Raw genomic sequence first — 206,025 nt, 5'->3', positions numbered from 1 at the left:
TGAACTACCAGTGAGGGGCTGTTGAGAAGTACCCCTTCTTCTTTGAGAAGTATGTGTAAGATGTTAAAATCTGCCAATTTAAATATCAAAGACAAGAACAAAATTTTCTCCAAAAACTAGCCATGCATTCTGTATTCAGTTAACCTGAGAAAGGAAGGACAGGTTAGAGATCGAGGTAAAGAAACTGAGGACTTCCTGCAAAGGTAGGCAGAAAGAGGAGGCAAAGGAAGTAGGGAGAGAGAGAACTTCATCCCTTCAAAGCACTGCAGAAATTTCTCTTGTTCTCTTTTTGTTTGGTATTCTCACTTTAGTGATTCATTTTGTTGACCAAGTTTTTAAAAATAACAATAGTAATGGATGCTTTTGTAATAATTCAAACAATACTATGATGTGTAAAGAAGAAAATATTAATAGCCGTAAGATAGGAGAGGAGGTGACTATAACATCCATAAAATTTCTGAGATAGAACTTTATTCCTTCCGCTTCCTTTTCTGCTTCTTTCCTTCAGCTGATGGTTGATTGGATGCCAGAATCATGAATTTTACCCTACTGGGTGCTGTATGTTTTTATATTTGCATAAATATTCTTGCGCTTTGTTCTGGGATGCAGTTAAGTTACTTAGAGATGTTACTGGAAGGGGGAACCCTTCCAGGGCCTGAGAGAGGGCTCTGGTGCGTTTTAGAAACCTTTCCCGATCGCATGGTGTACCATCCTCTGGGTTTCCCATGCATGTTTTAGCTGTAGGAAGATTCCCCTAAACCTGGAGAGTTGGGGCCCATGGAATGGGTAGCACGCAGTATTGCTTTAAAGGGTCTGCGTTTGCTCACCCAACCTCACCAATCCTCTTGTCTAACACTTGGAAATGAATTGTCCGAGGAGACAAACGTACCGGCAAAGCAAAAGACTTTATTGGGAAGGGGCACCCGGGCAGAGAGCAGCGGGATAAGGGAACTCTGGAGAACTGCTCTGCCACGTGGCTTACAGTCTCAGGGTTTATGGTGGTGGGGTCAGCTTTCTGGGTGTCTCTGGTCAATCATCTTTCTTGTCCCCATATTTGGTCCAATTCAAGGCCCTTCCTGATAGTGCACACATCTCTTAGCCAAGATGGATCCCAGCGTGAGGGTTTCTGGGAGGTTGGCAGGACATGTTATAGTCTGGCGTCTCCTCCCTCCTCTTGGCCCCTCCCAAATTCTCCCGGTTAGTTTTTGGTGGCAGCACCCTGTTCCTTATGGGGACCTCCTGTTCGGGACAACTCATGCAAGTGGTTATTATGCCTGGCCAAGGCAGGCTGTTTCAGTCAATGGTTCCCTAACAGAAACTGTTGGATTCTTTCAGGTTTGATTTTTTTTAATTTATTTAATTAATTTATTTATTTGGCTGCGTTGGGTCTTTGTTGCTGTGCACGGGCTTTCTCTAGTTGTGGCAAGCGGGGGCTACTCTTCGTTGCGGTGCGTGGGCTTCTCATTGCGGTGGCTTCTCTGGTTGCAGAGCACAGGCTCTAGGCACACGGGCTTCAGTAGTTGTGGCACGCGGGCTCAGTAGTTGTGGCTCGCGGGCTCTAGAGCACAGTCTCAGTAGTTGTGGTACACAGGCTTAGTTGTTCTGTGGCATGTGGGATCTTCCCGGACCAGGGCTCGAACCTGTGTCTCCTGCATTGGCAGGCGGATTCTTAACCACTGTGCCACCAGAGAAGTCCCTTCAGGTTTGATTTTAAACTTTGTTAGGCAGGACCAGAGCAGACTTGAAGGCTAAATTGATGATTCTCTTCTTGTTATAGGAAGATGGGGCACAGAGGATGGTCATGTCGCAGGTCTTGGGTGAGTCCATAGGACAGACCGCCAAGTGAAGGTCCTTGGCTTCGCACGGGAAACAATTCAAGAGCGAGCCATAGCAAAGTGAAAGCAGTTTATTTGGAGAGATGTCTGTTTATTTAGACAGAATGCGGTCCCTCTCAAAAGGTGAGAGTGGCCCTGAAATATGGGGTGGTTAGTTTTTATGGGCTGGGTAATTTCATCGGCTAATGAGTGGGAGGATTATTCCAACTATTTTGGGAAAGGGGCAGGGATTTCCAGGAACTGGGCTACCGCCCAGCCCACTTTTTGGCCTTTTACGGTCGGCCTTGGAACCATCATGGCCCCTGTGGGTATGTCATTTAGATCCTAATGTATTACAATGAGTGTATAATGAGGCTCAAGGTCTACTGGAAGCCAAATCTTCTGCCATCTTGGGCCTAGTAGGGTCTAACCAGTTTCTATTGTAACCTCAACGGCTATGTCATTCTTTTAAAGGTTGTGCCCTGCCCCCTTCCCTCCTATCTCATTCTGAATACTCTACTGGGTACCTTGTGAATTACAAGGCTTACCATTCTGACCAGTGGAAATAAACTATTCCAGGCCTTGTGAAGGCTCCTAGAAGTGCACCCTCTGATCCTTTTAGGTGGCTCTTTCCCTGGCTTCCAGTAGTTTCTTCACAGCCATGTGCTGATCACGACTTAGCTGAAGCCTCAAGGAGATCCTCCCGTGAGCCAGGTCTTGAACTAACTCTCTCTCTCCCCCTCTTTCTCTCTCCCTCACATCTCTCTTTCTCTCCCTCTCTCTCTCTCCAGCTCTCTTCTCTCTCTAGTACTCTGTCCTGCTATCTCTATCCACCATGCCTTCCCTGGATTCCAGCTCTGTCTTCTCAACTCAGAGAGACCACTGGGCTCCACCTGGGTTCCCCCTCCCCATGCTGCATTCTGGAAACTCTCTCCAGGCAGCAAGCTGGGGCAACCATAAGGCTCACCTCGTCTGTTTGCCCTCTCTCAAGGTTCATTGTCCTGCGCTACCTGATATCCATGTTCAAAGCCCATTGCTTCTATATTTTGTGTGTTTATCTTTTTCAGGCAGGAGGGTAAATCTGATCCCCGTTAAGCCATCTTAGCTGAACTTGGCCAGGGGATTAGGCCTGATCCAAGCTAGCCAGTTGGGTTCTCACTCCTGCAACTGGGATTCTGCCATGTGGACACTGTGGACTAAGAATGCCTCCTGCCACATCAGTAAACAAAAGATGCCCGGCCATCAAGCCATCAGCCACTGCAGTCACGCCCAAGGGTGCACCCGGAGGAGACTCAAGATGGAAAAAAACAGGATACCAGCCCTAGTTAGCTGAGGTGCATATCAAAGGAATGATTTCAATGAGCCCAGAACTTTGCATCTTCCCATACATAGAAAAGCACTAAATTCATTAACTTGAGATGTCTGGTTTTCTTTAATTAACAGTAATCTTTTGATGTTCCGATTACCTGGTTTTTGTTACAAAACTCCTTTATATCCTGGCTCTTCCCTTCCCTCTTCAGAGTAGTGCCTCAGAGCCATCTGAGAGTCCTGTCTCCTAGGCTTGACATCCTCAGAAAATCCGCTGAATAAAACATAACTCTCAACTTTTAGCTTGTGCATTTTCTTCAGTCGACAACAGGAAGCCACAAGAAGCTAGTGTACAGGAAAGAGAAAAACGAAGCAAAGAGGAGCAGCAAAGACGGGTGGAAGGAGTGCTGATGGCTTTGCAATACTCGTTCAAGTCCTTTCCTGAGACCCACGGCATTCCTACCATTGGGTTTTTTTATTATTATTATTTAAAGTCCTATTTTCTGGCTAAAGTGCACTCAAGTTGGATTCTACTACCTGCAACCAAAGGGTTCTAACTCAAACAGCATGTCTTCAGGCAAAGTTGAGGGAAGAGGAGGGCAGTTGAAAAGGAAAGACTGAATCTCTTTAAATAATGGAACAGGTTCCCTTGGAAAGGGGAGCAATAGGCAGCACAAGTGGACTTTTCTTCTTGTTGTGCGAGAGGAAACTAAATTTTGAGAGGAAGAATTTTGAGATCATTGTTTTTCTGAACAATGATCTTGTCTCAATAAAATGTACAGAAATCTTATTGGAGCGTGAAACAACAAGGTGGAATTTGAGTGCTTGAGAGAAGGGGACAAAAAAGATTGAGAGTAAACACTGGGAAACATCCTGGAGGACAGGCAGAATGGGACAAAAGGATTGGGTGCGTCGTTGAGGGCCCAGTTAATGGTTAGAGATCATAGCTTGCTGGTAGAACTACCCTGTTGGTTCATGTGATTTTCTCCAACAATGCATGTTCAATAGCCCAGGAACAGGAGCAGAGAAATGGGCAGCAGGATTTGTCAGGATGGTTCTCTAACCCATTGATGCCTCTGCAGTCACAGCAGAGCCTTAGCCTTTTCCAAGCCCCTCAGACATACAGAAACACACAGAGGAAGGCATGCCCACAGCTGCTAGTCTCTACCAAACATGGAGCCCTTGAGGCCTCTGAAATTCAAGCAAACAAAGGAGTATTTTAATGCCTGAGGCTCAAGGGTAATGTTAAGACTGTGACTTTCAACAAGACCCGTTCAGAAATGCATATCCCTTGCTTGACTTGCCTACTGTGTGGTCCCATGTGAACCGGTCCCCAGCTCTCTGCCTCCAGGCAGGGGGAGCTCTGTCAGGGAGTGGGAATGGGAGTGGCCCAGCACCAAAAGGTAGCCATACATTACATCTTTTATTTTCTTATATCTCACTGCTTCTCAACCAAGGTGGTACTCCCCTTTAGAGAGTCTTTAGGACATATTCTGGAAATAAGGAGCCATTTTTGGTTGTCATGATGACTGGGAACCCTACTGGCAATGAGGGTTGTGGGCCAGTGATGCTAGACATCCTGACAACCTGCAAATGTACAGAGAAATGAAGAACTGGCTGTGACTTTCAAATGTTCCACAGGACATTCATGGAGATGAAAAACCTATTTATAATTATCTGTGCCTAGCACCTGTTCCCGTGTGTCAAACAAATACCACGAATTTCTTGAATTTTCCAGGAATGTAACTACCATGTAAATTGAAGGAGATTGTTGTTTGTTTCGTTTGGAACTTTACCAAGCGTTTTTCACTCTTTCAGAAAATCACGTACCAACGGTAATGTTACTCGAAATTTTGTATTTGAGTTGCCAATAACATGTGCTGTCTGTGTCGGCGCATATTTTTACTGTCACACTTACAGCCACTGCATGCCCAGTATTGGTATAAACATTACGTCTTTATAAACATTACGTCAAGCTGTGCTTGAACATTTACAAGTGCAAATATGTATTTTATTGTAAATTACATTCCATTTATTTCTTCTTTACATTATAATAAGGCATTACATATAATGAGTAAGCTAGTTTGCTAGGGTCGCCATAATTAAGTACCACAGACTGGGGGGTTTAAACAACAGAGAAATAATTTTCTCACAGTTGTGGAGGCTAGAACTCTGAGATCAAGGTGTCTGCAGGGTTGTTTTCTTCTGAGGGCTGCGAGGGATGAAACTGTGACTGTGTCTTCATATTGTCTTCCCTCCGTGTGTATCTGGCTCCCTCCTGAAGAAGCTATGGAGGGTAGAAGCAGTAGTCAAACTTAGAATTCACAATCTGACGTAGAAGAAAGTGTCAGATTTCATCCAAAACCTGAACATACCTGGTGAACATTCTGAGCCATGAATAAGCTAAAAGGGCTCGTGGATGATGGTCCAGTGGACATGGCTGATTTACATCCTTCTCCTTTGGGATGAGCATCACCACGTCAAGATGTTCAAAGAGTTTGTGCCCCTAACATGAAGCATATGACTGAACTAGTGCAGAGTTGGGAGACCCAGCTAATCACTGTGAAGACAAATCGCACTTCATCAGGAGGTCAGGTTTGCTGTCACCATCAAGTGATACAAATGTTCCATCAAGAGCACGTCACACCACGTAACATGCAGGACCTGAGCTGAGAGAAGATTCTTTCCCAGCGTTTAGGGGCCTCCATCTTCCTTTGGTCCCTGGGATGGGGCTGAAATGAGACGAGCTTACTGTACCATAACAGAGCCCAGTGACTTGTTTCTGATCCTCCTCTTTCTCTGGAATTCTCAGGATGTGGAGAGAAGGAAAAGAGTCTCTGCCTCATTTGAGGAGGTGGTTTGATTAGAGTTACATTTGTCAATATGTTATTTTCTAATTTTTAAGGATTTTGTCTTACTGCAGTAAGCTAAACTTTATCATTATTAACCTACTTAATAGTCACTGTTTAAACTGCCCTCCCCCGTTCCAAGAAAAAGAAAGAGGTTCTCATTCATTTAGCATTTACTATGACTGAGGAACCGCTGTAAAGAGTTATTCCTCCTTCTCCAACATTAAAGTGGAACTTGTGATTTATATTTTTGGGGTCTAAGGTAAGATGAGAGAGACACTGTCAAGCCTGTTAAGGCTGGTGAGAATGAGTGGTTCAGGGGCAGGTAGGTTCCAGAGAGTGGCAGAAGTAGGGTAGCCTCATGCATCTACATTGTTAGTTTTGGTTCATGGAACCTGTACGTAGTTCCCAAGGATAAAATTGATAGTCAGTCTACCAAGGCTCTATTTGATTTGTATGGCTGGAGAAACTAGTCTCAACCAGTATTCACTCAAAGATTCTGCCTCTCTCTCTCTCTCTGGCAGATTATGTAAATTTGAGCGTCAAGGACTGGGGATTGGCTCTGCTGGTCTGAAAACTTGGTACCTCGGGGAGGGATGCTCCTACTAGGAGAGACGATCATTTTTCTACACACTGGGACCTGAGACTGCTCTCGGCCATCTCAGATCCTTCATGCCTCCTGGGGAACATTCTTTCCTTGTTTTCTTCCTAGAATTAAGCGTTCATGTTCTTAACTTCTTAACTGGTTGTAATTTCGAGTGCTGCTACCTGTATTCAAATGCCTGTGGGAATCCCACAGGTCAAGCCTAAGCCGGGTCACTGCACCAGTACTGGCTACGGCAACAGCAGTGACGGCAGCAGCTTTGTGGAGGTGCCCTAGGTGTCCTCATTGGAAGCAGAGGGTGATTGTTGCAGCATAGGTGGCCTTAGACGGCTCCATGGCTTTCAGGGGCAGTAAAGATCTCTGAGTTGATAAAGGTTAAAGAGGGCTTATTGGTTTGCAAAAATTAGCTGCCCCTCTGAATGCACCTATAAATAAATGCAGGTAATTTGGAAGATGGAAAGTGACCTGAAGTACTGAAATAGTGGGTGGAGCTGAAGCAAAGAAATACTGTTAATTACTATTTATATGACATCATTTTACTCCCAGAATGGTTCAGTCCGCGGAAATTACAGGCTGAGTAATTTTCAAGCCTGGAACACTTTTAGTGACTACCAAGTTGGAGAGGGAAAAGATAACATTTTTACCATAGTTATACAAGATTTCCTGGTAGGAGAATTATCTAGAAAATTTATCCAGAATCATAAGTTCTATGATTGATTTACTTTATCAGATTTTGAACATTTGACCACTTCCTCCCATATTTTACCAGAAAAAATAATCAAAGAATGCTTAGTTTTTTAATGTAGAAAAACCCAAATGTTTAAGCATGTAATGTGTCACTCATGTTAGTTATGTTATGGAAATATTATGTTATATTATTATAACTGATAAGAATTTACAACATTCAGGTAAAGAATCATTTTTTAAAATCAAATGAAATCAGATACAAACACCAGTCTAACAGGTAGAAAATTTAATCTCAGTTATATTTTGGGAGGCCTTTCCCTCTTGTCTTGGTGGTACAAATGTCCTGGAGAGATTATGCAATTCCAAACAACTTGTGGGCACCAAAAGTGGGCTGGTGGGAACAGTCTGCTCCAGGTGCAGTCCATAAGGGGGTGCATTTTTATGGGTAATTAAGAATCACAATGCTGATTAAAAGGTTTCTCTGCTTTTTATTATCACCATGCAGCAGCAATTTCAAACACTCAGGGATAGATACTCTGTCACAAGAAAAAAATCTTTGTGTGCATGAATTCTAAACAGTTGCTGTGAACACTGTTGAGTTCTAATAATATACATTAAGCTACACATTAGCACCTTTATTGCTTATTCTTTAAAAGATGTTTCATTCTACATGGACTTCAATTAGGAGAAGTTTTAGTAATTCAGTTTTTCCCTGGCCCCTACCCCCAGTTCTGCCATGGACCCAGCAGGCATACATGTTTGCTTAGGGATAAACTCCTAAATGTTAGGAATCACTTGAGTGAATCCCTGTGGTACTACGCATTCCTGCATTTAAACAGTAGATTCAATTAAAAACAAGCAAAGATAGCACACTGATTATGCAGATGAAGATATAAAACTTCAGATACTCCAATACTATATGGCAACTTGGAATTTTTGTGTTTAAATTTTAAAACAGTGAATCAGAGTGTGTATGGTCAGGCCACTCAAGGGGGCTGCTCTCTTGCTCTCTGTACACTGCCTGCTCGACCGATGCCTGCTTCACCTACACCCTACTCACAAGACTGACCTTCCTACATACTTGCGCAATGTCCCAGGTGGTGATTATCGTTATTAAAGGGGCAGTGAGAGGCGTACCCCTCTGCTGGTTTCCCTGGTAACTGATGAGCCCACCTGACATCAATTCCCCGTATTACTGGCAATCTCCCCTTCCCCCGCTGGGAGTGAAGACTGCCGCCATGTCCTGCTCGTCATCTGCCGCCATCCGCCCGCACACGGTGGGGTGTCGCTCCAGGACCTTGCTTCGGACGTGGAAGCGCCCTCATCCTTAAACCATTGATGTCTCTGTTGCTGACTCCGGGCTCTTTCTTTGGTCTTGAAGCTTGACAGGTACAGGCCTTGTAGGCTTTCGGGGGACAGCCCAACAAAGCACAAACTGTGATGCGTAATACTTTTGCTTGGTTAGTGCCTTTTAGTTCCTACATGAAATATCCTACTGCCTTTGTATAATAACTCTTAAATTGAAATTTTATATTTTAAACCGTTAACTGTTTTAAAACTAAGGAATTGAGTCAAGAGAATAATTATTATGTGATTAATTCTTTAAAAAATTTACCTTAGGGAGGTAAAGGTGTTAAAAAAACGATCAGCTCCTAGTGTCAAGTGTGCTAGCTATGCTACTGCTCTGGTGTTTCATCCATTATAGATGCCACTGCTCTTGGCAGTAGGTTCTGTTTAGAGGTGACGGGTCTGCCCCACACAGTCACTGGTACTTTCTGTGGCTCCTTGGCATTCATGCTCTGCTTATCAATAAAATAGCCACTTTCTGCCTCGCTGTGGGCAACGTGGGAATCATTGGTAACTGCCATCCCCTCCTTATTTCAGTGTCGGGTCAGGCCATTCCCCTTCCTCTTAAACCTTAGTACCACACCCTTCCTGGATAATTCTGCTTTCTGCTTAGGTTTTTTGAGGGGAAAAAAATGCTCATAGCACAGTCCTGGGGCAGAGAAAGCTCAACTTTCCTGTTGTTGTTTGTGTATCATTAGAAGAAGATGAGTCAGGATAGAAATAGGGAATTTGGAGTAACATATCTCATTGTTTTGTCTTGAGACTGTAGAAACATGAAACAGTTAATTTTTCTCTTGGGTTATCTTGCCACATTGGTCAAGATTACTGTTGAATTGTATTCAAGCAGCAATTCTTGTGAGTACTATCAATATAGAGAATAAAAAAGATTGCATTTGTAGTACTCTTGTATCACACAAGCTTAGAGATATTGCATTCCACTTGAGTCGCCGAGTTTGGTAATTACAATTTGGCTTCGTTCTGTGGGCTATGGCAGTGTTCATCACTGATTATATCATTGTCCTGTGGTCTTGTCAGTATAGCGTGTTATTGTGTCATAATCTGGGTGATGGTGTTTCTTTGAAGATGACAAAATAAGCACGTTTTTGTAAGATAGAATTCATTGATTAAGCCATGCAGTATTAACTGAACATCCAATTGTGCATAATGTTATGCAAGGTGCTTAACTCACGTACAGAATGTTGGATGTTCTGTTTCAGGATGCTGTCTTCTCCTCAACACTGCTCTCTGTTTGCCTTCGGAACACAGTGGCTATTCAAACTAGATGGTTACTTTTTCTCATGTGCGTGTAAAAAACAAGTTACTAATCCTCACAAGGTATCCATGGAGGTTCTCTTAGGTCTGCTGCACTCAGCAAGAGAAGAAAAACTTTCTTTAACGGTAGGACTAGGAGCCCTGGGTGGATGCCCCAAACAGGCCAGGCACATCCTTAGTCTCTGACTCCAGCTTATGGCAAATTAATCATCACAATCAAATTCCTCTCCCTACTGTCTATAGCACCCATTCATGGACCACTGTCTGGTTTTCTCTGCAGCCTCTGTGTGATGTCCTGTTCAACACATAATAAGCTCTCATGAAACGTGAGTTCCCTTCCTCTGCCTTTCCTTTTCCCCCCTCGTTGAATGAATGGATGAACAGTGAATTAGTTCTTCTCTGCTGCCAGCCAGTTTTCTGTGTTCCATGGCCACATGGCAGAACATGCCTACACAGAGTCCCTGAATTTTCGTATTTTGTGTTCAGGTATACTGAGGGAACCTCACTTCTGCTGATCTTAAAATCAAATTCCTGCGAAGGTAAAAGTTCCATCCTTTGTCTAATCTATGTTGTTCAGATAGAGTCATTGAATTACCCTGGTGGCCCCAGGCTGCAGTGACATGGCTGTGGATAGGGGTAAGGGGTAGGGAACAGTTTCTCCAAAGGAGGTTCTGGGCAGAAATCATGACAGTTTTTTCCCACTCCTTACATCTCTCTTGTTCATAACCTTGGTCCACTCCCAGGTTTCCCCTGTCCTAGATTTGATATAGCAAGTCCCCCTGTGACCATCCTGGGCCCTGTTAGTTGGCCATCTCTTTACTCTACCAATGACACTGGCTGCTCAGGCAGGAGGGTTCCCAACAGTGACTTTTCCACCTCCTCTTCTCCACCAGCTAGGCTCACCCACCACAGCTTCTGTAGCAATATCTGAGGTCAGTTTGCTTCTAACCCTTCCACTCCTACTGCAGCTCCGTTAATTCTTTGTATTCCACCAGTGCCCTCCTGATTCCACCTTCTCTTGTAAGAAACTAGTGACGTTTCCTCTTCCACAGCTGGAGCTCAGAGGCTTGATCCTGGAACTGCTAGTTAAAACCTAAATTCCATTTCTTCACAGAGATAGTTTTTGTCAGAGTCGAAGCACCATACCTCTGGTGCATTTTGTATCGAATAGGCTTTTTACAGGCTGACATGAGAGCTCAACTACAATTTATAACGTCGACTCTGAAATGATTGTTCCTGTAGACTCAATTATTGTCTTAGAAGTAGACTTTTCTGGGGAACGAAACCCATTTGTAAATGAGAAACCCTCTGATACTTCGTATATAGTCTGGACCATGTGCTCTAGCCTATGCCAGAGCACCAGTGTGCATGGGCCTCCATGTTCAGAACACAGGGTCCAAAAAAGGACATCGAAGCAAGGCATGAAAGGATAGTAACATCATACTTCAGGATTTCTCAAAGAGGCATGGACACTGGAATTTGGAGTGCATGTGGAAAGGATTGCACTTGGAAGGAGAAGTGAGGGCTGGGGTATTAGACCCCTCTAGTCAGGCATGGCAAAAACTGGGGTGGGACTCAGGATGGGGCTGAGAAATGGTCACTGTCAGTCACAGACCAGGGAGAATCTAGGAAGGGCACTCAGGATGGTGAAGCCAGGGCAGGGATGATAGCTGGAAACTACAGTTGTTATTGTCAAGGCATCTGTCCCAGGTTGGGGTTAAGATTGGGGACTCTAAGCAGGATCTCGAGAATGAAACAGGATCTCCAACTGGGGACAGTGAGAAGCTTGGTCCTCAGAACTAAGGTAAATCAGGAGGGGAAAGGAGAACGTACTGGGAGAAGAGACGCTTACTGAGGCACAAGAGCCCCCTTAGCAGAATGTGGCATCAGGGCCGTGAATGGTGATGAGCTGCAAACATGGGCCCCAGAGAGAAGCCCAGATGCTACTGCTGAATCTCCGTATTTTGGGCCCACCCTGCCCCTGCACGTTAAACCGGTCCCCTGAGGAAAAGGAATGACTGGCAGGTCTTCTTTATTCCTGATACACTGCTAAGACCCACGTACAAGGCTTCCTGCTTTCCTTTCCATTGCCTAGCAACACCACCTCCTTGATTACCAGAGTTGTCATAGTTTTTCTGTATCTATCTACTCTGTATGTAGGTACATGGGGCCTACAAGGTAGAGGCAAAGTCCGAGTTGTTCAACCAAGTACAAGTTCACTTGCAAGTATAAGAAAGTTCACTCTCAGTACAAGCTCAGAGTAGGGGAATCAACAAGCCTGATTTCATGCTGAACCCAAAAATGGACCAGGAGAGAGAGGGAGATGGGAAGAAGGACATTCTAGGGATTCTGTAAATCCTAGAATTATCAGAGACAGAGAGACAGACAAAGAGAGTAAAAAATAAAGTGTCACATAAAGTTATTTTAAAGGATATGTTTTATTTATTTTTGTTATTTTAAATGTAGTACTTTTTATTTTATTTTATTTACTTTTGGCTGCATTGGGACTTTGCTGCTGCACACGGGCTCTCTCTAGTTGCGGCGAGCGGGGGCTTCTCTTTTTGCGGAGCGCGGGCTCTAGGGCGTGCGGGCTTCAGTAGTTGTGGCACATGGGCTCAGTAGTTGTAGCACACGGGCTTAGTTGCTCCGAGGCGTGTGGGATCTTCCTGGACCAGGGATCGAACCCATGTCCCCTGCATTGGCAGGCGGATTCTTAACTTCTTAGGGAAGTCCTAGAGGATATGTTTTAAATGTATATTAAAACAAAATTTCTTCATCAATCATTGTCTTTTTAGTATAGAAATTATTTAATTCTGTCAAACACAAAGAAAAGCATGTGGCTTGCCATTCAAAAAGCCTAAAACTCCCCAAATAAAAATGGTCATAGATGTTTCTCAATCATTGCGGTCATTAAAGGCCAACATTTAAAACTGTTGGGAAATTCTGTTCTCTGTAAGGTAGAAGGAAGATGCATCATGTCATCCATCATGTGACATAATGCCTCAGACAGTTTCGGAAAGTCAAGGGTAGACATCTGCAGGTTCTATTCCCACCTGAAAGCGTATCAGATGGATAGCCTCTACCTTCAGTGTTCAACTGGGGGTCTGGGGGCACCGTGCTTAGGAGAAGGGTAGAGTGTTGAAAGGGTCCATGTGTCGGTGCAGTACATATTCATCCACCAAAGGCTGTTGGAGAATACACTTGTATATTTTTCTTCTTTTAAATCAGGGATGCTGAATCTTCTTTTATTATTAGGTATGGCTAACACTCCCACCCGAATCAACATTCTCATGCCAGTAAAAAACATACCTAGTTCGTTTGGTCTTTGTGACTGTTTGCAATATCATTATTTTGTTTGCACAGAGGAAGTTTTACCATTTCACTCATCACTTATGTATTCAATGAGGTATATCTGAAAAGAGAAATATTTCTGGTATGGTTAGTGCTGATAAAAGTTGGAGCAGCGAAGAGGGGACAGGAGAGGAGAAGGAGGTTAAGGAATGCAAAAAAGGTGGAAGGGGGTGAGGACCTAGGACTGAGAGACTCAGCAGGAACCTGACTCTCACGACCCCCAGGCAATCAGCGTCGCAGATACATGTCTGAGAATATTATTGTTATTACCGCCCCTTGAAGTTTTTATCTCCTTCTTGCAGTAGAAATTATTGCCTGGCTTCTTTTTTAAACTTCAAAGTTTATTTTCTCAAGGAATTACTAAGATTTTTTCCTCCCTGACGGATCATCTAAGGAAGTAACCAGTTTACTTTAAAATATTAGAAGAGTTGACCAATTTCTGTAGCTATCAGCTCAAAAGTCCTTGCTCTCTTTCTTCAAAAACTGTAATTCAGAAAACAAACCAAACAATGCCAACTAGAATACTGTGTCTGGGTTTTCTCTTTTAAATTATTTTTTATTCTTTATCAAAGTAATATTTATGGGTGGTTCAAACCTCAAGTAGTACTAAAAGGCTTATAATGGACAACAGTAGCTCTTTATCTGGTTTTCCTCCTACCAGCCCTTACCTCCTATCCTCACTCAATCCCACTTCCTGGAGGCAGTCACTTACAATTGGCTTAGCTGGTAATTTTGATACTGTTTGATACTTTTCTCCATATTTTAAAATAATATATTAGCTATTTATCAGTTTATCCATTTTAGGCATTATCTATTGATTTGCTTTATGGTGTAGATGATTCAGCATTTTTAAAATACATTCCTCCCCTCCTCCTTCCCCTTCCAATGTACTTATATCACCTTATTTAGTCTGCCTTTACATTGCAATAATAATATTATGTATAATTATAACTAATAATAATTACTATAATTATTCACTACTGAGGCAAATCATCTAATATGATTATGCTTCTTGTACAATGTTATTTTTGTTTTTTTTTTTTTGCGGTACGCGGGCCTCTCACTGTTGTGGCCTCTCCCATTGCGGAGCACAGGCTCCAGACGCACAGGCTCAGCGGCCATGGCTCATGGGCCCAGCCGCTCCGCGGCATGTGGGATCTTCGCGGACTGGGGCACGAACCCGTGTCCCCTGCATCAGCAGGCGGTCTCTCAACCACTGCGCCACCAGGGAATCCCCTTGTACAATGTTTTGTTCTCCTTGAAGCTCTTTTGTCCCTCATTGTACGTGTCTCTTCCGTTTTTCTCCAAGAATCAGGTGTTTGTGTGTGTATGTGTGTGTGTCTTTCATATTAGAATTACTCATTAAATGTTTGGTGATCCCAATCCCACCCGTCTAGGTGGGACAGGGAGGACGGGAGGGAGACACAAGAGGGAGGGGATATGGGGATATATGTATATGTACAGCTGACTCACTTTGTTATACAGCAGAAACTAACACACCATTGTAAAGCAATTATACTCCAATAAAGATGTTAAAAATTTGTGATCTTTGACTGTGTTTGTACTGAAATGTGAAGTTACTAAAAGTCTGAATTGAGGGACTTCCCTGGTGGCGCAGTGGTTAGGAATCCGCCTGCCAATGTAGGGGACACGGGTTTGAGCCCTGGTCCAGGAAGATCCCATATGCCGCGGAGCAACTAAGCCCGTGCGCCACAGCTGCTGAGCCTGTGCTCTGGAGCCCGCGAGCCACAACTACTGAGCCCGCGTGCCACAACTACTGAAGCCCATGTGCCTAGAGACCGTGCTCTGCAACAAGAGAAACCACCACAATGAGAGGCCAGCACACCGTAACGAGGAGTGGCCCCAGCTCACCGCAACCAGAGAAAGCCTGTGCCCAGCAATGAAAACCCAATGCAGCCAAAATAAATAAATTAAAAAAGAAATCTGAATTGAAGTTCTGGGGGTTGTGTGGGTTTGCCAGATTTGTACTGGGAAAGCACTAAACATCATTTGTGGAGGTCGTTTTCTTTTCATAGGGCATTCAGTTTTTCCGGAAAAGAATCCATGAATTTCTTGTGTGTGGGGTGGGGTGTGTGTGTGTGTGTGTGTGTGTGTGTGTGAGAGAGAGAGCATGTGTTTGTGCGCGCATCCACGCGCTATCCTTGTTGCTGGTATTCAGGGCTGTGAACTGGGTGAAGGAGGCTACATATTCCACCATTTAGTGTGCAGATGGTCACTTGCCCTGTTTTTAAGACCCGTTGCCACTCCTCCATTGGGAGGGCTACCTGAGTCCTGTGTCAGCCTGTCCCATATCTCTTCCTTCAGTGAGTGCTGTGTGGTCTTAGATGAGAGTGTTTCCTACACTTCTGGTTGGTTGCCCCTCTGCAGACCCTGGATCATATCTTCCTCAGCTTCTTCTCCAGTCCTCCACACAATTTCCATTGAAATGACCGTGTTTCATGGGGAATCCTACGTAAATAATTCATCATGAATGAAAAACACAATCCAAAGCCATTATAGCATACACTTTAAATGGGTGAATTGTATAGTATATGAACCATTCTATAGCACAATAAAGCTGTAAAAAAATAAATAATCCTTACATCAAAAAATGGTGGAAAACAAGTGAGCATTACTTTTCTAATGAAATAAATTGGGAAGGTCTACATGTGTGTATAAAGTAATTTTAATTTTCATACGGGAGATGAAAAATAAAACAGTAAAAAGGCTACAGAGAACAATCAACTTGGTAGCAATAAATAATGTAAATCAGAAACTGTCAAATTTGAACTTTATAATTGACACATAAAATGTAGGAAAATCTGAGAAATAATATGGACATATATAACAATGAAAATTATTTTCTGTAAAAGTTCTGTTCTCTATGGAAATTACTCTCATAGGAATAATTCCAAAAGGAATTAAGGATCAAAACAACAACAGCAAAATCACCTCCCAAAATAGAGAAAACTTCTATAATGAATGGTGTTGGTGGCATACATAAACACACTGGAAATAAAAGACACTGCCACATTTAAATTCCTGATTTAATAAACTGTGACTTCAAAGAACTATAGAAAATACATTGTAATAAGAAACCATGCTTACAAAAATGTAATATGAAATGCAATCTTGGATGTAGCATAATGAAAATTGCAAGCTAAGAAACATGGTTTGAAAAAAGTCCATCTCTCATACATACATGATTAAAGTTTAGAAAAGTCTTCTATCTCATCCTACAAATAAAACCAGAAAATCAGTAACAAGGTCTTTTTTTTTCATCCTCAGAAACATAAATTAGGAGAACAGAAGGATTAAAAAAGATAAATAGCAAAAGGGTGCTAAAATGAGAGGAATATATATCTTAAAGGGCAAAACCACAGGATTTCACATGTGAAATGATAACCTCCATGAATATATTATACAGTAAGGACTTATTTACTATTGAAGACTAATTGTAGGTAATACTAGAATGGAATAATAATAGAATGATAGAAATAATACAAATCATAAAATAATAGAAATGGCTAATCTTATGATTTTAAGAATAGGCAGATGGAAACCTCTGACTTTCTTAACTTCACTCTTTAAGAGATAATGTCTCTGCTTCCTTCCACAATACCTTAAGCCTATGCAGGCAGATCAGTTTCTCCAACCAAAGTACTCACTGCTCTTTTAGTTTTGGGGAAATGATGGAGAGTTTATCAGTTTCTTGTGGCTGCTGTTACAAATTGCCACAGATTGGACATCTTAACACATAAAAATTTATTCTCCCATGGTATGCTAGAAGTCCTGATTCAAGGTGTCAGCAGACCAAATACAAGAATGAGAGATGTTCCTGGTGTTCTTTTCACTTAAGAATTTATTTGAATTTTAGGAGCTCTGTGCCAGAAACTGGGGGCAGAGACCAAAATATACATTTTCTATTATTTCACGTATACCAAAATAAGTTTCAAGTCCAAAGGTGGTCTGCAGGAAGTCTCCCCTCTTCTTCTGGTGTGGTCAGTCTTTTTCCATTAAGGCCTTCAACTGATTGGATGAGGCCCGCCCACATTACAGAGGGTAATCTGTTGTACTCAAAGTCTGCTGATTTGAATGTTAATCTCATCTAAAAAATACTTTCATAGAACAACTAGAATAATGTTTGGCCAAACATCCTGGTCCTATGGTCTAGCTAAGATGACACTTAAACTGTCTCAGTCATCTTTGCCTCTGAGCGCACCATGTGGCTGAGACTATCAGGTCTGCATTGCCGTCTCCCTAACAATTCTGATTCCTTCCGCCTTTCTTGTCACAGTGTCAGGTCAGAGTCGTGGTCCAAAACCTTTTCCTGTCATTCCTTCTTCCTTCTCCTGTGTCTTTCCAAGGTGTTACACTGTGCCTCCTCCAACAGTTTACCTGTACCACTAACTCACTCTACCTCTGTGCTTTCTCGAGAACGTACACAAGTGGGGAATTTTGGAATCAATATTTGCAGGCCTCTTTTTTAACTCCTTGCTCCCCTTAAGGGCTCCTGCCTGTGGGAGAAAGTTGATAACCTGATTGATCAGCTCTGACATTTACTGGGGCCATTTTGTATTGGTGGTTAAAGTCACTTTATGTCCATGGTTGGTGTTAGGGGTGACACATCTTCTTTGTGTTCTATTTTCTGGATCCATGCCATTGGCAGTAAAGAGGACCAAGGCCTTTTCCCCAGTGAGATGTTGGGATGAAGCCTGGGTGTTCTTTCTGCGCTCTCTTCTCCCCCCTGCATCCCAGCTGTATCCTCATGCCCCAGCCACAGGTGAGGCAGCCTGTGGGGCATGGCGGGGAGTGCCTTGAAGTGACTTTTCTTCTCACTGTTGTGGCAATATCTTGACTTTCGTTTTGTGAGGAGAGGAAGGATAAAAGAGCAAAGATGACAGAATTGTGAGAGAAGGAGCGAGAAGCCTCTTTTAGGCCATGTACCTTGCTTCAGCTTTTCTCAGAATGATATGGTGAGTTAAGAAGGACTTACCCAGCCACTTTGCCCCCATTTAGCTATTGATATAATAAGGATTCTCTCTCAATGAGAATATTTGGTGGAAGATTCTTTTTTTAAATTTATTTAATTAATTTATTTTTGGCTGCATTGGATCTTCATTGCTGTGCGTGGGCTTTCTCTAGTTGTGGCGAGCGGGGGCTATGCTTCGTTGCGACACGCGGGCTCTAGGCATGCGGGCTCAGTAGTTGTGGTGCACGGGCTTAGTCGCTCTGCAGCATGTGGAATCTTCCTGGACCAGGGCTCAAACCTGTGTACCCTGCATTGGTAGGTGGATTCTTAACCACTGCGTCACCAGGGAAGCCCTTGGTGGAAGATTTTGAACTCCTAACAATACTGAGAAAGTTACTAGATCATTTGTTTAACATCCTTATGCTGAGCACTGCACCTGGGACTGAAGATACAAAATCAAATAAGATAAAGCTTTTGTCCTTAAGAAGCCCTCAGTCTTGTGAGGAGAAAGCCATGTCAGCAAACACAAGCAAAGCTGTAAGAGAGAAGTGTACACAGTCGGGAGTCGGGGGTCACATTTTCTAGCTCTTCCTGGGTGGTGGCACATGGATGAGTGAGTGTCCAAGAGAAGATAGCCCATAAGGTGGACCTAGAAAAAGTAGGAGGAATCTGAAAGGTAAATGGGGAAAGAATTCCAGGCAAAGGGAACTCTATTTTCCCTGGCAGATATTGGTATGCGCAGGAAGTGGAGAATAACTTTGTAAAGGAGACCAGGTAATAAAGTACCACACAAACGACCTAAGATGGCAGACTTTCTTTCTTTTTCTTTCTTTCTTCCTTCCTTCCTCCCTCCTTCCTTCCCTCCCTCCCTCTCTCTCTCTCTCTCTTTCTTTCTTTCTTTCTTTTTCTGCTTTCATGGAAGCTAGTTGATGATAGCAATGATATATACAATTTAAGGGTCTATTGCTGCATATTTAACTTACAGACTTTATTCAGGAATCACATCCTCCATTGCTTTTACTGGTCTTTTGATTGCTGAGGACATTAACTTTTTTTGTTTTTTTAAAGAAAATTAGCTTTCTTAAAAGAATGACTTTCATCCAAGGCAATTCCAACAAGAAATTGTCAATAGGTAAAGAAATGAGAGTAGCAGGAACCAGGGAGAGAGTTATCAGAGGAGTTTAATTAAACTTCATACTGTACGCATGATCTTTAGAACAGCAGTGAACACACTAAGACCTCAGGTACATAGTAAAATGTTGTGTTATTTGGAAAAAAAGTCTCATATTAATAGTTCCACTTTTGTCGTCTACATGATTCAGGGAACCTGAAGAGTATGTTTCTAAGAAGAAAAAATGATTGCTACCTGGTATGTCACATCAATTTATACTGCCGGTCTGAACTTCAGCTCCTTCATTCATTCTTTCATTTATTCATTCAACAAGCCTTTACCAAACACTAACAAAGTGACAGTCACAGCCTGCAACCCAAGATAGAAAGGGGAGAAATAAAGGAATGAATAATGAACATGAAGAGGGATTAGTCTCCTTGTTATGCAAATGACTGGGCCTGAAGAAACACAGAGATCCATAGAAAATCTGGTCTTTGACCCAATTGGCACATTCTTTTTTCCATGGTTCTCCTTTACTTTGAGTCTGATCTTGTTTTAGGGCCAATGCTTGAACTGGTCTTTAAAGCTGTAGTTTCTAGTATGAGTTCGTATTGACTGGAGCAACATCCACAGGATCTCTTGCGTAGCCTGTTCCCATATATTTGGAAGTATCTACCCTTGAAAGCACTTTTATCTGAAACTATGTATGCCCCCCTTTTTTTAAAAACAAGTCAACTGTACTGCCATGTTTTGCTGGGGCGAAAAAGACGAACTTCATGGAATATTATTCTAGTAACATTGTTAGTACCCAGGGCAATTGGTATTGTGTAGATTTGGCCTTGTAACAATGTTTTCCAAGACAGAAATGCCCTGTGACTTCTAAAAGCCCCTAACAACTTCTAATGAAGAGTTTGATTGTTGGACCAGTGATATCTGCAATCCTAAAACAAATTCAGCTGAATAGTAATATCTACAAGTTGGCAAACTGAAAAATTACTCCTCAAGATTTGGAGCCCTTGTGTACTGAATTTCAGGAGAATTTAGTGAGCTTTCCATAAACAGAAATAAAATTTAAACGAAAGTTCATATGTGATACCTTCTAGCTAAACGGTTAGGAATGTATGCAATTTTCTTAACGCTAAAGTGGCATCACAATCACCTGTAGTTACCATCATTGTCGTATCCCTTATGAAGTAGCTACTTTTACCTCATTACATTAATACAAAACAAGATTTACTCCAGGTATGTCCAACTATGGGGTAAAATAATGTCATTCTTAGTAATTTAACTTAGGTACATTGACTTAGATGTTTGGGTTTTTTTTTTTCCTTAGATTCAAGTATCGCTTTTAAATAATAGCATTTATCTTAGTAAGTCCAAAAATTACCAACAAGGCTAGCCAATTTAATTATTCATATTTTCATATGATGTATTCGGTATTTGTTACTGCATAACAAATTATCCCCAAACTCAGCAGCTTAAGACAACAAACATTTATTATCAGACAATGGGTCATCATCTGAGGGCAGCTTAGCTGGGTGACTCTGCTTCGGAGTCTCCTGAAAGGCTTCAGTCAAAGTCATGGTCAGGGCTACAGTCATCTCTAGGTTCTCCTGGGCACATGACTGTTGGCAGGTTTCACTGGCTGGTGCATGGACACAGTTTCTTCCACATCAGCCTCTCACAACATGGCAACTTGCTTTCCCCAGAATGAGAACTGAGAGAGAAAGTAAGAGAAAAAAAAATATTGGGTCTCTGTCCTTGGAATTCCCTGGGTGATAGGAATGTCTTTTGTTCTAATGAGGTGACTCTTGGTGGGCTAACTGGATAGCTTCAGGATGGAGACTGGCACCAGAAAGGTCAAACTGTGATTAGAAGCTTGGAACTTTCAGCCCCACCCTCCATCTTCTGGGGAGGGAGGAGGGGCTGGAGATTGAGTTAATAATCAGTCATGCCTATGTAATGAAGCCTCCATGAAAATCCCTAACCTACAGGTTTTGGAGAGTTTCCGGCTTGTGAAAGCATCCATGTGCTGGGAAGGTGGTGGACTCTAAACTCCATGGGAACAGAAGCTCCTATACTTGGGACCCTTCTAGATCTCACACTTGCTGTGCACCTTTCATTTGGCGGTTCATCTATATCCTTTGTTATATACTTTATAATAAACCAGTAAATCTAAGTGTTTCCTGGGGTTCTGTGAGCCATTCTAGAAAATTATTGAACCCAAGGAGAGGTTGGGGGAACCCCAATTTATAGATGATTGTTCAGAGTGCAGGTGACAACCTGGGACTTGTGATTGGCATCGGAAGCGGGGGCATCTGAGCTCTTAACTTGTGGATCTGTGCTAACTCCAGTTAGATAGTGTCAGAATTTAATTGAATTGTAGGACACCCAGCAGAGAATTGTTTGATGTGTGGAGAACCCACACATCTGGTGTCAGAAGTATTGTGGGTGTGTGAGCAGAGAAAAACACATAAGTATTTTTCCTAGACAGAGTTATCAGGTCCAGTCCACACTCGAGGAGAGGGAATTACACAGGGTATAAATACCTGGGGGTAGAGATCACTGGGGGACATTTTGGAGGCTGCCTATCTCATATGGTAAAGTTGGTCAGCTTTACTATTCATGTTTTCAAATGGTAGGTTAAGACTCTACCATATCATGATTGTGATAATTATGTTCCATGATAAACATTTCTGCCAGAGCCTCTGCCCTGGGGAGATGGGATGTTACCTTTTAGAGAAATGGATTGGTGGATCATACTGTTTTTCACAACTTGTCCTCCCTTCCACACCCTTGTCATGCTTCAATGTAGGAGAAATAGGAGTTGCCACCTCCCTAACTTTAGGCTTGGTCATGAGACTTGCTCTGGCCAATGGGACATGGGGGGAAGAAACACTGTGCCCGTTCAGAGCAGAAGCTTTAAGAGTCATTGTGTGTTCCCACTCACCCTCTTATACTCCCGCCTGCCAGAAGGAAAACCACAGGATGGGAGATACGGGACACAGACCTCAACTAGAGCCAGGCATAAGCCAGCTGAGTCAGTCAACCTGCAGACCTGAAGATGAAAAATACATATTTGTCGTGGTAAACCTCGGGAGTTCAGGGATACACTATTGCTGCAGCAAAAGTTGCTTGATACAAGTGGGGACAGCAGGGAGGGAAAGAGCAAACATCCCAGTGTCTACTTTTGTCAGTATGTATTCTCTTTCCAAATCCCACTGAGACTGACTGAAGCCCAGTCCCCATAGGTAATCACATTGGAGAATGCTGTTTCAAGAGCATTCGGTCCTCAAGACTGGCTGTATGATTTTGGAAAAATTCTTAGGACTCTCAGTAAAGTTTTGAGTACAAAAGAAGATGTGGCACATATATACAATGGAATATTACTCAGCCATAAAAAGAGACGAAATTGAGCTATTTGTAATGAGGTGGATAGACCTAGAGTCTGTCATACAGAGTGAAGTAAGTCAGAAAGAGAGAGACAAATACCGTATGCTAACACATATATATGGAATTTAAGAAAAAAAAATGTCATGAAAAACCTAGGGGTGAAACAGGAATAAAGACACAGACTTACTAGAGAATGGACTTGAGGCTATGGGGAGGGGGAAGGGTAAACGGTGACAAAGCAATAAAGAGGCATGGACATATATACACTACCAAACGTAAGGTAGATAGCTAGTGGGAAGCAGCTGCATAGCACAGGGAGATCAGCTCGGTGCTTTGTGACCGCCTGGAGGGGTGGGATAGGGAGGGTGGGAGGGAGGGAGACGCAAGCGGGAAGAGATATGGGAATATATGTATATATATAACTGATTTATTTTGTTGTGAAGCTGAAACTAACATACCATTGTAAAGCAATTATACTCCAATAAAGATGTTAAAAAAAAAAAGTATATATAAAATCAGTGATTTCAACCTGTTGTGTTTAAAACTTGGAAAATGTTCAGTTTTCTAAAATTTCAGATATCATATTTCATCTCTGTCAAAAACTTTTTAATTTGGTTTAGTTTGTAATTGACATAATTGCATTCTAAAATGAAATAAGTATGCTGACTATTATTAACTCAGCAGGATAGCTGTTTAGACAGTTATATGATTATGCTCTATCCCTGAACACTGAGGAAAAAACATGAGAGGGATTTGGTAAACAACATGTTGCCTCTAAATATCTCTGGGAGCACTGATGTATATCAAGCAATTATACTCCTTATCTGAAAAAGACATTTTGAACAGTATGGAGACACTCATTGTAGAGGTTAATTAAAAATTATTTTTCTTTGTTTCATTTATTTGTTTTTTAACCCCTTGCCTGCATATCCAAAGAAGCTTTTCTTTCAAGTCTTGCAAAATTGTTTAAGACTACCAGGATCAGAAATCATCTTGAATATAACATTTGGGTTATTTGGGTATATCGTGTGTGTGTGTGTGTGTGTGTGTGTGTGTGTGTGTGTGTGTGTGTTCTAAACCTGCATATCCCAAGTGATTGCTAGCGCTTCTAAAATTCATTTATTGATAGCTCAGCCTTCTGTTCTGTGACCTAATAGTCTAATTGCTATATAATGTGGAATTTAGGGACAGAAAAATATGATATTCAAAGTTACATAGAAAAAAACATTATTTAAATGATAAATTAAACCCTGTGGTTAGCTTGTCAGTGAGTCAATGGACTAGAGATCAATTTTCACACAATTTTCTATGTTCAGATGCTTTGTGAATCACCCCTCCCCCAAGGACTCCAATATTTCCTCTGTAAACTTTAAAAAATTTTAGTACAAAGAGAATAATTTGGATCAACTACAATTAATTTAATCTACCATTCCTTTTCCTATCCCTCCCCTGTCCTTTCCATTCCTTTTCTGTCCCACTGTTATCACCCTAGTTACAGCCTAGTGTCTGGACTACAGCACAGATTCCTAGCCAATCTTCCTATTCCAGGCTTGTTTCCCTTCAGTTCATCCAATCACCTAGTAAGGTGCCCCCCTCACCCCTAGAACGTGAAAAATGAGGGAAGCTCTGCCCATTAAGAAAAGTTATGTGAATGCTGTGTAAGAGCAAAGACAGACAACATGAGGTAAAAACAGGATTGCTCCAAGGCCTGCAGGAAACCTCCCCTCTGAACCACTCAGAATGGATTAACATATCCAGAGTGTCTGGTACCAAACTGTGCAAGCTGACCAAGGCTGGTTATCTCCGGAGGCTTCAAAAGGGAGGTTCCAAGAGGCCACTGAAGAAGTGTCCTCCCAAGGCCTATGGTTGGACCAATCCAAAATGACAGTTCTGGGGATCCCTGTCACACCGATGCCTGGATTCCACTGCAGAACTTCTGATTCAATTCAACTGGGGTGGTGCCCAGCCTTGGTATTTATTTATTTATTTTAAAATTTATTTTTATTTTATTTTTGGCTGCGTTGGGTCTTCGTTGCAGTGCGTGGGCTTTCCCTAGCTGCGGCGAGCAGGGGCTACTCTTTGTTGCAGTGTGCGGACTTCTCATTGCGGTGGCTTCTCTTTTGGCGGAGCACGGGCTCTAGGTGTGCAACCTTCAGTAGTTGTGGCATGCGGGCTTCAGTAGTAGTGGCTCGCGGGCTCTAGGGCGCAGGCTCAGTAGTTATGACGCATGGGATTAGTTGCTTCGCGGCACGTGGGATCTTCCTGGACCAGGGCCCAAACCCGAGTCCCCTGCATTGGCAGGTAGGTTCTTAACCACTGCGCCACCAGGGAAGCCCAGCCTTGGTATTTTTAAAATAGCTTTATTGAGATATCGTCGATATATATGTACACTTAAGGTGTACAACTTGATGTTTTGATATATGCATACACTGTGGAAAGATCACCACAATCAAGCTAATTAACATATCTACCACCTCTACATAGTTACCGTTGTGTGTGTGTGTTGGGGGGTAGCCTTGGTATCTTTTAAATGCTCTCCAGGAAATTCTAATCCGGGCTTGAGAACCTCTGGTAAACTCTAAATTCCAACTGTAAGACAGATTCCTGCCTACTGTTAGCCCCAACCAGCAAACAATCCATCTGGTTCCGTGATTACTGAGCAATCCCCTGATTGCCCAGAATTCGGCTAGAGGAAGAGTTGGCACTCATCAAGCAAACTCAACTTCGAGTCCTCGATAGTGGTCTTGCACATTCTAAAAGAGGATCTTGTCATGATTTTCCATTCCATTCATGGAAACAATAACTTAAGTTTATTAACAAGAGAATTTCCAGTTATATTTCTCATAGTAAATACATGAATTGGAATTCCTTTGTTCATTCTGGTCTGCTGTGAATTTATCATGCTTTTGTCTTTCACCTCTTAGTGCAAATAAAGTCCTTGCCTGGGACCTTCAAAGTGGAAGGTAAGATTTAGCAGGCTTTCCCTATAGGCCCTGCTATACTACTTTTACCTGCTCCTTGTGTCTACATCCTGCAGCCAAACTAAATCTTTCTAAAGTGCAGTTTTGGTCGTGTTATAATTCTGCTTAAAAATCTTCTGGGACTTCCCTACTGCCTTCTGATTCCAATCTACCTTTCTTCTCCCAGGGCTTTCCAACCATATGCTCCAGGCAAACTGAATCATATAAGCTCCATATTTCCCTGTCTCTTAATTTTAAGCTTAAACTGGCCCCTTCATCTGGCACATTCTCACTTTCACCCTCTTATCATTCCTTACCATCTTACCTGGTTAACTCATTTTTAATGGTTAATTTACTTTCCATGTGCTCTCAATCATAATGCCTTCTCCCCCAACCCTAGCCATAAATGAAATATTCCATTCAGATATGCCTTTATTGATACCATCTCAACTTGTTTTCTCAGTCTAGAACTCTCTTTTGTTCCTTTGCACTAGCTAGCTAGTTCCCACTCATAGCTTATTCAAGTTTGAACTTAAATCTTTTCCTTTAGGGAGGCTTTTTCTGACTCCCAAGCCTCAGTGAGATGCCCAGTATACGTTCCCATAATGCTTTCTACTCCTCTGTTGCAACAATCATCACATTGCCATTACTTGCTCAGAGTCTATGATCCCTGCTAGTAGTGAGTTCCATGAACATAAGGACAAGTCTACCTTATTCACTGCGGAACATCAAGCCTCTAGCCCAGTGCAAGGCACATAGTAGATGTTAAATATGTATGTGCCAAATGGATGTTGAACGAATTCAATTTTAATTTAACACATTTTATTAAGTGCCTACCACATGCCAGACAATCCTGTAGGTGCTGGAGGTGTGTCAGTGAATAAAGAAGACAAAGATCCCTTCCCTCACGGAGCTCAGATTCTCTCAGGGAAAGATAGACAAGAGACATGTAAATAAGTAAATTATATAGTAGGTTAAAAAGTGCTAAGTGCTATGAAAAAAATGAAAAAGTAAAGTTAAATGAAATTGGAAAAGTAAAATAAAAATGAAAAAGTAAAATACGAAAAAAATGGGGGTGCACAATTTGCACTGCTAAATAAGGTGGTCAGCATAGGTCGCATTGCAATAGTGACATTTGAGCACAGATTTGAAGGAACTGAGGGAGTTAGTCATGCAGACATCTAGGGAAAAGAGTGTTCCAGGGAAAGGGATGGTCAGTGCAAAGGTCCTGAGAATTCCTGGTGTGTTGGGGAATCACAGGAGGCAGTGTGTCTAGAGCAGAGTGAGCAAGGGTGAGAATAGTAGGAGAGGAATTAACGTCATGGGGCCCTTTGGGCCATTTGTAAGGACTTTGGCTTTTATGCTAAGTGAAAAGGGAAGCCATTGAAGGGTGTTAAACATGTTCTGACATGATCTGACTTATGTTTTTAAATAATTACTCTGGCAGCTAGGTTAATAACAGATTACAGAGGAGGAGGGCAAAAGTAGAAGTAGAGAGACCTGTTAAAAGGTAAGAGAGGGCTTCCCTGGTGGTGCAGTGGTTGAGAGACCGCCTGCCGATGCAGGGGACACGGGTTCGTGCCCCAGTCCAGGAAGATCCCACATGCCACGGAGTGGCTGGGCCTGTGAGCTGTGGCCGCTGAGCCTGCGCGTCTGGAGCCTGTGCTCTGCAACGGGAGAGGCCACAACACTGAGAGGCCTGCGTATCGCAAAAAAAAAAAAAAAAAAAAGAACAACAGGAAACTTCTGGTTAGTTTTAGCCTATCTACCTTAATGGGCAACAGCAGCTGCTAATTCTTAAATGGATGTTATATGGTCTTTGCTTTAAATGTATTTTTTATTGTTGTTGTTTCATTGTTGTTTTTGTTGCTAATACCACAGTGTCTAACATGTATGTTTCCCTTAAATAAATGAATGAATGAAATCCAGCAATCCAAATTCTATACTCCAAAATTAACTAAAGACTATATGACAGCCTAAAATCAACACATTCCAGGGAAAAATTTGAAGAAAGTACATTAAACCATTAGACAGGTAGGTCCATGACTCATTTGAAAAAATGTAATACTATTTTACAACTAATAAAATAAAAGCTAATGCCATGAGAAGGCAATTAAGAACAAGTCTGTTGTGCTTTGATTTACTTTGGCTTGTTTTCTTATTCTTAGAAACAGCTGATTAATATTCCTGTTGGATGTGTGTAATTAAGATTAAATGAAGAAAAAAAACCACACTTTCATGTTTCAAGTTTTTCTCGTACTGAGATCTGGCTCCTACTCACCTTTACCACCTGTCATTAGAATACCTTTCTTTGGTGGATTTTACCCACTAGAAGCCCCATGAAATGGTAGATTCCCAAGTTGAGTATTCTTATTAGGTTAGCCATCCCATTCCTACCCCCATGACCTTCCTGAGGGAATAGGTTTAATGTGGGTAAATTGTCAACCAAGTAAGGGGTGAAGAGAGGTTGAGAAAAGCTGGGGCAGTTAGAAGGTAGCAGGGGAAGACACTGGGCATCTGCCTGGGTGTGGGGGGAGGGAAGGAAGAATTATAAAGGAAATGGAGGAACACCAAACGGTTAAGGAAATAGTTAATTTCACCCTGCATTGGCAGGCGGACTCTCAACCACTGCGCCACCAGGGAAGCCCCCCTGTTGTTCCTTTTCTAAGCTCTCCTTTGCAATTATGAAATACCATTCAACTGTGTCCTCAAACATTTATACAAATATATTTTGGATAATTGAATCCTCAATAGATAGGCGCTATACACTATTGCAAATGAAAACATTAAAGTACAAAGAAGGAAACTTAGTTCAAGTTATTTGACAACCAACGTGCAAAAGAGCTCAAGCAACAGAATTATCCAAGCGTGGAGTCTGGAAGCAGTTTGATAAACACCTTCTACCAAGTTGAAGGTAAGAACTGTATAAATTCAATAAAGCAAATTATTTCCACAGGGAAAAAGCACACAGGAAGCGTCCTGAGAATATTTCTGTCATCTGGGTATCTTATTTTTCCAGACAATTAGCAAAAAATCACCATATGATTTTTCCTTGGTTTACAAGGACTGCCTGTCGGCCAAGATCAGCATCTGGGGTGAACGACATGTCTCAGTAAGGTGAAAGGAGCAGAGTGTAATCTGAAAACAATACAATCATCAAAGAACATGAGTGTACATATTATAAATTCATTAATACTTGAATCAAAGAAAAACAGGAAAAATGAAGAAGTAAATAATAGGTACTGAATTTATTCAGTATATAAAAGGATTATCAGCTCAGCAAAGTTTAATAGTCACTGTTCAGCTCATCCCTGAAACTCCATGTGGTCCAGGCAAGGTTGCACCAGCTGTTGAATTCAAGCTTGCTCTTGTATTATTCAGGCAGTTTTGCAATAAAATATGGAGTTAAAATGAGCTAGCCTTTTCCATTTCCCTTTGCAGGGCTTCCCTCAATAATCAAGCTATCAGAAAAACAAAATAAAACCAAACAGTATCTCAATAAGAACATTTTATGAGTTTCCCCTCTGTCATTATTCTCTTTGGGCTGAGCAATCCTTTTTTTTTTTTTTTTTTTTTTTGAGCAATCCTTTTTTGACAACAGAGTATTTATCTTCTTTGCAATGCCTGGATTCATGGTCTTATGCCATCCACTGTGGTAATAATTTAGCTGGATAAAAAGGCATAAAGTCCATTTTGAAAGTCAGTTTGTAATTTTTGCATTTTAAACTATTTTTCCTCATCCCCAAAATCCATTTCAAATGAATGAAAAGATTGACTAATAAAATACTAAAGTTTAGAAATCAGAATAAAATATAATTTGATAGCTATGAACATTGTGAAGAGATATTTTTAAAATTATAAGCTTAGAAACAATAGATAAAATAATACAGAAAATATTGACAGATTTGCATGTATACAAATAGTAACATTTGCACATAAAAAAACAGAAAAAGAGTTAAACAGTCTCTATTTCATAGAGAGCTCGTGGAGGAAAACCCCATCTCTGTGGGGTCATCAGATTTTCTATTGTTGCTCTTATTGTATTATAAAGACCTTTTATAATATACTTTTAAAAATCCTCAATGTCAAAGTAAATGGATAAATCATAATAAATCATAAACCAAAATAAATCATAGAAAACTAGATAAAAGAGAAAAGAACATGAAACCTTAAAAAGGTAAATGAGGGCTTCCCTGGTGGCGCAGTGGTTGAGTCCACCTGCCGATGCAGGGGACACGGGTTCGTGCCCCGGTCCGGGAGGATCTCACGTGCCGCGGAGCGGGCTGGGCCCGTGAGCCATGGCCGCTGAGCCTGCGCGTCCGGAGCCTGTGCTCCGCAACGGGAGAGGCCACAACAGTGAGAGGCCCGCATACCGCAAAAAAAAAAAAAAAGTAAAAAAAGGTAAATGAAAAAATGTCATGAATAGCCAGATTCTCATGAAAAGAAATCCATGGACTCAATAAACATACTGGAAAAAATGTCAGCTTCATTAGTGAACAAAGAAATGCAAATCAATCAAAAAAATGTACTTTTTCCCTACTGAATTAGAAAATATATAATTATTATTATACATATTGTATAATTATGATTATTGTATAATTATTATACATATCGCTGGATACAAAACAGTGGGCACTATGGTACATTCTAGTGGTTGTACAAATTGCTTCAATATTTTTGTAGCCTATATTGGGTCCAAATGTTGGATCCACTATAGATCAAGAACTATAAATTGTCTAAGTTTCTGCTTTCTGCCAAGATGGCAGACTAGCTTGGTTTGCCATCCTCAGAGCAACTCTGGAGTAACTGTAGAAGTTAGAGGGAGGTATGCATTCCAGGAACCAATACCACCAATAATAATAATCAGTGAAGAATCCACTGAGGATCCTTATCTCAACCAATTCTTGTAATGAGAGTTGCAAAATGTTGATTTCCTCCATCTATCATTTCATCTACATTTATTAACTGCATTCTTTTATAAAGAAGAGCTTTCCTTCTTTCTTTTAAGTGTAACTATGGACTTTTGGATGTTACAATCATTGTCATCATTATCCTTTCTAATGCTCAAATTGTTCCAAATGTAACCAGTGAAAGTCTCTGTAAGTCAGCACCTATGTCCCTTTTACATGATCCAATTAATTTTTGAGCACTTCTTTGGTTTGTGAGACAAGATGTCCCAGGTTCACCTTGAACTTTCCCTACCCTTGACCTGGAATCAGCAATTTTCCAAGATGTGCTATTCCTTTTAGTGGGGAATGGTATTTAGACACTCATCTGCGCATAGCTAAGTCTTTAATTATGAAATTTCAGGCATTGCTATCAGTTTTTTTGCAAAGGGATTTTTGGAGTAGTCATGCCCTTCTGAAGTTCCAACCACATGGTGTATAGCACTGTATATAATATTGTTCCTCAAAGGCATGAGGGGGTCTGTGAGCCAGACACCTTCCTGGAGCTTCAGGGAGATAGGTGGAACTGAGAAGGGGTGATTAGAGCAGAATCTACCATCTTAGTTTCAACCCTATCTTAGTTTCAGCACTCTAAAACAAAAATGACTTTAGGAAAAAATTATGGGATTTATTACCCCCAACTTTTATACCTCATCTGGGTCATTGAATAGACACAATCCAAAGCTAAAACTTCTTCCAGATGTCTTCTTTATTTCTTAACTTAGTCCACCTACAAGATTGGCTCTATTCTAAGGCAAATTACAGAACAAGCTTATTTGTTTAAGGGCCTTATTAGTCTCCAGGCCTCAGACTATACCAGAATAAACTCTTCCCTGGTCTTAACAGGAGAATGTGAAATACCCAGTTATTGACTGTGAACGTGTGTGGTTTGTGTAAACTCTATGTACCCAAAATATCAATGTATCTATCATACCCAATTTAATTTTCCACCTTAAGCTTTCTTGCTCCAGCCATGCTGTATGAACAGTAGGTGACAGGACTCCTCTGATCCTTTCCACTGTTGACTAGTCTAGAGATATTCACTTCACCCAGTCAGATTCCTTCTCTTAAGGATCTGAACCAAGAGACCTAGAGGGAGGTTTCAGTCATCAGTGATCTAACGTGGAGTTGGGCCAATAGCCATGTATAAGGTGAGGAAGTAAAGAAAGATGACTGAGAGCCCATGACAAATGGACTAATCTGGAGAAAGAATCAGGGGTGAAAGAGGCCACACCACTGCTAAGAAATAGAGCGCTTCTGACATTCCAGTTCTCTGTGTGATTCCTTGTCCTTGGAGTCTGTGAAGTTTCTGTATCCTTGAAATTAACTTCTCTCTTTAGTAGAATTAGTTTAATTGTTCTTTGCAATTGACAATCTTGGCTCTGATACTATACAACAGTGGACCCCAACCCCTGGGCCATGGACTGCTATCTGGTCTGAGTCCTGTTAAGAACTGGACCACACAGCAGGAGGTGAGTGGTGGGCAAGCGAGTGAAGTTTCATCTGCCTCTCCCCATCACTCCCCATTGCTCTCATCACCACCTGAACCATCTCTCAGCCCCCCGGGTGGAAAAACTGTCTTCCACAAAACTTGTCCCTGGTGCCAATAAGGTTGGGGACTGCTGCTATACAATATAATGGTGTACATCTTTGTTATAGGGAACCATTGTGTTTTGGGTTATTTTATTTGCAGTTATCAAATGAATAGGACATTGCCAAATATTTGCATAGGAAAAAACTGTGGTATAAAATATTAAATGAACGTAACATCTACTTCTTTTGTAAGAGCTATCGATTTTTGTGTATCGATATCTGTGCCTCTATAGCTAATATTTGGATCAATCTACAAGCAAGCCAACCAATCAGAACCCAGTGATGTCTTGATCCTGTGTAAGCCTCATACATGTGTCTAGTTATGTTATTTATCAGGATTTGGTGGTTCAACTTTGGTAGCACCTATTGTGGAACCAAGCAGTACTCATAAGTCAAGAACAGTAAATGTTTATGGCTAGTGAGTCATATTGAAATAAAAATATGAAACAAGATAAAAATATGGAGAGGGTAGACATTTTGAATTAAGTTAGGGAAGGAAAAAAATGGAAAAGAAAGTGACTAGCAGAATGCAGTTTGGTGTATGTTTGATCTTCTCCTGGGTCTGGCTACCTCTTGAGGTGCCTCTGTCAGCTCCAGACCTGGATGCTGGGATGGTAAGTTCCACTGTGAGATGCTGGACATCGTAGCAGATGCTACTGTTGCCCTCGCCCCCAGCCTCTTCACCATGCTGGTGCACCCATTCCACAGCTGCTTTACCTGTTGGTTGGTAACAGCTCACAGGTGCACCCTTCTCCTGAGAACTCCCTTCTGCCAACAAGAGCCACCTGACGTAGAAATGCTTGGGAGGTTATACCCTCCCCTCAAGTGTGGCCTACAGTCAATGTCTGACTGGTATGCAGGTACAACAGCCTAGGACCACTCGCCTCCTATTAAGATAACTTGCTCCAGAGTTCCCTGTGGGATCAGGCTAGAGCTAGATTTTGACTGAATCCACATCTTTGCCTGGCTTTTCCCCTGGTCCCCAGCCTGCTATCCGCACTCCTCTACAGGTTTCCTCTGAGGGCATTCTCTCAATGAAACACTTGAACAGTAATCTCCATCTCAGTTCTGTTCCTAGTAGATCAAATTTAAGACATCATGTAACATTTAACCTGACTAAGCAAAGATGTTCTTCAACTTTGCTACTGTCTGTAGGTTTGCTAGCACATCAGTGAAGGGGTAAGTAGCTAGGCTGATCATTTCATGTTCAATTACAGTTTTCCTCTGTGTGGATATTCCTCTCCATCTCATCATCTATGTTTACCATTCAGCACCAGAGTTGTCTTCAGAATTATCTTCATGTCTTTGTTTAGGAAAATGCCTTAATGAGCTGTTTGAGGGTGGAAAGAGAGACCCTGAGGGCATATATTTAAAGAGGAGGATGAAACAAAAAGACAAATTGATCTGTATAAGAGTGAACAAAGGGACTTCCTTGGTGGTCCAGTGGTAAAGAATCTGCCTTCCAGTGCAGGGGATGCGGGTTTGATCCCTGGTCAGGGAACTAAGATTCCCACGTGCCGCGGGACAACTAAGTCCACGCGCCACAAGTACTGAGCTCATGTGCCTCAATGAGAGGGCCTGCATGCCACAAACTACAGAGCCCATGCACCCTGGAGCCCCCGCACCACAACTAGAGAGAAGCCCGAGTGCCACAATGAAGAGCCTGCTGCAATGAAAGATCCTGTATGCCTCAACGAAGACCCCGTGTGCCACAAATAAGACCTGACGCAGCCAAAAAAAAAAAAAAAAAGAGTGAACAAAGAGGGGTGAATCTAGAAGGATAGAGGATTTTGGTAGAAGGAAAGAGAAATTTGGCAGTAAGACCGGAGAAGGAAGAAAATTCCCAATAGTAGAGTAGCCAAAAGATATTTAAGCCCAAGGGCATCTAATATTCAATAATAAGTTGTGTTGTTATGAAGTAAACTCCCCATAACTCTAAATATTCAGTATAAATTTAATTTGCCAGAACAACATTATGGACTGGTAATGCGGGAAATAAAAAGAAGTCAGGGCAGTAAATATGCCAGTCCCAGAGTCACCCCTTTGCTGACATCTACAGTGGGTAGCAGCATCCTTTCAAGGAGCAATAGGCCAGGTGTCCTGGCAGCAACAAGCAGTAAAGTGAATGATGGCCCACGGGACACCAGCCAAGGCAGAGAGAAGCAGCTGCGGCATGAAATTGACTCAGGGCAGGTAGGAGACCAAGCCTCCTGTCCCCCAAATAAACTAGAAGAAAATGACTTAGAAGCAGGGAGCAAAGGTCTGGAATCTGGATTACATACACACACCCCCCAATGGGTACGTATTATTGTGAACTCACAGTCTTTAATGAAATTCTGGCAAAGTAGAGCACAAAGCATTTAAATTTGTAACATGGTTACATAACCTTTATTTGGCTTTCTTTCTCTCTCTCTCTCTTTTTTTTTCCCAGCATGGGCAAAATCAGAGCCTATTAGTGCTGTCATTGGGAAGATTGAGTGCTTTTAGAAAGTGTAGCCTGGAATAAACCAAAGACAAGCACAATCTGGTAACTAAAAATGGTTTCCTCAGAGGAAAGGCATGTACCTTTCCTTTCCCCTTCCTCGAAGTCCTACTGATTTTTTTCACGTCCCATCTCAAATACCCATCTTCCTGACCTATTCTCAATCAGCAGCGATTTCTTCCTCCTTTCAGCATTCTGGAACTTACAATTTGAAGAGTTCCTAAGTTAATATTAAATTTTACTATGTTATATCCAATCAGGACTCATTTTTGGAAATATAAATTAAGACAGAGACATTTAACTGGCAGCATTTCAGAAGTTCTATTGGCCATGTGGAATTCCTCACATAAAGTAAGTCAATCCACGTGCCAGGCTAAGCCTATTTCAGAGAAAGCGTTTCATAATGACTTTATAAGCTCCAAAAATATAAGAACATCAGCCAATACTTGTATAACATGTGCCACGTGCAAGCTCTTTGCTCATGTTAATTCACTTAATTTTTGTTATGATCCTATGAGAAGTACTGCTTTTATCCTTATTTTACAGATACCTGAAGAATAGAGCTGCTAAATAACTCATCTAGGGAAGCAGCAGAACCAAGATTGAACCCAAGTAGCCTGTCCTTAACTGGTAAGCCATACTGCCTGATGTATAATTTTTAAAATTCTGGTTTACAAATCCCATTCTTCTCCCCACACAACACCATAACCACTCATACGACAGAGCTGATGAGGGTACACAAAAGGGAACAAGACCAGGAAAACGTATATTCTTTCCCTCTGTCCTGGGAAATCTTGAACTCTATAAATCCTGGAGCTCTTGATATTTTCTGATTTTTAACAAAAAAATTATGCATTCATAAATACTAAAGGATCTAGGCCTTTGCTATATACCTTGTTGCCCCGCATCAACCTTCAAAGGTCTTAAATGTATAACAGATAGGTGCTGGAATGAGTCCCAGGTCCAGAAACATGTTTATTAAAGTAATTATTCTGACCTAGTTATGACGAAGGACAAGGCAGATATATGCCCATTCGGTCACTCTCCCTTGAAGAGCTCCTTTAGCGACAGATGGGGGAAAGAGCAAATTTTAAATCTGTCTGCCCTGAGTTTACCAATTATTCTATTTTAGTATTTTACATCCATCTGTGATGAATAAAATGTATGTTGAATATATAATTGTATGTCTTCTCTTCTCCCTCACTGGATTGAACAACTAAAGGGGCAAGTCTCTATCTCTGTATCTCCCACATTGCCTTGCCCAGTGCCTTGTACCCTAAAGATTTATTGAAATTGGACTAAGTATGTTAGGTACATGTTGTATCTATCAAGATTTGAGCAGGAAATATGAGGAATCAAAAAGAAGAAGAATCGGGCTCCCCTGGTGGCGCAGTGGTTGAGAGTCCACCTGCCGATGCAGGGGACACGGGTTCGTGCCCCGGTCCGGGAGGATCCCACATGCCGCGGAGCGGCTGGGCCCGTGAGCCGTGGCCGCTGAGCCTGCGCGTCCGGAGCCTGTGCTCTGCAACGGGAGAGGCCACAACAGTGAGAGGTCCGCATACCGCAAAAAAAAAAAAAAAGAAGAAGAAGAATCAACAGAGAAATCGAAATTTAAAGGAAGGGCTACTTACAAAGGTGTGGGTTAAAGGAAGGTGGTGAAGCACACAGGGGCTGGGAAGAGCAGGAAGCTGTCACCTCCCCTGGGTCTGAAGGAACAAGGAAAGGGAGCAGCTGCTGGAATCTGGCAAGGGCTGAAGCTGTAGAAAAAAGACTGCCTTGCAAGAGCTGTGATCTTGGGTGGAGGAACATAGCCACTGCTAAACTGAGCTAGCAGAGAGAGAAAGGAAAAGAGAAAGAGCTGATGGAGAAAATACCTAGACCTCTTTCTCTTTCCAGCGTCAGATCTCCTGGAAGCGCCTCCCATTGGCTGATGCAACCGGAAGCCAACAGACAGAGTGGATAAAGTTGGATTGTAATCCAGAAAGGCATGTGGAGAGTATGCAGTAGATATATATCTAGGTTCACTCATTCATTCAATATCTACTGATTACTCGGTATGTGAAAAGCACTGGACTCAGTAATGTGAGAGAAACAAATATGAAAATAGCATAATTCCAATGGAAAGTGATTATTTACATTTTGAAAATGATTTATAATAGATTGTAGCAAAAAAGCTTTTACTTTTTTAGGTGTTCCCCCCAATGGTATATGCACATGGTTAAAATGGGCTTGTGATGGAAAGTGACAATTCACTGATCCTCACATCACTCCTTCTCAGAGAAAAAGTTGGTTTAATTACATGATAATCTACACATCTCTAAAAATATGCTTATACTGAAATTTAAATTAATCAGCTGTAGACACTGTTAATTTACTTTAGGGAAGTAGTCCTGGAGAAAAGAGCTCCATTTAATAACGGTCTCAAGCTGGGTCTCTATGGCTGGATCGCTACCCAGTCACCCAGAGTGAAGGTCACCAGCTGAGAAGTTCCACCTAGGTGTGTAGAACCTCCAATCAGCTCCTCAGCATCTTCATTAAAATTTAATTTTAATTTTTCAAAATAATACATTTCAAACTTTAAAAATCAATTAAAGTATTACAAAGCTTCTAATGAAAAAAAAAAAGTCCTTGTTCCCTGACCTATTACAGCTCCATTTTTCTCTCCACAGAGGTATTATTTTCAAATCTCTTAGCTGTTTCTTCTGATATTTATCTCTATATTTCTAAATATATAATGGTACCATTTTGACTTATATATACATCAAAAATATTCATAGTAGTTATATAGGTAAAATCATGCTTACAAAATCTTTAATCTTTGCTTTATTATTTTAGTCTTTATTTCATTTGCTTTTTAAAACATATTATTTTAAATTATTTTTTAAAACTTTTAATTTTATATTGGGGTATAGCCGATTAACAATGTTGGGATAGTTTCTATTTCATTTGTTTTTAACTCCAATTTTTTCACACATCTGGATGAGGTTCCCAAATGAAAATTTAATACCTTAAAGATTAACCAGTTGTTAGAGGACATAAAGAATGTATATTACTGCCCACAAGTGTTTAATGGACGTATTCTTGAGACATGCATAAACTACATTACCAAGTTGATTTTAAGTTCATTTAAGGAAACTTTAAGACACTTACTACAGTCTTCCCTCGGTATCTGAGGGAGATAGTTTCCAGGTCCCCCACGGATACCAAAATCTGTGGATGCTCAAATCCCTTACATAAAATGGCACAGCACAATTGGCCCTCAATATCTGTGGGGTCTGCATCTGCAGATTCAAGGGGGCAGGCTGTGTATGAGCCCTTTGTCAAAGATTACTTTGTTTTCAGATCTCTGTTCAATAGTACATATGCCTTATTCATTTTACCCCAATATCATATTCATTCTAAAAATACCTTCATATTTAATTTATGGCTTATTGTGACATGAAGATAATTTCTTTATTTTCTTGTCTTGCATTTTGTTAAGGTTTTTCCCTCTTTAGTGAATTACTCAGTCTCTGCTTCTGTTATCTCATTTGGATCCTAAATTTATTTACCCCCCAGAAACAGCCACATACACTAGGTCTGTATTCTTTGTTCAACAAATTTGTAAGAAGAATTTTATGTTCCAATGTTGATTTTCCAAAGAACAAATTCAGTTCCATTTCTGAATACCATCCTTCCTCATCGTTACAAAATTTTTTCTGAAAGCATTCTTTCTACTAAGTGATTTGGTATGGTGTCTATTTTGAGCGTATGAGCAAGCACAATTATTTCTAAATCCGATCACAGTGTTTAAGTTACAATAGAAAATTCCATTCAGTACCATAAGCCTATATTAGAGTATATGTTGATGTCCTCATCACAGAACGAGGTGCTGAAATATCAGACATAGCACCTCAGCTCAACGCCTCAGTTCAAGAAATGTATGGTGTTCGGAGTGACACATACATGAAATAAGTAAAATATGAAATGAATGGAGTTTGAGAGGCAAAATGAGTGATGCAGTCAAGCATCCAAAAAATGAAGAGATCAATGTGGGTTGAGATAGTTGATACAAAATTTCATGTGGTTGTTGAGATCAGAGAGCCTTGGGAAAAAGAGGGGTTGAGCAGGAGGTAGGCAGGGAGGGACAGTTCGTGGCAGAAGTGACATGTGATATCTGGGAGATATAGATAGCACCTACTTGCCTGCATCGTGTTGGAGTAGGGAGAGCTAGAATCAAAACAACCAGGCAGGGAGAGCTTGCCTTCCACGTTGAGGAATATGACATTGGATGATTTTAATGGTAAGGATGTCTTACTACAGATGCTCCAGGGACAAAACAGTCTCAGCTTATGCAAAGTAGACCTTGGAAAAAATGTTGCATACCATGCACCAACAAAGTTTAGTGATGACAGAGAATTCTGTGTGGAGTGGAACTACACATTGGTTTGAAGTAGGAATGATTATCTCAAAGTGAGCACGAGGCTTGCAAGCCCCAGCTGAGAGCTGAAAATCTGTGGATTTTCACAGTGTCAGTGCAGGTTGTTTCAGGGTTATTTTTATCATTCAGCCTCCCCTTCATCTTCCCCACCCCACTTTCTTCCTTTTCTCTTTTGCATTCTGATCATGCCTGGAAGGGTTCTAGAAATGCTATCACTGTATTTGGAGAGCCACTCGTACCAGATTTGTGACTAGGTATGCATGCTTCATTAGATTTCATGTTTATGCCAAAATGGTCAAGCTGCAGGTGCTGATATGAAAGCAATATAAATGTATCTTAAAGTGTTTCCAACTAGTGCAGAATGTGAGGTAAGACAATGTAGAGTCAAAATAAGCATCATGAGAATGGGGATTTTTCTGTTTTTTTAATCAGTAGGCTGAAACAGATCAATTCACTGAACAGCAATTTATCAAAAGATCAATTTTCTAAAAAATCCAATTTGCTGGGCACCAGTTTGCCAAACTGTGATTAATGGACTAGTAATTAGCTGATTGACTAATTCATCAAAAGGCCTATTTGCTGAATTAGCAATACACTAAAAACTTCATTCTATTAACTATTACAGCAGAATGGCATATTTACTCATTCCATCCGCAAAAGTGAAAAAAAATGGGACTATTTTACTTTTCAACAAAAATCCAATCTTCCTTGTGAACACCCTCTCCCCACCCCCTTTTTACCCTACTGAGCAGTATAGGCCAGGGGATCACAAATTAAGGATTTATCGTTATATTCTGATTTCGTTTCCTTTTAGTTTATGCCTTTTCAGTAAATGTTTATTCTTTCACAATTCTTCACCCTCCTCCTTCTCCCTGACAGAGATGACTTCTGGGGTCATGGCCTTTCTTTGTTCTTGTGGCAATAGCAGGGGGGGAGGGGTGAGGGCTCTGATCTGTGAGTAGATCCTTGTCTTTCTGTGGAAAGAATGTTCCTTGTCCATCTTGTCCCTGCCCTCCCTGGTGGCTCCCATTGCTGACGTTTCTGGAGAACTTGTGGTCTGGTTTCTCTTGGAGTAGTTTAGCTGGTCAGCTGTTATTGACGCTGCACGGTTTGCCTAAGACCTGGCCGTGAACTCCCATTTGGTTCTTGACCTGGGTCATGGTCCTGGAGACATGGTTCTCAGTCGGATGACCCGGAGAAGTTGACCAGCCAGCAACATCAACTCCTTTGTGCTCTACCACAAGCCACAGGGGAGCAGCTAGCAAATTTTCATGTCACCAGGAGCCGAGAAAGTTTAGGCAGCCCCTCAACACCATGTCATCCCATAACCCTTCCTATTTTACTCTAAAGCAGCTGCTTTGAGCTGCTAAGAGGGCCGTGCACATAGTTTGGCCCCCTGCATTCTGCCATGCAGGGGTCCTTAGATACCTCTGTGAAGTCTGCAGCTTTCTTCCTGGCCTATCTTCTGTGATGTATCAGCCTAGAAGTCAGTCAGCAAACATCTCAAGTCTTGCTTTTTCTACTTCTGCTCTCTTCCCTTCTCCATTATCTCCTGGGGGCTGAAAGAGGCCAGATTACTACTTCTTCCTGGCATGTTGGAACTTCCCTTCCCTCATACCCTTCCTCCTGAGAGGGCTTTCTCCCTCTCTTCCTCCTTTTTCAGGAGCTATAATGACAGAATGGCTCCCTGCCAGACAGCTTAATTTACTGGGGAGAAGAGAGGAAAAAAATACATTTTCAGCTGATATTTTTTAAATTTCATTTTCATTCCATTTCTTCCCTAATCTTCCTCTTCACCACGGTTGGAGCTGGGGCCACCTGCCTGCCGCAGGGAGCAAACAGGAATTACAGTTAGACTTCAGGAGGTTGCATGGGGGGTGGGTGGCCAACATGAGGTCAAGTCAGCAGAGAGGAACATGTGGCCCGAGCCAGGCTGAGGAGGAACCCACACAAATTCATCAGCCATGGACTTCATGGGTCCACGCCACCAGCACAATAGGAAGGAGCACATTGCTGAGAAAGTCCCAAGTCCCCACAAGGACTTAAGTCCAAATGCCATCTTGGTGATGAGCCTGGGGAGGGGCATCTGAGAAACAGAATTTCCCTAAAAGGGCTATTGATACCGAAAAGCAATTGTTGAGGTTGAAGAGATTAAGATATCTCAGGGTGGGTGAAAATTAGAAAAATAAAAAAGCTACATTTACTTTTCATATTAGAATTTTAGTTTGAGAAAATGTGTGGAGCTACTTGAAAAGTTTACAGCAATTCACTTTTCACAGAAGCTACCTAATGTTCAGTGTCCTTTTTGGAATAACATTTTCTTGGATATTTTTACTATCAGGTATTGCACAGGTCACAAATTGGAAGGTTTTTTTTTTTTTTTTTTTTAAATGATAGGGTTGGTTTCTTTCTTTCTTCTTTTTTTTTCCTCTGAGCAATTTTGTTTAATATTACAGAGAGGAGAACAATGAAGAGAAAGGGAAATCTCTCCCAGCAGCCTCAGAAGCAGCGGATTAAAGCTCCACAATCAACTTGATATACCCTGCATCTGTGGAATACCTGAATAGACAACCAATCATCCCCAATTAAGGAGCCCTGTGGATGAAAGGCTCTTGGGGCTGCAGCCAGGAGTCAGTGCTGTGCCTCTGAGGTGGGAGAGCCAACTTCAGGACACTGATCCACAAGAGACCTCCCAGCTGCACATAATATCAAACAGCAAAAATTTCCGAGAGATCTCCATCTCAACGCCAGCACCCAGCTTCACTCAACGACCAGCAAGCTACAGTGCTGGACATCCTATGCCAAACAACTAGCAAGACAGGAACACAACCCCACCCATTAGCAGAGAGGCGGCCCAAAATCATAATAAGTCTACAGACACCCCAAAACACACCACCAGACGTGGACCTGCACAACAGAAAGACAAGATCTAGCCTCATCCACCAGAACACAGGCACTAGTACCCTCCACCAGGAAACCTACACAACCCACTGAACCAACCTTAGCTACTGGGGACAGACACAAAAAACAACAGGAACTACGAACCTTCAGCCTGCAAAAAAGGAGACCCCAAACACAGTAAGATAAGCAAAATGAAAAGACAGAAAAACACACCGCAGATGAAGGAGCAAGATAAAAACCCATCAGACCTAACAAATGAAGAGGAAATAGGCAGTCTACCTGAAAAAGAATTCAGAATAATGATAGTAAGGTTGATCCGAAATCTTGGAGATAGAATGGACAATAGAATGGACAAAATGCAAGAATCAGTTAACAAGGACCTAGAAGAACTAAAGATGAAACAAGCAACGATGAACAACACAATAAATGAAATTAAAAGTACTCTAGATGGGATCAATAGCAGAATAACTGAGGCAGAAGAACGGATAAGTGACTTGGAAGATAAAATAGTGGAAATAACTACTGCAGAGCAGAATAAAGAAAAAAGAATGAAAAGAACTGAGGACAGTCTCAGAGACCTCTGGGACAACATTAAACGTACCAACATTCGAATTATAGGGCTTCCAGAAGAAGAAGAGAAAAAGAAAGGGACTGAGAAAATATTTGAAGAGATTATAGTTGAAAACTTCCCTAATATGGGAAAGGAAATAGTTAATCAAGTCCAGGAAGCACAGAGAGTCCCATACAGGATAAATCCAAGGAGAAATACGCCAAGACACATATTAATCAAACTGTCAAAAATTAAATACAAAGAAAACATATTAAAAGCAGCAAGGGAAAAACAACAAATAACACACAAGGGAATCCCCATAAGGTTAACAGCTGATCTTTCAGCAGAAACTCTGCAAGCCAGAAGGGACTGGCAGGACATATTGAAAGTGTTGAAGGAGAAAAACCTGCAACCAAGATTACTCTACCCAGCAAGGATCTCATTCAGATTTGATGGAGAAATTAAAACCTTTAGAGACAAGCAAAAGCTGAGAGAGTTCAGCACCACCAAACCAGCTCTACAACAACTGCTAAAGGAACTTCTCTAGGCAAGAAACACAAAAGAAGGAAAAGACCTACAATAACAAACCCAAAACAATTAAGAAAATGGGAATGGGAACACACATATCGATAATTACCTTAAATGTAAATGGACTAAATGCTCCCACCAAAAGACACAGATTGGCTGAATGGATACAAAAACAAGACCCATATATTTGCTGTCTACAAGAGACCCACTTCAGACCTAGAGACACATACAGACTGAAAGTAAGGGAATGGAAAAAGGTACTTCATGCAAATGGAAACCAAAAGAAAGCTGGAGTAGCAATTCTCATATCAGACAAAATAGACTTTAAAACAAAGACTATTAGAAGAGACAAAGAAGGACACTACATAATGATCAAGGGATCGATCCAAGAGGAAGATATAACAATTGTAAATATTTATGCACCCAACATAGGTGCACCTCAATACATAAGGCAAATACTGACAACCATAAAAGGGGAAATCGACAGTAACACATTCATAGTAGGGGACTTTAACACCCCACTTTCACCAATGGACAGATCATCCAAAATGAAAATAAATAAGGAAACACAAGCTTTAAATGATACATTAAATGAGATGGAGTTAATTGATATTTATAGGACATTCCATCCAAAAACAACAGAATACACATTTTTCTCAAGTGCTCATGGAACATTCTCCAGGATAGATCATATCTTGGGTCACAAATCAAGCCTTGGTAAATTTAAGAAAATTGAAATTGTATCAAGTATCTTTTCCGACCACAACGCTATGAGACTCGATATCAATCACAGGAGAAGATCTGTAAAAAATACAAACACATGGAGGCTAAACAATACACTACTTAATAACGAAGTGATCACTGAAGAAATCAAAGGGGAAATCAAAAAATACCTAGAAACAAATGACAATGGAGACACGACGACTCAAAATCTATGGGATGCAGCAAAAGCAGTTCTAAGAGGGAAGTTTATAGCACTACAATCTTACCTTAAGAAACAGGAAACATCTCGAATAAACAACCTAACCTTGCACCTAAAGCAATTAGAGAAAGAAGAATAAAAAAACCCCAAAGTTAGCAGGAGGAAAGAAATCATAAAAATCAGATCAGAAATAAATGAAAAAGAAATGAAGGAAACGATAGCAAAGATCAATAAAACTAAAAGCTGGTTTTTTGAAAGGATAAACAAAATTGATAAACCATTAGCCAGACTCATCAAGAAAAAAAGGGAGAAGACTCAAATCAATAGAATTAGAAATGAAAAAGGAGAAGTAACGACTGACACTGCAGAAATACAAAAGATCATGAGAGATTACTACAAGCAACTCTATGCCAATAAAATGGACAACCTGGAAGAAATGGACAAATTCTTAGAAAGGCACAACCTGCCAAGACTGAATCAGGAAGAAATAGAAAATATGAACAGACCAATCACAAGCACTGAAATTGAAACTGTGATTAAAAATCTTCCAACAAGCAAAAGCCCAGGACCAGATGGCTTCACAGGCGAATTCTATCAAACATTTAGAGAAGAGCTATCACCTATCCTTCTCAGACTCTTCCAAAATATAGCAGAGGGAGGAACACTCCCCAACTCATTCTACGAGGCCACCATCACCCTGATACCAAAACCAGACAAGGATGTCACAAAGAAAGAAAACTACAGGCCAATATCACTGATGAACATAGATGCAAAGATCCTCAACAAAATACTAGCAAACAGAATCCAACAGCACATTAAACGGATCATACACCATGATCAAGTGGGGTTTATTCCAGGAATGCAAGGATTCTTCAATATACGCAAATCAATCAACGTGATACACCATATTAACAAATTGAAGGAGAAAAACCATATGATCATCTCAATAGATGCAGAGAAAGCTTTTGACAAAATTCAACACCCATTTATGATAAAAACCCTGCAGAAAGTAGGCATAGAGGGAACTTTCCTCAACATAATAAAGGCCATATATGACAAACCCACAGCCAACATCGTCCTCAATGGTGAAAAACTGAAAGCATTTCCACTAAGATCAGGAACAAGACAAGGTTGCCCACTCTCACCACTCTTATTCAACATAGTTTTGGAAGTTTTAGCCACAGCAATCAGAGAAGAAAAGGAAATAAAAGGAATCCAAATCGGAAAAGAAGAAGTAAAGCTGTCACTGTTTGCAGATGACATGACACTATACATACAGAACCCTAAAGATGCTACCAGAAAACTACTAGAGCTAATCAATGAATTTGGTAAAGTAGCAGGATACAAAATTAATGCACAGAAATCTCTGGCATTCCTATACACTAAGGATGAAAAATCTGAAAGTGAAATCAAGAAAACACTCCCATTTACCATTGCAACAAAAAGAATAAAATACCTAGGAATAAACCTACCTAAGGAGACAAAAGACCTGTATGCAGAAAATTATAAGACACTGATGAAAGAAATTAAAAATGATACAAATAGATGGAGAGATATACCATGTTCTTGGATTGGAAGAATCAACATTGTGAAAATGACTCTACTACCCAAAGCAATCTACAGATTCAATGCAATCCCTATGAAACTACCACTGGCATTTTTCACAGAACTAGAACAAAAAATCTCACAATTTGTATGGAAACACAAAAGACCCCGAATAGCCAAAGCAATTTTGAGAACGAAAAATGGAGCTGGAGGAATCAGGCTTCCTGACTTCAGACTATACTGCAAAGCTACAGTAATCAAGACAGTATGGTACTGGCACAAAAACAGAAATATAGATCAATGGAACAGGATAGAAAGCCCAGAGATAAACCCACGCACATATGGTCACCTTATCTTTGACAAAGGAGGCAGAAATGTACAGTGGAGAAAGGACAGCCTATTCAATAAGTGGTGCTGGGAAAACTGGACAGCTACATGTAAAAGTATGAGATTAGATCACTCCCTAACACCATACACAAAAATAAGCTCAAAATGGATTAAAGACCTAAATGTAAGGCCAGAAACTATCAAACTCTTAGAGGAAAACATAGGCAGAACACTCTATGACATAAATCACAGCAAGATCCTTTTTGACCCACCTCCTAGAGAAATGGAAATAAAAACAAAAATAAACAAATGGGACCTAATGAAACTTAAAAGCTTTTGCGCAGCAAAGGAAACCATAAAGAAGACTAAAAGACAACCCTCAGAATGGGAGAAAATATTTCCAAATGAAGCAACTGACAAAGGATTAATCTCCAAAATTTATAAGCAGCTCATGCAGCTTAATAACAAAAGAACAAACAACCCAATCCAAAAATGGGCAGAAGACCTAAATAGACATTTCTCCAAAGAAGATATACAGAGTGCCAACAAACACATGAAAGAATGCTCAACATCACTAATCATTAGAGAAATGCAAATCAAAACTACAATGAGATATCATCTCACACCAGTCAGAATGGCCATCATCAAAAAATCTAGAAACAATAAATGCTGGAGAGGGTGTGGAGAAAAGGGAACCCTCTTACACTGTTGGTGGGAATGTAAATTGATACAGCCACTGTGGAGAACAGTATGGAGGTTCCTTAAAAAGCTACAAATAGAACTACCATATGACCCAGCAATCCCACTACTGGGCATATACCCTGAGAAAACCATAATCCAAAAAGAGTCATGTACCAAAATGTTCATTGCAGCTCTATCTACAATAGCCCAGAGATGGAAACAACCTAAGTGTCCATCATCGGATGAATGGATAAAGAAGATGTGGCACATATATACAATGGAATATTACTCAGCCATAAAAAGAGATGAAATTGAGCTATTTGTAATGAGGTGGATAGACCTAGAGTCTGTCATACAGAGTGAAGTAAGTCAGAAAGAGAGAGACAAATACCGTATGCTAACACATATATATGGAATTTAAGAAAAAAAAAATGTCATGAAAAACCTAGGGGTGAAACAGGAATAAAGACACAGACTTACTAGAGAATGGACTTGAGGCTATGGGGAGGGGGAAGGGTAAACGGTGACAAAGCAATAAAGAGGCATGGACATGTATACACTACCAAACGTAAGGTAGATAGCTAGTGGGAAGCAGCCGCATAGCACAGGGAGATCAGCTCGGTGCTGTGTGACCGCCTGGAGGGGTGGGATAGGGAGGGTGGGAGGGAGGGAGACGCAAGCGGGAAGAGATATGGGAACATATGTATATATATAACTGATTCATTTTGTTGTGAAGCTGAAACTAACATACCATTGTAAAGCAATTATGCTCCAATAAAGATGTTTAAAAAAAAAAAAAATATTACAGAGAAACTGCTGTATGGTAAGCAAGACAGGAATTTCCAACAATGAAACAGGGTCTCTAGAACTTGCCAGTAAAACAAAGGAAGCATTTCCAGTGATAAGATGTAGGAACCCATGGATAAAATCTAACAGAGCACAGGCTGGAAAATGGGATCAGGAAATCTTATAATCCACCATCACTGTGAGTTTGCTCTGGGGTGGTGCAAGCATGGCCTGTGAAAGGGGCTTAGAGGTATGATAGCTCCTGTCTGAAGAATGGGTCCTTTGGGCATGGGACTCATGTTACCTAAGTGCCCCAAAGCCAACTGTTTTTTCAACTTCTTGCCCACATAATCATGACTAGAGGTTTCAAGGAGAAGACAAGAGCAAGTACTATTTAGCTTTGACTTTTGAGCAGATGTAACACCAGCTCTTCATCCTTGGCTAATGACGGGCCTGTATCCAAAGGCTCTGAGGTTTCCCACTTGGTCTTTCTGTCATGACTTGTGGGTCCCACGTCTTCCACTTCACTGTTGTTCCTTTTCCTCATTGCCTGCTTTTTCTTGGTATCACTGGTGGCCCAGTGATTAAGACTTCACCTTCCAATGCAGGGGCTGTGGATTCGATCCCTGGTCGTGGAGCTAAGATACCACATGCCTCACAGCCAAGAAACCTAATTTTATTTTCCATATCTTCATGATCTGATTCTTCGGAGCTTCTGTACTTATCTGGATCCATGCTTGGATCAAATCCATCATTATCATCATTACTCCAAGCCAGAAAAGCTTCTTCTTCATCTTTAGCCTTTGCTTGTTTCTTACTGGCTTCTCTTCTGGCTTCCCTTTCTTTCAGTATTTTCTCCCAATGCTTTGCCTTAATTTTCTTCCTATATTCTTCTTTGTCAAATTTGTCCTCTTCTTGAGGCCTTTCCTTTGCTTTATCTAAGTTGATACCACCAGTATCGTCCTCTTCCTCACTATCCTTGGGGACAGACTTCTGCACTTGTGACCACTGCTGAACGAACTCTCCTTCATCGGTAAATGTTATTTTCTTATTTACTTTAAAATTTCTCTTCATTGCTTTTTTTGCTTCTGTAATCTTGGTCACTTTTTTCTCCACACTGGATTTAGAAGGTTCTTTCTTCTGCTAGTGTTGGAGGGTCTCCTGCAGAGGTGGGGGATGGCTGTGGCTCACCGTGGGGACAAGGACACTGGCAGCAGAAGTTCTGGGAAGTACTCCTTGGTGTGAGCCTTCCCAGAGTCAGCCATTAGCCCCACCAAAGAGCCCCAGGGTTGGTTTCTTTGGTTCAAAGTATTTTCCACCAGTCTCCTGGCTTTCCAAATCTACTTAATTGAGTTTCTTTCTGGAGTAGGACAGAATGAGGCAGCGGTGTACAGGGAATTGTGTCTGGGGATGTTTTCCCACATTTATGTGTGCCCTCTGCCTCCTATATGAGCATGTTCACACACACACGCATGCGCGCACACACACTTGTCCTCACACACATGCACACATGCACGCTCGTGCACAAACGCATACACATACACACACACCTTTTCTATTTCAACTCCTGATAAACTTGACTTTGCTTTTATTTTCCCAGGGGTGTGTTAATCTTCACATATCCAAGATAAAGGGTAAGGAAAGACTGATCATTTGTGTATCACACATTCAACACTGCTGGATTGTTGAAGTATCTGAAAGGGGAAAGACCTTGGTTGTGCCTTTTACAATGTGTGAGAGTAGAGCCAAGCAGAGGAAGGTCCTTTTCTTCCACTCACAGTATTTTTCAGTTCCTGTGCTTTGCTGCCCCCTCTCAAAAAGCAGCCACTGAATAGAATATTAAAACTTCAAGGAAGTCTGAACCAAGCTGAGACTAGGAGTGACCAGAGTGGAAAATGATGCCAAAATGGGCTGAGCCATTGAGTCTAGAATCAACAAGAGTGACTCCAAAGATTATGTCTTATCTAGGAAACAGCAAAAAAAAAAAAAATTTTTTTCCCAAACAAAGCACAACACTGAATTACAATTTCACAAATTTTTATTGAATGGTACTAAGTGCAAGGCAATGTTCTGGGCATCACTTAGCAGAACTTACAGAATTGTTGGGCAACCACCAGGTAACCAATGGGCAAGGTGATTCAGGTCATTGGTCCCCAACGGTCCTGGTTTCTTGGGACTGAGGGGATTCCCAGGACGTGGGACTTTCAGTGCTAAAACTGATGAAGCCCCAGGCAAACCAGGATGAGATGGTCACCCTACTTATCAAGACAACTTTAGCTCCAGATTAACTTCTATGATTTTAATCCCAAACTTCTGCTGGATCGTAATAACCTGTGATGTTTAAAGTAGATTATGAACCTGTAGATGTTTGATTTTTTTAAGCAGAGGTGTGGGAAAGAATTCTGGTCTTTGGAAAACTGGTTCTGCTGCTTTACTAGATGAGTGATCTTAATTTAGTCATCATTAATCTCTGAATCTCATGGCATAAAATGAAAATAACCATCATACAGGTTGTGGTGAGGATGAAGAGAAATAACGCATGTGATAGTGTTTTGCATGTTTTAAAGTACCATGAAGATGTGGGATATTATTTATTTGGAGACAGATTCCTGTAGCACAATAGAATAACAGAAAACAAAAATGCTGTTTTTTCCTAGTCTCTCATGATAAAGTTTTCCCCTAACCTGTTTATAATTTAACAGAGTTAAAAATATTTGAAAATACAACGGCACACAAAGTATTATTGTACTGCCATCTTTGGGACATATTTTGAACCACACTTTTGTGTAGTTCAAGTAAATTGTTTTTCAAAAGCAATGTAGTTATGTTTTAAAATATCAACAACAGTGAGTATGGTCACTGGTATAGAACCTGAAGGCTTTTTAGCTGCTAGATCAATTATAAGGAATTGAGTCAACAATGATTAGCACCTGTCACAGAGCTATGACTTTGGATGAGGCTGGTCTCCTGAAATGATTAGCTGGTAAAGCTGGAAGGGACATTAGAAGTCAGCTTTTGCAGATGCCTTCCTGTTTGCTGCCCCCGAACTCAACTTGGGAATTTAGCAACAGGAAGATTTCAGCTCTGGGAGATGCCCCGGAGGAGGGGATAGGCCATCTCTGGCACAAAGAAAAGAGGACATTGACATCCAGGTTCTACATGTATCATTTGTGTATCTATATGTGAATGAAGGAATGAAACTTTTGTGTCAGGGCTGATTCCTTTCTGACCCTGGCTCTGTCTAGATTGAGGGTGGAAATCAGAAAATCAGCCTTAGAGACTCTGCTGGCCTGAGAGGAACTTTCTGGGATGTGATGAGAATGGTTTTATATCTTCATCTAGTCGTGATCACATTTTGGTGTATATAAACATTCAGAGTTATCAAGCAGTACACATTTTCTATCAAGCAGTGTACATTTTCTATTTCATGTAAATCGTGGCTCAATAAGATACTGTTAAAAATCTCCTTTCCCCTCCATCAACCTTTCCACCAATTAGAATTCCATTCTGGTTTGTTAGCACCTCTTTGATAACATTCTGGTGGGGTGGTGGTAGGGGGTCAGTCAGCCTGGAGTATCTTAGTTTTAGGAAGCAGGAGGGGGTAGGAAATTTCTAAAGACGGCATTTCTCCACTTTGTAACTTTACTCAGGAGTCAAGGGGTCTCAACTGCTTCAAATATCACAAAAGGAACATCTCCACCTACTCCTTGCCTGTCCCGGATGGTACAGGCTGGAGACGAAACACAGCTGTGCTAATTTAGTCTCATATTACATTTATTGCCACAAACCTCAAGTGAGCCCTCCGAAAATCCTTGCGATCCTATTATATTTCGTGAGTAAATTTGCTTTCCTACTTCCTAAAATTATTCATACCTTAACCCTCTCTTTCTCTTCAAACAAACCACCGTCTCTCAGCTCAGACCTGGTTTCATATTTCATTGAGAAAATAGAAGCAATCAGGGAAGAAATGCCTCGTCTTCCCATCGCCAAGTCGATCAAACTACCTAGATTTGTATTCCATCTGTCTTTGCTCCTGTTTCAAGGCATCAGTGGTTATCAATGGGGGCTATAGGTAGAATTTTTAAAATGCGGATGCCCAGATCTCACTCCTAGAGATTCTGAACTAATTAATCTGGTATGGGACATCTATTTTTTTTTAATTCTCAAGGGATTCGAATATATAGATGGAATTTAGAACCAAGAATTTAGAATGTCTGAGCTCCTGTAAGTTGGCAACTCCTCTGCTTATACAGTGGCTCCCCCTCACTCTCCTCTCCTCAAAATCTTGTTCTTTCACTGATCTCCCCTTTTTCCTACATGATCTATTTTTCTCTCTGCTAGAAAAATCCCATCAGCATATTAACAGGCCCTAACATCTTCTGTCTTAAAAACAACTCCTCCTCGAATCCACATTTCCCTCTAGCTGCTCCCTTTACAGCAAAACTCCTTCACATAGTTGTTTGTATTAGTGCTCTCTGTTCTATAACCTTCGATTTTCTCATTAACCTACTTTTGTTTCTATCATTCAGTGTTGAAAGCATCAACATCCTACATGTTGGCAAGTTCAATGATTTAATTTTCAGCTTTGTCTTATTTCACTTTTCAGCCACATTTAGCGCAATAGATTTTTCTCAAACACCCTTTCACTAGGGATGGAGTTCTCAGTCTCACATGGGTCCTGCACACCCATGACAATCCTCTTCCTTCTTCCTTGCTGGTGCTTCCTCGCAGACTTCTTTGCTAGTTCCTCCTCTTTTCCATAAGCTTTAAACTCCAGCTGATCCACCTGGCTCAGTCCGTGTTGTTAATCTTCTCCAGACACACTGTTACCCAGGGTAACCTCATCCACTTCCATATGTGCATGGTTATACATCTGTGTCTTGAATTCTCATCTCTTTTCTAAGAGCCAGGCTCATACTCAGTTGCCTCCTCAGCATTTCAATTTGGGTATCAAATGAACACACAAATTCTTATTTCTCCACAGCAATCCCAATGTGTAAAAACCTGGTCTTCTAGTAAATGGCATCTGAGTTACTGACATCAGAATTTTTAGCAGCAGCCTCTTCCTTTTCCTCTCACTCCATTTCCAATTAATAAGTAAATTCAGATACTTTCTGAGTATTGTCACTTCTCTCCATTTCCCATGATCACCAACCTGATCCATGCCACTATGATCTCTTCCCTCAGCTATTTTATTTTGTTTATTTTATTTTTGGCTGCATTGGGTCTTCGTTGCTGCAAGCAAGCTGTCTCTAGTTGCGGAGAGCAGGGCCTACGCTTCATTGCGGTGCACGGGCTTCTCATTGTGGTGGCTTCTCTTGTTCCAGAGCATGGGCTCTAGGACGCGTGGACTTCAGTAGTTGTGTGCGCAGGCTCTAGAGCGCAGGTTGTGGCTCACAGGCTTAGTTGACCTGATGCATGTGGGATCTTCCCGGACCAGAGCTCGAACCCGTCTCCCCTGCATTGGCAGGCGGATTCTTAACCACTGTGCCACCAGGGAAGCCCCCCTCAGCTATTTTAATATCTCATAACTTGTCTCTGCTGCCACTCTTGCTTTACAGTCTATTCTCACAGAGCAGCCAATCGATCTTTAAACCAGACTCAGCCATTCCCCTGTCACTACCCCCAAGAACTGCCCATAACCCTTGGAATCAAATCCACACTCCTTAACACAACCTACAAAGCTTCCCATTTCCTACCATTCCCACCATTTTCCTTTTCATTCACTCTGCTGCAGCCACATGGATTTGTATGTCCCTCAAAAGGCCAACCTTGTTTCTGCCTCAGAGTCATTTCTCTTGTTTGTCCCTTTGCCTGGCAAGTTCTTCCTCCAGATCCTTGTGTCTGGCTCTTTTCACATTGTCCTGAAATGTGCCTCAAAGTCATCTCCTGGATAAAGCCTTCCTTCATCACCCACCTGAGGATAGAGGGAGAGGATTTATTTATGTTGTTCTCTGCTGTATTCTCTAAGGCCTGGCGCAAAGGAGGCTCTCCGGGAATATTTGTTGAAGAAATTAATGTTTGGTACTGCCTTTAGCATGAAAGCCTCAGTGTGTCTGTATCAACTATAGGATATAAGACACAAGGTGGCTACATCTGTAGGAAACAGATGGTTGATTTGAAGAGAGATTAATAAAAGGACTTATAAAGTGTGGACAAGGTGTAGGGAAAACAGAAGAGATAGTGTGGTACCCCAGGGCTACTGGCAGTGAGATGGCGTTACCACTCCTATGGAGCAGGACCTAGAGAGAACTGTGTGGTCAACGTCATCTGTTAGGAGTTGAGACGTTCAGTCAAGGGATGTAGCCAGCCCACTGTGCCTCTGCACAGACAGGGTCAGGATGATATATACCCTGACTTCATTCTCTTTTCCCTCCTTCCTCACTCCTGTCAGGGCTCCCCTTTGACAGAACACATTTTGAAGCCAAAGACCAAGGGAGCCCATTGGTAGAATTCACATGGGTCATCCTCTGGGGGCACAGGGTAGGTTGGACAAGAATTGAGATAGATGAAGTTACAAAGTAGCTCTTTTCCCGCATTAAGGACGTTGACTCTAATCATTTAAATGCTTGCTTATTGTTAACAACACATTATTCTTCTCATGGCTGCCCCTTGAATGGTGAGCTGCTTGAAAGCCTGCACTGCTCAGTCAGGGATGGTCTGCACAAAGGATGTGGGGAAGTTATCAAGATACCCTTTAGAATGGCAGTGCTTTCCCCAACTGCTTGGCAAAGTTCTATCAGTGGCTTGCTACATTTGAATAGAATTGTACAATTTAAAGATAGTTTTGGAGACCAGCAGGACAGATATTATTGTCTTGACATGACTGATAAAGAAATTATGGACAGAGCCCAGTGACTTGGTGCTACACAGCAGGTGGAGCTGGGGTTGAAACCCAGAACTTTTTTTTAATTTTAATTTTATGTTGGATATAGTTGGTTAACAATATTGTGTTAGTTTCAGGTGTACAACAAAGTGATTCAGTTATACATTTACATGTATCTATTCTTTTTCAAATTCTTTTCCCATTTAGGTTATCACAGAATATTGAGCAGAGTTCCCTGTGCTATACAGTAGGTCCTTGTTGCTTATCTATTTTAAATATAGCAGTGTGTACGTGTCAATCCCAAATTCCCAATCTATCCCTCTCCTCCCACCCCCTAACCATAAGTTTGTTCTCTAAATCTGTGAGTCTGTTTCTGTTTTGTAAATAAGTTCATTTGTATCGTTTTTTAAGATTTTGCATATAAGGGATGTCATATGATATTTGTCTTTCTCTGTCTGACTTATTTAGTATGATAATCTCCAGGTCCATAACATGGATGGACTGCTGCAAATGGCATTATTTCATACCTTTTTATTGCTGAGTAACATTCCATTGCATAAATATACCACATCTTTATCCGTTTATCTGTCAGTGGTCACTTAGGTTGGTTCCATATGTTGGCTATTGTAAATAGTGCTGCTATGAACATTGGGGTGCATGTGTCTTTTCCAATTATGGTTTTCTCCAGATATATCCCCAAGAGTGGTATTACTGGATCACATGGTAACTCTAGTTTTTTAAGGAACCTCCATACTGTTCTCCATGGTGGCTGCACTAATTTACATTCCCACCAACAGTGTAGGAGGGTTCCCTTTTCTCCACACCCTCTCCAACATTTATTATTTGTAGACTTTTTGATGATGGCCATTATGATTGGTGTGAGGTGATACCTCACTCTAGTTTTGATTTGCATTTCTGTAATAATTAGCGATATTGAGCATCTTTTCATGTGCCTGTTGCCCACCTGTATGTCTTCTTTGGAGAAATGTCTATTTAGGCCTTCTGCCCATTTTTTGATTGATTGTTTATTTGATATTGAGCTATATGAGCTGTTTGTATATTTTGGAAATTAATCCCTTGTTGGTTGCATCATTTGCAAATATTTTCTCCCATTCCGTAGGTGGTTTTTTTTGTGTGTGTGTGTGTATGTGTATGGCTTCCTTTGCTGTGCAAAAGCTTTTGAGTTTAATTAGGTCCTATTTGTTTATTTTTGCTTTTATTTCCACTACTGTAGGAGATGGGTCCAAAAAAATATTGCTGTGATTTATGTCAAAGAGTGTTCTGCCTAGTTTTTCCTCTAAGAGTTTAATAGTATCCGGTCTTACATTTAGGTCTTTAATCCATTTTGAGTTTATTTTTATGTATGGTGTTAGCGAATGTTCTAATTTATTTTTTTTAAAACTTTTGACCTGGGGCTTCCCTGGTGGCACAGTGGTTGAGAGTCCGCCTGCCGATGCAGGGGACACGGGTTCGTGCCCCGGTCCGGGAGGATCCCACATGCCGCGGAGCAGCTGGGCCGGTGAGCCATGGCCGCTGAGCCTGCGCGTCCGGAGCCTGTGCTCCACAACGGGAGAGGCCACAGCAGTGAGAGGCCCGCGTACCACAAAAACAAACAAACAAAAAAAACAAAAAACTTTTGACCTGTAGCTCAGTGCTCTCTACCATAACGTGCTGTTTCTCTTAGGGGGTCATTTTTGTGTGTTATGACAAGTTGTCTTCAAGATTCTGTTCTGTAAAGTAATTTAGGGCATGGTTGCCTATTAAACCAGTATCACTTTTTAGATAGTACAAGGAAATGACAAGGAAAATTCCCCTAAGAACTGGGGAATGAAGTTGCCCTCTAAGAATTAAACTGACATTAGCTCATTATAAATTACAACACAAAGATGCAATGTCCCTTTAAAGAGGCAGAATTATTCCCAGGTCTGCCAGTCTCAATTATGACTCAATTGAAGGTATTACCACTTATGAAGGAGAAGTTATAGTCAGAGTTGAGGTTGATCATCCTTCTATGATTAAGAAAATGAGAGTCACAGAAGTGAAAAACCAAGTGTTGGCAGAGCCCAGCCATGCCTGTCCTGGGGAAAGGATGTCTCATTCTGAACCTAGTCCTGGCGGCAGAAATAGTCCTTTATCTGGAGATGGGTAGATCAGGTATTCAAGTTACAACTAACATTCCTTATTCTGACTCTGTGCTCACAGCACAACTATCTGATTATAATTTGGTTTCCCATGAAGTATGATTACAGGAAGAGAACATCTTGACTAGAAAAACCTACGTTATCTATTAGCATTAGCAATTGCATTTCTCATTACAAATAAATCAACTGGCTTTCTGGTTTATGTATCAATTCTTTTGAACTTAATGTGATTCTTAATGTGTTAATATGATTCTCTTAAAACTTTGCTGACAATCAGTTCTCAAATTTGCAAGACTGAGAGCTAGAACCCCAGATTGAGGTAAATTCAGCAAAGAAATGAGTGACACTTTAGCAGATTTTCTAAAGTTATGTATAGTAGGTATAATATAATACAGTAAAATACACTGTTTTTTTTGGTGAATATTTCTGAATTTCGACAAAACATACATAGTCAGGTAACCACCGCAACCAAGATGTAGAACATTTCACTTACCCCCAAAGTCTCCTGATGCTCTTGCATAAATCACTTGCCTCCTTTTTCCTCCAGCACCCAGAGACTACTGATCCCTTTTTTGTCCCTATACTTTTGCCTTCTCCAGAATGTCATAGGAATAGAAGCATTGAGTATCCATTTGAATCTGACTTCTTTCACTTAGCATAATGCATTTGAGATTTATCCACATTGTTGTACGTACCATTCATTTTTACTTTTCATTTTTTTTGAGATGTAATTGACATATAACATTGTATTAGTATTAGGTGTACAATGGACATTTAGTTGTTTCCAGTTTTTGGCTTTATAGATCAGAGCCATTATAAGCATTCACATAGATAAGTTTTTGAGTGAACATGTTTTCACTTGGGTAAATACTTCAGAATAGGGTTAATGGGATGGTAAGTGTATGATTTAACTTGATAAGAAAGTGTCATACTATTCTCCAAAATGGAGGTACCATTTTGCATTCCCATCAGCAATGCATAGAGTTCCAGATGTTCCACATCCTTAGAAGCACTTTGTATTGACATGATTGTTTTTCTCTACTACCCCACTCCCCATCTAATAGGTACACAGTGTGATCACATTGTGGTTTTATTTTGCATTTTCTCAATGACTGAGCATTACTTTGTGTATGTTTATTAGCCATCTGTATATCTTCTTGGATGAAATGTTTCATCAGTTTTTTGCTTATTTTTTTTAAATGGGTTGTTTGGTTTTCTTTTTTTTTAAATTGAATTTCAAGAGTTTTTTTATACATTCTGGATATCAACCTTTCATCAGATGTGTATCTTACAAACACTTTCTCCCAGTCTGTGGTTTGGTTTTTTATTTGTTTAACAGAGTCTTACAAAGAGCAGAAGTTTTAAATTTTGATGAATTCCAATATATCAATGTTTCTTCTATGGTTTGTGTAATATCTAAGAAGTCTTTGCCTAACCCAAGTCACAAATATTTTCTCCTATTTTTTTTCTAGAAGATTTTATGGTTTTAGATTTTACATTTGGGTTAAATTTTGAATTAATTTTTGAGTATAATGCAAGATATGGGTCATTTTTTGCATATGGATGGCCAATTGTTCCAGCACAAATTGTTGAAAGGACTATTTCTTCTCCATTGAATTGGCTTCTTTGCTGAAAATCAGGTGACTTTTGTGTGTGTGTGTGTGTGTGTGTGTGTGTGTGTGTGTGTGTGTGTGTATCCTGGATTCTCTACTCTGTTCCATTGATCTATGTGTCTGTCCTTTTGCCAGTACTACCCTGTCTTTATTACTTTACCTGTATATTAAGTCTTTAATCAGTTAGTGTGGTTCTCCAATTTTATTTTTCTTTTTCAAAATTATTTTGGCAATTCTAGTTTCTATGCTTTTCCAAATAAATTAGAATCAAGTTAATTTATACAAAAAATTCTGCTGGGATTTTGATTTGAATTACATTTAATCTATAAATCGTTTTGGGGAGAATTGACCTTTTAATAATATTAAATCTCCCAATCTATAAACATAGCATATTACTCCATTTATTTAGATCATCTTTGATTTCTTTAATCAGTTTTTGTCTTTTTCAATATACAGATACTATACATATTTTGTAAGATTTACACCTAAGTGTTTCATAGTTTTGATGTTATTTCAAATGATACTTTTCAAAATTTCAATTTCCAATTGTTCATTGCTAATGTATAAAAACATGCTTGATTTAAAAAAAAATATTGACCTTGTATCCCGTGACCTAGCTAAACTCATTTATTAGATCTAGTACCTTTTTGCAGATTCTCTGCAATTTTCTACATAAACAACCATGTCATTTGCAAATAGAGACATTTTATTTCTTCCTTTTCAATCTGTATGCCTTCAATTTCCTTTCCTACTTTGCTTCACTGACTGGGACCACCAGTACATTTGAAAAAAATATGACCTTTATTGAGATATAATTCACATACCATACAATTTATCCATTTAAAGTATAGAATTCAATGGCTTTTAGTGTATTCACAAAGTTGTGCAGTTATCATCACCATAGTCAATTTTAGAACTTTTTTGTCACTCTCGAAAGAAACACCCTACCCATCAGCAACCACTTGCCATTTCCCCTCCAACTTGCTAGCTTTAGGCAACCAGCAATCTCTTCTCTGTCTTTATAGATTTACCTATTCTGGACATTTCACATAAATGAAATCATACAATATGGGGTCTTTTGTGACTAGGTTCTTTCACTTAGCATAATGTTTTCAAATTTTATGTATGTTGTAGTATATATCAGTACTTCATTTTGTTTTACTGCCAAATAATATTTCATGATGTGGCTATACCACATTTTATTTATCCATTCATCAGTTGATCGACGTTTTTTTAATACATTTTGGCTATTATGGATAATGCTGCTATGAATGTTTGTTTACAGATTTTTGTGTGGACACTTATTTTCTGTTGGGTGTATACCTAGGAGTGAAATTTCTGGGTCATATGGTAACACTATGTGTAACCTTTTGAGCAACAGCCATACTGTTTTCTAAAACAGCTGTACCATTTTACATTCCCACCAGCAATGTACTAGTGTTCCAATTTCTCACATCCTAGCCAACATTTGTTATTTTCTGTCTTACAGCTTCAGTTCAATTTTGGTAAGAGTAAATATTCTTATCTCTTTCTTCTTCTCAGAGAGAAAGCATTCAGTCTTTTGTCATTAAGTATAATGTTAACTGTAGTTTGTTTGTTTGTTTGTTTTGATATATACCCCTTATCCTTTTGTGGAAATTTCTCTTAATTCATAGTTTGCTAAGAGTTGTTTTTTTAAAAATCATGAATGGATGGTGAATTTTATTACATGCTTCCCCCCCCCCCCATTGAGATTATCACATGATTTTTCTTCTTTGGTTTTTTAATATGGGGAATAACATTGATTGATTCTTAAAAATTGAACCAGTCATGTATTCCTGGGTGAATCTCCCCTTGGTCCAGCTGTATTATCTTTTTTATATATTGTATTTGATGTGGTAGTGCTTTCTTAAATAACTTTTTTGAATTTTTATTTTAGCAATTGATTTGAATTTTCATTAGCTCCTTTTTAGTCTCTAATTATTCCTGTTTCAGAGTATCCTGTACTTGTTTGATGGGGATGTAACATCTTTTCAAATTTCTTTGAGTATAATTAGAACTATTTCTGTTTTCTCCAGTGTCAGTGTTTCTAATTTGTTTGTTCGTTTGATGATAGTCTTTCTCTTTTAAGTTGTAAACTATTCTCAATGTCCGTTGAGCTTTGTTTGTCTATTCATGGCTAACAATGAGTAGTTGAAGCTGGCTGTGAGTGGTAGTTGTTGACTAATGGCTTCATTCCAGGGTAAATGTGTCAGGAACACAGCACAGTTTCTAACATTAAAATTTTGTGGCATAACAGTTTTTGAACTATTCACCTCATGGCCCTTTATCATTGTGCCAATTTTTAGTAGAACTGTTCACTGCCGTAACAATGCTCTGTTATATATTCATGAAGCAAAACTACTCAATGTTCAGTAAGCACACGATCTTCCAGTTTATTTTCTAAGACTCTTACCTTTTATCTGAAGGTGGCTCCTGCTCTATAACAAGTCATACAATCTTCTCAGCTCAGTGACAGACTCACCATAGCAATATGTAGCAAAAGTAAAGTTTCATATGGATCAAAATTTGGAGAAGTAGGCAATTGCACCAATGTTCTAGAAACTCATGAGTGTGGAGAAATCCCTTTTAAATCTGTGAGAAAATAGAATACAGAAGTAATTTCTGAACTGAGGGAGGGGAAGTGGGGAAGCCCTCTGTAAGTACAGAGGGCTGCTGGTGGAGGTGAAAGGGACAAGCCCAGATCAGGTGCCATAGTTGGGGTTCTGAACATTTGGGGCAACGTGAATGCTGACCCCACTCTACTCCTAACTTGGGGTGAAGATGCCTCTCTTTATCCATATGTAGAATAAATTCTGATACAGATAAGAGATAAAATAGAGCCCTCAGAGATAAACAGTACACTATGTCTGGAGACGGAGTTTTAATAAGAGAGTAGAGGGGATTTTTAAACATGGATTTAGATTGGAACAAATCCTTTATGAGAAAGCTTTTCTGCATGATGTAGTTAATTCTTTTTTCTCTCTTCCCTGTCAGATACTTAATGCAGTAGATGGGTTTGTGATGGCTTTTTCTTAGGCACATCATTCCACCTTACAGATGAGGTGACTGAAACACAGTGACTTGGGATCACGTAGAATGAGAAGTAAGTAAACTTCTGCAGTCATGCAAGAGCTAGAATAAAAACCATACGCTGGGGCTTCCCTGGTGGCGCAGTGGTTGAGAGTCCGCCTGCCAATGCAGGGGACGCGGGTTCGTACCCCAGTCCAGGAAGATCCCACATGCCGCGGAGCGGCTGGGCCCGTGAGCCATGGACACTGAGCCTGTGCGTCTGGAGCCTGTGCTCTGCAAAGGGAGAGGCCACAACAGTGAGAGGCCCGCGTACCGCAAAAAAAAAAAAAAAAAAGGTACAAGAAGTCTGAAGAGGACCAAGATTCTAGAGATGCTGTGGGTCCCCAGTGAGAGTTACTACTTTTATCTTCCCTACAACAAATTAACTATCCTTCAGGGTCCCCAGTGAGAGTTACTACTTTTATCTTCCCTACAGCAAATTAACTATCCTTCAGGGTCCCCAGTAGAGATTTTTCTTGGGGCAGGTGGAGAGGAAATTCCTAAAAGCCCAGGCTGAGTTTAATCAACCATTAAGTGCATATGCACTATTATAAATTAAGCCATATTGTTATGGGTTTTTATCTAACAATGAGAACATAGACAATAGAACTCTATTATTCACTATATAATATTATTACTTAGCAGCTGTGAACCTGGGGTATAGTCCAATTCCATGTCCTCAGATGACCTTTTAGAATCAGCCTGCTCTACCTCTAGTAGACATCCCTCAACTATAGCACTATATATTCTCATTTTATAATATTTACTTTAATCACTGAGCGGTTGGGTACCTGGGGTTTAGCATAAATCCATGTCCTCAGATGGTTTTTTGAAACTGCTCTATCCCTAGAAGGCCTCACCACACTGATCTGAGCATTCTTTCTAGAGAACATCATTTTTGTCCACTAAGTTGATGCCATCATGTTACCTGGACTTAGTGAGCACAAAGTGCTGAGTACTCTGAATGCCTTGGTAAGTAAATCACACAAACTTCAGAGGATGGGGGATAAGCCTTCAACGATTAAGAGGCCTGCCCATCAGTGACTTTTTAGGAGTCCAGTGGTCTGGGGGATGCTGGCATATCCCAACCCAAGTGACAAGTTATTGTCTCTTGCATCTCCTACCACTGAGAAAGAAATGTGAGGCTTGGTTGGCCTTGTCAAACTTTGGAGGTGGCATATTTCACGCTTGGTGGTAGACCTCTGACCCATTTATCGGGGTATGTGAAGAGTTCTAGTTTTAAGTGGGTTCCAGAGCAGGGAGGGGCCCTGCAGCAGGTTTTAAGCGAGTTCAGTACAAGCAACCTTGTCACTTAGGCCATATCATCTGGCAGATGCGATGGTGCTACAAATATCTGGGCATAAAAGGGTGGTAGGAAGACTCTGGCATACTCCAATAAGAGAGTAATGGCATGGACGCTTAGGGTTCTAGAGCAAGGCCATGCTATCTGCAACAGAGAAAGATACACTATTCAAAAAGCAGCTCCTGGAAGAAATGGAGGCTGTGAATGGGTCCAACAGCACTGGTTTTGTGGTAGACAGAATAGCAGCTCCCCAAAAATGTTCACTTCCTAATCCCTGGAACCTATAGATATGTTACTTTTCTTGGCAAAAGGGAATTTGCAGATCTGATTATGTTAAAAGGATCTTAGATGAAAAAATTATCCTGGGTTATCTGGGTGAGCCTAATGTAACAACAAGGTTCCCTATAAAAGGGAGCCAGAAGAATGAGTCAAGGGAGGATATGTGATGATGATGTCTCTGTCAGAGACGGAGACAGAGAGAACTGAAGACGTTACACTGTCGGCTTGAACATGGAAAAAGGGGCCACGAGCAAGGAATGCCCGAGGCCTCTAGAAGCTTGAAAAGGAAAGGAAATAGATTCTCCCTTAGTGCCTCCGGAAGGAACGCAGGCCTGCTGACTCCTTGATTTTAGACCAGTGAAACTGGTTTTGGACCTCCAGAATTGTAAGTGATAAATTTGTGTTGTTACCACTAAGTTTGTGGTAATTTGTTACAGCAGTAAGAAACTAATACAGGCTTTTCTCACCAACACTAGTTTACTTACAGCCATTGTTGAATGTCCTGTTGGCAACAGAGACTGACCCTGTGTCCTTGATACAATAGCATTTCTTGGGGAGAACAACCTGCCACTTGGTGACAAGTTGACTAGATCAGCCTGACCGGGACTAACCTGGTTTCTGGATGCGGGTTTGCCATCACCATCTGCAGGGCTGCAGCCAGCACCAGTACCCATGGACTCACAGAGTGTCTTATCCACCCCTGTGGGATCCTGTATAACATTACCTCAGACCAAAGGCCCCATTTAATAGCAAAGGAGTGCATCAGTGACACGACCAGGACCCACTGTTCCTGCACATACTCCACCAACCAGGAGCTGCCATCCCAACAGAGTGGGATGAAGAGGCACAGCCTCTTCAAGGAGAGGACTCCTTGCAGCAGTGGGTGCACCATACTCAGGATGCACTATATTCCCTAACTCAAGGGTCACTATTTGGTTCTGAGTCACTAATACATAGAATATATGGGTCCAAAAATCAAGGGGTGAAAGTAGGAGTGGCCCCAGTGATCTACTGAGGAATTTGTGCTTCCTATCTGGGGGGTCTAGAATCTGTGTGTCTAGAGGGTCACAGAGCAGAGTCCCACTAAACTTTAAGCTACCACTGCTACCTGGTCACTTTAGACTCCTCATGCCAGAAAACTATAAGACAAATAAAAGAGTTACTACACTGACAGAGGTTATTGGCCCTGATCATCAGGAGGAAGGAGGGCTGCTGCAACATAATGAGGGCACAGAGGAATATGTTTGGCACTTAGGTGACTGGGTACCTCTTGGTATGCTTATGGGTTTTTCGGGTTTTGCTGTAAATGGGCAAATACAGCAACCATACTCTACTGAAAGGCATGGTAAGCAGGGTCTCAGACCACTAGGAGGGAGGGTCTGGGTCGTAATACCAGGCAACTCAGCAGTGCCAGACTAGGATGAAGGGAATCTAGAATGGGTAGTAGAGAAGAGAGGGGATGAATATCAGCTATATATAATCTTGGAACCAGCTGCATAGCAGGGGCTGTGCTTTGTCTCTCTTTTTGTGTGTGTGAGTTACGATAACAGAGTCCAGAAGAAGCTATGCCTGGGTGGTGTAGATCAATGTGAGAAGCAAGTGGATCGGAACAGTGCTGGGGGTGAACTGTAGTAGATGCTGTGGTGCTGCCCATGTTTGTTTTACTCAACCACGGCATCCATTGCTCAGCTACTGTGAATGTTGGCTGCTAATGGCAGCAGGCACTTTTACACCTAGATGTGTTCATTCAGTACTGCAATAGTTTTATTCTTTCATCTGGTTGTATGTAGCTGCAATGGAGTTCATTTATTTCTATTGCTGTATAGTATTATACAATTTACTTTTTCATTCTTTTGTTGATGGATTCTTTTGCTGAATTGTTTATGGGTTTTTCCTATTACAGGTAATGCCACTATGGATATTCTTTTAACTGTCTTTGAATACACACACATATATTTCTAAGTCTCCACCTAGGAGTGAAACTATTGGATCACAGGGTACATGTATGTTCTATGATAGCAGATAATGTTAAAGGGTTTTCTGTACATGCTTTGTGTTCTGTTAGGAGCTATTTCACAACTCTGTGGGTATGAAGATATTCTCCTATATTACCTTCTGGAAGCTTTATTGTATTACCTTTTATTTTTAGATCAACAACCAACTTGGAATGAGGCAAGGGTGAAGTTTAATTCTTTTTTGCAAATGGAAATCAACTGATCATTTGATTTAAAATCACTATTTATTTCAAAGATTTCCCTTTGTCTGCTGTTCTGCAACACAGTATCATGCAGTGTTTGATTCATTTGATTTTTCTCATAAAAGAGCTTTGATTCTAAGCAAGTAATTGGACAGTCATTTGGTTGAACCTTTTGTGATATTGATATATTGTTTCTATTTTACTCTCAGGAAACTGAGGCTTACAGAAGTTGACTAATTTAGTGAATAAGTTCTTCTATACAAAGATTCACAATTATTAATGCCTTAAATGAGATAGAAGTTATTAATTAATTAGTTAAGCAGATAGCAGTATGAGATAGGTAATCTCTGCTAAGGCTCTTCTGTCATCTTTTCGTGGTGTCTGACTCTGGGTCCAAGACAGTTGTTTCAGCTTCCACCCTCATGTTCTCCTTGCAGCCTAGTGGGAAGGGAAGGAAGTGCATGCCCCTTATTTTGGGGATGTTACCTGGAAATTGTGCAATTACACTCATAAGCTATTGGCCAAAATTCAGTTATATTGCCACACCCACAACCAAGGAAGCCTGGGAAATGGAGTATTTACTTTAGGTGGGGCCAGTGTCTCCCTGAAATTTGGGATCTCTGTTACTAAAGGTAAAAAGGAGAGAACAGATTATGGAACTGCTAGCCATAGCTGTGTACTTTGTTGCAGCCCATCTGAGATTCAGACAAAATTCTGTGTAACTCCAGACTATACTGCGCAATCCTTGACAACTAGCTGGACTCAATAGTTTGCGTTTTGAAAAACTTCTTGGGATATATTCCTGTCAGAATTTAATTCCTAGATGTCTCTCCAGATGTGTGTACCATCTCCTTTTATCAGAAAATAAAATTATTTAACTCAACGTTGTTGGGTTTTTTTTTTATGTCGTAACTATCAGGAAAACTGAGTGCAATTCAGACATATTGCTATTGTTAGTGAAAGTTTCCAAAGCCTGTTTTAATCCTTCCTCCACTGACTTCACTTTCACTTAATTCTTTCTTCCCTCCCTCTATCCCTCCCTTCTTTCCTTCCTTTCTTCTTCTCTCTTTCCTCTCCCCAGCCCCCCCTTTGTCTGTCTGTTTTGCATCTTCTCTCTTCAAAAGTTACGGTGCCCTGGTGTTTCCTCTCCATATCTCCACTGCCATCATTTTGATGACAACGAATATGTCAAGGGTGTGGGGTGAGGGGGTGGGTAGGATCTGGGCAAATGGTGAATCACAATGTCTCTTTCACTTTTTCATTCTTTTTTTTTAAACTTTTATTATTAGTTTTTATTACACAAGTAATACATATTCATTGTAGAAAAATTAGAAAACACAGAGAAGCAAAAAGAAAAAATAATCACCCATAATCCCACTACCCATAAATAACTACTATTAACATTTTAGTGTATGTCCTTCTAGCTTTCTTATGCATATATATACATACATAGAATATTTATATATATTTTTCTTTTTACAAATATTGTGTCATACTATACATACTGTTTTATAACATGTTTCTCATTTAATATATATTGTGAACATTGTTATTTATTCCCTGAAAAAAATTATACATGTACTACATGCTCATTGTGGAAAAACCAGAAATTACAGATATGCAAAATATATATATATATAATTGCTCCAAATCTCACCTCCCAGAGATAAATGCTGTTAACATTTTAGCAAATATCTTTTCAGACTCTTTAATGCACACATATATATGTATATGTTAAATATGGGATGATACTGTAGATATTTTTCTATAGCTTTTTTAATTTATCAATATAGTTCATTTCAATAAATATACATATGTTGCTTATTCTTAATTGGTGCACAGTATTACACTGAAAGAATATACCATATTTAACCAACCGTATACTGTGGGTTTATTTACATTTTTTCCTCATTCTTCCAAATAAGCATTCTTTCTTGCATACTTTTTTTGAATAATGAATGAATATATCTTAGCTCATTTTTCTCTGATCTTTTTGAGGAGAATTTCCCTACAGTGGAATTACTTGGTAGAGGTGAAAACTATATTGCCAAATTATTTTCCAGAAAGTGGAATCAATTTACCTACTTGTTGGCTCTGTAAGAGGATGTTCACTTCCAGACTTCCTTACTGTCCCTGGAAACATTCATTCTTTATAGTCTTGCCTTTCTGATACATGGAAAAGAGTATATCATAATTATTTGCATTTTTGATTACTAGTATGTTCAAATATTTTCATATTATTAGTGCATTATTCTAATTTATGGTACATCACCAGTTTGTGTGCTTGGCTCAATTTTCTACTGGAAAGTTTGATTCTTTTTGAGTCATAAATTGTCATTTATTCATGCATTCATTATCCACTCATTTCATAAATATGTTTTCAGTATTTGCTTTCGTGTTTAGCATTGTGCTGAGGATATAAGAATAAGCAAAATAGACCTGGTTGCTGCCATCTGGAACTTCCAGTTTAGTGGAGAGACAATTCAACAAGCAATAATGAAAAAAATGTAATAAGGAAAGGGAAAGAATAAAATGGGAACACTTGGCTGGGGAAGGAGCTGTAGATCATGGAAACTTCCCAAAGGTTGTGGAATTTAAGCTCTTGATATATGTTATTAGACGTCTGTACTCTTTGTTGCATATATTTAAAACCTGGCTTTCTCTTAATCTGGTTTGTTTGTTTGTTTGTTTGTTTTACTCTATAGGAGTTTTGCATTTTTAATTGGTCAGATCCACCCATCTTTTCCTTTGGGATTTCTTTCTTTGCTATCATGCTTAGAAAGGCTTTCCCCCCCCCCCACACACTAAAATTACATATATATTCATCAATACTGCCAGTTTATTTATGTGCTTTAATATTTAATTTAAATACTTCACTTAGAATTTATTTTGATGACAGTTATGAGGTATAGATCTAATATATCCCTCAACAGATGGCTAACCATTTATCCCAATATAACTTAATAATCCAACATTTTCTCACAGATTTGAAATGTCATCTTTTTAATGTTCTCAATTCTTCTATGTTCTTGGGTTTATTTCTGGACTTTATATGTAATATTAGTGGTTTATCCTGGACCGTTTTTCATCCTTTCTATAGTAACCTGAAAGTTGAGCATTTTGCATTTGGTGATGTTCTAGAACACAAAGAAATGGTAGACATTGCTAAGGTATGTGTGTGGGTAGGTGGGAAGTTATTATGGATGGATATCTTTAATTCTTTCGATTTTGAGACTTCCAGAGTCTGAAATTCCAAATTCCATGGGATCATTGTTAATCTGGCCCATTTGTTGGCTGTCTAAAATCAGTTAGATGCTTTTATGCGCTGTATAATTTTAGCTTCCAGTAGATGGCAGTACTGCCAAACAGTAAGTATCCAAACTTGCAGGAGCACCGAGGAACAAAATGATCTGGCAGGATTTTAGAATTCCCCCAAGAGCTTTCATTAGAGGAGGCATCAGTGCTGTGCTACTTTTAAAGTCATCTTTGTACCCTTGAACAATGGCACAATCAGAAGTGTGCGCTGAATCTCTTCCTAGACGTGTGCAAAACATTAGTGGATGGATTTTTTTTAAAGCGGCACCTTGGCCTTCTGGGCACTTCTTCATCTACCTCATCCAAAAGTACCTTTGGGCCCAGACAATGACTGATTTAAAGCCTGGAAATGTGGTTTTAAACAATGTGATTGTGGCAGGATTCAGGTGATTTTTATTTTCTTTATACTTGGTGGTATTTTTCAGATTTTTCACAAAGAACATGTATTGTCTCTGTAATCTGAAAAAAAAAAAAAGATCAACACAGGATATGAAAAATATGGTGGTAAAATGGGTGGTTGTGTGCCAGAAAAAACTTTACATTCTTTTTTGTTTCAAGAATATGCGTACATGCAACAAAATGAGTTCAATGGGCTCTCTTTATCCCTAGAGATAGCTCGGTGTTATTGCTAATCTGAAAGAAAATTACCAGCAGGAAGCTGAGACAGTTATCTCATGGAACTACACCTGAGAAAGTCCTTTGGTAGGTGACAGGGGAGTAGGGTCAGCTCCTAACAAGATGCATTGGCATACCTAATGGGAGATGATGAATTACCCATTGCAGCTCTGAGCCAGGGTAGGTTATTGGGACTTTGAGCGCTAAATTTAATTTTAGGACCTGCTATAGTGAAAGAAGATCTATAAATCTTGGAGTGTGTCCACGGGAACTACAAAATTGATCCAAGGCCGGGAAACAGGCACTATGAAGAAAAGATAAGGTGGCTGAATTTATTTCTCTTAGATATGGAAAGCCTACCTAGGGAATTAGACAAATCCCCATCCCCATGAATAGCTACTATAGCCCTCCCCAGACATGGAGGTGAGACCTGAATTTATTAACAGTCTTCAGTTGTACAAAGGACAATTGCACGGAAGGTGTTACTTTCACACTGAGGCTAAGGCAAGAGTGAGCACAAATTAACCAAGCAGAAGTGATTTAGGTCTGGCATTTAGAAGAAGGTGCTGAACACCAAGGCTGGGCTTATCTGTTAATAACTCTGCATGTAGTTTTTTTAGTAGGAACTAGATTGAAGCTAAGGGTTCAGTATAGTGGAAGGTGGGAGAGGGCAGAGATGGGAGCTGAGAGCGTGCCAGATTGGGCTCCTTCATAATTTCTAAAACAATGGACCTGAAGTGAATTAAACTTCAGGGGATAAAAATGAACTGCATTCAGGAAAGGATATTAAACTTGAATCAAACCTGATTTATGAAAATCAGGGTTTGAGGACCAGGTAAATTTGGGAGTGGTTACCTGCTTTGCAAAGGAGCAGTCACCCTAGGAGTTTTAAAATAGCATATTCCCACACTGTATTACAAGTATTTGATTTAGGAAATTGTGATTTTTCTCGTATAACTTTCAAGGGTACGTCTTGATATGAAGCTATTCATACCTATAGCCATGCGTCAATTGCCAACTCACTGGAATACATCTCTGGACTCCAAGAATAAGGCCAAAAACCAGCTGGTGTGATCTAAATAGAGGTATGCATCGCCTTTTGAGATCTCTTCCAACTCTTTAATCCTTTCACTTTCAATCAAAAAAACTAGAAGACAATTTCAAGGATAATTTCCACAACATCAGATATTAGGTTGAGCTATATGAAGCTGCCATTTTTTAGGTCAAAAACAGTCAAATATCAGCAGTTTCATATAATTCAACCTAATACTATAATTATTCCAGTAGTTTGTCTTGCTCTTCACTAAAGCTAAAAGCTTGAGTATATTTACTTTTCAGGTCAAAATACTGGTGGACTTATAAACGCCTGTGCACATAAATACTGTGAAATTATAGGGTTGGGATTAAAGATGCATCTTGGATAAACCACGTATAGGTCATCCTTTTATTGTGCTGGACTCTGGTGCCTCTTGTCTGACTTTAGGAATTTCAGACTATGGAAAACAAGAAAAGCAGTCCAAAGGCTTGATCTTTCAACCCATGGGAAACTCTGTCTGGGAAATGGGCCAAAGGAAGAGCAAGGGAAAATATAACAAAATCTGTATCATGTTACGAGTTTAGTGGAGGAAGAGCACAGCAGAGCTGTGAGCAGAAAAACAAAGCGTGTGGCTTCCTCCTTTCTAAAATAGAGTATTGCTTAATGTGTCCTGCTTTTAAGATTCTAAGCATAAGACAAGACACCAAGTACACGTTGGAAAAGTCCTATCTGCATAGTCATCTAAAATGAGACAAACTTAGCTTAACTAAAAAGATTTTATTAACAATGTAAAATGTTAAGTATTTTTACGATCTGAGCTAATTCCAGCATGCCCTATAAGATTTAACACTATGCTGATGTGCAGACATCATGCTTCAGATTTCAATTAGAACAAAATATGATAATACTCAATTTTACATTTGAGGGTAATTGTATATATCACTACACCATTTCCTAACTGGATTACTTCATTCTCCAAGAAGCTGAAAAAGACACCATTGGATCGAAAGGAAATTAGTTGCCCATATGCATTGTATGAAGTTATTAGGATTATTGTGTATTTACAAAATTTAAATAGTTTTCATATATGTTCTTGTTGCATTATAAATTAAGATATTTTTATGTTGAAGCTCTTAGATTCTGACAGAATGGAAGACTAAACGTAAATGAGTGCAGAGGAAGCAATAGGTTGAGGTGGTATATGTTTGATTATAATATTATTCCTAATATTGGTTGGATTTTGAACAGTTTTGCAGTTTTAAATAGATTTCTATGTTTAAAGACTCTCATATGTGATCATTTGTTAACGTGACATCAGCAAGAGCTATAGATATACTATTCTACATGAAATAATTTTTCTCTGTGTAATACTTAGAAAAACCTTTCAATAATTTAAAAATCATAATTCTTGCATCTGTCATGGTGTGGTTTGGAGCAGACATGCACAATGTCAGCTTTAAAAATCCTTTTAAAAACAGCCTGCTTTTTGAATCTTTTTTTTTTCTTGACAGCAGCTGCTTTCAAATGTAAAATCGTTTCAAAGGGTGGTGGGAGGTGGATAAAAGTAATAAGGAAGCATAGAAAACATAGTCGAAAACCAATAACTGTGGTTCAGCTGTCTGGAGGTCCTCGGGTTCAGTGATATTTTCAGGTCTTCCTAGTGGTGGTTTCCAGGAGGAATCACCTAGCTTGAGACGAGACAGCACAGCCCAAAGAACCTTCTCTTCCGTCTTCTAACCAGGGGGTAGGGAGTTAGATTTAGAAGGCTGCTGTCATCTGTGATGGGATAGAATGTACATATGAGTGAGGTACAGACAAAACAACTTGTTTTTTATGAATTGGCCTTAAAAATCCTCCATCCTTCGAATCCAACTTTCTCAGCCTCGGCACCATTGACGTTTTGGACCAGATCATCCTTTATTGTTGGGGGCTGTCCTGAGCATTGTAGGATGTTTAGCAGCATCCCTGGCCTCTACTCACTAGATGCCAGTAGCACTGCCCTACCAGTTGTGACAACCGAAAATGTCCCCAGATATGGCCACATATTCCTGGGGTGGCAGTGAGGTTGAAGCAAAGAGCCCACAGTTGAGAACCACTGCTTAGAATTAAATATAAACTGCTTAGAGGCAGTTTTTCACTTGGGAGATGTATACTTCTTAGAAAAAGCCCATGCTTTGGAGTAAAGCTGGCTTCTTTCTTATACTTTACCACTTACTAGTCCTATGACTTTGAAAGTGTCACTTAAGCTCGTTAGGCTTCATTTTCCCCATATGTAAAATAAGGCTCAGTAATACTTACCCTAGGTGAGAATTAAATGAAACAATCTATTAAAAACATTTAGCTTGGGTGGGGACATTGGTGCCTAGCATGGAGGAAACAGTAAATATAGCTATTATTAACTATTTTCCTTTACATAGGACCTTGTCTTACCTCCATTCACCTACTTTATGCCTCGGGAAGAAGCTTCAACTATTTCTTGTTGAGTATTTCCCTAGTACTTTCTTTCTTTCTTTCTTTCTTTTTTTTTTTTTTTTGCGGTACGCGGGCCTCCCACTGTTGTGACCTCTCCCATTGCGGAGCACAGGCTCCAGACACGCAGTCTCAGCGGCCATGGCTCACGGGCCCAGCCGCTCCATGGCATGTGGGATCTTCCCGGACCAGGGCACGAACCCATGTCCCCTGCATCGGCAGGCAGACTCTCAACCACTGCGCCACCAGGGAAGCCCTCCCTAGCATTTTCTATAGATATCTGCACACAAGGGCATTCAGAGAAGATTGTCAGCTGTTGAATTCACAAGTTGTGGTTTGAAAATTTTAATATGATGACAAGTAGAGAAAGAAATAAACCAGTAAACCAAATACAGTTTAATGAGCTGGGTTTTTGGGAAATAGTGCAGTTCAACAGAGAGTGTGGGTAGAAACAGCCTGTTGGAGCGGAACTGGCCAATGTGGGTTGCAGAGGCTGGAGAAGGACCACAGGGAAATAATCTGGAAATTGCTAGCTGAGGCAGCGCTGAGATATGGTCAGAATGGAACTAGGGGCAACAAAATGGCTGGTTGGCTGGCAACTCTTATATACCTAAGCTTTGCTGGGACTAGTTGCACTGCCCTCCCAGAGCAGAGCTAAAATGTTCCCTCCTTTCCCCATCCTAACGTTGAAGATGCTAGACTAGAGTAGCAAGTCAGAGCCAGGGAAGAAAACAGGGGCCCCAGCTGGGCACATCAGATTAATCAAACACAGCCTCCTCCCCCAGGCTCCCCAGATTAAAATCCTCTTTTAATACTCACACTCTGCGAATGTGGAGAAAAACAGGACTCTGTCTCTTTCATAGTGAAAAATAATTCACTATAATCTGGATGTCAACATTTTGAGGCAAAAAAATAGGACATCTCTCTTTTACAGTTAAACTTGCCCCAAACAGTTAAGATGCTGAAAGCAATGTCAAATCCTATATATAAACCTGATTTCTCAGAAGAATCTCTGAGATGAATCATAATATATTTGGAGCAGATAGAAATGATAACCATACTCTCTCATCATTTTTAGGACTCTTAACTTCTTTAACCACCAAATGATCAGTGAACTTAACCTAATTGGATATGGCCAAGATACAGCAGACCCTGAAGGGTAAAGAATTTTATTTTTTGGTATCTCTTTGAATACTGACTACACTTCCCCAAACTCAAGTTCAACTGGAAGTTAATGCTTCCTTGGAACAGAATTACCAAAACTATGAAGATACTAATAGCAAAGAAAAATCTTATTTCTACTTCTATGAGACTTGGAGATCTATTTCCTGAATTCCCATTTATTTCCTGAATTCCCTATATGCTTGCCTTTCTTCAGTCATTTAAGAGATTTGGGAGTGACCTCATTGGTATTTATATATTACACAATAAAATGCAATTCTGGTGTGTATCATTCCCACTACATGAGGAAATATCTACATACGTTGGTATGTTGTATTTACAAAGAAAGTGTGCATGTGTGTGCTGTGGTGGTATATTTGCTCCCATTCTCTCTTTTTTAGGTATTAAAAGCACACAGGTATTATGAGATTTGTATCAAGACTGACCCTTGTATCTGTGCATTCATTACAGTGAATCAAAAAACCTTTGTGCTATTGAAATTCTCATTCAGCCTTCTTTTCATATATATATATATAACATTCACTTGTGAGTGCTATATACACACATGCACACACACATACATATATAGCATTCATAAGTGAATAGGAAGTGTTAGGATTGATGAGAAAGTGCTCAGACGTTAAGCAAAGGACAGACTGCCTATTAAGGACAACTGCTGGTTTGGGGCATCTTAGTTGAGCATTTGTGACACCTTTGCCTAGCCTGGAGCTTGTCTGATCATCACCTAGGGCTGAGGTGACACAAAAGCTCAAAAATTCTTGGCAGAAATTCAGAGCAGCTTTCTACACTCTAGGAAGCTGACATCTGCAGTAAATGCTGAAATTCACTGAGCAGTAAGTCTGCCTGGAATGGTTTGAAGTCAATTTAAAGCCAAGGAAAGATGTCTTCCCACATACTGAAATCCTGTCTCTGAAGTGAGGGGCTGTCAACAGAATGTGAGCAAAATGGGATGTTTCCCCACTCATTCTAAACTTTCTATGCTAATCCATCTGAACTTGCTGGGAAATCTTTGCTTTTTATTGGAAATGATTGAGACTTTTATGGTATCTTTTCTCCAAAGTGCATACCCTCAGAGAACTGTAACTTAGGAGAGTTTTAAATGTGAAAATAAAAAGTGAGAAAGAGAAGAGGAGGCAGGAAAGGATAGCAGAAAGTGAAAGAAAAGGAGAGTAGGGTATTCAGTCATCCGTAAATTCAAACCCCAGTCATTTAATGTTTAATTCTTGGATGTTTAATGTTTAATCCCTATTAAAGCCAGGGATGCTGGAGGCCCCCAAGGTACAGTAATACCATTTCTCTATTGCTCAAATTTCTTTTGCCAATAAAATATTTTTTACATAAATGATATGTTAAGAAACAGAAGGACATGAAAATGAGAAGTTTTCAAATAATAAACTGAGTGTTTGAGTTTAAAGCTATGTTCTCTAAGTCAAGAGAAGTGCTTATAATGGAACTGCAGTTGCACATTTCTAATCTGTTAAAAAAGGAGAACTTCAGCTAATCCCAGGGTTCCCAAACATAAGCTGCATCAGCTTCATCTGAGGGCTTATGAAAGCACAGATTGCTAGCCCTACCTCCAGAGTTTCTGAATCAGTAGGTCTGGGGTGGGCCAGGCAATCTTCACTTCTTACAAGTTCCTGGACCTGCTGATACAGCTGGTCCTGAGACCACACTTTGAGAACCACTGAATTAATCGAAGCTCTACGAAGTGTAGGGCTCTATGTCGAGTGCTGGGGGTAATACCATATGGGTCCTAAGAGAAAGGTGAACCTTGGCCTCAGGGATCTTTGTCTGAGTAACTAGGAGGCTTCATTAGAAATGCCGTTACAGAGATACAAATACAATGCTTTGAGAATTCCCAGAGGGGGAAATTACTCCCACCTATAAAGAAGGCATTTGTGGAAAATTCCTGGGGTCTCCGTGTTCATGCTGGGCTACAAGGTGTGGGGAGAACTTGGACATTTGGTGAAGTAGGGGGGCAGGCATTCCGGATGGAGAAAACAGTGTCAAAGGAGGAGGTCAGGGCAGGTCAAAGACAGGGAGGTCAAAGGCAGCCTGAATTTGGGTCCAAGTAAATTGTCCAGTCTGGCTGGAATGAAAGGCATATGAAGGAGGGGATGGTCTAAAACAGAACTACTTAGAATTCCCTAAATAAGGCCATTCCTTCCCTTGCCTCCCTGTCCTTTCACACACCATCTCTTTTTTCAGAAAAGTCTTTTCTGACTGCTCCGTGCTTCTACCTTCCTTCATGCTTCCATACAATTGCTACAGCCCTGGGTGCCTTGTCCGCTTCCAACCCTGTTTAGCCACCATTCTATGAGCAACTCTTTATGAAAGACTTAATAAATTTACCCTGGCTGCCCAGGTCTTCGGCTCCCACTTACTCCTCAACCCTCCTTAATTAGGCTTCTGGGCCCCCAGTTCCAAGTAAGCTACTTTGGCCAACCTCACCAGTGACTCCCTTGTTGCTAAATCCTATGGACACTTTCAGTTCTTATCTAGCTGAACTACCCCACACTATTAGCCATTCCTTCCTTGCAGCTTTCTTATTCTACCATGTTGAGTTTCTTCTCCGTTTTTGTAAACTGCTCTTCTTACATTTTGGTATTTCAGGGCTCTTCTGTATGTATTCTCCATGGGTGGTCTCAACCATTTTTAGGGCTTTGATTACCACGACACTGCTGACATTTACATCTGTATTTCCTGTCCTTCTAGCTCGCATGTCTCACCTCAGCATAAGACATGTACGTCCATCACAACCACTGAGCATCGCTCTTGGAGTCCCCCTGCATCCAGAACTTCAACTGTCCTGTCCTCTACCTCTACTGGTACCGCTCTGTTCTAATTTAGTGGTTGACACCATCATTCGCTCTGTTTTCCAAGTCTGAACCCAGGTTCCATCCTTGATTCTGCCTTGGCCTTATGTACATCATCCAACTGGTCATATCCTCTTCTCCAAGCCCTGGTCTTTAGGTCAGATTGTAAGCATTTCTCACCTGTCTTATTGTACTTGCCTACTAACTGAATCCCTCCAGTGACCTCAGGATAAAGTCTAAACCTCTTAACATGAATTAGAGGGGCCTCCCCCAACCTCTCTAGTCTCTCTCTCTCTTTTTGTTAATATATACTGCAATTTTATTTCAATCGCACAAACGAAGTTAGCATGTAGGAAATTTAAATGAACAGTATGGTAAAAATAGCAGAGAACCAAAAACTCTAATAAGGAAGTACACCTAAAGCATGAGAATTCAACAGTCATTAGTGTTTCATCTTCAGTTTTGATTGACACTTGATGCTTGCAAAATTTTGAAACAAACTTTGAGATCATGATGACTATTCTGAAGAGATTTCAGCACCGGCACAAAGATTTGTACATTCAGTTGGTTTGCAATTGACTTGTTAGCCATTTACATCGTGTATAGTACAGATTTGTCACAGGTCAGATCACAGTGTTGAAGGAAAGAAGTACCTGCCTGTAATTAGAAAGGATCCCCTAAACTACACTCAGCTTAAGACAGCCAAGGTACAAGAGCATGAAAACCATCATAATATTGTGCCTCCAAGGAACATAGTTTTGATAAGGAAAATAACCTAAGCTTCTGTTTCCCATTTTAATTACTCAAATCTCTAACAAGGACAAAACTGTCACATAGGACAGTAAATGGATGCAGTAATTCAATCAGACTTCTTGGAAAGAACACATTTAGCAATTTGGGACAATGAAGAATGACAGGAGATAAAACGTGATTCAACTCTGGTTCTTTTTGTCATTTTACACAGACATCATGTTAATATTAGACCAAGGCACAAAACATTTAGTGCATAAACCAGTTTCTTTTTTAAGACCTAGCATTTTTACTGTAGTCTTTTATCTTACTTTGGACCACTTGTACCCAGTACTCTATCCTACTAGAGACTGCTTAACTTAATCAACAAAATCAAAAGCAATTTCTGAGCAGATTTATGGGGGACATAAACATTTGTATCATCAAAGTGTTTGCATAACCAAAAGTACAATAATAAAGATGAAAATGCCACCTATTTCTTTTAGAAAGTAGTACTTCATAAGCTTGCTGCATCTTTAATGTCTTCACTATTGGATGACAATGAATAGTTGATAGAAAAAAAGAACCGTATACTTGAATTATGATAGCTCCTCCATCACAGATCTAAAACTGAAGTTTCTACAGGAATAGAACTATTTTAACAAGGGAAAAAAATTCCCTCATTCAAACCTCTTTGAAGTGGTAATGGCTGCAAACTTGCAGCACTTAGAAAACTATGCTATCAACAAGTTCTGTTTTTAGGAATTTAGATTAGGAAATCTAGATAGGGCTTCCCTGGTGGCGCAGTGGTTGAGAGTCCACCTGCCGATTCAGGGGACGCGGGTTCGTGTCCCAGTCCGGGAGGATCCCACATGCCGCGGAGCGGCTGGGCCCATGAGCCATGGCCGCTGAGCCTGTGCGTCCGGAGCCTGTGCTCCACAATGGGAGAGGCCACAACAGTGAGAGGCCCGTGTACCGCAAAAAAAAAAAAAAAGAAATCTAGATAGCAGATGAAAATGGATTATTTCTTCAAAATTTTAGTAAAACTACTGATAATCCAAAGTTTCAAAGCAAATATGGCACATCAAGATGGAGAGCCTGGAGAATTTTGATTTCCTAAAATTTCAAAAAATTCTATCATTGCAACATACAGGATTTCTTCCCTATTTTAATCTTAGAAGTTTCAAAGAAAAGGGAGTGGATAACATACACACACGTGAGTGCCCACACAAACACGCACGCACGCGTGCACACACGGTGGTAAGTAGAGTATCTAGTTCCTTCTTCCCACCACCTAAATCTCACTTTATTTATTAAAAGAAAATTATGCAGGACCCCCCTCACTGTTTTCCCTTGATCTAATGATTTCTGTGACCTTAATTGCTGCCATCATTGTTACTTTTCTAGTATTGCAACATAAGATTCAAAAGCAGCTTTGTAGTCAGGAACGTGTACCTGAACACCTGTACAACTGCAGGGCACCAAGGTAATAACAACTGCCAAATTCAGGGATGGAACTTTTGAGTTCCACAGTAAGACGTAATTCATGTGAAGCTCAGAATCATGTTTCAGACCATTGAACTTACTCAAGTTAAAATACAAATAGCTGAAGACATGATGTAAAAGATTAAGTACTTGATGCTGTTAACATATTTACCAATTAAAGTCACAAAATATTCCCCATTATTATTCATGCAGATAACTGAGAATGAAGATAGTGCAGAAATTCACTTTGAATAAAAAATTATTCCTTCCCTTCCTTCCACTCCCCTATACTCTACAAAATGTTTTCCCTGGGACTAGGCCTTGAAAAGGCCACTACATATTAGTTTGACATGCATTACTGTCTGCAATTTAAAAAAGCTAATTTTGTGGTGGTTTTCTAATTTTATAATTTATAATTACATTATAAATATGTCCACATGCATAAATCTAAAAAAGGTTGAAAACCTACAGTGAATCTACAATATATTGTTTTACATTTGACCACTGCTTTGTGTTACGTAGGAGTCACAGATTTGGTAAAGCATTGTAACAATTTAGGAAGGCATCTAAATCTTTAAATTGTGGACAAATTTTATGTTTGAATCTACAAAATTGCATGAAGGCTAAACTCGAGAGACTTCCTATCATTCTAAAATTCCTCACTCCGAACAAATCATTTTTAGGACATTTCTTATAAATATCACCCTTTGAAAGCACATACCATTCCATTTGTTCCACATTTTATGATCTTAACCTACATAGGGCTGAACTCAATTATTCATGGAATATCAAATATGATAGGAAGACAAACCTGAGAGAAACAATACAATAGTATAACTTGCTAAATTCCTCATCACCATCTCTGAAGAAAACTTCTCAAGCCTTTCTCCTCTTTATTTCAGCAATGGATTGTGGAAAATGTGTGATTTTCTCTTGACATGAAAATATCTCAATGCACGGTGATCTTGCCTGATGGATTCAGTATTTTCTGCATAACTGATACAGGAACTCCTATACGACTCTCTTCCATCCTGTTGTAAAGGTCAGAAAAAAGCAGCAAACTGGGAGGGAAACAGCTTATCACCAGGGTAGTAATGTCTGAAGTCTTTCAAAGTATGTTGGTTTTTCCCTGCTTTGTCTCCATTTTCTTCTTACAGCTCACAAAATTTAAGGGTTTTGTTGTTGTTACCACAGTTGTTCTTTGTTGGTTTTTTTTTTTTTTCCTTTCTCCAGATTAAAGTCCTGTCTCTCCTTAGTTTGATTCTCTATGCAGTATTTGACTTGCTCAGTTCCTGCCTGATTGCATCAATGAGCTCTTCTTTTAGCTTAGTTAATTCTTTTCTCATTTCATCTAAAATGTCCTGTTTCAGCCTGTCATAGTCCAAGTCCCTCCACCTGGACTCCGTTGGCACTGGGCTGTGACGAGGGCGCAGATTTTGGTCTGTGTAATGAATCATAGGACGTGTTGTCAAAAACAATCTGATTTTTCCTTGGAGAATCCCGTCTGGAAATAACAGGTGACTTGCTGCTATTCATTGTATTTGTTCTTTCCCAAGGCTTTCTTGTCAGTTCAGGTGTACTTGTTGAAGAGGCCTTAGAAGTTACAAGCTCTGAATCTTCATTTTTGTTCTGTTTTTATTGTTGATCCCTTTTCAGCAATTCTTCTCCTCCTGGCCAGCAGGGCACTCATCTCTTCCATTAAACCACTACCCCCTAACGGAAGGGATCCATTTCCACGACCCATATCTGTTTAGATGAGGCTGAATTCACACCAATGGTATTCCCTCCGCTTGGGAAAGAGGCATCCTCCATCCGTGACACTTTCCTGTTTTGCTCCAGCAACCGCAGCTGCAAGTCCAGTTAAAGGGCGATTGTCTTCAGACATGGATCCCGAAAAAAATCCAGATGCAGGGAGGGGAGCAGCAGGAGGTGGGGGGGGAGGAGGGGTACCTGATTCTGAAAAGGCAATGGAGGAGGCGGAGGGGGGTCCCTGAGGATGGAAGTGGAGGGGTTAGAGGGGGCCCTGGGGGTGGAGGGAGTACGGCTGATGCCTGGGCAGGACCTGGTGGGAGTGGAGGAGGGGGTGGAGGTGCAGGTGGTCCCAAGAAAATGCCCTGTTGGGCTGGAGGTTCCGCGGCTGAGAGGCTGCCTGCGAGCCTGGCTCAGAAGTAGAGGAGTTGTCTCCACAGAGGCAGGGGCAGCGGCATTTGCCATTCTTCGCTCTCCCTCGCATGCCAGCTGCTCCCTTTCTAACTGCTCTTGCCGCTCTCTTTCTGGCCTTTCCCAGTCCAGTCTCTCCAGCCTTTCCCTTTCTAACCTCTCCCTCTCCAATCTCTTCCTTTGCATTCTTCCTCTCTCCAGCCTTTCCGGCTCCAGCGCCTTTTGTCATTGCTGTTCTTGTAGTTGCCGCCTTTGAATTTCCAATTCTTCTTGTGATGGGCCATTCTGAACTTCGGCAGGTAGTTGTGAATTTTGTCTAGGCGATGTTGGCCTTGTTTCCTGTGAATTCAACACTCCTAAGGCATGCATCATGGCACTTGCGAAGACATGGGCATCTTCTTTGCTGCCAAAGTTGAGACCATACACCTGTCTAGCATCCCACCATTGGTGGAAGGTCTGAGTAGCTTGATCGTACTTCAACCCTTTAGGAATGGCACAATATATCACTACCTGCTGGTCCTGAATCTTCCTGCCCACCACTCTGAATGTGTTGTTGCCTGTATGATGATATATATGAACTCAGATGAACCCGGTTGAACCACCAGCTGGCACCCACTTTTTATTGGCATCATCATAAACCATCACAGCAGCTCTTGCCTGACAGATACTCTGTTCACTTATTATTTTAAATGTATCCTGCCACTCCCTTCTGGTCTGTAGAGTTTCTGCTGAAAAATCAGCTGATAACCTTATGGGAGTTCCTTGTATGTTATTTCTTGTTTTTCCCTTGCTGCTTTCAATAATTTTTCTGTTTAATTTTTGCCAATTTGATTACTATGTGTCTTGGCGTGTTTCTCCTTGGGTTTTTCCTGTATGGGACTCTCTGCACTTCCCGGACTTGGGTGGCTATTTCCATTCCCATGTTAGGGGAATTTTCAACTATAATCTCTTCAAATATTTTCTCTGGTCCTTTCTTTCTCTCTTCTCCTTCTGAGACCCCTATAATGTGAATGTTTGTGTGCTTAATGTTGTTCCAGAGGTCTCTCACACTGTCCTCATTTCTTTTCATTCTTTTTTCTTTTTTGTGCTCCACAGTAGTGATTTCCCCTGCTCTGTCTTCCAGTTCACTGATCCATTCTGCTTCATTTACTCTACTATTGATTCCTTCCAGTGTGTTTTTCACTTTAGTTATTGTATCGTTCAACTCTGTTTGGTTGTTCTTTATATTTTCTAACTCTTTGTTAAAAAATCCCTCTAACATCCATTTTTCTCCTGAGTTCTTGGATCACCTTTACAATCGTTACTCTGAACTCTTTCTCGGGTAGATTGCCTATCTCCACAACACTTAGTTCTGGAGTTTTATCTTGTTCCTTCATCTGAAACACATTCCTCTGCCACCTCATTTTGGGTTAATTACGTTTCTCAACTTTGGAGAAGTAGCCTTCTGTCGGAGACGTCCTATGAGTCCCAGCAGTGCGCTCACCCAAGGGCCAGGGGCCAGCGGTCCCAGGGTAGTGTCTGGCCTGTGTTTGCAGACTACAGTCTACTGAATCGTAGTTTTCTTCCTTTTGATTTCTGCCCCCTGGTGGGTGAGGCTGGTCTAGAAGCTTGTGTAGGCTTCCTGGCAGGAAGGGCTGATGCTTGCCCACTGGTGGGTGGAGCTGGGTCCTGGCCCTCTGGTGGGCAGGCTGTGTGATCAAGAAGTCTTTAGGCAACCTGACTGCTAATGCGTGGGGCTGTGGGGCTGTATTCCCACCCGTTAGTTGTTTGGCCTGAGGCATCCGGTACTGAAGGCTACAGGCTGTTGGGTGGGGCCGGGTCTTTGTGCTAAAGACCCAAGCAAGATGTCTGCCTCAAGGAGAGTTCATGCAGATGAATAATCCCCAATATATCTACCACCAGTTTTTATGGCCCCAGCATGAGCCACAGCACCCCCCGCTCCCGCCTCCCCAGGAGACCCTCCAAGACCAGCAGGTAGGTCTGGCCCAGGCTCCTCTGAGGTTACTGCTTTTGCCCTTGGTCCTGGTACATGTGAGATTTTGTGCAGTCCCTTTAAGAGTTAAGTGTCTGTTTCCCCCAGTCCTGTGGAGCTCCTGCAAATAAGCCCTGCTGGCCTTCAAATCCAAATGCTCTGGGGGGCATCTCTTCCCAATGCCAGACCCCTGGGCTGGGAAGCCTGATGTTGGCCTCAGAACTCTCACTCCTGTGGGAGAGCCTCTGCAAGGTCACCCAAGGTGGGGTGGGGTGGGGGAGGAGGTTAAGGATTTGGTTATATTTCAAGTGCACCCCTCCTACCGTCTCGTTGTGCTTTCTTCTTTACGCCTTTAGATGTAGAAGATCTTTTTCTGTAGGTTCCAGTCTTTTCTATCGATGGCTGTTCAGATGTTAGCTGTGATTTTGGTGTGTTCATGAGAGAAGGTAAGCTCAAGGTCCTTCCACTCCACCATCTTGAAAGACTCCCTCTAATCTCTCTCTTAAGCCTCTTTTTTTTTTAAATTTATTTATTTTATTTATTTTATTTTTGGCTGTGTTGGGTCTTTGTTCCTGTGCGCGGGCTTTCTCTAGTTGCGGTGAGTGGGGGCTACTCTTTGTTGTGGTACGCGGGCTTCTCACTGCGGTGGCTTCTCTTGTTGCGGACTTCAGTAGTTGTGGCACATGGGCTCAGTAGTTGTGGCTTGAGGGTTCTAGAGCACAGGCTTAGTAATTGTGGCACACAGGCTTAGTTGCTCCATGGCATATGGGATCTTCCCAGACCAGGACTCAAACCCGTGTCCCCTGCATTGGCAGGCAGATTCTTAACCACTGTGCCACCAGGGAAGTCCTTAAGCCTCTTTTCTAACCACTTTCCCAAATAATGAAGTGTTTATAGTTCATCAAAATGCCCTGCTCTGTCATCTCCTCAGACACCTTCACACATTCAGAATCTTCTGCCTAGACTCTCTTCTTTCTATCTTTTTCTTTAGCTAATTTCAATTTATCCTAAAAATTCTCAGCTCAGATACTTTCCAAAAAGCAATTCTCAATTACTCCTGTCTTCTCCTTCCCCATTTACAACTAAAATCTGACTAGGTGAGAATCCAATATGCCCTTGTAGCAACCTGTTTCTAACTATTAATATACCCTTATAGCAACCTGTATCTAACTAATAGTTGCATTTTAAGTGCTATTTTTTTGTCTTTCCAATAGTATGTGTGTGTGTGTGTGTGTATCTCTGTGTGTGTGTGTATCTGTGTGTGTGTGTGTGTGTTAGTTGTTTCCAGAATTCACATGTCATACCCTGAAGGCTCCATCACAATCTCTGCAAGGGGAGGCTTATGTCATTTGAAAAATCTTCCCAGGTGATTCTCATCCCATTCTGTCCTGTTGAGATGGAAAGCCTCTAGGGGGAGTCATCCCCAGCACCTGACACAGAATCTGGCATATTGTAAGTGACTATCACATGTTGGATGATGGTGGGGACAAGAAATGATGAGGTGAGAAGTCTGTTTTTCCTTCAATGGACAATGTGTAGACACATAAAATTTGAGTAGTGGCTCAACATAATTAGAGTAATGTATTTAGAAACTGATGTGTGATCAGTGATGAGTGGATTAGATTGGAGGAGCGGGGGAGGGATAGCATATGTCATGCTGAATCCTGGGCAAAATTTTGTAGAGATTGCAAAGGATCTGGGGTAACCAGTAAAACTTCCTAGAGTGGAATTCCCTGGTGGCACAGTGGTTAAGAATCTGCCTGCCAATGCAGGGGACATGGGTTCAAGCCCTGGTCTGGGAAGATCCCACATGCCACAGAGCAACAAAGCCCGTGTGCCACAACTACTGAGCCTGCATGCTGCAACTACTGAAGCCCGTGAGCCTAGAGCCTGTGCTCTGCAACAAGAGAAGCCACCACAATGAGAAGCCCACGCACTGCAACGAAGAGTAGCCCCTGCTCGCCACAACTAGAGAAAGCCCACGTGCAGCAATGAAGATGCAATGGAGCCAAAAATTAATTAATTAATTAAAAAACAAAACAAAAAACTGCCCAGAGTGACATTCAGACACCAACTTGAGGCACAGAAAGTCTTTATATGAGGTGCTGGAGAAGGACCTAAAAAGTCATCTCCAGGCTAGCAGGTGGTATAACTGCTCAGTGTTCTTCAGCCAGATGCCAGAGAACTCTTCCGCCTGCCATGGCTATGTTGGTTCTAGTTATGCACGTCCAGACTGGAGTGGATCACAGGTATAGAGAATGGGGGAACTGTTCCTAGGCCCAGTTTAGTCTGGAGTAGGACTGTCTGCAGGAGGGGGCCCATTCTAGAACAGCTGCAATTCCTGACTGATCCACTTCAGACAGACTCTAATGCATGGTACCACCAACCGAATTCTAGGCAAGAGTAAATGTATTGACACACCACACAGCATTCATGAAGTCAGAATTTTGGAAAAGGTGAAACTGTCTTTCAGGCTTAAATTATTTCTGCAGTGTTTTGTTTGATTACAGCCTGCATTTAGAAGATGCTTGTCCTTCACTTTCCCATCTCCTTTTAGCCTTTGTCAGTAACGTTGTGGGCTCTACACAGGTGGTTCCATTTGTAATCCATTTGACACAGCAAGACTCTCATAATTAATGAAGCTCCCTACAGCACTGCCAGTGACCTGGAATGTAGGACAGGAGAGGTGCTGAAGCAGAGGAAAGGACAGAAGGCTGAGAGCCAGGAGACCTGGACGTTGCCGGGAGGCTGCCGGGAGCTGCAGCCGAGCAAGGGAGTTTTCTTCTGTGCACCTCTGTCTCCAGCCTTAAACTGGAAGCACAGAAGCAAAGGTCCCATCTCAAATAAAGGCATAATCACTAACCATTACAATTCCTGATCTTGGCCACCTTCCTTTGTTTGTCACTGGAAATCAATGTAAAGCATATTGTTGTTGAGTCAAGTTTTGATTGTGGTGGGAAGGCGGGAAGATAGGATTCAATCTTGAAATGCTCAAATCAACATGGAAGAGTTTCTGAGTTGCGGGACAGGAGGGAGTCTGGAGAACAGGGGATTCAGAGCATTTCCAGGGTGGGTTCCCCACCCGCACCCTGTACGTGCCTGGCAGGATTTCCACATGGTCAGGGTTTGTGTAGTGTAGGAAAAAGGGGGACCAGGAGCAGTATCTTTTCCCTTTTTCTCTCTGCTTCAAACTCACGTGTAAATGGAATGAAAAGAGAAAGGAAAGAAGCAGGCAGAAGGAAAACAGATGGCTCTCTATAATGCTTTTCATCCAGTTAGAATTATGTTTTGACAATAAGGTCCTACAGAAAAAAACTGGAAGCACATTTTCCCACATTTCACCCCACACCATCTTCTGCATAGATTAGACCTGTGTAATGAATCAATCTCCTGAAAAGAATTCCAGGAAGGTCATGGGGCAGCCTCTATGCTCTGTCTTGGTATACGCAGAGAGAGGGATCTGGCTGATCTGCTGATTAAAATAGTGCCGCATGCATCTGCTAAAAAATGTTCCCATGGTGACTCCAACAGACCTGCTCTCCTTCCTTCAGGCCTTCTCAGACGTCCCAGCGGAGACTTGCATTCCCCTTCCCCACCGCTCCGCTCCCAGTGACGTCATGCTGGGAGTACCCATTAAACATGCCCAGAACAGAGATGTATCTTCACGTGCTAAGGGTTCCCATTTCTCCCCCCAATGAAGAAACCTTAATTTCCCACAAGACTTCACCTGAATTTTAAAAATTATTTTTAAATCATACAGCATTACTCCCTCCTGAAGAAGTCCTTCTATCTCCTAGCTTTTTCCTTTGCATGGCCCAAATGGATTTAGGGTTCAAGTCCTAGGCATCACTTGTTTCAATTTTTCCCTTTTCACTTGTGTTTTTACTCATAGTATCAATCATTCATTACTATTATTATATTTTTAAAATGTATTTAAAATTCTAATTATTTTTTCCGTTTATAAAAGTTATACAAAATACTTCTACTATAATTTTGGATTTTTCTGGCCACACCACTTGACATGTGGGATCTTAGATCCCTGACCAGGGATCGAACCCACACCCCCTGCAGTGGAAGCGCAGAGACTTAACCACAGGACAGCCAGGGAAGTCCCAGCATTTCTATTATACTTTTTGTGATTATAAAAATGTCCTAAGTAAAGAAAATAAAATTTCTATTTTTCCAATAATGCCCAATTCAAAAACTGTTGGATGAACTTTCACTAAATATAGAGGGACTGTTTCAGATATTTAATTTAAAATATAGCCTATGGCATCCATGAAACTCAGCCTGGGGGGCCGTGGGTTGTCATCCTCCTAAGCAACTGGATGTGAAGTAAAAGAAGACCAACCACATCCTGTTGGTGGGGGGGACTTGCCCTACATAATACAAAGGTGAGGATAGCTTCAGACATGAGCCCCAAATCCAACGTCTTAGAGATCAATATTCTGGAGAGCTGGCTCAGGATCACCCTTTCATGGATGCTACACATAGTCTGCTTCAGAGTGAAATGTAGCAGGTATTGTTCAATTTGATGATGATTTGGAGTCTTCCTGAACTAGGTTGGTGGGCCAGCTGGTAAATATCAATAATAATAACAATAATAATAATGCATCTGTGGAGCGCTTGCTCTCTGTAAGGTTGGTAGTGGGCATTGACATGCGTTTAATCATTTAATCCTTACAACAAGCTTCTGAAGTAGGTGGTCTAATTTCTTTTTCAGGGATAAGGAAATGTACATTTCCAGAAGTTAAACTACTTGTTCCAGGAAAACGGCAGAGCAAGCATCGGAACCCAAGGCTAGCCTTAACCATGCTTATTTCTAGCAGCAAACTTGCAGGCTGTGTCCAGAGGGCTCTCATTACTACAACACTCTGTAGTAAAACACTGTTTTCTTAAAACCCTACAAGGCCTCCCAAACACTGTACCGACAGCTCAAGCCAGGAACCCTCGGTCACCAGGCCCTTTGGGGGTGCTTGCAGTTTACCTGATGCACCACATTGCTGGTCTCTTCTTTTCTTTCTTTTTTTTTTTTTTTACTTTTCTTATTATTAAATTTTATTTATTTTTTAATTGAATTTTATTTCTTTTATACAGCAGGTTCTTATTAGTTATCCACTTTATACCTATTATTGTATATATGTCAATCGCCCACCTCTTATTTTCTGTTACCTGCCTCCGTCCCTTGCAGCTCAGGTCACACTACACTGTCTGGTGTTCTCACCTCCACCTCTCCACCTTCTGCCACGCTGCTCCTTGAGCCAAGTGGAGCTCCCACTCTGCTGCCAACTCTTCTCCCTCCTCACCCAGAGGCAAGCAGCACCCTGTCCTCCCTCCCGCCTGGGCTTTGCTCGGTGGAAACAAGGTGTATCTTTCTTACTTCTAAAAACCCTTTCTCCACCCTCTATGGACCACCCTCTGAAGCTGATGCTTCCCTTAAGGCTGCTCTGGCCATATGTGCTTAGTGAAAGTGATTATTATTAGTCCTTTGTACATATCTTCAGACTCTGGGGCTGCAAAGTTGGGTGCAGGTTGAACAAACATTTAATGTTTATGCTGGGTGTTATTCTACTATGTTCCGAGCATTTCTCTAGGTACTGAAGATAAAACAGTTAACAAAAGCATACAGAGGCCCTCCCCTCACAGAACTCACATTCTAGTGAATATCCCCTTTCCCTTTCTGTGTTTCTGCTTCCTTTTCTGGTGTATACTCCCATAGGATAGTTCCGGAGACAGGCTACCTGGGATCACATCCCAGCCTTTCTACTTACAGTCTGTGTGACCTTGGCCAAGTTAGTTAACCTCTCTGTGCCTCAGTTTCCTGTAAATTGGGAAACATGAATAGCATTTCCCTCAAAGTTGTTATTAGAATTAAATAAGTTAATGTAGTTAATACATCTAAGGTATTTAGGATAGTGGCTGTGATATTGTAATTTATATATATTGGTCTCTGACCTCATTCTTGGCACAGAGCTACCAAAGCTCTGGGAACTTCCTTAGAGAGCAATAAAGATGTCTTTTGTTATGTTAATGATGTGACCTTTGGAAAACACCTGAGGGTGGGGGCTGGTTGCTAGGAGAATCAACTACGTGATTGGAGGGTTAACAATTTCAATCCCACCCCCTGACTTCCAGGGAGGGGAGAGGGGCTGGAGGTTGAATCAATTGCCAATAGCCAGTGATTTAATCAGTCATGCCTGTGTAAGAAGCCACTATAAAAACTCAAAAGGGCAGGGTTTGGAGAGCTTCTGAGACTGGGGAGAGTGGTGCTCCTGGAGAGGGCATGGAATTTCTGTGCCCTTTCCCCATACCTTGCCCTGTGCATCTCTTCTCTCTGGCTGTTCCTGAGTTATATCCTGTAATAATAAACCGGTGATCTGGTAAGTAAAATGTTTCTCTGAGTTCTGTGAGCTGCTCTAGTGAACTAACTGAACCTAAGAAGGAGTTCATTGGACCCTCTGATCTATAGCTGGATGTCAGAAGCTTAGGTGACAACCTGAACTTGGGATTGGTGTCTAAAGTTGGGGCTGAGGGCGGGCAGTCTTTTAGGACTACTGAACCCGTAACTCATGGAATCCGACGCTGTCCCCAGTTAGTGTCAGAATTCAGTTGAACTGCAGGACACCCAGCTGGTGTCCGATAATTGCTTGGTGGTTTGGAAAAACCCCCATACGTTGGGATTGGATGCAAAATCACAGTGGCAATTTATGTTAATTATTACTATTACTTTGTTTAGATAACAACACAACACGTGGTTGGCAGGGATCTTCCTTTGTAAGTGTTCTTAAGTCTCTTCGGCTTGGCTGTAAACTTCTTAAAGGGCCAAGTCTTCAGTCCTTTTGTGTTTGCCATACATGGTGTGGTGCTTTTCACAGCGTATACAATGAATAAATGCTCTTGACTGATAGGGCCAGTGGAGGAGGTGTCTGTTGTGTCATCAGAGTGTTTCTCAGCTCCCCCTCAGAGCAAAACTGCATTCACCTGATAAACTATTCTCATTCGCTTGTCTTCTCGAGGAAAGACAACTGTAGGCTCAATGCCTTCTATTGCTTGTGTAAAAAAAACAACAACTTGCTTTAATTTCTGAAGAAACAAGACCCAAGGTTATCATGTTAAAAACATCCTCTGTCTCAAAGAGAAATGACAAGACTCACCTTGATTTTTCAATGGTAAAGGCATAGTTTCCCTGAGTTTGCTTAAAAGGTTTTTCATTTCTCGCATGTCTCTGTAAAATTGATAAAAAGAAAAACTATCAGCTGTAAATTTTTGAAATGTAATCTCGAACCGTCTGTTCTGTGAGACAACTGAAGGACAAAGTCTGTGCCTAACTGTACCAGCTCGAGCTTCCAGTAGGCAAATATTGCATTTATTTTGCTTGTATAAGAAAAAAGAAAATCTGAGTTGGGTTGGCTCTGGAAGGAATAAGAATTACTCTGACAAACGTTTCCGCAGGGCATTCTGCTATAGGAGCCCTCATATCTGCCTTCAGTTGGAACTGGCTGAGATCAGAGAAGAGCCTCTGGTAATGAGGACAGTACTTCACGTTTCCAAGGGCAGGTGAAGGGCACGCAACTAGAACAACAGGAGAACCCTGGGCAAAGCTGAGGCTGGGTGATGATGTTCTCTTATCTGGTCCAAGGGCTGTCCTGCCTGTGTGGTTTCACTCCCTGTCGTCTCTCATTATCGTAATTGGAATTCACAGTAACACAGGTGTTAAGCATTCCCAAGGGTCAACACATTAAATTGGCTTGGAATGTTTTTAATGTGCAGCCCAGTTTGAGACCCACAGATTTCTTAGGGCAAAGTGATAGGGAGAAGCAAGGAAGCCCCCTCCCAGACCAGGTCTACCGTGCCTACTTCTCCCAGTCACTCCCACCTCCTTTGACCAGAATCTGAACTTTTAGGCTGAACTGAAATAACTCCAACGCTGAGAGCTAGACACTCCTATTATTATTATCAGCCGTAGCTTGCTCTCTGACAAGCTTACAAGGCCTGGATAGAGATTCTGTGCGAGGTTTCTGAGAAGGAACATGGCTTTGCTGAAGGATTACACACTGACCATGGCACTCTGGCAGATACTCCTGGGAATAGAGCAAAGCATTTTCTACTTTATAATTAAGAGAAATCACTCATCATTTGTCTATAGCTCTACCAAACTGTGCCAAACAGCTTTATTGTTTGAATTGTTGGATTTCCAAGCTTAGACAAAATCCCAGTTTTATTAATAGCACGTAATTACCACATGCTTCAATTTTCTATAAACACAGAAATTTGGTTAATTAGCTTTAGAATTATATTACAATCTGAAAGTAGAACTACAATGGCTCTAAATGTCACTGTGTGATACATTTCTAAAAATAAAAAAATAGTGTTCATTATCTTGTCAATGACTCAACCCCACACACACAGAGTCCTCGATGGAATTGCCTAGTGTTCAGCTGCTTCGTGCTGGCTCTGGGGACATCAGTAGCAAAGGACAAGATATCAGTGTGAAGGCCAATAAACAAGGGGCTTGTCCCTCTGCCTCACAGAATGGAATTTTTAGCATCTAGATGCGTTTATGATTATATTATTGTTATTGCTTCCTTTTCCCAAATGAAATAGAATCACTGTAGAATCTCTTCTTCCCAAGAAAGAAACTCCCTCTCTAGCCGTGAGCTACTGCTTGTTAAGACAAATGCATTAACTCACTTTGACCACTAAGGGGCCATCATCTACATCCTGGGAGAGTAAGAGAAGACAGCCCTTTGGAAAGCTGTCTGTGAACTGGACAGAACACTCAGCCCCTGACTGGCAACTGAATAGGCCATTCCATACACCTGAAATCTGAGAATCTAGTAGACATCTTTGCACAATTTTCAGTTCTTCTCCCTTAAACAAATGGAAATTTTGGGACCCATCCTGGTGGGTGAGCTGTGATGGGTATATAGATCCACCTTTCTTCCTTCCCAAGGAAGCACTCCATTTTCATCTCCATGGAGATGCAAGACTGATGGAGTGGGAAAAGCAGAGGCCTGGGAGCCCACATCTCCTGGAGGCTCTGCTATCATTCCACAGATGGATTTGGACCCCTTACCGTCTCTCATCTCAGTTTACTGAGAGCTCTGTTTCTGAATCAGAAAGAGAAAATCTCGACTCTCTCTAGCCCCTGAGTGTTAACTAGAGGAGGATTGGCAGTCTATTTAGGGTAACTTCCCACTTACCTTTCAGTGTTCTCAATGTCTGTGGAAACCTGCCAGGAATGTTGCTGAATATCTACAGGGGATGATGACGAGTCCTCTAGAGCAGGTGTTTCAGCACACTCCTCAATTTTGCAATCCAAACTCTTGGTTCCCCCTCCAGGCTCCTTTCCTAAGGGGGTTGGTGTTGGTAAAGAGAAGAGGATAAGAAATCATAAATGCAAATTCTATACCCAAGATATCACTGCAAACGTTGGCTATGCTTTGAGTCAAATGCTCCATTAACCCTAGAAACTTCTTTGAATACTAAAGTCATGTGTGTGTGTGTGTGTGTGTGTGTGTAGCATATTTTCACAACATTCTGGGAAAGCTATCTGAGGTCAATGCAACCTGAAGATCAAGATTAAAGTAAGGGCCCTGCCTTTGATGGACTATTGGTGCTTTGTAACCCATTCTTCGTGAGTTAGATCGGATCAGCTAGGAAGAGGAGATTCAGCCTGTGAAATTGTGCTGCTTTTTCGGTCCTCAGATGCAGGGGCAGGTAAAAGGGCCAGGAGCAGGTGACACCCAGCAGAAGAAATAGGAGCTCCTGCCATTCTCTCTGATTCTGACACTAGCCCTCTGGGCCTGTGAGAAGCAGCAGAGATTATGGACCTGCCTTCCATTTCCTTGGCTCTCCAACCTCCTTCAGTGTATCATTCTATAAGGAAAGAGCCCAGTCTCAAGATCCAGCCTCACTCTGCTGAGACCACAAAGTGCAATCAACTAAAGCACCATGTACTGGGTAGCCGTCCACAGTACTGAACTGCCAATGCACTAAGACTTGTATTTACTGGGACTGATCTCAAGGGAATAAATCAATACTTTCTGGAAACAAATCTCCGAATTGGTTAGGCCATAAATTCATATGAAATTAAATGGGAGTTATAGTCCGTGGCCCCGATATCCTCTGTTAATGTCTTTTATTCTGCCTTGAACTTCTGGGTATCTGCAAGGGTGTATCTTGCTATCATGGGAATGGCATACGAGGCCCAAGAACTGGGAGTTAATTTTTTATTTGTGTGTGTGTGTGTGTGTGTTTTTCTGCTGTGCCGCATGGCTTGTGGGATCTCAGTTCCCTGACCAGGGATGGAACCTGGGGCCCCAGCAGTGAGAGCGCCGAGCTCTAACCACTGGACTGCCAGGGAATTCTCAAGAACTGGGTTTTATTTATTTACTTTCATTTTTTAAATATATCTTTATTGTCGTATAATTGCTTTACAATGTTGTGTTAGTTTCTGCTGTACAACAAAGTGAATCAGCTATAGGTATATATATATCCCCATATCCCCTCCCTCTTGAGCCTCCCTCCCACCCTCCCTATCTCACCCTTCTAGGTCATCACAAAGCATCGAGCTGATCTCCTTGTGCTATGCAGCAGCTTCCCACTAGCCATTTTACATTTGGTAGTGTATATATGTCAATGCTACTCTCTTACTTCATCCCAGCTTCCCCTCCCCACTCTGTGTCCTCAAGTCTGTTTTCCACATCTGCATTTTATTCCTGCCCTGCCACTAGGTTCATCAGTACTGTTGTTTTCGATTCCATATATGTGCATTAGCATATGGTATTTGTTTTTCTCTTTCTGACTTCACTCTGTATGACACATTCTAGGTCCATCCACCTCATTACAAATAACTCAGTTTCGAAGAACTGGGTTTTAAACCTGGCTTTTTCAGTTGTTCATTAACTCACTTGTTCATTCACTCACAATATTTCCTACGTGTCAGCTAAGTATCGGGTACTGGGCTTGGTACTAGAGAGACAGAGGTGAAAGAAAGGATAGTCTTTGTCTCATGGAGCTTAAAGTGCTGGAGATAGGGAACGCGGGTTCGTGCCCTAGTTTGGGAAGACCCCACATGCCGCGGAGCGGCTGGGCCCGTGAGCCGTGGCTGCTGAGCCTGTGCGTCCGGAACCTGTGCTCCGCAACGGGAGAGGCCACAACAGTGAGAGGCCCGCGTACCGGAAAAAAAACAAAAAAACAAATAATTACAAAGCTGTTGTATAACATTATGTAGTCTGTATAAATGGTAGCTATATTGTTGCTTTCACTCTTTCAACCAGTTTTATTTGTATTATGTAGCTACATCTCCAGACTGGTTGTTAAGAAATCGTTACAGCCCGTATCATTGAACATTCATGAGATGGCAGCTCCACCTGGTTACCTTGTAGCTCAATTTCCCTAATCATGATATGATTGTTTTTGCATGTTTTTTTAAAAAAACAAAAACACTTATGAAAAGGAAGGCTCTTTATGGTAAAATCTAATGGGAAGCTTTTCCCTTGGATTCCTGATCTGAAGGCAACTAGCAAAAATCTCATCCCTGTCATTTCTAACCCATGTAGTAGCAACACAAGGAGAACGAGACAAGCAATTAACTGGTAATTAACTGTACAGCATTCATCAGCCTATAGTAGAAGTGGACCTCTGAATATTCAGCCAAAGCACAAACACAAGTTTACTGATGAAAACTTTTGATCCTTTTGTGTATACTTTATGCACATTGATCCTGGGTGATGGAATTGTTTTTTCCAATTTTATGGTATTGCTGTTGGGTAGAAATTAAGTACATAGCATATTACCATTAAGTACATAGCATATTACCATTTCCCAGTGGGAGGGCATTGACCTCTTAAAAGCACTTGCATTGAATCTCCTGGTAGAGTGCACACATGCAGTCCATTTGGCACATACCTCTGAGCAGTCAGCCTTGGGATGTGAGTCTGAGCAAGAGTGGCTAGCACTTGAGAGAGGGACAAAAGGGTGGTGTCCCCCAAAACAGCCCTCTGCTTTTCAGAGGTCTAAAGGAGAGGGCCACCTGAAAGCACACATGGCTCCTGTTCTGCTCTTTTGGGTTTGAAATGCCATGGAGAATGGAGTATGGTTTGGATAGCAAATGGTAGATGAAGAAGATTCACACAAAGAAATTCTCTGCTTTATGGGCTCTGCTTGGCGTGGGGCCACTGTAGCCCCTACCCTGTGGTCAGGACTGTAGAGCCCAAAACTTTCATTCATGGGAACAGGGAGGACTCAAGATAGCGTGATGTTCCTTCTTGGAGTCCTCTATCTCCTTCATATGTACTCTTCTTATACACAAACACATATGTAAAGTCCAATCCACAATCACTCTGTGTACACTTACTGCCTGTACTAATTCTACTTACATAAGACAAAAACATTCTAAAAAAAAGGTAACATAATTATTCATGTATTCCTGAAACATGCCTATGAGCTTGCAATGCCAAGTACACCCTCCTTTCCCTCATTTTCAGAGACTAGATATAACGCTGCTAATGCAGATGCACAAGAATGAAAAACTTGGATGCTGGACTTGCAGTTTGGTGCTTTCTGTCAGCTTACAAAATCTCTGCAGAATTTTGATTATATTACATCTTCTCTGGCTGGCACATCTTGAAAGACAAGAGATTGATAGGAATTGTAGGGGTTTTCAATTCCAGAACATATGTGGGGAGATCATAATTGCTCTCATTTACTGATAGCACTGACTTTACGCTGGGCATCCTCTCCCACTACAGTCCCTGTTTATTGCCTTAATAGAACACTTATCACTAATAGAAACTTATCTTATGTATTTGCTAACTGGTTTATTATTTGCTCACCCCAACCCCACTCTCATCTCCCATCTCCCAAACTGGATATGTAAAGTATGTAAGTCCAGGAACCTTATCTGTTTTCTTCAGTTCTGTAAGTCCAGTACCAAGGACGAAAGCTTACACATCAGATGATTTCAACAGATATACAGCATCAAAAAAAGTAATTATACTATATATGTTATACAGCTTTCTTTGCCACGTTACTATGGTTAGAGATACTTTCATGTTAATGCATTCTGATTTATTTTATGCTTTTGAATGGATGCACAGTATCCCCTAGTAAGGAATTTACATTGTAATTCTTCCCTTTCTCCAGAGTATGCCAGTATTTGTATGGGACAGATCCTTTAAAGCAGAAAACTTGGACAAAGTATATGTATTCACATTTTGTACCTTAATATATATTGCCAAATTGGCCTCTGAAAAGTCTATGCTAATTTACATTTTCCTTCTACCAGCTGTAAATGAGAGAATCTATTTCCCTACACCTTTGCCAGAACTTCATATTATCAATATTTAATTTTTGCTTATTTGATGAAGGAAAATAGAATCTCTCATTGAAGTTTCTTTTCACCTCTTTTATTACTACTGAGATTAAATTTATTTTTCATAAGTGAATTGGCTGCCTGTATTTCTTCTTTTCATTTTCTATTCATATCATTTGCCCATTTAAAAAATAGCGCTGTCTTCAGGACCAGATGGCTTCACAGGCGAATTCTATCAAACATTTAGAGAAGAGCTAACACCTATCCTTCTCAACTCTTCCAAAATATAGCAGAGGGAGGAACACGCCCAAACTCATTCTATGAGGCCACCATCACCCTGATACCATAACCAGACAAGGGTGTCACAAAGAAAGAAAACTACAGGCCGATATCGCTGATGAACATAGATGCAAACATCCTCAACAAAATACTAGCAAACAGAATCCAACAGCACATTAAAAGGATCATACACCATGATCAAGTGGGGTTTATTCCAGGAAGGCAAGGATTCTTCAATATACACAAATCAATCAATGTGATACACCATATTAAAAAACTGAAGAATAAAAACCATATGATCATCTCAATAGATGCAGAAAAAGCTTTTGACAAAATTCAACACCCATTTATGATAAAAAGTCCTGCAGAAAGTAGGCATAGAGGGAACTTTCCTCAACATAATAAAGGCCATATATGACAAACCCACAGCCAACATCGTCCTCAATGGTGGAAAACTGAAACCATTTCCACTAAGATCAGGAACAAGACAAGGTGGTCCACTCTCACCACTATTATTCAACATAGTTTTGGAAGTTTTAGCCACACCAATCAGAGAAGAAAAAGAAATAAAAGGAATCCAAATTGGAAAAGAAGAAGTAAAGCTGTCACTGCAGATGACATGATACTATACATAGAGAATCCTAAAGATGCTACCAGAAAACTACTAGAGCTAATCAATGAATTTGGTAAAGTAGCAGGATACAAAATTAATGCACAGAAATCTCTTGCACTCTTGTACACTAATGATGAAAAATCTGAAAGTGAAATTAAGAAAACATTCCCATTTACCATTACAACAAAAAGAATAAAGTATCTAGGAATAAACCTAAGGAGACAAAAGACCTGTATGCAGAAAATTATAATACAGTGATGAAAGAAATTAAAGATGATACAAATGGAGAGTTATACCATGTTCTTGGATTGGAAGAATCAACATTGTGAAAATGACTCTACTACCCAAAGCAATCTACAGATTCAGTGCAATCCCTACAGATTCAATGCAATCCCTAGCAAAATACCACAGGCATTTTTCACAGGACTAGAACAAAAAATTTCATAATTTATATGGAAATGCAAAAGACCCCGAATAGCCAAAGCAATCTTTTTTTTTTTTTTTTTTTTTTTTGCTGTACGCGGGCCTCTCACTGTTGTGGCCTCTCCCATTGTGGAGCACAGGCTCCAGATGCGCAGGCTCAGCGGCCATGGCTTACGGGCCTAGCTGCTCCGTGGCATGTGGGATCTTCCCAGACCAGGACATGAACCCGTGTCCTCTGCATCGGCAGGCGGACTCCCAACCACTGCGCCACCTGGGAAGCCCCAAAGCAATCGTGAGAAAGAAAAATGGAGCTGGAGGAATCAGGCTCCCTGACTTCAGACTATACTACAAAGGTACAGTAATCAAGACAGTATGGTACTGGCACAAAAACAGAAATATAGACCAACGGAGCAGGATAGAAAGCCCAGAGATAAACCCATGCACATATGGTCACCTTATCTTTGATAAAGGAGGCAAAAATATACAGTGGAATAAAGACAGCCTCTTCAATAAGTGGTGCTGGGAAAACTGGACAGCTACATGTAAAAGAATGAAATTAGAACACTCCCTAACACCATACGCAAAAATAAACTCAAAATGGATTAAAGACCTAAATGTAAGGCCAGACACTATCAAACTCTTAGAGGAAAACATAGGCAGAACACTCTATGACATAAATCACAGCAAGATCCTTTTTGATCCACCTCCTAGAGAAATGGAAATAAAAACAAAAATAAACAAATGGGACCTAATGAAACTTCAAAGCTTTTGCACAGCAAAAGAAACCATAAACAAGACCAAAAGACAACCCTCAGAATGGGAGAAAATATTTGCAAGTGAAGTAACTGACAAAGAATTAATCTCCAAAATTTACAAGCAGCTCATGCAGCTCAATATCAAAAAAGCAAATAACCCAATCCAAAAATGGGCAGAAGACCTAAATAGACATTTCTCCAAAGAAGATATACAGATTGCCATCAAACACATGAAAGAATGCTCAACATTATTAATCATTAGAGAAATGCAAATCAAAACTACAATGAGATATCATCTCACACCGGTCAGAATGGCCATCATCAAAAACTCTACAAACAATAAATGCTGGAGAGGGTGTGGAGAAAAGGGAACCCTCCTGCACTGTTGGTGGGAATGTAAATTGCTACAGCCACTATGAAGAACAGTATGGAGGTTCCTTAAAAAACTAAAAATAGAACTACCATATGACCCAGCATTCCCACTACTGGGCATATACCCTGAGAAAACCATAATTCAAAAAGAGTCATGTACCAAAATGTTCATTGCAGCTCTATTTACAGTAGGCAGGAGATGGAAACAACCTAAGTGTCCATCAACAGATGAATGGATAAAGAAGATGTGGCACATATATACAATGGAATATTACTCAGACGTAAAAAGAAACGAAATTGAGTTATTGGGTAGTGAGGTGGATGAACCTAGAGTCTGTCATACAGACTGAAGTAACTCAGAAAGAGAAAAACAAATACCGTATGCTAACACATATATATATGGAATCTAAGAAAAAAAATGTCATGAGGAACCTAGGGGCAAGACGGGAATAAAGACACAGACCTACTAGAGAATGGACTTGAGGATATGGGGAGGGGGAAGGGTAAGCTGTGACAAAGTGAGAGAGTGGCATGGACATATATACACTACCAAACGTAAAATAGATAGCTAGTGGGAAGCAGCCGCATAGCACAGGGAGATCAGCTCGGTGCTTTGTGACCACCTAGAGGGGTGGGATAGGAAGGGTGGGAGGGAGGGAGATGCAAGAGGGAAGAGCTATGGGAACATATGTATATGTATAACTGATATACTTTGTTATAAAGCAGAAACTGACACACCATTGTAAAGCAATTATACTCTAATAAAGATGGTAAAAAAAAATAGGGCTGTCTTGTTGATTTGTAAGAATTCTCTCTATGTAATAGATACTGATAATTTCCACTGTAGGTGAAACTATAAATTACTACCATCTGAGATTTAGAACTTTATTGAAGGATGACTCATTGATTATTTTTTCAGTACTGTCTAGGTTTAATGGTTTATTAAAAGATTTTACTCTTCTTGAGTTAAATTTGATAACTCATTTGTCCTAGAAAAATTTTCACTAAATACATTTTTAATAGTTTGGTTTTCTGTTGTAACTGTTTCATATCTCTAATGCTGTGTATTTATGGCTTACAATTTCTTTGTATTCCACTGTTTCTTGGATTCCATATCTTCCTGTTTCTTTGATTCATTCTCATTTTGCTGGAACATATCTTTGACATTATTTCAGAGGAGATCTCTGATACAAAATTTCTTATTCTTTATATTACTGAAAATACTTTTTCTTCTCTCTCTCTCTCTTGCTGTATGCACACTTAAATTCTAATTGGCTGGATATAAAAATCTATGTTCTAACTAAGTTTCTCTCACAACTTGGATGATATTGTTCCCTTTCTTCTATCTCTACCCAAGGATGCTATGAATGTAGCCTGTTTATGGCCCTCTGAAAATTTTTTATCTTTAAACATTTTGAGTTATGAAATGGTTCCTAAATATGTCTAGCTATGGGTGTTTTATATATTACTCCATTTTTTGGCATTTGATTGGCATTTGCAATCTACTTTCACCAATTTTTTATTTTGAAAATTTTCAAACCTATAGCAAACTTGAAAGAATAATACAATGAACATCCAAATATTCTAGTTTAACCAATTTTTAATATTTAGCCATATTCTTCTTTTATCTCTCTCATTCTCTGTGGGTGTGTGTATATACACATATATATATAGGTTTCATATATGTGGATTATGTGTAGAACGTGTATATGTATAAATGTATAATATATATATATAATTTTTTGTTGAATCATTTAAGAGTTGCAGACATTAATGTTACTTTATCCCAAATACTTCAACATATAACTCCTAAAGAACAAAAATGTTTTCCTACATAACCTTAAAACAATTAGCACATGAAAAACTTTATTTAATTTTGATTTAAATGTTTCAATTCAATTTGATACAATGCTATTATTTTTTATATATATATATATTCTATATTCAAATTTCCCCATTTGTTCCAATAATGTCCTTTATAGCTTTTTTTTTTACATTGAAGGATTCAAATAAGGATTATGTACCACATCTAATTGTCATGTTTCTTTATTCTCTTTTAATCTAGAATAGCATCCTTGTCTTTTTTCATTTTTCATGACATTGATATTTTTGAATAAAGAGTCTGGGCCAGTTGTTTTAAAGAATGTCTTTAAATTTGGATTTGTCTGATTGTTTCCACAAGTCTAGGTTCAGAGTAAACATTTTTGGCAAGAATATTATAGAAGTGATATTGTGTCCTTTTTAGTGCATTGCATTAGAAAGCGTATGTGTTTGTCCCATTATTAATGATGTTAGTTAAGTATTGATTACTTGGTTAAGGTGATTTCTTCCAGCTTTTACCATGGTAGAGGACTCTTTTTCCCTTTGTAAATATTAAGTAATCTATGGAGTGATTTATTAAGATGTTATAGCCTTTTCAATATAAATATTTCTTTAGGTTTGCAAAAAGTTTTTCTATTTTTCTTAATTATCTATTTCTCTCTGTTTTCCCTATTCTTTCAGAATCCTATTTCATGTTAGAGTCTCTGGATCTTAATTAGCCCTATATTCTATATTCACTGTGGGGGGCTGAGCTCTGGGAGAATACCTAGACTTGACTTTTCAGGTCCCTATTTTAGGCTCTCAGTATTTCCATTATAATAATTGTTAAGAACTGTGAAGGGTCTGAGATTTCCCTCTACCTGTGAATTAACTTGTCACAATCTCATGGATCCTGGAAAGAGACATGAGACTCTGGGTTAGAGACAAAGAAAATTTAGCACTCACAAAATTGTAGTAGAGTATCAGCATTTGTGTTTATTTCTTGAGTTTTAATTCCCACAGGGAGACACAAGAAGAGCCAGATCATTATACCTCCACACACACACAGGAACCTTAATCTCAGGAACCCTGAGATTAAGGATCTGAAGTCTTCTATAAGCATGTCTGCCCTTTGCACTAGAGGGAAACGTTTTCATTATGCTGAATCAATCGTAAGCATGCCTTGCTCTGGAGGGGAGGCACTGTCTCTGTTTTTCAAGAACATTTACTAAATAAACATCCTTGAAAAGATAGTGTGAAACACAGGGCAGTCAGTGCCTCACTTTGCAAGAAAAACTCTGTTCCCTGAAATGCAAGAGCCTGAAGGAGAATGATCTCCCAACACTAATTAACCCATCTATTAAAATTTTATTTGATGGAAAACACTTTCATTTCCAACAAATCCCGTTGCTTCCTTTCTGTTACAGTTACTGCTTTTGAGGTATGACAGACCTAAAATAAATCTGTTGATTACGTTTATATTTTAAATTCTTCATCTGTTTCTACTTTAAAATTTGTTCATCAAGTATTAGTTGTTTGCGTGTTGCCATTTGGTACCTCCCTTTCAGGGTGTTGATTTTTCTTAAAAATCTGCTAATCCCTGGATGTCTGTTTAGCTTTGTCCTTGAGGATCTCTCTTTGCCCATCATTCTGATGAGTATCCTCCTTCTGGTGATTGGAAAAGGGGCAGGATGTGTGGCTGGACAAGGTGTGTCTAAAGCTTGTCTTCAGGGTGCTTCTCATCTCCGTTGATAAGTTTACCTGGGCACACAGCCTATTTTTTGGGTCCCGTGTTTGCTTTGAGTTTCCTGTTTACAACTCCTACTCCAAAGAGATATGTGGAACAATTTAGCCTGGGAAAAAAGACTGGAGTCATGTGCTCACTTTCTTCTTCCTCTGCAGCAGTCCTTATGGAGGATTCGAGTTACTTCACCCTCTGTTCTGCTTTGCTGCCTGGTCCTGACACTCACAGCAGGTGTCCTCCTGGGGTAAGCAATGATGGTCTTGGTTACTCAGTGTGGGGCAGCCCAGCTTTTCCTGAATGCAATTTCAAACATTTATTTCCCTGACAACAGCTCCAGAAATCCTTCCTGTGATTTGTATTTGTTGACTCCTACTTTGAAGTATGTCTGGAATTGATTTTATTTTTGTCGTATTTTTCTCCTGCATGAATTTCTTTTGTTTCTTGAGTTTCTTATTGGTTGTGGCTTCATTTCTTCATTTATATCTACCAATCCAATCCCTGTTGCTTTCTAGCTTTGAGAAATTCCTCAATTTCTGGTTTGTTGAAATCATACTTCCTTGTTTTTCAGGGCCATGGGAGACTGTTTTGTGTCTGCCGACCTCTATTTTTTTTTTCCTCTTACAATTAGTAGGGCCCATTTGACAGAGTTATGGCAAATGGATTCTGAGTAAGAGTGATGTATGCCTCTTCCAGATTGGCTTCTAAAAATCCTCCCATGGGAACATCCATGCTTTCTTTTCTCCCCTGACAATTGGATGGATTTGGGGAATGGAAAGAATAAAAGGGCCCACCCCACCCTAGCTCTGGCATTGGACTATGACAATGGTGAATAATGAACTCTCATTGTTCTAATCCATTGAGATTTGATGATGTTTCATGCAGCTGTTACCCTACCCTGACAAATATAAGAACGAATATGGATTTATTCTTTTCATTATATCTTTTGCTGTTATTTCGATGGGTTTTTAGTAGGAGGGGAAATATACGTATGAGTTCAGTCCAACATCTCTGGACAAGCTTCTTTTTCTCCAATTATACTCCCTCTCATTTAACAACAGATGCAGAATGAAAGCAAATTCCTTTGCTTATTCAATAATTATTAATTGAAACTTTATCTGCTCCAGGCACTGTACTAAATGCCGGAGATACAATGGTGAACACACTCAAGGTGATCAACTCTGGAGAGGACAACAGACAACAAATCAGTTGTCTACCCCTTAATGTAACACGTGCCTGGGGGACACATTGCATGGGCATAAGCCCTGCCTTGGAGAGCCAGGAAAAGCTTTCTGCAGGAAAGTCCCATCTAAGTTACAAACCAAAGAAAGCATAGGGTAGACCAGGTGAAAGGGATCGTTGTGGAGTGGGGCAGGGTGGACAATATGTTTCAGGCAGAGGGAGCAACTGGAAAGAACTTCTAAGTTCAAGTTCCTTGAAGTAGTTCAAGATGCCGAGGCAGTTGAGATGGGGTTGCTGGTGAGAGATGAGGCTGGAGAGGCTAGCAGGGCTGTTCCATAGATGTTCTTCTGAGCCACATTAAAAAGTTGGCAGGGGAGCGCCTCACAAACCTGAATGTTGGCCTATCTGAGTTCTGCATCCCCAGCTTCCCCCGTTTGACCAGTTATCCTTAGAAGGAGCACCTGTTTCTAACATCAGGTGGGCTGTCTGCTCTGCTCTCAGGAAAGGGTCAAGCTGCTTCTAGAGGGTAACTTCAAGTCAAAGTTTTACTTTGCCCAAGAGTGACTATGCATTTAAAATCATTTTTTATTATGAAATGAAAAACTCTGTCCCCTGAAACATCAATTTCAGGCCTCAGTGAACAAATATTTTCTTGGGGAGGGGATGGAGGGGGAGGGGAGAAGGGGAGCCTTTAGAGCACCTTAAAATGTCACTAAGCTGGCTTCACCACTGTTGAGAACCAGGATGTCAAAAAGTTGGCCACTTTCCTCAGGGCCTCGCAAAGCTTTTGGCCTTCAGCTCCTTTGGGATTTCCATGTATTTTTAGCCTGTTTATGGATAATATAATAGGCATGTTTGAGGAAAAGTTAAGGGAAACCACACATGAAGCACATACCAGTTTGGAAGGCTAGTTATTCTTATATTTGTGAGAAATGGTCAGTTGTTTAGGTGGAAAAAAACCACATGTGATTGTGGGGCAGCCTCAAGAGTCCCAGAAGACTGGGCTGGGGTCCTTTATTTAGAGTGGAGGCCCCTTTATCACACTCCACTCTGGAGACCTCTTTCCTCCTCTTGATCTCATTTCTCCCATCCTCTTTCTTTTCTATTCATATTTTCCTCTCTCCATTTCCCCTTCTCCTCTCCACTCCTTTCTTGCCTGCCTGTCTTCAGCCTATCGTGACAGTAGGAAGCATTGCCATAGTGTCTCCTTGGAGGCCCTGAGTTTGGACTCCGATGTCCAGCAGAGTCAATTTTATCCATTTGTGTACATTTCCCTAGGAATCAAAACAAAACAAACTAATCTTCTCTGAGCTAATATTCTGTCACTGCACTATCATTTCCTTGATGGCAGGGGCAAATTTCCTATGTCCTTTGTGCTCTTGACACATTATCTGCTATGATACTATACACAGGGAAGCCTCTCGGGACAGTTTTCATACTGACTGTGAACAACTAAATGAACACAGTTTACATGGATGCGTGGAAGCTTATGCACATGGTTACTCTCACTCTCATGCATTTTCATAACGGGTAGGAGATTTATAACTCCATCCAGTGTGAAAAGGACTGGGGAAATGTAAGCTGTTTGTTAAGTAATCCACTTTTGCTCTTGCATTTCCAAAAAGCATGTAATTTAAATAGAAATAAGTTATATTAGTTCAGTTAGTTGTTTGCCTATATTAAAAAATAGTTTCAAAGGCTTTTCTACACTGTGGTAAGAAGATATTCATAGTGCCATAAACACATAGTGGAAAATAATACTTATACCATAAACAGAAATCCATTCTTGCCCATACACTGGGAAATAAACATTTTCCGATACAGAGCTATTTCCCTCCCCCGCCCTGTGTCCTTCTCTGTGCTCCTTGTGACACTGTAGTCCTATCATTGACCCCAGAGTAGTAGTCATCTTGGTGGTTCCATTAGCTGAGTGAGGAAGCAGAATCACAGGGCACAGGAGAAGAGCAGACAATGGAAACACATTTGAGGGAGGTCCCTGTGAGGCTTTCACTTCTCCATTTCCAACCCCTAAGGTAGAGCAGAACAATGTGCAGACGGTATTGACTGTATAGTTAATTAATTTCAACTTTCCTTTAATGGGTATCATGGCTAAATCATGCTCCCTTTGGATCACAGCAAATATCTTATAAATCATTAAATGATCTACGCAGTTAACTTTCCCTCTCATCTTAAAAGTAACTCTCTGAACTTATTTTGGTAAGAAATTAAATATACAATAAATTTTAGCCATTAAACATGGTATTTTGGAATACATGCACCAATCATTGTCAGATGTGTGGATAAAATTCAGCCCATGGTGCTAGTATCTTTCATTTCCCGATTTGATATGTTCTCTTGCCTTTCTCCAACGTGGCTTAGTGGGAAATGGTCTGTAGAACACAATATTTGGTAGGACACAATATTTATACATGTCAAGTGGAAGCTTGGGTCCTTTGCATTAGATACCAATGTTCATGAAGTTGTGTCCTTCTTGTCATTAAATCTCAGATTAAGTCCTACCTCCTCGGAGAGCTTTGACCATCCCTTCTAAAGTAGCCACCCAGTCATGGTCACTTTCTATTACATTACCTATTCTAATTATTGACATTGTAATTTTAGTGTTTGGGAGTTTTAGAAATTTCCCCCCCAAATTTTAGAAATTCCCGTGAATATTTCTCTTCACGAGACTATATACTCCATAAGAACAGGGATCTCTTCAGCCCTGATCGTTTCAGTCTCCCAGTACCTTCCACAGGTGCTCAACAAATATTTGTTCAAAGAACAAATGCATGTTTCCACTCATAAGTTGAATCATAATCTATTTTAAGATTTATTCTGCTTCATTTCTTCAAACCTAATGTTCTATTTTAGTATCAATTGCCTCATTACGTTGGAAAATAAGGCTTTACTTGTGGTTTTATTCTATTTCCGTCTCTGCGTTGCTTGTTTCTTTTATTGGTGGGTCATTTTCTTTACATTTCTTAATAGGAGGCTGAATACCCTGGAGTCTTTACTGCTCATATTCTATTCTTTGTCTTAAGTTTATCCTGTATTTTGCTGGACGGTTGGCGGTTCATTAATTTCTTATGAGAGCATCTTGAGCTCTCAACTCCCACTAGAGTTTGACATTTCTCTCTTCTTTCCCCTTTTGTGACTACATTTCCTCCACATTTTTTCTCTCTTTATATATACTGGTGGCACATTGCAGGGGAAGAACCCATCTTATCTTAGGGGGAGGAAGGGATAATGGTATACCTCAAAGGACCTGGGGACAATCTGGCTGTAAGTGATGGCAGAAGAGTGGAGCAGAGTCAGAGAAGACCCTTGAGAGAGCAAGGAGAGATGAAAATAAAGATGAAGGAGCAAGTTCACATGTGAAGGGGGGCTGCACTGGAGTGCTCTCTCTTCTCTGCTGCTTTCAGAATGGGAAGGTTGTCAAAACTGACTGACTGCGGGGAGAATGGGAGAGAGGAAAGCTGTGGTCAAAACGGCAGGATCATCAATTCTCTTAGAAGTCTGGCTTCACTTTCTGCCAATAGAGTGAATGAAACCCGTGGTCGCATTTTATCTGGTGTCAGGAAACAGGCAATAATGGTCAATATGATACATGGATTCAGTTGTGGGGAAAGACTTCCTACCTACTAACTGTGAAGAAGTGAGAGAAACTATTTTTCACTATAAACATAGAAATTAGACTTTGTCAAGTAATGGCCCAAGCTAAAACTTTAAGTGTTAAAATATGAGATTACACAATGCCTGAAATTATTCCCATCTGTCATCTTCTCCACAGTTTTTCAGAACCACACTCTGCATGGTATAATCCAATAGCCTTTATTAAATGTGGGTTTTTATCTTATATTACCATAATTTACTTTAACTTTCTTGGCCATGAAATAAGACAATCATCTTAGTACTGTTTGTCTTCATTTTTTTGGCAATAGCATGATCTTATAAAGTATAAAAGATTTCCAAGTAGATTGTACCAATCAGACTTATGAGACAGCAAAAATTCAGAAACATGGTGCATGCAAAAGTCATGAAGGTCCACTGAAGATGTTGTTAAGGACAAAGGATATTTATAATTTGCTTAATTGGGAGAGAAGGACAATCTTCATTATTAAATTCAAGCTTTCTGCAGAAAATGAGATTTAAAGTGATTTGAGGCTTATTTTTCCCAGAAACAAACCATACTCCTTGCCCCTGCGGTAACCTTGTGTGACCTTTTTCTTCAAAGAGTAAACACATGACTACTCAATACAATAGTAAAACTAAATGTGATATCCAATACTTTCTGGACTTATGGTGGCAGTCAGGGAGGTAATTAGAAATAAAAATAAATTAAGGGGCTTCCCGGGTGGCGCAGTGGTTAAGAATCTGCCTGCCAATGCAGGGGACACAGGTTGAAGCCCTGGTTTGGGAAGATCCCACATGCCACGGAGCAAGTAAGCCCATGCACCACAACTACTGAGCCTGCGGGCTCTAGAGGCTGCGTGCCACAACTATTGAGCCCGTGAGCCACAACTACTGAAGCCCATGAGTCTAGAGCCCGTGCTCCACAACAAGAGAAGCCACTGCAATGAGAAGCCTGTGCACCATAACGAAGAGTAGTGCCCGCTCGCTGCATCTAGAGAAAGCCCACATGCAGCAGTGAAGACCCAACGCAGCCAAAAATAAATAAATAAATTAAAAAAGTAAAAGTACAGAGAATTGGAAAACAATTTGGCTTCAGAATCTAATCACAACAAAAAATTGACCAGAGACTCTCATATAGAGCCCAAATAATGACTCAATTACAATTCCTGTTTTTCCTTGATAGAAGACAAAGAGTAAAGAAGAATTGGCCAAGCTGTAATAAGAAATTAGGATGGAGAAAAAATTAGCTAACCTAAAAGTTATCAAAATACGAATTTTTACCATAGCATTAAAAGAAACATACCAGAAAGAGATTCTAAGCAGAAAGAGATTTTGAGTGTTATAGACTAGAATGGGAATCACCATTCCCCTAAGACTCTGAGGACTAAACTCATCCCTCAGTATCTGTATGTGTGTAGGGGAGAATGGGGGGTTGGTTCTAGGACTTGCCGTGGACACCAAAATCCATGGCTCAAGTCCCATAGTTGGCCCTCTGTATCCGTGATTCCATATCTGTGGATTCAAACAGCCATAGATTAATCGTAAGCATAGTACGTGATCTGCGATTGGTTGAATCTGTGAGGGTCAACTCTATTTGATTTCTTGAAGGGACTGAGTGAGCTCATCTAGACAGGACCCCTTCCAGCCCAAGGCCACACTAGAGGTACCACTGTTTGGATAAAGAGTATATTATCTGGCATCTTAATTCTTGGTAGACAGACTTCTGTCTAGTAGTGATAAAGAATAAAGCATACAACAAAGTTGAAAGTATGTACTTAGGTGAGTAAGAATAGCCAGGTAAGGGCTTGAAATTTTCCATTTTTATACATATGATGGGGTGATTTCCTTTTGTTTCAAAGGTAGCGAAACAGTTATCCATCTTCACTGTGTTTCAGAGTCACCTGGAGTGCCCCCAGATTCTGATTCAGTGGGTCCTGGACAGGATTCTTGAGTCTCCATGTTTATCCAGCACCCTGGATAATTTTGAAGCGCATTTTCTAAGGATTTGCACTTTAAGTAGTAATGATTTTAGAAGAATCAAATAGAAATCCATCTGGAGACTTAATTACAATGGGGAGAAATCAAAGATTCCATCAGGTATATTCTTTTTAGAGTCATACTTAGAGTGTTAGGTGCTAGAGCAGGGAGCAGAGGTTTATTATTTTTAAAGGAAGAGGCACGGAAGGACAGGGATCAGAGACGGATAGTGAAGATAGGAGGCAGTGCAGACCACATGAGCTGGTCAGTTAAGAGATGATATGTTTTTTATTTGTGTGGTCAAGACCAAATACGATAAGGAAGAACCTGGATGAGGGAATCCCTGTTACTTTTAAGCAGAGAGCTAGCAGAGAAGGGTCTTCCTTTCAAAAGTCATTTGTGAAAAGACAGAAAGTAGGAGTGGATGGCAGGGAGACCAGGTGAAAAACCAAGGAGTTAGAGTGAGACAGGGAGTGGGGGTCACATGGTGTTACGGACAATCATCAGGGGAGATTTCAGGGGCAACACGGGCATGAAATACTGCAAGCACAGCCAATGCAGACCTGGGGAAAAAAATGACCCATACCCAGTCTAGTCAACCATGATTAGAAAGAATGCAAATACTACTCTGTGTGTGTGTTCATATGTGAATGCGTGTGTGTGGGGGGGGGGGTTGATGGTGGCAGTGTATGAGAACAGAGAGGACAAACAAAGACATTGGGCCAGTGACAACTGTTTGGGTCATCAGTGTGTCTGAGTATTCAATTTTCTGATCAGGACTCCTGAGTGTCAAGGGGATAATCTCTCCAAACATGAAGTAAAGGTGGAAACCCATGAAAATTCAGCCTTTAGAAGGAAAAAAAAAGATAATATTCATGTATCGAGAAAATAATCTCTCTTTGGAGCAGCGTAGCATAATTTTAGTTCTGACTTGTGCATACATGTGTATGCAAGATTTGATTTTTACAGGTACTTTATCATGTCATCTAGTTCCTCTCAAATTGCATGCTCATTTGATTTCATATCTCTTCTTTAGCTGCTTCTTCACCTGAAAGGTCTTTCTTTTTCCTTCACTGTCTGAACCCTATCCTCACAACCTAGCTCAAGTCCCACGCTTTCTAAAAGATTTTCCCTGATTATTACAGTTTACTGACCTTTTCTATCTCTGAATTTAAATCATAGACAAAGGTTACCTTCTGTGCATCCCTCTATTTCTTGATCTCAAGCACAAAATGTTTGCATTCAGGAGGCTCCCAAAAATTATTGTTCAATGAATTAGCAAAGAAAATATAGATTGAATCCTCCAGTGACAGAAACTTTTGGCTTCCTCCCCAGCATCCATTCCATTCCATTCCACCCTGTCCCTTTATGCAGTAGCCACTGGTTGGGTGGGGTTGACTCATCTCCTAGCTCCAGGAATGGGCCTTGATTGCCTAAACCAATCAGTTTAATTCCATCCCCTTGGCTACCGTGATTGGTTCAAGTGTAGACATGTGGTCTGACCTGGTCCAGTTGGAACGAAGCTCAGGACATTTGCTAGTCTATAAGGGGAGAAATTCTCTCTGTATGCATATGTGATGACTGAAACTGTTGGAATCAGTTTGCAAATGTGTGGGAAGGGCAGCTTGAGGGTAAAGTCAACTCCCCCCACCAGAAGGCAGAACATCACTCAGAATGGGAGTCAGAAGTCTGATCAAGCCATGCTGAAGCCACTGCTGCCTCTAGAGGTTTAATTCATTTAAGCCAATGTAGTCTCTTTATAGCTTAAACCAGGGAATGAGATTTTGTTTGTTGAGTTCCTCCTATTTTTAAATCTTTGGGACACAACTTATAATTTGTCGTCCTGCAACCAAATACATTTAGGGAAGTAGCAGCAATCTTGGATAGCATTTTCTGCCCTAGTAAGATCATTATATAATTTGGCTGCCCATGCTGATTCTAGCCAAAATCATGTTCACAAGTGGTAAAATAATAAATTTGAGAATTGTTTCTACCACAATTTCTATTCAAGATGGTCAATGTTCTTATGTACTTTGATAGTACTGATATAGACTTCTTTTATTCATTTATATCAAACATTTCCTGAACATTTATATCCATTCCAATTGTGTGTAGATAGACAAATGGTACATATAGGCCTTTGCAAAAGATGAGGTTTTGTTTAACATTTCTCAGTGTTTATGGCAATATATTAAATGAAGATACCTTTTCGATGAAATTGAAGAGACCCCAGCAGACATATGGATTTTAGCATCTCTGTTGTGTACATTTCTAAGCAGCATTGCAGCTGAATGTAGAGCCGACAGATTTCTGGATGGATCTCACCACCTTCTGGGCTGCAACAGAATGAAAGAGAAAAGCTGTGAACATTCTCAAGATTTCACTCATCAGCCATTTGTCTCAGCTCTGAGAGGGGAAAATGCCCACTAAAGATTTCTAAAGCCTTGGGTCTAAAATATAGGACTTCTTGCTTTCAAACCAATAACCAAGGTCACAGTTCTTACATAAGTGTCTTTCTGAATAACAGCTCTTAATATTTTTCCCCTTCAGCAGCAGATTTCTGCTAGGAGCTTAAAATCATAAATGTTTTAAGTAATTGAAAATATCAGACATTTTCAATTTAACTGTTGGAACAAACTCCCAAAATATATTTAAACCATAAGACTATCCTAGCTTGCAAGAAGAGATTAAAAACTCTTATTTTTAGAGAAACTAATGAAGAGCTATTCAGTTACCAGTTAGAAGATAGCTCTTTAGTATTAAGGCCCTAGCATAATATGGTTAGAGAGCCAAGATACAAATTATTTTTATCAGTCTTTTGTCTCAGTCTAAAGGACATCCTTTATTGTTTGCTATGGTTAATTTTTCAAAGGCTAAGTGTTTTTAGTGAAAAAATGAAAAATTTATGAAAAAAGAAAAGTAATAAAATTCTAATAATTTGGCTTAACAATCTAAGCCTAAATAAATACTGAATTTATGCTCTAAAATTTATTATAAAGTACTTGAGCCTTTCTCTATTAACTGTGGTAAAGCAAACAAATGTGAATATGATAAAACATGGAGTGATCACTTTTTAAGAGGAGAGGAATTAGTTGTTGATAGAACACTACTTTATATGCAGGTAAAATAGCATGTATTGAATAAAGCGAACTAAACAAAAGGGATACAATTTAGAGATAGATTAGAAATGAAAGAAGTCTAAAAGGGAACTCTGTCAAATGTCCTAATGTGTTATCTTTATTTTTATCTCCATTCATTTAAAATGCAATGAAATCTGACTAAACAATGCAGCATCTGGATTTGATTCTTTTGTAAAGTGGTCAGTGGCATAATGTCAGGCGCTATTATCAGAAAAAAGATGGTGGCTTCATTTTTATTTAAGTTCTGGAATCACACTATAAAGAATTTGTATTTACATAGCACTTTACAATGATAAGTTTACATTTTGAATACTTATTTAGTAGATGAGCCAGCATTATTCAACAATATGGCTTATATAACACAGGAAAATGCAGAATTCTTTGCCTGAGTATGAATGATGCCTGCAAAGTTATCCTATGTCTTTCCTGTGTCAGAACAAAGGACCTCAAAAGAGCTTATATGCAAAATTTGGCTTTATCTGAAAAATAAGAGCCTATATTACTTTCTCATCTGTGTCTCATGGGTCCAGCCCTAGGCCAACACTGGAATCAAGTATATCTTTGGCGGAAGTCCCAGATTTTCTTGCAGAGCTTCTTCCCCCAGGTGCTTTCCACCCTCAAGCTATCCTCCTGCTCGCTGGAGTTCTCCCCCATCCCTCTGCCACACACACACAACGCCTCATTATTTCATATCATCTTCAGCCTTTCAAAATGTCTCTGCGTCTGTCCCTTCCCCTCTCCTCATGGCCCTGCCAGACTCTGAAGGAATAATGGGCATCAGTGGTTCACATAATAAAAAGTGATCCTGGTATATTACTTGCTAACATTGATTTTGATAGAAAAAACTGAAGGTAATGTCCCAAAGACAGGCTAGAGGGAAAATATTTTAAAGCAGGCAGGTCTTTTCCGTGCTGCGTCATCATTTCCATCATAGCTGCTTATTTTCACCTAGGCATAACATTGGCCCTAGTGGCTCATATGCAGGTTAAAAAAAAAACTATAAAGAGTCTGTGGTATGTATTGTACATTTGATGAATGGGGCAATTAGCCAGTACAGTATCGTTCCAAACCATGGAGTATTCTTATTTTCAGAAGTACAAAATATGTGTTTTGTGGCCTAGTTCCAAAAATATGCAAACTTCATATATATATATATATGACATTTTATGTAATTTAAACAAATGATTACTGTATTAACAAATCTTTAGAGCCAATGTATTATTTTACAGCTGGACTGTGAGAGACAAAGCAATGTATTAAGTGCTTTTGAAAAAAAGGCATGTCAGAACAGAGATTAAAATGCCTAACTCCTATCATTTCCTTGGGTGCCAGCTTCTTAATGCCTCTGTAACCAATGGAGATTCTCTAAACTGTGGAACCATTTTGCCCTTCTTACATGTTATGGGAGGAAACTGAATGGATGCTTCCAAATCAGCCTAACAAAAATTAATTGATGCTAAAGTTGCATTATAAATTTTCTGGTTAAAAAATTCTTACATATGCTCATATATTATCCTTTAACATCTTGGAAAATTGAAGTATAGAGAAAGAAAGAAACTAGTCAAACAGCAACGGGCAAGTTATCTTTTGTGTTAGCGTTTCCCAATGCCTTGACTAGGCTACATTAGCCTCAGGTCTTGTACAATTTATTTCTCCCACTTTAAGAGCTCTAAGCTGTATTACTGCTACTGATTTCTAAAAGTTCATTAAAAGAAAAATTGCTGAATGGGTTATAATACGTCTAATATGATCAGTGGGCTGAAATACATTTTTGAGAAGAATTAAGAGCATTTAGGTTATTTTTGTAACAAGTGAGCAAGAGTCAGACCCTGGAGAATGGAGGAAAAGTCAAGAAAACAACAACGTGGAAACTTGAAACTTCCTAGGGATAAGTTATAAGGCCTAGGGGAGATTTCACATTGAAACAAAATTAGGCCTACATACTTACTCCAGGAACGGAAGCAACTTAACTTAGAGGTAACTTTACCATGTGTGACTGATGCTTAGTCTAAAATGATTTACTCTTATTAATCCAGTTGAGGTCTATGAGAGTCACCCTGAGGTGATGCTCATTTAATTCAGTGAAAGAAATTTCATAAGTTAGTGACTTAGGTGTGATTATTTATTTATTTTTCTATTAAGCAGAAGTCAGGAACTAACCTGATCATTTTGATTAATTTGAAAGCCTAAATATTAATAGAAAAACACCTTAAAAATTAACTTCGACAATATTTCAGTGATTTAGAGCTCAAGTTGAATCCAAAAACGTTTAAAATAACTGCCAAGTTATGAATCTTTCAATCAACTCTTTAAGGATGAGAAACAGGGTTTAATGTCTTAATATTAGGACTTAAGAGACCTTCACTGGTGTAGTAATAGGGGGACAAGAACACAGACATTGCCTAAGTCACCCCTTGATAATGGAAATGCTCTCTAATGTGAATATTCTTTTTTTTTTTAATTCTTTTTTTTTTTTTTTTTTTCGGTATGCGGGTTTCTCACTGTTGTGGCGTCTCCCGTTGCGGAGCACAGGCTCCGGACGCGCAGGCTCAGCGTCCATGGCTCACGGGCCCAGCCGCTCTGCGGCGCGTGGGATCTTCCCGGACCGGGGCACGAAACCGTGTCCCCTGCATCGGCAGGCGGACTCTCAACCACTGCGCCACCAGGGAAGCCCATAATGTGAATATTCTTATTTTATAATTCAAAAGTAATATGATGAACACCCACCAGAATGACTAAAATTAAAAAGACTGACACTGCCAAATGATGATGATATGGAACAACGTCTCGTACATTGTCGGTAGGAGTTAAAATGGTACAACGCCTTTGAAAAAAGTTCTGGAAGTTTCTTATAAAACTAAACATAAACCTCCCTATGACCTGGCAATTCCACTTCCAGGTATTTACCCCAGAGAAATGAAAATCTGTTCATAAAATGATCTTTTTAAGAGTGTTCATAGTAGTTTTATTTAGAATAACTAAAAACTAGAAATAGCCTGGGTGTCTGTCAAGAGGAAAGTGGATAAAGAAACTAGAATATCGTACATCAACTATACTTCAATTAAAAAGAAAAGCAACTAGAATATTCCTACAATAGGATAATACTCAATAATTAAAAGGAGTAAACTCCTTATGCACAGAACAATACTGATGAATCTCAAACACATAATCTTGAGTGAGAAGATCCTTATACAAAAGAGTAAATACTGTATGACTCCATTTATATGAAGTTCTAGAACAGATAAAACTAATCCATAGTGATAAATATTAGAACAGTGGTGGAAAGAGTATCGACTGGGAAGGGATATGAGAGGGAACTTTCTAGTGTTAGGGTAGTATTCCATATCTAGATAAAAGTTTGAGTTACCTGGGTGTACACATTTGGCAAAAGTTATTGAATGGTACACTTGAGATTTGTGCATTGGATTATATGCAAATTTCATTTTTTATAAAAGAACCATAGGCAGTGATATTTCATAAAGGAAAGTACAGATGAGTTCAAAGTTTGTCCCGAAGCTTTTGCAACATGTACCTGGAAAGTATTACTTAAGTGTAAAGAAAGAAAGAGAAAATTGTAGTCAGAGAGATTTTCAGTATATTACAAAACACTTATTCCTTAATTTTGTATTAAGATTTTTAAAGCATGTTTCACACGGAAGTTGTTGTTAAGATGACTTTAAATTAAGTTATAAGCACTTTTCTTTTACATATTGTATTTCCTCTCCTTTATCCTTTTCAACCCTTTCAATTGAGGCATAATAAATAAATGAAATTTAAAAAAAAGAACCATAGGCAAATATTGAACTCCACTCAAAGATAAGCATGCTGAACTCTTTAGGTGTAAAGTGTCCTGATGTCTGCAACTTCAGAAAAAAAATACAGATTGCGGAGGGATAGAGGGATGAACATACAGATAGATGTGTGGTAAAGCAAGTATAACTTGGCATAAATTGAACAAAACAACTGGGAAGCTTTATGACTAGTAAGGTCAAGTTCGGGGGTTAGCCTACTGGGGATTTTGGTTATGAAATGCCTTGGCCCTGCATCTGTCTGCTCTTTTGCCAAGCTTGCCAGACTTGGTGTTTTGCGCAGCTGCTAATAGCTTCTTGAAAACCAGCAAAATGTTTGTTATTTTGAAAGTCTGTCCCTAATGCAGTGGTTTATATATTTAGATGAAGGCAGAAAGACATAATAAAAGGAAAATGGGTTCCGGAGTCAGAAAACTTAGCTCTAAATATAGACTTTGCTGTGTAGAATTGTGATTGTAGGAAAACCACGTTAAGTTCTCCAAGACTCAGTTTCCTCAGCTGTGAAATAGGCATAACAACTATTCACGACCAAAGTATCTCAAGGTTGGTGCAAGGATCAAATGAGATCATGTATGGGAAAACAAGTAAAAACTGTGAAGGATTGTTAGAATTTGGCTGTAATCCATCTACATACATCAAAGTTGTGTATAATCTTATACACAAGCCTTATGGTTGTGTATAATCTTTAGTATTAAAACTTCTCTGCCATTCTAAAACATTGTTTACAGCTACCATACATGGAGCTGAAGGAGACTTTGGTTAAATAAACATACCCTTAGGCTGAGAAAGAAAGGTGTGACCCCATTGACAACCACTCAGCATTTCACAGACTTTGGTGATGACAGATAAAACACTTGGGGGTTGTCAGCTAGCAGAGATGGAAACCAGAACTCCTGTTGCAGAAAATATATCCAAGTCGTTCTTCTCAGAACCACCTCTGTTGGCTGTTAAGCCAAATGGCAAGGAAAGACTCAGGGAACCAAATGGGATGAGGGAAAGGGATGATATTCTTTGCTTTATTTTTCAGAGCAAATAGCTGGGGAGGAAAGGGATTAACTGACCTACCCTAGGATAGTGATCTCCGGGATATCTCTTCAAATACCCCCAGTGGTTTCCTCTCAGATAGATTCCACTTATACAAGGATATATCCTAATTCTGCGCCAAATTCAGTGAAGGCTTCAGAGCCCAGCCTTCATACGGTTTCATGAAGGAGATTTCTCAAGGAGGCTCCATGAGTTTACATAATCAGTGAATAGTCAGAGGGCAGAGAGGGCACAAGTGTGTGTGTCTGTGTGTGCATGTGCGTGTGTGAGACCCAGTTATTAGTTTAGGTTTCAAATTCTTAAAATGTAATTACAGGGTCTCTGCAAGTTCATAAACACAGAACAGATGGCAGGTACCTACTAAATGACTATACTCTTTCATAACAAAATAAGCCCTGCAATAGATAGAGGAGATCAGTTAAGCAGAAGAACAGAAACAAGATATTTTTCAAGGTATCTTTATATAATAATAGTTGACTCTTTTGTCTCCAATTTTCTCATAATCTTCCTTTTAGTGAATTTTTATGAAACTTGTGTTTTAAGTGGCAACCTCCTGTATTTTCTTCACAGAGAGTCATAGCAAGTTTGGCTCCCCCAGGAGCCTTTGAAGAAGTAATTGCAGTAATCCCCTCACTTCACCGCATGTCAGTTTCATGGGAACATATGGCTTGGTGACTTTCCTGGCCACTGAACACGAGTCTGGATCAAATTCTGCCTTGGTGCTATTCGGGTTCAGTCAGAAATGAAACTTGACTTTTAACAGCAGAGTAAAACCTGTAGTGCAACAGAATTATCTTTTGGTAGCTACTTTGCATACCTTTTGCAAAGCAACAGGCCTCAGAGGGGCCACACCTTTTATGATTTAGGACTGTATTCTGGTCTTCATCTCCCTGTTGTTTTGGTCTGCCCTCTGGCAGGATCTTTGACATTTCCCCATGACCCACTTGAGAAGTTGATAAATAATGGGTAGCATCACCAAGCACCTTGTTCATTTTTTTTCCTATTTAAAGAGTAAAACCGGGCTTCCCTGGTGGCGCAGTGGTTGAGGGTCTGCCTGCCGATGCAGGGGGCGCGGGTTCGTGCCCAGATCCGGGAGGATCCCGCGTGCCGCGGGGCGCCTGGGCCCGTGAGCCATGGCCGCTGAGCCTGCGCGTCCGGAGCCTGTGCTCCGCAACGGGAGAGGCCGCGGCAGTGAGAGGCCCGCGTACCGCAAAAAAAAAAAAAAAAAGTAAAACCTATATTTAAACATATTTAAGCACTTTCAAAAAAATCAATTAGCCATCAGTTTCCTGACATTGTGATACTTACAATGAAATAAGACTAAAAATATTACTATTGAATTGTAAATCATCTTTTATTCATCTTAAATGTTACTGTTTAAGGCATTACTGAGGAGAGCTGGGAGCAGGTGGTGACCTTTGTGATGCTGAAGAGCCTTTTTGGGCATATCCCAGGGCATCTGAGGTTGAAGGAGTTAATGGGCTGAACATCATAACTTTTTTTCTTGCTACCTGAAACTCATGCTTATTGATCAGGAGAAAACTAACATTTACAAGGCACTATTCCTTCCATTTCCAGAATAAAATATCTTATTCTGTCTTGGCTTCTTCTCCCAACCTTCCATCCTTTTTGGCTTGAGGGTCTTTTGGCCTTTCCATCTTTCCCTCTGATTTTCTCAATGTTTTTCTCTTTATGGTCTCTGGTTGGGACTTATGTGGGGTCTGCAAACAGCTCTTTAAGCCTTGGCTCTCCAGGTCTTGTGATTCTTACAGCTAGCAGATGGAAGCCTGTGGCTGGTGGAGTCTTTGCTGAGATGACAAGTCAGCACCATGGGTTACATGGCGACAGCCAGCCCTATCCCACTGACTGTAGCTAGGATCAGTTTATTTTTAAGTATACAAGTATACACATATTTACATTTATATTTAAATTAAAGAAGTATATATATATGTTTCCACATTTTAATGAGAAAATATTATTTTGCATCAAAAATCAAGATTTTCAACCTCTGATGCTTATTGTTTTCACCTGGTAGCAATGATCTTCAAAGATCAGTTATCATTCAGTGATCATGTGTTACACTGGAAAGAAGTCAGCGCATTAATTTTCATTATATTCAAAGTCTGGGTCATTAATTGCAGCAACTGGTTAATTCTTGCTTTTATCCACTGGAATTTTAGGGTTCAACATATTAAACTGTTGGTTTATCTAAATGACATTTAGCTCCTCATTCTTTTTTTTTTTTTTTGCGGTACGCGGGCCTCTCCCTGTTGTGGCCTCTCCCGTTGCAGAACACCGGCTCCGGACGCGCAGGCTCAGCGGCCATGGCTCACGGGCTCAGCCGCTCTGCGGCATGTGGGATCTTCCCGGACTGGGGCACGAACCCGTGTCCCCTGCATCGGGAGGCGAACTCTCAAACACTGCGCCACCAGGGAAGCCCTAGCTCCTCATTCTTCACTTGATCTTAGCGAAAAGGCTGAGAAGCGATTAGCTCCTCATTCTTAATTATGTCATTAAGCTAGGTGATGCTATATTTTTCTTTAGCTAAAGCTACAGGCTTCATCAATATTGCCAGAACAATGACATGACTTTAAAACAACCTGAGGTAACTGGGCTGACCAAATTTAACTTATTCAATTAATCCAAAAGAGAGTTTTTGATGAAAAGAAAAAGAAATTTCCTCATCTCATTTAACTGGACGGCACAAAATGTTGATCAGTACTTTAATATCTAATGATGACAATTCAGTATAGTTACATATACTAATATGTATAGTTATAGAGTAACTAATTGTCAAATCCATTGTGGTTGTGGCTTCTTCTTATATGTGAGAGACTGTTTATCTAGAGTGATGGCCTGAGAGGTGACAAAATGTCATGAGAGTCCAAAATATAGATCACACAGGCCTGAAATTCTTTCTTTCTTTTTTTTTTAGCCTCACAAAACGATTAAACCAGGAAGGCTCTTTGGGGAGCATTTAGGAAAAGGGTAGAAAGATGGCATCTGTTTATCATATAAATAACAATGGCAAATACATATAGCTCCTCCTATGTGCCAGAGCTTCAGTGCTGCCAGTTTAGCTCTCTGGCTCGTTTTTCAGTTTACATGAAGGATCTTGAGAAGAGTTAGAACTTTTTTAGCATTTTGCAGTCTACTTTTCCAACTTCAGACTCCTACCCAATGCTAGAAGTTCTTCAAACATTATACCTAATGGGATTCTCTCGTGTTATTCTGTCTTTCTATTGGCATGCAATGATAATTTGTATTTTTTGCATAACTCTCAAAAGATGACACTTCATGACAATATGTTAATGTGCGTTTCTAAGACAGATGTAACAGCTATTTTCTACCAAAAGGCAAAAGCTTTATGCAAACAGAAGAGACCAGTATCTATACACATGGAAAATATCATATACTACCATGAGTTTTTTTCACTGGACTATAAATTCCTTGAGGCCAGAAAGTTTATCTTATTTATCTCCATAACCTCCAGCACTTAACGATTGTCTGGTACATAGTACGTTCTCAATTAAACAGTTCACCAAGGCAGCCTTAAAAAGTAGCGCCTACGTGATATGAAGAAGCTGAGGCTGGAATTACAGTGCTTGGTTCTGCCATCACCAGCTCCATTTCACAATTAGAGATTGGTTTCTTAAGAATTTCCTTTCTTGCAGCCTTCTTTTTTTTTCTTTAAGCTGTTTTATAAAAATAATACATATTAACAGACATTTTATGTAGATAAGTAAAAATAAGGAAAGGATGACTTATACTAATACCAGAGGTATCCATTATTAATGTTTTGGTATGTTTCCTTCCAGATTAATATCCCTAAGAGCAGGAAGTTTTATCCACTACTTCTGTTCCCCAAGCACTTAGCAGAGTGCCTGGCTCACTGAAGGCTCTCAATCCATGATTGTTTAAATGAATCAAACTGAATGCTCAAGGCTGACCATGTATGAATCCAAGTGTTACATGTAGTGTTCTCAAAGGGGCAAGGCTAGTACCTTCAGAGTGGTCAAGTCAGTGAAGGAAGCAACGGTAATCTGACTACCTGAGGGGGAGAGCCCATTTTACAGCAGTAGCTCACGTTTTCTCAAAGAAAGAAAAAATATTAGCATAAAGGCCACCTTCCAACCTCCATATAAAGCATAAGTGGTCCTACAACAAACAGTTCTGGGTTTAGATCTTGATTTCATTACTTATAACTATGTGATCTCAGGCAACTTTCTGAACCTCTCAGTGCCTCAAAAACTGAATTAGGTTAGTAATACCTGATTCATAGCATTATTGAAAAGATTTAAGTGAAATAATAGATGGGAATTATATGGTCATAACAAGTACAAATGAATGGGGGAAGTATTCCAGGGAGGCAATTCTGCATGTAATGCCTAGACATCTTTACAACTTTGTTACAGGCTTTTTTCCTATTTAATTATTAATTCAAATAATATTTATTGATTTCCTTCTATTAACAAAGGGAGAATCTGGAAAAAAAGAAGGAAAGCGTCACTTTTTCTGGAGTCCTTTTTTAAGAGTTCATGGAAACTCCCATTATTATCCTATAGTGTTTTTATTTGGTGATAACATATTGTAAAGTCTCCCCTAAGACAGTGGTTTTTCTGAACAGTGACAGGAAACTTGCAGTCTTTTGTTTCTTCCTTGATGTGGTATCATTTTACTGCCATCGGGTTTTCACCTTAATGGCTCCATCATGGAGATCTGCATATAATTTTTTTTTTCTTTCTTAATGGTAAAGTATAATGTGCCATTAGGTGAAACAGAATGAAAGGACTCTGCACCTCTGCCAATAGTCAGCTCAAGAACAGAAATAGCTCTTCCAAGCAGACAGACATATGGGCAGGAGAGAGTGATTTACACATCTTTAGGTCAGTCTCTCCAATAGAGGCATTACTTCTGATTTTTAAAATAGTATGAGTTATGTAAGATCATTAGCCTTTAGCTAGGAAAAAATAAAAGGGTCGTGGGCTTCACTGTCACAGGACTTGAGGGTAGGAACCCGCTTTATTATTTCTTGGCATTTGATTCAGCATTAGCAAAGTGCAATAAAAAGAACATTTCAGGGGAGTTTACTAGGTGCCAGATACCATGCCAAGCACTTACATCTCATTTAATTCTCCCAATGAATCTGTGAAGTAGTTACTGTCCTTATCCTTAGCTTACCGAGTGAAGGAAATGAAGTTTAAGAGAGGTTAAGGAACTTGCTCAAGGTCAAACTAATTGTAAACACAGTGATAAGACTCAAACCTAAATTTATGCTTTTAAGTACTCTGTAATATTACCAGAACTGAGTGCTCAGGAACCGAACTGTATTTATATCTTTGTCACTCATCTCATGCATAGTTATTGAGAGCATACTTTATGCAAAATATTGTGCTAGGAATGAAATAACTTTTTTTCTACTTTTTATTTGTTGAGGCCCTTAATTATTGTAGCTTAAGTTGGCCCTACTCCTAGTTCTTCAATTTTTCCATTTATAATAAGTGCACAGTGATATTTTCTGCCTGGCTCAGGGAAATGCATAACACTAAGGGAGCATAAGTGTATAACACAGGATGCATGCCAGGCTAGTGCAAGCTGGTGTTTGTGGGGGGAGCGGGGAAGACTGCCAGTGAGGACAGTGTGTCCCCTAAGCCCCCAGGGGTCCCTCCATCTAAGCAGAGCAATGAGAGTGGGGAAAGGGTGTGTTAAATATTGGGTATGGAGTTCTCTTTCTGGCTTTTTGTGCTCTTTTCTGATGCACAAACATGAATGGATTGAGTGGGGAGTGGGTAGGTGCCCTTGATGCTGTTCATGGGTCGTAACTATTCTCTCTTTTGCCTACCGAGAGGGAGAAGTCTCCAGCATGTAATGCAGAGGGCTCTTTATTATAAATGTGAGAGTTCTCTGCACAAGAGGAGGAATAAACACTATAGATTATTTGCGAAGCATTTTAGAAGTGAGCAGTGAGATAAATATATTAATGCAAATATATGACATTGTTGGTGGCTAATGGCTCAGCCGACTTAGACCGTAAGAGTTTTAAAATGTTGTACTTAGACAAGTAGTCTTCATACTTTGTATATCATGCATCCCTACCCATAAAATATTAAGTATGCACTCCTACTATACATGTATTTGTTGATAAACCATACATATATAATGATATTAACATATTGGGCATATTAAAATGTAAAAAAATAGGAATTAGAAAAAGAGACCATAAAATATAAAGTTATAATATTTTCTTTCAGATCATCTTGCACACCGTTTGAAGCCCACAGGCTAAGATCAGAGGTTCTCAAACTTTAATGTGCCTTAGAATCACTTGAAAGGCTTGTTAAACCATAGTGTGCTGGGCTCCATCCCTAGAGTCTGGGCTGTGGCCTGATCATTTGATTTCTAATAAGTTCCCAGCTGATCTAGGAAACACACTTTGAGATGCAACAGTTTAGCCTAATACAGCCTTACCCCTTAGGGAAGGTATGCAGCATCCAATGGAAAGAAGCAATAATGATGGCCAGTAGAAAGGCTGATATTTAAAGCAGACGACCCTGTGGAGAACCCCCAAATCATAACACACAGCCACGGAGATGATTTCATTAAGCAAAAGAGTCGCTTAATGGAATCCAAGTATGTTCCAGGCACAAAGAGAGAAAAATGTTTTCAGATAACATTCCAGATACACATTAAGGAAATCTTAGTAAGTAGGTCCAAACCCACACCTTAGCTCAAACTTAAGCAGATGGAAGACCATGGGAGGTTCCAGGACGGCAGTGATACAGCATCCCACATGGCAGACACCCCTGAGAAGCCAAGCATGGCTTGGCAGACTCTTCTGAGAGCCCTCCTGGAGGGTGAGCATTCAAGTTGAAAATCCTATTTGGTTTGCTCTCCAGGTTTTACTGGGCAAGGCTTTATTCTAATTTTAAAAACGTCTTGTTTTAAAAGTTTTGCTTCATTTTGGCCTTCTTTCATTTCTTGTCTTTGAACTCACATCGCAACACTCTTAATACAAACTGACATCTTATTGCAAACCAAAGGAAGTGCGGTAACACCGACTTTACAAATTAGTATATGAGTTAATGAAGAGCCCCCAAATGCTGAGATGACTGGAAAGTGACACTGTTCGGGCAAGGGCAAGGATGATAACCTCTACCTCCTGCTCTGAACAAATCCCTTACAGGGGTGCTCATTTGGAAGCCAGTGGGAAAGGCAGGGAATTCATAAACTTATGTTCCAGCTCACACTACTAATATTCCAGAGACTCATAACAGAAACCAAACATGCCTACAGCTGATGAAAACTGCTTGAAGGTTGTTAGGCTGTGGCATGGACAGGGGCCTGCAGTCTCAGGGCAAAGTAAAGACAGCTCCTCTCTGGCTTTGTGAAAGGTAAAAATCCTGCTTGTGTTCTCTGGACCTGCTGCAAGGCTGGGAAACATCCTTCAGCGGAGTGTAACAGGGAAACTGGAAAAGTTGATCCAGGCAGGAAATGGAAGAATAATAGAAGCCTGGCTGACACGAAGACAGAGGGAAAGGACCAATGGGGACAATTCTGTGTGGGAACTTAACTACATTTCATGGTGGAAGGTTATGCATGCTGGCTGCTAAACCTGCAGTGAAACATGGAATTTAGCCCATTCTTTCCCAGGGGTTTGGGTGGACAGGAAATATTTATTTGTTTATTTTTTTAGGAATTAATTTCTATTTAATTTTTACACTACCATTTCTCTCTGTCTTGTTTTTATTTTTTATAAACAGTGCAGCTACTCTTTGTGAAGAATGTCATTCCTTTTCCAAGTTGATTACTTTGACTAGTGTGTGCTTAAGTTACATTTCCCAACATGAATATGTGAAGTCTCTGAGTGATATACACACATTCATTTCCCTCGCCTGTGAATTATGAAAGGCAATTTCTGTTGCAATTTAAACATGTCGTGTAATTAAAGATACAAATCTTGAAATGTTTATCTTTTTTTCACCATTCTATCCTTGTTTTTACATACACACACACACACACACACACACACACACAGAGGCACACACGGATTTTTTTATGTCAAGCATGCAGTGTTCTACCAGAAAGGAACAATGTCAAAAATAATAGCAAGGATAAAGAAAAATAATCACCCAGTCTACATGGAGCCAAGAGAAAGACTTAGAAAACAGAGTCAGAAGTTGTAAGGCAATTTTCCCAAGCATCAAGCAGTATTATATTTGTTTGCTCTCTGAAAATGAGAAAATAGTATTATGACAAAGTTAAAATCATTTTTAGATGAAAAACAAATTATGCCCAAATCCCACATCTTAATGTATCTAAGTTAACTTTCGTGACAAATTTTCTAAACTTTGACTATCTGGGTATTTGCTTTTACTCAGTTAAAATAATTGTAGGCCAATTTTGTATTTCTTTTTTTTTAAACTTATCACCCTATCATAAACATTTTCCCATTTTGAATAATTTCAACATGGTAATGAGGGTTAAGAAAACCAAATGTCTGTCCTCCAGAGCAGCATTGTTCAGCAGACCTTCCTGAAATGATGGAAACAGTCTTCTGCGCTGAGCAGTGTGGTAGCCACTCACTTCATGTGGCTGCTGAGTCTCTGAAATAGGCTAATGTGACTGAGGAACTGAATTTTTAACTTTTAAAAAAATTTATTGATGTATAATTGATTGACAATGTTGTGTTAATTTCTGCTGTACAGCAAAATGATTCAGTTATACATATATGTACATTCTTTTTCATATTCTTTTCCATTATGCTTTATCACAGGATATTGAAAACACTTCCCTGTGCTATACAGTAGGACCTTGTTTATCCATCCTATATATAATAGTTTACAGCTGCTATTCCCAAACTCCCAGTCCTTCCTGAATTTTTAATTTTATGTAAATCTAAATTTCAATGTCTCCAGCATTATATAAGTATACCAATTTCACTGCAGAACTACCAAACCTGGATGTAATTATTTTTTGACATGTTGCTAATTTACACTGTGTAAGATTCTATATATTATTTTACCATGTGCTTTATCACCTATTAGCAGAGTTGAATCTTTTCCTTCATGTTTGCTTATTCCAATTGTGTGTTTATGCCCTTTGTCTATTTTAGGCTGAAGTCTTTGCTATAAATCCCATGCACTGTATTTCTTTATTTCTGGCAATAGTTCCTACTAATTTCATATACTCCTTTTTTTTTCTAATTTGTATCCCCTAGAATTTCAGTACAATTTTTTCCATTGTATTTTTTTAATAAGCATTAAAATATTTCTGCATTTTTACTTACAATTTCTTGTTCGAGGGTTTAAAACAATTTTAATAAGATTAACAGGTTCGCCTGTATAAAAACTAAACTAGTATTAAAACAAGAGAAAGATGCAACCAGTGATTGCACTGAGTAAAATGGACAAAGATGTTTGAATAATATATGAAACTCACTCAGTTCATAAGAAAACAATCCACTGAGAGGTGTAGCAAGGTTTTCTGCTCATTTTTTGTGTGTGTGTGCCTATTATCTGCTACACATTTTATTCCATTGGCATCTGGCCTCAATTTTTGTTGTGGAGAAACCTGCTTTCAGTTTAATTGTAGTTCCTCTGTAGGTAATGTCTTTTCTCGCTGGTTGCTCTTAAGGTCTTCCTTTTTCCTTGGGTCCTGTTGTATCATTCCATTCTATTTTCTCTTTCTGATACTCTTATTAGAAATATGTTGGGCTGTCTCATTTTAGTCTTCATGTCTGCTTAACCCCTCTTTTATATTTTCTGTACTTTTCTCTGTTGCATTCTCAGCATTTTCCTTAGATCCATCTTCCGGTTAACTCTTTTTAGCTGTTTATCATCTATCCATTAGGTTTTCATTTTAAGGATCATATTTTTCATGTCTGGAGTGGGTTCTTCTCCAAATATAGTTGGTCTTTCTACATACCCTCTTTTGTCCCATGTTTTTAATTCTTCTTTTGTGCCTTTATTATGATTTAAGACATGCATACTCTAAGTCATTATCAGGTAATGCTATTAACTAAAGATCTTGGAGAGTTAAAATCCTACTGTTTATTTTGCATGTTATTCTTACCTTTGCTGCGTTCTTTGTGTTTTACAATTTAAGCTTGCTCTCATTTTCAGCAGGACTTTATCTGTATATTCCTGAGAAGTATTGCTTTTACACTACAATAGCAGAGTAAATCCTGGTTATAATTTCTTAGAAGGCCAAGTCAAGTAAACATCGTGGTTACTTGTGCTGGTGGTACATTATGCAGGGACTACCTTTTCCACAGAAGGAAGGAAGGAAGGAAGGGAGGAAGGGGAGGGAGGAAGGAAGAAAGGAAGGTCTACAAATTCAAGTAATACTAGGTCATCTGTAAGATTAACTGTGAAACTACAAAAAGAGAAACTACAAAAAAACTATAAAAAGGCTAAAAAACAAAAACACCAGAGATTCATTAATGTAAGAACTAGCATTAAAGTGTTATGTTTGCAGGTTTCAATTTGACATTGATTCTTCCATGGAAGTCATCATTAGGAGAGGAAAAAAAGTGAATCCTGATCATTTATTTTTCTTTGAACAATACGAGACTTGAAACAAAAATACCCTGATTTAAGATTATCTGAGCATTTACCACTATACCATGACCATGTTACTTCAAAACAGAATCAAAAGCTTCCAAATAGATAAAACCATCAACAGACACCTTAGAAAGAAAAAAGCAACATTTAAAAGTCCATAAAAATCTTCAATTTAAATTCAGACCCAGGTGTAAAAATTTGATGTAGACCACAAAGAAGAAATTCTGATTCCTGATTATGTTGAATCAGATCACATAATTGCTTCATGTGTAGAAGAAATTAAATATGAAGATGTGTTAGGCATATTAGGCCAGTTATATTTTAAAACGATTGTTTTACAAAAGCAAAGAAAAATTTTGTTTTGTTGAGAAATTAGTGCAAAGGCAAAAAAAAAAAAAAAAAAAAAAAATAGGGTCGGGGAGTAGAAAAGAAAAGAAAAAGAAAAAGGAAAAACCCCTGGAATGCAGTAATATACATTCTACTTGAAAGGCCAAATAATCAAAAATATGTCAGAAGTAGCTAATATAGGCTGAAAACTGAATGAATTTTGGAAGGCTATTTAGAAAATATTGCTTAGGAAAAATAATCAGAATTGATAGAAGAAAAAGGAGTTAAAAATAAAAAAGATAATTTTCCTAATATGTATATTTTAAAATATCATTTGGGGAACTGTTATTCAGGGGATATACTTTTTACATTAGACCACATTATCAACATTTTGTGATCATCAAAACATAGTTTATTGAGTGTGGAGGTAATTTGCTTTAAGATATACCTTAAAAATAAGGAAAATGAATTCTGTAGATAAGAGATGAAGAGATGCATTGAATTTTCAAAAATATTTGACAAAGTTGCATATCCAGATTCTGATTAAGGAGAAAAGGTCAAGTTTGTAAGATATCAGACATGGAGATGGTACATTAACCTGATACTGTTTGGGTACACTGGTAAACTAAATATGAGGGTGTCAGGTTAACAAATACATTTTAAAAAGAAACTGTTTGTGAACAAGATGATACTTAATTGGAAGACGTGAAAAATTGTCCTAAAATTTAAAAAGTGAAGGATTTTAGATTAACCACAAAGAATAGTATGCTAGTATGTAATGGACTAATTAATTCAATATTGATTGCTTAATATATAACGAAAGAAAAGAAAGATGCAATGTTTCACAAAAAATTGCAGCAAAGCACACTGTATGATGCTGATTTAAAAAAGATCAGAAGCTGCATGGAAAAAAATTCCTTTGGTCTTATTAGCCAAGTGCTGATCTGAAATACTTTTTCTGAATACTTGATGTCTGAAAATGAATTGAAGCACACTCTATTGTTCTGATATAGGCTGACTCTCATAAACATCCTTAAGACAAAGTATGTTTCTGTAGAGAGTAATCTTTGTCTATTTTAGTATTGTGTTGGCAAAAGGGGTCACATTCTAGAACGATGGTAACAAATAAATGGAAATCCCGATACAGAGACAAGGTGGTAATAACTGGGTTTCAACAAAATAAAATATCATTTCAGTGAGCATTTGGTTTGAGAAATTGCTGATATGATTTTATTCTGGTTTAATTGATTTAGAAAATACTATTTTGATAGGTTTAGGCTGCTTCATGTTTAATATATTTAAAAGTGTGTTTGTTTTACAAAATAAGGAATGTTCTATTTATGTTCTGAATGTTTATGTACCCTCAAAATTCATATGTTGAAGCCCTAACCCACAAGGTTTTGGTATTTGGAGATGAGGCCTTTGGAAGATAATTAGGGTTAGATGAGGTCATGAGGGTGGGACCTGGTCTGATGAGATTAGTGCCCTTATCAGTAGAGTCACTAGAGAGAGTTTGCTCTGTCTCTCTGCCATGTAAGGACACAGGGAGAAGGGAGCCATATGCAAGCCAGGAAGAGGGTTCTCACCAGAACCCAACCATGCCAGCACCCTGATCTTGGACTTCCAGCCTCCAGAACTGTGGGAATTAAATTTCTATTGTTTCAGCAGTCTGCCTATGGTAGTTTTTGGGTGGCAGCCTGAGCAGGCTAAGACATTCTACTAAAGAGGGAGGGCTATATTCTTCAAAAATGGAAATGTCATAAAAGACCCAGAATAGTTTATGGAAATATCCCAGATTAATGGAAGCTAAAGAGACATGGCAACTAAATGCATTACCTGACCTAGAGTGGAACTTGCACTGGAAAAGGAGAAAATGCTGTAAAAGACAGTATTAAGTCAACTGACAAAAATGGACTATGGATGATAGATTAGATGATTCTTGTTTCACTGTACATTTATGAAGTTGGTAACTATACTGTGGTTATGCGGAGTAGCCCTATTCTTAGGAAATATACACTGAAATATTTAGGCATAAAGGGCCATGATGTGTGCAAATTACCCTCAAATGGTTCAGAAAATAATCATATATATAATGACATGTACATATATAATGATAAAGCAAATAGGGTAAAATATTTACGAGTGAATAAAATATTTACAATGAGTATGCAGGTATTCTTTGCACTATATTTTTGCAACTCTTTTTATAAGTCTGAAATTATTTCTAAACAACAAAAATTATCTCATTTTGAAATTCATGCAGAAAGGAATATTTAGGTTCTTTTCAAGGTGATGTTCAGTAAACGGTATAGTCATACTGGTTTCATGAGTCAGTCCCTGAAAATAACAAACCAGTCACAATTGGCTTTGTTAGTAAGATGCATTTCTTAGATAACTGCTTAAAAAAATAACTCCTGAGGATCCGCGGAAAAGTCAGGAGCCCTAATGCCCCGCTCCCCACCCCTCTCCTCTGACACAAGGAAAGAAGGCAGTTCATCCCTATGACCCTCTCTTTGTTTAATTATAAAAGTATGAGATCAGACTTATTTCAAATGCCTTCATAGGGTTTTGTGGAGATAATGTGTGAGAAAGTACTTCACCCTTACCGATACAGATTTAGATCAGACAGAAATACAGCAGGAGCTACAATCAAGTAGGGTTTGGACACTTTTCTGTGTAGCAAAAGGAAGTAGAAAACACTTTTCTCAAAAGACTGGCAAAGCTACCCAATAGGTCACTCTTTTAAGGGTAACACTTTTTCCTTAATAAGAAATTAACACATACTCATCCTAGAATCTTTGAAAATTAACCTTAAGGAAGACAAAAAGTCACCCATGATTCCACACAGTAATTTACTGTATTTTGCATATGTTTTCCTTAGTGAATATATAAATATAAAATTCATAAGTTTAGAATGAATGGGATCATATCATAACTAGTATTTTGTAAGCTGCTTTAAGAATAATGTAACATTGTGAACACTTTTCCGTGTTAATATACCCACAGACTTCCTTTTTAAGGAAAACATCCACAAATCTTTGAAAAAATGCATGACTGTTTTCTTGGGATAAGTCACTACAATTGGAATTTCTGAATGAAAGGTGGGAATTTTTTTTACAGCTTTATTGAGGGATAATTGACCAAAATTATATATATGTAAGGTGTACAATGTGATGTTTTGATATATGTATACATTTATGAAATGTTACCACAATCAACCTAATTAATATATCCATCATCTCACATAGTTACCATTTGTGTGTCTGTGTGGTGGGAATATTTAAGATCTACTCTCTTAGCACATTTCAAGGTCACAAATACAGTATTGTTAACTGTAGTCATCATGCTGTACAATGGATTTTCAGAATTTATTCATCTTGCATATATTAAACTCTGTAGCCATTGGCCAACATCTTCCCATTTCCCTTACTCCATGGCCCCTGGCAACTACCATCCTACTCTCTCCTTTTATAAGTTCAATTTGTTTAGATTCCACATATAAGTGAGATCATGCAGTATTTGTCTTTCTGTGTCTGGCTGATTCTACTTAACGTAATGTCCTCTAGGTTCATCAGTGTTGTGGTAAATGGCAGAATTTCCTTCTTTTTTAATGCTGAATGATATTCCATTATATATATGGAATATATATATATATAGCTGTCCAGTATATATGGCATATATGTGATAAATACAATTTTTTTAAAGATTATTTATTTTATTTATTTTTGGCTGCGTCATCTTAGTTGCAGCATGGGGATCTTCATTGAGGCGTGCACAATTTTTCATTGTGGCCTGCAGGTTCTTTGTTGTGGCACTTGGGCTTCTCTCTAGTTGTGGTGTGCAGGTTTTCTCTTCTCTAGCTGTGGCGTGCAGGTTCCAGAGTGTGTGGGCTCTGTAGTTTGTGGCACGCAGGCTCTTTAGTTGAGGTGCATGAGCTTAGTAGTTGTGGGGTGTGGGCTTAGTTGCCCCGCAGCATGTGGGATCTTAGTTCCCTGACCAGGGATCAAACCTGAGTCCCCTGCGTTGTAAGGTGGATTCTTTACCACTGGACCACCAGGGAAGTCTCTAAATAAATGTCATATGTCACATTTTCTTTATTTGTTCATTCATCCATGGACAATTAGGTTATTTCCATGTCATGGCTATTATAAATAATGCTGCAGTGAACATGGATGGCAGATATTTCTTTGATATACTGGATCTCATTTCTCTTAGATATATATATACCCAGAAGTGGGATTGCTGGATGACATGGTAGTTCTTTGTTTAATTTTTCGAGGAACCTCCATACTGTTTTCCATAATTGCTGTACCAATTTACTTTCTCACTAATAGTGTTCAAGGGTTCCCTCTTTCCCCATCTTCATCAATAGTTGGTATATTTTGTCATTTAATAATAGTCATAGTAACAGATGTAAGGTGATATCTCATTGTGGTTTTGATTTGCATTTCCCTATGACAAGTAGTGCTGAGACATTTCTCAAAAGGAGACATACAAATGGCCAAGAGGCACTATATAAAAGGTAGGAATATTTTCAAGGCTTTTATATTGCTAAATAGACATCCATCAAGATTAAACTAATTTATGTTCTCTACCAGCCATTTATGATAATATTTAGATTTCATAATTTTTTTCAACATTTGGTGATCTAATTTGCATTTCTTTGATTACCAAGAAACTTAGAAATGTTTCCACAAATATTCTGATCATTTTATTTCTTCTTTCATGATTTGGGATTTCATGTCCTTTGCCTATTTTATTCACAAAGTGTTTACCTTTTTTACTGATTTCTAAAAGCCATAAAGGTAAGTTATAAACTTATTTCAAAAACATTTGTTGAAACTATTTTTCTTAGTATGTTTATCCTTTAATTGCTAAATAAGTAAATAGCTACAGAAATTGATTCATAAAGAAATTAACTTTATAATTAATACAGAAAGCATTCTTAATACTAATATGCTTCCAAATTTTATCAATGGTCCCTAAATAATTTTAAAAAATTATAAACCAAGAATCAATAAAGGCTCATCACACAAGATTAAATCTCTATCATCTCTTTTTAATCTATAACAGTCCCTTGTCTTTTTTATTTTTTGAATTTTATTTAATTTATTTTTTTATACAGCAGATTCTTTTTAGTCATCAATTTTATACACATCAGTGTATACCTGTCAATCCCAATCGTCCAATTCATCAAACCACCCCCCCACTCCACCCCTGCTTTCCCCCCTTGGTGTCCATACGTTTGTTCTCTACATCTGTGTCTCTATTTCTGCCCTGGAAACCAGTTCACCTGTACAATTTTTCTAGGTTCCACATATATGCGTTAATATATGATATTTGTTTTTCTTTTTCTGACTTATTTCATTCTGTATGACAGTCTCTAGATCCATCTACATCTCAACAAATGACCCAATATCATTCCTTTTTATGGTTGAGTAATATTCCATTGTATATACGTACCACATCTTTTTTTTTTTTTTTTTTTTGCGGTACGCGGGCCTCTCACCGCCGTGGCCACTCCCGTTGTGGAGCACAGGCTCCAGACGTGCAAGCTCAGCAGCCATGGCTCACAGGCCCAGCCACTCTGCAGCATGTGGGATCTTCCTGGACCGGGGCACAAACCCGTGTCCCCTGCATCGACAGGCGGACTCTCAACCACTGTGCCACCAGGGAAGCCCACCACATCTTCTTTATCCATTCCTCTGTCGATGGGCATTTAGGTTGCTTCCATGACCTGGTTATTGTAAACAGTGCTGCAAAGAACATTGAGGTGCATGTGTCTTTTTGAATTATGGTTTTCTCTGGGTATATGCCCAGTAGTGGAATTGCTGGATCATATGACAATTCTACTTTTAGTTTTTTAAGGAACCTCCATATTGTTCTCCATAGTGGCTGTATCAACTTACATTCCCAACAACAGTGCAAGAGGGTTCCCTTTTCTCCACACCCTCTCCAGCATTTGTTGTTTGTAGATTTTCTGATGATGTCCATTCTAACTGGTGTGAGGTGATACCTCATTGTAGTTTTGATTTGCATTTCTCTAATAATTAGTGATGTTGAGCAGTTTTTCATGTGCTTCTTGGCCATCGGCATGTCTTCTTTGGAGAAATGTCTGTTTAGGTCTTCTGCCGATTTTTGGATTGGGTTGTTTGTTTTTTAATATTGAGCTGCATGAGCTGTTTAATATTTTGGAGATAAATCCTTTGTCCATTGATTCATTTGCAAATATTTTCTCCAATTCTGAGGGTTGTCTTTTCATCTTGTTTATGGTTTCCTTTGCTGTGCAAAAGCTTTGAAGTTTCATTAGGTTCCATTTGTTTATTTTTGTTTTTATTTCCATTACTCTAGGAGATGGATCAAAAAAGATCTTGCTGTGATTTATGTCAAAGAGTGCTCTTCCTATGTTTTCCTCTAAGAGTTTTATAGTGTCCGGTCTTACATTTAGGTCTCAAATCCATTTTGAGTTGATTTTTCTGTATGGTGTTAGGGAGTGTTCTAATTTCATTCTTTTACATGTAGCTGTCCAGTTTTCCCAGCACACTTATTGAAGAGACTGTCTTTTCTCCATTGTATATCCTTGCCTCCTTTGTTATAGATTAGTTGACCATAGGTGTGTGGGTTTATCTCTGGGCTTTCTATCTTGTTCCATTGATCTATGTTTCTGTTTTTGTACCAGTACCATATTGTCTTGATTACTGTAGCTTTGTAGTATAGTCTGAAGTCAGGGAGCCTCATTCCTCCAGCTCCACTTTTTTCCCTCAAGACTGCTTTGGCTATTCGGGGTCTTTAGTGTCTCCATACAAATTTAAAGATTTTTTGTCTAGTTCTGCAAAAAACGCCATTGGTAATTTGATCGGGATTGCATTGAATCTGTAGATTGCTTTGGGTAGTATAGTCATTTTCACAATATTGATTCTTCCAATCCAGGAACATGGTATATCTCTCCATCTGTTGGTATCATCTTTAATTTCTTTCATCAGTGTCTTATGGTTTTCTGCATACAGGTCTTTTGTCTCCTTAGGTTGGTTTATTCCTAGATATTTTACTCTTTTTGTTGCAGTGGTAAATGGGAGTGTTTCTTTAATTTCTCTTTCAGATTTTTCATCATTCGTGTATAGGAATGCAAGAGATTTCTGTGCATTAATTTTCTATTCTACAACTTTACCAAATTCATTGATTAGCTCTAGTAGTTTTCTGGTAGCATCTTTAGGATTCTCTATGTATAGTATCATGTCACCTGCAAACAGTGACAGTTTTACTTATTTTCCAATTTGTATTCCTTTTATTTCTTTTTCTTCTCTGATTGCCGTGGCTAAGACTTCCAAAACTGTGTTGAATGAGTGGAGAGAGTGGGCAACCTTGTCTTGTTCCTGATCTTAGTGGAAATGCTTTCAGTTATTCACCATTCAGGACAATGTTGGCTATGGGTTTCTCATATATGGCCTTTATTATGTTGAGGAAAGTTCCCTCTATGCCTACTTTCTGCAGGGTTTTTATCATAAATGGGTGTTGAATTTTGTCAACAGCTTTTTCTGCATCTATTTAGATGATCATATCGTTTTTGTTCTTCTATTTGTTAATATGGTTTATCACATTGACTGATTTGCGTATATTGAAGAATCCTTGCATCCCTGGGATAACTCCCACGTGATCATGGTGTATGATCCTTTTAATGTGTTGTTGGATTCTGTTTGCTAGTATTTTGTTGAGGATGTTTACATCTGTATTCATCAGTGATATTGGTCTGTAATTTTCTATTTTTGTAGTATCTTTGTCTGGTTTTGGTATCAGGGTGATGGTGGCCTCATAGAATGAGTTTGGGAGTGTTCCTTCCTCTGCAATATTTTGGAAGAGTTTGAGAAGGATAGGTGATAGCTCTTCTCGAAATATTTGATAGAATTCACCTGTGAAGCCTTCTGGTCCTGGACTTTTGTTTGTCGGAAGATTTCTTTTTTTTTTTTTTTTTTTTTGCTGTACGTGGGCCTCTCACTGTTGTGGCCTCTCCCGTTGCAGAGCATAGGCTCCGGACGTGCAGTCTCAGTGGCCATGGCTCAGAGGCCTAGCCGATTTGTGGCATGTGAAATCTTCCCAGACTGGGGCATGAACCTGTGTCCCCTGCATCGGCAGGCGGACTCTTAACCACTGAGCCACCAGGGAAGCTGTGTTGAAAGATTTTAAATCACAGTTTCAATTTCATTACTTGTGATTGGTCTGTTCATATTTTCTATTTCTTCCTGATTCAGTCTTGGAAGGTTATACCTTTCTAAGAACTTCACCATTTCTTCCAGCTTGTCCATTTTATTGGCATACAGTTGCTTGTAGTAGTCTCTTAGGATGCTTTGTATTTCTGCAGTGTCTGTTGTAACTTCTCCTTTTTCTTTTCTAATTTTATTGATTTGAGTCCTCTCCCTCTTTTTCTTGATGAGTCTCTTGATGAGACTCTTGATGAGTCTCAAAGTGCCAGCTTTTAGTTTTATTGATCTTTGCTATTTTCTTTGTTTCTATTTCATTTGTTTCTGCTCTGATCTTTATGATTTCTTTCCCTCTGCTAACTTTGGGTTTTGTTTGTTCTTCTTTCTCTAGGTCCTTTAGGTGTAGGGTTAGATTGTTTATCTGAGATTTTTCTTGTTACTTGAGGAAGGCTTGTATTGGTATAAACTTCCCTCTTAGAACTGCTTTTGCCTCATCCCATACGTTTTGGATCGTTGTGTTTTCATTGTCATTTGTCTGTAGGTATTACTTGATTTCCCTTTGATTTCTTCAGTGATCTCTTGGTTATTTAGTAACCTATTGTTTAGCCTCCATGTGTTCGTGTTTTTTACGATTTTTTCCCTGTAATTGATTTCTAATCTCATAGTGTTGTGGTCAGAAAAGATGCTTGATATGATTTCAATTTTCTTAAATTTACCGAGGCTTGATTTGTGACCCAAGATGTGATCTATCCTGGAGAATGTTCCGTGTGCACTTGAGAAGAAAGTGTAATCTGCTGGTTTGGGATGGAATGTCCTATAAATATCAATTAAATCTATCTGGCCTATTGTGTTATTTAAAGCTTCTGTTTCCTTACTTATTTTCCCTTTGGATGATCTGTCCATTGGTGTAATTGAGGTGTTAAAGTCCCCTACTATTATTGTGTTACTGTTGATTTCCTCTTTTATAGTTTTTAGCAGTTGCATTATGTATTGCGGTGCTCCTATGTTGGGTGCATATATATTTATAATTGTTATATTTTCTTCTTGGATTGATCCCCTGATCATTATATAGTGTCCTTCCTTGTCTCTTGTAACATTCTTTATTTTAAAGTCTATTTTATCTGATATGAGTATTGCTACTCCAGCTTTCTTTTGATTTCCATTTGCATGGTATATCCTTTTCCATCCCCTCACTTTCAGTCTGTATGTGTCCCTAGGTCTGAAGTGGGTCTCTTGGAGACAGCATATATATGGGTCTTGTTTTTGTACCCATTCAGCGAGCCTGTGTCTTTTGGTTGGAGCATTTAATCCATTCACGTTTAAGGTAATTATCGATATGTATGTTCCTATGACCATTTTCTTAATTGTTTTGGGTTTGTTTTTGTAGGCCCTTTTCTTCTCTTGTGTTTCCCATTTAGAGAAGTTCCTTGAGCATTTGTTGTAGAGCTGGTTTGGTGGTGCTGAATTCTCTTAGCTTTTGCTTGTCTGTAAATCTTTTGATTTCTCCATCGAATCTGAATGAGGTCCTTGCCGGGTAGAGTAATATTGGTTGTAGGCTCTTCCCTTTCATCACTTTAATTATATCATGCCCCTCCCTTCTGGCTTGTAGAGTTTCTGCTGAGAAATAAGCTGTTAACCTTATAGGAGTTCGCTTGTATGTTATTTGTCATTTTTCCCTTGCTGCTTTCAGTAATTTTTCTTTGTCTTTAATTATTAGCAGTTTGATTACTATGTGTCTCGGTGTGTTTCTCCTTGGATTTTTCCTGTATGGGACTCTCTCTGCTTCCTGGACTTGGGTGGCTATTTCCTTTCCCATGTTAGAGAAACTTTCAATTATAATCTCTTCAAATATTTTCTCTGGTCCTTTCTTTCTCTCTTCTCCTGGGACTCCTATAATGCAAATGTTGTTGCATTTAATGTTGTCCCAGAGGTCTCTGAGGCTGTCTTCATTTCTTTTCATTCTTTTTTCTTTATTCTGTTCCACAGCAGTGAATTCCACCATTCTGTCTTCCAGATCATTTATCCGTTCTTCTGCCTCAGTTATTCTGCTATTGATTCCTTCTAGTGTAGTTTTCATTTCAGTTATTGTATTGTTCATCTCTCTTTGTTTATTCTTTAATTCTTCTAAGTCTTTGTTAAACATTTCTTGCATCCTCTTGATCTTTGCCTCCATTCTTTTTCTGAGGTCCTGGATTATCTTCACTATCATTATTCTGAATTCTTTTTTCTGGAAGGTTGCCTATCTCCACTTCATTTAGTTGTTTATGGGGGGTTTTATCTTGTTCCTTCATCTGGTACATAGCCCTCTGCCTTTTCATCTTGTCTGTCTTTCTGTGAATGTGGTTTTTGTTCCACAGGCTGCAGGATTGTAGTTCTCCTTGATTCTGCTGTCTGCCCTCTGGTGGATAAGGCTATCTAAGAAGCTTGTGCAAGTTTCTTGATGGGAGGGACTGGTGGTGGGTAGAGCTGACTGTTGCTCTGGTGGGCAGAGCTCAGTAAAACTTTAATCCGTTTGACTGCTGAAGGGTGGGGCTGTGTACCCTCCCTGTTGGTTGTTTGGCCTGAGGCAACACAAACCTGGAGCCTACCTGGGCTCTTTGGTGAGGCTAATGGCAAACTCTGGGAAGGTTCACCCCAAAGAGTCCTTCCCAGAACTTCTGCTGCCAGTGTCCTTGTCCCCATGGTGAGACACAGCCACCCCCGCCTCTGCAGGAGACACTCCAACACTAGCAGGTAGTTCTGGTTCCATTTCCCCTGGGGTCACTGCTCCTTCCCCTGGGTCCTGATGTGCACACTACTTTGTGTGTGCCCTCCAAGTGTGGAGTCTCTGTTTCCCCAAGTCCTGTTGAAGTCCTGCAATCAGTTCCCACTAGCCTTCAAAGTCTGATTCTCTAGGAATTCCTCCTCCCATTGCCAGACTCCCAGGTTGGGAAGCCTGATGTGGGGCTCAGAACCTTCACTCCTGTGGGTGGACTTCTGTGGTATAAGTGTTGTCCGGTCTGTGATTCACCCACCAAGCAGTTATGGGATTTGAATTTACTGTGATTGTGCCCCTCCTACCCTCATTGTGGCTTCTCCTTTGTCTTTGGATGTGGGGTATCCTTTTGGTGAGTTCCAGTGTCTTCCTGTCGATGATTGTCCAGCAGCTAGTTGTGATTCTGGTGTTCTCGCAAGAGGGAGTGAGAGCACATCCTTCTACTCTGCCATGTTGGTTCTGATTTTTCAGTCCCTTGTCTTTTTTCCCCCGTGACATTGACTTTTTTTAAGAGACCAGGTCAGTTGTCCAGTAAAATGTTTCACATTCTGAATCTGCTTTTATGTGGCATTATTTTACTCAAATACACAAATTTAAAACTTTTAAATATTTAAACGTGTCAAACATTTTATTACTTATGGTCCTGGCTTTGGTGTCATTTTTAGAAAGGCCTTTCCCATTACAATTACATAAATGTGTTTCTCTATTATTTTCCAGTACTTCTATCACTTCAGGTTTTACACTTAAATCTGTAACCATCTTATTTTGGTAAAATTGTGAACAGATTTCTTAATAGATTTACCATGATACTTATGAGAATTTAGTAAATTATTAAGTGATGACATCGACAACCAATTTTGTGTGTAATAGTAACATGAGAAACCATTTATTTAATGCAACAATAAATCATACAGGTAATGTTATTTGAGTGTCATATATTTATTTTCTTTTCAGGTTTCAGATATTGCATCAAACAGAAACTGCATCAAACAGAGGGAAAGATTGTGAGTCAGATTACAAAATAATCAGTATTTAATTTTGTGTCCACAGTTTATTCTATTTCATTATTTTCCCCCAGAAGACTCACTAGTATTCTTCAAAATAGTGGAGTCCATAATTCCGTTCATAGTGAGTGATGATTTCAAATACAGTTCATTTAAATGAAAATGAGAAGAGGAAACAGAGCCATTATCTCCAAACTCACTACTTACACAGAATGTAAATTGGAATTATGTATCAATGAAGAATTTCTATCATCATATAAACCACTCCATTCCTACTTGTACATTGGATGGTAATATTTCCAACATCTTCATAATTAGGACTGAGATTCTTTCTGACAGGATTTTCCTGATCATTATGTTATAATTTAGCTAACTTTAAAGGAGAATTAAGTTACCTCTTTCTTATGAAGCATCCTGACTTATGTTTACATGTGTTTAATATTAGATTTGGGGCAGTAGCCAATGATGGGAAATACTTAAGGTAAAATTCTTTGTAATTTTTATAAGTACCAGATGAGAAGCTGTGGTTTGTAATCTCAGAAAACCTGACTATCAAAATATCTACTCACCAGAAAGGTAAAATTAAAAAGAGAGACAGTACCAAGCTTTGGTGAGAGGAATTTCTATATCTTGGGAGTATAATTGGTACTTCAAAAACACATGGCTAAAAAACCCCCCAAAAAAGCAAAAAAAACCCCATGGCTTTATTTATTCAAGCTAAATATACACCTATCCTATGATCCAGCATTTACCCCTAGGCATTTCCCCAAGAGAATGGAAAACCTATGTCTACCAAAACATAATATACGAGAGTATTCATAGCAGCTTTATTCATAACAGCCCCAAACTGGAAACAACTCAAAGTCATTCAACAGGAAAATGGATAAATTGTAATACATTCATACAATGAAATATTTTACAGCAATTAAAAAAATTACTGCTGCACACAACACATGGATGCATATCACAGATATGCTGTATGATTTCATTTACATGAACTTGAAGAACTGGCAAAACTAATCTATGGTGATAGAAAGCAGAATAGTGGTTATTTACCTCTTGGGGATGAGTATGAGTGAGAAGAGTCATGAGGGAACCTTTTGGGGAGCTGGGAATGTTCTGCATCTTGATCTAGGTGGTGTTTATTCACATGTAGGAATTAAATAAACTGTACACTTAAGACTAGTGCATTAACTCACTATTCTGCCTCATATGAGAAAAAAATTCTGTTGTTGATGGTTTTAACTGTATGAAGGTTAGAATAAATATATTCAAGTTTCTTCCAGCTTAGAAGAAATCCTTAATCCTGTGTCCCCTCCTAGTACCTTCCTATCTCTGTCCTTTCCTTTATAGTCAAAGTTCTTTCAAAGATGTCTATATTCACTTTTTTATTTCTAATCTCCCAACCACTTGCTTCAACCACTGTCCTCTTATCTCTCCTGAAACCCTTTCCAAGTTCCTGTTATACTTGCTATCAAATCTAATGGACAACTTTTTGTTATTTTTTGACCTCTCTGGAGCATTCCACACTCTTGACTTCTTCCTCCTCCTTGAAATTCTTTCTTGTTTCTGTTCCGCTGCCTTCTTATTTTTATTCCTACCTCTGAGGGTGCTGCTTCTTAGTCTCCTGTGCTGACTCTCTTACCTGTCTGTCCTTAATTTTGGTGTTCCTCAAGGTTCTGCCCTGGCCCACCTTACCCATTCCCATGTATTTTTGACAGATTCGCGGGAGGGTGTGAGCTCTACATCCTTCTACACCTTGATCTGCTCCCCGCCCCCACAGAGTAAACTTCCTAAAATACAAACTTGATCATATTATTCCTTTGTTTAAAACTCTTCAATGGCTCCCCATTGCCCTTAGGATAAAACCAGCCGCTTAATATGGCTTACAACATGGCTCTTGATTACCTCTCCTGCCTAATCGCTCTCTTCTGCTCACTGATTACTACACCACAGCCCTATATTAAAATTACTTGTTCTAAGATGTGCCATCATTTCTGGCATCTCAGGGCCTTTGCACATGCTCTTCCACTGGCTGTCACACTTTTCTCAACTCCTTTATCCTCTCCAATTCCTATACATGCTTAAAGTCTCAGATGTCAACATCATTTTCTTTGGGAAATTCTCCCTAAAATCCATAACCTGCATTAAGTGCCATCCCTGTGAGATAACTTATCCCTCGGATGACATGTGTCATGCTGTATTATCATTGCTTGTTTGCTCCTCTCTATCTCCCACTTCAGTGTAAGCTTGATGGGCGCAGGGGCTGTAACTTGTTCACTTTTGTGCCCCAGTGCCTGATACAGTAACTGACACATTGGCTTAATATTTGTTAAGTGAAGAATAAGCCAACCATTTTTAAAGTACTATATTTTAAACATCATTAGTGTATTTATATGCATAACTGTGCTACTAACAGGAAGTAGTGAATCAGAGGTGTCTAAAGCATCATCTTTTTGGCATTTCTGGAAAGGGAACTCAATTCAATTTTTTTTTTTTTAATACTCAAAGTCCACTGGTTGTAGAGAGATACCAAAGACTTTATTTTGGCCACAGAAACTAAAACGTAAAGTTTATGATTGAAGACCATGGTTTAAAGGCTTCTGCCCTTCCCCCTTCTCTGTTCTTTACAGGAAGGATAGAGTGGGTACCCTTTTCTCTGCCCTCCACACTCTCCACATTTGCCTGAGCACCGATGCCCTGGGAACAACTCCTCTCCCTGCTCCACTCATGCAGCTCCTATATATCTGTCATTTTCTTTCATGAACCTGCTTCCCTAGACACAGTAATTGATAGAGGTGGCCAGCAGACTTACGCTGTTTCATCACAGTACCCATCCCTTGCCCCCAACTGATTAACCAAGAGGTGGGAGAGAATCTGTTCCGTCTCCAAGATTTCTTTTTTTCACTTTCTCTCCAGGTGGAGGGAGCTAGTCTTGAGTGAGGGGATGAACTGTCACAGAGATGACAAACAGAGACTCCTCATGGTGTTTAAGTTCTGGATTCAGTTATTATGCAAGTTATTCCTGAAAGGACAGGGACCTCCCTATCCTTCCTACACCTGATTTCAACACTTTCATAGAGTTCTTGTGCCAATTAATTCTCTCTCTCTTTTTTTAAACATCTTTATTCGAGTCTAATTGCTTTACAATGGTGTGCTAGTTGCTGCTGTATAACAAAGTGAATCAGCTATACGTACACATATATCCCCATATCCCCTCCCTCTTGCGTCTCCCTCCCACCCTCGCTATCCCACCCCTCTAGGTGGTCACAAAGCACCGAGGTGATCTCCCTGTGCTATGTGGCTGCTTCCCACTAGCTATCTATTTTACATTTGGTAGTGTATATATGTCAATGTTACCCTCTCACTTCGTCCCAGCTTACCCTTCCCCCTCCCTGTGTCCTCAAGTCCATTATCTACGTCTGCATCTTTATTCCTGTCCTGCCTCTAGGTTTTTCAGAACAAGTTTTTTTTTTAATTTTTTTTTAGATTCCATATATATGTGTTAACATAAGGTATTTGTTTTTCTCTTTCTGAGTTACTTCAGTCTGTATGACAGACTCTAGGTCCATCCACCTCACTACAAATAACTCAATTTCATTACTTTTTATGGCTGAGTAATATTGCATTGTATATATGTGCCACATCTTCTTTATCCACTCATCTGTCGATGGACACTTAGGTTACTTCCATGTCCTGGCTATTGTAAATAGAGCTGCAATGAACATTGTGGTACATGACTCTTTTTGAATTATGGTTTTCTCAGGGTATATGCCCAGTAGTGGGATTGCTGGGTCATATGGTAGTTCTCTTTTTAGTTTTTTAAGGAACCTCCATACTGTTCTCCATAGTGGCTGTAGCAATTTACATTCCCACCAACAGTGCAGAAGGGTTCCCTTTTCTCCACACCCTCTCCAGCATTTATTGTTTGTAGAGTTTTTGATGATGGCCATTCTGACCGGTGTGAGATGATATCTCATTGTAGTTTTGATTTGCATTTCTCTAATGATTAATGATGTTGAGCATCCTTTCATGTGTTTGTTGGCAATCTGTATATCTTCTTTGGAGAAATGTCTATTTAGGTCTTCTGCCCATTTTTGGATTGGGTTGTTTGCTTTTTTGATATTGAGCTGCATGAGCTGCTTGTAAATTTTGGAGATTAATTCTTTGTCAGTTGCTTCACTTGCAAATATTTTCTCCCATTCTGAGGGTTGTCTTTTGGTCTTGTTTATGGTTTCTTTTGCTGTGCAAAACATTTTAAGTTTCATTAGGTCCCATTTGTTTATTTTTGTTTTTATTTCCATTTCTCTAGGAGGCGGGTCAAAAAGGATCTTGCTGTGATTTATGTCATAGAGTGTTCTGCCTGTTTTCCTCTAAGAGTTTTATAATGTCTGGCCTTACATTTAGGTCTTTAATCCATTTTGAGTTTATTTTTGTTTATGCTGTTAAGGACTGTTCTAATGTCATTCTTTTACATGTAGCTGTCCAGTTTTCCCAGCACCACTTATTGAAGAGGCTGTCTTTTCTCCATTGTATATTCTTGCCTCCTTTATCCTAGGTTAGTTCAGTGTTGGTTTCTGTCCCTCATAATTGAAAGAATTTTATCTAATTTACAGTGAAATGTTTCTCTCTTTGCTGATACTGCTACAAGAAAGCTCCCCAAACATCTCATAATCTGGTCAAGTAATCAATACACAAACTATGGATAATATGGTCCAATCCTACCAGCAGATGTCTTTCCTAGCATAAACCTTGTGTGTGTATCCACAGAGTGATTCCTCCTCCATTTTACTTGTTCAGAGGGTGACTCTTTGTGAAAAATTCTTGTCATTACCCTATTTCTGGCTCTAAAATGTTGATTATTTTCAATGTGTTTTTCTGATGTATGTTAACTCTCCTCAGTTTTCTAATACTTTTATACTGATGTTTCTTGTGCAAAGTAAAAAGGACTTTGCTTAGAGTTATAAAGGTTTTTGTGTATTTGGCCACACTTAAGTAGACTTTCTATGTTTAAGACATGTTCTATTGAAAGAGTTATATATTTTCCTGCATATGTCATATGTATTCAAAGCATTTTCCATTTAACTATTATGAAATTCCAATGTAGTACCACTTATAAAATGGGGATATGCCTTCTGTTATGGATCAGAATTAGGACATTACTTCCACATGGAAGGAAATGTTTGGAATGAGTTAAAAGGGTTTTCCCCCAGCACTGACTTCGGAGCCATATGGGACCAAAAAGGAATGATGCATGTACAAGAGACAAGTATCATATGCTTAGTAACTTTGTACTTATTTATTTTTTGTTCTTTTTTTTTTTAATATATTGGAGTATAGTTGATTAACAATGTTGTGCTAGTTTCAGGTGTACAGCAAAGTGATTCAGTTATACATATATCTATTCTTTTTCAAACTTTTTCCCATTTAAGTTATCACAGGTTATTGAGCAAGAGTTCCCTGTGCAATACAGTAGGTCCCTGTTGCTTATCTATTTTAAATATAGCAGTGTGTACATGTCAATCCCAAACTCCCAATCTGTCCCTTCCCCCCCACCCTCCCCCCCCCGGTAACCATAAGTTCATTCTCTAAGTCTGTGAGTCTGTTTCTGTTTTGTAAATTAGTTCACTTGTATCATTTTATTTTTTAGATTCTGCATATAAGCGATATCATTTGATATTTGTCTTTCTCTGTCTGACTTGCTTCACTTAGTATGATAATCTCCAGGTCCATCCATGTTGCTGCATATGGCATTATTTCATTCTTTTTAATGGCTGAGTAATATTCCATTGTATATATTATATGTACCACATCTTCTTTATACATTCATCTGTGGATGGACATTTAGGTTACTTTCATGTCTTGGCTATTGTAAACAGCACTGCAATGAACACTGGGGTGCGTGTATCCTTTCAAAGCATGTTTTTCTCCAGATATATGCCCAGAAGTGGGATTGCTGGATCATATGGTAGCTCTATTTTTAGTTTCTTAAAGAAACTAAACAGTGTAGGAGGGTTCCCTTTTCTCCACACCCTCTGCAGAATTTATTGTTTGTAGACTTTTTGATGATGGCTATTCTGACTGGTGTGAGGTGATATCTCATTGTATTATAGTTTTGATTTGCAGTATTCATTCATTTTTGTGATGAAAATGTGGTGCCATAAAATGCTGATGAATTCTAGGCACAGAATTCAGGTTATTCAATTCATGGTGCTGGAAGGGACATGGAAATTGGATACAAAAGAAATTGTGTATGTTACCTTTCATTGGTAAATCAAGTGATACTCACATGGGAAATAAAGAGTTAACAGCAGGCCAGGGACTCCCGCCTTCCTTACTAGGGGAAAAGGATTGACCACAGCCAGAGATACTTATAAACATGTTGATGGTACTTATTAGTGGAAAGATACCCAAGAGTCCTTATCTGAAATACTAATGCTTTTTGGCAGCATAGACCTGGTCTGTCTAGAATGTGTATTCTAAATAAGCCAGCAGTTTATGGCTTGATGTGGCAAGGCTGGCTGGAGATTGAGAGGGAGTCATGTAAGCATTTTCTGTCCAACTAAAGGAGTATAAAACTGGGAACCCCAAAATCAAGATTATGGGTTTTGTTTTGTGTGTGTGAGAACAACATGTTCACATAAATTGTTCAGAACTCAGTTGTCAATCTGAAACCAAAACATATCCTAATGCAGGAAAAAGGGACAGTTTTGGGAAGCTGTGTCTGATGGACTCAGGCTTCTCCAGAAAGGAATAGGTATCATCTGTGATGAGTTCTTGTCAGTATGCTTTGTGTCACTTGTAAAGCTTGGTGTTGGGTAAGATGTATGATACTCAGGAGTCTGCTCTGATCTTTCAACTCTTTGGCTAACATATCATGTATACACAAGAGACAAGAAGTTGATGAATGTGGCGTAACAGAACAGAGAAAGAGTATAGATTATTTACAAAAATAGTGCTGTGAAAATTGGTTAAAATTTAGAAATAAATGGTTCCTACTCTGGATTATATACTAGAACAAAAAATAAAAAAGGAAAAATCATTAAAAAATAGAATGAAATAGAAAATGTATGAAAATATTTCTGATTTTGACTTAGGGAAGCTCTTTCTAAGCCAAAAAAACACAAAAGATGAGCTAGCAGAGAAAAGATTGATAGACAAATAATACACTGAGGAAATGTATTTGCACTGCATTTAACAAAAGTAGATTTAGTATATTAAGAGTTAAAAAGCACCGAAAAAAATTAATACCACTGTAGGAAAAGGGCAAAAGTGATGAACAAGTAATGGCCAAATGCAAAAATATAAATTATCAATGAACATAAGTACAACTACATTACTTATCAAGAAAACTCAAAATAAATTTAAAAATAATTATTATTTTCTACTACATTGGCCATGCTTAAGAGTAATGTTAACATTCTTATGGTTGGAACTGAATGTGGCAGCCACAGGAGAGAGAACATGCTGTGAGGAGTGCAGCGAGCTCAGGGCCTCTGGCTGCTGTACCTCTGGGATCCACCCAGGTGTGCATGCCAATGCCACATTCTGCAGAGCTCCTAGCAAGTGACAGAGCACAGTGGCCACTAGAACTGGACCACGCCTGCCCAATGCAAGATTCCTCTAAAAGGTCATCTTTGCTCAAGGGCTGCTCGTTGGCCTGGCTGAGAATTTTTCAGTGCTGCACTGCAGTTTGAAGCTCTGCTTACCCATTCCTCCTTTCCTCCCACTCTTCTTTCACAGGTGTCAGTCCTGCTGAAAGCTTTCCCTTTGTACTGCTGCTCCTGCTCCCCTTAATCTCTCACAAATGTTTCCCCCAATAAATATCTTGCATTGCTAACTTCATGCTGAAGAAAATCAATTAGTACAATCTTTCTGGAAGTCATTATAGTAATACTCTTTGACCCACCTTTCACTTCTAGAAATTGACACTAAGGAAATTAACAGATATATTTATAAATTTTATGCAGGATTATCTGACAGTATTATTTATAATTGAAAAAAGTGAAAAGAAACTAATAAAGGATTGGATAAATTATAATATCTTATAAAATAAAACAGTATATATGGTCTTAATTTTAAAGATATGGGATATTACTTATTATATTTATTAATGTAAAAAAGTTTACAAGGGGTACAACTTTATTATAATATATATGTAGGGCTTCCCTGGTGGTGCACTGGTTGAGAGTCTGCCTGCCGATGCAGGGGATGCGGGTTCGTGCCCCGGTCCGGGAGGATCCCACATGCCTCAAAACGGCTAGGCCCGTGAGCCATGGCTGCTGAGCCTGCGCGTACAGAGCCTGTGCCCCACAATGGGAGGGGCCACAACAGTGAGAGGCCCGTGTACCGCAAAAAAAAAAAAAAAAAAAAAGTAAAAAAAAAAAAAATATATATATATGTAGACAAAAGAAGAAAGTAATATTCAAGGATGTAATTTTAATTTTCTTCTTTGTGCTTTCCCTTTTAATTTCTAAATTCTGCAATGAACACATTACGTTATGGTAAAAATACATGTTACTTAAATTATGCCTATATAGGCATTTAAAAAACAGGAAAAATACCAAGATATAATTAGCAGTTATTCTTTGAGTGATGATATTATGACTAATATTTCTTCTTTACTCTCCTGAATTTTTAAAATTTTCTAATATTAAAAATAATTTTCATTAAAATTAGATTTTACTAATTTTTTAAAACAATGCAAATCAATTTAAAATGGTGCTTGAACAATTGTACATCTGTATTCAAAAATATAAACTCAGCCTATGCATCATACTTTATACAAAACTTAGCTGAACATGGATCACAGACACAAATATAAAACATAAAACTATAAAAATTTTAAAGGAAAACATAGGAGAAAGTCCTTGATGTTTTACATGAGACAAAGAGGTTTAAACAAGACACCAAAAACATGATTCAAAAAAGAAAAATTGATAAATTTAAGTTCATCAAAATAATTTTTAAATTGTTCTGTGAAAGACACTGTTAAGAAATGGAAGAGAGGGCAGACAGCAGAAGCAAGAAGAACTACAATCCTGCAGCCTGGTTTTTGTGGAACAAAAACCACATTCACAGTAAGATAGACAAGATGAAAAGTCAGAGGGCTATATACCAGATGAAGGAACAAGATAAAACCCCAGAAAAACAACTAAATGAAGTGGAGATAGGAAACCTTCCAGAAAAAGAATTCAGAATAATGATAGTGAAGATGATCCAGGACCTCAGAAAAAGAATTGAGGCAAAGATCGAGAAGATGCAAGAAATGTTTAACAAAGACTTAGAAGAATTAAAGAACAAACAAAGAGAGATGAACAATACAATAACTGAAATGAAAATTACACTAGAAGGAATCAATAGCAGAATAACTGAGGCAGAAGAACGGATAAATGACCTGGAAGACAGAATGGTGGAATTCACTGCTGTGGAACAGAATAAAGAAAAAAGAATGAAAAGAAATGAAGACAGCCTAAGAGACCTCTGGGACAACATTAAATACAACAACATTCGCATTATAGGGGTCCCAGAAAGAGAAGAGAGAAAGAAAGGACCAGAGAAAATACTTGAAGAGATTATAATTGAAAATTTCCCTAACATGGGAAAGGAAATAGCCACCCAAGTCTGGGAAGTGCCGAGAGTCCCACAGAGGAAAAACCCAAGGAGAAACACACTGAGACACATAGTAATCAAATTGGCAAAAATTAAACAAAATGAAAAATTATTGAAAGCAGCAAGGGAAAAACGACAAATAACATACAAGGGAACTCCTATAAGGTTAACAGCTTATTTCTCAGCAGAAACTCTACAAGCCAGAAGGGAGGGGCATGATATAATTAAAGTGATGAAAGGGAAGAACCTACAACCAAGATTACTCTACCCGGCAAGGATCTCATTCAGATTCGATGGAGAAATCAAAAGCCTTACAGACAAGCAAAGCTAAGAGAATTCAGCACCACCAAACCAGCTCTACAACAAATGCTCAAGGAACTTCTCTAAGTGGGAAACACAAGAGAAGAAAAGGACCTACTAAAACAAACCCAAAACAATTAAGAAAATGGTCATAGGAACATGCATATCGATAATTACCTTAAACGTGAATGGATTAAATGCTCCAACCAAAAGACACAGGCTCGCTGAATAGGTACAAAAACAAGACCCATATATATGCTGTCTCCAAGAGACCCACTTCAGACCTAGGGACACATTCAGACTGAAAGTGAGGGGATGGAAAAAGATATTCCATGCAAATGGAAATCAAAAGAAAGCTGGAGTAGCAATACTCATATCAGATAAAATAGACTTTAAAATAAAGAATGTTGCAAGAGACAAAGAAGGACAGTACATAATGATCAGGGGAATCAATCCAAGAAGAAAATATAACAATTATAAATATATATGCACCCAACATAGGAGCACCTCAATACATAACGCAACTGCTAACAACTATGAAAGAGGAAATCGACAGTAACACAATGATAGTGGGGGACTTTAACACCTCACTTACACCAATGGACAGATCATCCAAAATACAAATATATAAGGAAACAAAAGCTTTAAGTGACACAATAGACCAGATAGATTTAATTGCTATTTATAGTACATTCCATCCAAAACAGCAGATTACCCTTTCTTCTCAAGTGTGCACGGAACATTCTCCAGGATAGATCACATCTTGGGTCACAAATCAAGCCTCAGTAAATTTCAGAAAATTGAAATCATATCAAGCATCTTTTCTGACCACAACGCTATGAGATTAGAAATCAATTACAGGGAAAAAATCGTAAAAAACACGAACACATGGAGGTTAAACAATAGGTTACTAAATAACCAAGAGATCACTGAAGAAATCAAGGAGGAAATAAACACATACCTAGTAACAAATGACAATGAAAACATGATGATCCAAAACCTATGGGATGCAGCAAAAGCAGTTCTAAGAGGGAAGTTTATAGCTATACAAGCCTACCTCAAATAAGAAGAAAAATCTCAAATAAACAATCTAACCCTACACCTAAAGGACCTAGAGAAAGAAGAACAAACAAAACCCAAAGTTAGCAGAAGGAAAGAAATAAAGATCAAAGCAGAAATAAATGAAATAGAAGCAAAGAAAACAATAGCAAAGATCAATAAAACTAAAAGCTGGTACTTTGAGAAAATAAACAAAATTGATAACCCATTAGCCAGACTCATCAAGAAAAAGAGGGAGAGGACTCAAATCAATAAAATTAGAAAAGAAAAAGGAGAAGTTACAACAGACACTGCAGAAATACAAAGCATCCTAAGATACTACTACAAGCAACTCTATGCCAGTAAAATGGACAACCTAGAAGAAATGGACAAGTTCTTAGAAAGGTATAACCTTCCAAGACTGAACCAGGAAGAAATAGAAAATATGAACAGACCAATCACAAGTAATGAAATTGAAACTGTGATGAAAAATATTCCAGCAAACAAAAGTCCAGGACCAGATGGCTTCACAGGTAAATTCTATCAAATATTTAGAGAAGACCTAACACCCATCCTTCTCAAATTCTTCCAAAAAATTGCAGAGGAAGGAACACTCCCAAACTCATTCTATGAGTCCACCATCACCCTGATACCCAAACCAGACAAAGATACTACAAAAAAAGAAAATTGCAGACCAATATCACTGATGAATATAGATGCAAAAATCTTCAACAAAATACTAGCAAACAGAATCCAACAATACATTAAAAGGATCATACACCATGATCAAGTGGGATTTATCTTAGGGATTCAAGGATTCTCCAATATATGCAAATCAATCAATGTGATACACCATATTAATAAATTGAAGAATAGAAACCATATGATCATCTCAATAGATGCAGAAAAAGCTTTTGACAAAATTCAACACCATTTATGATAAAAACTCTCCAGAAAGTGGGCATAGAGGGAACCTACCTCAACATATTAAAGGCCATATACGACAAACCCACAGGAAACATTATTCTCAATGATGAAAAACTGAAAGCATTTCCTCTAAGATCAGGAACAAGACAAGGATGTGCACTCTCGCCACTATTATTCAACATAGTTTTGGAAGTTCTAGCCACAGCAATCAGAGAAGAAAAAGAAATAAAAAGAATACAAATTGGAAAAAAAGAAGTAAAACTGTCACTGTTTGCAGATGACATGATACTCTACATACAGAATCCTAAAATTGCCACCAGAAAACTATTAGAGCTAATCAATGAATTTGGTAAAGTTGCAGGATACAAAATTAATGCACAGAAATCTCTGCATTCCTATACACTATATGATGAAAAATCTGAAAGAGAAATTAAGGAAACACTCCCATTTACCACTGCAACAGAAAGAATAAAATACCTAGGAATAAACCTACCTAGGGAGACAAAGACCTGTATGCAGAAAACTATAAGACACTGATGAAAGAAATTAAAGATGATAAAAACATATGGAGAGATATACCATGTTCTTGGATTAGAAGAAACAACATCGTGAAAATGACTATACTACCCAAAGCAATCTACAGATTCAATGCAATCCCTATCAAATTACCAATGTCATTTCTTATAGAACTAGAAGAAAAAATCTTAAAATTTGTATGGAGACACAGAAGTCTCGAATAGCCAAAGCAGTCTTGAGGGAAAAAAGTGGAGCTGGAGGAATGAGGCTCCCTGACTTCTGACTATACTATAAAGCTACAGTAATCAAGACAATATGGAACTGGTACAAAAACAGAAACATAGATCAATGGAACAAGATAGAAAGCCCAGAGATAAACTCACGCACCTATGGTCAACTAATCTATGACAAAGGCAGCAGGGATATACAGTGGAGAAAAGACAGTCTCTTCAATAAGTGATGCTGGGAAAACTGGACAGCTACATGTAAAAGAATGAAATTAGAACACTCCCTAACACCATATCAAAAATAAACTCAAAATGGATTAGAGACCTAAACGTATGACTGGACACTATTAAACTCTTAAAGGAAAACATAGGAAGAACACTCTTTAACATAAATCACAGGAAGATCTTTTGTGATCCACCTCCTAGAGTAATGGAAATAAAAACAAAAATAAACAAATGGGACCTAATGAAACTTCAAAGCTTTTTCACAGCAAAGGAAACCATAAACAAGACGAAAAGACAACCCTCAGAATGGGAGAAAAATATTTGCAAACGAATCAACGGACAAAGGATTAATCTCCAAAATTTACAAGCAGCTCATGCAGCTCAATATGAAAAAAATAAAGAACCCAATCCAAAAATGGGCAGAAGACCTAAATAGACATTCCTCCAAAGAAAATATACAGATTGCCAAGAAACACATGAAAGGATGCTCAACATCACTAATCATTAGAGAAATGCATATCAAAACTAAAATGACGTATCGCCTCACACCATTCTGAATGACCATCATCAAAAGATCTACAAACAATAAATGCTGGAAATGGTGTCGAGAAATGGGAACCCTCTTGTACTGTTGGTGGGAATGCAAATTCATCCAGCCACTTTGGAGAACAGTATGGAGGTTCATTAAAAAATAAAAATAGAATTACCATATGATCCAGCAATCCCACTACTGGGCATACATCCAGAGAAAACCATAATTCAGAAAGACACATGCACCCCAATATTCACTGCAGCACTATTTACAATAGCCAGGTCATGGAAGCAACCTAAATGCCCATCAACAGACAAATGGATAAAGAAGATGTGGTACATATATAGAATGGAATATTACTCAGCCATAAAAACGAATGAAATTGGGTCATTTGTAGAGATGTGGATGCATCCAGAGACTGTCATACAGAGTGAAGTAAGTCAGAAAGAGAAAAACAAATATTGTATACTAATGCATATATGTGGAACCTAGTGAATGGTACAGATGAACCGGTTTGCAGGGTAGAAATAGCTACACAGATGTAGAGAACAAACGTATGGACACGAAGAGGGGAAAGTGGCAGGGGGTGGGGGTGGGGGTGATGGTGTGATGAATTGGGTGATTGGGATTGACATGTATACACGGATGTGTATAAAATTGATGACTAATAAGAACCTGCTGTATAAAAAAATAAAATAAAATTGAAAAATTAAACTAAATAAATAAATAAATGAATAAATAAAAGAAAGTGAAAATACAAACCTCAGACTGGAAAAAATATTTGCAAATTACATATTTGACAAAGGAGGCTTATACGGAAAATACAAAGTACTCTCAAAACTCAACCGTTAGAAAACAACCCAATAAAAAAAATAAGCAAAACACTTAACCAGACACTTCACAGAAGAAGATATGTGCATGGCAAATAAGGACATAAAAAATGCTCACGGACTTCCCTGGTGGTGTAGTGGTTAATAATCCGCTTGCCAATGCAGAGGATACGTGTTCAAGCCCTGGTCCCAGAAGATCCCACATGCCACAGAGCAACTAAGCCCATGAGCCACAACTACTGTGCCTGTGGTCTACAGCCCGTGCGCCTAGAGCCTGTGCTCTGCAACAAAGAGAATCCACCACAGTGAGAAGCCCGAGCACAGCAACAAAGTGTAGCCCCTGCTTGCTGCACTAGAGAAAGCCTGCATGCAGCAACAAAGACCCAACGCAGCCAAAGATAAATAAATTAATTAATTAATGGGAAAAAAAAAAGATGCTCAACACCATTGGTCATTAGGGAAATTCGAATTAAAAACACGAAGTACCTGTATATGCTTTTAGAATGCCTAAAACGAGCAAAAGCTAACAATACTAAGTGCTGGCAAGGGTGCAGGGACACTTCAATTCTTATACATGCTGGCTGGAGTGCAAAATGTTACAATCACTTGGGAAAAAGTTTGGCAGCTTCTTATGAAGTTAAATACATAGTACATAATTGCCTCGTGACCCAGACCTTCTACTCCTCGGTATTTACCCAGAATAAATGAAAATTATGTTTACCCAAGAACCTGTATGTCAATGCTTGCAGCACGTTTATTCATAATCACCCAAACTGGAAATAACCTAGATATCCTTCATTTGGTGGAAGGATAAACAAATGGTGGTGTATCTGTAAGATGGAACGCTACTGAGCAATAAAAAGGAATGACCATTCAACAACGTGGAGGAAGTTCAAGTAGAATCAAGTAGAACCTCAAGGGAGTGAAAGAAGTGAAAGAAGACACAGTTAAAAGGCCACATGCTATATGATTCCATTTACATGACATTTGACAAAGACAAAATTAGAGTAACAAAGAACAGATCAACGTTTGCCAGGGGCTGGGGATTTCCGGAGGGACTGACTATGAAAGGCTGCATGAGAGAATGTTTTGGGGTAATTGAACTCTTCTGTATCTTGATGGTGGTGGTGCTTAAATAACTGTATGTATTTGTCAAAACTTATAGAAATGTGCAGCAAAAAAGTAAACTTTACTCTATACAAGTTAAATAAATTTTTAAAAGATAAAAATAAAGTAGGGGCACTAAAATAGAAAAGCTTGGAAAAAGTTAATTGTTGAAGCTGAAAAAATTGTTTTCTATCAAAACAGATCTAACATTAATTAAATTAGCTATATGTATGGTTTAGATTAAGTGGATAAAATAATGCATATTTATTAGGTTTATCAACTTTTAAAATTCACAAACCCACAAGAAAACATGTTAAAGCAGAGGGAAAGAGGAGCTTTATAATTAATCGGTTGAGACAATTATGTCAAAGGCTGTGATCTTTCTCCTCTTCCTTCCCTCTCTCTCCTACTCTTCCCATGTGGCTGCCTTCAGGCATTTAACGCTGCGTGAAGTTTTCCTGTGGGTCTTCATGGACTTTGAAGAGTATATCAGAAAGCTTAGAATAGCAGTTTGACAGACCAGGCAGAGATAGTCTTCATATGATCATCTCTTTTATGGATTCTTGATAAAAGTCAAGAGTCTAACACTAAAACATTTCTCTGAAGGAATATCCAGCATAATCTAGATCAAAATGGTCTGTGATGTAGCTTTCTGGGGATCTGACTTGATCCAGGGATAGAACTGAGAGAAACTCATGGCTAACCTATTTCTAGGATATCTCTCTTGAATATAAATGATTTAGCCAAGCTTCTAGTGAGAAGTAAAGCTCAGAGACTCCAAAATGAGCAACCCTATCAGGTACAGTAGAACTCTCTTATCCAGTGTCACTGAGACTGGTCATTGTGTGGTTAGTAAGTCAGCTCTAACTCTATATCTTAAACTGTTATTTTAAGCTGAGACGTAATTTTACAGTCATCCACCAGTTTTCTGATGAAAGGCTAAGGTCTTCCCTTTAAATGTGGATTCATTGATTGGGATTCTTCGTCTGACAACAAAACCCCACACCCATAACAATCATCTCCAATTTCCAGTTTCAATTTCTTTAAAGTGCAGCAAGAACTTAAAGACACTTGTGATGCACACCAAGTGCAGAATCCTCCTAAAATTTTATGATTGTTGTTCATAGTGTTTTACAGTTATCTTGTGCATACCTAATTTGATAGTAATTTTCTCTTACCAGCTCACATTTATGGTCACTTTCTAAGGTGTTCAACTACTTAGTTTGTATGTTAACAGCTCTCTTTTTGCCCCTCCTATCTCATCAGTTTACCTAATCAAAATTACAGTGTAAAAATAAACATATTTGGAAACCAACATAACTGACTCTTGATAAGCATACAACTCAACTGGGGTGGGGTGGGGATGTGCAGAAGTCCATGGCATGTATTAGATGCTTGCTAATGTGGGCATTTGGAAGTTCTATAGAGGAAATGGAGAGCTTCCCTTAATCCAGTGGCTCAAGTAAGTGAAGGTCAGTTAAAAGGATACCTATGGAGAACAGTATGGAGGTTCCTTAAAAAACTAAAAATAGAACTACCATATGGCCCAGCAATCCCACTACTGGGCATATACCCTGAGAAAACCATAATTCAAAAAGAGTCATGTACCACAGTGTTCATCGCAGCACTGTTTACAATAGCCAGGACATGGGAGCAACCTAAGTGTCCATCAACAGACGAATGGATAAAGATGTGGCACATATATACAATGGAATATTACTCAGCCATAAAAAGAAATGAAATTGAGTTGTTTGTAGTGAGGTGGATGGACTTAGAGTCTGTCATACAGACTGAAGTAACTCAGAAAGAGAAAAACAAATACCTTATGCTAACACATATATATGGAATCTGAAAAAGAAGAAAAAAAGTTTCTGAAGAACCTAGGGGCAGGGCAGGAATAAAGACACAGACATAGAGAATGGACTTGAGGATACGGGGAGGGGGAAGGGTAAGCTGGGACAAAGTGAGAGAGTGGCATGGACATATACACTACCAAATGTAAAACAGATAGCTAGTGGGAAGCAGCCACATAGCACAGGCAGATCAGCTCGGTGCTTTGTGACCACCTAGAGGGGTGGGATAGGGAGGGTAGGAGGGAGACGCAAGAGGGAGGGGATATGGGGATATATGTGTACATATAGTTGATTCACTTTGTTATACAGCAGCAACTAACACAACAATGTAAAGCAATTATACCTCAATAAAGATGTTAAAAATAAAAGGAAGGATACCTATAGTAGCTGAAATGTAGATATTCTGTGCTGTTGGTTGACAGATGACATGACATGTATGCTTTATACACATTTTTTTTGAAAGTTAAAGTGTGTGATATGTATTCCTTGCCTTGATGAGAAATCAACCCCTCGAACAAAGATAAATTGCAGGAATAAGTGCAAACAGGATTAAGATTTTCATACTACTACTACTACACATATTTGGATTTTTTAAAATTGTGAGTGTACATGGCAATGAACACCAGAAGGAACATAATCATCGTGGTTAACATAATTTCTTTTTCTTCATGCTGTCCTCTCCCAGGATATCTGATGCTTAAAAGGTCCCTCTCAGAATTTTCTTATTTCTCCTCTTCCTCACCATGATCATCACTTCCTGCTCCCACTTGAGGTTTGCCCACAGAAATCAGAAATATCTTGTTTTTACTGCTACGACTACAGGTTTCTGTCTTTAAACGTGGCCCTGTTCCAAGATTATGATCCACTTTTTGGCTGTTCCTTGATATTTAATGAGGATATTACCTACCTGAAGAGACTTCTGGACTCCAGTTCTGAAAGCCCTGCTATACAGGGCAAGGCTATTTTGACTTTGAGAGTTACAAATTATCCTTTTCTGAAAAATAGAGAAAAGGATAAATTGGTACCTCTATAGCATTTTTTTTTTCAATCATGACTGCACCCCAAAGGCTTGTCTATATGGACACTCTAGACAACTAAGTCTCTGAATTTTTTTGGGTTTTACATTTTGATTCCCAAGACTCTCTTCCAAAAGACTAGATTTTTGGGCTTCCCTGGTGGCACAGTGGTTAAGAATCCGCCTGCCGATGCAGGAGACATGGGTTCCAGCCCTGGTCTGGGAAGATCCCACAGACCGTGGAGCAACTAAGCCCGTGTGCCACAACTACTGAGCCTGCGTGCCACAACTACTGAAGCCCACGCGCCTACAGCCTGTGCTCCACAACAAGAGAAGCCACCTTAATGAGAAGCCCGTGCAACGCAATGAAGAGTAGCCCCTGCTGGCCGCAAGTAGAGAAAGTCCGCACGCAGCAATGAAGACCCAACACAGCCAAAAATAAAACAAATTCAAAAGACTAGATTTTTGCCTTTTTAAAAACTGAAATTAAGCTGTTCCACTGACAGTAACTAGTCAAGCACATTCAATTGCTTCTTCAGGGCACCACCTAAAAGGTGTTGGCAGGACAATTTAATCTCCGTAACGGAAGACGTGCATCTTCCTATCTGCTAGAGAAGGAGGGTGAAAAATCTAGTTCAGCTAAAAGTTTAAAATGGAAATGAATAGGAATTTGAGGAAGGTTTACTTTATGCTATTTAATATCTAAGCTATGCTAGATAGCCTTTTTGTCATTTAATAATCAACTTTTACTTATAGCTTTTAAGCTGACCATATATTTTGCTCTTTGATTATGATGGTTAGCTGGAGAGGTGAGCCTGGTAGGAAGCAACTTTCCAGAAGTTATTCACGCTTGGGGTGAGAGCAGAACCAATCCTATCCCAAGCATTCATTCAAGTTTCTTGCAGCCATTATGCCAACCAGGGGATGCCTTGAATATATGACATTCAAACTGGGATCAGGCATCTGATGTATTCACCTGCCTTGACAAGAGAAATGTATACACTCTAATGGGTTTCTTCAGTGATCTAGATCAGGACAGAGATAAATACATGCTTCTAAGGCACAGCAAAACTTCTTGGTATGTGTGTCAATAGCCACTGTCTCCACTTCCTCACTTCCCATTGTCTCTTCAACCCTCCAGTCTGGACTTCTGTCCCCATCGCTCTGCTGGCTCCTCACATCAAGGTCACCAAGAACCTCTCTCTCACAGACTGCCCTGGTCACTCTGTCCTCTTACTTGACATTTCAGCAGCATTTGACACGGCAGTCACACCTTCCATCTTGAGACACTTTCTCTCTTGACTCCCAGGGCCCTCTAACCCGAAATTCCTGGCTCCTCCTACGTCTTCTTGACTAGATCTCACCTTTCTTCCTAAACTGGCTCTGCCCTGAGCTCTATCCTGTTGTCTATCTACACTATCTCCCTAAGTCAACTCATCCAGTCCCAAAGTTTTAAATACCACCCCCATGCCAATGACTTCCAAATTTAAATGTATAGTCCCGACCTTTCCTCTGAGCTCCAGACTTGTCCTAATGGACATTATCTTCTAATGGATATTAATGGATGCCTAAAGGAATCTCACAGTTATTATGTTCAAACAGAGCTTTTGATTTTTGCTCTCTCATCTCCCGAAATGCGCCTCACCTAGACCTCCCTGTTTCATGACAAGGCGCTACCATCCGGTCAGCTGCTCAGGCCAAAAATGAAGGACTCATTTTTGATTCTCCCCTTCCACTCATCCTCTTCCCCCACCTCACCCCCTTCAGCTTTCAGTCCATCTAGAAGTCCTTCTGGCCTCACCTCTAAAATAAGCCACTCCCACCCGCGGAACTGATTCCTCTCTTGTCCTCTACAGTCTTCTCCCATATATTTAAAAAACATAAATCTCATCCTCCTATGGCTTTTCACTGCACTTTGAATCCCATCCACCCTGTGACCTCACAAGGCCCTGCTGGGCTAGCTTCTAAGTCCCTCCTTGACCTTGTCTTGCCCTGCTCTCCCACCCTCTCACCACTCCCCAGTCTGTCAGGTTCTGGAGCTCGCCAGGCTTGTTCCTACCTCAGGGTCTTGGCACTTGCTTCTCCTTCTGCCTGGAATGCTCTGCCCCAGATCTTCTTAGAGCTAGTTCCTCTTACCATTCAGGTCTCATCTCATATGTCACCCCTTCAGAGAGGACTTCCCTGTCCACCCAAACCAGCTGCCTTTCCCTTGCCCTGGATGTGACACACTTGTCACGTTGTCCTTTTATATTATACTCTTTGTACACATACCGCTTTTGTAATTATCTTGTTTGTTTTCTTATTTATCATGTCTCTTCTAGCAGGTATAAATTCCATGAGGGTGTATCACATCTGCTTTATTTCCTGGGGTAACCCCAGTGCCTGGTACATAGTAGATGCTCAATAAATCTTTGTTGAAAGAGTAACTGTAGTTCAGAAATAAGCATGAGAAAAAGATTGGAGTAACCTCCGACTTTTACTTGGGACACAGTTTTACTGCATTGTGTTGAATTACAAAGAGGCATAAAGCTTTGAATGGGTGTGAAATTGTTCTTAAAATCCAGGTTTCTGGAAGGTATATAAGTTCATTTATGAAAGAAAAAATATCAGGTGATGATCTCCATATTTAATTCCTTACCCTGCCACTTTCAAGGGCAGTGGTTCTCAACTTTGGTTGCCTCCTGGAATCACCTGGCTGGCTTGTGTCTCACTCGTAGAGATGCTGCTATAACTGATATGGGTTGTAGCCTGAGCATCAGTAGTTATTAAAAGCTTTTCAGGTGATTCTAATATGCAGCCAAAGTTGAGAATCTTTGTTCTAGGGGATATTTTTTGACCTCATGAAATATGGTTTCCAAAACCCATGAAATCTTGAAAATAGAGCCATTTGTCTTAGAACCTAGTATTTGAGGTTTCCACAGCTTCTTATTCATTAGTACAACCAGGGTTGGAAAGGCCTACTATATCCTGGCTGAGTTTCAGTATCACCAACCACATCAGTCTCTCTAAAGCTGGGAAGGCAACAAAAAGGCTGATGACATTTCAGAAGCAATAAGAAGAGAATTGAATGCAGTTAAGAGATGATGTTCCACTCAAGAGGCAAGAAAGTAAGGGGCTACGTGTGCGATTCGGTGGAGAAATTGGAATGATTCTCTCCTGGACCATATCAATAGATGGAAGAGTTCTCAGGGGTAACACCCGGGGGATGCTTGGGCAGGAGGAGAGATTAACTGGTAACAGCAGCCTCATGTTAGCGGTGTCTTGGGAAATGAAGACACAGAGCAGTAGTCTCGATTTCAGTCAGTATGTGTATAGGATGAAGCTGTGAGGAAAGAGACTCAGAGACACAAGAGCCAAGAGCAATCCTGGAGTGGGGTAGTCTGGTAACATTAGTGATTCAGGCTGCAGCATGGGCTGACTCAGCAGCGCACATAGGACAAGGCCCCTGTTAGCCAAATGTACCAGAGCAGAATTCTTGGAAAGGGAGTCGGGGAAGCACCAGACTCCCCAGAGAAGGTCAGAGGTGGACTAAAGGTAAGAGTAGTTCCCCAGGGACTGAAAAACAGAGAAACATTGTTTCATTATTTATAGAGGTATTTGAGCAGCTGATGCTTTTACTTTCTCTGTGAAGTAGGAGACTAGATCATCATTCTTTTTACTCATTGTTTTTAAATGCAAATGGCCTTCCAAATACTTAGAAAAGCAAACATAGATGCTCTAACAATTCAACTTCCTGAAACAAAAGGTTATTATTTTGACACTTGAAAGGTATTTACACAATTTCTCCTAAAAGTAAATGCTCTTTATAAAGCCCATTCTGCCTCTCTGCTTTACAGATAAAGCCCCTTTGTTCTAGGAAGCTCTTTCTGTTTTGGTTTATGAAAACAGACACAGAGCTGATACAACCCAGGTTCAGCTTCAGGAAAAAAGGATATTACAACAAACTGTGGTGGTGCTTGCACTGTTTAGAAAAAGATTTAAACAATGATAACATTAAGTCATTGTACAGCTCTTCCCATTTACGGTTCCAGCTCCATTTTTATCATCTGAATTAGTCTGACTTTCAGTATAAACTTGTCTTTGGTGAGCTCCCTCCTTTGAATTTTTCTGAAAGGCAGTAAGCATGTCAAAAAGATTTATGGAAAAAATCTTTCAAGACCTAAGATTCTCTCTAAAAACAGCACTTACCAGTAAGGAATTTTTACACTTTAGTTGTGCGTGTTTGCACGTAGCAGAAAAGGGGGAAAAACCTAGCAAGTAGGAAACTAGAAGATAGAACAGGAGGTGAATTTCCAAGATGATGAACATTTTTAACACTGTTTAAACATATTAGTCTCTCTACCACTCCAGTGTTATCACTACGGGGTTCTCTAAATTACCTACGTCCACTGTGTGGTTTTAAAAATGAGATTATCTCTAATTCTTACATTGCAGCATACTTAAGACCAGAGGACTCATACATGCAAATTCATACATGCAAGGATAAGCCCACCACACACATGAACAAACAAGATATTGTTTGTAAGGATCTATGAATTTTTAACTTTGAAATCCCAGAACGAGGTACTGGAAGCCTCAGTGCCTAGCACACAGAGAAGTGCATGATGACTATAGGAAGAATAAATGAACAAACAAGGAGGGCGTTTCCGGAGTCTGGCTTGGAGCAGCCATGACCCAGTTACGTGGGGTGACTCTTCATGCACTGGAGCTGGATTAGAACCCTGAGGAGAGTGTGACCCTCACACACCTCCGAACTTGGGAGATGGTAGATAAAAAACTCCCCAAGTGCGGAGTTTTATTTTCTTCTTGTTATGCAAATTGATGTCTCCAGTGACTCTGAGGCATGAACCACAGACTTTTCAAATTAAAAGAATGAATATAGATATTTTTCTTTTTGTAATAGCTTGTAATTTTCCTTAGAGACCTCTCGTGAGGTTTTTTTTCCTAACACTGCAGGAAAATAGAAAAATGCAGATATATCTTTTAAACCATTGTTTTGCAGAAGACGTTTGTCCTTTCTTTGGCCGTCCAACATTCGACCCTTCTTCCTGTTGGGACATTCCCCGTTATCAGTGGTACTGAGGGGTCACAGTGTCCTGATTTCCATTATGGAAGCTGAAAGGAGGTCAGCCATTCTCTCCTTACTCCCTGCAGCCAGGATGTTGCACATGACCAGCTGGGCAATCTTACCAGGGCTCTGAAGCTGCATGTGTGACCCAAGAGGAAAGGGTGGTTAGGACTCAGTTGGGGCAGCGAAGTCTATCAGTGGCATTGGCCAGGGCAACATCCTGGCCAGCCTGTTTCTGCTATGTAGCCTGTACAGTCTCCTTGGTTCATGTCCATTTTCCAAGCCCTCCCTCACATTCCCCCACTGGATTGTATGATCCCCACATAACCTTCCAAAATATCCTCCTATTTGCTTAAGATATCTAGAGCAAGCTGCTGTTACTTGCAACGAAAACGCAAATTGATATTACAATTACTGATCAATAACAAAACAGTTCTTGGCAGTTACTTAAAAATGGAGGGGAAAGTAAAAAATTATAAATTATCAAATAAATTTGAATCACATTCAGACATTATTTATGTTCTTCCGGTGGTGGCACAGGGGAAAATCTAGTGGCCTTTGAATCAAGAGGTCATGAGTTCAAGTACTGACCTTACCATTTATTGACTATGTGACCTTGGGCAAGACACTTAATCTCTATGAGCCTCCATTTCCTCACTTATAGCACAAGAGTAAAAATATCACACAGGTATGTTCTAAAGACAATAGGAGATTATTTTTATCATTAAAGCAGTTTTAAATCTTAAAGCTATTTTATCACTCCAGGCCAACCAGTCTCTTCTATAGAATCTCATCTTGTCCATAGTCCACATCTGTTATGTATTTCCTAGTTTCTTCTTTGGGTATAGCCTGAAAGGTGAAATACTTATGGCTTCAAATTCTTGTTCAAAAAGGTACCTTATATTATTACTTCCAATGTAAGCAATAAAGCGAAAACTCTTGAAAATATGAGTAGATGACTTCCTTCCTTCTCAATTCAACAGCTGAGTTTATATTTGACCCAACTTATGTCACTCCCCTACAGACAGACAGACAGAGCAGAGCTCAAACCATAGCTTGTTTACCTATTGATCACCAGATCCTTCAAAGCTACCATTTGAACTTTGGCTTCTACCTAAAATTTGTGATTGAAACATGTGTTCCCAGTTTATTGATGTCATTTAATATAGAACTAAAGGCCTGTCCATGGAGGCTCTTAAGTGGGACATAAATGGAAGTTTTCTGGTCATGTGATGCAGGCACAGCTAAAGGAAGACTGTGAAAACTGAGGCAGAGAAAGGGAGGTGGCATGATGCTGGCCCAGCAAGGATTACAGTCTGAAGTCTGGTCACTGATCTTAGATGATGTAACATAAATGGTTTACGGGCAGTTGATATAACCCTTCCAGCAGAGGGCAGGAAAAAGAGGGGGAAGGAAAGAGGGTCCCATGTGGGGCTGCCCTCCATTGCCACAGCCCGGGAACATCCCCTTGAGGAAAAAGGAAGGGAGACGCCTGGGAGCCATGTTTGCTTGGTGGATCCTTTGTCTGTGCCAGTGGTTCTCAAACTTGTCTACGCATCTGAATCACCTGGGGATATTTAATAAATTCTGGAGCCCAGGCCATGCCCCCTACGCTTAAATCAGAACCTCTGAGGGTGACCCAAGCCCTAATATTTTTTGAAGCTTCCCAGGTGATTCTAGCGGGCAACACAAGTTTAGGAACCTCTGGTCCATGTTGTTCTCAGATCCTGTTCATGTTAATAAAGCTTGTGAACTGCAGCCATCAATGTCAGAGTTTCTTTTTCCCCATTCCCCTCTTAGTCCTCTTGAACTTCGAGTCTGACAACAAAAAGCCAAGATACACTCATTATATTATACGCATATATTGTGTTGTTTTGAAAACATTTCTAAAGGCCTAACCACTTTTATAAAAGAAAAAGACTTGCCTTAAACCCAAAGTCATTTTTCTAGTGTAACTGCCTTTATCAGTGGCTCATTATTTCTCTAAGGCATTTTTTCTGAAATGAAGTATTCTATTCTTGGTGTCAAACCACAGAAGGATTATTCTTGAGCACTTGAAATAATACTCTTTTTTTTTATTACTGAAATGGTAGGAAAAATACATTTTTCTAATCAAAATATAATCTTCCAAACTATTTTTATCATTTCCCTCCCAAATTGTTAAAGCTATAAGCTTGTACCATTCTCTTTTTCTGGATTACAACGGAAGTCGTACCGAAAGGTGTTTTTGGTTAAGGAATACTGGAAAAAGGTGTAATAATAATAATAATAGCTGGCACTTATGAGATGTCTGATGTTTGATGTTTTGCTTAAGTGCTTTACCTACATCACATCATTTAATTTTCACAGGAACCCAGTGAGGTTGGTGCTATTATTACTGTTACTTTTTCAGGGGTGGAACCTGAGGCTTGGAGGGGATGAGGACGCTGTGAGGTCATGCTCTTGGTAAGTAGCTAAGTTATTTGCTTCACAGAGGCATGCGTGAATGAATGGAAATTTAGTGAGCAATTGTGTACAGAAAGGTGTGCTAAGTCCTTGCTCTGATGTCTCTCATTTTTTCTTCATAACCACCGACACACAGGCAAAAAATATGACAGGATGCTCTAGGGAAGAAGAACAGATCAAAAGCTTCCTGGCTCTCTGTCCTCCCGACTTTCTCGATCCTGCTTCCTCTCTAATTATTCTCTCCAGTGAAATGGGGGCAGCCCCGCCAGGACCCAGAACAAATACTGCAGGAGAAATTCTTTCTCCCATTTTTTTTTCTCTAGATCAGTAGTTCCAAATCAGGAAAATGAATGCGTCTAAAGCTAGTACAGTTTTGAAGGTAACGTAGAGGACAAGCAAAGCATCAGGTTTTTGCATATATCTGCTCAATAAATAGAAGAGCTAGAATTCCACATAGACAAATATAATTATTTTTGAGATTTTCTACAGCTGTGTTCAAAACGGATATTCAACGCTTGACACGTGAGTCGATTTTCTCCCTTAATGTTTAATATGGAATATTTAGAAAACACAGGTATATAAAAAAGAAAATGAAAATCATTTATCCAGAAAGGAAAAACTGTAAAGGTTTTGGTGCATATCTTTGCAATTATATCTAGCTGTATAATTTTCGTTTTTTTTTCAAAAATGGGGTCATACTGTAAAACTGTTTTATAATCTGCTTTTTCCACTTACTGTCATTTTCAGTGTTTGCACAGTATCCCAGCACCTGGGTGTACTGTTTTTCATTTAATGAATCCTCTATTGGATATTTAGATCATTACTCATTTTTGACCATGACAAGTGATTCTGTAATGTACAGACACACGTTTTTGCAGCTTGAAGGAAACTTAGAAATGATATGAAAACTACAGCTCAGAGTAGGGAAGCGATTGATCAAAATTACTCAGTTGAAAGCTTGGCTGAAATTCTAAACGGACTACCAGTCTGGGCCTCATTCCTCTACACCAGTGGTTCTCAACCTTGCAGAAATTTAAAAAAATATTCTGTCCAGACCTCACGCTGAGACATTCTGATGTAATTGATCTGGGGTGTGGAATCCAGGTATCAGTATCTTCAAAAACTCCTCCAGGAAGTCTAATGTGCAGCAGAGTTAGAACCACTGCTTGACACTGTGGGGCTTCTGGAATCAAGAGCACACAGAGAGGTGTTCTGGGATCCTCTCGGCATTCACTTCCGCAAGTTAAAGAGGGAAAGCGAAACATCCTACAATTAATTTTTCTTTCTTGAGCTAATAGCACTCGAGTATGTTACTCTCGTGACTTCTTAGTCAATTTTCATGGGGCATTTGGTCTTGAAAGCTGAAAGACAGGTGCATATTCTTGTAATTGCTCAGGTTTTAGACAGCTTTGAATGTTTGCTTTAGAGCAGGTACAGGGGGAGGGCTGGAGGGCAAATGAGGAGCTGCAGCCTGAGGGAAATATGAGTGCCTTCATGTACTCACAGTTACAAAGCCCTTTCGAATTAGCCCTGAGATCTCAGAGGCTCTGATTCTCCCAGCTGTTTGGCTGCAGCCAGCCTCCCGAGGCAACTCCGGGAACCCCAGGGTTGTGTTTCTGGAAAATACCGGTAGGTGTCTAAACAGTCCCATTAGTTGCTCACTGGCATAGTAAGCTGGCCTGAGACTTTGTTGCCCCAGGTCCCAACTATCCCACAAAGGTGCCAATCAAACTAAAACTGGCCATCACTGCCATGGTCTCTTTCTGGCTGCAGTGGAGTTGGAAATTGATTGTATCCTGAGGCTGGGGAAAGTGAAGCTCACCCATCATTCCAGCAGGTCAGAGATTGAAAGTTAGAAAAAGACTGTTTGCTATGTCTTCTATTTATTTGGAGAAACATCTGGAAGCAAAGTTAGTTGGACTGCAACTAACTTTGGACTCTAGCATTTAATGATTTAGCTTTCAGTTCAAAGCCACAGGTTCTATCCCAGGGCCTGGGTTGGAAAGAGTTTAGGGACCATGCTGTATCAAGAATACTACTCTCTTAGAAATTACAGAAAAGTGCCAGATTTTCCTCCCTTATCGTGGATTTGTTCCTGGGGACTCCCTGCTGTCCTGGCTATGATCTGGATTCCTCAGATCTGTATAATACAGCAGAACACCAGCTGAAGGGAAATAAGGAAATATTTACCAATGGAGGTGATTCATGTCCATTTATAAGAGAGAGAAAAACCTCCATGGTCTCAGCTCTGGTTCTCCAGAAATTCCTTAGAGACAAATAACAGGATGATTGGAGAGTGGTACTTGGGGGTTGGTGGACAGGATCATGGACTGGAAGGCAGGAGACCCGGCTTCTCATTCCAGCTCTGTCACTTGCATGCTATCTGGCCAAAGACAAGTCATTTCACCTCTCAGAGCTTCAGTTTCCTCATACATAAAATAGGGATAATAATTCCAGGATTAAATGACTTAATATTTGTGGAAGCATTCTGCATCCTGTAAAGCAGTGGAGATCCATCATGACAGGGGTTCTGTTTATTTAGTAAAGGGTAAGTGCACCACTCAGGGGCCTCTCAGGCTCGAAGAAATCAATAAATATTAGAATATTAGGCAGCACCCACTTTAGCTCTAAAGCTGTAGGCCCAAAGAAACCCTGCAATGATCGGCAGGGGAACAGTCTTCATAAGACCACCTGGGATGGCTTATGAGCCCCAGTAATTGTTCTTCCAACTGCTTGAGGGAGGGAGGGGTGGGGCAGGGGGAAGGGCAAGAGAAGAATGGATGGTCCACTGGGCTACATTAAATCTTGAGTCTGGAAGGGACACATTGAGTTAAAGGAAATGTTTGATGTAGGTTCCACACTCGTAAGCAGAGAAAACTGATCAGAGAATGAATACTCTTTGCTGGGAATTCAGAAATAGCTATCTAGAAATGGCCTTAACTCTTTTGTGCAAATTGACGTTTGTCACTATTTTGTATACCACATCCTCTTTCAGTTAAATCCTACTAGATACTAAATCATATAAGTAATATGAAATCAGGTTAAGAGAGTATTTTCCCCCTTAGGATCTCATTTAGATAAAGTAAAATATGTATGTCCTATATTTAACTTTCATGTAGAACTCAGACTCTGTTATATGCCTGACAGGTTATTTGTCTTGATGTTGATCCTAATAAGATCAATGGGTCCTGTGTGATATGAAAGAGTAATGTGTAATATGATAATTTAAATAATTGTCTTAGCAAAAGAAAGGATCTTTCAAGCAATTTGACTTCAGGACACATGTACAAATATTGTAATTTCTTTCCTTAGGTTCAATTCCAAAAATGTTTAACATGTTCCTAAGGCTAATTAAATATGTTTAACCTTCATTAACAATCCAAGGCCAAAATATATATCTCTGTTTTTTTTCTATATTTGGTAGGGATTTTTTTTGCAGGGGGGGTTGTTTTTGTTTATTGAGGTGACAGGTATTGACAAGTTTTAATACTCCACAATGTGCTATTCGGAAAGTAACAAAGAAATTAAGAAGTGGATACAGTTACTAACATAAACAGAAAATGGTAAGACATCCTGGCATCTCTCTAATTGTTCACATCCACTGATCTGCAAATATTCTGAGCAAGCAAGTGCATGCTAATTAACAGAGGTAGACACTAATGGCTGAGGGCCTCTTTCAGTCGGCAGACATTTTCTGTTGGCCAACTTTTAAAAATCATATTTCACACACAAACATGAATTCATGGACTCTCTTAAGAAAAAAAAGCCACAAGTATGGCACATTTGGCCCATCTTTCTGCATGGGAATCAGTAATCAGTGGAGCTTGTATGGCAGCCTGCTTCAGACCCACAGGCATGGGTTGGTTCCCCAGACCACCAGCACCCCACCTGACCCGCTTCACTTTTTCACATCGCCTCTCTGGCCCCTGATGGATCTGGGTTTGGAGACCTTGAATTGCACATTGCCTCCAATCCTACAACTGCATTTTCCCTTTTCTTTTCCCTTTAGCTTCATTCCTTTTATCCCCTGGCAGTGCCAACTCCTTAATCAGCATAGTTCCCAAAGAACTAATTACTTCCTCCTTCCCTATTTTCTTTCTTCTTTTCCAGCTGAATCATTCCCCTTTCCTGCCTCTTCCCCCCTCACATCCCACAACATTTCTTTCTCAGAAGTTGGAGATTGTCTTTATAAAGGTGAACCATGAAGCAAGACTTTCCCCAAATGAACTGTGATGACATGTCTTTTGGAAAGATTACACCTAAATAGATATTTTAACTCGCTTCACATTTTCACATCAAATCTACCATGGTGCCTGTACGGTAACCTAATATGAAAATTTCGAGAAAAATTTCAAGCTACTCTGAGTCTGAACAGACTTGGTAGCTTAAAACATATTTCCTCCTCAGAAAACAAAAGATTGAAGGCATGAATATAAAAATAGTTGATAGGGCTTGTTTCCTGGAGGGAACATTTGCTGAGTGATTTTGCATTATGGTACATGCTGTGGCCTAAAATAATCTGAGCAGTTTCCTCATTATTCAATGATGGTACAGTATGCAAACAGAGGCAGCCATTTGAGCTCAAACTTCAGATAGTAAGAGAACATGGTGTACGGCAAAAAATGTTCATGGAAGTCACCCAGCTTGGAAGATACAGCTGTCTCCTTTAAACACTGTTGTACTCTCAGGTGGGGACCAACTGAGTCCTGATTCCTGACTGTGTGCTGACGGGCAGGAACCACGTCAAGTCTCCCCTCTCACCATGCACAGAGAGAAGTCTTCTCAAATGTCCACAGGTGATCTCCTCACAACCACTCTCAGAATTATGAATTCTGGGGCTTTCAGCCATCTGCTATGGTCAAGGCAACTGACCCAGTGTAATGATTAATTTTATGTGTCAACCTGACTGGACCACAGGATGCCCAGATATGTGTTTAAACACTGTTTCTGGGTGTGTTTGTGAGGGCATTTCTGGAAGAGATTAGCATTCAATTGGCATACCGAGTAAAGCAGGTGGTCCTCTCCAGTGTGGGTGGGCACCCTTCAATCCCTTGAGGGCTCAAATAGAACACAACGGTGCAAGAAGGTTGAATTCTTTCTCTCCCTCTGCCTGATTGCTGAGCTAGGACATCAGTCCCCTCCTGCTCTCAGACTGGGACTCACACCATTGGTTCCGCTGGTTCTCAGGTCCTTGGACTCTGAGTGAATTACATCACTGGCTTTCCTGGGTCTCCAGCTTGCAGATGGCAAATCGTGGGACTGCCCCGCCTCCATACGTAGCTGTGTGAGCCAATTCCTCATTTTATATTACAGCCCCCAGCCCCTGCTCACACACTCCTGATTGTGGCTGTTTCTCTGGAGAATCCGAATACGCCCAGTTTGGGAAAGATTTTCCACTCACCTCTCAGTAGTGTTTCTCTCTTCCACGGTGAGGACAGCTGTGCTCATCCAAACTATACGTCCCCAAATCACAACCACAGACAGATTCTGATCATTTACGTTTGCCTCATACAGCTCATTTGGCAGTGAAAACTCTGCTGTGGTCCTCAGAGAGAAGGTCTTTCTATATCTGCCACTATTTTTGAGCAGGACCCAGATGCGGATTATCACAAAACCAAAACAAATAGATTTTTATAAAAGTTAATCAAGTGCTAGTAAGAACGAGAACAAGACTCTTCAGGTGATGTATCCTTTGCGCACTTTCCCAATACTCATTTCTTACCGCATCTGCTGCTTCTTACAGCAGGACAGACAGGAGTGGATTTTTTTTTTTTCCAAATAATTCCCCTTTAAATAGAAATAATGACACAAACCCCCAAAATGTTTGAAGTGTATAATTCAAGAAGCATGAATTATACATGATTATACACCAGAGGTAATTTTAGGAATTAATTTCTATTTTCTACCTAAATTTTTCCTGCATCAGAAATATTTTGGTGAGGGTGAAGGGGAATGGTTTATTCTTTAATTCTAAGACAAATAGGAATTTTCCTAGTAATGGACTCATAGGAATATGATATTGAAGATAAAAAATCAAAAATTATCTGTATAGTGATAATGAATATCTGAGAGAGAAAAAGCCATCAGCTTTGCATAATTCCTCAGCTCAGGGAGTGGATGGCAAGGATGGAAATGAGAATTCCAAGCCAAATTTGAATGCTTCAAAATTAGACCCACTAAGGGAATAAAAGGGCCTAAAACTCAGAGCCTGAAGCTCTAACAAGCCATCATTCTGGCTGAAAACTAGAAATCCCACAAAGAGGGCAATTTAGATAATTACTATGTATTATGATTTTAAACTCCATTTTCGGGAAAGCAGGACCTCTTGTGGGTTTATTGACAAGATTTGGGTATTTAAAGAAGTGATGTTTTGAGACTGGTCTGGTAATCTCTTCCCATTCTTGTCACCGATGAGTCCTTCCCATCCTTTCACCCAGCCTCAATGTCACTTTCTTGAGTGTTCCCATCACCCAGTGGGAAGCTCTCTAGCCCTGGATACCACTCCTCACCCTCACCTCCATTTCTCTTTTCACCCCTCTACTCACTGATGCCTTGGAGAGGAGCTGGGTGGTCAGTGTCACTGTGGTAATGGAGTGTCCCCCTCTTCCTTAAATGTCTTCTGTGGGGAAGAAGCAGGTCGTTTCTTGAAACCCAGAATTCAGCCCACCTTGACCTGGGTCCAACATTTCTAGGACTTATGTAGGCAAACAAACAAGAAAGAAGGTGCTCAAGGATGGAGCAATTTGAGATAGACACAGTATTGAGAGCGGAAGTCTGAAAAATTCAGGGCCCAGAGAGAAGTGCTGAGGCCCCGAGAATGCAGAGCCGAGATCCATTCACATTCCACTGGCAGCTTCAGCAAGGCCATAATTTTGTTATTTTTTTCCTGCCTGCCTGTTTTCCTCTCCTTACTAGCTGAGGAAACCTTAAAAACCCTCAGATCAGCTGTGTGCCGGATGAAGAGGTCCTTGTGCTGAAGTGAGTCCAGGGAAGGAGAGAGACTCTGAGTGGAAATAATACTTTGTGACAGTGGAAGGGAAGGAAAGCAGGTCGGCCAATCCTGGGGCCTCTCCAAGAAAGGAAGGGGCCGTCTGGGGAAACAAAACAGCCCAGTGTAGTGTCAAGAATAAAGACTCTGGTCACAGAGAGACCAGTGTTCAAACCCCAGCCCCACCCAATATCTTGACCAAATACCTCAACTTTCTGAACTAAATGTACTAAAAAATGGAAATTTAAAAAATATTTAGCAGTAGGGGTGCTTTGGAAAGCTTCCAGGTGAGGCATGCTTCATCTAGAATCAAGAGCCAGCCCTGGTGTTTTATTGGCTCTGGATGGGGCCACTATCTTGGAACCACAAGGGACAAGTCACTAGGACCACAAGAATCACTAGGACCACTGTGCTGACATGCTCCAACTTGTGAAATAATCCCAGCTCCCACCTACCTACAGAGTGGCCTCTGATTAGGCCACTATGGGCTAGTTTCTGTTACTTGTAGGTAAATGCATTTCTTCGCCAACATATCTCACTTTAAAACATTATCTCACTGGGTTCTAAGTAAATATTATTTCAGATGAACTCATTTAATCATGAAGGAATGTATGCAAAGGGTATAGCACACAGCTGGTTCTCAGCACATCTAAACTATTTCTGCTTCCCCTTGGCTCAAGACAGACAAATAGCATCCCTTAAAGTATGCTCATGGCAGGAAGCCCAAGGCTACACAAATAAAAGCGAAAGTACTGCTCGTTGCTCTCAAAGCTCAGTCCAAGTGGCATCCTGTCCTTTATGAAGTTGTCTTTCCTGCCTACACCCACCCAGGCAGAGCTGATTGCCGCCTCCTTTATGCCTCTCCTATATCATCCACATATTTCTATTGTAGCAGTGATCGCACTGTTTTGCAATGATTTGTTTACATGTCTGTCTCACACAGATGCTGGGTGATGAGCTCCTCAAAGGGCAGGAGCTGTGTTGTATTTATCTTTATACTTCCAGAACCTAGTACAGTGGCTGGCCCATAGTAGGTGTTCAATGTTTGTTTTTTTTTTCTGTGCTGTACGCGGGCCTCTCACTGTTGTGGCCTCTCCCGTTGCGGAGCACAGGCTCCGGACGCGCAGGCCCAGCGGCCATGGCTCACGGGCCCAGCCGCTCCGTGGTACGTGGGATCTTCCCGGACCAGGGCACGAACCTGTGTCCCCTGCATCGGCAGGCGGACTCTCAACCACTGTGCCACCAGGGAAGCCCTTCAATGTTTAATGAAGGAATGGATGGACCAAAAAACCAAGAAGGAAATGGGCAGGAAGGAGAGGTAGATGCTAGGGCATGTCCTCCCACTATTTTCTCCCCCTCTAGCACCCCTTTGCTCACTTCTCACATCCAAGCTCCCTACCCTTCCTGTCTCCCCAATCTTGCTAAAGTTCCCCTAACCTAGGCCTCAGGAAGCATCACTTTGGCTTACAGATTGGGAAATTTTTGTCCTCACTAGACAGCTGGTATGGAGAGAGATATATGTAAATCAGATCATGAAGCTTGTAGCCAAGAAAGCCACAAGACACGGTCCTGGTCAACAAGATGTTCATGGAAGTTGTCGTGTGAGGCTTCTGAGAAAGCTCTTTTAAAAGGGACACAATTGTCTTATGTTTTTGCCTTCCATCCTTCCTACTTGCTGGGAGCATGGACAGAATTTCTGGAGGTGAAGCAGCAATCTTGGGACCTAGAGGAAAAGGCCTGATTATAGAAATCTCAGGCCTGATATCTTTAAACCATGAAGCAATGTGTGCTATCCCCTATCCCTGGGTTTATAATTATGTGAGAAAATAAACCTTTATGTATGGATGCCACTAAAATCTGGTCTATGTTACTTACAGCTGAAGACAATTCCAAACTGAAAATCTAGTCTCCTTTCTTTTCTTCAGACCTGCCAAGGTCACTTCATTTTAGGACTTCTGCTTCATTTTAGGACCTTCTGCCTGAAATGTTTTTCTCTTAGATGATCACATGACTGTCCCTTCTCAAAGTCAGATATCAAGTTAGAACGTCACCTTCTCAGATGTCACCACGTTGCATCCATCATTCTTTAATAATACTATCTAATTTTATTTTCTTCATTGCTTTTATCACTCTCTGAAATGCTCTATCCTTTGCATGTTTCTTTTTGTCTTTGTTCATTCAGGCTGCTATAACAAAATACCACAGACTGGGTGGCTTAAAAACAACAGAAATTTATTTCTCACAGTTTTGGAGGCGAGGAAGTCTGAGATCAAGGCACAAGCTTGGTCATGTTTTGTGAGAGCCTTCTCCCTGGTTCATAGCCAGTGTCCTCCTTCTGTGTCCACACATGGTGGAAGGGGTGAGGGATATTTCTGGAGCCTTTTTTTATTAGCGCACTAATCCCATTCATGAGGGCTCCACCCTCATGGCTTCAGTACCCCCCAAAGTCTCACCTACCAGTATCATCACATTGGGCATTAGGATTTCAACATCCACATTTTGTGGGAACACAAATCTTCAGACCATAGCACTTCTTGATTATCTTCACCATGAATGCAGGGCCCTTCTCTATTTCAGAACTGCTATGTCTCCAGCACCTAGAAAAGCATGTGGCATATGGTGGGTGCTCTATGAATAGGTTCCCAGAAAGGAAGATGACTTCCAGAGTTGGAAATGAATATATTTCCCTATCGAATATACTGTCATATGTGTTGAATAGGTTTATAATTTAGGAAATTATGGATTAAATACCATTTATGTACTGACTACTGGATATAACATTGTTTACATGAGATAATGAATTTCAAGTTCAATTTCTTTTAATAAACTCATAATCTTGATCACAGATCATTTTATCCCCATATCCAGAAAACCCTGCCTCCCTCCCTTTTATTCCTGTTATAGCTCATCAGATTTTAACTCCTTGATGGAATTTTTTTCCTTGATTTAAAAGAAAGTTTAAATTTATTTTTTAAAAGAAGAGTTCCACTCAATCTCTGGTAGGTTTTTAAAAATTGATTTCTTGAGTGCCATTACTTATCCTCCTTACAGGTCCTATCTTATTTCACATCCTGCTTTGTGAAAGTTATACTCAAGCCCTTTCAAAGGCACCTTGCCTGACTTCCTGTCCTCCCAAGTTGTTCCTGAACCTCTAATCTTTTCCATGGGTCCATTTAAAAACAGCAAAATTTTCTTAATCCCTTTGGGACCCTTCCATCTGTTCTGAATTTCAGTGGGAGGAGCATGGCAGGCAATGAGACTGCAAGTAAGACCTTGGCATTTAGGAGAGTAAATTATTTCTTTTAATAGCTAGAATGTGCTTTTTCATATAAAAACCATAGATGTAGACTCATAGACTAGGGCCATCCTATTACACACCTGTAAGGAATAAAAAGCAGACTAGTTCGAGTAAGTAAAGCGTTTACAAGTTAAGTGGTAAAAGTTAAGTCCGGGAATACAGGTTGGGGACAGAGATCGTTAGTTGTTTCCCAATATCTGCTCTCTCTCTTTTCCTTAGTAATAAAGTCCTCCTTTTTTTTTAAGGTGGCAGTGATAAAAGAATACATTTCCTAGTCTCCCCTGTAGTTAGATGTGACCATATGATGCAGTTCTGGAAGAAGTTTTGTTTGGGTCTGCTTAAAAAGAGCAGACCCAGCTGGGAAGTGTGGCTTTCCTCCTTCATCCTTTCTTCCAGTCTGGAACTGGGACTCATGGCTGCAGCTCCTATAATAATCTCACATCATAAAGTCAGATTGAGGATGGAAGGCATAAACAAAGAGTGGGTGACAGAAATGCTGACTTCCTGGAGCCAGCACACCGGTTCCGAATTGGCCATTCTAGGGCTTCTTTTCTGTGAGAGAATAAACACTGGTGTCTTTGAATTTTTTGTTCAGTGTAGGCAAATGTAATCCATTTTTATACAAATGCTCACTTGGGGAGTTTTAAAAAATATCCCAATGCCCAGGCTGCCTCCCAGATCATTTAAATCAGAAACTCTAGGGATAGAACTCAAACATCGACAATTTTTTTAAGTTTTCTGGGTGATTGCAGTGTGCAGCCCAGGTTGAGAATCACTGCTTCAGGCTGACAGACCTCATATTTGGCAAGTTCAAGAATCTCCTGGGGGATGGGGTGGTGCATGTTAAAAAAAATGGATTTTCAGGGCTCCTTCCCCAGAATTTTGGTTCTTTCGGTCCGAGGGCACCCCAGGTGATTCTGAGACAGGCAATGCAGGGAACACATGTGAAGAAACACTGCTTTAGGCAATGGGGCATCTTTGGAAGTTTTAAAGCAAAGAAGTGACAAGATCAGAGGAGAGTTTTAGGAGGATTAGTCTGGATCTAGTGAATAAATTGAAAAGAAGAGGTGAGAGACTGGTGGTAAGGAGAACAACTGGGAGGTACTACAATAGTTGATGGCCTGAGGGGACATGATTCTGAACTAAGTGGGTGGCCACAGAAATGGGGGAAAAAGGGGAAGATACAATAGACACTGAAAAAGATAAAATACTACAGGACTTACTAACTGACAGAATAAGACCGAGGGGGACTTTAAGATACTTATTTTTAGTGACTGAATAATACCCTAGGGGTTTGATGACTTCTGGGTTAGTATGTACTTCCCCCTTTTGCTCGAACTCAGTTAAATTGCTGTAGATTATTAGTTTACTGTTTATCTACACCTGCAAATGTAATTTTTGTTAACCTGATTGTATCTAGAGTTTTCCATTAGATTGGAAACATTATTTGCTAAATCAACGCTTCTATTTAAAGGTTTAGACACATTATCCTAGCAAGGGTCTATTTCACAAATTTTAGTATTTGTTTATAAATATATCTAAATATATGTAAATGCACAAGCAATATACATATGTGTAAATATGTGTATAGATAAGCAATTGAATGTTTTTCATGAGATTTTTACTTTTTAAAAAACATCATGTCTTCTAGAGCAGAGGAAATAAATGAACTGACTGGTGGTTTAGTTACTGCTCTGGAGCTTGCTGTATGTAGTTATCTTTTTGGATGAGACACATCTAAACTTGCAAGGGCTAAAAGTTTAAAGAATGGTTTTTTAAAAATGACCTCAATAGAAAATGGTTATTTAACTATTCACTAAAAAGCCACCAAGCAGATGTTAGGGTGATATTTTATCAAATAACCTCAAACATGATTACCTTCTGAGTAATTCTAAAATACACACTGCCCACTGATTCCTTATGATAAGGAACACCTATGCCTCAGAAAACAATCTTAAGTGTGCTCTTCAAGTCCTCTCATTTAAAAACCAACATTGGTTTTATAGTTACAAACCAGAAAGAAATAACAGTCAAATGTAATAGAAATATAAAATGTAAGCTAATGTATTTGCTCCTTTTTTACTAAAGTGTGTGTCTGTGTCAAGACACAGTTTCTTTTTTCCCTCTTATTGAACTACAGTTGATTTTTTCAACATTTTCTATTTTATTGTTTTTTAAAAGTATTTATGTATGTATTTATTTATTTATTGGCTGTGTTGGGTCTTCGTTGGTGTGCGCAGGCTTTCTCTAGCTGTGGCGAATGGGGGCTACTCTTCGTTCCGGTGCGCAGGCTTCTCATTGCGGTGGCTTCTCTTGTTGCGGAACACAGGGTCTAGGCGCGCAGGCTCAGTAGATGTGGTGCACGGGCTTAGATGCTCCGTGGCCTGTGGGATCTTCCTGGACCAGGGCTCAAACCCATGTCCCCTGCATTGGCAGGCAGATTCTTAACCACTGCACCACCAGGGAAGTATAGTTGATTTTTAAATTGAAGTATATAAGACAGTGTCTTTTAAGAATAGATTTAAAAATACCAAGTAAACTTAATGAACAAACAAGATGCACATTTCCTCACGAGCTTGGCACTTGGTGCAAACATGAATGAAACACAGCCTTGCTCTCTTGTACTTCACAGTATAAATAATAAAATGATGATGAGTTTCCTAGAGTTTGTTTTAGGTTTAATTTTCCCTCTAATTGGAACATCTATTAGAAAGCTCTAACAAGGTGAAAGTCATTAGATCTGTTCAAAACATAAAAAGGCTAAACTTCAACTGGCAGTGGGAGACCATGTATCTAGATTCCCTATGACGTTTAGTTTGGTTGATAAGAATAGCACATTTCTTTAATTTGGTGTGAGGCAGTCTTTTGTCACTTGCTCCTGAGTATGCTACGGCCCTGAAGCAACAGAATCAGCACCACTGAGGGACCACCACCTAATCGCGTCTAGCCATGCAGATCAGAGAAAGTGAACGTCCTACGTGTGGACTGTAGGTGCATCTATGCCTCCTCCTAACATTCTCTTTGGCAGTTCGATTTTGCTCCACCTTCAGACAGCAGTAACTAAACTGGTTATAGCAAAGTGCTCACCATATTGGGGATTCTTTGTGAACACATCCATTTCATACAGAAAGCATTCTATTCCATGGTCACAAACCCCACCCCTAATATGAGCTACAGTCTTGCAAATGATAAAACACTGGGTGCTGGGAAGTCTGTGTGCAAAAGTGTTGAGAAAGTATGTAGATAGTGTTGGGCAAAACACCATCCCCACTGGGCGAAACAAACAACCCAAAGTGTGTATTCTACTGCAGATGGGTGAAGGGAATTTGCTATGGGTGGAACTTTCTTCTCCCCACCCCTCAAATTCATATGTTGAAGCTCTGACACCCAGCATCTCAGAATGTGACCTTATTTGGAAATAGGTTGGTGCAGATGTGATTAGTTAAGTTAGCATGAGGTCATACTGGTACAGTAGAGTGGGCCCCTAATTCAGTAAGACTGGTGTCCTTATAAAAAGGGAAAATATGGACACACACTCACACAGAAGAACATGTGAAGATGGAGGCTGAGATACTTCAACAAGCCAAGAAACACCAAGATTGCTAGCAAACCACTAGAAGCTAGAGACAGGAGCAGACTCTTCCTCCCAGCCCTCAGGAGGAACCAACCCTGCCTTACCTTGGTCTTGGACTTCTAGCCTCGAGAACTGTGAGACGAGAACTTTCTGCTGTTTAAGCTACTCGGTTTGTGGTGCTCTGTTACTACAGCCCTAGAAAACTGACACAGAATTGTGCTCCCATCATTACCTCAGATGGATAGCATATTCTTTTGGTGCAGATATAACTCACCTTTCACTATTTGACCAGTGAGAGTTAAAATTTAAAAACCCAAACACCTGTAATAGGAAGGAAACATAAAGGACAGTGTAGGTGGCTTGGCATGCTTGCCAACCAGGCTTATTTTACTATACCTCAGGCCTCCTCCATCATGCGGATTAAAGAAAGCTGAGTGAGCTGCCTCCATGGTCAACAAATACTCCTTCCGTTCTCTACCACCCCACGTAATTGCTGCAGTCTCAGCCGAAGTGCTGAGAGGAAGCATCACTGACTAAGCTGCAGTTCTGTATTCTCTCTCTCCCATTTCAACATCCTAGCAAACACGACAGGGAATGGACAAAAAGGGGGGCTGGAAAATACAGAGCAGAAGAGTCAAATAAGAATCAAACAAAACTAAAATAGACCAAAAAACGAGAAGAAAAAACACAAGGAGAGATGCAAGGAGAAAGGAGAAAAACACAGGCGTGGCTGGCCAGGAAAGTAATTGCTGAAAGGAAAAACCTAAAATCTGTGGGTATGGATCCCTAGGATAATCATTCTGTTGTTCCCGGAAGCCATTAGGAGATTAAGATTCTCCTTGTGATCATAGTATGTTCACATCCTGACAAATTATTTCTGGACTTCAATCATCAAACTTCCTGCACGTGCTGATTTTTTCGTAGCTCAGTTCTGTAAACAAAATCTATGTGATTCTACACGAATTAACATAGAACACTAGAATGATGAAGCCGGACAACTCAGAAATCATTCAATTCAATTATTGAGGTGTACAGAGAATTTAATAGTCTTGTCCAATGGCATAAGCTTTGTCCACATAGCTTATACCAGAGCTAGGCCAAAAGATTTTGTAAATATTATGATTTATGAAGAATCTAAGGTTGATGTATACCAAGGAAGTATTTCTAAACTTAACTACTTTTGAACTTTCATATCTCCATATTGCTTTTAAGATATTATAGAAGAGGCCTTTTGGTAGCCATCTGGGAAGTTTCAACCTAGAAAATTCCTCAGAACATAATGTAAGAAACCAAAGTAAACAAAAATTTATTTCAGCTAAAATATTTATTTGAAAAATATTTGAGGGGCAGATTTTTTTTAATATAAATGTATCTTGACCACCTGAATTTTAAATTTCTTATTAGTAATTACAGTTACTCTAATCTGAACTTAATAATAGCACTTGCTGTGTGCTAGGCAGTCTTCTAAGTGCTTCCTGTATGTTACTTTACTCAATCCTCAGGATGCTGTATGGTTTGGTCCCATTATTTATTAGCCCTATTTTGCTGATTAAGAAATTGAGGCAGAGAGAGACAGCATCTTTGCCCAAGGTCACACTATTTATGAGTGGTAAGGCTGAGATTTGAACACTGGCAGTCTAGCGCCAAAGTCTAAATACTTAACCTCTGTGCCGCACTGCCATTTACCAGCCTATGAAGCAATTTGCAATATCAGTACACATGTATCCCTAGTAAGTGGTAAAAACAGGATTTTATCTGGGTCTAATCTGATTTAGAGTCAATGCTCTTTCCCACGACAGCTATATTGCCTCTCACATTAGCATACTCAAACCTCACTTTCACTCTAATCAGCAGTCACTAACAAAAGGTCATGGTGTGAATATCCAGTGCAACAAAGGTACCACATCAGCAAAGGAAAAGGACTCCTAATAACCAGCCCACCACCACAGCATAAACTCCTGGGGTTTGCTGGAGGTTATTGGTTCTTCTGGGCCCTCCTAGCTTATATGCTGTATTCTTTCTCTCTTCACTCTCAGGAGATGGTGTGGTTGATAGAACAGGCACTAGACCAGAGAGCATGAAACCTGGGTTCCAGTCTTAGAGCAGCCTGGGACTGGCAGAATACCCCTGTCAGGGTAGGCATCACCCACCTGGCTCCCTAAATCCTCTCAACTACCCCAGGAGTGAGCATGACAACTAGTTTACAGATAAGGGAGTTGAGACTTAGAGAGTAAGTAATTCCATCAAGGTCAGCACAGATGGTATTCAGCTCCGGTTTGCCTGACTGTAAAATCCTCATGTACACTCGACCAAGCTGTCACTTTAAATCCTCTAAATCTCAGATTCCTCAAACATAAAACAAGGATATTTTGCTAAATCAGTACTCTCTGTATCATGGAGCCCTAGGGATTCTTCAAAGATGTCTCAGAAGTCATTTTTGGAGGGAAGTTCAAGGAGACAGGGTCCAGACAACTGCCTACCCCTGCACACACACATACACAGAAACATTGAGCAGTGCCCCTCTTAGCTTTAATGCCTAGGAGAGGATCAGCATGGTGAAGGTATAATAACTGTGGTAAATCAAGCCATTCAGAGGAGACTTTGGATTCAGCTGCCTGGCTCTGCCCAGAAAACATCCAATGCCTTTGAAAGAAAAGGCTGTACCTGAACTTCTGCTGATCTAAACACAATTTGAGAAAGTGTTTCAGTTGTATCTGTGAAGATGGTCTTCTTACCCAGGGTCAGCTAGTGAGAAACACAGTCCAAGTTTTCTTCTCTTGTGTTCACCATTCCTTGAGGGTTTCAACTGGTCAGGGATGAAAGGGATGTAGCATTTGTGGCTTAATTCTTTTTTTTTTTTTTTAACTTTTAACCCAAACTGTATTTTATTATATTTAGACATCATCCATTGTAAGAAACACCACTGTTTTATGTACCATTAGGAATGAAAAGATGCTGCCACTCAATATGATGCATCATCCATTGTAAAATGAACTGTAAATTCAGAGACATTAAAATGTTAAAGACCTTAGGGATGATGAAATTGTGGGTCTCAATAGAGAGGTCTCACAATGCCATGGGCTACCTGTGTGGTTTAATCCAACTCTGTTTTTGCTCTTCCTCTCTGTTTATCTTGCCTCATTTTCCTTTTACCCTGTCCACTTTCAACACTGCCTTCTTCCTCTGGCCCCAGAGCCAGGTAGTAGAGAAGAAAGGAGTGGTCTGTGTTGGTAAGAAATGAGACAATTCATTTACTCCTTCAAGTCCTGCCTTTCCCCCCACCTGTATTCCTACAAAGAACAACGCATTGGTGCTTAGATGACCACTATCAGGCAGGCATCTTGATGAATGCACAGAGAGTCAAGATTTACTTTATCCCATCCTTGTAGCTCGTATCCCTTTTGCTAAAAGCTACATATGTAGAAAAGAATAAAGCCAATGAAAGTCAAGTGATGAGTTCATCATACCTTTTTGATGGTGATCATACCTTTCTAAAAACATTTATTGAGGTATCCTTTACATACCATAAAATTCACTCATTTTAAGTGTGCAATTCATTGATTTTCAGAAAACATACAGTTGTACAAGCGTCACCACAATTCAAATTTGAATCATTTCCATTACCCCAAAAAGATACCTCAAGCTCATTTGCACTCACACCCTGTTCCCACTCCAAGCCCTAGGCAACCACTAATCTTTCTGTTTCTTATAGATTTGCTTTCTCTGAGCATTTCATATATATGGAATCATATAATACTTGGTATTTTGTGACTGGCTTCTTTCATTTTGTGTACTCTTTTGGAGGTTCATCTATACATTAGCACATCTCAGTACTTTGTTTTTTTTACGTGACACCTTTTTGAATGGCAGCATTATATGGAGGAAATTTCACAGATTTCAGAAGCATGCAAATCTGGGGCCAAATCAAAGTTGTACCACTTCTTAGTTGTGTGTCTTTGGGCAATTTCCTTAACCTCTCTAAGACCCATTTGTAGAATAAGGATACTAATCCCTCCCTCAGAGGATTATTCTATCAACTAAATCGATTTTGCCAGCAAACAATGGGCAGTCAAGAAATCTAGTCTTTCTGTCTACATTCCCCAGGAATCACTGTTTTCTTACCCCTGCATTAAATTGTAAATTGAATCCTACCGCCTCCCTACCAGCCTTCACATGAAGCTTGAAATGAGAGCCCACATAACTAGCAATATCAGGAATGGAATTCCGCCAAGGGGAATCACATCCTTCATTAATGGAGCCCAGATGGTGAGGATCTAAAGGCATTTCCTTCAATATTGCTGTCATTTTTTAGAAAGAAGGTTAAACTGTATTTCATTGTTATTTTAAGGAGGAAAATGTTTCGAATTGTATTCTAGAACATTCTACAGAGTTGGCCTTACTTTTGCAAGCCTCTAAGAACAACGTATTTTCCCACTAATTCTTATAAAACTGCCCCCAATAACATCAACTCTCAGATAACATGTAAGTAAGTAGTAAAGGGCTATAACCCCCTGAATTCATAAAATTCACCTCAAATCCTCAAAACTCAACTTTTAGCCAATAGTTTCAGACTCTTTCTTTCCTAAACCTTTAGAAGAACCTGAATTTCATGTGTGTAGCAGAATAGACTAAATTGAACTCCTTGTTCATTTCTCCAGTCCATCTTTTCTCATTAGAACATATCAATTTGAGTTCCAAGTTAAAGGAACTCTGGATATAAGCACACCATGCACTCTTGGACACAGAGTTTACATAGATGCAGTTCCTTAGCCCTGAGCCCTCTTTTTCCTTCTGAATCATTGTTTCTCCACAGTTTTCAGTCCACCATGATTCCCTTTTGTGTTTCTGATTGTTTTTCTCTCTTCTTCTCTGAGATTTATCACAGCTGCATTTCTTCCCCAAATTCCTTAAACACTTAATTCCTTTCCACCTCCTAGATTCACTCCCAGATTTACTTCCTATTAAGTATAGTATAACAGTTAAAACAGAAAAGGATAATACTTTTCAATATTTCTACTAAATTAAATAGGTTTGCAACATATTTTATGTATCTCTCACTTCAAGGAGGTTAGCACAGTGAATCATTTTTCATCATGTAAAATGTCTGTTGTCAAATGTAGACTAGTTATTAAGAGAGGCGACATATGGCTTTCTATCCTTTATATACTAATAATTGTCACTATATATATTAATGGCATTAAAGATAACAAAGAGTGACTCTTTCGAAAAAGTAAATTAGATATAATTCCTACAAGTGATCAATCTGCAACATTATCAGGAGAGTCTGACTAACTAGAACTTCTACTGTGATGAAACCATACTCATGAAGACAAATAGATAAAAGCTATATCCAGACCGAATCAAACACTTAAATCAATGTATCTGCATAAGGAGTCCTGTGTTTCCTTGCTCTCTGTACTTATCTGAAAATAGGAACTGTTAACAAAATCCAGGACTAACTTTTCTCCCACTATTGAGAGATCGGGAAGGAGTGAGTGCGGTCTCAGGAGAGAAGCTTTCACTCACTGTCTTATCACCTAAAATAGGCATGAGAATCCATAAATGTGATAAAAAGAAATAAAAATAATTGGGGGGGGCACAAAAAGCTTAAATTTAGTTAGATTTGTGAATTTCCCCAATCTTTAAAAAGATTTCCTCATGTTAAAACTTCCCTTTCATACACTACAGTGAAGAGAGTAATTTATATCCAAGACTTTATTTTAGGGAATTTATTTTAAATGATATCATAGGAATTTATCTCATGGTGTAAATAGTTTAGTAAATCTGGGATTCAGCAAAGATTTTTCCCCTACTGCACAGGGCTTTTGTGCAGTAGATGTTTAGCAGCAGATGACAAATTAATCTTGAGGCATGATGATTTAACTTCAGTTTGGTGCCCAAACATTCTGCAAAAACATCTTAAGCCCCAAATTCCAACATGTGGCCAGCATATTGAAAGTTAATTTTAAAAAAAAATCACTTAATAACCCAAATATTCAATACATATATAAGAATCACACAACTTTTGGATAATAATTTGGTCTACAGTCTGTTCATAGCTCTCTAGAAAATCCTGATCTCGGAGTGATTGGTTAAAACCTCACATTTGCAGAGGACATCTCTCAGGCCTCAGTCACCATAAATATCTGCCCGCATGCACACATCATGTATATGAATTACCAAATAATGCCAAGAGTCTCCTACCCCGAGATGGCAGCAAGTTTTTGGTGTGCCTGGCGGGCCATTTCACAGCCTTTGGTTCTTGTCTTGTGCATTTCCCCCCTGAGTGAGGGGCAGCTGACAGAGACGTCCCCGATAGAAATGACCAATTCTCGGTACAGGGCCACTTGCGTGTTGAACTCTTGGACAAGCTGGAAAAGAGAGCGAGTTTCCTTCGTAAGACACTGATCAGGAAGTTTCCTATTTTGTGTTACCTAAACAGAGGCTTTCGCTGACCCCTGAGCCACCTCCCCAAATCTCCTGCTAAAGAGCCTACAGATTGTTTAAAGATTGGGGCACAAAGATGTAAGTTCTCTTCATCCAAAGCAAGTGTTTATTTTTCATCGGTAAGTCTCGTCATGGAAGCTCTGTTTCCAGACCTACTTGCCGCCACCCGTTCAGACTCAGTTTCTGAAGAGCCAGAGCATATTTGGAGAGCTACCATGCCACTCCCAGGTAACTAGAGAGTGATGCTGGGAACTCTCGCATAGAAGTCTCCCCTCTACCACAGCTGGGATGCGGATTTGAATCGGCCTGGGGATAAAGGCCAAAGGTGGGTTATATTAGGCAAACCATTCACCTCCTGCCGGACCACTGAACCGCTCCGGCCGGGCTCCGAGCTTGACGGGAAGACTGGCTACAGCCTCTGAGCTGGAACCTTCGTCCCCTCCGCAGAGCCCCGTGCACTCTATTTGGGTTTGTTTGCTACTGTCTCCCCACAAAGCAGCACTCTTACCTACTCAGCCCCTCCCTCCCTGGTGAGCCAGCCAGTTCACCGTGTCTTTCCTATCTGCCGTTCTCCGAGGGGGTAGAGGCACGACCTACAGCCGCTGACCCCAAGACCCTTTCCGCGGCACTTCTTGGCGGGGCCAATACGACCCGGTGTCACCCCGAATCTGGGGGACTGCAGATTTAAAAATAGTGCATGTGCACGTGACCGGCATGGAGGAGCTGAGGGTGGCGGAGTTCCTGGCACTCAGGCAAAAGATTAACGTACACGATTCCCCCCACCTCTCCAAAAAAAACAAAAACAAAAAACAAAAGGAGGCGCATTTTCCACCTACCATCTTGCAATCGTCCAGGGCTCGTTGGGTTTTGTGGGCGCTCTCGGAGCCGCTGCCCCTGCGCTCCCAATCCCGGCTCTGCAGCGGGGGCTTGCTGATCTGGAAGATTGAGGAGCGGGTGGACCGGCTGGGGCGCTTTTTGCGCCCATTCGGTGCAGAACTCATGCATACACATCCACCAAGCCGAAGCCGCTGGTGCAGTGCGCCCCGGCGCGGGCGGCCAGGTAGTTGCCCTGCGCGCCGCCTCCAAGCAGCCGGAGCCGGGACCCGAGGCGCGGCGCTCACAGGCTTGGGACTGGCTGCGCGGGTGGGTAACCTTCAGCTTGAAGGAGAGCCGGGGAAGCGCTGGCTGTGCCGTGCAGCATCGCTTCCACTAGCAGTGAGGAAGGAGCTCGGTCAAGTTCTGCTCAGCAGCACTGCCGGCCCTGTCCCGGGAGCTGGACGCTGGCGCGGGCTCGCACTGTCTTCCGCTCGGCATGGATCGCAAGGCTGGGCGAGAAGGAACACGCCGCCCGGCGGTTCCTAGTTTCCATTCAGATGGGTGAGCAGCTTTCAAAGCCTGCGCTGCCAGGTGGAGGGGAGGGCGGGCAGGGGGAGATTGTCGCTCTAGCCTCGGGTGTCTTCCCGCAGCGGCTCTCCGTTCGTCTATCTCCTCCCTCCCCCGTCACCAGGCCTGGAAGGGCTGGCAGTCCCCGAAGCAGGCAGTTGGTCGTTGTCTTGATTCTTCGTCTCCACGGGGCTCATCTGTTTGAGGATCCCTAATGAATCCGTGGCGGGACTGGCAGACGCAGGGAATCGGTCCGGCTGACGTTGTTCGCGGCCCCGCACATTGATAGGACAGGAATACTAATGTGATCCGTCCATACAACCCCCTTCCCCCTCCAGGGTTTATGCACTTATCCAATCAAATCCCCGGGAACATCAATTGCAATATTACTTCATCTGCACTATTATTAGAAACGAAAAGTGTCATCAGAGTGGAGCACATTGCCACATGCTGGGACATAAACACGGATTTCAGATCAACCAGTGTGAGCTTGAGGCCCTCACCTTCCAACACATTCCGGGGCCACAGATTAGTAAAGCCCAACGAGGAGGGAGTGAGGTTTTTGCCTCAAAAGGAAGATCTCTTGATAACAGTTTTTAAAAATAGCTTTGTTTCCGGGAGTTTTGTCGTTGTGGTGGTGTTTTTGTTTTTGTCTATGTTCACCATGTGCCGGGAGAGAAACCTGCAGCAGTGGGGGCAGAATGCAAGAGGGCTTCAGTCAAACTGGTCCTCAACCCATCCCATCCCATCTTAACGAGTCAAGCTCCTGGTCTGAGATTCCAGAATCTCAGGACCCAGCTCTGAGAGTTTCCCAATAGAGATTTGAACAAATGAGAGCCAACAGGCCTCCCTGGACACTCAAAATGACTCAACTCTCCTTTATGGGACATCAGTGACCCAGAGGCCAATGGAGGTGGCCCAGGATAGTAGGGAAGATGACTGTGTGAAAGGGGGCCCTGGGGGGTGAGTTCCTTGGCCATTTAAGTTCACCCTGACCATTGGCATCCTAAGATTCTTGTGGAAGGAAGAGAGGCAGCATGGGCATTCAACTCCAATGCTCTGAGAATGCTTGTTCCCATGCATGAATGGTTTGTTTGGAGGGGACAGATAAAGAAGTCTGCCACAGGGGAACGACTTATGTGTTGCAGAGCCTAATGAAGAACAAAAAGGAGGTTTCTGGTCAATCTCTTAAGGGGTTGTAGAGAGGGAGAGCCAGAAATAGCCAGAAAGGCTAACACCCTAAGGAGACATTTCTAGAAATTTTTTACAAGGCAGGTGAATATAATGGGGTAGTATAATAAGAAAGATATTTGGTCTTTGTCCTCAGTTCCTGGCACAGAGCTCCTAAATCCCTTGTAATTTCCCTAGTGATAAGGGTGATAGGAGCCCCTTGTCACCAGAAAGACCAAGACTTGATTAGGCATTTGGAACTTTCAGGCCCCCCCCCCCCCCACCAACTTCCTCAGAAGGGAGAGAGGCTGGAGACTGATTTAATCATGAATAGCCAATAGTGTGACCAATCATGCCTACATAATGAAACCTCCATAATGAAACCTCCTTAAAAACCCCTAAACAATGGGGTTCAGGGAGCTTCTGGGTTGGTGAAGACATAGGTTTGCTGGGAGGTTGGCATACTCAGAGAGGGGGCATGGCATCTCCCCCTCCCCCCTCCCATACCCTACGCATCTCTTTCTGAGTCGTATTCTTTATAATAAGCTGGTAAGTAAAGTGGTTTCCCAAGTGCTGTGAATCATGCTACCAAATCTGAGAGGCATTTGTGGGAACCCCCGAATTTGTAGCCAAGTTGAACAGAAGTATAGGTAATCTGGGGATTTTATACTTGTGACTGGTCTCTGCAGTGAGGGCAGATTTGTGGGTCTGAGCCCTTAAACATGTGGGGCCTGACGCTAACTCCAGGTATTGAGTTGTAGGACACCCAGTTGGTGTTGGAGAGTTGGAGAAATAGTGTTGAAAAAGATACCGTGTATTTGGTTGGGGAGGAAAAAACCCTAACCAGGGGATATCTGAATGGATATTCACCTGCATTTGCATAGTGCTTCACAAAAGATTGAGTAAGTTTTCCCTAAGGACGAGTGGGGGAGAGAAGCATCAGCTCCCACCCCAGACCTTGGTGTGCTATTATCCTCCAGGAGTTTAGATGGTAGGGAGACCAGGGTGAAGGGCTCTTCTGTTGGCTGAGTCTCCCCAAATGTAGGAAGATAAGGAGGTTAACTCTTAGCCAACTCTGACTGTTCCTTTTTCCCTCAGTCTCAAATTTCTCTCTACCTCATGTGTGTAGGGAGGAGAGGTCGAAGAACACATCAGGTGGTTTGGTGAAATTTTCTGGGATTTGGTGAGTGGTTGGGATGCTGAGGGAAGGTATAGGGAGGCGAAGGAAGGATGGATAATACTCATTTGTAAGTTAAGTCTTGTGATATAGACCCTTGTGTTACCACTAACTACCTCTCTCCCCACTACCAAACTTAAAAGTCTGCTCCAACCCAAGGTTGGTGGTGCTTTGGAAAATTAAAGGAAAAGGGACTGCATTTTACATGTGTGTGGACCTAGGATAGAGAAAACAGCACACTGGAGGTGAGTCTTCTGGAAATCTTTTGTCACCACTCTGCTGTTTCATCCCCTGTCCCTGCAGGGAAATACTGCCACCAGATTTGAGCGTCTCCAAGCTCCTTAGTAGTGGGTTTCTACTTCAGCTACAGCCATCTGGTTTCTACTCCCCGCTTCTTCTGCCTAGAGACCATTTCAACAAATTAAAAGAAAAAAAGGCAACACAATTGCACTGCTCTGTTTCTATGCCATATTTCTTGCAGTAGGTGGGGGAGGAGGGGATAAATGGGTCAAACTCAAGGGCACATCTGAAGGACCACAGATTTGGAAACCTGCTGGGGGATTAAGCAGAAATTGTCATTTGTAGGTGCCCCTTGGTCTTCCCTGATACACAGCCCAAGCCATTTTCTGAGAGGGAAGAAAAATAGCATCAATCCCAGAGCTGTCTCTCTGAGGGACAAATGCTGTAATCAGAATAGCAGCAGGCAGACTTAGTTCCCTCACCTTCCCCCTCATTCAAAACAGCATGAATTTACATTCCTGGGGCTGACTGCCAAATAGAAGGGTGAAGTGCAGTTGGAAATCCCAATAACAAGGGTACATTTTCTGGTTATCTAGACCCAACTTTGGCACAATTCTGTTAATGGGTCCTCTATAGGTAAACAACTTTGACTCAACTCACATCCTAGATTCACTGCAATATAAGATCCACCTTACATTTCATGTTCGCTCTATGGTAATTTTAGAGAAGTTGTTTTGATTTAGAATTGAGAATTTAAAAATTGAGTACTAGTTAAGAGTGAATATGAACAACTGGTAAGTTTCTTCAAATTGGTGCTATCAGGAACCACAGTGCGACCCAGAGATGCACATCTCAAACTGGGCTGTGCAAAAATGGTAAAGGACCTTATCTGTGTGGGTCTGTGACAGAGGCGAAGAAAAATACATTAAGATGCTGAATCCTGAGAAGTTGGAAAGATCTGAAAGGAATAATCAAATTATTTTCTATTAGTGTAAAAAGAGATTAAGTGGGCTTCCCTGGTGGCGCAGTGGTTGAGAGTCCGCCTGCCGATGCCGGGGACACGGGTTTGTGCCCCGGTCCGGGAGGATCCCACATGCCGCGGAGCGGCTGGGCCCGTGAGCCATGGCCGCTGAGCCTGCGCGTCCGGAGCCTGTGCTCTGCAACGGGAGAGGCCACAACAGTGAGAGGCTCGCGTACCGAAAAAAAAGATTAAGTTATTGCAAAGAATTTAGTGAATAAACTATTTAGTAAATGGTTTATTTCCACTAAAACCAGAAAGAAGTACAATATATTGGAATATTTATTAATTTCAAAAATATTTTTGAGCATTTTTATTAGATGCAGTTCCAGGTTTTATTGGTCCTAAAACATATAACTGGGGGCCCTTCTTTAAGAAAAAGAATCAAAATTAGATATATGGTCTTGGGAGGAGCCTATGCAATGAGGTTCCCTGCAGTTAGGTTTTGTTACCTTCATGGTAAATTGCCACATTTGTTATTTATTATATGCACAGTGGGCATCTGGTGTTTTGCCTCCTCTGATTTTATTCTCCTTTTTCTTATAATAGCATCTTAAATTTCCTTTGAGAAAACCAGTCTTCTTTCCCTTTTTGTCATATGACTCATGGGTGGGCATATGAATCAGACCTGGCCAATAAGAGTACTATCTTCTAGTAGCCACAATGATTGGTTTATTAGTGGGTACGAAATCTAAACTGAAGTAATGAACTTTAGGCCTTGGGACTTTTTCTAGCTCTATTACGTTGAAACATTTGAAATTGCTATTACTCAACCATTTTAGACCTACGTAAATGACAATTTTATATATTTCAACCTAACATTGAGAGTTTCTTTTCCTTGCGTTGCTAGGGGATAAGATGAAAGTCTGCCATTTCTGGTGCCACTCACGATCAACAAACTGCCTGAGAGCCAACCCAGAGAAAATCAGAATGGAGAGATGGAGAAAGATTGATTTTTGCGGGATGGGGGAGGATAATTGACATACAACATTATAGTAGTTTCAGGTGTACAACATACCAATTTGATATTTGTAGGTATTGCAAAATGATCACCAAAATAATCTACAGATCTTCCTCAACTTACAACAATGGAGTTACTTCCCAATAAACCCCTTATAAGTTGAAAATATGTGAAAATGCATTTAATACACTCAAGCTACTGAACAACATAGCTTAGCCTAGCCTACATTAAACATGCTCAAAACACTTACATTAGCCTACAGTTGGGCAAAATCATCTAACACAAAGCCTATTTTATAATAAACTGTTGAATGTCTCATATAATTTATCACATACTGCACTGAAAGTAAAAAACAGGATGGTTGTATGGGTACAGGATGGTTGTAAGTATATTGTTCGTTTACACTTGTGGTAGCGTGGCTGACTGGGAGCTACTGGTGCCCAGCATCACAAGAGAGTATCATACTGCATATCTGCTAGCCTGGAAAAAGTCAAAAAAATTGTATGTCAAACCATTGTAAGTTGGGGACCATCTGTAGTTAACATCTGTCAACATATATAGTTACATATTATTTTTTCTTGTGATGAGAAATTTCAAGATTTATTCTCCTAATGACTTTCAAATGTGCAATATAGTATTATTAACTTTAGTCACCATGCTGTACATTATACCCCCTTGACTTATTTATTTTATAACTGGAAGTTTGTACCTTTTGACTCCCTTTACCCATTTTTCCCACCCCTCTCAATCCCCCCCACTTCTGGCAACCACTTCTCTTTCTGTATGCTTGTTTTTTTCTTTTCTTTTCTTTTTTAGATTCCACATATAAGTGAGATTATATGGCATTTGTCTTTTTCTGACTTATTTCACTTAGCATAATGCCCTTGAGGTCCATCCATGTTGTTGCAAATGGCAAGATTTCATCCTTTTTTATGGCTGAATAGTATTGCTTTGTATATATATACCACAATTTCTTTGACCATTCATCTATTGATGAACACAGATTGTTTCCATGTCTCAACTATTGTAAATAATTCTGCAATGTACATAGGGATGCATATAACTTTTCTAGTTAGTGTTTTTGTTTTCTTCAGATAAATACCCAAAAGTGGAATTGCTGGATCATATGGTAGTTCTATTTTTAATTTTTTGAGGAAACTCTGTACTGTTTTCCATAGTGGCTGCACCAATTTACATTCCCACCAAGAGTCCACAAATGTTCCATTTTCTCCACATCCTTACCAGCACTTGTAATTTCTTGTCTTTTCCATAGCAGCCATTCTGACAGGGGTGAGGTTATATCCCATTGTGGTTAAATTTGCATTTCCCTGATAATTAATGATGCTGAGCACCTTTTCATGTACTATTAGCCATCTGTATGTCTTCACTGGAAAAATGTCTATTCAGGTCTCCTGCCCACTTTTAATTGGATTTAAGAAAATAATTAATTTACTTTTTACTATTAAGTTGTATGAGTTCTTTATATATTTTGGATATTAACCTCTTATCAGATATATAATTTACAAATATTTTCTCCCATTCAGTAGGTTGTCTTTTCATTTCGTTGATGGTTTCCATTGCCATGCAGACGATTTTTTAGTCTAATATCATCCCACCTATTTATTTATTTATTTTTGCCTTTGGTTTGGTGTCAAATCTAAAAAATCTTTGCCAAGACAGATAACAAGGAACTTGCTGCCTATGTTTTCTTCTAGGAATTTTATGCTTTCAGGTCTTATGTTCAAATCTTTGATCAATATTGAGTTAATTTTTGGGTATGGTGTAAGATAGTGATCCAGTTTCATTCCTTTGCATGTTTCTGTCCAGTTTTCTCAACAACATTTAATGAAGAGAAACTGTCCGGGTCCCACTGTGTATTCTTGGCTGCTTTGTTGTAAATTAATTTACTATATATGTGTGGGTTTATTTCTGGGCTCTCCATTCTGTTCCATTGATCTATGCATCTGTTTTTATGCCAATAACATACTGTTTTGATTATTATAGCTTTGTAATGTAGTTTGAAATCAGGGAGCATAATGCCTCCAGCTTTGTTTCTTTCTCAAGGTTGCTTTGGCTATTCAAAGTCTTTCATGGTTTCATACAAATTTTAGGATTATTTGTTCTATTTCTGTGAAAAATGCCATTGGAATATTGACAGGGATTGCATTGAATCTATAGATTGCTTTGGGTAGTACGGACACTTCAATGATATAAATTCTTCCAATCCATGAACACAAATTATCTTTCCATTTATTTGTGTCTTCAATTTCTTTTATCAGTGTTTTATAGTTTTCTGTGTATACGTCTTTCATGTCCTTGGTTAAATTTATTGCTAGGTTTTTTATTTTTATTTTTGTTTTGATGCAATTGTAGAAAGGTTGATTCTTAATGATATTATTTGAGCACAGGGATCCAGTTTTGCCTTAAACCAAAGTATTCCTACAATTTAAGTTAGGTGAACCAAATCCCTTTTAAATTAACTCAGTTTGATTTGAGTTACTACCATTTGCAACCAAAAGAGTCCTCATTAATATTATACATAAAGAATAATTGCACACAAGTATAAAATACATCAGATCAATTCATCATTTAGTACTTAGTCAGTGTTCACTATGAATAAGCCACTGTGGCAAAGACCAGAGAGAATGCAATAAAATTAAAGATATGATTCCTTCTATGGTACTTACGCTGGGAGGTGAACACACACACACACACACACACACACACACGCACACACACGTGAAATCAAGAAGAACAATAAATATATATTAATGTTATATTCCAATGTGTATAAATACTTTAAGAATTTAGAGATGGGATCAACCTCTCTGTAGGCTGAAGTTATTAGAAAAGACTACATGATAGAGATGCAACCTGAGGTAGGAATATGTAGAATCTGGATAGATGAAGGAGTAGGGAGAGCTCTTCAGGGGTTGGCTAATAGCAAAGGCACAAGAGTGGAGTGGAGTGCACAAAGAGCCTGACCTGAATTGGAGAGAAGGAAGAGAGGCTAGTGTAAGAGTGCTGTGGGTAAGGTCACAGAAGTAGAATAAATGACTCAGTTCCTTTGGTTTAGGAAAAGAAGGAAGATAGTAGGTGAGAAGCAGAGAAAACTTAACAGTTTTCTTTGGTTGACAATAATGTACATGATTTGAGGCCACATTGGGAAGCAGATATACCAAAGGACTAACCTGATGTCTACCACTGACTTCTTATACTTTTAAAGGACTGGATTTGGGGGTTGAACTCCAGTGTTCTGAGGAATTGATGATGCAAATTATGGGCAGAGTGGGAGTTAGTGTTATCTAAACATAAAATGGTTCACATTACTTAGACCTTTTAGAGCAAAACAGAGGAGTTTGATCCTGATACTGGGTTGGGTAAGACCTTGGGCAAAAGAGGACCACTGCCATTTCGTGATTATATGAATTAAAATGAGGCAAGTGATGCTTTAAGAAAATTAATCTGGCAGTGATAGGTAGGATGCATTGGAATGAAGAGGTAGTGAAGCCATTTATTAGGCTATTATCATAATCCAAGTGGACAAGGAGCCTGAGTGTGCCAATAAGAATCAGGGAGAAATTTTAGACTATTTTAAGGTAACAGCATTATCTCAAGAAAGGACTGACTAGAAGATAATAGAAACTATCCAATGTAAAAAGCAACAGCTATTTCAATATCCCATGGAAATAGCAAAACCCATTGGCAATTATCTTTGAAATTTGCATCTAACTTTGACTCTATAGAGCTGTTCCTGTCTTGTATGTACACAGAACATGTACCCATTGGCCAAACTCCAGCCTGCTTTGTCCATGGATTCTACTGTGACCTCTTTCCTATTGACTAGACCTCTTTCTAGCAAACCATGGCTCTGGCCTATGTCTTATCTGCACCTTTCCAAAGCTAAACACTAATCAGCTACTGCTTTGTTGGCCCTATTTCCTTTTGCTGGCCCCACCAACCTTACCTGCTGTGGCCACTCCTTCCAACACAACTTGGTTCTTTTGAGGACACTTCTGGACCAGCCAAGTATGCTGAAACACGCACTGGGGAAACACTGCAGTGGACAGGCTATGTCTGCAGAACCGGTTCCTTAACTGTCCTCTGACACAGCTCATTTCTGGCCATTCTATTTGATACTTTGCTTCATTCTCTGGTTTCTCTTTGCTCTCTCATTCTCTCTCTTTCATTCTCTCTCTCCCTCTCTCCCTGTCTCTCTAATAATCACACAACTGACATAAGTGTGACTTTTCCTTGTTCTAAAAAAATACGTATTCAGATAAGGATAAAGTCCTCTTTGTTCACCATCCCAGCCTCAGTCCTCTCCTGCCTCCCCAGAAATAATCGTTCTAACCATTTTGCTGTGCAGATCTTCTGTTACACAACTGTTTACTTACATGTCCTTGAAAAAACATGTATTTCATTGTTGTTTATATATGTGTATGTTTTTATAGAAATTATATATTATATGTATCATTCTATAACATGCCTTTCTTTTTTCTATTTTACTGTGTCTTTGCAGAGGCTTCTGTATTAGTGCACATCTGCTTCAATCTTGTACTTCTGTGTGGTATTCTGAATAACAGATACATCACAGTTTACTAAACCATTCTCTAGTTGGGACATTTAGATTATTTCTAATATTTTAATATTATCAATAATGCTGCAGTAAAATTCTTAAGCATGCCCTCTTCTTCATATGCCTTCATATGTGGGTATATATTTCATTAGTGTATATGAAGAAGTGAAATTGCTGGGTCATAGAGTATACGCATTTACATTTGTAAGAGATACTCTGAAATTTCTTTCCAAGGTGGCTATAACAAATTACATGCATGCTGGCTAATTTTGAGAGTACCTGTTTCCCCACATACTGGTCAGTTTGATATCATTAAACTTTTTCAATTTGTGCCAATTTGACTCTTCATATTGATGCTATATTCTTACCTCTCAGCCTTCCAGTTTCTCTTAGGATTTCACTGATTTAGTCCTTCTTAACATCTCTGAATCTCTGTAGACTGATACTCTATAGCCTGGTAATTATCCCCTCCACACACTTGCGGTACTACCCTCCCACCCATCAGGGTCGCAGAATGCCTGCTCACATAAGTAGTCTTGAGTGGGTGCAGCCCATCTCTGAAAGACTGGGCTTCCAAATTGCTTACTCTTAGGACAACGAGGCAGGGCAGGAGTGAGAGAAAGGAGAAAAAGATGAATTCACACTTCCTAGTCTAAGAAATTGGAAAATGGAGCTTTCCTTGATAGAATTGGGCAGTTGAAGATATTAGGGCTGGAGATGAAAATTTAGAAGTTAGAAGCAAAAGGGGGTCATGGAAGCCTTGAGAATGGATGTGTCTCTAGGAAGAAGTAAGTGTAGAAAGGGAAAAACGCAAAGGGGTGATTAAGTCCCAAGACATGACAGCAGATAAGAGGTGTGATACAGGAAAGAGTCAATAGAGGGATGGAGAAGGGATGGCCAGGAAAACAGAAGAAGAAACCACTGAATGAGGTGTCACAGAGCAAAGGGCAGAGTCACTTTCAGGGAGTGAGCTGCCTGTTGTCCCAGAGATATCAAATAGGAAAGGGATTTAGTAAAATATCTTTTGGCGAGAAGAGGTCAGTGTGTAAATCTAATGAATGGAAGGAGCAAAACCCAAATTGTAAGTGGGCAATGAGGGTAAGAAGTGGAAGAAGCAGGTGGGGACCATAAGCGTGAGGGGAAGGACAGAAATAGGACATTGTTACAGAATGGCACGTTCTGATAAGTGCACGTTTACCTTTTTTTTTTTCTTTTTTAACATCTTTATTGGAGTATAATTGCTTTACAATGGTGTGTTAGTTTCTGCTTTATAGCAAAGTGAATCGGCTATACATATACATATATCCCCATATCTCCTCCCTCTTGCATCTCCCTTGCTTCTAGGTGGTCACAAAGCACCAAGCTGATCTCTCTGTGCTATGTGGCTGCTTCCCACTAGCCATTTTACATTTGGTAGTATATATAAGTCCATGCCACTCTCTTACTTCATCCCAGCTTACCCTTCCCCCTCCCCGTGTCCTCAAGTCCATTCTCTATGTCTGTGTCTTTATTCTTGTCCTGCTCCTAGGTTCTTCAGAATCATTTTTAAGATTCCATATATATATATATATATATATATATATATATATATATATATATATATATACACACACATATGTTAGTATACGGTATTTTTTTTTCCTCTTTCTGACTTACTTCACTCCACTCTGTATGACAGACTCTAGGTCCATCCACCTCACTACAAATAACTCAATTTCGTTTCTTTTTATGGCTGAGTGATATTCCATTCTATATATATGCCATGTCTTCTTCATCCATTCATCTGTCAATGGACACTTAGGTTGCTTCCATGTCTTGACTATTGTAAATAGAGCTGCAGTGAATATTGTGGTACATGACTCTTTTTGAATTATGGTTTTCTCAGGGTATATGCCCAGTAGTGGGATGGCTGGGCCGTATGGTAGTTCTATTATTAGTTTTTTAAGGAACCTCTGTACTGTTCTCCATAGTGGTATATCAATTTACTTTCCCACCAACAGTGTAGGGAGGTTCCTTTTTCTCCACACCCTCTCCAGCATTTATTGTTTCTAGATTTTTTGATGATGGCCATTTTGACTGGTGTGAAGTGATACCTCATTGTAGTTTTGATTTGCATTTCTCTAATGATTAGTGATGTTGAGCATCCTTTCATGTGTTTGTTGGCAATCTGTATATCTTCTTTGGAGAAATGTCTATTTAGGTCTTCTGCCCATTTTTGGATTGGGTTTTTGTTTTTTTGTTATTAAGCTGCTTGTAAATTTTGGAGATTAATCCTTTGTCCATTGCTTCATTTGCAAATATTTTCTCCCATTCTGAGGGTTGTCTTTTTGTTTTGTTTATGGTTTCCTTTGCTGTGCAAAAGCTTTGAAGTTTTATTAGGTCCCATTTGTTTTTTTTTATTTCCATTTCTCTGGGAGGTGGGTCAAAAAGGATCTTGCTGTAATTTATGTCATAGAGTGTTCTGCCTATGTTTTCCTCTAAGAGTTTTACAGTGTCTGGCTTTACATTTAGGTTTTTAATCCATTTTGAGTTTATTTTTGTGTATGGTGTTAGGGAGTGTTCTAATTTCATACTTTTACATGTAGCTGTCCAGTTTTCCCAGCACCACTTATTGAAGAGGCTGTCTTTTCTCCATTGTATATTCTTGCCTCCTTTATCAAAAATAAGGTGACCATATGTGTGTGGGTTTAACTCTGGGCTTTCTATTGTGTTCCATTGATCTATATTTTTGTTTTTGTGCCAGTACCATATTGTCTTGATTACTGTAGTTTTGTAGTATAGTCTGAAGTCTTGGAGCCTGATTCCTCCAGATCCGTTTTTCTTTCTCATGATTGCTTTGGCTATTAGGGGTCTTTTGTGTTTCCATACAAATTGTGAAAATTTTTGTTCTAGTTCTGTGAAAAATGCCATTGGTAATTTGATAGGGATTGCATTGAATCTGCAGATTCCTTTGGATAGTATAGTCATTTCCACAATGTTGATTCTTCTAATCCAAGAACATGGTATATCTCTCCATCTGTTTGTATCCTCTTTAATATCTTTCATCAGTGTCTTGTAGTTTTCTGCATACTGGTCTTTTTTCTCCTTAGGTAGGTTTATTCCTGGGTATTTTATTCTTTTTGTTGCAGTGGTAAATGGGAGTGTTTCCTTAATTTCACTTTCAGATTTTTCATCATTAGTGTATAGGAATGCATGAGATTTCTGTGCATTAATTTTGTATCCTGCTACTTTACCAAATTCATTGATTAGCTCTAGTAGTTTCTGGTAGCATCTTTAGGATTCTCTATGTATAGTATCATGCCATCTGCAAACAGTGACAACTTTACTTCTTCTTTTCTGATTTGGATTCCTTTTATTTTTTTTTCTTCACTGATTGCTGTGGCTAAAACTTCCAAAACTATGGTGAATAATAGTGGTGAGAGTGGACCACCTTGTCTTGTTCCTGGTCTTAGAGGAAATGGCTTGAGTTTTTCACCATTGAGAACGATGTTGGCTGTGGGTTTTTCATATATGGGCTTTATTATGTTGGGATAAGTTCCCTCTATGCCTACTTTCTGGAGGGTTTTTATCATAAATGGGTGTTGAATTTTGTCAAAAATTCAGTTTTTTCTGCATCTATTGAGATGATCATATGCTTTTTCTCCTTCAATTTGTTAGTATGGTTTATCACATTGATTGATTTGTGTATACTGAAGAATCCTTGCATTCCTGGGATAAACCCCAGTTGATCATGGTGTATGATCCTTTTTTTTTTTCTATTTGTCAACAATCAACCTTTCACTCCATTTTATTATTATTTAATTCTATAGAAAAAACAAGTTTTATTACATTCCTTTTTTAAAATGGGGTGGAAACTGTACAAATAAGCATGATCAAACCTCTGTTAGAGCTGGTTAATACTGATTTATTGCCTCAAAGTCTCTCTAGTAGTGTCGAAGAAATTATGTTTAAGGTCCATCTGAAGGAAAAAAGCACTGGAGAGGCAAGAAAGGACTCGGGTAAAAAGTTTCAGAGGATTGTAGGGAGATGGAACTTGCTGCTTAAAAAAATTACATTGAGCTCTGGAGCATCTCCATTTCTTAACACACCTTCCAAAGCATTTATTGGGATAGTTTTACCCATGTTTAAAGGCTCATATTATATGCAATTTGGGGCTTTTATAAATTCAGAAATAAAGTAATATAAAGAGTAGAATATTGAAGTCTTCAGAGTAGGGCTATAAGAGTCTCAATACTGCTAAATAAGTCCCCAAACAAAAATGTTCAGTCCACCCCACCCCAAAACCTATGTGTAATAGGAGAAAATGCACAGCAAGAAGCAGAGGAAAAGCATGTATCCTGGAATAAATCATACACTGAACAGTCTAGAAGCAAAGAAAAAAAGCAGACAACATACACATACACAAAAGTCTAAGAAGCAGCTATTCTCCTCATGTCTTTAGGTGGGTACCTCTACCCAGTAGATTACAGTTATGAAAATGACTCAGTTGTTTTTTTGTTAAAGTAACAAACTGTTTCCCATCATGCTCCATTTTCTAGAATCTTTCCTTTTTGATTGGTTGATTGGTTTCCTTTTTGATTGGTTGATCAAAAAGCACAAAAAGCAAAGCACATAAACATGCAAGAATGCACACGTGTGCACACACACACACGTGCACACACACACCCTCCTAAAATGTGAAAAATGCAGATATATAACGCTGGTGTCAGAAATCACTTCAACTTTATACTTAGGAACTTATAGACCCTTGATTTGCCCCCCAAAAATATTTTCCTTGTCCTTATTCTTTAAATGCTCAACCACCAAAAGAAAAAAGGAAAAAAATAAAAGGCTTTAAAGGCACATGTTTCAAGTCAGTGTCTTGTTAACAAAAAAGGTAGCATTTTCTTCACTTTGGCCATTGTTAAAGATGCAGGCATAGATCAGGGAATGTTAAGACTAGCATGTATTAAAAACAAATGCAACATTAACAGAGCATATATCTTTCAAAAAAGGATAAAACACTAACAGATACAAGTCAATGCACATATTTTAACTAGTGCAATTTTATCTACAATGGAGTAAATGTTATTTTGTGTGCCAGACATTGAAATACTGTTCATTTCCCTTTTATCATGCAGACATGCCAACTTTATCATTAAAAAAACCTTTATGGGGTCACATTCACGTTGCCCTCCCACCCAAATTAAGGGGAAAAAAGTCAATAAAAGAACTCCTCAAGATTTCATAACTATGAACATAAAGCTCCTAGATAATAGTGTATAGGCTGAATTTTCTTATTTGTATAAAAAATTATAATCTAGGTAGATGTCTTCCTCATGGATTACAATACAATGTGAAGTTACACGACTCTGAAATTTGTACCAACTGTACAAAAACAAAAGGAAGAGACCATGAAAAAATTATGTCCTTCATGGCCTGAGAGCCTACACATTTTTGAGTAATTTAAAAGGGTAACTATGAGAGCCTGACATTTTTCTGTATCTCACATCTTCTGCTTCTCTATCTGTAGTATTTGTAAATCAAAGTCAGTAACAGGTTAGTAGCAAAGGTCTCATCTATCTCCCCCTTCCTCCTTCCTAACTAATCCTACTCATTTTTCTCTCATCTTCCTGAGCATTTTCCATGAACAGCATTGCAAGTTGGTTTAAAAAAAATAATAGAAAAAGAAAACAGAATGAAAAAAAGGAAAGAAGAAAAAGGAAGCTTTACAAGGGTTTTGTTGGTTAATTATTTACTGGTGGAATCACTCCACCAGGAGTTTGATTTCATTGGCTAGCAGTTGGTTCATGTTGAATAGGCCCCCTGGGAGCTTGGTGAGCAGCTCTCACTCCATGGTTTCAGGGTCGCTGCCAACAGAGCTGGAACTATGCTCATGTTGTCGACAGCAGTGTTGTCTGTGGGACCCAGCTCCGGCTCACTAGTCTCACTGGTCATGGACACCACAGAGAGCAGGGACATACGCCAGGCGAGTCGGCTAGAGGGCAAAAGGGAGGCGGCATATTCAGCTATGATACCAGCTACATCTAGGTTATAAGCCTTATCAAAGGCTATGAAACCTACATTTGCATTGTCTCCTTCGCAGACACAGAAGGAGCCGTCGTCTTTCATCAACAGGTCAGTGCCACACACATCCATTCCCAGGATATTAGACACCTGGATAGCTAGCTGTTTCCCTTGTTTACTCAATGAGCACATCATCCCGACACCACCTAGTGAGCAGTTGCTTTGCATCCTCCCATCTGTTGAACAGCATTATGGTGTCAACCACACGGCCTCCAATGACAATGACATATACATCTCTTCCATGAGACTCTTTAACATATCTCTGAAACGGGGATGGAGCTTCATGGCAAATAAGATGGCTTAGATCAGCCAAATGGCGCTTATCACGAGCCAAGAAAATTGCTTTGCCTCTATGACACCATGTATTCTTCACTACCATTGGGAACTCCAGTACTTCTGCTTCATCAATCATTTTAGCAAAATTTTCATGACCACCATAAGAGAAAGTATCTGGCAGAGGAACACCATGACCTGCCAACTCTTGAAACATCCAGAACTTATTAACACAGTTCAGGATGTCTTGAGGTCAGTTCATCAACCTGCATCCCATCTTCTCTAGATGGCGCAAAACAGTGATGTCACTATCACTTTGCACCCAACCGGTTGGTATTCTCACTACTACTGCCGTAGGGTAGGCAGTAATTAGTTCTCCATTGATACGAAGACCCAGGTTTCCTTGATGGATTGTTAGCACCACCTCATCCATCACCACAGCCCTAAAGTCCAGTTCCTCCTCACAACATTTGGTCTTTAAAGCTCGTAAGATCTCTATTTGGGGATAGTCTTCCCTGATTTGATGATCTGTCAAAAACCACAACTTGGTGGCCACAGAGCTACATATCTTGATCTGCCTGTTCTTCCTTTTCTGGGGTTACTTCCTCCTGAATATACACTCTTTCGAGGATTGTAGGAGCTCTCACAGAGTCTGAAATCAGTAGTGCAGGCTGACAAGAAAGACAGGTGAGAAGACTACGGCAGAACCTTCAGTCCTCTGCTGAAAAATCTCCTTGTATGATCCTTTTATTGTGCTGTTGGATTCTGTTTGCTAGTATTTTGTTGAGGATTTTTGCATCTATGTTCATCAGTGATATTGGCCTGTAGTTTTCTTTCTTTGTGACATCTTTGTCTGGTTTTAGTATCAGGGTGATGGTGGCCTCATAGAATGAGTTTGGGAGTGTTTCTCCCTCTGCTATATTTTGGAAAATTTGAGAAGGATAGGTGTTAGCTCTTCTCTAAATGATAGAATTTGCCTGTGAAGCCATCTGGTCCCGGGCTTTTGGTTTTTGGAAGATTTCTAATCACAGTCTCAATTTCATTGCTTGTGATTGGTATGTTTATATTTTCTATTTCTTTCTGGTTCAGTCTCGGAAGGTTGTGCTTTTCTAAGAATTTGTGCATTTCTTCCAGGTTGTCCATTTTATTGGCATATAGTTGCTTGTAGCAATCTCTCATGATCCTTGGTATTTCTGCAGTGTCAGTTGTTACTTCTCCTTTTTCATTTCTAATTCTATTGATTTGTCTTCTCCCTTTTTTTCTTGATGAGTCTGGCTAATGGTTTATGAATTTTGTTTATCTTCTCAAACAACCAACTTTTAGTTTTATTGATCTTTGCTATTGTTTTCTTCATTTCTTTTCCACTTATTTCTGATCTGATCTTTATTATTTCCTTCTGCTAACTTTAGGGTTTTTTTGTTCTTCTTTCTCTAATTGCTTTAAGTGTAATGTTAGGTTATTTATTTGAGATGTTTCTTGTTTCTTGAGGTAGGATCATATTGCTATAAACTTCCCTCTTAGAACTGCTTTTGCTGCATCCCGTAGGTTTTGGGTCATCGTGTTTTCATTGTCATTTGTTTCTAGGTATTTTTTTATTTCTTCAGTGATCTCTTGGTTATTTAGTACTGTATTGTTTAACCTCCCTGTGTTTTTATTCTTTACAGATTTTTTCCTGTAATTGTTATCTAGTCTCATAGCATTGTGGTCGGAAGAGATACTTGATAGGATTTCAATTTTCTTAAATTTACCCAGGCTTGATTTGTGACCCAAGATATGATCTATCCTGGAGAATGTTCCATGAGCACTTGAGAAGAAAGTGTATTCTGTTGTTATTAGAAGGAATGTTCTATATATATCAATTAAGTCCATCTTGTTTAATGTATCATTTAAAGCTTGTGTTTCCTTAATTATTTTCATTTTGTATGATCTGTCCATTGGTGAAAGTGGGGTGTTAATGTCCTCTATTATGATAGTGTTCTGTCAATTTCTGCTTCAATATCTGTTAGCATTTGCCTTATGTATTGAAGTGCTCCTATGTTGGGTGCATAAATATTTACAATTGTTATATCTTCTTCTTGGATTGATCCCTTGATCATTATGTAGTGTCCTTCTTTGTCTCTTGTAACAGTCTTTATTTTAAAGTCTATTTTGTCTGATATGAGAATTGCTACTCCAGCTTTCTTTTGATTTCCATTTGCATGGAATACTTTTTTCCATCCCCTCACTTTCAGTCTGTATGTGTCCCTAGGTCTGAAGTGGGTCTCTTGTAGACAGCATATATATGGGTCTTGTTTTTGTATCCATTCAGCTAGTCTATGTCTTTTGGTTGGAGCATTTAATCCATTTACATTTAAGGTAGTTATCGATATGTATGTTCCTTTTACCATTTTCTTAATTGTTTTGGGTGTGTTATTGTAGGTCTTTTCCTTCTCTTGTGTTTCCTGCCTAGAGAAGTTCCTTTAGCATTTGTTGTAATGCTGGTTTGGTGGTGCTGAATTCTCTTAGCTTTTGCTTGTCTGTAAAGGTTTTAATTTCTCCATCGAAACTGAATGAGATCCTTGCTGTGTAGAATAATCTTGGTTGTAGGTTTTTCCCTTTCATCACTTTCAGTATGTCCTGCCACTCCCTTCCGGCTTGCAGAGTTTCTGCTGAAAGATCAGCTGTTCACCTTATGGGGATTCCCTTGTATTTTATTTGTTGTTTTTCCCTTGCTGCTTTGAAAATTTTTTCTTTGTATTTAATTTTTGATCGTTTGACTAATATGTGTCTTGGCATGTTTCTCCTTGGATTTATCCTCTATGGGACTCTCTGCACTTCCTGGACTTGACTATTTCCTTTCCCACCTTAGAGAAGTTTTCAACTATAATTTCTTCAAATATTTTCTCAGTCCCTTTTTTTTCTCTTCTTCTTCTGGGACCCCTATAATTTGAATGTTGGTGCCTTTAATGTTGTCCCCGAGGTCTCTAAAACTGTCCTCAATTCTTTTAATTCTTTTTTCTTTATTCTGCACTGCAGTAGTTATTTCCACTATTTTATCTTCCAGGTCACTTATCCCTTCTTCTGCCTCAGTTATTCTGCTCTTGATTCCTTCTAGAGACTTTTTAATTTTCATTTATTATGTTGTTCATCATTGTTTGTTTGCTGTTTAGTTCTTCTACGTCCTTGTTAAACGTTTCTTGTATTTTCTCCATTCTATTTCCAAGATTTTGGGTCATCTTTACTATCATTACTCTGAATTATTTTTCAGGTAGACTGCCTATTTCCTCTTCATTTTTTTATTCTGGTGGGATTTTACCTTGCTCTTTCATCTGCTGTGTGTTTCTCTGTCTTCTCATTTTGCTTCACTTACTGTGTTTGGGGTCTCCTTTTCACTGGCTGCACGTTCGTAGTTCCCATTGTTTTTGGTGTCTGCCCCCTGGTGGCTAAGGTTGGTTCAGTGGGTTGTGTAGGCTTCCCGGCAGAGGGGACTAGTGCCTGTGTTCTGGTGGATGAGGCTGGATCTTGTGTCTCTGGTGGGCAGGACTGTGTCCGGTGGTGTGTTTTGGGGTGTCTGTGGACTTATTATGATTTTAGGCAGCCTCCCTGCTAATGGGTGGTGTTGTGTTCCTGTCTTGCTAGTTGTTTGGCATAGGGTGTCCAGCACTGTAGCT

At 39.8% G+C, this 206,025-nt stretch overlaps 1 protein-coding gene and 2 pseudogenes across 3 annotated transcripts; all 3 read right to left on the bottom strand.

Moving 5' to 3' along the window:
* Nucleotides 1-20,897: 20,897 nt before the first annotated feature.
* Nucleotides 20,898-187,385, bottom strand: RGS7BP (regulator of G protein signaling 7 binding protein). Of its 3 annotated transcripts, none has more exons than XM_067730802.1 (6): nucleotides 186,345-187,385; nucleotides 185,266-185,432; nucleotides 110,876-111,006; nucleotides 91,781-91,928; nucleotides 89,732-89,802; nucleotides 20,898-21,032 (listed from the first exon to the last, which is right to left on the bottom strand). In XM_067730802.1, exons 1-6 carry the CDS (start codon nucleotides 186,507-186,509, stop codon nucleotides 20,989-20,991), a joined length of 726 nt encoding a protein of 241 aa, XP_067586903.1. In that variant the 5' UTR covers nucleotides 186,510-187,385; the 3' UTR covers nucleotides 20,898-20,988. The 3 variants fall into 3 exon arrangements, with proteins under 3 accessions (XP_067586903.1, XP_067586902.1, XP_067586904.1); XM_067730801.1 differs by lacking the exon at nucleotides 20,898-21,032 and adding an exon at nucleotides 68,577-71,540; XM_067730803.1 differs by lacking the exon at nucleotides 20,898-21,032 and having other exon boundaries at nucleotides 89,728-89,800.
* On the bottom strand, nucleotides 79,607-82,520 carry LOC137221333 (protein enabled homolog pseudogene; annotated as a pseudogene).
* Nucleotides 187,386-201,634: 14,249 nt separating the features above from the next.
* Nucleotides 201,635-202,932, bottom strand: LOC137220704 (beta-citrylglutamate synthase B pseudogene; annotated as a pseudogene).
* Nucleotides 202,933-206,025: the final 3,093 nt, after the last annotated feature.

The sequence above is a fragment of the Pseudorca crassidens genome, chromosome 3 (genome assembly GCF_039906515.1).
Source record: "Pseudorca crassidens isolate mPseCra1 chromosome 3, mPseCra1.hap1, whole genome shotgun sequence".
Taxonomy (NCBI): domain Eukaryota; kingdom Metazoa; phylum Chordata; class Mammalia; order Artiodactyla; family Delphinidae; genus Pseudorca; species Pseudorca crassidens.
Note: the sequence above shows the minus strand (reverse complement) of the source record. Positions and strands in the feature narration are given on the sequence as shown.

What these genes read in the sequence shown, in the direction of transcription:
- RGS7BP (XM_067730801.1), bottom strand. Translation starts at nt 186,509, where the DNA reads ATGAGTTCTGCACCGAATGGGCGCAAAAAGCGCCCCAGCCGGTCCACC. An exon ending in CCCTGGACGATTGCAAGATG is followed by an intron (nt 185,433 to 186,344) that starts GTAGGTGGAAAA and finishes TCTCTTTTCCAG; the next exon opens with CTTGTCCAAGAGTTCAACAC. An exon ending in TCTTCAATTTCATCGAAAAG is followed by an intron (nt 91,929 to 110,875) that starts GTATCTTCATTT and finishes CAACCCCCTTAG; the next exon opens with GAAAGGAGCCTGGAGGGGGA.